At 33.5% G+C, this 288,358-nt stretch overlaps 17 protein-coding genes and 2 non-coding genes across 31 annotated transcripts; 10 read left to right on the forward strand and 9 right to left on the reverse strand.

Annotated features, from left to right (window-relative positions):
• The first annotated feature begins 6,679 nt into the window (after positions 1-6,679).
• On the forward strand, positions 6,680-29,122 carry Pgm1 (Phosphoglucose mutase 1). Its single transcript, XM_074174009.1, has 12 exons — positions 6,680-6,846; positions 6,972-7,222; positions 12,554-12,635; positions 13,247-13,452; positions 13,510-13,666; positions 15,792-15,988; positions 18,339-18,493; positions 18,544-18,654; positions 21,258-21,398; positions 27,351-27,534; positions 27,594-27,722; positions 28,969-29,122. Exons 2-12 carry the CDS (start codon positions 6,980-6,982, stop codon positions 29,056-29,058), a joined length of 1,695 nt encoding a protein of 564 aa, XP_074030110.1. The 5' UTR covers positions 6,680-6,846; positions 6,972-6,979; the 3' UTR covers positions 29,059-29,122.
• Positions 29,123-31,510: 2,388 nt separating this feature from the next.
• On the reverse strand, positions 31,511-41,822 carry LOC111504758 (ubiquitin carboxyl-terminal hydrolase MINDY-3 homolog). 2 transcript variants are annotated; one of them, XM_023159451.2, is made up of 8 exons: positions 41,589-41,822; positions 41,377-41,513; positions 40,796-41,125; positions 38,191-38,341; positions 35,936-36,073; positions 33,882-34,041; positions 33,659-33,818; positions 31,511-31,747 (listed from the first exon to the last, which is right to left on the reverse strand). In XM_023159451.2, exons 1-8 carry the CDS (start codon positions 41,692-41,694, stop codon positions 31,601-31,603), a joined length of 1,329 nt encoding a protein of 442 aa, XP_023015219.1. In that variant the 5' UTR covers positions 41,695-41,822; the 3' UTR covers positions 31,511-31,600. The 2 variants fall into 2 exon arrangements, with proteins under 2 accessions (XP_023015219.1, XP_074030111.1); XM_074174010.1 differs by having other exon boundaries at positions 41,575-41,804.
• Positions 41,823-43,843: 2,021 nt separating this feature from the next.
• LOC111504757 (uncharacterized) lies at positions 43,844-58,233 on the forward strand. 3 transcript variants are annotated; one of them, XM_023159448.2, is made up of 6 exons: positions 43,844-44,708; positions 44,770-44,823; positions 47,945-48,228; positions 50,469-50,663; positions 51,314-51,883; positions 54,225-58,233. In XM_023159448.2, the coding sequence occupies exons 1-6, from the start codon at positions 44,429-44,431 to the stop codon at positions 55,929-55,931; spliced, it is 3,090 nt and encodes a 1,029-aa protein (XP_023015216.2). In that variant the 5' UTR covers positions 43,844-44,428; the 3' UTR covers positions 55,932-58,233. The 3 variants fall into 3 exon arrangements, with proteins under 3 accessions (XP_023015216.2, XP_023015217.2, XP_023015218.2); XM_023159449.2 differs by lacking the exon at positions 44,770-44,823 and adding an exon at positions 46,851-47,140 and having other exon boundaries at positions 43,844-44,056; XM_023159450.2 differs by lacking the exon at positions 44,770-44,823 and adding an exon at positions 46,851-47,140 and having other exon boundaries at positions 43,844-44,045.
• anchor (integral membrane protein GPR155 homolog anchor) lies at positions 54,022-79,282 on the reverse strand. 2 transcript variants are annotated; one of them, XM_074174012.1, is made up of 13 exons: positions 78,862-79,226; positions 78,457-78,746; positions 76,451-76,770; positions 76,266-76,387; positions 74,797-74,962; positions 74,500-74,739; positions 71,893-72,101; positions 70,137-70,276; positions 68,184-68,523; positions 67,733-67,937; positions 66,918-67,219; positions 64,514-64,635; positions 54,022-54,047 (listed from the first exon to the last, which is right to left on the reverse strand). In XM_074174012.1, the coding sequence occupies exons 1-13, from the start codon at positions 78,942-78,944 to the stop codon at positions 54,037-54,039; spliced, it is 2,550 nt and encodes an 849-aa protein (XP_074030113.1). In that variant the 5' UTR covers positions 78,945-79,226; the 3' UTR covers positions 54,022-54,036. The 2 variants fall into 2 exon arrangements, with proteins under 2 accessions (XP_074030113.1, XP_023015215.1); XM_023159447.2 differs by lacking the exon at positions 54,022-54,047 and having other exon boundaries at positions 60,256-64,635; positions 78,862-79,151; positions 79,203-79,282.
• A 701-nt stretch (positions 79,283-79,983) lies between these two features.
• LOC111504755 (sn-1-specific diacylglycerol lipase ABHD11) lies at positions 79,984-88,860 on the forward strand. 2 transcript variants are annotated; one of them, XM_023159445.2, is made up of 4 exons: positions 79,984-80,501; positions 80,558-80,787; positions 80,837-80,968; positions 88,618-88,860. In XM_023159445.2, exons 1-4 carry the CDS (start codon positions 80,088-80,090, stop codon positions 88,763-88,765), a joined length of 924 nt encoding a protein of 307 aa, XP_023015213.2. In that variant the 5' UTR covers positions 79,984-80,087; the 3' UTR covers positions 88,766-88,860. The 2 variants fall into 2 exon arrangements, with proteins under 2 accessions (XP_023015213.2, XP_023015212.1); XM_023159444.2 differs by lacking the exons at positions 79,984-80,501; positions 80,558-80,787; positions 80,837-80,968 and adding exons at positions 82,242-82,724; positions 84,150-84,379; positions 84,432-84,563.
• Positions 88,850-115,595, reverse strand: LOC111504754 (PHD finger protein 12). 2 transcript variants are annotated; one of them, XM_023159443.2, is made up of 8 exons: positions 115,242-115,595; positions 114,742-114,932; positions 107,511-107,776; positions 102,672-102,919; positions 98,197-98,773; positions 94,098-94,588; positions 90,733-91,005; positions 88,850-89,075 (listed from the first exon to the last, which is right to left on the reverse strand). In XM_023159443.2, exons 1-8 carry the CDS (start codon positions 115,287-115,289, stop codon positions 89,052-89,054), a joined length of 2,118 nt encoding a protein of 705 aa, XP_023015211.1. In that variant the 5' UTR covers positions 115,290-115,595; the 3' UTR covers positions 88,850-89,051. The 2 variants fall into 2 exon arrangements, with proteins under 2 accessions (XP_023015211.1, XP_023015210.1); XM_023159442.2 differs by having other exon boundaries at positions 90,773-91,005; positions 115,242-115,594.
• A 1,583-nt stretch (positions 115,596-117,178) lies between these two features.
• Rab35 (RAS oncogene family member Rab35) lies at positions 117,179-127,598 on the forward strand. Its single transcript, XM_023159441.2, has 3 exons — positions 117,179-117,363; positions 117,425-117,724; positions 125,984-127,598. The coding sequence occupies exons 1-3, from the start codon at positions 117,312-117,314 to the stop codon at positions 126,238-126,240; spliced, it is 609 nt and encodes a 202-aa protein (XP_023015209.1). The 5' UTR covers positions 117,179-117,311; the 3' UTR covers positions 126,241-127,598.
• Positions 127,599-130,035: 2,437 nt separating this feature from the next.
• Positions 130,036-131,165, forward strand: CHOp24 (transmembrane p24 trafficking protein CHOp24). Its single transcript, XM_023159440.2, has 3 exons — positions 130,036-130,271; positions 130,339-130,620; positions 130,689-131,165. The coding sequence occupies exons 1-3, from the start codon at positions 130,142-130,144 to the stop codon at positions 130,877-130,879; spliced, it is 603 nt and encodes a 200-aa protein (XP_023015208.1). The 5' UTR covers positions 130,036-130,141; the 3' UTR covers positions 130,880-131,165.
• Positions 131,166-132,736: 1,571 nt separating this feature from the next.
• Positions 132,737-134,623, reverse strand: ND-23 (NADH dehydrogenase (ubiquinone) 23 kDa subunit). Its single transcript, XM_023159439.2, has 4 exons — positions 134,489-134,623; positions 134,162-134,284; positions 133,891-134,105; positions 132,737-133,054 (listed from the first exon to the last, which is right to left on the reverse strand). Exons 1-4 carry the CDS (start codon positions 134,529-134,531, stop codon positions 132,794-132,796), a joined length of 642 nt encoding a protein of 213 aa, XP_023015207.1. The 5' UTR covers positions 134,532-134,623; the 3' UTR covers positions 132,737-132,793.
• A 4,592-nt stretch (positions 134,624-139,215) lies between these two features.
• Positions 139,216-153,758, reverse strand: Cdc45 (cell division cycle protein 45). The gene is made up of 9 exons (XM_023159438.2): positions 153,626-153,758; positions 151,591-151,950; positions 151,355-151,531; positions 148,596-148,945; positions 144,112-144,316; positions 141,514-141,708; positions 141,257-141,456; positions 141,126-141,202; positions 139,216-139,378 (listed from the first exon to the last, which is right to left on the reverse strand). Exons 1-9 carry the CDS (start codon positions 153,674-153,676, stop codon positions 139,314-139,316), a joined length of 1,680 nt encoding a protein of 559 aa, XP_023015206.1. The 5' UTR covers positions 153,677-153,758; the 3' UTR covers positions 139,216-139,313.
• A 1,129-nt stretch (positions 153,759-154,887) lies between these two features.
• LOC111504748 (18S rRNA (guanine-N(7))-methyltransferase) lies at positions 154,888-159,143 on the forward strand. The gene is made up of 7 exons (XM_023159437.2): positions 154,888-155,046; positions 155,108-155,145; positions 155,201-155,379; positions 155,775-155,849; positions 156,075-156,193; positions 157,560-157,770; positions 158,951-159,143. The coding sequence occupies exons 1-7, from the start codon at positions 155,011-155,013 to the stop codon at positions 159,115-159,117; spliced, it is 825 nt and encodes a 274-aa protein (XP_023015205.1). The 5' UTR covers positions 154,888-155,010; the 3' UTR covers positions 159,118-159,143.
• On the forward strand, positions 158,820-158,903 carry TRNAL-UAA (transfer RNA leucine (anticodon UAA)). Its single transcript has one exon. It is a non-coding gene; the product is annotated as a tRNA-Leu (tRNA).
• A 167-nt stretch (positions 159,144-159,310) lies between the features above and the next one.
• TRNAP-CGG (transfer RNA proline (anticodon CGG)) lies at positions 159,311-159,382 on the reverse strand. Its single transcript has one exon. It is a non-coding gene; the product is annotated as a tRNA-Pro (tRNA).
• Positions 159,383-159,417: 35 nt separating this feature from the next.
• Positions 159,418-165,363, forward strand: LOC111504747 (mitochondrial fission process protein 1). The gene is made up of 3 exons (XM_023159436.2): positions 159,418-159,683; positions 159,742-159,869; positions 164,818-165,363. The coding sequence occupies exons 1-3, from the start codon at positions 159,584-159,586 to the stop codon at positions 165,097-165,099; spliced, it is 510 nt and encodes a 169-aa protein (XP_023015204.1). The 5' UTR covers positions 159,418-159,583; the 3' UTR covers positions 165,100-165,363.
• On the reverse strand, positions 160,140-163,595 carry LOC141481801 (protein FAM200B). Its single transcript, XM_074174013.1, has 3 exons — positions 163,023-163,595; positions 162,305-162,931; positions 160,140-162,219 (listed from the first exon to the last, which is right to left on the reverse strand). Exons 2-3 carry the CDS (start codon positions 162,928-162,930, stop codon positions 160,671-160,673), a joined length of 2,175 nt encoding a protein of 724 aa, XP_074030114.1. The 5' UTR covers position 162,931; positions 163,023-163,595; the 3' UTR covers positions 160,140-160,670.
• A 1,469-nt stretch (positions 165,364-166,832) lies between the features above and the next one.
• Positions 166,833-176,951, forward strand: LOC111504745 (beta-ureidopropionase). The gene is made up of 8 exons (XM_023159435.2): positions 166,833-167,032; positions 169,197-169,456; positions 169,712-169,806; positions 169,856-170,062; positions 175,159-175,269; positions 175,335-175,541; positions 176,633-176,719; positions 176,770-176,951. Exons 1-8 carry the CDS (start codon positions 166,929-166,931, stop codon positions 176,860-176,862), a joined length of 1,164 nt encoding a protein of 387 aa, XP_023015203.2. The 5' UTR covers positions 166,833-166,928; the 3' UTR covers positions 176,863-176,951.
• GlyS (glycogen [starch] synthase) lies at positions 176,932-198,162 on the reverse strand. 3 transcript variants are annotated; one of them, XM_074174017.1, is made up of 13 exons: positions 198,040-198,162; positions 197,365-197,507; positions 196,501-196,874; positions 193,749-193,949; positions 193,458-193,566; positions 187,876-188,029; positions 187,697-187,817; positions 187,471-187,637; positions 184,791-184,983; positions 182,754-182,928; positions 182,461-182,672; positions 182,061-182,261; positions 176,932-177,312 (listed from the first exon to the last, which is right to left on the reverse strand). In XM_074174017.1, exons 2-13 carry the CDS (start codon positions 197,501-197,503, stop codon positions 177,289-177,291), a joined length of 2,070 nt encoding a protein of 689 aa, XP_074030118.1. In that variant the 5' UTR covers positions 197,504-197,507; positions 198,040-198,162; the 3' UTR covers positions 176,932-177,288. The 3 variants fall into 3 exon arrangements, with proteins under 3 accessions (XP_074030118.1, XP_074030117.1, XP_074030116.1); XM_074174016.1 differs by having other exon boundaries at positions 197,999-198,138; XM_074174015.1 differs by lacking the exon at positions 198,040-198,162 and adding an exon at positions 197,872-198,033.
• A 786-nt stretch (positions 198,163-198,948) lies between these two features.
• On the forward strand, positions 198,949-210,713 carry Brd7-9 (Bromodomain containing 7/9). Of its 2 annotated transcripts, none has more exons than XM_023159432.2 (6): positions 198,949-199,504; positions 199,557-199,819; positions 201,103-201,463; positions 204,999-205,275; positions 208,328-208,605; positions 210,227-210,713. In XM_023159432.2, exons 1-6 carry the CDS (start codon positions 199,153-199,155, stop codon positions 210,667-210,669), a joined length of 1,974 nt encoding a protein of 657 aa, XP_023015200.1. In that variant the 5' UTR covers positions 198,949-199,152; the 3' UTR covers positions 210,670-210,713. The 2 variants fall into 2 exon arrangements, with proteins under 2 accessions (XP_023015200.1, XP_023015201.1); XM_023159433.2 differs by having other exon boundaries at positions 198,950-199,501.
• Positions 210,714-212,235: 1,522 nt separating this feature from the next.
• On the reverse strand, positions 212,236-218,386 carry Fancl (E3 ubiquitin-protein ligase Fancl). 4 transcript variants are annotated; one of them, XM_074174018.1, is made up of 6 exons: positions 218,010-218,386; positions 214,764-214,942; positions 213,637-214,213; positions 213,119-213,292; positions 212,894-213,066; positions 212,236-212,393 (listed from the first exon to the last, which is right to left on the reverse strand). In XM_074174018.1, exons 2-6 carry the CDS (start codon positions 214,878-214,880, stop codon positions 212,289-212,291), a joined length of 1,146 nt encoding a protein of 381 aa, XP_074030119.1. In that variant the 5' UTR covers positions 214,881-214,942; positions 218,010-218,386; the 3' UTR covers positions 212,236-212,288. The 4 variants fall into 4 exon arrangements, with proteins under 4 accessions (XP_074030119.1, XP_023015193.2, XP_074030120.1 ...); XM_023159425.2 differs by lacking the exon at positions 218,010-218,386 and adding an exon at positions 215,034-215,210; XM_074174019.1 differs by lacking the exon at positions 218,010-218,386 and adding an exon at positions 215,034-215,210 and having other exon boundaries at positions 214,764-214,953.
• Positions 218,387-288,358: the final 69,972 nt, after the last annotated feature.

The following is a 288,358-nucleotide window of genomic DNA, read 5'->3' on the forward strand; positions in this document are numbered from 1 at the left end:
CCTGAAGATTTTCTTGTCCAAAATAAGTGTTTTAAGTTGAATCTCCAGAAAATCAATGAGTTTGTTCCGAAAAATATATTTTATTTTGATGTTTTGTGATTTGATATTATTGAATATTGAGTTCTTGTTACAATACAGTATAATTTTGAGTAATTTTCGGTGTTAACAAAAAATAAACATAACTCTGCACCAAAAACTTTGAAAATAATTTACTTTTCAAAAAATTGACCGTGGTTAACACCATAGTTGTGTAGTGTGTAATATAATAGACTTTTAAAATGAACCGTCGTATACAGGATGCTATTTATCGTTTTAGCAAACATTTTTTTTCGTAGTCTCCATTTGAAAAAAATGGGTGAAAAAATAAAACTCCACTTAGATGGCCATGACTTCAATCTAGATGTATTTTTCAATGCTAAACAATTTTTTCAAATAACATTTTCCGAAATTTTTCAAAATAAGAGTACTTTACCACTGTCACAAAATCAAATATTTGAAAGCTCCTCGTATATTATGAGTGTTGTCCTGTATTTTGTTGGTGCATGTTCAGTTTTAGGGGATGCATAAACTTTTATCAAGATTAACTTTTTGTCGAAAAACCCTTATAAATAAGTTTCCCATATGGTGCATACTTTGGGGATGACACTGTATATAAATGCAGAACTCTGCAGAAAAAAGTCAATTCAAAGTTATATCGAGTTATAGACAGTTTTCTACTTCTCAATCAATATGTTAAGCTCTTGAACTTTATTAAGGATTGTATCTTACATAGAACCTCTCATTTATAGTTTTTTTTTTTATATGATTTCAATTGTTTTATGTCATCATTGTGAAAACTAATTCATTTATAATATGTCAATTGAATCTAATCATGTTAATTTTTTCAGCATATTTTTTTTAAAACTTCCTGTATTTGGGTGTACCTACACCTGCTGGTAATAAAGTGATATATATCTATCTATGGGAAACAAGTGCTTTGCACTTATCCTAAAATCGCTTTGTTCACTCATTGTATGTTGTAACTTATTTGTATCTGTATGTGTATTCATCTTTGTGAATGAAGTTATATTATTATTATTATTATATTATTATCTATCTATCTATCTGAAAGTGGAGAACTTCTAATGTTGAGAAGTAGAAATCCATACTTCACATTATTGGGAACATTGAATTACACAGAAATCTTTTTTCTTGTTTTCTTGCGTTACATCATTTCGTGATGGCTTCTTGGCGCCATAACTATTCTGAACCAATAAGGTTTTTTTTCCAAAAAATACCTAATTTTCAAAAGAATAAGTTTAAAATCTGTTTAAAATCTGTTTAAAATCTGTTTTTCCGTTAACCAGCTGTCGCACCCCTACGAACGACAACCCTCAGAAGTCGAAACTTGTGCGACCTAAGGATTAACGAGGTCTTACCTTTTAACGTGTGCTTCCTAACACGGGTTGGACGGTAGCAAGTGAAGATCGATCGTTCAGACTAGGGCTTGAACCACCGACCAACACGGCAGACAATTCGAGTGAGTGAACAAAGCACCCACGCCGAACCGCTTGGCTACCGTCTGATTCATACAAGTGATTGGAGAAATCACTTGTATGAATGATTTTTTCGCAGCTTTACCACGAGTGTGAGGAAGCAAATATCCAGGATCAATATAATTCGATATTTATTATCGGAAGAATGTTATTGACTATTCATTCTTCTCTTTTTTCTTCAGAAGTCCCTTTTTCCTATATATTATTATTAATGATGAATTTGGTAGTTGTAGTACTAATTAGTACATGTTGCTGTATCGCTGCTGTTCTATTGTTTTGACAGAATCAGAATCAACGAACTTAGACGTGGCAGCGTTATAGAACAGTGGTTTCAAAAAAATTGTTCTACAGCGCCATCTAGTGTCGAGTTACAGAAAAATTGATAGTCTAAAAACCTTCTCTTTGAAAAATTACTTATACAAGTCAAGTTTCATCACGATCGGTTGAGCGATGTAGAAGTTTATCACTTACTAACCAACCAACCAACAAACATCCATTTTTATATATTAGATTCACAAAAAACATTGATGATTTTCAGCATCAATCTAGAAAGTCATCAAATGTTCGTGCAATTTAAAAGTTGAATGAAATGAGCATAATTATGAGATCTTTCGAAAACTACCCACTAAAATTAAAATTCTTCTAAATCTGTGTAAGACAGTAAAAAACATTAATGTTCAATATGTAATAAGTAATTGGAAATTATTTTCGGGAATTTTAAATTTTTCATCAGAATATTAACCATAAAAACTCATATTGTACAATCATCCATATCTTGAATGAAAATACGGGAACAATAGAATGTACAATTTCCTTATTGAATGCACGAACTTTTTTCATGTTATCAAAATCAGTAAATTCCACTACTTCCGTTTAGATTATCTGCAAGTACCACACCACAACCACAGACGACAAATTATCTCATGACCACTTGTAAAAATATAACACTGAGATTATGAAAACAATTTTTACCATATCTCTGAAATACATATAATGAAGGAAAAAAAATTCCAAGTAAAAATGTGTTTTATTATGACCTAATTATTTATAAAATATGACATTGTGATGATTAAGCCTCAAAACAATAATATTATTCCGAAACATTTTCGAAACTCAAAAAAAACTAATTATTAAAAAATACGTTGAACTATCGAAGATTAATTCTATTCAAAACCATGATTTTGTGGAAAAAAAATCTTTCCAATATGGGTTTACGTTTCTATGACTCAGTCAGTGTCTCATATGTACCATAATTGGTGGAAATTACAAAAAAAAATATCAAAAAATCAAAATCATCCTATGTAATCCAAACTTATCCCCAGGCCGCAATTCAAGATATAGAAAATTGGCTTCTGAACACGAGATTCCAAATCGATGCCAATAAAACCAAAGTATATAATTTTTGCTAAGAAATCTAATCAGACTGAAATGAATATCAAACTTAACAATGAAACCATACAGGTCACAAGTAAAATAACATACCTTTGTCTTCTGTTAGCGTAGACCAGTGCTCGATATCCTTAAACAAAAATGATAAATTTTTGAGAAAAAAATGTTTTCAATTCGTAGTATATAGACGCTATGTTTCATGTTTAGAGTGACACATAAGCAACCTTATATCGATAGAAGAATATCTTATATTCGGGGGAGACCAATAAGCCATGAATACAAAGTTTGCGACTTGTATTTTCAAGTGTTCTGACCATGAATCCTCTACGAGTATATTTTGATTCATATAAAATTTACTCGTAAAACAATTTCTGAACTACATCTTGGACTTGGAATGTCATGCTGGAAACTAAAGATGTAAAATCTCTGGAAATGCATTTCAATATAGCTAAAAGATCTTTCATTAGATATAGGAATGCATGTTGAAAGGTAAGACCTCGTTAATCATTTGCTCGCACAACTTTTGACTTTTGAGGGTTGTCATTCGTAGGGGAGCGACAGCGGGAAACTGAGAAACAGATTTTTAACAAATTTTTTAACAAATTCGAGAAAATGCTGACAGGGCACGTTGACCTCCCTCTATGGATATAATGATACATTTTCTGATCAAAGATGATATTAAAATTTAAGTTATATTTCATTGAATTCAGAAGAAAAAATGTTTTTGGCTTCTACTTCTCCATCTTCATACATAAAATTTTGGTAAACTTCCGAAGGACGGAAGAAAGCAATTAAACTTGATATTAACTTTTTATAAAGATGTGTAGATCATGCATTTTATTTAGCTTTCGAAACAACTACTTTCACATGAAAATTAAATTACACGAAAGAGAAATTGTAAAAGTATATTTTCTTCCTTCCTTCCTTCCTTCCTTCCTTCCTTCCTTCCTTCCTTCCTTCCTTCCTTCCTTCCTTCCTTCCTTCCTGGAATGGAGTAATGGAAGCCAAAATGCTTGTTTTTCCCTACCGGCCCTTATGTTATTTGTTACAGATTTTTAGAGTCTAGAGTCTTGTCAATGTCGGCATAATTATGTGGAACAATGTGAACATTCTGATATTGAAACCAATTGAATACTCAAAAATTATCAAAACCGAGATACCTAGATATCGATCAATGAACATCTCCGTGATATTTAATATTCATTGACTTCTACCAATAATCTCTTTCAGTTGAAATAATACTGTCTATCTCATAATGAAATTGTAGGTACTAATATATTTTAATGTTTCTTCTCATTTTATTCCCAGCACATATTTCAACACAACCTTACCTGTTATTCAATGAAGAAATTACAAGGGTACACAAATTTTATCAACTTGAAACGAGTAAGAGTTTTACTTCCACTTGAAACGAAAATATGAACTATCAAACACCATTACTAGATTATCGTTGGTAATTTGAGATGAGAAATGTTTTAATTTCCATTCACGAAGTATGATGGGAATAGGGATCTATGCGAAAGACGGTTAACATATGCGACCTATTCGATGGAACTCACGAAATGACGACATGTGTAACAGACTAACAGATCTAACATGTGTTTTAAACTTACATTGTACATCCAAAAAAATAAACCATTAGAATACCGTGTGTATAGTCATCTATATTATGATGTATCGGTAAAAAAACGCTTAAAAATACTACTTATATAGATACGTAATAGCCATAATTTATCATTTCAGTTTTATAAAACGTTTCTTCGGTTTCTTGAAACCTACTTTTTGAAAAGCAAATTAATATGTTTTCTATTGGGATAGAAGACCTATTGACAACACTTTTCTCTCACCAAAACAAAAACGCTGTTTCTCGACACGCGTTCTGCTAATCAAATTAGCACCGTCAGTCTTAATCATGTTCCAAAGATGCTAACTTGGTTATCGAAACGTGCGTCGAGAGACAGCATTTTTGTTCTGACGAGGAAAAAGTTTTTTTCGATAGATTTTGATAAAATTAGAATTCTTAGATCAGTTGAAAAATTAGTTGAATGGAACTGCTAGGTGTAGGTGTATGTAAGATATGTGCTTTGTGTTACAACTATAGAGAACTCATTTTTCCACCTACATAACAATTTGCTGAGGTTGCTGACTACTCCGACTAACAAAAGCATCATCCAACATAGATTCGTGATCGGTATCATTTGCAAATCATAAGCGGAATAAGTCATTAAAAATCGTTGAGTATTCACAGTTAAAGAAAACTCAGAAGGAGAAATATTAAGTTCAAGCAAGGTTAGTTGCAGAAAGTTTTTCTCAAGAAGCTGGTATTGACTTTGACGATACTTTTGCACCAGTTACTCGATTCGATACTATAAGAACAGTTTTATCAAAGTCTGTTTCCGAAAATTTGCACTTGTCACAATTTGTGTGAAGACGGCTTTTTTATACGGATTACTAGACTAAGAACTTTATGTGGAGCAACGCAACTGGATAACTATCACGATGGTACTGATAAGGTATGCAAGTCATTGCATAGTCTGTATGGTTTGAAACAGCAACACCGTTGTTGGAATTTGCGCTTCACGAAATTTCTGAAGAAAAAAGGATTGCAGCAAAATTCATCAGATGCATGTTTATTTATCAGAAAAGAACCAGATAAATTACTTGTTGTAATTTATGTTGACGACGGATTAGTATTGGGAACAGAGAAATTTCTCAATGAGTTGAAAACTGAGTTTTAGGTAACTGGGTGCAGAGCAAGAAGATATCTTGGGATTGAAATAAATAAATCAAACGGAGGTGTATTCCTCAGCTAGGAAATATATATTGAAAAATTTTACAAAAGTTCAATTGGTGTCAGTGTCATCCTGTCAAAACACTAATTGAGAAATGTCACATTCAGTCCTATGCATTTATCAGTATCTGACTACAGCATTAGTAAGTCAAAGTTAAATCAAGGTGCACTAGCATGGTTTAGTCAAAAACAACGACGATGGAGGCAGAGTACATTACAGCAAGTCAAGCCGCTAATGAAATTACCTGGTTGAATTGTCTTCTTGATGAAATGTATACATATGTGAAGACTATCTCGGTATTATGGATTGACAAGGCTGGTGCTTTGAAGTTGGTTCGCAATCCAGAATTTCATAAAAGATCCAAGCACATAGACGTTCGATGCCAATTTATTAGAGAAAAAGTATAAGTATAAGAGAAAAAGGTATATTTCAAGTAGGACATATGTAGCAGGCGAAGATCAGATAGCGGATATTCTCACCAAAAAACACTGAGCAGAACTCGTTTTGGGAAGTTGAGACATCTACTGGGTGTTACTAACAGACCACTGCACTTCAGTTCAAGAGGCAGTGTTGGAATATGAACTGAATTGCAACTTATGTGGTTGCTAAATGTTATTGAAAAGTTTAGTTCGTCAATTATTTTTACTTAAAAGTTTGACTGTCCTGTCACGTGTAATTTTGTATTCCTCAAGTTTATTAAAGTTCTACTTCAACTTTGTTATTTCACTACGATCCACAGTTTCGAGTATAGTTTACAACATTTATCAATTTCTCGTAACTTCATATTTCAAGTTTCTAGTTTTACTTTCATTTTCACCTTTCTTAACCCGCACGGGTCGACTATGTTTTATGCCAAAACAAATGACAAACACGCATATGGATCTCTGATATGGATAAACGAAAAATGTGAATGCTTTTGAAGTTCAGTTTTTCATAAATAATAATGCGATTGCGCAAACTAGCACGCAGGCTGCGCAAAACGACAACTCATTGGTCGACCTCTCTCTGACATTGAACTTTTCAAAATATTAGTAGTATCTTCATAATCTTTTTTCAAATTTGCACAAATCGTGTAGACAATTAAAGCTCACACTTGAACTATTCAATCATTATTACTGGACTCCAAAAAGGTAAGCATCTTACAAAACTGTGAAAAAATTCTAACCTTCAAAAATTCTACATAGTTGTAATTTTCATAAAATTTTCCCAGTATCTTTAGTGAAATTGTTTGGAATTGATGAACTTATTTGTTTAGGGTTGAATATGGCCCTTACTTCCGTTAATATATCTACAAACCCTTTCGAGGGTCAGAAACCAGGAACAAGTGGATTGAGAAAGAAGGTAAAGGTGTTCATGGAAAAACATTATACTGAAAACTTCATCCAGTGTATTTTGAATGCTCTTGGAGACAAAGTTAAAGGTTCTACCTTGATTGTTGGAGGAGATGGAAGATATTTTTCCAAACAAGCCATCAATATCATTATAAGAATTGCATCTGCTAATGGGGTACGTTTTATGTTATTTTCTTATTGAATAAATGTTTTAAAATGTTATCAGTTCGAATTACTCAATAACTGATTATATTTGTTGTATTATACTGTTGAAAATATTTCAATTTCAATGTGTCTTGAAATTGTAACGGCAGTTATTGCACCTGGATATATTATCTTATTTCTAGCAATAATTTTCATAAAGATTAAGGTCCATGGATTTCTATGCATTGGTATATATATATATATATATATATATATATATATATATATATATATATATATATATATATATATATATATATATATATATATATACATATATATATATATTTCCCGTTGAATTCAGTTGCAAAGAAATTTATAATTTTTGAATGTTACTCTTCATATCCCCTCAAAGGTAAGGTTTCCTGTTGTGTAATTGTTTTTCAAAAATATTAATTTACTCAATAATCTATTTAGGCAAGGAATAAATAGAATAAAAATCTTATTACATGTTTTGGTAAATCAATATGTTTTCCTCCAGTATGGATGTTCATTACTTATCATTTTTTGTTGTTTAAACAATTTTTCAATGAAAATTTTATCTGGTATTTGGTAAGATAATTGAGAACTATGGCATTGTCTGCCACTTATTTATTATTCTCTTGTTATTTTCAAATACCAATCTTAGTGCAATCCTGTAATCATGTATTCATTCAAAATTGCAGATATTTGAGAAAACTCAAAAATAAGAGATATACAAAAGTATATAATGAGTAAAAAAAGTTTATATAAAATGTTGATGGGGTATCCTTATGGTAATAAGGCCACTTGAGTATTTTTTTTCTACAGTTTTTGAAAGTAGATACTTTTTCTTTACTTGCATTATCTGATGGCAGATAATGCAAGAGATAATCCTAAGTGACAATATTGGAAGTTGCACTAAACCTTACAAACAATTAATACCAATTCCATGCTCGTCCTCAAATTACTATGCCTACAATTCCTATACTCAGAACTTTTTTCTCAAACAAAACATCACAAGCCATTTCCTACATAATTTTTGTATTATCACTATAATATAGACTCCATAATAAAGGGTTGAATCCTAAAATTTGCAAAAACACTAGTTATTGCACCCTTATACAATAGTGAAAGTTGATAGAATTTACATTAAGTGCAAATGGATTCATCGATTATAAAGCAGCCCATATCTATAATAAAAAATTATATAAAAAATATAATCTGCCAAATGTCAAGGTTTGCCACAGCTGTGGGAATAATCCTTTCTTTGGAATATTGTCACAATTATGTATAGAGATGAAGAAGTACAAAGCTAAAACTTTTTTTTTTCCATACTTGTCTTGTCATTTCATTTGGATTCCAGGACATCGACCACAGATGCACATCTTCACAGGCAGCAGGAGGTTGCATATCTTAATGAGGATTTAGAAAAAGCTTGGAACACTGTTCCAAACCAGAAAACTGTACACTCCTCAGCAAATTTGATGCTTTATAAACCTCAGGTCATACCTTCTTTGGAGAATTGTTTTCATGTATGGAGCTCCGCCCCTAATTATACCCCGAAGCTGCTGGATTCCATCCAGAAAAGAGCCATCCTTCTGATTGGAGACGTAAACATCACTTGCAACCTTGATAGTCTGGAACATCCAAGAAAGGTTGGAGATTCCTCTCTCTTCTATAAATACTTTCACGGAAAGTGTTTAAGTGACTTAAACATTTGATTCCACCAAGAGCGGTATATATCAGAAATACTGTGACTGCTCATCGTTCTGAGGTCCAACTAGGTACACCTCAAACTTCACTGTTCAAGAACTTCTTCGTTCTCAGGAAGTTTATGTGGAATAAATTTCCTGAGAACGTTTTTCCAAATGGATTTAATCTCCATTTTGTATTTTGTTGACGTACTTCAAAATAAAAAAAATTTGCTACGCTCGAGAATGACGTTATTTTTTTACAACTAACAGGCGGCCTTATATATGGGGCTCATATTTGGTGTATGTACTTAACCGGGTACAAGGTATCCCCCTGTATATTAATCTGCCGCGCTTCAGTAAATCCAAAAATCCCCGCTTGGGCTCCCCTACTATAAGGAGTTCCCTAGATGACTATTTGCAGTCCCATCAACCATGATAAATTGCCTATATGAAAATATCTAAGGTTAGAAAGTGGAACTGAGAGTTCTTATCATTGTCTATATTTTTGGTAGTTTTGAGTTCAATTTTTAAATATATGATATCTCGTTTTTTATTTAATGACTGGCATTAACCTATTTGATAAGCCTGATACTATAAGTATCTGGTACTGACAAGTAAAATATTGTTAAATATATACTATACACTGTGGTTTAGGGACATTGGGCTTTTATTTGGTATCCTTAGTCAAAATTTCTGTGTATTTCATTCAACTAATTGCTGATGAAGGATATTAGATACACTGATAGTTTTTCATTAAACCGAATAAGAGGGATTATTTAAAAATACAATGAAATTTGCGTTTTGCGATTTGAAGTTCAAGGTTAAGACACTTCTTTCAAGTTTGGAAATTTTTTCACAAGTGAAACTTGGTTTCTAGATTTTTGTGGTCATCATGATTTGAATAGTTCACATATTATTGACTATTATTCAGTGAAATGAATCACACTGTACTGTAAAGTAAACTGCAGAAGAAACAGTATATACGTTATTTTGGGAAAGCTTCAATCTCAAATGATACCAAGTCGTCCAATTTGTTTAAAAAATCTATTTTATGATACTGTTCAAATCTAGTTTTCTTACAACTTTCACTGAACTTTGCTATCAATATATAATATAATACCGGGTGTCCCACATTTTATGTGACAGGCAATATCTGGTTTGTTGAAGGAGATACACAAAAATGTTTCATACAAAAGTATTAGGAGTTCATGAGAGCTATATTTTGATATAATTTTCAAATATACAGGGTGTTTGGTGTAGGTGCTACAGACCAAAATTCCATTTTTTAAAATAGAACGCCCTGTATATCATTACATATTCAGATGCTACGTTAAATTCTGATATCATTTCATGTTTGGTTGAAATTCGGTTACGGCGTTGTTGAGTTATTGCACTTTTCCTTAAATATGAAGTTTCTAAAAAACTTATTTACTCGTACACGAATCCAGTCTATATCTTTTATTAAATTGAACTAGACTACTACTGAATACAAACCATTATTCTCACCTCTACGATACGATATCGATATCAGTTGAATATAATATTGAAATTCTTGAGAATGTGACTAACTCGAGGGTGAATTGCTTTATATTGCACAATTTCATCAAGTAGCTTATGCTTGTTGATGTCATAGTAACAAATGTTGTTGAATTGTATCTACTTGTCAGTTCGATTCAGTGATTCTTTGCAAAACAGTAACTGTGTTCTTTGTACGAAAACTCCAGTATGCCTTTCGCGTTTAGTCCAAGTGATTGCATTGATATGTTATTAATTTTTGGGGAATGTCAGAAAAACTGCCGTCAAGCACAACGTCTATACCAAGAACGTTTTCCAGACAGACCCATTCCGTCACGAATGACTTTTTCGAGAGTTGTAGAAAAATTGCGAACTGGGTCATTTCCTTCTACTATAAAGCATCGTCATCATACGAGATCTGTTAGAACTGAAGATTTACAGATCAATGTGTTGGCTTATATTATTATTCATCCACGTTTCTATCCGTACTCTTGCAGAAGAAGTCGGTGTGAGTAAATCTAATGTACAGAGAATTCTGAAAGAAAATAAATACCACCCATTCAAAATTCAGTTGGTACAAGGTTTGAAACCCACGGACTTTGAACGACGACTTGAACTCATTACTTCTATTCAGGTAATATTACATGAAAGTCCTAACATATTCAGTCAAATTTTGTGGAGCGATGAATCGCGATTCCACAATAATGGAGTTGTGAATCGACATAACAGTCACTATTGGTCTCAAGAAAATCCCCACTGGGTCCGCGAAAGTAATTTTCAAACTACTTGGGGTATTAATGTATGGTGTGGATTGTTCAATGGCCGCATCATAGGACCTTACTTTTTCAATGAAAATCTCAATGGATTGCGATATTTACATTTTCTAGAAAATGATTTGATCCAGTTGATGGAAGATATTCCCATAGCAGAACGACAAGGAATTTGGTGGCAACAAGATGGTGCTCCTCCTCACAATTCACAGGTTGTTACTGAATATCTGGATAGAACGTACCCAAATAGATGGATCGGTAATAAGGGTCCAATTCGGTGGCCGGCTCGTTCCCCATATTTATCACCGCTTGATTTTTTCCTATGGGGTTATTTAAAAGATATTGTTTTCACTACTCCCCCTTTGAATGTGGATGATTTGAAAATGAAAATTCGAGTAGCATGCAGTGATATTACGCCTGATATTATAAGAGCGACTTGTACGAGAGAAGTGATTGGACGTTTCGAAGCCTGTATAATATCTAATGGGCATCACTTTGAACAATTTTTATGACTTATTTCTAGGTAGCTACCATTCTTATGAAATGATTTATCAAGTTATATTATTTACATTGTTATTAATTAAAGATTTGTTTTCGAATACACCTCTTTCAATTTCGCAATTGTTTCATATTCAAAATGATTCCTGACTGAATTCCACAACTCAAAATTGAAACCATTACTTCGAACACCCAAAATTTTGACTAATTTTCATGTGATCTGATGCAGAGAGAATAATTGTATGAGATATTTTTAAAAATAATAGTCGTTCTCAAGACTTTACATTTTAAGCAATAACTCAACAACGCCGTAACCGAATTTCAAAAACCAAACATGAAATGATATCAGAATTTAACGTAGCATCTGAATATGTAATGATATACAGGGCGTTCTATTTTAAAAAATGGAATTTTGGTCTGTAGCATCTACACCAAACACCCTGTATATTTAAAAACTATATCAAAATATAGCTCTCATGAACTCCTAAAACTTTTGTATGAAACATTTTTGTGTATCTCCTTCAACAAACCAGATATTGCCTGTCACATAAAATGTGGGACACCTGGTATAGTTAAAGTTACATCAATACAACCTATTTTTTTTTGTTTTATTATTAACACAGGAATCATAAATTTTTGCAGTTTTAAAAAAAAAATATTCAAACTGTAGTTTTGAAAACAAGACATCATCCAATCTCAACGTGATATCTGAAGCAACTTGTTAGTTCACATTCAACCAGCTGTCGGTGCCTTTAATAGAAAATTTCAAGTTGTATATTCAATTTCACGATTCATATTTTTATATTGCATCCATATTTCAGATGATTCTCCAATCAACTTATATTCTGTTTTATGTTTATTCAGGTTGCAAAATTGGTCATTGGACAGTTAGGTATTCTCTCCACTCCTGCGGTGTCTAGCCTGATAAGAAATCACAAAGTGTTGGGTAAATAGTGACTTTTAATTTAGGCATCCATTATATATTATTCGAACATTTAAAATTTGTGACTAATACATAAAGATTCTTATCGTTTGCAATTCTCTTTGCAGTCAAATATTTGGATCCTTCTTCATCCGTCAGCGGTATTCTCATTTACTATTCCTTTTAAGTCAACCAAACTTTAGATATTTTGTATGACTCACAATTGAATATTTGGAGTAAATAACAAGATAGAAATATCACATTCATTAAATAAGATGATCTTTACAAAATTACATAATAGTCAAGAGATTCATGTTCTTTGTTCTGAAGATTCGTTTATAACAAAATGTAGTAAAAATAATGCTCAGTTAATGCTTGTTAAGTATGTATTGACCAAAACATTGAATTTTTCTCATTCGTTTGGTACATTCTGATTTTTAATCATATATGATTAGATTTTATATGAAATGTGAAATATCTTATTTGAAAAAGGTTTACTCCAACTATTTGCGCAATTCAACAATAATGAACATCTGAACAGAAAAGTAATTTTGTTCATTTCCAAATATGAAGATGGATCATTATTATTCTGTAAAGGAATGAAACATCCAAAAATTAATAGTTTTTTTTTTCAGGTGGAATTGTTTTAACTGCTTCTCACAACCCAGGAGGTATTAGGAATGATTTTGGCATAAAATATAACATTGAAAATGGTGGTCCAGCGCCTGATCATGTCAGTGATGCAATCTATGACCATACAAAGAAAATCTCAGAGTACAAATTCACGCCCAAACTTGAAACTGACAGGCTTATTGACATTTTGGGTACCACAACATACAATGTAATTGAATACGAAATATTTTAACCAAAACTTTTTTTTTAACTATTTGTTTTCAAGGTTGATGGACATGACTTTGTAGTAGAGGTAATAGACTCTACTGCAGATTATGTTGCTCTGATGAAACAAATATTTGACTTCCACAAATTGAGAACTCTAATTCGTGGAACTGACAAACGTCCACCTTTCAATGTCCTCATAGATTCAATGAATGGAGGTAAGTGTTCGGATTTGTTTTATGTTCCATCAAAAAATGAAACATCATTCCACGAACGATTAATAAAATAACTAAAATAACAATAAATTGATGGATGTAGCCGTTACTATGTGGTAGAAGATCATCATGAAAAAAAAATTTAACTTTCTATATTTTTTTTTATGCCATGGCAATATGCTAATACAAAAAATTTTTTAGACATATTCTCACAAGCAAAAAAGGAAGTCTGAGGCTAATAAAAATTATTATAATTACTTAATAGTGACTCCATTGAAGAAGATATCTGATATTAGATGATGCACTTGATGATAAATTATGTAGATGCTAGATCAAATGAAAACTACTTTATTGCATGGCTTTCCTTCATTTGAAAATGATGAGAACTTGTAATAAATGTTTTTCAAAAAAACAACCTAATTGGTCAAACATTGGAATTTAAAATTTTGGAAAATTAAAATAGATACCAGCAAGAGATGTGCTATGCAAAAAATAAATCCACGATTTAGACTAACTTTCGATAGAGATTTTCTTAAAATTTTTATCTTTTCAATTCATTTCCAGAAAAAATGAAAAACCTCAGTTTCAACAACCTTAAAAGAACCATAAAGCAGTACATCATCAAACCTTGTTATTATATATGTATGTGTACATGCATATAGTTCAATATTTCATACATTGAAATTTACTCTATGAACTTTTTAATATATTATATTGAAAAAATATTTTATAGTACGTACTCTGCACATAACCTTTTTTTATATATCATAAAAATACTTTACATGATGTGACCAAATTAATATATCAATCTGTATATTCAAAGCAATATACTAATTGCATAGTAATGAAAAACTTTTTTTTTATTAATGGAAATTGATGGTTGAATAATAGAGAATAATAATGAGTAAAAAATTCTCCAGACATTTCAAATATTGCCGAAAAGTGATGTTTTATTAGTGTTTCAGAATCACCAACTATTTAACAAATATTCAACTTCCTCACTTGAAGATTATGATCTAAGAAAAACTTCATATTCAATAATATACTTTTTGAAATTGTAAAAATAATCAAATCTGAAATTATTCAGTTTTTCAAATGTTCAATGTGTTGATCTTTGAAAACTGTCTACAGGAAAACATTTCAAAAGAATGTTAATTTTATATTGAAATGGTATTTGGAAATAGCAATATTTGATTTGAACACTGATATGTTGATGATTGGTGACAATGAAGATATATGGTTGAATTTGCAACATGCTCATGATACTGTTATTGTGAAAAGTATATCGGAATCGCTACTTTCGCATAGGCACCGCTCTTAGAGCGCCTTAAAGATTTTCCTGTAGTGCTTGTGTTTTGTCCTTAAAAAATCGTGCTACTTCCAAACAGGGACTCAATACTCAAATTATTGACAGCTTCAGCTTCGTGAGGGTTGCTTTTATTAATGAAGTTTCCATAACCAAACATCTCATAATGTCGAATTTCTGTCAAATTTTAATATCATGATTGAATCAAACACATATATTCTTGTCTACCTGTTGATCATTCTAATTAAGTTTTAATTCCTCAAATTCATTTCATATTTTCCATTATATTATATAATCCATACAAATGTTTTGCCAGAAGACGTATTTTCATCTTCATTGTTCTATATTTTTATCTTCATTGTTCTGTATTTTTACAGTGTTCATACCACTTTGAACATGGCCAACCCCACTGAGTGTTGTATTTTCAAAATGTAACTTTGTTTTCATGTAATAAACCTTTGAAACTTTTTCCTGAAGATGATAAATATTATGAAATATTGAAATAACTTTTGTTGTATTCTGTTAATTATTCATCAAAAAGTATTAATGATTTTCCATAACTGGTACTTTATACATTAAACCGCTGTTCACATTAATAGTTTTGAAGAATAACACAATTTTTAATAAATTATTAATCAACGGAAAACAGTTGTAAACTTGAATCAGAAAATGTATGCATATATATATATATATATATATATATATATATATATATATATATATATATATATATATCTCAATTTAATTATACTATTATTCCAGAATAGTAGGCACTAAATTGTCACAAATGACTGACGCTTTTGCCTTAATACAATATTTCAGTAACTGGTGTGTATGTAAGGCGCATTTTCGTTGATGAGCTTGGAGCCAGTCCAGACAACAATGTCTGTCGAATTGTTCCATTAGACAACTTTGGAGAAATCCATCCTGATCCTAACCTTACGTATGCTAAAGACCTTGTTGATAAAGTGAAAGCCAATTCCACCTATGACTTGGGAGCTGCTTTTGATGGAGACGGGGTAAGACTTGAATTTAATGTAATTAATAATAATAATATGAGTTCATGCATGGATAAATACAATAATATTTTATTACAGTTAAATAAAAATCAGAACATGCATTGATTTATCAACATTTGTAAACCTAAAATTTACACAGGTATTCTATAATTTGTATGAACATTTCAAAAATAGTTTCATTTTGATTATTATTCAGAATGTCATCAAACCTTTTTTTAAAAGTTTCAGTTATCCAATTCTCAGTTTTTTAAAATATATAATTTTATTTTCTTCAATTCATCTGTTATATAAGTATATATAAGAACGGCTGGACCGATTTGGCTTATTTGGGTTTTCGAATTTGTCTCGTCGGGAATAGAATAATATTTATCAGTATATGATATTTTATCAATAAAAATAATATTAATAATAAAAGAACGGCGGGTCCAAGTTTTCTGATTTTTGTATTTGTCTTCGTATATTTGCGTTTTTTTTGTCTTCATTGGGAATAGAATAATAAGTATTGAAAAGCAGAAATTGCTCTTACATCCAACCAGTGACAGCTAACTTGTATTAATATAATTATTTTGCAATCAAACTTCAAGAAAAAAGAAAAGAAAAAAGCAGGAACGAGCGGCGAAAAATGAATACATTTTGATCCTTCAAATGTGAAGAGTCCTGTCATAAACATGAAAAAAATTTAATATAATTGAAGAGTTTCAACAATAATTCAGATAATTTTAGTATTTTCTACATATTTATGGTGAATGAAATATTATGAAAAAAAACCGTATTGAAACATATATGTATCTCTTAGATTTTTCTTGAAACTAAGTGGTGGTAATAGTTTCAATTCGATGGGTAGACAGACGATTATATGAGTGTGCAATGTTATCAGAAAAAGAGCCTCGAACAAGAGAGGTTTCATGTTTAGGTGCAGTCAAAAAATGTCTAAATCTCAAATATAGATTATGTATATCGGATCTAAAGGACACTTTAGTGAATACGTGAGCAGGTTCTCCAGTAGATATGACCTTATGGAATGTAGTAGCAGAATGCAGTTTGCGCCTATCATCCATGTTCTGCCACCCAAGTTTTCCCAAGTACTGGTCACATGCTCACCTCTCCTTACGCCTGTGATGAATCTAATGTACGAATTTTGCAGTTTTTGAAACCTCTGCCTGTCAGATTTCTACGGAGTAATTTTTTTGTATGCTCCCTATAATTTTTTTTTCAATCCGAATTGTTTGGTAGATAAAAAAGTATTTGAATTAAAGGGGTTATATTTTTAGGAGTGATTAATTTTTCGCTTTCTACTACTCCATTTCGATACAAAAAAAAGAGGGAATCTTTCAAAGAAAGAAAGTAAGTAATCAATTTGAAAATAAGACTCTATATATGGAAGTGTAAATCATGCAAAGAAGTATCTTTCAGACATAAAACTGAAATAAAGTCCTCCTGAAACAGCTACTTTCATATAAACATTGAATTACACGAAAGAAAAAAATTCTTTCGAAACAAATACTTCTATATGAACACTGAATTATACAGAAGATACTTTTCTTTACTCAGTTTGTATTTCAAACATTCGTTGTGGATGAAAATCGGATATCATTCACAGTGTTTCATGTAAGTGCAATTTGTTACCATTCATTTAAAGTAGAACTCATGTGAATGATATCTGATTTTCATTCACAACGAATATTTGAAATACAAACTGAGTAAAGAAAAGTATCTTCTGTATAATTCAGTGTTCATATAGAAGTATTTGTTTCAAAAGAATTTTTTTCTTTCGTGTAATTAATTCAATGTTTATATGAAAGTAGCTGTTTCAGGAGGATTTCTTTCAGTTTGTGTATGAAAGTTACTTCTTTGCATGATCTACACATCCATGTATAGAGTTACTTATTTTCAAATTATTTTCTTCCTTTCTTTGGAAGATTCCCTAATCTTTTTTTTTTGTATCGAGACGGAGTAGTAGAAAGCCAAAAACTTTTTTCCCAATAAAAAAGTATGTTTCATTAGATGATTATCTATCCTAAATTTCAAAAGTTTTTAATTAGTTTTACTGAAGGTGATTGAGTGTAACTGGTAAATAATTTTTAAAATCATTTTTGTCTCACTACTTAAAAATAATTTTTAATGAAAAGTGTCTTGAATAAAGTTTAAACTTGGTAGACTTATTGGAATATTTCATATATAATGATCTCCGATTTCTGACTGAATTTTGTTGAATCATCTCACCTCCAGGAAGTTGAAAGCATAAAAATGCAAGTTTATATATCAATTGTAACTGCTTTTGAATAGTTTACATGTGCTGCGGATAATCATTGTCTAGTTAGCAAATGAATCTTCGATTTTTTTGTTTCAGGATCGAAATATGATTATTGGAAAAAACGCATTTTTTGTAACGCCTAGTGATAGTTTGGCTGTATTAGCAAATAATTTAGAATGCATTCCATATTTTAAAGAAAATGGCATCCATGGATTTGCCAGGTCTATGCCTACAGCTGCTGCTGTAGATAGGTAATAGAGGTAATACATGAAAAGAACCAACTTCAGTCATACTATTTCAGGGTAGCAGCAAAGTTGGGCAAAGAGATGTTTGAAGTACCTACTGGATGGAAATACTTTGGAAACTTGATGGATGCTGGGAGGTTATCTCTTTGCGGTGAAGAGAGTTTTGGGTAAAATATTTTCTTCTCTGAATTTTCCGCAGTTATATATTATGATACAATTTATACAAATGAGTTTCGACACCCCATAAAATACTTTCAAAGCCCTATTCTGTGTTCATAATAATTATAATCATAATCATATAGAAAATTTCTGGATAGACTGTTGTTTTCTGGAATGTTTTTGACATCTACTTTTAAAATGTTATACACGGACTAAAAACCACGAACCTATGGCCAGATTGCCAAAATGATAGAGGGATCAATTTCTCAAGAGTTTAAAGGGGCTGTGAGAAAACTGCAGTTATTTAAATCTTCGGAAAAAGGATATAGATTTCTTATTAGAAATTTACTTTTTGAAAAGAACATTCAAAGTGTAACAACTTTTTGAAGTGTTTTTACTGACATGAGTTTATTTTTTACTTCAAAACTACAATCTGGTAAATTAAGATGTGGACGTTGAAAGCAAAGTAGCCATTACTTCAACTTGATGCTGGTATATTTTCCTATTGGAACTCCAGCTCATATCCAACATTAAGTGAAGCAGTGTTGAATTACCTTTCCACGCTAGAAACAAGCAACTCCAATGAGAAAATGTCAAGTGCTGCTGGATAAATATACGTAGATCGTCGCATTAATTTGCTAGTCATTTTAGATTACAACATTAGACTTATTCATAATGATTATTGATTCATTTTGTTTTCACTGCAATAATCATTTTTACACACTTTATATTAGCTTCACCTGTATGTATGTATGTACGTTTGTAACTCTCAAGTTCGGGATCTGTATTGACACAATTATCGGCATTATTGCTTGAGCTATTCGCGGGCAGATGGCGCTATACGTAACCTCCTTGATAGGTTGTTCAAAATAAAAAACCTATTTTAAGTGTTAGCGAAATTTTGTACTACAGATGAAATATTTAAATATTTACAATTACCCGTGATTCAGTACAGAAAAAAGTTTTGAACGAAACAGAAGTTACATTTTAAAATCTAATTCGATTATTTGAAAGCAAACCAGAATATGGATTTCAACAATGAAAACTTTATCGTAAATTGTACACCTGAAAAATTCAGTTACTCAAATATTTCAAAAAATCGAAAAATTAGAATTGAGTGACTTGACATACATATTAAATCAAAAGAGTGACTTGAAAAATAAAATTGTTCGCTGAAAAAATATTTTTAGTCCATTAATATTTTGAATGAAAATTCAAATCAAGACAGAATTGTTTTTTGAAATTATTACTGCAAATTTTCTCTTTACTTCGAAACAAATTTTACAACTGTCCGCCCTCTGTTGGAGACTTACTGCATCTCAGTATTACTGTAGAATTTAAGATCTCTAACTCGGTTATGTTGTTTAAGAGAAATTTTATATTCGTGCCTGCGCCGTCTGTTAAAGATTCATAATACTAGTGACTATAACTTATATAGTTCAAAAAAACTAAAATACACGCTTTTAAAGAACATCGAACTAAAAAGTTAAAAATAATGTTTTTAAATAAGCTTAAAACAATAACGAACGAAAAAAGCGCGGGTGCTTTGTTCCATATTTTTTATATATCAAGCACCCGTCGCTTTTTTCATAATAATACTAGTATTTTTTGTTCGTTATTGTTTTGAGCTTATTTAAAAAAAAATATTTTAAACTTTTTAGTTCGATGATCTCTAAAAGCGTATTTTTTAGTTTTTTAAACTATAATTATTCTATTTAAAACTAAAGTACGCAATACTTTTTATAAGTCAGTATTTTGAAGACCCACTAGTTTGTTAATTGTTATGAAAAAGTTAATTGTTTCATTTTAGTTGAAATTCTAATGTTTACAGATAGATATGTTTAGGTTACTAGTTTCTTTACACAATTTTAAGTGTATTTTGTTATATTGAAGGCTGAAGAGATTTACGATGCAGAAAAATGTCAGAAGTTGAAAGTTTTACTTACCATTCTGTTATTGTGATTAAGACTTCAAAAAGTACAAAGACATTTGTTTATATACAATTCTGAATTAGCTATTATTATTATATACTCAATAAAAGACAGTGTTAATTAGAATAAGACTTGAACAAAACAATTTAATGCCTCAACTATATTTCTGATTTTACAAATCTACCATCACATTTAACCCTATTAACCTGAAAAAACTTAAATTATGAGAGATAAGATGTTCAATTACAATCATAAGTCTGTAAACCTTCAATTTTCCTTCAATCGTATGAATTTTCTTAGATTCAGAAATGTTTCTATTTCGGCTGAAAATCCAGTTTTGGTTGGTCAATAGAAGAAACTTGCAAAAAATGTCATTTACGAAAATTAATTTATTGAAATGAAGACTGAAGCGTTCAAAAAAATTTTATTGTGAACTTGATCTCCTCTTTTATTTCTTCATCATTTGTGTTGTACTTTTTTTTTAAATATCTACAAGCAAATGTTTAACCTAAAAAAGTTAATCTTATGTTTCAATCATTGGTTATAAAGTTTTTTGTAGATAATCCAAGTCACAAATAGATTTTCAATTATTGTGGAAGCTACTGACATATTTTTTCTTTTTTAGTGTGTTATTCATGAATTTCAAAAAAAGGTTGTGTTTAAATCGTGTTTATTTCCAGTACCGGTTCTGACCACATTCGAGAGAAAGATGGAATTTGGGCAGTTTTAGCATGGCTTTCCGTAATTGAGCACAAGAATATGAGTGTAGAAGAAATTTTGAAGGAACACTGGGGTATATATGGGAGAAATTATTTCACAAGGTAAGTTACAACTACCAAAAAAATTGGGTAAGTGGATAGCCTAGTTTGATTGAAAACTAAAGCTTGATTGAATATTTATGAACTGGGAAAGAGGTTTTGGCTTTCTACTACCCCATCTTGATACAAAAAAAATGTGGGAATCTTCCAAAGAAAGGAAGGAAGTAATCAATTTTAAAATAAGTAACTCTATACACTAAATGTAGAACTCCTGTGAATGATATCCGAGTTTATTTCATAACGAATGTTTGGAATACAAACTGAGTAAAGGATAGTGTCTTCTGTATAATTCAGTGTTCATATAAAAGTATTTGTTTCGAAAGAATTTTTCTTTCGTATATGTTTATATGAAAGTAGCTGTTTCAGGAGGGCTTTTTTTTCCAGTTTGTGTATGAAAGTTACTTCTTTGCATGATCTACACATCCATGTATAGAATTACTTACTTTAAAATTGATTACTTCCTTCCTTTCTTTGGAAGATTCCCACATTTTTTTTGTATCAAGATGGAGTAGTAGAAAGCCAAAAACTTTCTTTACCAAAAATTAGTCACTCCTAAAAATATAACCCTTTCAATATTTATGAACTATTTTTCATGTCAAAATCAATAATTATTGAGTTCACATGACTTAGTTGCATATTAAACTGACGAAAAGTTTCATCCAATAAATATAAGAAACTTTTGTCTGATTTCTACAATGTTTTTATTTTATTACAACCGGTTTCGGTTTGAATACTACAGGAGTTTAATCTCCCTCTTAAAGATGATCACTTGGTGATTGAAACACGTGTCGAGATGTTAAAAATAACTATTTGGTGTTGGGAAAAAACTCCAGTAATATTCAATACTACACCAAAGGTTCCAAACAGTACATCACAAGGTTTCGGTTTATTGAATCATTCTCAATGAGAATAATAATAATAATCTTTCTTTATTTCAGAAATAGGTTTCCCTAATATACAATAAAAAAAATAGGAAAAGATAGAACAGAAAAAGTAACTAATATATGCTATTCAGTAATTTTAAAACTATTACAAGTAACAATAAATAGTTCTATCGCTCCGTGCTATTATTTTACAAATAATATTTATTATTTCTACTTAGTAATGCTAGTTATATAGGTAACATTAGAAGATTTATACCGAAACAATTCAAATATTTCACAATCAAAACTAACATATAAAACATAGATTTACAACTTTATCCAAATGTAAGTTATGTTTCTTTTATATATTTTAACAAATGTCTTTTGAAGACATTTATTGATAAACAGTCTTTTACGTCAGTTGGTAGGTCATTAAATTTAATGAAGCCTTTAAAAAATACTGAATTCATACTACTTTTAAAATTTGTTCTGACAAATGTTATTGCGAGTATAGTGTTCATGGATTTCATAATTGTAGTTGACCATATTCATGAAATAAGAAGGAGACAAATTATTTATTATTTTATAAATAAATATCATTGCGAAGTACAGTAAGTAACCTTTGTAATACGGGCAGCCACTGAAGGGTGGATAACATTGAATTTATTGGTGTGTATCTATTACATCTCAGAATAATTCTCATGCCTCTATTTTGCAATTTCTGCAGTTGATTAATTTTATTTAAGTTCATAGAGTATATGATTGATGCACAATAGTCAAAATGAGGCAGAATAATTGCTTTATAAACTGTTATTTTAGTGGCTGTTGATAAATTACTAGCAATTCTTGAAAAAAAGTATAATTTTTTTGAAATTTTTTTATGAATATAGTCGAAATGGCTATCAAAAGAAAGTGTATTGTCGAGTTGGACTCCTAAGTATTTTATATTTGTGACGATCTCAATTTTCTTGTTATCAATATTTATGTCTAAATTATTTATCCCAATTTTGTTGTATTTAAATTTATTAGTAATTATCATGGCTTTGGTTTTAGTTACATTTAATTTCAATTTATTGATATTGAGATATCTTTTAACACTGACTAAGATGGAATTCATTTTGTGAATAGCTCTATCCAAGTCTGTATCACTACATGCTAATAATGTATCATCTGCGAACAGATTTATGAATTCACAGTCCACAAATAAGTTAATATCATTAAGATATATTATGAAAAGCAGTGGACCTAAAACACTACCTTGAGGAACACCCTTGTCATTTGTGATTTCATTTGAAAATGTATTGTTAATTCTTACCCTCTGCTTTCTATTAGACAAATAATCATAAAACCAATTGAAGGTCTGACCGCCTACACCATATCTCTTGAGCTTAGCAAGAAGAATATTTCTATCAATTGTCTCAAAAGCCCTTTTCAAATCGAGAAACACAGAAACAACATATTTGTTGTGCTCTAGTTCATTATTAAATTTACTTAATGACAACTGGAGTGCTGACTCACAGGAATGGTTTTTTCGAAACCCTGACTGTCTTTCGAATAAGATTTGATTGTCATTGATAAATTCCAACAATTGGTTATAAACAGTAATTTCTAAAATTTTTTTTGGGCTGGTAGTGTGTTAATAGGTCTGAATTCATCAGCTTTTATAGTATTACTGATTTTTTGGATTGGAATAATAGTACTGGTTTTAAGTCCCTGTGGAATTTTTCCCGTTCGTAAAGAAGTATTAATAAAATTAAGTATAGCATGACCAGCCGTTTCAAATATTTGTTTAAGTATTTTACAACTTAGTATTTCATGAATACTGTGTTTATTATCCAAAGAATTAATAATTTCTCTCAACTCCTTTAAAGTGATTGCTCTAAATTTTTTAAATGGTCTGTATAGGTTGTGATCTAGGTTTGACCATAACTCTTGGGTTTCAATGCTATCCGTTATTAGATTAACACTATTAACAAAATATTCATTGAACTCTTGGGCAATTTCAGTTTCATTTTTTATTATTATGTGATAACCATTTTTTTCAAATTTTATATGTCTGGGCATTTCTTGTTCTTTGTTATTGACCAACTGTTTCAGTGTTTTCCACATCATTTTTGAGTTATTTTTATAATTATCTACTTTTTCATGGTAGTAGTTCTGTTTATTTTTTTTAATAGATTAACTACTTCATTTCTAAGCTTTTTGAATTTTTCCCATAAATAATCTTTTTCAATTTCGTTAGCTTTTACAAAGGAAATATATGTATTGTCTCTCTCTTTGATTTTGATTAGAACTTCATAACTAAACCATGGGAGATGTGTCTTATACTGACAAATTCTAAGAGGAGCAACATTTTCGACTATGAGAGAACATTTTTCCATTATTTCATGGTATATCACCTCAATATCAATAGAATCCAATGACCAATTACATGATATAAGACTATTTTTAATAAGATCAAGATTACGGTCACTAAAATTTCTGTATTGTTTTGTTATATAATTGCTATTTGTTTTAACTGACGAAAAATTTACTGATATCAGTAAATGATCTGTTATATTCGGATATAAATGTACATTTGACACATAATTATTTTCATTTGATATTACATAGTCTATTAGAGTTTTGGATTGTAATGTAATACGGGTGGGATCAGTGATAGTTTGCTTTAATCCATATATTTCAAGTAGTTTTTTAATTTTTCTGACATAAAAAGTATTATCAAGATAATTCAAGTTGAAATCACCTACTAAAATAAATTTCTTATTAGATGTCACCAAAGTATCACATAAATCATCAAAATCTTCCAAAAATTTAGCATCAGAACTTGAAGGAGAGTGGTACATATTTCCAACCAACCAAATACTAGATCCTAAATTAATTTTAACCACCTTACACCAATAATTACCTTCTAGAACAAACGTTTTATAAACTGAAAATTCAAACTCTTTTTGAATATAAATCACTACGCCTCCAGTATGGCGGTTTGATGAATTACAACGAATGGTAGAATAATTTTCTATTCGTAATTCAGCGTCCTCAATGTCTGCAGTTGTCCTGGTTTCTGATAGTAAAATTACTTTAGGATTGTAGCATAGAATGCTCTCTTCAATTTCATCCTTATGCTTTAAAAGACTTTGAGCATTCATATATATAATATCACTGTTGAGTTGTATATCAGGGTACTTTAAATGTTTTTTCTTCTTTCAAATTTATCCTTATTAACGATTGTTGGTTTATTGTTAATATATTTGATGGTTTTGGAGTTATCACCATTTGCCATAATTTCTTCCAGTTCTGATTTGATTTTACGAAAATACTCCCTTTGTGCAAAGGTCTGATCTGCTGAAATTCTGATACTGGGTATACCTACAAGTGATTTATTTTTTAAAATTTTTATTGCTTCATCTGGAGATCTTAAAATAATTTTAATTGGTCTATTTTTATTCATTATTACTTTTCCTAGACGGAAACATTTTATTTCTTCTTTTTTCACTTCAAACACTTGTAGAATATTTTCAACAGCTGCTTTATCTTGTGAAGACCTCTCACTATTTGTATTGGCTCTTGATTCATTGACATTGTATATTATTATATTAGAAGCACGTTTCTGTCTTTCAGCCAATTCCGCAATTATTTCTTCAGTGTTGCTTACTCCTGATGCTTGAACTTGTGTTGTAAACTCCTCTATTTTTTTTCTGAGCAAGTTATTTTCTTCTTGAAGAGACTTATTAACTGCAATAATCTCATTCATATTTTTCATTAGCATTGGTATTTGTTTGAAGTTGGTTTTACATTCAGGACAAAAATACATCACAAGTCGTTCCTTTTTTAGGGTTACTGCTCTTATTTGAGTTGTTGAAAGCTTAGTACAACTTTCATGAATCATGTCGTTGCAACAATCACACATTATATATTCCTCTTCATCGGTAATATTTTTTTTACATTTGGTACAAATCGATTCATCCATATTGTCTTTTACTGTTTATATTTAATAACCTAACTTGTTGATGAAGCACGGCACTGGTAAACACTTTAACTGCTGTAGTTTTTGTTATTTTTTTATGCATACACTTTTTATCCAAAAGAGGTTAAAATGAGTATTTCCAACTGCTTGTTATGCAAATGTTACTTTATAATTTCTGCATTTTATAACATCATAATAAATCTGGGAATGTTACCTTTCTAATGATATCAATTTCAATATTTAAAGTTTTGTTTAACCCACCGAAAGTCGAAATTAAACCTCCGAACGAAACTCACGTGTAAAGTAGGTATTCAAAGAAACAATACTGTTGAAATTCTAGAACAGTGAGTCATAAACACGAATTTCTTTTTGAAATTTACATTGAAAATTCAAATGTGCTTTTGAATAATAATGAGAACATCTGATGAATCAATAAACAATGAACAAATAAAAAAACTCAGTAGAAACTATTCTCAATGAGAATGGTTTAATAAATCGAAACTGATTGTAACAAATAAAGAAAGTGTTGCTTTCGTCATTCGGGTTTGAAGTCTGTCGTGGTTTGGAACTGTATCCTTACGTTTCGCCAGCACAAGAGGCTGGCTTCTTCAGATAACTCGGTGAATCATCAAGATGAATAATCCTCTGAAGAAGCCAGAATTATTCATCTTGATGATTCACCAAGTCATCTGACGAAACCAGCCATTCGTGCTGGCGAAACGTTAGGATACAGTTCCAAACTACGACGACCTTCCAACCCGATTCTGTTTCTGTTTCAAAATCTATTTTTCCATTAACCAGCAGTCGCACCCCAACGAGTAAAACTGAAAATCTCGGCCGCGAAAGCCTTAACCACTTTAACAAATAAGAAACTTAGTATAATTCAGACAAAAGTTATTTTCCTTTATCCTATATTCAATATGAATTTCTACAAAATAAATAGTTCATCAATCAAACAAGTTTATCTAATGAGGTATTACAAACCTTATAACTCAAGAACACAACAAAAAAATAATTGTCACACACGATTCTCCCGATGAATACCTACCATTGAACTATAAAGTTCTTATCTTCTGAACTAATTTGAGGGTTATTACATTACAAATTGTAATGATTTTTCCTCAGGTACGATTATGAAGAATGTGAAAGTGATGCAGCCAATCAACTAATGGAACATTTAGAAAAACTAATAAACAGCGATACTCTTGTTGGGAAATCATATACAGCAATTGGAAAAACTTATAAAATAAGTAAAGCTGATAATTTCTCATATGTAGATCCAATTGATGAAAGTGTGGCAAAAAATCAGGTAATTATCAGTGTTTCAACTGAAGAAGCAATTTTAATATTCCCTTTGATTATCTACAGGGAATAAGAATTCTTTTTGAGGATGGGTCCAGATTGATTTATAGGTTGTCAGGAACAGGAAGCAGTGGGGCCACGATAAGGTTATATATTGACAGTTATGAAAAAGATAATGTACTTAGTGATGCACAGGTAAGAGATGATACAATGATACTGATACATAGTTTAATTTTGGAAATCATTCTTATATATCATGAGTTCATTTTCTCACCTGATACATGGTTTTTTTTTTTTCAACAGTGACCTTTTGTGAAGATATTCTTCCATACTGAGATTTGTAAAACTCTTCAGAGCTGATTTCCTTGAATCCAACGTTTATGAATTTCATTAGTTTGGACTTCTGTTGTCTACTGTGGTATAAAATGATTTGAAATCCCTGAAAGAACTAATACAATTGAAATTAAAGTAAATAGCTGAAAATAATAATTATATCAAGCAAAAAAACCCTGAAATGAAATCACAATGAAATATGTTGCGTGTCTCTATGCTAGCTTGGCTGAATATGTTGTTGAACAACATATATGCGGCTTCTTTGAATTTCCACCTCAACCAGTGTTCCTCCTTGTGGATGATCTTTGCTTGGGACCACTTGATGTTATTTTGATGGGTCCAAACATACTCTGCTATTCCTGATTTGCTGGTTTTCCCTCGCTGTGTGTGTTTCTTGTGCTCGGCAATGCGGACTTTCATGGCCTCTTAGTTTCACCGATATAGGAATTTCCGTACTCACAGGGTATCTGCTAAATGCAATTCCTGGAATCGCAGTCCGCGTTTGGTGGCCTGGTTTTCGTGAGGCTGCTAAGTGAGTTTTGGCTTCATCAGTGATCCAAGTTCAGCCTGGCCGTCTGAGAAAATATTGATCTGCTCATTTCGTTGAGGTCTGAAATTAATGTTTCTTGTGCATTTCTCATAGCGCTCAATTGAATGAGTAGAATGGATCAGTCACGAATGTTTTTTCGCAAATAACACTGTCTTGAAAATTATACAAATCCTAAAATTCAGGTAAGGTTACCTATAAAAGGGCCGAAGTAGCATTAAAAAAGCTGTTTTTGTTTTCTCGTTATATCCGAATATGTTTTCTATGTTTGAACAATGTTGCTAGTATTTGTTGACTGGACAAGTCGCCTTGGTTATTTCACTTGGAGTCAAAAATTTGGAATATCCTTAAATATTTCGTCAAGTTCAATATGGGGAGAAAACTGTGCGTTTTTGAGTAACCTGTACCCACTCACTAGGGATACAATCAATTCTTTTCGCTATAATATCTTCATGTAAATATATAAGATGCGAAACATTTTTTTCATCAATATAACATTAATTCAGTCAGTTTTTGATTTTTTTTTCACTTTGCAAATATTGAATTTTTCTGCTGTTTTAGGTGATGCTGAAGCCTCTAGTAGAAGTGGGTCTGGAAATATCACAACTAAAGAAATTCACTGGACGTGATGCACCTACAGTAATCACTTAAGTTATATTGACACTAAATAAACGAAAAAAAAATAAATAATGAAATTATAAAGTTTTAAAAATCATATTGAAGTTTTTTTATCTATCCTTGTTCAACATCCGTCGTTTAAAATTTACAAATTTTATTTTTTATATATTGCATTTTTTTAGTAAAAAACAATAATAATATTAATGTCACTGGCAATTTTTTCTTCTGGTGTCAGAAAGCATAAAAATGCTCTGAAAGTAGTAGAATCAAGGAAGAGAAAACTACAGTAAAGATCCTACTATCACGATCGAAAGGTATTGATCGAGTTCGATACCCACCTCAACCAGATATTTTTCTTGAAAAAATGTATCTAGTTGAAGTTGTGATGATTCTGTAACATTTCATGGCTGACAGATACCATGATGCTCCTTAGGTGGCCAGAGAACTTGATGCCGTTGGCACAAAGAACCTACTACCAAATCTTACAAAGGAAGGTGATAGTATCAAAGTAATAATTATTGAAAAAGAAGGGAATAAAATAAAACCATTAAAAGTAATTAATCAGTCGTCTGAAGATGCCTTGAAAGTATTGAGAAATCGTAAAAAAAAATAATCAGCAAGTACCCAGATTTAAAGTATTTGCTGACCAAACCATAAAGCAGATTAACTATTTCAAATCAGTAAAAGCGGACCCGTAAGCATTGATTACCTAAAGGGATAATTCAAAAAAATAAGTATAGCAATATAGTAGTAGTTAATTTAAGCATGGTAAATCACACATAGAAATTACATAGAAGTTGATGACAATATGAAAAAAGTTGTTCATACAATTAAAATTAACTTCTAGAATCAGATTATGATGTTTAGTAAAATGATGCAACTTTTTTTATGTTAGTACACTCATCTCGAACACATGTTCACAACTTCAGCTGTTTAGAGAAGATACTGAGGATATCGGTTGGCTCGTGCTATGCAATTTTTTCGGAAACTTTGTGAGAAGGAGACTACTTTGAAGGAAACAAAATAAAAATTGTTGAAGAGCCGTTACGGGACGCCTTGCAGATGTGAAACATCAATAATAATATTTTGTGACCCCTACGTAAATAAAATATATATGAAAAAAATTTAATGTTATAATATACTTGAGAATCTTACCTAATTCTTGCAATATATTAACTAAAGTCTTATATAAGAAAATATGAGAAAAACATTTGTGCGTTATTATCTGATTTTGAAATACAATATTGTCGGCCTTTATGAAATGTATTCCTCAAGCAAGTATTTTAGTGCATTATTTTTCATGAGAATAAAATTGAAATTAATTTGAAAATATTATATAATATAAAAATCCCGAATCATGTTCAGGAGAAAATAGCATATTTTTGGGAAAGGTTTTGGCTTTCTATTTGGATGACATTATAAGGTGGAGAAGTATAAAGCCAAAACATTTTTTCCCAAAAATTTACTTCTCTTAAAAATATACCCCTTTCGATTCAATGGCATACATCTAGCAAGGGGTCTTTACAAACTAGTACAGTGGACAAGATTTTTGGAGTGGGTGTCTTGAAAAAGATGCGAGGAAATGAAATATGTCCAGAAGACCACAGCGTTTCTTGGAGACTTGGAAGAAATGGGCAGTAGGAAACAAAATGAGAGTAGGATATACTGTTCTTTTCTAGGTTTTTTCCCAATATACTAGGTGAAATAACAGCAATTTCAGTAGCAAAATCGTCAAAGAATGCATATCTAAGAGCCATAGCATTAATACTTTCAAACCCAAAATAAATGGCCAAAACATTGTACCTGGTATAACTAAACTGTAATAATGTAAAGATTTTACTCAAAAAGCAAGTAGGTATTGATGATGCTGATGTATTATTTCCCGTTGCAGTTCATTAAAATCACCTGCTTTTTTCTTATTCCACTCATTGTAAATCAAATATAGTAGGCACATGTTGAATACACAATATTGAAAACAAATTTAAATAAACATATGTTTAATGTCAAAATGTAATTTTAAAACAATAACCCTAAACTACTCTCAACCACTGTTTTGAAAAAGCATTTTAGTAGTAACTATTTGAGAAACATTTGATTTCTAACTTGCCCATTTCTGGTTTCCTGTGGTCACAGATCGTACAGAGTGGAAATTGAGCTAGAGCGGTGTTTAGATAGGTGATAAATATCGAGCGCCTTTTCCATATAGTAGGATTTCTCAGAAATAAGCCAGAAAACAACTAAATTCCTGGCTCATTTCTGGCGACCAATGAATTAAATCACAAGTATTTGTTTAAAGTTCCTCACGTTGAAGATGCTTCTTATTAAATTCGCAATATACTTTATCAGCTCGTACAAGTTATAACTTTGTCGTTGTAGAGGACGACAGCTGGTTAACGAAAAATTAGATTTTAAAGATAATTTTGTTCTTTCCCGACAATAAACTTCAATGATTATAAATTTTCAAAGCAAATGAATACACAAAATATGCAAAATAAAAAATGTATTTGTCTATGTAACAATTGAATTAAATATTTAATAAATGCGCAGAATTAATGAAACAATGAGAATAAAATTTTCAATTGAGAGATGGTGTCACATTGTCACACCAATTTACTTCTATATTGGGCCATTTAGTCTGAAGAACGGTTAGCATGGGATTGGATTCGCACACAGATTTTATGTCGGATTCCAACAGAATTGCTGAACCAATATGAAACTGAACCTGAAAATAAACATTTCATGATACACCTATCCGAAGGAAGGTCACTATTTGAATGTTGAAAAGGTCTAAAAAATATTCAAATTAGAAATAAATTATGTAACCTAGATATAATGTGAATAATTTCATGATTCGTATTTATAAAAAAAAAATAAAAATTAAAAATATACATAGAAAACATGCATGCATGCATAAATATATTGAAATGAGGGATTTTTAACATGTACATACTATGACCAAATGTAGTCTGTTTACTAGTGATTTCTATTATGTACCTTAACAAGTATGTAAATACTGCGACTGAAAATAAAACGAATAGAAGTTGCAATTCGATGTGATATTATTAACTGTAATGAGGTTTCAATTATGTAAATACTGCGACTATTTGGCCAAAGTTAAGATTTCAATCTATCAGTTTCCCTGTTATTTTTATAAATTGTCAGAATTGTTCTACTCATTAAATCAATCGTTTCGTGGAACGGTGGTTCGAAACCTACGGTCGTATATCGATTTCGACTGCATATTGTCCAAAACCTGCTAGGAATCGTACGTTGAAAGAACTCGTTAATCTCTAGCTCTCTGAGGGTTGTTAATACCATGGGTGCAACAATTGGTTAACGAAAAAACAGAATTGGAAATTTGAATTAATTGGGCAATGATGAACAATCATTAAAAAATTATGGGGAATATAGTAATATAATTTGTCTGTTTGTTGAAATCTGTTTTTTTGTTAACCAACTTTTGTGCCCCGTACGAACGACAACCCTCAGAAGACCAAACTTCGGCAAGCTAAGGATTAAAGAGGTCTTACCTTTTAACGTTCGATTCCTAGAACGGGTTGGACAATAGGAAGTGGAAATCGATTGTCTCTGGGCTCGAACCACCGGTTCACACAGAGGTCGATTGAATGAGTGGAGAAAACCTCATTCAAACGGGATACAAAGCTGAAATCATACTCTAAACTCTCGATCAAAAGTATGGACAAAACAATTACTAAGTAAATTTTCATTTTACGCCGCTGAATGTCGTAATCGAAGGATTTTTGATATCCATTATTATCATAATTGTTTCTTTTGTTCACTGTCTTTTTTCTGACACCCAATTTCGCCACCACTACTTATAATTTTTATCTAACTTTATATTATACAAATATAACTGTATTATTTCAACCCCTAGTACGTACATGGCTAGGTACTGGTGTCCTATTTTCAGAGTGTGTGTAATGTTGAAATAGAGGTCTTCTTCATTTCTAACAAACTAAGTTGTGTTATTTGAACCACGTAAGATATTCGAATTTCACATGGTACTCTTCCTCATTAGAGTAACAACTAGCCAACTTTTATACATTACTGAAAATCTCTATCAGAGCCAGGCAATTCGTAAAATTTTGATTGCTTGTAAACTTGTTTAAAAAATATATAAGATTTGTGTTGTCTGCAAATAACTAAAGGTTGCAGGTAAGTTTCAGTTTTACCATTGAATGAATGAAGAACAAAACAGGACCAAGAGTAGATTTTTTGTGGAACTACAAAATATAATCTCAATATTGCACTATTGATTTTCTATACATATATACTATTTTCTTATTATTCAAGTGATTATGAAATCAACCATGAATTCTTTCCCTCACACTAAAATTATATAATTTCTGCAGTAACATGTCATGGTCAACAGTATCAAATGGTTTGCATCAAATCAAAGACAGAATTGTACACTTTTTATTATGAATAATTTCAGTTCGTGTGTTGGTTATAATATCAATCATCCTAGCTTCAATTCCTTTGCATCTGCGGAAGCCTTTTAGTACCAAGCATATAATAAACTGTTGTTTTCTAAAAAAATTAAGTTTTTCTTTTTTTGGAATTTAGTGCCTACCATTTTGAAACTATTGTATAGTTGATTTTATTTTCTTACCTGGCCAGAAACATTACTTTGTGCAAGACCATTATAGTGTGTGAGAGTAAACATATCAGGTATAGAAGATTCCTCTTTAGGAAAAAATTCGTCCATAAAAGCATTTAACAAAATAATACCTAAACTTTCAGCATCTAGTTTTTTTTTCATTATATTCACACTAGAACAAAATGGTGATAGTAGATTAAAAAATCAGTTTAGAAATGAATGAAGAACAACTTACTACTCTGTTTCGCTCACAAGTTCTAGAGAGCTGAGAACATCTTGCAACTTATCTGAACTGATGAAATTATTCCCATCAGGATCAAAGCTTTTGAATATCCTTCGAGCTTTCTCACTTTTAGTTTCGGGACTCACCAATTTCCGTTCATCACTAAAAATAACTGAAACCAAATACTTCTATCAATAATTTTTTCAAGAGCATGTAACTAATCAATTATTTCGATCAATCAATTAATGAGTGTTTCATCATTGAGATATCACATTGCTTTCACAAATTTTATCACTTTACTCATTTATTATGATATAAAGGGTGACAACTATAAGAAAGAAGCTCGATTCCTTTGTGGGGCTCCACAATGATTAATGATATTATTAAAAAATATCTTCCACAAATGTCTCTCTCTGGAAATGAGCTTATGAAATTTAAGGTGAAAGACTGTATTCTGAAATGGAAATAAGATATGTAATAAAAACTATCAAAAATAGCTCGATTGAGGATGCCTGTAACGTTAGTTCTAAACAAATTAAACCCTCTGGAAGTCTTAAGCAGACCACTCACACACTTGATTAATACTTGCATGGAGAAGGGATAGTTCCAATATATCTAAAATTATGTATTTTGAAGAAAGGTGACATGAATGACTGTGATAATTATCGGTTTAAAATGTTTACCCAATAATATCAATAATCATTGAAATGATTATAAAAGATAAGTAGAGAAGTTTCCTGGAAAGGGAAAACACTTGGATAATCGACAATATGTCTTTCTTAGTTCAGAATAACGTCACAAGCCATCATTGAAATAGTCCTTCGAAGTGTCTCATATACCATTCTATTGGAGAAATTATCTAAATATAGAATACGTGGATCAGATCTCCATCTCATTAGAGCATTTATAACAGATATACAATAATACATATCATACAGGGATGAAACCTTGTACGTTTATAATATATAGATAGATAAATAGATATCCTTTATTAGTTCTTTGTAATAAAAAACATTTTCAGGTGTAGAACATGTCAATTACATTAAACATTATAGACATAGTAGAAAATCATGAGGCAGTATCATTAATATTGGTTAAGAATATAAGAATATAAATGGCCACAGATGTGTGAATAATAAGGTTATCACAGTCAGTATACCTAATGTAATATTATTATATTAGATACTGAACACGAACATATACATGTATATGTAGGGTTCAAAAGAGACTAAACTACATCACAATGCAGAATGATACGACATGAAATATTCAACGCAAACAATATCAGTTTGAATTATCATTAAAGAATTCTTCCAGCGAATAATATAATCTTTGGAGAGAAGCAAAGCTTTCAATTTATTCTTCATGATCATAGAAGACAAAGTTCTGAGAGATTCAGGTATCTTGTTATAAATATTAATGATTGAAAAAGGTATATTTTTTTGAAGATAGGTCAAATGTGTCTTTATATTCAAAAGGTTATTTTTGTGTTGAGGGAATGGTTCCTATCATGAGTCGCAAAAAGAGATATATTTTCTTTGGCAAATATCACAGATTCATAAATATAGAGACCTGTTAGTGTTAATATTTAATCTCTACGAATATTTTTTACAGCTTTCTCTCTGAGAAAGGTTAATTATTTTTCTTAGACATCGTTTTTGCAATATGAATATTTTTTGTGTATGTGCAGACATTCCCCAAAACATAATGCCATATCTGATGTGACTCTGAAAATAACCATTATATGCTTACATCGCAACCTCAGTGGATATATTTTATGTAATTATTTTCAGGGCATAGCAGTACCTAGACATTTGTGTTGCCACTTTATCTATGTGGCTCTTCCAGTCCAGCTTTGAGTCAATTATAAATTATTTGACCAATTTTTTTTCAATAATGCAAATGTTTTCATGTACACAGATTATAGGACATTTCCAATTAGAGATAGTAACACAAAAGAGATAGATAGTATAGCAGGCGAAACACTGTCCTGAAGTGAAATGTATTTCAACGCAAATATCTTATCATTAAATGAAAATAAAACCCGAGAATTAACATTTAAATACCTGTCAAATGGGTATCCGATGCTACCACCCAAACAGGATGAATAGGATTTTTATAAAAAGATCCTACTGTACAATATCTATGGTACTCCATTATAGTGATGAATCCAATTTGGCTCTGTTTTTCAACACCCTTCAATACTGAAAAAAATACATCAGAAAAATAAATCTGGTACCTCCAAAAATCATATATGAACATAAAATAAATTATTTTTTTCATTATTTCAAGTTCAGGTGGAACGAAAAGATTGGATCTTTTGGGATTTAGGGAATCGATTCTTGACTTTTCTTACTATAAACCTGTACTCACATTTTCGTGGCAATCAATATTGTTATTTAGAATGTGACTATACATGAACTGTTAAAAAAATAAGGGGACTGTTCAAATTTCGCGGGCAAGTACATTCGATTAGCGACTTTTTAATTTTTTTAAATTGGTACACTCCTCTCGAAAATATTAATTAATCAATCAATAATTATTTCCATTTTTCAACATGTCTTGTATATATTGGAATTGTCAATTAGTATGCAAATTAGTACATTAAAATAAAATAAAAATTTACATAAAAAAATAAAAAGATTAAATACACTAATACTAAAAATTGCATCATACATAGGTAATCACATATAATGAATTTTTATAAAATCACATATACTATAAAAACATTTTTTAATTAAAAAGTTCCTTAACTCATGTTTGAATGTAGACAATTTATTTATATACTTCAATTCTTCTGTGATATTGTTTTGATGTCAAAATGATCAGGAGCACATAAATTTATGTTTCTTTTTGCTAAATTTACATGAAAATGTTGTATTTATCTTGTTCCATAACCGTAAATATCCGAATTGCGAATAAAGGTGTTCTTATTTTTGAAAACATGGACACAAGTTTCCAAAATTTATTTATTTATGAAAGCGTCAAAACATAGAAAGTTTTGAAAATAGCTCTAGACGATTCTCTGTTAGAAACTCTCAAAACTCGTTTTTGTGCAATGAAAATATCTTTCGCACCTGGTGCAATACCCAGTGGCCTATATCTGAGTCTCGATTCGACTTGGGCATAATAAACATTCACCATCTGTTTCACTTCTAGAACATATTATGAATTGATAAAGAGATATTTAAAATAATTCAGTTTAAAAGATAATTGTTGGCAACGGAATTTCCAAGAGAGATGTTCATCCACAGATACTCCCAAAAACCTAACCTCTGCATGTGTACTCCGCATAGATATTTTACCAATTTTGACTTCAAAATCATCAATATTTCTTTGGCGACAGTGAAATCTCAACATTTGAGTTGTTTGAATGTTAAAATATATGCTGTTGCTATTGAAAAAAGATGAAACTACATGAATTATTTCACTACATTTCGTTCGTAGGAATTCATTATCCGTAGAGGACACAAACAAAGAAAAGTCGTCTGCTTACGCAGTATAATCAGCAGTATCAATGATCGCATCAAGATAGTTGACATACAATATGAATAGAATTGGATCGATCCCTGTGGATCGCCCATTTCGATTTCCTTACTATTCGAGCGTATGGTTTTAATTTCGCTTTCGTGTTGAAACTGGAGCGTTACAATTTGTTTTCTCTTTGTTAAAAAGGATAAAATACAGTTTAATGATATACCTCTTATGACATACCTCTCCAATATCTTCAACAATTTCTGATGGTTCACACAATCAAAGGCCCTACTCAAGTAGCAGAATATTGCAACAGGGTATTCATCCGCATCGATAAACTGTGCAATTCGTTTATGGAAACAATACATTGCTGTATTCGACATGTTGTGTCGAAAACCATGTTTATTGTTACTAATGATTTCGTATTTTCCCAAAAATGATGAGAGTCTAAGAATGCATATTCAAAAACTTTTGCGAGACTATATGGCACAGTCACTAGGCGATAATTCTCTAACAGAGTACTTTTTTTTTGAGTAGAGGTACAACTTTTCCTGTTTTGATGCTTTGTAGAAACGATTCATTTTTGAAAGACATATTTACTAAAATTATCAAAGGCTCAATGATCACTTTCAGTACTCTCAAAAACACAAATCCCGAAACTTCATCCAACCCAGCAGATTTTTTGTTTTTCAATCGAGAATTCAACAGAGTGAACAATTCTTCCCCATAGAAAGGGTTCAGAAACTTACTGTAATAATTACAGTCATTTTCGGGCAGAGAAAATTCATCATTAAATATATTTTAATTAGTATAATTTAATCCTGGTTGAAAACAGTGATTATCTTACTTAATCCTCCTATATCTTGATCATGATCCCAAACGTATGTTGTGGCTCTACCAGTTATCATGAGGTTTATTAGATTTTGACTGCCGTAACCATAAGTTCCATCTATTAAAGGTTCGCGTGTATCAGACTCAGACTTGACTTGGTCTAAACCCTGAAAAATAATAAATTCAATACTGTGAATATTTCAGTTGCATGGAAATTTTGGGGTAATCAGTATATCAAAATGTATGTTAATTTGTAACAAAAAATAAATTTTGTTAATGGGGCATTCAAATGTCGAATAAACACACCTATTAGTATTATACCATCAATCGTAAGGTCATAAATTTGATCTCCACCTTGACCAGAAAATTTTTTACAGATAATTTATTTAGTTGAAATTGGTATGATTCTGCAACGTGGCTTACGGAGTGTGAATAGCCATGATGCTTCTTAGGTGGCTTGGGGAGTTAACATTGCCTATTCAGAACATGAGGCTAATGACTGAAGTACTGGCTGCCTTCAAAACTCAAAAAAAAAATCACTTTCTAATCACAACTAAAATACCGTTCTATACTGCAAGCACTAGTGATTCACTGAGAATTCCAAAGTCTTTGAATCTAGCTCTCTTTTGAAAAATTTCCTAACTTTATTGGAATGGGCTTCCAGTCAGAATCAAAAGACAACAAAACCTTGATACTTTCAAGGGTAAAGTAAAATGTTATTTACCAAATTTGTGTTATCATGGCATTGCAACATATTGTCCTTAAATGAAATGTATGTCGTAAATATTCTCATCATTTTTATTTTAATTATTATTCACAAGTTTAATTTGTATCTGTATTGTATTTAAAGGGGTGTTTTACTCCATGTACATACTCATAGTATTACTATTTTACACTATGTAGTGTCAACAAAGATTTGTAGCATAATTCATAACGTGTTCTACATCATAGAGATGATATGCAGAACAAATAAAGTATTTTTATTATTACTAGAGTATTTCATTTTTTCCATATATAATATGGATTCAATCTACAATTCATTTAAATAAAGTACTAATATTTATTGAAATAATCATTTTAATAATCATTTTTTTTACTAGTCTCACTAAATGAAACAAATGGTGGCAAGACGCCTTACCTAATACAATGAATGATAATGAAACTGCTCCAAGACAAAAATGAAAACATAACAAGTTTGAACGACTATTTCCTGGACCCGATGTTACAATCAGAGTAGTTGAGGTGACAACTTGAACGATACTTTAAAAAACTAGCAGAAAAAAATACTTTTTGAAGAAAATTATTCACTTGCATGACGTTAATTACTGGTCATTTCATTATTTACTGATTTGTATTGTTTTTTTTGAATGTAAAGGAGGTCTTTTGATATCTCGTTTGATAGATATCTTAATTCACTGTACAATACTGTTCAATTAAAAAAGTCGCATAACATGCATGATTTTTAATGTCTTGAGGCCTCCTATCTGAAAAAAATTTAACGTCTCTGTTTTGGCCACCCTATATGCTTTATAACGGTATTTGATGGAATAAAGGTGCTTCCATTTTATATGTTTCACACTGTATATTACAAGAGGAGTTGTTTTTAAGTATATTCTTGTTTATGAATAATTCCTATTTTGAAGAGAACTGTCATGATTTTTTTAAATAATTTATTCAACAAGGCAATACAATTATAAATAAACAATAGGTGAAATGTAAAACTTAACTATATAGCAATTAACTATATATAATTGTTCCTATATGTTCAAACATTAAATAAACAGAGCAAGAAAATGTATACGACCGGAACCGACTTGGTTGTGTCTGGGAATATTTCTGGTTTCTGAAATTTATTGTAATGATTATCAACACAGTAGAGTAACTCTTCTGTGGTATTTGTGTAAAGATAGATTGCCACACTAATGAATTAGCGCATGTCCAGTCAGTATCAAAAGACAACTATATGGCAATATATTCCTAAGAGTTTTACAGTTGTGTACTAAGCCACATTAGTAAATTATTGTTCAATCCAGACCTAACTTTTCTTTGGTCCTCTTAAAAAATGAGGGAGATATGTCTAGTAAAGCTGAAAAAATAATTCATCCCAAAATTTCCCAACAGAGTATTGTTGTTCAGTTTCATATTTATGCGAAATTGTATGTATAGCAGCATTTGAAATGCCAAGGAATGCTTCATGTCACATGCCAATCTTCTTCAATTATCTTGCTCACGGCATCAATATTTCTTGCAATGATGGATACACAACCCCCAAGAAATTCTGAAAACCGATTGTACACAGTCTTTTCTTATGAAGTTTCAATACCAAATGTTGAACAATAAGAAACTTCACAAGAGATATATGGGTGGTGTGCTGCTGATAATCTTGTACACGATATATGTTCATACATCATTTCAGCACAACTGACGGAAACCACATTATATTTCTGAAGTGCCTTCTAATGTTAGTTTGTGAAAACATAAAAGGCTCCTTCAAAACCTCTATTAAGGGGTGAAAAAAAACCTTATAGCTCAATAAAATATACAATCTGCAAATAATATTGAAAAAAACTAATTCACAAGCTATACAAAAATAATATGTGTCTCTTATCAAATACTCTCACCTTTGATGCAATCACAGAGTATAAAAACAACAAGACGCCATAATGTGCTTTCAGCTTACTAATATTTTCAAAATAATACTTGTTTACATCATCTATGCAATGAAAGCTTTGAACTCTCAGTTGTTCGTGAAACCTGAAAGGATCAATTTCTACAGATGGATCTTGTCTTCCTGGAATATTATCACTCTTTTCTCCATCTTTAATTTCTTCACTTACAGGATCACTCATTTGACTATCTAAATATACTATGTAATACTTTCGGCTGTTACACTGTCCCAAAATTTCACTGAGAGCATTGACTAGGGCACGATTCTGAATTCCTGTATCAACCTAAAAATTTATTATAATTAGATTTAGATATTTTCTTTCACGTTCATGGGCCCTATTTTTTAATCACTCGCACTTTGTAAATTGTTCATGCAAACAACTTAAATCCTGTATTCGTGAGTTTATACTATGATTATTTGCCAGTTACTCATACATATCCATAGCAGATATTAAAATGTTAGTCTTAACCCGCTGTGACCTCACTTGCACATATGTTACAACAGACGAATGATTCAAGAACACTCGCCCAGTACCTTTTCTCTGAAAGACATATCTTTGTATTCTAAGAGGAGATTTTTCAAAATAAAAGCCTCGACAGGAGCTATAATTGCACAAGGTCCTCCTTCCAATTGTTCTAGGGCACACTTTTCCTTGATGCTGAAATAAAATCCTGAAACAAAAAATAAAATCATATTTTACCTATCCCTACAACCCCAAATTATCAAAATTACCAAGAAAAGTTTACCTTGTGACCACCTTTTGAAAATGTCATCTTTAATTTCATTACCCCAGAGTAGATTTTTTATTCCCAACAATTCCTGTTCAATGGCAGAAGGTACAATTTCCGCCATTGCACTAATAATAAATTAATTAAAAGAAATATTTGAATTTATGATAAAATGTCACTTGATACAATAAATGAGACTATTAGAGAATTTAAGGTTATTGCATAAATCAGTGACACTTTGATAATTCTCTCTCTCTCTCTCTCTCTTGACACTTTGGTAATTCTTGACACTTTGGTCGGAAGCACAGAATTCTGTGGCACAGATTACAAAAAATTTAAATTTCAGTGTTCTGTGATTACAGGCTCAAATATTAACACAATATTAAATGGTGAAACTATGGTACAAAACTTACAGAATGCACACGCGCTAAAAATCATGCGGACATTGCGAACGTTGTAGAAATATATTATCTCATATAATAATAATAATATTAATGAAAATAATAATATGAAAAAGCAACACCGCCGAGTATAGCGTCGTCCAATCGCTTTTCGAATCTGAAGGACAAAATCCTTGCCTTGTGGTTCGGATTCTAGATAATCCGCCGACTGCTGATCAAGTAGAATTCTTCTGGAAAGACATTTATGAACACCTGCAGCCACACAACTTAAGACACTTCAGCCCTAGCACAGTTCGAAGCTATTAGCAGATAACAACGGCAGCCTAAGTTTAATGAACTGCACAAACCAATAACCCCGGAAGACGTTCGAAGAGCCCTTGTATGTTTCAAAAACTTTGCTACTCCAGACCCAGATAGGCTGAACACTGATTAGTGAAAGAACTACCAAGCACCCACTGCCATCTTGCCAGAGTTATCAACTCATGACCGGATGAAGAGTAGCCGATTTTGGATTGGTTTGTCGAGGGTCGGACCTTTCTCATCCCCAAAATAGTAAGAAGTGGACCCGGGAGTAGCTGCATCTAGTCGACGTAAAGACCTTCATCTATAGAAGTTTGCATCTCAAATCGCCCGTTCCACAGTTGTATTTTCATCAACAACGGAGAGGCCGTGTACTTTTGACTTTAGAATGTTAACAATGCAGTACTGGTACTGGACGGAGCCTGTAAAATTATCAAAAGTTGGGATACCCTTCACTGCATGGTCCGCGACAATCATAGAACGGGAGTTGGAGCCCCAACGGCTGATGAACTCGGTTTAGTGCCCAATACTGAACGAGGTGATTGTTACTGTGTGTCACTGAGTTGGAACGCGTTCAGCAAAAGGCATACAAAAAAGCCGCAGAAATCACTTCACTTCTGTCGCAACACAAGGGTAAGTCAATAAATGAGGTCTTTATTAACAACATTGAAGACCTTGGCTTATCAAAGCCCCTGACCTCCACTTTCCTCAGGTCGTGTGGGCTGAAGGCGAAAATTGAGGGTTTCATCATGGCCTGCCCAACTTCATCAGACCAGAACCTGTCATTGACGTCGCTTTAGGCTTTGCCAAACAAACATTGAACACTTGGATGGCAAGCAAAGCATTCATTCACCGCTCGAAGCTTGAAACTAAACAGTTGTGGGATTACAGTAGAGATAAACTACGATTTCTTACAAGCCCTCTCAGAAGTCACTGTCGTCTGAATCATCATATGCAGGGATTTGAACTGTCGGAAGACAGTGTGTGTGTCTGTCGCCTCTGTTTGGAAAATGATGAAACAGCAAAGCACATTAGCACATACTTTGTGCGGTGGAGGATCGAATAGACCCACTCACTGTTGACCTAGCCTAACCTAACCTAATACATCACATCCTTTATAAAAAAATTTTCAAACAAGCTATTAACCGAGTATAACCTTCACGACATTCACATATACTAAAAATAAAAAGACTCCTGAATAAACATAATATTAACATAACATATAAGACTGGCAACTCCTTGGACAAACATATAAAGAACAACAAGTCACACATAGACAAGGATAACAGATCAGGGATCAGGTGTCTAAAAAACTAAAATGCGGATCATAATTGTAGTACCCCATTCAAATTGAAAGAAATGTTTCGTAGGTATAGGGATTTCCTAAAAAAAAGATGTTTCACTTTCTAAGGCTTCATAAAGAGAAGCTTCTCATTGCTAATTAGTTTTTTAAACGAATGCGAGAAATATTACTAGTTTATTCTATGAGTTTTACTTTTGAATATTGACAAAGGTTTTACCAATGGTGTTCATACAGATGCCGACCAGATTTTGGCAACTACTGGCACAACTGATGATATTGTTGATTGTTTGATTGCCTATTCGCGAATCACGATTTCTATCTAGAGTTTGTTGTGACAGTTTGTTTTCAGTGTTCAATAAAGTTTAAACAAAAGAATAAATTTGAGAAAAGCTGATCAGTGATAAAAGAGTGTGTGGTTAACTCATGAAATAATTGATTTAATAGTAGAATTGTGGAATTCGGCGGAGTAAGGTTATGTCCAGGCCAGTAGTTTATTTCTACATTCTACTTATGCTTGTTTACAAATTTGATGATTTAAAAACAAATTTGGTAAAATTATCTTCATTTCGTTTACTAATTAATTTTATCGATTAATGAATGAGAACAATTTACATGCTTTTGAGTGAAGACTAGAGATTGTTTTGGAACCTCAGATCAGTCTATTAAGGCCCTCGAATTGTAGAGTAGTAGAATTCAGTGTCAGGTTTAGCACTGGTACATTTAATTTTTGTAAACTTGTACAAATTTGATCTCGGTGTGACTACTGGATGTTCGTTAATTCGGTAATATTTTAATTATAAGTTGGATTGATACTAGTGAAAATCAGCTAGTGGTGCTAAGTTCTTTATACCAAAATGGCCGAGGTACTAAAGAAACAGAGGAAAAGTAACTTTTCGCCAGAGGAGGTGGATGTTTTAGTAAGAACAGTCGGAAAAAACTATGAAACTTTATATGGCGAATTCTCTAAACGTGCTGTAAACAAAAACGCGAGACACATAGCTTGGATAGATGTAACAAAAAAGGTCAATGAAGTTGGCTCAGAAAAGAGAACTCTACAAGAAGTTAAAAACAAATGGAAGAAATGCCAGCATTTGTACCGAGCTGAAGACTTCATTGGAGTTTCAGAAGAACTTGGTATGTGACTATACAGGGCCAAAACCGTCTCAGTTTTGACAATTGATTTTTTTTTGTTTAGTTAATCCAGATGATAGGAACGTTTGGGAACCTCTGACTTCTATCGAGGATGAAGGTTTGTTCTCATTTGAAAATTATTATTGATCATTACTAGGCGCCAATTTCAAATTTGTAAACAAGCAATATACTACTATATAATTTGAAAGAATGAATACCTTGGAAATAAAAATAGGCAAGCCCTTCACAAATTTATTTTGAATAATAAGTACTTTATTAATATTTAATTTATGCCTATTCATACCAGGTCTGCTATGGAACTAGTTTAATTTCATTATGCAAATGAATGAAAAATACCTTACTGTTTGAAACAGTTGGGTCTACAGAATCAGTCTTGACCACTTGAAAATTGGTTTTATCTTTTTGGCTGAAATAATTGAGAGCTGTTTCATTTTCATAATTTGAGATCAATAAAAATTTCTGTCACAATTTCAATTGCTTGAAGTGATTTTACCCACATTATATGCTGTTCTATCTATCACTTCATTCCTTCATTGATATTTGTGATAAAAGAGACAGGACCGTATTTGAAAAAAAATTGATGGTGGTCGTGCTGACACAAAACGTTCAGTGAAAGATTTTTTGTTACATCTTTATAGTACATTTTGAATACAATATAACTTTAATTTTTTTATATATTTGGTGAAATAACAATTCGATTCATAAAAAACGCGAATGGTATTTTTAATTTTCTCTGTGGAACTCAGGAAGGGTGAAAGTTTTCTAGACCTAAGTAATCGATTTTGTATAAATGTTTTTTTGACCAATATAATTCGAATAACATCCTCAGAATTCAGGAAAATTATTTGAAAATGTTGAAACAGGTAGATATAAGAAAATAGACTTCAAGATGCCATTGAGATTCTGGAAATGGGTCTTGTTATTGAGTAACTCAGGTATTGTCTGTCATTGAGGATAAATAATCAAGAATTTCAATCTGGTTCATTGTGTAACTGAACAATACCTGACAAAATGGTTGAGGTCATCGGAGGGTACTGAAAGATTGAGTAAAAATGCATATTTTTCTGAATACTACTGATAATTCTGAAACTTCATAAACTACTGAAAATGAAAAATTCATATCTGAGTTGAAGGTTATACCTACTATATAAAGCTGTCAATGGTGTTTAAATGAGAGTTGGAAAAAATATTCATCAATTTTATTGAGGGATGACATTTTTTTATGATACGAAAACCATTGGAAAAATATACTTTCCTTGCTTTCTGGAAAGTATCAAGCAAGCAAGCTGCTGATGCAACCAGTGTTTGTTCTACAAAAAAGGTTGATAAAATATATGTCTAGGACCGAGCGTTTTGACCACTGTAGACCACTGTTCATTAAGAGCAGAATACAAACAATCTACTGTATCTTCATTCTAGAAACAGTATGTCCAATTCAAATAAGAAAAATAATTTTCTAGGGCATAAAGTTAAAAATTCAGTTGAACTTTATTTAGCTTCCTGTATTTTGGTATATTATACATTGTCACATGGTATATGGTATTGAAAAAAAGAAAAAATACCTTAAATAATACTGGAATTGTATACATACAACTTTTCAAAAAAACTTGGTGAAAGGAATAATTTTGATATATTTATGTGAAATTGATATACTTTCAAGACAAAATCTTCTTTGTGGTCAATATATACAAATACAAAATTATAGTTCGTATGAGGAACTTTTTTCAGTAGTAGTACAGTAAAACTAGGTAGGTATACTAAAGTTTTTATTTGACACTCCTGCTCATTTCATAGGTAGAATTGGAATTTCTGCCATAAAACGAATCAAATAAAAATACTTTTTCCACACTAGAACAAAAACACTGTTTTTCAATGCGCGAGATGATTAGTCATTTCCTGATTATGCTATCTTGCTTAGCGAAATAAGCGTCGAGAGATAGTGTTTTTGTTCTGATGTGGGAAAATTGTTTTCGTTAGAGTCAAGCTTGCATAAAAAATCTGTCTTACATACCCATATGGGGACTTGCCTATTTCTTTGCAGTTCAAACTAGATAACCCTATGCTCATTGTTCTTTCAAAAATGGTTATAACTGGACATGACTTTAACTTAAACTTCTTCCATAGAAATATGAAAGTCAAAACTAAATCTACTTTGAAAAAAAGTAATAATGAGGACTTACTGACACGTAGACATTGTGCTGTTTATGATCCTGAATTCAAGAAAATTGTAGTTTTATATGCTGAACAAAAAACAAATAAGGAAGCAAGGCGAAAATATGGCATTAGTGAATCAAATATTAGACGCTGGAGGAGAATAAAAAATGCTGGAGCCCATAACAATCTTGAGAATAGAGTTTCTAACCATGGGACACATTCAAAGGAAAATAAATTGGATGATATTAATAATATTCTAGGTATTTCTTTGTTATGAATAAAATATCTTTTGCTGATTTTTTTTCACCAGAATGTTACTATTCACACACATGAAAATTGTTACCGGTGTGTGTGAATAAATTATTATAGCAGAATAATTCTCAAGAGGATACGCTCTTGTCAAACATCTTACTTGTTCTACTACCAAAATATTTCATAAAATTTATTTTTTTCCATAAACGGTCATTTCTAATATTTTTTCCAAGGGTGGTGGAGTATTTATAGGACGATAGTTACTAGGATCATGAATTATAATGCTTTTTGGTACTGGGATTGTGATACTCATTATTATTATTATTGTTTTTTACTAAAGAGGTTGTGCCACTTCGGTATAATCTGGAGACTAATCACACGCTTGCAGATGTGGAAGCACATTATGTTGTCAAACTTATGCCAGTGGTGATTCGTTCGCTCGCCTGCCATGGTCGTGATAGTATTGCCCCCTCTTCAAATTACGTCGTTTCGAGTACCTAGTCTGCTTGCTTTTGATGAAATCAAAAGGGAGGATAATCGACATTGTGAGGAGCCAGTCTATTCACCTACATTACTGTTTGCTTACTTATTGGTGTTAGTAAGATACGGTAGACCAAGTCCACCGAGTATGAACCTTTCTATCTTCTGTAAAGTTTGAAACTATGTTTTATTCTTCTGGGTTTGTCCATTCCCTTGCTTGATAGCTTCATATGCATATCAATACATAAATCAGTCTAAGTTATGTAAAAATGTCTAATCACTGAGCGATGACCGACCAATCCAGTTTGTATATGATCACTGATAAATTTCAGATTCCATGCCACTCGAGCAACGCCTAAAAACTCCAACAGCAGAACAAGATGCCATTCTCCACAGCCAACCTTTGTCACCTACAAAACTCAAAGTCACCAGACAAACTAAACAGACTCACTCATCACCTAAATCCCCGCCTCCTCCACCACAGACGGAGGAAGTTTGTCTGAAATGGAATAGTCATCATTATAATATGCAGAACAGCTTTCCAAATCTGTTACTAAAGGAACAGTATGTTGATGCGACACTGGTTTCGGAAGGGCAGACATTAAAGTGTCATCGGGTAAGTATTTATGGCTTCTTAAAACTTACCGTGCCGATTATCTACAATTCCAGTGTAGCTATAAATCAGTGCAAAAACGGAACAACTTTCAATTTTAGGAGAAAAATTAATATTAGCGTGATCTTCACCTCACTTACCAAAAGATCTCATTCCTATTTTGCATAAGAACTTTGAATAAAATGACCTCATTTGTGATTTGTAATTGATAAATTTTATATAGAGGGTCTGTTCAAATAAATATAGTTTAAGAAAACTAAAAAACACGCTTTTAAATGTACAAACATAAGTTCGTTATTGTTTTAAGCTTATTTAAAAAAATTATTTTTAACTTTTCAGTTCGATGTTCTTTAAAAGCGTATTTTTTAGTTTTTTTAAAAACTAATATACGAAAATATGTCACAAAGCGCCCACGCTTTTTTCACAATAATAATAATATTTTTCGTTCGTTGTTGTTTCAAGCTTATTTAAAAAAAATTATTTTCAACTTTTTAGTTCGATGTTCTTTAAAAGCGTGTTTTTTAGTTTTTCAAAACTATATTTATTTTTCACTTTCTATTCCGTTTTATTTTCAAAATTTTTTTTTTAAGTTCTAGTCACTAGTATTATAAATCTTTGACAGACGGTGCACGAATGTAAAATTCCTCTGAAACAATATAATAAAGTTTGAGGTCTCAAATTTTATAGTAATACTGAGATGCAGTAAGTCTCCAACAGAGGACGGACAGTTGTAAAATTTGTTTCGAAGTAAAGAGAAAATTTGCAGTAATAATTTCAAAAAACAATTCAGTCTTGATGTTTTGATTTGAAGTTTCATTCAAAATATTAATGGAATAAAAATATTTTTTCAGTGAATAATTTTATTTTTCGATTTTTTGAAATATTTGAGTAACTGAATTTTTAGGTGTACAATTTACAATAAAGTTTTCATTGTTGAAATCCATATTCTGGTTTGCTTTCAAATAATCGAATTAGATTTTAAAATATATCTTCCGTTTCGTTCACGGGTAATTGTAAATATTTAAATATTCCATCTGTAGTACAAAATTTCGCTAACACTTATAATTCTTAAAATATGTTTTTATTTTGATTTTCTTTTGAACAACCTACAAGGAGGTTACGTATAGCGGCATCTGTCCGCGAATAGCTCAAGCAATAATTGATAGTTACGTACGGCGCCATCTGCCCGCGAATAAATCAAGCAATAATTGATAGTTACGTACAGCGCCATCTGCCCGCAAACATATCAAGCAATAATTGATAATTACGTACAGCGCCATCTTCCCGCGAATAGATCAAGCAATAATGCCGATAATTCTGTCAATACAGATCCCGAGCTTGAGAGTTATAAACAAACATACATACATACTGGCGAAGCTAATATAAAGCGTAAAAAAATTAGATGAATGTTCAAGTTTCGCGAGCTACGTACATTCGATTAGCGAATTTTTTGATGGTACATTCGCTTCGAACAAATATTCACTGTTTGAGCTGTTTAGCATGTTTAATTTGTTGGTGAGGGCATGAAAGTTAGAAGTGTTTTGCGTGTTCTGCGATTTACTGCTATCGAAAAAAATGGATAAAAAAATGTGCATCAAATTTTGTTTGAAAAATGAAGTTGAGCGCTTAAAAACACTTGAAATGTTGACAGTGGCATACCGTGATTGTACTCGGAGTCAGAAAAATGTTTACGAGTGATACAAGCTTTCCACAGAAAGTCAACGTCCCAGAACATCAACAATCGATGAAAATGTTGAAACAGTGAAATAAATTGTTATGGAGAATCATCGAATCACTATTAGAGAAGTTGCAAGTTGCAATTTTGGGCCCCCTACGACTTTTCCTTTTTTTCTGTTCTCAAGAATGAAGAGACCCATGAAAGAATGGCGTTTTGGGATGATCGAGGAGATAAAAATTACTTCAAGGATAGGAAAAAAACACTGGCACAATTGTTATATCTGAGGGGGACTACTTCGAAGGGAACAAACTAGAAATTGATGAATAAATGAATATTTTTTGAGAAAAAAATGAAAATCCACCTAATTTTTTGAACAGACCTTGTACAAAATAAATAAAAATTAGGAAACAATTAGGCTTAACAGATCATCAATTCAATTAGTTTTTTTTTTAGTTTCTTATGAAAAATCTGTCAAATGGCAATTTTTTTTTACTTTGGATATTCATTTTATATTCTAGAAAACTTGTTATATTATTGTTTGACTTTCAACTAGAATATGTTTCAGGTTATTTTATCGTCATGTAGTCCATACTTTGAAGACATTCTTGCCAGCATCAATCCTAGTCAACATCCTGTTCTCTTCATGAAGGACGTTCCGTTTTGGATTCTGAAATCATTATGTGACTTTATGTATTCCGGTGAAGTGCATATTCTGCAAACTAAGTTGGAAGAGCTTCTTGCTGTTGCCGAAATACTTAAGGTATTAATACTCAGGATTTCGTAAATACAAATTCAGCACCTCAAAATATCAGTAACATTAGATCATCGTTTATTTTACCTAAAATTTTATGTTTTGGTAGAGAAAATTATTGAATTTGATAGGAGAGCTCGCAGTTTTTCACTATTAAATTCAGAAAAGGCAAATATTCAATGGTTCATCTCTGGAGAGGATGACGGAGGGTTCTAAAAACTGAGAAGCATACATCATGACACGAAACTTTAACTTAAAAGTATGTATTCATTATCATTTTTCTCAAATGGTGATGAGAGATTTTGCTTTTGTAATGTCTAGTTCTCTGAAAATTTTTGAAATCTATGAGGATTTCAGGTTTCTTTGCTTTTATTTTTAATAAACGAATCATTGAAGAAAAACCAGACAATAATAATATTTAGAGAGGTGAAAGTTGGACGCAATTGTATGTGCTATTTCATTCCCTGATATCTGAGCGACTTATGACACATAACGTGAGTTTCACCACTTAACTAAGCCCCTATTTTAATTCAATCAGGATCTGGGTTCTGACTATCTAAACTGCTTATACCAATATTTGTCAAATATTCGTATTGATTATATAGTTTATAAGAAAAATGATCATATTAATCGGTATAACATTCTATTTTTCATTATAGATAAAAGGTCTGGCTGGAACCATAGATAATGCTGAGCATGATATAAAAACTGAACCTGGAAAACCCATCAAAGAAGAGAGGAAAGATGAAAGTGAAATAATAGAAGAAGAAATGAAGAAAAAAGAAGTAAAAGAACTCAAGAGGAAAGACGATAAAGATTTGAAGAAAAGAGAGGATCTTAAGAAAAGGGAGGAAATTAAAGAAGTCAAAGATAAAAAAAGGCCACAACCTGCACCTCCTCCTGAGATGCCGGTCCTCAAAAGTGCAAAATTATCAAAAGTAAGTTCTCACACGGAAATGCCAATATTGCAGAGTACAAAAACATCCAAAAATTACACCTGCTCAAGGAGAGCTGTGAGAAGGATCGATAAAACAGAAAAAGTTACTAAGAAACCAGGCAATGATTTTTTTGATCCTTTAGACTTGCTCGAACCTGTATATGAAGAATTGACGAAAGAGCCTATTTCTTCCACAATATCTATGAAACCCAAGGATACTAAACCAATTCCTATGAGAAGAAGCTTGACAAAGAAACTCAAAAAGCGAAAAATTACTGATGAGCGAGAAGAAGTACGTAAAAGTATATGTTTTAATTATTTATTTATATTTCTTTTTGAGACTTTGATATCGTCAAATGACCAATCAATGTTGAATAACCTAATCTGACATCATGGGACTACCCATCACGGTATCATTCGTTTGTTCATAAAAAACACCATTCCAGTGGAAATAATTTGATGATAAAGAACGAGCAAAGAGGGCGGGCATATCTGCTGGAAACGCTTCGGCTGATTAGCCGTATCACATCCTTGATCGGAACCATCGTGTATGAGGATACCACATCGAAACTCATTAGAATGTCTCCAGGACCCAACTTCATATCTCTTTGTTTTTTTTTGATAAAGTATCGCGAGTCCCTAATAACTGACTCTGTATTTCCTATAAACGGCCGCAGTAGGGTGTCAAGTATTTGGCCAACTCATAAGTTGTTGAACCTATTGCATTAAGATAGATCTAAGTGGTAGATTCTCTTTATGGATTTTTGGTATAAAAAGATTAGTGTCACTATTTTTCGGGTTTGAAAGCCGTCAGCAGGCAATACAAGATATTCTTATCAGTATTGAGATTTTTAATCGCCTCTCGTACCCGTCGTGTTGTTTTGGCCTTGGGTGGTTTCTACTTGAGCAACAACTTATATAGATCGTCCAAATAATGTGTTTTTGAAATAAACTCAAACACAGTACTCTTCACTGATATAATTATATTAACGCATTGAATGTACATCAAAAATAAACTGCATGCCAAAAAAAATTGCTGGTGATTAAATAACCTACCACATAACTGGGATTAGGTTGTAGTCAGATTCACCTTGTTTTGTTATACCTCATTTTCGATAGTGTACATTATTTTTCATGAGAAACGAATATATAATACAGTCATAATTAGGCAGGGGGTACCTCAGGGCTCTATTCTTCAACCATTACTCAACCAAAGCCTTGAATCTGGGTAGTGTATACCAGTTTGCAGATTACACATCGGTCATTATCACATGAACTAATATATCAGGAGTCTTAACCAAAGCTTCAGCCATATGGTCAGATGTTTATACACAAATATGCTCAAACTAATGTCACCAAAATAGAACTTGTAATTTTTAACAAATCAATCAACTACGAGGAATCTCTAGATGTGAAACTCCATATTACTATGCCTACGTGCAGTTATTGATTTCATCATATGGTATTGGTGGGACGGCAGCCTGGTGGGTTAACATGGGTGGTTTGCTTCACTCACTCAATCCACCGTTGTGTGAACTGATGGTTCCAACCGCAAGGCCAAACGATCAATTTTCACTTCCTATCGTCCAACCCGTATTAGGAATCACACGTTAAAAGGTAAGACCTCGTTAGTCCATGGCTCCCACAAGTTTTGACTTTTGAGATTGTTCGTTCGAAGGAGGGCGACAACTGGTTAACGGAAAAACAGATTTGTTTAACATGCAGATTCTTTAGTATACTCACCTGAAATATTCATTACTCAAAAAAGAATTTTGAGATGTATCCTCTTGTAAGGAGTTGTTTTATAAACTTGACATTGTGCCCTCGTTGTACTTCTTGGGTCTTATCTGTTTTGTGAAAACTGTTCTAACCTGTTTCCCAGAAATAGGAGTCAATATTCTAATCATATGAATATTAATACCAGGCATTGTAACGAACTGGCTATCCCAGCCATAACTGTACATATTATAAGAAAAGAGCTTACTTACTATCAGGCAATGAAAGCATATAGTTCTCTAACAAAAGAACTTAAAAATATTACAGCCTTCAAGAAGTTTAGAAGTTCAGTCATTTCTTACTTGAGACATAAACGCTGTTATTCGTTTAACTGCTGACTAAGTTGAAATTTGTCACAAAAATGTTTAATAAAAATAAATATGTATATGCTGTTTATCATGAATATTTTTGAAAACTCTTTTGAACTATATGTAATTTCAAACTGTGACTTTAATCATTGTTGAAATCAGTACTTACCTTTTTTTAGGGTAAATGAGAATTAACTTCTTGAAAGTTTGACTTTTGCTGTGTCCACTATTGATCATATTGCAATATTATTAGTTTAAATTGCCAAGCAGCTGCATTTCAGAAGACTTCTTGAAATCTCAAACACAATCCACTGTCACTGTTGCTTGACTTCAAAGAACAAATGAGTTTCAGTAGCCTTGGTTACCTTCTCCCTAACAATGAAGTAAAAGATTGATTGACGTCAAATTTCAGATCTGTTTATGTATATAACTAAATATTTTGTGCTATTCATAGTTTTGAGCATAACATTTTTGAAGAAAAAAGAATAAGTTATTATATATTTAGGTATTTTTTTATTAAGAGTGTAAATTATTTTCCTTTTTTTTCAGTCTCCACCGCCAGTTCTTTCAAGAAAAGGTACTCGGTCTCGTCCTAACCGCAAAGTTCCAAAATTCTACCATAGCAATTATGACCAATCAACAATTGTTCGTGAACCTCACACAGACCAGGCTGATCCACTAATGCATCTACAAGAAATTAAAGCGGAACCGTTAGACCTTGAAGAAAACGCTATTGAAATAGAAGATAATTTAGTCGATTTCAGCGAAAATGACATTACAGTTGAAGATGAAGAAATTATGGGAGATTATTATAGTCCAATTGTGAATCTAAATGCAGATAATAAAGAAACTGATTCGTCCGTTGCATACCCTAAAATTGGATTAATCTCACAACCAATAATCATGAACGTGGAAAGTGTTACAGAAAAAAATGAAGATGCTCTCAAACTCATAAACATAGCCGAAATAAAAGGTAAAGAAGGAGAAAAAGTCATCGATCCTCTAGAAGATCCTTTGAATTTTAACCAAAACAGCTCTGATATTCATTCGAATATTATACAGAATGTACTTGAAAGCAATGAAAACTCGTTGGGGTTTCATATAAGTGAGGTTGTAACTGAAAAAGAGGAAAGTCCATCAGCTGAAGAGTGCGAGGAATTGACGTTTCAAATAACAAATATTATAAGTGAACAGGACGATAATGACGTCATTGAAAATCCTCAAGAACAAGTGAACAAAACTAAAAAGGATTTGGAACATGGGGATATAGAAAACAACAAACATAATAGTGAAAAGGAAAGTGTTTCTTCAAACCTACAAATGAATGAAAAAGATGTAGATGATTCGCCAGATAAAACTGAAGAGAATTATTTTAAATCTGACTCTTTAGAAAATCTTGTAGTGAAACAATTTTCAGACTCAACTGAAACTGTTTACGGCAACTCCTCAAAAGAAGCTGAAACTGAAGATATTTTGGATCACGAACAATCAAGTGATACCTTTCGGGAAAGCGATACCTATAATTCGTTAGAGGAGTTACAATTGAAACAAATTTCGAAAAAGTTGATAGACACCAAAGACACAATATCAACTGAAGAAGGTACAGATTCCATGATCGACAGAGTCACTTTGGAACACTTTGATGAATCAGAGGAGTTGAATATTAATTGTAAAGTTGAGTCTGAACTTTGTCACAGAGTGTTCTCGAAAGAAGAAAGTATCGTTAGTGATTTGAGGAAACAAGATTATCAAGTTATCCATGAAGAGAATCATGATGAAAGCACAAGTTCCACTTGTACTGAGGTGGGTCCTTCTTGTCAGAAATTTGATCAATCCCCTCTTTTAGTTGAAATTGATCCCACTGCAGCTTCTACTACTTCAGTCGTCTGTCAAAATGACTCAGCAACAACAGAATTTCAATATTCACCTGAAGAGAAGTTCTCTCGTGATGGTTTTTTGATTGATGATTATATTCAAGATAGTGTATCGCCTGGCACTGTGGGATTTCACATTGCACAAGTTATAAGTGAACAAATTGCCCAAAATGAGGAAAATAAAATTACTGATCAGTGTATAAAAGATTCAAGTAGTCAAAGTGTTGGTGAAGAAAGGTACACCTCAAATAGCAACGAGTTGGAAACCATTGTAAATGATTTAACAAAAATTGTTGGGGAAACATGTGATCAATCAGATTTGAAGAATAATGAGGACTCCAGTGTAATAGCAGAATCTCTTGAAAATCTATTGCAGGATTGAATCAAATGTTTGATAAAGTTAAAGGAAAACAGCTAACTCAGAATTAGATCTTTCCAAAATAAGAAAAGATAGTAATTAGATTTTCTGAATGTGATATAATTTTTTGTACTCAAAATGTTTGCTGTCATCTACAAAGTGCAGCTCCTACTTTTCTTTATTTTCAATTAGTTTTTTTTATATATATATATAGTTTATATAGAGTATTATTTATATAAATTTAATATAATTTATGATTTTTTTCATGTTTAGGAAATCATCTAGTTTAAATTGACCAGTTAACATTTCGACGGTGAGGAGTGAATAACTTTTTACGTTTATCACAAATACTCCAGGATGACATTGAACAAAAGTCATTTATTGTGAAGGAAATCAGTTCTTTATCTACACCTGTATGAAGTTCTCTTTTACAATTTTGATTTTTGTTCATATTTTGGAATGTGAAAATCTTGCCCCAAAAAAAGGTTAATGAAGATTCAGGATATTTTTTTGAAATCTTCTATTAGTAATTTTAATGTGCTCATCTTATGATGACTATGGGCAAGTTTTTATTATCAACGTAAAATCTATCGATGACTCAGAGACATTATTGACGAGACATTATTGGTCTTCGAGACATTAAAAGGAAGCTAATTTGAGTCACACCATTTTCTAATTACATAATTATGAATTAATTTATTTAAGGACTATGAATCCAAACTGTGCCACATTTGGCTATACACAAAAAATATATATATGATATACACAGTATTGAGCCTTGAGGTACACCAGTCTTCATGTACGCTTTTTCAGAGGGTATTATTGTTTTTATTATATGGCTTTGCTCTGATAGGTAGAAGTTGAACTTTCATTATTTTAATGTTTACTGAAAAATAATTTCATTTCCGCGTTTCACTTAATAATATGGAAATAATATAAGTTGATAACTGTAACCCATTGAACATTATGTGAAAGATTATTTCCTTAGAGCTATATAATGATTCGCAAGCTCCTACGACCATAACCTCAAATTATTATTACCAATGGTTGGATGTACATCGATGTACAAGTTGATTTTAAAAACTTGCCATATTTATTACAACTTTTCAATTCAAATAATGATGGAATGAAAACAAAAAATATAAAAACATATTTCACTTTTTCAAATTTTAATTTTTCCAATAAATCTGAATTCTGTAATATTTTCTTATATAAGGAACAATTTGTCAGATTTTTCAATAAACACCTTACAAAACTCCTGTCAGTATTGTAAACTGTTGAGCGAGGATCTCGCAATAAATTTAAGTTATGGATATCAGTAATATTTGGAAAATAATCCAAGTCAAAAACAAAATTGATAGTAGAGTTTGTGAGCAAAATACGTTGAAAATATTCAACCTGAAGTAAAACTGCCTTTTAGGCAGTTTAATGTTAACAAAGCAGATGATTTCAAATTTAAATATCGAATGGTTTATTCGACATAGCCTTCTCGAAGTCAGGAATGTCAGGTGAATCTTCAATAGTTATCTTCAGTGTGACAGGAAATTAATGGTAGGAAGAGATTAGTTTTACATAGATTAGTTTTATATATGTAAGAGAGACTGTAAAACATACAGACACAAATTTAATCTTGAGAAAGAATATAAGTACTTTTTTCTAAACCCAGTACTTCCGAAGCTCATTGTTTTGAAAAAACTTCAAAATTTCTTTTTATCTTTCAAAAATTGCAACAAATCAAATATGGGAACTTTTATAGCTTCCTATTGATCTCTGTTTTTTTTTTATATATACTACTTTGATAAATTTTGAAATTTGTGGATATGAATAGTGTGTACATAACTTTATAACATTAATGAAGTAACTGCTCGAGAACTAATTTGAATACGAAGGTCTTTTATATTTCATTTTGCATAAAACCAAATTCTTTGATCCCACAGTAGCAGTGGTTATTAAAGATAGAATTTTAATGAGCAGACTTCCTTAAAGTATCCGTTCATTTATTTTAGACACTCCCATATGCTGGTAGCAAAGGTGTATAGAAAAATATAATATAGCTAACTTCTTGTTTGAGAAAAAAGGTATTTATTTCTTTCCTCAAGCTCCTGGTTGAAAATGTTTTAGTTTATTGTAAGGCTGCACATAGTTTTAACTCATACGTTTTTGTTTTCATTGTATATAATGATTTTTCAGTTGATTCATTTTTGAGTTGTCTAGATATTACTGTCATGCTGTATCTATTTATAATTAAGTTCTAAGTGTCGTATGCTACCTCTAATTATAGAAGTATTAAAAACGTACATCACATGAATAAATATTTATATTAAGATGGTCTGTGTATTTTCAGTGTCATAATTTATATTATTGATCAATTAATAGAAATCAATGAAAATGGAGAATGCCAACTACTTCAATGGCCCACTTATTTACCTTTTTCTTGAATAAAAAAATGTATCAAGATCGAGAAGTAGAAAACCAAAACCTTTTTTTCACAAAAATTAATCTTTCTTGAAAATATATCCCTTTCAATTTAAACAATATTCTTTTGACTGGGATTTATTGAAATGAGCGAATGAATGTTATTACGTACTGTCATTGATGACATGAGTAAATGGAACTCATTCGGTGACAAAGTCATGATTTTATGAATTAATTGAGCGTTTTTTTACGTTATTCAGATTCGTGACTACAGAGCTGATAAGGCTGACGCTTTATACAGCTCAGATCAGACCTTCTTTTGGAGTATTGTTCTCATGTATGGAGCTCCGCCCCAAACATACCCTGAAGCTACTGGATTCCATCCAGAAAAGAACCATCCACCTTATTGGAGACGCGAACATCACTTGCAACCTTGATAGTCTGAAATACGAAGAAAGATTGGGGATTTGTCTCTCTTCTATTGATACTTTCGCGGAATGTGTTCAGGTGACTTTGCACATTTGATTCCACCAAGAGCAGTACATATCAGAAATACGCGACGGACTGTGGCTGCTCATCGTTTTAAGGTTCAACTCAGTACACCTCGAACTTCACTGTTTAGGAACTTTCATTTGGAAAACTGTGTTTATGTGGAATAAATTTCCTAGAACGTTTTTCCAAACGGATTTAATCTCCAGCGATTCAAATCCAATGTGAATCGCTACTTTCGTACAGGCACCGCTCTTAGAGCGCCTGTATCTGATTCAATTCCATAACGAATCTTTGGAATACAAACTGAATATAGAAAAGTATTTTCTGTATAATTCAGAGTTCATATAAAAGTATTTGTTTTGAAAGAAAGTATTTTTCTTTCATGTAATTTAGTGTCCGACCGAAACTGGTGTTTACGACCGAAACCGAATTTCGGCAACGGTCTCAGTTTCGGCCGAAACCGAAACTTCCTTACAAGGATTATGTTTTGAGGGGAAAAATAAAGAAAACGTTATTATAATCAGTCAGTCTTTATTTTTTTATCTTTAAATCAAAACGTTATGCAGTCTTCGACTTTTGCACTTATTGGTAATCAACATAACAACCCCTTATTTTAAAAAAAATATTAATTGCACCTTAAAAATACTCAGAAATAGGTGAGGTGTTTATTTGAGTAGGTGTAAATTCTTCTTTTGAATATTATTAATGGTATTTCAGAAACATTAAACATAAAATTACTTATTTAAGTTGTTACCTAATATCACAATAGGTACTTAATTAAATAGAAAGGGTTATATTTTTAGGAGTGACTAGTTTTTGAAATAAGTAACTCTATATATGGATGTGTAGATCATGCAAAGAAGTAACTTTCAGACACAAACTCGAAGAAGAAAAAAAGTCCTCCTGAAACAGCTACTTTAAAATAGGTGAATGAATATCATTACGATGTCATCGATGATATAAGTAAATGAAACTTATTCCGTGACATAAATATCGTAATTAATGAATGAATTGTGTGTATTTTCTATAATGTTATCCAATTTGGTACTGAAGAACCCTAAGGCAAGTGTCTTAAGGCGAAACATCGATGTTTACCAGTGAGTCTTAGTGCAATTTTTTACCATTCATTTAGTGTAGAACTCCTATGAATGATACCTGATTTTATTCCATAACGAATGTTTGGAATACAAACTGAGTAGAGAGTAATGTCTTCTATATAATTCAGTGTTCATATAAAAGTATTTGTTGTCCAGACTACACAAGTATCACTGAGAATCTAAAGAATTTTTGGTCCCTTAATTACATGCAGAGTTACAACAGCGTTGCAAATAGCAATCAACCTTTGAGATGATGGGATAGCAACCATTAAAACGCAAGGTGGATTCATTAAACGTTCATTCATTCGTTAGAGGAATAAGGGAATTAAAAAAAAACAAACATATATTAAAGCACAACTTTATTGAATTTATTCGATAAATACCTTTAAATCTGTAATGAAAATGAAGAAACTAGTCTTTATTATATTCTAAGTACATCAAAATGACTTTGTATATTAAAAAGCAAACTCATCGAGCAAGTCTAAGTCCTATATTGTCTCTTTCAGCCTATTAAAATTTTGCATGTAGTAGATGGCTGTCAACTATATGCAGCTTTATAAAGGTGTGGAAAAACTCAATCAATAAAAAACAATAATTTCCATGGTGAATTCGTGAATTTTGACTCAAGATTTCTCTTTTTAAAGATGAATCCTATTTCAGAATATTTCAATAGTTAATACCTATAAGATGTAGTTAGGCATATTGAGTTTGGCGATGAATCAAGACTAGTGATCATATGAGTAATGTTTCATAATTGTTACATGACTCCAATAATGAAAATGATAATAATAACGACTTTTATTGACAGAAAATTCCAGAAATCAGTACTTATCAAAGGGTAGAATTCAATAGATGATACAGAAATCTACGAAATATGAACTATTTCTTGTTCATCCAGCTAATCATTAAGAACATATAAACAACTAACATCACTAACAGTATTCTTGAAGTTTTTTATTGATCTTACGTAAAAACGACTATTGTACAGTATGCCCCGACTAGGAAAACAAAACAAGGATTGTATTATTATTTTTGGAGAAAATATATTCTCAGTGGTTTCAAAATCCGAGTGGTTGATGAATACTTACATAAATAGAGAATTACTAACAATTCTAAAAAATAGCAACAATGTATTATCGAAAGCCTCACTCAATACATACAAAAATGGTTAATTGATTAAAATACAAGGGTATACAAGTAAATATCTTTAGAGTTATTAGGTTTTCCAATATTGATCCAAGTACAGCTCGTTTCAAATTAATCAACAACTAATATAAATTTATATACTTTAAATTTCAACATCAGAACAATATTTACAAACTTATCAATCGATAATCTAAAAAGGAATACTACATTTTCTTTCAGATAGAAAAGTAACATATTTTTTGACTTGAAATCATATCAATTGAAGAATTATAAAAAATACTGTTTCTTAAACTTCTGTTAATTTTTTTTTATTTTTATAATAAAAATAAATATATCACAAATCATTGAAAATATTTTTATAAGGATTAGTGTATTTGATCTGTATCAGATTAAGCATTCTTATATAAGTTCATGTGTTCTGGTGTTTGGTAAATTCAGCACGCCAACAATCTAAATTTTCCTTTTGAAAAAGCATGAAATTATATGTCAAACCCAGTTGAAAAATTAAAATGGCGTTGTCAGATTACATAAAAAAAAACTTTTTAAGAAGTTCAAATGGCAAGACTCTTCTTACTGATACTTAGTGTATTGGTAATGCCCAAATAGGAAGTGAGCCGTAAAATAAAATAGTAATTTGACTTAAAATAGTGCTACATTTTCCCTTGAACAGAATATACCCACAGACTTAAGAATATGGACTGGCCTTTACATAACTTTTATTTACACTCGCCAGTAGGTTACACAAACAATAGAAGACCATGTTGGTATCTCATCAGTAATATGTGTGGAATAATTAGAGCTCATATTATGAAACACATTGGATACTGTTATTTGCCTTGAATGATTTCGTTTTTTAATCAAGAATTCATTTCTTATATAACATACTTTATTTTTATGTTATGAACCCCAGGAACATAATTTTGCAAATTGAAGGCAGTTTCAGTTATTATCAATTTGATTTATTCAAGTGTTCAAAAATATATACATTGTCAGTGTGTCTACCAAACTGAGAGCTCAACATTTTTTCACTGCTGAAACAATATTAAAATGTAAATTCCACCACGAATATACATTTTTTTAATTGTTACACATAACAAAAGTTAGAATATCTTCAAGTTGAATAGTTTAATTTCACTTCTGAAAACAACTGACAAAGTATAGTGAGACAATGAAAAATAAAACACAATGAACTCTTGCGATATAGTTACTTATTTTAAGAGCCATTTTACTACCAGAATGTTAGATTCGACATAAACTCTTATTCTTGAGCAGTACTTATCAAGAAATAGTCGCTATATGAAAAACATGAAAATGTAATGTGCCAACTTGTCTTATATTACTATTTAACATACTAGTCACTGAAACTTTGCTATTGCTTTGCTTTGAAAAAACATGAAATGCATAATTTTTTTTAAATTCGAACATTACGTGAAAAATGATAAACCAGTATTTTCAAAAAGTCTATAAATACAGAAATACTCGGAAAGCACGCTTTTTGAAAACTCTCCTACAAATTAGAATCTCAAGATTTCTGTAAGAAATGTGCTAAATGCATCTAAGCAACCCCAAATAAGTACATGGCTCAAAGTTTTTTAGTTGTTCGAATTGTTCAATGAATGTCCAGTCCATATTTTCAAGTTAACTGATATAATAAGAAACAGTTGTTGATTTATTTACATTTCATTCATAATAAACATATATTTGCATATTCATATAATCTCATTACATTTCTCCATGTAGATTAGCTATTTAATTACATAAAGTTCTCCATTATAATATTTAATTTTTCCAATAGTCAAAGGTAAACATGTCTAAAAACAAGTCAATAAATGCAATAATAATAATATTTATTGCCTTTATTACCAATTAATTCACAGGAAAAGATATAACGAATAACCACAACCCTCACATTCTAATCAAGTCATGTCTGATAAGTTATATATAAAGTTGAACGAAGGATTTTGAATGTTAGATGATTCATTTCGTATTTATAAATGAATTGTACGAAATAGTAAAAGATAAAAAGAAAGTATACTAATGTATATAGCAAAATATATATATATAAATGAAGACAACACGTACTCAGTCGGGTGTTCTGAGAAAATTTCTCTTTTACTCTACCGAGCTTTAGACAATATTTTCAGTCTCTCAGTATCTTCAGTGATTCAAATTTAAAATGTACTACATTTTTTATATTTTATTATTGTCGTTGTTTCAACTCATTTTACTACCTGATTCAGGCCGTAAACATTGTTGAAAGCTCTTTAGGGTAAAGAAGAAGAGTAAAGAATAGTTTTTCTCTGAACTTCTGACTGAGAACCCCTCTGTTATCTTCATCTTTGTATAAATACACACATACATAAATTCATACACGCACACTATGTAACAAATGGTAACTTGAATTATTATATCACATTCGAGGTGTCCAAAATAACCTATATGTAAAATTTAAAATTATGATTTGGAAAATAAACCATACACCATTCAATAAATAATATGTACAACTTTTGTGAAAATAGTTGTTCCCAAAATATATTCTGCTATTAGAAAAATATTAGCAGGGAAATACTGTTTTATTTCATATTTATTTGGTAAACTGGGCACAACATAGTAGTTGAGTTTGATAGTAAGAGAAAGAAAACGAGAGAAATGTTACCACAATCACGTATAAAACATACTGGCAATCAATGATTCAGATTCCATTTGACTTATACATTTGAAATTCTACTTTCATCACATATCTTCAGATTGTATCCACTTCGAATATATTTTCAGTCGACAGAAATAAATCCAGTATTTCTCCTTTATTTAAATTTTGGGAATACTACAGCTTATTTTCAATTTATTACACAATATATTTTGGTATTTCATAAATAACTGTAAAAGGAACAATATAAACTCTAAAATTCACAACAACTGAGTCTACTGTTGAAACAAAAAGAAAACCGAATCCTTAACATAGGATGAATCACCTAAAAGAAGTTCAAAAGCAAAAAATCCCAAGAATTCTATAATTCCATTACTTGCAAATTTTGCTATTTCAATAATTTATTTATGGCCACTGCTAATATTTCAATAACTTCAAAGTTAACAGAATAATATAAATTGGAAGGCCAATCATGAAATTTTCCAAGAGTACCTAAAGGCATAACAAAGGGTAAGTTAAAATTAATAAAAACAGCCAAATGAAAACAAAAGTATGTCTTAGCATTCATAGTGCCTTCAAAATAAATATTTTGAAATGTCATTAACTATAAAAGTCTATGAAATAAAATATTGAAATCAATATTTTTTGTCATGAGGCAAAATGTAATTACTAATTGCAGAATCGGCAAGTAATAGTATGAACTACAATTAAATTGAATAAAGAACTTATTAACCCATCCTACTCAAAGGTGTATAGTAAATTTCTGTCATAAAAATGATAAACGCCATTAATATGTTTCAAAACCTTACCTTCGATGAGATGTCTAGCATAATTTACTGCTTCAACTCTATCTCTTGCCAAACCCACCTCTATAAGCCAATCCACGAATTGTTCACCAGAAAATACATTTTTATAAATTTTCAGCCTCCATCTGTCAAAAAAATTATTCAATTTTCAATTTGTTTTTAATGAACTAAATAACATGTACGAAGCCATTTACACGTTCGGGGAATGAAGGGCAGACATGACAACATTGATAAAGAGACAGAAACATAAAATATGTAAAAAAAATCAATGTTATTAACGAATCTGATTTTAGTTTTTGAAATTGCAATTCCGTAACAGTAATAATTTGAAAAATCTAGAACCTTGTTTCACAACTATTGTTTTGACATTGTTAACTATTGATTGCAAAGATACAACACATTTGAGGTTCAGTCAAAAAATTAAATATAATCTTTAATGATGCATTATAAACAATATACATAAAAAGAACATGAAAGCTTTTTTTCCAAAAATTGAAAAACTAAACAATTATCTAGATTTGTTACGCCTTCTCCACTCTCCACAATTACGTTGATATGCAGAACAAGGCAAACTTTTTCATAAAAAGTGCAATATACACAATAATTTTGTCCAATTGCTCTCTTGAATTGGTTAATCTCAATCAATCCATTACAATAAATGATTGACACAGAAAAAACAAATCATCTCGGAGAATTAATATTACACTATCAGTATACAAGATAGCCTCAGTTCTAGACCAACGACTATATTTTTTCAGCCGAGTACATTTCTATGAAAAAATAAAAAAAAATGTCTGAATTGAACCTCATAAAGCAAAGTTTAGACACTTAGGAATAACTCAACATAACTAATTATATAACCAATAATTCAGTACTTTAATACCAATAAATTGTTTATAGGCAACCAATCAGGTTTTAGAGCTAGACACTCATGTGAAACGTCTCTACAATTTTTAATAACTGAATGGAAAAATACAATTGATAGAAATCAGTACATTGTTGCGACATTTCTCGACCTTAAAAGGGCATTTGAAACAATTGACCGAAATATTTTACTTGAAAAATTAAAATATTATGAGATATCAGGGATTGTTTTCAATTGGATTCAAAGTTACTTATTCAACAGAAGACAAAAAACTAAATTCGGAAAAGAATTGTCAGATGAACTTATAATTGAGAGTGGCATACCCCAGGGTAGTGTGTTAGGTCCATTGCTTTTTATTATTTACCTAAATGATATTAATCACATATGTGGATCACACTGTATAAATCTTTTTGCAGATGATACTTTGGTTTATTGTATACATGAAGATTTGGATCAGCCAATTGCTGAAATGAATAGGTCTTTAAATAGCATTGAAACATATTTATTTAATAATAAACTGAAACTAAATGTCAGTAAAACAAAAAGTATGCTTTTGACATCATCTTATAAGTATGATCAAATTGTTTGGGCAAATGCTGTTATAAAAATTAATAATGTTAGCATTGAAATCGTGACTGAAATAAAATATTTGGGTTTTATAATTGATAAAAATTTAAAAATAAATAGTCATGCTGATTTTATTTGTAAAAAAATATCTAAAAAACTTTTTTTTCTCTCTCATATATGTAAAAAAGTGTCTATGTATGCTAGGTTGATTCTTTTTAAAAGCCTAATACAACCTCATTTTGATTATTGTACAACATTACTTTTTCTACTTGGTAAAAATAAAATAGCGCAATTGCAAAAGCTTCAAAATCGGGGCATGTGATTAATATTGGGATGTAGCCGTTACTCAGCAATTAAATCGATGTTACAGTGTCTAAACTGGTTTTCAGTTGAAGAACGTATATTATATATGACTATGATCTTTATATTTAAGCTGCATAAAGGATTGCTACCCAATTACTTTCAAAAATTCTTATTGAGAAATAATGAAGTTCACGATTATAATACGAGAAGAAATAACAATTTTTACATTAATAAAACTAACACTAAATTTGGAATGAATAGTATATTTCATAAAGGCTTAAACGAATTTAATAAACTACCACAATTTGTAAAAGAATCTAATTCAATAAACCAATTTAAGTCATCATTAAAGAAGTATATTAGTGACAGCTCCTTATGATATTTGTAATTATTTATTTTTTAATGCGAACTAACCTAACAATCTATTGATATGTATGTATATTTGGTTTTCCTTGAAAGGTACTTTAAAATGTTATTATATTTACATAGTTAATGTCGTGAGATATTTATGAATTTGTAATTTTTTTTTTGTATATTAGGCTTACCTACTTAATAAATAAAATAAAATAAAAAAACCGGAAGCATGTCTATAGCCAAGCATTCTTCTATACCCTTTAAAATATACAGAGTTCTATGAAATTTAAGCTTATGAATCTTCAATTAATTTCCTACCTTTTATCACTGGCCAAGGCCGATCGACTGTTTTGTAAATGATGAGTTACAAACTGATCACAGATATGTTTTGTTTCAGAACTCAATTCTTGCCAAGTGGGCAAAATCAAGGTATTTGCACCATACCATATTTTTCTCCAGCATTTCAGCAGAGGAAGTCCTATTTCTTTGGCATTCAAACCGAAAATGGCAAAAACTATAATGCTCTGACCAAAATTTAAAGTGGCATCCAAGAAAGAAAGTTCAATATATATTCCAGACATCTGTTCCATGACGAGTGTCCAGATAGATAAAGCCAATCCCTTAAATTGAAAAAAAAATGTTATTTGACACTTTTTATACAAAAGAATTTAATTAAAACCTGAACTATACAAATTATATCAATAGATATAAGAAAAGTATAAGTAGGGAAATTATGAAAATTTGGTAGTATGCTTAGTAGTTTAGTTTCATGTTCTTTGTTATTTTAAATAAATCCTACATTTCATTACAGGCTCAGTATTTACGAAAAGTCTAGATCTATTTGATATCACACAAGTTTTACATATCTCGCCATAGTTTCCAAAATATTTGACATTTGATTTAAAAAAATGCATTTGCAGTACATTTTTCATTAGAATAAATTTTTCATTTCTATTATATAAGTTTAAAATATATCTTTGTATTTGTCAATATTGTTTTCAATATAAGAAGTTTATTTTCATAATTTAGTTAGTTTATTGATTTTTGCAGGAAGTAAATTGTAGCTGTGCATTCATGTTGATGAAATGTCTCAGAGAAGTGGCAATGTCTTATTTAATGTGTTTTATACTCACCACAAACATAGAGCATGTAAGCAATATAAGCAAAACGGTGTGTCTTAAAATCTGAGGTTCGTGAGATTCAGGTTCCTCTTCAATCAATTCAAGATCATCGTCTATTTGCTGGTGGTATTGTTGCACAATGCCATAGCAGGCTTCTCGTCTAGGACCAGTACACCCAAATCTCGATGAACAAAGGCCATCATCTGAAGAACCAAGTCTGAAAATTAAATATAATAAATGATGTTCTGTTGAAGTGCAAGTGAAATGTGGTTGAAATTTTTCAAAAAGGTATGCTGAATATGAAATGCAACCACAGTTTCCCGAATCTAAACAATAAGAAAATTTTGCACTATGCAAGCAAGGGTTGGAAACTCAATTATTTGGAATTCTTAAAAATTCATAAGTATAAGCATTGAGGATGTAAGCTGCTAAATGACCACATCAATTTTATTTCAGGACTCACCCTGCATCTCTCAACACAGCCAAATATCCCTTGACTTCTGCATTTTCGTGCTTTCCAGATTCTCTTAGAATGTCCTCTATATCTGTTACAGGACTCTCCTTATCTTCGCAACAACCTTCAGTAATAGTAGGTAGCCCACAACATTTAGGTGTCCTACCAGCAACAACTCCACTGTCTGAACTGGTACTTGGATTATTAATGACAGCAGTGTTGGTTAATGTTTCTGCCTCGGAAATAGCCTGCGTCTGATCCTGATCAGAGGCAACTTCATCTGCCAAATCCATATAGGTCATGAAACGTCTTCGGTATCTTTGATGGAGAATCAAACATCCAACAGTAACTAGAAGAGATGTAAACATTAAATTCATAAGAAATTTAAATGACTATGGAAATAAATATAGTTTTAAAAAACTAAAAAACACGCTTTTAAAGAACATCGAACTAAAAAGTTACAAATAATTTTCTTTAAATAAGCATAAAACAATAAAGATCGAAAAATACTAGTATTATTGTGAAGAAAGCGTGGGCGCTTTTCTGCCATATTTTGTGTACATCTAGCGCTCACGCTTTTTTCACAATAATACTAGTATTTTTCGATCTATATTGTTTTATGCTTATTTAAAAAAATTATTTTTAACTTTTTAGTTTGATGTTCTTTAAATATTTCATCTGTAGTACAAAATTTCGCTAACACTTAAAATAGGTTTTTTATTTTGAACAACCTATCAAGGAGGTTACGTGTAGCGCCATCTGCCCGCGAATAGCTCAAGCGAAGTTGATTCTTACTGTTATTTTCTATCCATGCTTTATAGTTTTTATATTCTCATACTTACATTTATGTATTGCATGAGATTATTCATTATTATTTTTATTTATTTCAGTATGTAGCATATATATATATTATCACTTTCTGACTACTTTTTCAGCCTCAATTTATATAACTTATATTCTTTAAAATAATAACACTTTGACAATAATATTTTATCTTCGACAATATCTTTGAAGTTGTGTATCTGATATTTCTTAGATAAGTAACACTTTGTCAATGAGATTTCATCTTCAACAATAAAGTACATTTTGATTTGATTGAAATAATTGATAGTTACGTACAGCGCCATCTGCCCGCGAATAGATCAAGAAATATCAATTAGGTTACGAACAGCGCCATCTGCCCGCAAATAGATCAAGCAATAATGCCGATAATTATGTCAATACAGATCCCAATCTTGGGAGTTGCACACAAACATGCATACAAACAATCATACATACATACATACAGGTGAAGCTGATATAAAGCGTGTAAAAAGGGGTATGACATGAGGAAGACAACATCTTACCGAGCATCTGTTATGCTCAAGTTGATTCAAGACTGAGGTATGGTGTCTGCTTTTGAGGTAGGTCATCCATAACTCATATTACTCAAAATCGCCTTTTATGTTTAAATTGAAAGGAGTATATTTTCAGGGGAGATTTAATTTTTGGGAAAGGTCCTCTTTGAAGCTGATACGAAGTTCCTGAGGAATTTTGAATATTGTTCGGAAAATTCACAGAAATAAAAGTAACAGAAAAAATTGATACCTCATTCAATTCTTCATTGTTATCGAAAAAAAAAACACGTCAGGATATTAATTATTGGTTGTTGGAATATGCAATTTCTGTGTGTGTGTGTGTGTGTGTTTTGGTATGTGCATTTGTGGATGTTTGTGTATTTGTGCTTGTACTTGATGAATTAAGTTACTTACTTACTAGTATATCTGTTACTAGTATATCTGGACAGGGCATTTAATGATAAACAATAGAAAAAGGAATATTAGTACTCTCAAAGTAATTACTTGAGAACTTATTAGAAGTCATTAGTTTTGTAAACGATTGAATGTAGTTTTGTACACTACTTTTTCAGAGTTCCTTTAAACATCAACTCAATTGTGAAGTTCAAACAAAATATACACTCACCAATAAAACATAACACCAAGAGGGTAACTGATATGATAGCTTGCGAAACTCCATATACAAAATTCGGATTTCTCTTGTCTGAATTAATAATTTTTTCACTTTCAAAAATCAATAACAGAATTGATAAAATAACCGGAAACCTGAAACATAATACCTTATTAATGAAAATATTGGAATGATTACTACTAGCTATATAAATAATCTGTCAACCCATGACATGCCCGATAGGATTGTGTATCCCCTACCAAGATTTTTGTTATGAGACCAGACCAGAAGATGGATCAATGAGAAAAATTAGGAATACCATCACTGCTAACAGAAAAACCTCTATAAAAGCATCTTCTGAGAAATAAGTGAAGAACTTTTTCAACAGGGGCACGGATCAGATCAGAATAATTATGAAGAAAAGAGAATTGAAACTTTCTACATACATTATGTATGTACATTAAACTAGGGGTTAAATGTATGAGTTTGAAAATGTCCTTAAAGGACGAAACTGCAGTAACGTTAGTTACAAATAAAAGTGGTAAAAAACATAGAAAGTTTCGATTCTCTTTTCTTCATTATGATTTTTTACCACGTAGTAACAGCTACATCCATCAATTTATTGTCAGAATAATTAAGTTGCTACTTGCTGGACACTGTCCATTTATAGAGGACACCTGAACAAAATGAGAAGGTGTAACGAAAAATTTGGCTGCCTGCATTGTAATAAAGGGAGAGGGATTGCTTTTCATGTGGAGCTCTGGATCACAGGATGCAAGTAATTTAAGGGCCATTAAGGGACATGTATACACTAGTACAGATAAAAAGGTTTTAAGAACAGATGTCATGAAATAATGGGAGGGAAAAACAATAAGCCTATGGGGCTGCAGTGTTTCTCGAAGACATATAATAAAGATGATTACATATTTACTGGTATAAACGGGATAACAACCATAATCATAATTTTATATTACATTTTTTTATTAATTGATCAAGACCCACACTATGAATAGTATTCTAAAAACTAAATTATCAGTAAACTCATTACTCTCCAGCTTTCCTATATGTAAGTTTGAATGATTCCAAAGAATTGAGAAAAAATTCAGATTTGACTCATTGACCTCTCTCAGAACAATCGATGATGAACTATTGTATCCATAGTTTGTTGAGTGCACATTTTCCATGAAGACAGTTTCATCATTCCTTGTTTCTCCTTGTTTTACCCTTAGATTTACCAAACTGAGTAACACACTGACCAAACTGAGTATATACAGACATTATGTACTGTAATAGTGCCAACAAAGTGGAAATATACAAAACTAACGAGCAATCATAGTGTGTCTTGTTTGAAATGGTTACATTTTGTATGTAGCTCACTATAAGGTATTAGGTGCGAAATGTATGGTAGTTAATGGTTAGTTCCATTCCACAGATTTAAAAAATCTTCATTTTAACTCGTTTCCACTTGGTATACTCTGAACAAGAGTTTCACGTGCATTGCTCAGATGTCTGACCTCATATTAAGAACACATCGAATCATTCTGGCTTGGGATCACACAATGTGAAACATCATCCATTCTTAGTTCTCAGAAGTCACTAGAGGATTTCTTATTGCTTATAGAAAACTATCTGTGTGATGTTTAAAGTGATTTAAATGAAAACATTACTGAATATTGAACTTTCTGTTGAAGTGTATGAACATTGCAAATGATATATTTCAATGATTTATAACATCAAATTTGAAAAAAGAGTAAAAAAAGAAATTTCTTACCCCCAACCAATTACAAAAAACACCGACTGGAGCTTCAGTATGTAGCACAAACTCCTACACTGTAAAAACAGCAATGTTATAGCTAGTATCATAGTCCACAATCTACAACTGTATACTCCTAAAATGAACAAGGTGAACTGTATATATCCTGACCACCCTTCTTTTTGGTCTAGAGTGTTCCATAAAATTGCCCCTAAACATCCTATAAGCTGAAAAAAATTGAGGTATATCTTTCAATTACGATTGTAGTCAATGTCAGTTATATTGATGCCAATAGCCCACAAACAATATTGTTCTTAAAAAAACCTCTCATGCAAGATATTTTTCTCAATCCCATGAAGTTTTACAAAGTCTTTTATAAATTTATTTTACTCAACTAGAAATTAATTTATAAATATGATGGAATCGGCCGATACTTGATGAAAATCCATAACTAACGTATTCCAAAAACACTTTATTGTGAGATTTTCACTAAATTTAGTGAAAATCTCACAATAAAGTGTTTTTGGAATACGTTAATTTATAAATTCAAAGCAGCAGCATAAATTAACAACAAAACAAATTATATTCGCATGGAGCTTTATGGATGAGCAATAATTTGAATAAATACTCAAATTATCTAGGATTTTTTTATGTGTTCAATCGAATAATGGTAATGTGGAGTCAGGTTAGCAAGCAGCACTTATCACGTGAACTATTAAAATTTTTGGAACCTTAAAAGTTTTTAGGCTTTTGTAAATGACCTAATTTTAGCAACTATTCTGTTGTCTATTTCTAATATACTGGTAGTGAATTTGATTATTATAAACTACATACTCTTCCAAATGACTTTGCAATACATTATTCATCATTTTATAAATACAAGCCATAGCCAGAATGCGAGTTTTTTTCAATTGGTATCCAGTCTTGCGTTTGGAGTCTAGCACAACTCAATATTACGTCTCGTTTTAGCAACTTCTGTAGTACAGCAATTTTTCCATGTCAAACATATTCAGCAAAGGTGAGCAATATTCAAAATGTGGTGCAATACAGTCGCGAATTCGTATGATAATATTAAAATATGGCAATTGTGCTTGCAGTAAATATTCATAAACTCATAAAATAAAATAAATAAAAATAAATAAATAAAATCAACATCAGAACACTAAAATAATTGAAAACAATATGGATTTCTGCAGTACACCATCGTTGATGGTAGAGGTATGCGAGAGAGAACTAATGATGACTACTCGTAAGTAGTCATCTGAGAAAGTTGGAGCGTCACAAATGAAGGAAGTCTGATAAGTCATTACGCTGAGCTCGATTGGTAAATCCTCATGCCGGATAAGGTCAAGCACCTTGCAAATACTGCCGCAACAGCCTAAGAATCTCCACATTTTATATAATAATAATAATAATTTTTATTGGTCTCAAGAAACATGAAGTTTGTAGACAGGTCAGTAGAAAAATACATTTAAAAATTTATATAAGGTCATACATTAAAATTGGTTAATGATAAAAAAATAGAAGGTATAACGCAATAGAAAAGCTAAATGATACATAAAAACAATGGCATTACACATTATAAATATATAAAGTATGTATATAGATAATGATGAATTGTGCTATCAGTAATAAATAAAACTATAGGTTTCTGTGGGTCATGAAGATATTTCTGTTTTTCTTGATGAATGTTTCGAATTCAAGTATACTATAGAAACAGTTATTAGATAGTATCTGTTTTAATTGATTTTTGAATTGCGTCGAGGGTCTATTCCTAAACTCTGTGGGAAGAAGGTTAAAGAGCCGTATGTCGTCTCTTTGCGTTCGTTGCAGACGACATAATGGCACCAACAAATTGTGTTTGTGTCTGGTATCATGAGGGTGAATTGACGAGTGTGTTGCATGTTCATTCATATTTGACTTAACTGTTATTATACTTTGATAAATGAGCAGTGAGTAGACGGTCATGATTTTTAATGAAGGAAATAGTTCTCTACAACTGGTATCCCATGGTACATTTAAAATAGATCTTATTGCCGCTTTCTGCAATGTGAAAATTCTCGTAATATGTGTAGATACTGCATTACCGTAACACTGTATTCCATACATAATACACTGTATTCCATATATAATAATAACAATAATAATACGTCTATATTTACCATAAAAGTACACCAAAACATAAAAAAAGGAAAAAGTAAACAACTTTCAGTATAAAGGTGAATAGGCGGAGTATCAGCCAAGGCTGTTTTTCAACTCAACCTGGAAATAGCAATAATTAAACAATAACATTGTTTTTCCGAAGGTGGGTTTCTTAGGTAAAAAGATTGATAGGAACTGGCCGATACTTGATATGAATTCATGTCAAAACTTACTTATAAAGTTTATATTGATTCTCACTATAAAAGGTCTACAAAACTGCAACAGGTGTTTTGATATACAATAGCTTTCTCAAGGGGATTTGCTTGAGAAAGCAAATTTCTACCAAGGAAGCTTTGGTGTAAGCGAAACGCTAACACCATTGTTTAATTATTATCATTGATGAATACAATATTGATATGAATTGGTAGGTTGCAATGTTGCTGAAGACGAAAACAATTCAAAGTATTGAATTTGTTAACTCACCTGTGATATCACTAAGCAAGTGGTAATCTTATGAGGTACTCTTGAAATCTTTTTGGTAATAGTAAAAACAAAAATCACCCAAAAGGAAGCAATGAGCCCTGCTATACTTATATCGAGAGTGAACGAATCAAGTTGTTTTATGTACTCAGAAGGATTACAGTCAGTGAGAGTAATCATCTTTGCCGAGACAAACATCAAAGGAGCACTAACAAATGTACAAACAACCATAGCGCTGGCAATCTGCAAATTAAGAAACATTTTAAAAATCCATTTAGATATTGTGATTATTTTACTCACCAGATCTACATCTATAGCATATTGTGTAGCAAAAACAAAAACTGTTGGAGCAGATGGAAAAGTTCCATACAAAAAACCATATGTACTAAGATCTATGTTTTCAGATTCATTGTAACCTACATGTAAAGTACTGATTACTTCTCTAGTTACCAACGGCAAAACGATCCTGAAAATATAGTGAATGAATTTTGTTGTATTGTATTTTTTGAGATTGTTAATCATTGTTTACTTGAGTAATTGGTTATGAACTTTTTGAAAAACATGAGGGGTCAACATCTTCACTGTCGTGTATTTAATTACTGAAGGCGTCAACCACTTGGGTTACCAAAATTATGAGAAATACTGAAATAGCCAATTGTTAACGATCTTCAAACAATGTAATACACAATAGACCCTAATCGAGGAAGGCCTCACTCGATTTAGTAACACCTTTTAATACTATTACAACTTTATAAACCTGATAAAAAAAGTATGATGAATGGAAATTGGAATTCAATCTAAGGTAAATTTATAGAGGGTTTAAGTAACAGTCGATTTTAGACAAAGGAGTACCCGAGGTAAACAGAATTCCGTGAAGTTATTGTTGCAATATTCATTTGACCAATCAAATTTGTCAAACAAAAAATTCGTACACGTTTTTCCTTCTTTTTACCAAATTATCTGGTTAATTTATCGTTTTGTACCAATTTTTACTGCCCTGAAGAATCTTTCCATAAAATGTATTTTGATTTGATGTGTGTGAAGATATGGAGATCTTTAAAGATTTTTAGCTTGAGACATTGTGATACAAGGTGAAATGTATTTTCAAGTAATGAAAATAATATAACCACAAATTCAGCCTAGCACCACTGATGAGACCTATGACGGGACGAAACAGGGCAGTCTGGTGTTGAATCATAAATGCGTTGTGGTTGGACTCTAGTTCACAACTAGTTTGCCTTGCCGTGAAAGACAGAACAAATCTTGTCGGCGATCTATGTTGAAGCTTGGATTTGCAAATGGATAGCCTCGTGTATCTCTGATATTCGAGGATTGAGTTGTCTGTCGAACCCATAGATGGCGTCCTTGTGAGGGGAGATTTCAGGGTCCTTACTTAAATTTCAGTGAGTTGAATTTACAAATCAAATGTTGGCAATGAGTATTCTAGTTAAAGCTTTTGTTAAGAATTCTCCAGAATGTAACACTATCATTGGGTTTTGAATATATCACATTAACAACCAAAGAAACTTCTATTCTGTCGATTATGACTATTTTATCCAAATTGGAAAATAAATTGTGATCATGGAAAAAATCTGTGACAAAGCTATTTCCGGTTTGTTATCTCCAAGTTAGCTCTGTGTCGTAAATACTTTGGCACCTGAACACACATCTCAAAATGAGGTGTCATTTAAGAGGACTCAAATCTCCTAAAGCACCCCACTGCAGAGCGTATCTAAAAACGTGTTAAAACCATTCAAAAGATATCTTACAATTTGACCATAATCAATATTCCTGGAACAACTAGTGTTATTCCTCTTAATTTGTGAACCTTTCCAACCATCCGTAAACCAAGTAAGAATAAGGCACTTGCTGAAAAAGCAGATCCCAGTACCTAAAATCGATAATTGATTAAACATGTCTTGATATAATTCGAATATTTAGCAAAAATGTTCACCTGTAAGGTACCTCCAAAAAACAATGGTATCTTGTGCCTGAATATAATGTTTCCTAGAACACCCAATAACGTCATGAAAACAATCGGATTTAAGAAAACACCTTTTGCTACAGACACAACCATTTTACATCGTCCTCCTCGGGCCTCTGGACTGGACAGATGCCCATCATTTATCAACATATCTTCTGTGCTTCCATTCTGGCGTGAATTAATTTCAAATAAAATAAATGAGATGGGATTTAAAATGACCAAGCTTATTGGAGCCATCAGATATAAGTAAGTTGCATATTCAGGATGCGTAGATTTATATAACGCTGCAACTGAAAGTACAGTATCATTTCACTCTAACAGTATATTCAATTAGCAAGATTATTTATTTCAAGAGCTATTTGCATAATTTCACTTATTTCATTCATTCAGTTGTTGAGTTGAGGTGTTACAAGATCAAAATTCAATAAAGGATATCTACTAACTTTTTACAAAAATGTATGAAATATGTTGCCCCAACGACTCTGAAAATTTACTTGGTAATACAAGGGTGGTCCCAGAAGTACCTGGCCCAACAAAGAAAACCCAAAAATTTTGGAAAAATATAATCTCCTTGCAGCTCTATACACTTTTACCAGCGACGTTCAATAAGTTCAATAGCGTCTTGCTCCTCAAAATAGCCATTAACTGCGGACATCACTTCTTCATCGTTGGAAAATCTTTGACCACTGAGCCATTGTTTCAAGTTTGGGAACAAAAAATAATTCTAGATAGCTAAATCTGACTAATAGGGACCATGAGGTAGAAATTCAAACCTAAATTCATTAAATTTTGATCACTGCAATATAGATTTGTGAGCTGGTGCATTGTCTTGATGAAACAACACTTTTTTCTTAGCCAAACGTGGCCATGTTTGCTCAATTTCTTCATTCAAACATGGCAATAAGTTCTCATAAAACTCGTCGATGATAGTTTTACCTATGTTAAGATAGTCAATGAAAATTATCCCACGCACATCTCAAATAAACAGATGTCATGAGCTTGCCTGCAGATGAAACGGTCTTCGCCTTCTTTGGAGCAGATTCTCCCTTTTAAGTCACTGTTTTGATTGTTCTTTCGTCTCAGGTGTGAAGTGATGGACATATGTTTCATCCATGGTTATGAAACGACGCAAAAATTCTGCTGTGAACTTTCACTAAACACTCAACTGAAACATCTTCACACCACTGTTTTTGCTCGAGCAAACACGGCTCCCATCTTGTAACAAATTTTCAGATAATATATAGTGTATAACACATTTTTTGAAATGACTTCTAAGCCTGCTAGCTCGCACACTTTCAGTAGACGATCATTCAGTACCGGTTTGTGGATTGTCTTCAACATTTCTGGAGTCCTCACCTCATTCGGTCGACCACTGCTATGCTCGTTTTGGCAGATCGTATGGCCGTGTTTAAAGTCTGCTACTCAATATTTTATTGTTGTTAACGAAGGACCAGACTCGCCCAGAGTAGAATCGAGTTCAGCTTTTATATTGTTTGGGCTGAGGCCTTTCAAATAAAAGTATTGTACCACATAACAATTGACCAATTTTCTCCATTTTCACAAATTCACTGAAAACATTCGCTATTGATGGCTGCCAAACAAATACTAACCAGCACAGAGTCTTCAAACTTGAAAATATGCTTTATAGAGTGTGTAATTTCTAATACAGTGATATTTTTCAAACAATTACTGCAATCTCTAAATCAGGCCAGATACTTCTGGGACCACCTTTGTAGATTTTAATGAAAAAATTTTTCAACACCAGAACTAAAGCTTCCTCTCAACGTGTGTTTTGCTTACCAAGATAGTATCATCAGCATATGATTGAATTTTAGTTACATTTATCTCCTGATGATGCTAACTTAATCTATTGAAAACAATTTTTCCTCTCTAGCACAAAAATTCTGGGTCAGGATAGCAGTTTTGTTCTGTATTTTCAATCAGAGGTTTCAATTCTATCCATATAGTCAACTTACCAATAGGATATCCAATAGCGAAGTCATTGCTCTGGGTGCAAAAAATTGCAAATATACCTGCTCTCCCAAACTTCAATGGTCTCCCAACTAATAAAGTAACAGCGATCACAGAAAAAAATACAATACTTTTTGATATAAGTATGGATAAAAGAAATAACCAATTAATCTGGCTAAGGTCTAGTTCCGCTAGTGACATAAAGATTAATGCGGGCAAGGAAAATGTGCCAACAAATATGCTTATGCCTTTTGCTTCTGTTTCTGATATAAGATTCATGCGACCTGCAAAATACCTGACACAGGCCAATACATTTATCATTAGTCAAATGGAAAGTTTCTCTAGCAGAAATTGAATTAAAACAACAGTGAACTGAAGTAAAAAAAAAAACATTGAAAAATTGTGCTCACCCACATATTATTATTGCAAAACATTGTGTTAATGCTGGATAAATATTGTCAATGGTAGAAGCTTCAATATTGCCAGAATCCATATTTAACACGTCAGTAAGCAGAAAATGAAATTCATGGTTGTTTTTGATATTAGATTTTTTATATCAATAATGAAGACTAATCAATAAAATTCCTAAACCATTTTAGAGGTATGCAAACGTTTACGTTTTGGGCATAAATGAAATGTGAAACAGTAAAACGGTTAAACCTTCTAGTCTTCAATTAATCATAACATTCAGCTTCTGTCCCTAAAATTTTCAAATCATCAAATAATCAAATTTTCAAAATATTTTTATCACATAGACATATGTCATGATTCATCATGGATCACGGACAGTGAACTTTTCTCAAGAAAACTAAATTTTTCAATCAGGAAGGTCTATTATAATCAGTTCGATCCAATCACAGGAGAATCATCTGGTGACGTAAGCGAGTACGTCAATAGGCCTTGAAAATACTAAAGCTTTTCCTTGTACCACAGTATTGTGTTAGACCTGTATCATCAATAGCACAAATATTGGTTAATGAATTGAGAAAAAATGGGCATTCGAATATTATTGTGATTAAGGAATCTCAAATAATCAAACACGAAAATATCAATACATTCCGAAAAAAATTAAGAAATGTTGACTATTGGCACCATCAGAATTACCCCACGTGGTCTGTAATAATTTCTGAAACAAAATCGCATTTCAGCATTCACATGCTGAAGAGATCAGATCTACAAAGGCCATACAAAGACAAAAGAAAGATAAATCTTCTGTATCTTGTAGATATTCGATTGCGTTTCTCTTGTGACCACAAACCACTTGTAGTGCATCACGTCACATTAGTGCTTACACTCTAGTGCAGTCGGACATTGCTTGTTAATTGACTTCAAATTACAGTTGAACTTTGTTTTAGCGCAAACCCAGGTGGGGTTTGGGTCCGACTCATATCCACTTCAGTGTGTACTACCTACCTGTAGTACCTGCCTACCTACCTACCTGTAGAAACAACATAATTCTGGAACACCTGGCTGGATAGCCCTGGCAGCTGAATCCATTAATGGAAAAGAAGAAGAAGAACCACTTGTGACTTTCTTCTTCTCCTACAGATGAAGAGGTTATCTGCGGAGGTTATTTTTTTAAGTTGAAAATAAAAAAAGTGAATGTGCTAAATTAGTTAGGGGGTTATATAATAACATGTTTTCAAGGAATATCAATTTAATACTTTCCAAAAGAACCCACCAGATTTTCAGAAATGTATCCAGTTCGGAAGCATTGGAACCTGTCAAAATGGCCTATGCTACTTATGAGAGCACCGGTTTAGATATAATCAATCAAGCAAGCCCTCTGTTGATAATGCACGGTCTTTTTGGCTCAAAATCCAACTGGAACAGCTTATGCAAAGCATACCATCAAAAATTCGACCCAACAAGAAAAATAATTGCAATGGATGCAAGAAATCATGGGGACAGTCCTCACAGTGAAAATCATACTTACACATATTTAGCAAATGATATCAAAGCATTGTTTGACCAACTGAACTTGAAAAAAGGCGCCTTAATGGGACATTCCATGGGAGGCAGAGCTGTCATGTTATTTGCTCTGAAATATGTAGGTTGTAAAGTTTTCCATTTGTCTCCATAAATGCGAACATAGAAATATTTTAGCCTGAGTTGGTCGAAAGGTTAGTAGTTGTTGATATTTCACCTGTCAGAACTAGTCCAAGTATGGATAGTATGCCACATCTGTTTCAAATACTAGAATCAATAATATTGCCTTCAGAGATGCCTATGTCAAAGGCAAGGACTTTTGTTGAAGAACAGTTGGCAAAGCATATTCACGATAAGTCCTTGAGATCCTTCTTGTTGACAAATTTGGTTCAGAAAAATAATGGCAGGTTTGTAAGATGCATTTCGTCAATACATATCTATAATATATTCTTGTAGTTATAATTGGAGGATTAATATTCCAGTTTTATTGAAAAATTTCAATAATATAGCAAACTTTCCTGTGGTCGATGATTTACATTATGATGGTCCAGTTCTCTTTATTGCTGGTGGAAATTCTGATTACATACAGTAAGTTGAGAGTATTATTATTATTAAAAATTGTGTACTGAATAGATATTTCGTTTATGTAGGTCAAAGATAATGCATTATAGTAATAATGACATACTGTTGAAATTTTGTATCCTCTTTGCCAAGTTCAATTAAATCTGACATAGGTAACCACCAACAATGCAATATAAACTAAAAAAAAAAACAATTCATAAAAGTTGATTATTTTTAATTCAAATATCAACAGCCTAGAGTACAATTTGAATCTCTTGGATGCTTTGTTTGCATATTCTTATCCATACAAGTGTGCGGATAAGAATAAGATGATCTTAATTGGGATTTTGAATTTTTGGATAACTATGAAATTGTGTAATTTCCCTAGAAAAAGAATGAAAGTGAAGGAATTCACAATAAGTCTTCCCCCATTGAACAATATTTCGAGTAATGACTTGGGACTTCTGATTTTAACAATAAACATGATTATTTCCTTGGATAGATCTCCTGGGGATTTTCTAATCTTTTCAAACTGTATCAAACAACTTCTTTTTGTGTCCAACCACTGTGTCTCCTGTTGCTGTGTTACATTTAGAAGAGAAAAGTTTGAAACTCAATCTTTTAGAATGTTTAGAAATAAATAGATTTATGAATCAGGTAATTTACTTTTCAACTTCTCATTTTTGTAAATTTGGGAATTGAATTATATACATTTCCCTTCAAAAAAAAAAAATTTACTGAATAACCAAATAGAATTAAATAACTCCCTGTTACTGAATATTTTTTCAAATGTGGAAACCGGTATACAAGCTCTAGTCATTTCATTCATTAGGTACATTACAAAGTCAGGTACACATTTAACATTAATTGATTGTGTAAAAGTCAGGTACTTGAAATATAGGTACTTCAAATTATAAATACATATTAAAGCATTGAATATTTAGATTTAAGTTGGTGAAGACACGCCTGAATAAACTATTGTATAGCGAAACGTGTTACGTTTTTGAAAAACTACCGGAAATCTCACAATAAAGTGTGTCTTGAATACGTTATGTATTTTCTTTAAATATCAGCCAATTCCATCAAATATATATCAAAAAAATAAAACCAAAATATGTAAAGTAGTTTGAAGAGTGTTGAGCTGAAATGAAAATCTGGTGAAAATAAAATCTAAACATTAATGATATGTAAAAATTATAAACTATTTTCATGGTGGAAATTGCAAGATTTAGATACATACTTAATAAAGATCTTGTATACGATTGCAATTGAATAAAACAAATACAATAGCAGGCTCTTGATTATCTGACAGCTGTCTTAAAATCTTTGTCATCTTCATCAAGCCATGTCCTTTCATCATCATGTGAATAAATTAACAAAAACCTTAAAAATGAACATCTTTTCATCAAGAACCAAATCATTTCATCAGATAAATTTAATTAAAAGAGAAGAAAATTTAGAATTGGCATATGCTTCATATGAATCGACGAAGAGTTATTCAGATAAAAACCCGGAACCAACTCCTGTTTTGGTTCTGCATGGATTTATGGCTTCCAAGAATAATTGGAATAGTTATTGCAAGAAATGTCACGAAAACACCAAATCTAAAGTGGTTGCTATTGATGCGAGAAATCATGGGGACTCGCCACATGCTACGGAAAATTCTTATGACGATATGGTTATGGACATAAGAGAGTTTATGTACAAAATGGATATGAAAAAAATTAATTTATTGGGCCATTCGATGGGCGGAAGAACCGCGATGCTTTTTGCACTCAAATATGTAAGACCAATGAGAGAAAAAATGTGGATTTTAAATTTTTATTCATTTATAATTTCACGGGATCACCCCCATTTACAAAAAAATTCATTTACATTATACAATAGTGTACAATAGAACATTACATCACAACTTAAAATACATATAGTAATAATAATAATATAAGATGCAATTGAGAATAAGGCTGAAATTTTTGAATTTGCTCAGAGATATCCCAATTAAATCTAAAATTCTTTCATTTATAAGTCGAAGTGTTATGATTATGTATGCCATAATTTTAAGTATGGAATCTTAAGTGAAACAAATCGCTAGACCTTAAAATTCTGTTTGAAACATAGTAATGAATTTAAATTGAAAGGGATGTATCTTAACGAAAGAAAAATTTTTGTGACAGAGAGGTTTTGGCTTTCTACCTCCATCTTCATACAAAAAATGTGGGAATCTTCCAAAGAAAGGAATGAAGTAATCAATTTCAAAATGAACTTTTCACAAAGATGTGTAGATCATCATGATGTGTAGATCATTTTTTTGGATCAATTGCTTTCTTCCTTACTTTGGAAGTTTTCCAAATTTTTTACATAAAGATGGACAAGTAGAAAGCCAAAACCTTTCTTTCACATAGAAATAGATGTTTTATAAGATTTCAGAGGCAAGAATTGAATAATTATAATTTAAATGACTGAATATGACCTCTTTAACCTTTTTTAACAAATTTTAGCTTTGAAAGTAGGTTGTGTATGTAAAATAGTCTTATAAATAGGTATATATTCTGATTTTAGTTGACTAGTCTAATGAAGTAGTAACATTTGTGTACCAAATTATTTTGTAACATTATGTTCTGCTTTTACAAATGATTAAATTCTATTCTATTCATTATTGAAATTGTGATGAATTTATTAGACATACCTTAATCAAATAATTTCTATCTACCAATATCTTACAATCCGTATTACACCAGGAATATTAGGGGTTTCACCTTGAAATGTAAGATAGTCAGTCAGCTATAAACTTATATAAACCTTTATTTTGGCACCCTAAAACTCTCAGAACCTACTTATCACAGGGTGTCTGCGACTACAGATATTCCAAGGTCAGAAAATCGATTTTTTACACATTTATTGCAAAAATCTCGTTTCCTATGGCTTTTATGCTATTTGTATGAATATTGTAGAGGATTAAATACTCTACAACATACATACACATACAAAATTACACAAAACCTTTGTAAATTGTATCTTACATGTTATTCTGATATATAAGCTGTATTTATGTAAAGTTTCATCTAAATCCGTTAAGTTGTTTAGGCGTGAAAGATCCACAAACGTACATACATACATCGGTCCTCACAAACTTTCACATTTATATTACTATATAGAATATAGATAAGTAACCTAAATCTGTTTGGTAAGTCATCTCTAACATTTTCAGCCAGAACTCGTTGAGAAACTCATAGTTGCTGATATTTCCCCCATAACAAGTAGTCCAAGTGTCAAACAACTTCCAAAACTTCTGAATATTCTGAAAAGAATTGAGATACCAGAAAAAACTACTCTGCAAGAGACAAGAAAAATTTTGAGCGAAAAATTGTTTACTCTAGTAGGAAACAAGCAACTTGTTTCATTCATCTTAACGAATTTAGTTCAAAAAAATGAGGGAAGGTAGTTATCTTAAATTCAACTCATCTTTTTATTGAAACATGTTATTCAATAGTTATAGTTGGCGTTTCAATGAACAAGCACTTGTTGAGAATTTTGAATATATATCTACGTTTCCAGAAATATACAACATCAAGTATGAAGGCCCAGTGCTGTTTGTTGGTGGTGCGAAATCAGATCATATCCCGTAAGACATTTAAAATATAATTTTTCTCTCTGTCAGTCTTTCAGTCAATATATACTTTTTTAAATTCCCCAGTCAACCATTACACACATGAAAACTCATTTTAATGCGAAAATTCTCAAAATACAGTAAAGGTATTTTCATCTAATGAAAATGAACCAATCGATCAATTCAAATCATTTTCAACATTTTGTGACATTCAACAATACACTTTATTATAATGTTTTCTCTCTAGGTAATTGTTGACAAAATCTAGTTAGACGTGTCTCGAAAAGTACAGCAATTTGAAATTGTAGCACAAAAACTAATTGATAATGATTTATCAAAAGACCTCAAAATTTTATTAATAAATTTCCATTTTTTTTTAAGAAAATTGTGTTATTTAGCAATACCGTGAGAGCAACCAGCTTGACAAAACTGCGAGTCCATAGGACGAGTGAGTTTATTCTATTGTTCAATTGGTAGTGCTGCTCAAAAATAAAGCTTGACTTTGAAAAAATAGTCATTGCTCAATTTTCTCAAATTTATATACCATTTTTTATTATTTGAAATGATTCTTGATATTCTCGAAGGAATGGTTTCAGAGATATTCAATAATTTAGTAAAAAAATATTTGATAAAGTTCGAAGTCTCACAAAGTGCCCCTGTGAAATGTAAAAATCATTATATTCGACCACTTATCACAGAAACTTGTTCCAGTGAACTAATTGTGAGCCGAAATTGATATTCTGTATAGTAACGATGAGATTGGAACCTTTGGTGTGAAAGTTGAATAACTTTTTTCGAGATCAATTGCCCTAACACCAAACTGATATTTTTGCACTCGACGCGCGTTTCGCCAACAAAGTTAGCATCCTCAGGTGAAGAAAATTGATACCTAGTCTAGTCTGGTTAGTCCTTATATACTAAAATTTGTTACCTGAGGTTGTATACCTGAAGTCCAATATGGAATTCCTCGGTAATAATAATAATAATAATAATAATAATATTTTATTCACCATTCACGATACATAGTGTATATATATATGGTGAGTCAATCAATAATCAGAATTAATACTAGGTATAAATTTAAAAATGTTAATATTTATACAAGACGTCACTAAAAAGAAAAAAAAGAAATTTATACATACATATAAACACATACACAATTGAAATATATAAAAACGTATACAGATCTAGTTCAGATTTTATTTTTCAGAAATTATCGTCTAAAAATTCTTGGAAATTATAGTAGCATTTCTCTAATAGCAAGTCTTTAACTTTCTTTTGAAATATGATGTTACTTCCAGTCCGTTTGAGTGATTCTGGTAGTTTATTGTAATATATGATTGCATTGTAATCCGGAGACCTCTCATAGAATGTCGTTCTATGTTTAGGAATTTTCAATAAGTTGCCGTGTCTGGTGTTATATTCATGTTTCTCAGAATTACACGAATAATTATCTATATTCTGTTTGGCAAAGATAATACATCGAAAAATGTACACAGCAGGCACCGTAAGAATTTTATTTTCTTTAAAGATAGATCGACAACTGTCTTGATAATTCAAGTTAAAAATCAGTCTTACTAAACGCTTTTGGGAAACAAACACTCTCAAGAATTCTCTTGCTCGACCCCATGCCAATATATTCATATTAATATGTGCATATGCCATAGTATAGTAAATGCTTAGCAAGCCTGCTATATTCATAGTTGATTTCATTTGTTTAATAGCGAAATAGGCTTTATTTAGTTTTGAACATACACTTTCAATGTGTCTACCCCAATTTATACTCTCATCTAAATGAGTGCCTAAAAATTTAGTTTCCATAGAGGGTTGGATGTCGTCAATTACAAAAAGTTCGTTGGGTAACAATTTTCGGTGAAAAAATTTGACTATTACCGATTTGGACGTGTTTAGAATTAACTTATTTCTCTGACACCAGGATGAAAATTGATTTACAACTACATGCAAGTTTTTTGTAATTATTCTCTTCCTAACAGAAGATTAATGACTCGAATCATTGTCCACAACACAAATTGGCGGCACCGCAATTTCTGGTACACAGGTTAGGTTAGGTTTCCTTTAAAGAAAGATAAGTACGACAATGAAAAGAGAGTGATTCGGTATGTAGCTGAAGCAAATGGTTTTAACCCAGATATAGTTGACAAGATAATTAGAAAATGCTAGTTTAGGAAGCACTTCGTAAATCTTCAACGTTTCAAAAAGAGGAGAGTAATAACAAGTTTATAGTAATCCCATATGAACCCCAATACACGAGAGGGCTTCAACAGATATTCGATAAAGTAAATATGAAAGTTGCATATAAAACTTCTCATAAATTGCAACAGCTTCTTGGTAATCCAAAAGATAGACTAGAAAACACAGAAAGGTCGGGGATTTACGACATCAGTTGTCAAGATTGCAACAGCAAATACATCGGCCAGAGCCGACAAGCGATTAAAACCCGCTTCAAGGAGCATTGTGCACACGTGAAATACGGAAGGATAAAAAAATCCAGTGTCGCCCAACATGCTCTAGACAAGGACCACATAATTGGTGAAAACAATCTGAAATTGATTAAGCATGTGCATGACACCAGGTTACTCGATGCATGTGAGAATCTAGAAATAGCAAAATGTAAAAACAGCATGAATGGCGATAAGGGACCCATCCCGTTTAGCCCGCTTTTTAATCTTCTGTTAGGAAGATAATAATTACAAAAAACTTGCATGTAGTTAATTACCGAGGAATTCCATATTGGACTTCAGGTATACAACCTCAGGTAACAAATTTTAGTATATAAGGACTAACCAGACTAGACTAGGTATCAATTTTCTTCTCCTGAGGATGCTAACTTTGTTGGCAAAACGCGCGTCGAGTGCAAAAATATCAGTTTGGTGTTATAGGGCAATTGATCTCGAAAAAAGTTATTCATTCTGTATAGTCAAAAACCAGTAATCAAAAATATGGATGATAGAATTGTATTGTATTAAAAAATGGAACAATTTGAAATTTAGGATTCTTCCATGAAACATCTAAATGTAGAGATGGATTCTAATCCAACACATGATCAAAGGTGCCCTTACATATTGCAGCGAGCATCTATTGGCTCGCTTCAAAAGATAAGGGTTAGTTATCGGTGTATCTGAAAATAAATCGAGGAATTCACTGCAGCTGCCCTAATTAGTTTTTTTGTCATACCTAGTATTTACAAGCCGCATATAGTATTCAATAAAGCCCTAAAAATAATGTAGAGATATTTACTTTTGCAAACGATTTATTTTACTTGTGCCAGCTTCGAAGAAGTTTCAATATGCACTTTTTGGTATGTCCTTGAGCTCTCTCAGTGATTTAGTTTTTATCTCCTAAGTCATCACAAAACGCCGTCCTGTCATGGGTGTCTTCAATTTTGGAGACAGGAAAAAGCGCTGGGGACCAATCTGGCGAATACGGTGGCTGAGGTATGATTACGGTGTTGTTTTTTGCCAAAAAATCACGAACATGCAATGACGAGTAACCAGGTGCATTATCGTGATACAAAAGAAATGAATTGCGGTAGACTAAGATGTTAAAGACACCATCCTGGCAAGCCATGATGAACCCCTGTTTACGACTCCAGCCCACTCGATCTGAGGAAAACGAAAGTCAGGCACTTCGATAAGCCAAGGTCTTCAAGGTCTTGCAATATTGCATTGGCTTTTATATAAGCCTTTTGCTGAACAGGTTCCAACTTGGTGACAGAGTTGTGATCACCTAGTTTCAGTCGAAAACTAAACCGAGTTCACCAGCTACTCGGGCAGCTGCCCCAAAGAAAAGTGCTCCAATTTCTGATCTCTCATGGCCGCGGACCATGCCAAGAAGGGGATCCGAATTCCTGATGAATTTACAGACTCCATCCAGTACCATGCTTTCATGTAGACACTCCAACATTCTAAAAGCATTCTAAAAGAATGCAAACTGAAGACGTGTTTCAGAGTCCTTTGACCATGAATTTTCTTTTCAATTTATTTCAAGTGCAATCATGAAAGTATATTCTGTTTTTAAAATATTTCATTACATCTCTCTTGTTTTTCAGGAAAAGTGATTACCCAAAAATACTGAAATTATTTCCAAATGCTGAACTGAAATTCATAGAAGGAGCTGGTCATTGGATACATAGTGAAAAACCTGCAGAGTTTCTGAAAGTAACTATAGATTTTCTAAACAAAAAAATCAACAAATAGTGATTTTTTGAGACCATCACTTTCAAATATATTACAAAATTTCATTTTCGGCATAAACTAGTCATATTGGGAAAAATAAAAGAATTTTAAGAAAATATACTATTTTTAATTACAATAATGACACATTTCCAAAGATACTATACAATATACATACATATACAATAAATTACTTTACTGATTTGTACATTCAACAATTGAGAAAACAAATGAAACACAACCAAATTGTATCAATGAACCATGATTCAAAATTGCTGAACCTTCCCAGCCTTTTCTCAGTTCATCTGGATTATGGACGCAGCAACATTCCAATCTGAAAATGACAAACCATTTCTTTTAATGTTCAAATGAATTGGATTTAAGGCTTTTTGATTTGAAAACTTATATAAGTATACCAAAATGAGTTAAAATGATAGAAGTCATCTCAAATAAATTGCCTTCTGAGAAAACTAACAGATACAAGGAATGGTCATAATTTTCAATAGCTAAGCATCCATTGAAATCGATCGGTCTTATATATTGTCGACTCTAAATTTTGTTGTTTCTCTACCTGGGTTCAGAAACTGCAATCACTGAACCATAAAATACCTAACAATATAAAAAAAATTGAATTATACGATATTCAAGACATACTTAAAGAATGCATCTGTTTTAAAAAAAAATCTTATTTTCCATTAACCAGCAGTAGCACACCTACGAACGACAACCCTGAGAAGTCGAATCTTGTGCGAGCCAAGGATTAACGAGGTCTTACCTTTTAACGTGTGATCACTAACACATTTTGAAATAGACTGACAGTTTTGTAGTTTTACATATTTTTATTTGTAGTATTATTCTCAGTATGTTCTTTTTTTCTTTCAATATGTATGTCACATCGTCCCCACTATGAACATGTAATGTTTCTTGGGATTATTAAATTCATTATTATAATTGAATACAATGGGGAATGTTCCTCCCGACGAAAATCAAGTAGTTTTCATAAAAAAACTCTAAAACAACGCATTTTAAACTTATCATTTCAATATTTTTCTTTAAAAAATTATTTAAATACTTAAAAAAAGAGGAATTAAATAATGCATTCAACATTTGAAGGGATTCGTTTCTATTTCACCATTTGGCAACATCGGTTATAGCTAATAAAGGACAATGAATCTGTTACCTGTATGAGACAAACAAAGGTGACATATTTCAGAGGCGTGCTGTTCTGTTTACTTATGTTCCGAGTTCCGAGACATTCTGTGACATATGACATTTTGTGCACCTAACCTATCTTCCTCTATATAAATAAATAACAAAACAACTGTGTTTATTTGGCTTGTGAAGGTGGTATTGAACTGTAATTTATATTTTGCCTTAATTGTTGATTTATAAAGATAATTTTCCTTTTTAAAAGTAGAATATCTAGATACGTATAAATTATTTCAACTTGATATAGGCGCTGTTGCCAATATGTGAATTAGAAACAAATCCCTTTAAAAATTAAAACCCAACATTTGAAACATCAATTTGAATACTTTTTGAAGTGAATTTGAAAAACTCATGAATTAAACTCAACTTTATTTTGTTCTAACTTGTATTTGCTGTAATAACCCAAATTGAGGAACATTCCCCATTGCCCACGAGCACAATGAAGTAGATGGGTTGGTATAGTCATGGACACAAACAACATCATTAAAAGAATAAGAAGATAAAAAAATAATTCTAGAGCAATTAGAAAATAAAAATAAGCAAGGAGCTACAACCAGCATAGTTCCAAAAATTGAATGTGTCCAAAGAAGAGTTTCTGATTCCAAACTAGTCATGGTAGACTTACTGAAAACTCATTTTATACGAACAATTAGCCATTATTTAAAAATTAAATTCTAAACAAGGCTGGTAATAAACAAGAGAAATTGAAAATTATACAAAAATACTAATTGTAAAAATCCTGCACGTACAATACTCATTGATCAAAAATAGACAAAACTTACAAAAAATGTGTCAGCCAGAGATATGATCAAAACAACATACTTATCCGTAGAATCGACAGCAGACATTTTTGCTTCTGAAGATGGCTTGCGTATTCTGTGAATCCTCCTTTTTTTGTCAATAATTTCTCGAACTTGCATTTCCAAGTTGGCACACTTTTCGTCTGATGAAACATTCTTTTCGGGTCGTTTAGGCGAGATATTGTTAGAGTATAAAACATTATTGACATAAGTTCCATATGGAGAGTAGTTTATCAGCTCATAATGCTTCGTATACTGAAAAATAAAAAAAATGGTTCAAGAGTCATAGTCTAGAATTTGGATTGAATTTGAATGAGCCTCAATTATAACAGAAATTTCAAAAGTTTTGTATTTACATATTCTCTGAAAAATCAATCCTATCACTTCATTGAAGAGTTTTTAGACGCTACATTGTAGAGAATTTTAATTCAAGTATATGTATATTCTTTATATTTCAAATTGTATATTTCTGAATATTATGATGAATAAATAAATGTTTCAAAAATTCTTCTTCTTAATGTACAGTACAGATATTAAAAACCCTTCCGTACTAAAAATGATACCACATGAAGTGGTATCATTTTTAGTACTTTTTCATAAGCGGTACACTCGTCACCTTATAGGACGCTGCAAACTTTTTTCAAATAGAGAGGGAAAATCTTGTGATGCCTTGTTTGATAGAATTTCAATTATCTTTCCAACACTTTATACCTTTTGGAAATCGGATTAGCTTGAAAATATATCGCTTAGCAAATAATGCCATTGGAAAAAGAATCCATATGTTTGAATACGATATGAAATCAAAATAGATTGATGCAGCCAACAGTAGACAGCTGTTTCAGCCTGTTCGAATCATATTGAAGAGATAAGTGGCCAGAAATAGTACCTGATGATGTGGGAGTATATAGTATCAATTTCAAAAACTACACCTCACGAGTTGATCTTCACAAACTTTATTTGAATAAATATAATTTAAAAAATTAAAAAACACGCTTTTGAAGAACATCGAACTGAAAAGTTAAAAATATTTTTTTTAAATAAGCTTATTTGTTTTTTACTTTAAGTTCTAGTCACTAGTATTAAAAATCTTTAATGGACGGCGCACGAATGTAAAATTCCCCTCAAACAACATAATAAAGTTTGAGGTATCAAATTCTATAGTAATACCGAGATGCAGTAAGTCTCCAACAGAGGGCGGACAGTTGTACAATTTGTTTCGAAGTAAAGAGAAAATTTGCAGTAATAATTTCAAAAAACAATTCAGTCTTGGATGTTTTGATTTGAAGTTTCATTCAAAATATTAATGGAGTAAAAATATTTTTTTAGCGAATAATTTTATTTTTCAAATCAATCTTTTGATTTGATATGTATGTCAGCACCTTAATTCTAATTTTTCGATTTTTTGAAATATTTGAGTAACTGAATTTTTTAGGTGTACAATTTACGATAAAGTTTTCATTGTTGAAATCCATATTCTGGTTTGCTTTCAAATAATCGAATTAGATTTTAAAATGTATCTTCCGTTTCGTTCAAACCTTTTTTCTGTACTGAATCACGGGTAATTGAAAATATTTCATCTGTAGTACAAAATTTCGCTAACACTTATAATTCTTAAAATATGTTTTTTATTTTGATTTTCTTTTGAACAACCTATCAACAACTTATTCATCAAACTCAAACAACTGTTCATGCAGCTGCAGTTTCGTAAGAAGGTATCATCTTTCCCTCCAACCGATTTCCTGGAGTCTTTGAAGTCCACTAGATACTCGTTAGGACAACAAGAGGATTGTTCCGAATTCTTGGGGTTCTTGTTGAATACTCTTCGTGAGCAAAACAATAGCAAAATCAATACTCCTGACCGCTCTGGACTGAATGATTCCGTACAACCCATCTCGTCTTGTGTTTGTAAATCTTTTGCTGGAAAAATCCTCACTGGTTTACTTTGTGGTAAATTTTCAAGTACCGAAAACTTATGTGAATTTCTGGAACTTCATTTAGCTTTTCCTAATACGACTAATTACCAGTCCGTGCAAAGCTTATTGTTAAATCATCTGAAAATGGAATTTTTAATAGGTGATGATCGACTGTATTGTCAAACATGCGCCAAACTAACTGACTGTTATAATTAAACAAGTATAGCTGAGGCTGCAGTCAATCTAATAATAACAATGATGATTTTCAAACAAGACTCAACCTCTAACGGAAGCAAGAAACTCTTTGGAAGGTTCGAAATAGATGAACACTTCAACCTAGCAGACCACTATTATAATATTCATGCAGTCATTGTTCACAGTGGTTCTGGTGTTGAATTTGGTCATTATTACGCCTTGGTCAAAGAAGAAACGGACTGGTTTAAGTTTGACGATAGTCGTGTCACGAAGTGTTCTGGTGATGCATTGAATTTATTGGAGCCTCTGGAGACACCCTACATTTTGTTTTATAAGAGAGAGGACATTGTTGGATCAAGATCTTCAGATGATGTGGTGCTGCAGGTTTTTCCGGGTTTTCCTGCAGCTGAAAAAGCAAATGCGCCACTGGAATCAATGAAGTCGCCCCGGAGTGCCAATTAATTTTTATTGTTGTTTTTATTTTATTTTTATCGTTGTACTTTTCAATAAAAAATTGTTACCTATCAAGGAGGTTACGTATAGCGGCATCTGTCCGCGAATAGCTTAAACAATAATTGATAGTTACGTACAGCGCCATCTGCCCGCGAATAGATTAAGAAATATTAATGAGGTTACGTACAGCGCCATCTGCCGGCGAATAGATCAAGCAATAATGACGATAATTCTGTCAATACAGAAACCTAACTTGAGAGTTACAAACATACATACATACAGGTGAAGCTAATATAAAGCATGTAATAAAAATATGTCACATGTTTCGCTAGCACAGTAGCTTTTTCACTTGAATCAGAAAAAAAAATAGTAACAATACTTGAAAAATTCAGAAAACAAGTTTTAGAGGGTTTTAGAGGTTAGAGGCTTTTTTTTCTACATCTTCTGTAAATATTTTGAAGTAAGGAAGGAAGGAAGCTATTCAGGTAATAATAAACTCTGTACATAGATCTGTGAGGAAACTGCTAAGAAGCTGAACAATCTAAGTTAATTACTGTTTGAAAATATCAGCTAGAATTACTAAGGAAGAATTTAATAAATTTTGCTGATGGATGTGCGATAAAAATCCAGGGGAGGTTTTGCTAGCCTATTTCATTCGATGGATTCGTTATTTCACAGCATGCAACTGCGATATTATTATCAATTTCATTTGAGAATCGTAGCACACTTATATTATTCAGCAAACAAAGTTTTCCATTTACAACATCAACAATGATTTCTACTCACCTCATCAAAAAAAACAGTGGCATGTTTGGGTGCAATGAAATTACAAATACCAAAATTCTCCAAATTAACATCATTAGCAGATCCCTTTCCAATATTTAAAACCCTATATCGCATAGCTACAGCTTCAGGAAATCTAAGAGATACTGTTGGTCTAAATCCCATAAAGCTGTCATCATGTCGAACATCTGTTGGATCTACCTCTGTAGTTCTAACATTATAGAAATGCTTCGAAACCACTGGGCACATCATAGCTCTTGCCCTAATGGTAGACTTGGGTTTCGTTTTCTTTTTTGGACTCGAAAATACTCGAGATATTCTATCAATATCAGCAGGAGTGAGCAGTTCGCTGGGGAGAGGCATATTTCGTAGATTTTCCCTAAAGGCTGGAGAGAAAAGAGCGTTGGAGGATGAAGTAGTGAGAAGCTGTTGGATACGCTGGTATGCAAGGAGCTTGATGACTCTGTCGTCTAACTGCTTCAATTCCAACTCAACTGAAAGGAAAAAGTTTCTTATGCTGTTATGAAATTTGCTCAATTTGGCAGATTATAATTGTAGAAGTTCTGTTCAAAACTGTTATAATAGAGTAAAAACCTTTTCAATCTAAAGAACATGACAGGTATGGCAGAGCTGTTTGAGATATTTTCAACATGAGTTGGTGTTTTAGTAATGATTCAAAGAATAGAAAATAACATCAGATAACCATACTCAATAAAACAAGAAAAAATGAATCACATTCCATGTCTCATATAATTCTACATATAAATTTCTACAAATGTATGTTCCACAACAATTAGTCTTATGAATGTGACAGAAGAAAATCAGAGATGACACATTTTGAATATTAAATAAAAACATCAAGTATCAGAAACAAACTATTTTTAGCGAGATATAACTTTTTAATCTATTTAATGAATGTCTTAATTATTTTGTCATCATTACAGAGATTATTTTTTGGCATTTTCAATCTATAAACACGACCATCTTTTAGATGGTGATGTTTTTCCAGATGAAATTGTTATTGATTCACTCCGAATAATACAACTTCATGGCACTTGTATAATTTTCAAAATGAACTGAAATTCTTCTCTGAATATTAAAATTTCAAACATATTTCATGTATTACCAAAATGAACTGAAGGTGGAAAATTGAGCAAATAGAAATTAATTCTTTGAGCTAATACTATGTCATTTTTCAATAATTCAAAATAGTTTTTTAGTAATAATTGACAATTACTGAATACTGAAGAAAAATATCATAAATACATACATATATCTAGGTTTATTATTACTCAAAACACATCACTTATCAATGAGTTGAATGTGACAAATTTATCAAACTGTCAAATTCAACAATATGTTCCATAGCATTCTCAGATGGAGATTATAAGTAATAAAAGAATACTGAGTGCAACCAGAATAAATGGTTCAGTACACTTAAGTGCCACTTTCAGCAGTAATCCAAATTTCATGCAAGATTATCATGGAGTTTCAACCTCAATACTACCTCATAAACAATAACAAGACAATATTATAGGTAGTAATAAAACTGTAATATTCATTAAAAATTGGAAAAGAAAGATTTTGGCTTTCTACTTCTCCACCTTTATACAAAAAAATGTGGCAATCTTTCACATTTATTTATATAAAGATGGAGAAGAAGAAATCCTTTCCTTTCCCAAAAATTAATCTCACTTAAAATATACCCCTTTCAATTTATACATTAAAAATTAAAATTGAAAAGTTATATTTTCAAGAGCGATCTTATGTATCAAGATGGAGAAGTAGAAGGCCAAAACTTTCTTTTCCCAAAAATACATTAAAAATTGTTTTGGAATTGAACTGAAAATGAGAAAAATTAATGGAAATATTTTTATTATTGGTTATGATTAACTTTTATTTGAAAGAGGTAACACTCAGGTCCTAATCTCAACCTAGCTAAGATAACAGAAAAACTAATTAGGATTTGAGTAACGACACATGAATGTAAAGCATAAATATAATAATGCAATAACTTACATGAAAATGAAACTCAAATCACGATATTTAGGGAAAAAAGTGGAATTATAATAAGATGTTTCCAGTGGCATAAGGAACCTTTTTTATTTTTTTACTGCCAGTAGAATTATATAGATTTTACAGAGTACTTACAATGAGACTAGGTGAATTTAAAATTATGCATGTCTTCAAAAAAATTCGTCAATACGGTATAAGGCCTTGGATATCAGATTTTTTTTATTCAGTTTTGACTGAACGAGTCAGTTTTGACAAGTAGTGAATAATGATTTATTTTCATACGATGGCACACAATAATAATTTTTTACCAAATATTCAATTTACCGACTAAGCAAATTTTTCTTGAGATGATATTATGAACCTTCACAATGACTATTTTTGGGCCGACGAAAATCCACACGTTATTAGAGAAAGTCATTTTCAGCAACAATTTTTGCTGAACGTTTGGGTAGGAATGATTGGTGACTACCTAACTGGACCATTTTTCTACCAGCAAGATGAGCAGGTGACATAACCTACCCTAATTGCTGGATTTGACGTGAAGAACCTCAAAATTGGCCAGCTCGCACTCCCGATATGAATCCTCTGGATTTCTATTTATAGGGTCATCTGAAGGTTCTTGTTTAAACTCCTGTATTAGATGTGAACTACCTGAGCAATTGAATAATTGACAATTGCAATGTCATAAGGAATACTCCAGTTATTTTTGAACGTGTCAGACAATCAATGACAAATAGATTGCAGTCGTGTATTTTATCAGAAGGTGGACATTTTGCTCATTCATTTTAGGGTTGAAATTATTTACTATTTACTTTTGGTTTTTATTTTATGTTGTCCATGGATAGTTTTTAGAAGTATTTTTTCTCAAAAACGAAGCTTGATATGAAAAAAAAAGCGACGAAATAGTTGTATTTTTAGTTGCTTGATTCGAAGAAATAAAAAACTACAAAAAAGTCAGTAGCGTCTTTTTCTCTCTCAATATTGTTGGCTGTGGTGCCCACTGAGACGCCACCGGAACTAATAATTTCAATCTAGTTTGGGCTAAATAAGCGCCTTATTACTTCAAATAACTGTATCAAATTCCAATGAAATTGGTGTAAGGATATTTTATAAATAGGTTTTTTTTTAACTTCAACGCCATGTATCTCCGAAACGAGGCAACTTCTGACATTTGTTAATAAAAACTTTTTTCTTAAAACTGACCTCTAAATTTTCGTACCGTAGTTAGGAAACACCCTGTATAATTGGTTTCGCAGGTGTTATAAAACATTTCAAACAATCTGCCTTTTACTAGACCAAGTTTATAATCTTGAAAGAATGATTATATTATGAGGGACAAATCAGGTGGAAAATTAGAAAGTTGTGAACAGTTCCTCAAACATAAACTAAAAGAAAAAGCTCTTTTCAAACAACTACGTTCACATGAACACTGAAATACACGAAAGAAAAAGTTTTTTAAACAACTACTTTCATGCAAACATTGAATTATAAGAAAATCACTTGTTCCCATTCAATTTCTACTTCAAACATTGTTATGGAATTGAAACCGATATCATTCATAATAATACTACATAAACTGATATTTGAAAGAATATTAATATTAACTTTACCTTAAATGGAAATACACTATTCTCAAGGTTTCAAAACACCTGTCTTCAACACCTCATTAGCATGCATTTGATCTTTTGAAGACAAAAACATGCCCCTCTCACAAAAATCACGACTTTTCTTTTAAAAACTTATTTGGAAGAAAAAAAGGGGAATACTCCTGAGTTTGTTAGTAAATACTCAATTATTTTGCTAACATTTCACTGCCCTGATCAATAACATCAAACAAAAGGATCACTGAATATATGATAATTACTAATAATTACTAGAGAGTATTCTTTCAGATTCTATCTATGAATTTTTCATTTTCGAGATTGTTGTATGTGTTTAAATCAATACTTGTATATACCTAATATTTCACTCACCTCATCAATAACTTCGAACAAAGAACCATTCAATATAATAAAGTTTGCTTTGTTTATACATTAACCTATCAATAATTTCTAGATAAAATTCTTTCAGGTGTTGTTATACTCACTTTCCGTTGTTACTCCTGATATCATGTCTGTGATAAAACTGTGCTCTTTCCTGATGAGTTCTTTCTCAAAATAGCCACCATTCAAATGTTCACTTTTCACAAAGCCATTTAAAGATGTCCATTCGATATTATCCAAGATAATATTGCTACCGTTCTCTTCTGAAGTTCCATTGTCTAACTTTCTACTGTCTTTTTTAATATCACAGTTGTCACTATATTCATTTTGAATATCTTCTGTCTTAATGTTGTCTTGCACTTCATTTTCCTCCTCTATTTTCACTACATGTTCACTTAGTAGGTCCACGTTTTTTCGTTTACTTTCTAAACACTCTAATCTTAGCACGTCTCGTAGTCGCGGAAGCAGCTTCACTGGTTTTTTGTAATGGAACTTTACCATTTCTGGGACTTTAACAGTATTTTTTGGTGGTAAACGGGTTTTTATTCGAAAAGGGGGGTGTTTTCTGTGCACTTTTCTGAAGAATTCTAATTTTACCGTATCCTGATCAACGGGACCTGTAAATCTATCCCATATCGTTACTCGTTCGGTTGCAGACACTGAAGTTAGCAATTTGGCATCCTGAGGAAAAAATTACAAATTTTAGAAGTGGACAATGATGTTTTCTAAATATGAATATTCAACAATTGAACTCATTATTCACATTAATCGAAACTAAGAAATTATTGACCCCAATAGTCTTTTAAACTATAAAAACATTTTTTTATAAGGAATATTTTCGTATTATTCTTGAAGATTTTATTTGATTTGAACTCCTTGATTGAATTTTTCAATTTATCGTAAAGTGAGATAGCACTGTATGCTGGAGAATTTTTAAATTTATTTCATTTGCAGGAGGGTATCCTTAACATACCACTATGACGTGTATGATAATTATGAGAAGAAGCATTCGTTTCAAAAGAAGCAAGATTATTTCTTACATAAGTCACACATTTGAATATGTATATGCATGGAACTGATGATATATTTTACCTTATAAGAATGGATTTGCAGCTCTCAAAAATTAGTGTTATAATGTGTTTTTGGGCAACAAATAATATACTAAAATTTCTACCGCATCCCCATGCCATTATATTTAAGGAAATATGCGGATATGCCATTACAAAATATATACTCAAGAGATTTTTTTATTTACACAAAATTTCATTTGTTCCTTCACGGAAAATGCTGCATTAAATTTTTGCAAACCCCATCAATATGCAGATCCCAATTCAGAGATTCATCTAATATCGTACCTAGAAATTTTACATCATGTGACATTGCTATTCCATCAGTAATATCAACTCCACCTGAAATGTTATTTTTTTTATTATAAAATTTACTCGAAACAGATTTATAGGTATTTAATATCAATCAGTACGTCTCAAGTACCAATATTCTTAACAGAAATCAAAATAAGCCTGAAGATGGCAATTCATAAGTAAAGGAAAATAGATATTTCGTAATGGATCTTGAAACATTCATCTCTTTTAACCTACACAGTAGGTTCTGGTAAATGCCTGCCAGAAAACAACTACTTCTCCGGCTAATACCACAATGGATATTGAATTATTCTGACAGTTATTATTATTGGTTTTTACATCCTCTGGAAATGTATACCCTAGTTAGGAAACACCCTATATCAACCTGGAATATTTGTCACCCTTCTATTCGCTACCTACATTTCACTAATGACAATCAGTGAGTCTTCAGCAAAAATAACTTGAAGGTGATATACAGTGTCACACATAAAGTCCGCATTGAATGGGATTTTTTTTTGTTCATCTCTTCAAGCAACTTTTGATATCTCCATTAAGTTGTGATTTAAAAATGATGCCAAATGACATGCATATGACCGATCAAGTGATTTTTCTTCCCTGTCAAATTTGACATTTTTCCCAAAAAATGTTCAGAAAAGCAGTTATTGCTCGAAATTTCGAAAATCGGTAAAGAGAAAAGATGATTGTTTTTTCATTTTTTACCCAAATACCAATTTTTAGCTCTCTAGTACAACTTTAGTTTTTTTACAGTTTTTCGAAAATTTGACATTTGCCGATTTCTCAAATTTAGCCAAACCTCAACAAAGTTAGTGCTTTATGCCTAACTTATCTTTCCAACGCATTTTTATTACCAATTGCAATTCTAAATACAACTTATTTTGCAAAAATTTAAAACACCAGAAAATATTATGCCAAAAAAGATGCAGTTGATACAGCTTTTAAAAACAGATAAATGTTTCACTTTATTTCTACTTTTTGCGAAATAGCTTGATACATAAGCATAATTAAAAAACAATATCAATGAAAAGTCAATAATTTATTCTTTACTGCACTTTTCAAACAGTTAAACTTTGATTTACTAATTACGAAAAATTACAAAGCAATTAAACTAAGGGAAGAAATTATACGAAAGTAATTTCACATTTACTAAATATCTTTTATGAGGTATGAACGAATAAAATTACTTCAGAAATCAATTTAGATTTTGTTGCCTAGAAAACTAAACCGTAAAAAATTCTAACAAACATCTGTTAAAATAAAGTTATAATTTAAATTATGAACACTAAATCAAATCGAAACATATGCCTAAACCATGTAAATACCAATAGAAATACAAAATAAAAAGTCGCATTTCGGTGTGCCTTCCACCACGTTCACTGCAATCAATTGTCCTTTTTAAAACATCTTTAACTGCATTCTTTATACTACGGGGTTTCATGCTTACAACACATTCTTGATTAACTACCTCTAAATGGTTTATATCTCGAAAAGGTCTTTGCTTATACACCTTTTGTTTTAAGTAACCCCACAAGAAGAAATCTAGTGGGGTTATATCAGGAGATCTAGGCGGCCAAAAGTGTTCCATATTGCGACTGATTACTTTGCCCCTAAATATTTCCAAAAGACGCTCTTTAACCACCCTTGTAGTATGAATATCACACTGATATCACACAACATTTCTTACTTGAAGGGTCATATTATCCAAAACTTCAGATAGTTCGGTATTCACAAAGTGTAGGTAGTCCGCAGAATTTAAATTATGTCTAAAAAAGTATGGTCCCATAATTTGATCGTTTAATATGCCACACCATACATTCGTCTTAAACGAATATTGATCTCGACATTCGATTACGAAATGTGGGTTTTCTTTTGCCCACCAGCTGCAGTTTTGCGAGCTCACAACGCCATTTGAAGAGAAGGTCGTTTCATCTGTCCATAAAATTTGATAAGGAAAATGATAATTTTCTTCTTTTTCCCTTCGAAACCAAAAAGAAAAATACAAGGGCATATCGAAGTCCCTTTCTTTTAATGTATTGATAAATTTCGGTTTATAAGGCGTAAATTTATTTTTGTGTAAAATACATTGTACTCTCTCTCGGTTAACATCTGTTCTATCTGCAATATCTTGAATACTTGTTTTTTTATGTTCTACGACATCCAAACATATTTCAAATTCCACTTCTTCAGTATGTCTAGAAGGCTGATGTGCTTTTCTAAAATTACTCTCAACCGAGCCAGTAGATTTAAACTTAGCTAATATCCTACTAACTGTTGACTGATAAATATTTCTTGCAGGATGTCTGGCATTGAAAATATCAGCTACTTGTCGGTGACCGGTATTCTCGCCGCATATTAAAACGATTTCAGTTTTCTCTTGAAGATTCAGCATTTTTAACAACACACTAGACAACGAATAAACTATTTTAAATCTAAAACTGATAAACACTATTTTGAGTTATTCAACAAATATCGTATGACAATAAAATATTTTGCTTATTCAGTTCAGTACAATTGTTTCCACAGTACCCTTGGTTTAATTTCGTTATAATTTTTCGTAATTAGTAAATCAAAGTTTAACTGTTTGAAAAGTGTAGTAAAGAATAAATTATTGACTTTTCATTGATATTGTTTTTTAATTATGCTTATGTATCAAGCTATTTCGCAAAAAGTAGAAATAAAGTGAAATATTTATCTGTTTTTAAAAACTGTATCAACTTTGCATCATTTTTGGCATAATTTTTTCTGGTGTTTTCAATTTTTGCGAAATAAGTTGTATTTAGAATTGCAATTGGTAATAAAAATGCCCTGGAAAGATAAGTTAGGCATAAAGCACTAACTTTGTTGAGGTTTGGCTAAATTTGAGAAATCAGCAAATGTCAAATTTTCGAAAAACTGTAAAAAAACTAAATTTGAACTAGAGAGCTAAAAATTGGTATATGGGTAAAAAATGAAAAAACAATCATCTTTTCTCTTTACCGATTTTCGAAATTTCGAGCAATAACTGCTTTTCTGAACATTTTTTGGAAAAAATGTCAAATTTGACAGGGAAGAAAAATCACTTGATCGGTCATATGCATGTCATTTGGCATCATTTTCAAAGCACAACCTTATGGAGATATCAAAAGTTGCTTGAAGAGATGAACAAAAAAAAAATCCCATTTGATGCGGACTTTATGTGTGACACTGTATATAAAACTTACCAAAATGTGTTCAACATGTTGAGGACACATCCATCTTCCTGAAGGTGGATTAGTTAAGGGTGGATCCAAACAATCTAGGTGATAGAACAGCTCACAAAAATCGCATGATATCAACGGCGCCACCCGACAAGATTTTCTGCATTCGCTGCACTTTTTTGAAGGTAATGGTATTATTCCGCTCGGTCCTTTCTGATGATCTTTCGACACCTTATTATTTTTTCTGCCCACTTTGGAGTACGGAATTTCCACTGAAAAAAATCAAGAGGTTATTCGAAATAACTGTTCTAAAAGACTTTTTTGAGTAGTAGAGTAGTCAACACATCATGTATCAGTACTCTACCAAGACCTAGGTACCTGGTGTCAAAATGTCTTTGAACCTCTTCAGTACCAATATTTGGTTCTATATACATACATCTGCTGATGGCCGGAAATTCTAATAGCAGAGAATTTTTGCTTCTAAGACTACGGAACCTATGTATTGCCACTTTCAGTATGTTTGTTCAAATATTCTATTAGATGAAATTCCAACAGAGGAACGTTTCATTGGCAGTGGGGTTCCACAAGGTTCCGTGTTGGGACCGGTGTTGTTTCTCATTTATGTCAATGACTTAGTCCATGTTGACATAAGTGGTAAATTCACATGTTTTGCTGACGACACCACTATCCTCTGGCATAGCAATACCGCCTCAATTTACTTGATCAAATCATTGTCGACATAAGATCATCATCATTCAACATCGATAAAACAAATGTGATCACGTTTAGATGTGACATAGGGGAAGTAGAATTGGAAAATGTAAAAATTGAAAATTTGGAGAAAAACAAATTTTTAGGGCTCTTCATTGATGAAAATCTAAAATTTGATTCCCATGTCGACTACTTATGTAAAAGACAAGCAGCAGGATGTCATGCAGTAAGAGTTGTTGCAATAGAGTTAGACACTACTGTCACAAGATCAGTTTATTTTGCACAAATTGAGTCCTATTTACGTTATGGAATTTGTTTCTGGGGAAATTGTGCAAAATTTCGTTTCAATATGGTATTCTTTCTACAAAAAAGATCCATCAGACATTTATGCAAACTAGCTACAGGAATTCATGCCGCCCATTATTTGTGACGCAGAAAATTCTGACCTTTGTTATGTCTTTTCATTTTGGAAACAGTGTGTCTTATCCACAAAAAATATAAAAATCAATTTAATAACACCTCAACTTATAGTACACGTCAGACTGACTCAGTCTTAACCGATCATCAACATGGTTTTAGAAAAGCTAGATCAGTTGAGACTGCTATTGCTAAAAAATTCGAGTTTATTTACAATGAAATCGATAAGCGGAAGTACGTAGTTTCAATATTATTTGACTTGGCTAAGGCGTTTGATTCAGTAAACAGTGACATAATGGTTAGTAAGTTATATAACATTGACATTAGAGGGTTCCTTCTGGAATGGATAAAATCTTTTATGAAAGATAGGAAAATGGTAGTGACTGTGAATAATGCAGTATCTGATATTCAAGATATTATCCTTGGGGTACCACAGGGGTCCATTTTAGGCCCACTGCTTTTCTCCATCTATATAAATTATCTTCCGAAGTATATAAAACAAGGTTTTATTATCCTATTCGCAGATGACACTACCATAACAGTTTCCGGAAATACTGTGGAGGAGCTAGAAAACAACATTAGTTCAGTCATGGACAACATGATTTCTTGGTGTGATAGAAATCAACTACTGAACGAAAGTAAAACAGTACATTTAAGCTTCGCGTTGAGGAAAACAGTGAAACTCAACAGCATCCAACTTTCGGAAACAGTCAAAATCCTTGGTATGTTTATAGATAAAACCTTGTCTTGGGAGCCCCATATCGATTATGTCTGCAAAAAATTGAATCAAGCTTTATTTGCAATCCGACAGATCAAAGACGTGCTTAGTTGAGATGGTATCAGGACTGTTTACTATTCATTGGCGTACTCACATATGACTCAAAATGTATTAATGTGGGGTTCTTCTGTGGGGGCAAAACGTGTTTTTATTGTTCAAAAAAGAATAATTAGAACTATCTTCAATTATGCACCCAGGAATAGCTGTAGACCTACTTTCTGCAAGAACAAGATGCTAACGTTACCTTCTATCTATATATATATATATATATATATATATATATATATATATATATATATATATATGTATGTGTGTTATTTTTTATTTAGATAGATAGATCTTTATTTAAATAGGATATCCTAATAATATACAAATCAACTAGAATGGTAGAAATAAAAAAAAAGGTATGTGTTACATCTAGAAATGACTTAAATGTATGACAAACATAAGCTCAATAAAATATTTTTAAAGACATTATTACAAAACAGCAACATTATACATTCGAAAAATTTCAATGCAACATGTAGAAAGATAAATTACATAATTATTTGAAATATATAAGGAACATTAGATGAATGGAATTATACAAATTACAGCTACAGGTAACAAAGACATAATACATATCATATTTGTTCATTTAAAACAAATTTCTTCAGTTCATTTTTGAACATGTTCAGAGATGGGCTATTTTTAATTGCATTAGGTAATTTGTTGAACCGATCAAAACCCTTGAAAAACAATGAGTTCATAGTATTTTTGTTTTTTGTTCTGTTAATATATAAGTTATTATTATTTCGAGTGAAGTGGTGGTGAATATCGTGATGAAAGACAATATATATATATATGTATATATATATATATATATATATATATATATATATATATATATATATATAGTTAAGTACCTGTTTCAAGTGTCAGATCTATGTTATACTGTAGACCGTTATCATTGTTTTATATAATTTTCATATTTTTATTTATGACATGTCTTATATCATGTATATGATCGAAAAGACAAATAAAGTTATTATTATTATTATTATCCATATACTCTGCTCCTGTCTCTAAGCATTATTTTATAGTTTATTTTGTTAATTGTCCCATATACATGTTTTACTTTACTAGACTTTGCCAATAAGATGTTCAGATCTTGGGTAATAAAGCATATTTTGATTTGGTTTGGTTTCTGAATCTAATTTTTAGTTTTTTCCAAACGCCTTTCACGATTTATCCTGTTTGAAACACAAATCTTGACAATCAAGGGTATTATGCAATCTCAAGAATTAAGAATTGTATGCCTTTACGCGCCATTTTAGATGTATATTACAATCTGGTCTATAGCCATTTAAGTTATAATGTTATCCTATGGGGAAACAGTGTTGACAAAGATAGAGTTTTCATTGCTCAAAAAAAAGTTGTTAGGAAATTACTAGGCATCCCTTGGAGGGAATCATGCAAGACATTTTTCATTAGTCATCAAATTTTAACCTTTCCCTGCATCTATATCTTTAAAATACTTTTACATGTTCGCGAATGTATAACAGACTGTACTAAGAACTCATTCTATCATAGCTACCCAACTCGATATGCAGAGGAGTTGACCATTCCTAAACATAAAACTATAAAATTCGAATATTCTCCCAAATATATGGGAATAAAATTATTCAATCGGTTACCAGACCATTTCAAACAGATGAACACTGTAGCATTTAAAAAAGCAGTTAAAACATTGCTTCTTTCTAAGGCTTACTATAGTATTGGCGAATTTCTCTTGGACCATCTCGACTGAATGGGTTCATGCGGCTTTGGCATGATATATTCAATTTTTATAACTACAATTGTTTTAATTTTTATAACTCTGACTTATTTGTATAAATTTTTATTGTATTATTTTTATCTACTGATCTACAATTTTATCGTTTGATGTGATTTTTATCTGCTTAATACTGACCTATCCTATACGTTTGTCAACGTCTTTGAGGATGAATAAATATTATTATTATTATTATTAATTAAATCGAAGCATGCACCAGCCGGTATAAAGAGGAAAAAACAGAAAATAAGCACAGTTCCAATTCTAACCTAACCTAATATTGGTTTCCTCTCAATATAATTCTCATTCCTCTATTTTGTAGTTTTTGTAGTTGTGCCTGTTTGTTCAAGTTGAAGGAGTATAAAATCGAAGCACAATAATCAAAACGTAGTTGTATAATTGTTTTATGAAGTAATATTTAGTTAGTTATTGAGCTCTTTGCCTACATTCTTCGCAGACCTGTGTTCACAAGCGGCTCCAATAGCTGCATTCTGGGCCCAGAAGAAAGGCAAGCTGAAAAAGGTCGAGGTGAGTCGAGTTTTGTTCTTTTCAAACAGTTCGCATTTACGTGGACTGTTGAAAAAATCAGGTGAATGTTCAAACTTCTCGAGCTACATGCATACGATTAGTGATTAATTAGAATGTTTAGTTTCTTGGTGAGAGGCATAAAAGATAGGTGTATTTTACGTGTTCGGCGATTTATTGTTATCAATCAAAAATGTTCTTTATTGTCAAAGAAAAAAAAATTCTTATTGGCAAAGCATAAATAAACAAAATAAATCAGTCAATTTATAGTAAATTGTTAAGAAGGTAGCTGAATGACTTTTAAAATTAGGCATCACTAATTCCCCTTTTTCTATTATGATTTTAGAGGGTTTATGTTTTTTAATTGAAAAATAGTCTACAAAATGCCTCCTTTGAAAATGAGTTTCTGTTTTTGCATATTTTTAGATGTTATATTTGATCACAAGGGGTACATTGCCATAGTGCTTCCCACCCTTAAGGGTTTTGAAGCATATGTATAATGTAGAAAAATTTTTGTTAAGAGTTACAATTTTAGGAGAAATCTACTTACTTTCCTAATTTTTGTAGTAAAATTGATTTTCAGTATTTCTCGAAAACAATCAATTTATTAACTACTGACCTTTATCAGTTCCTGGAAATAAACAAGGAAAGCTCATATTTCTTGGCAACTCAAATTGTTTAGGATTCATAGCAGTAGCAGCTTCTATCAAAATCTCCATGGGACTAATTTTTGGTTTCTTTGCTATTTTTGAAGAAGCGGCCGGAGTATTATTTGATCTCTTGTTAGGTAACTTCAAAACTGAAGTTTCTTTGTTTGTTGCATGAATGCAAGAGTGACAGAGCCATTCACCACTTGGGATATCTTGTGCTTCCAATGGAGGATCACTAAAAACAAAAGCATTGATCAAGTTTGTAGCCAGAAATAATATTAAGAAGTTAGTTCTAACCATGTTGAAATTTATAGTAATCACAACAGAAAATGCAAAAAAAATCAGAGCCTCCAAAACAACAAATTGCAAACACTGCTCATTTAACCCAGACCTGAAAAAAATCTTGTGGAAAAATAATCTAAATTTCATGTAGTAAATATTATCTGACTAAATGAATATCTTCATCAAGGAATCTGATTATATGGAATTCATCTTTTACAAATTGACAAAGCACTCCAACTTGAAGATGATATAATTTTAAAAATCTTGATATCTCAACAAAAATTCATTCTACAAAGTGCACCTTTTTGTAGTAAAATGTGATAAATGACTTTAATTTATTGATATTTTTTTTATTCAAATTGTATTTGAGGAAAAACCTCTTTGCCTTCCTATATTTTCAATAAAATATATTAGGATGTTTCAAAAGTTTTGTCAGTTTTAATGTTATGTATAGCTACTTATCTCAATATACAGGGTCCTGCAACAGTGGCGCGGTGTTCCATATCTCTATTTAGGAAACAGATAGAAACCTAAATTTCTATGTCACCTCTTTGCACGAGCTAGACAAAATAAAAATATTGGCGGTCACACAGGGTGTTCAATTTTTTCTGGGCGGATCCCAACTGTGTTTTTTTGAATAGCAACCTATATTTTTTATTGCTTTTTTGGTTTCTACATAGAAAATAAAAGACACTTTATGTATATCTTCACTTCGAAAATATTGACGGTTTTCGAGATATCTAGCATGACAATTTTTTCTGGGCGGATCCCAACTGTGTTTTTTCAAATGGATTACGCTTTGAAAAAAGTCTTTCATCGAGTTTATGGGGTAGAAATAGGAAGAACGACCATTTTTCGAAAACAATGCTTTTTTAAGAAAAACTATTGAACCTAGCCATAGGGAATACTCAATGATATTTGTAGAGGTTTCGTTGAAGCTCCTTATGGATCAATAATATACAGGGTGTTCCCTTTAAAATAAGGAAGATTCTGCAAATTTTTATTTACAATATGTGGCAAGCAGTTTTTCATACCCTGTATATCACAGGTGGACTTCAGATATATCGTTTGAGAGAGTTACCACTGTAGAATATTTGATCCAAAAAAAATACAATTGGACTTGGCACAACTTTATAATTTCAAATATTCTGAGTGATGAATATTGAAAAAAAAAACTGTCATGCTAGATATCTCGAAAACCGTCAATATTTTCGAAGTGAAGATATACATAAAGTGTCTTTTATTTTCTATGTAGAAACCGAAAAAGCAATAAAAAATATAGGTTGCTATTCCAAAAAACACAGTTGGGATCCGCCCAGAAAAAATTGAACACCCTGTGTGACCGCCAATATTTTTATTTTGTCTAGTTCGTGCAATGAGGTGATATTATAGAAATTTAGATTTCTATCTGTTTCCTAAATTGAGATATGGAACACCGCGCCACTGTTGCAGGACCCTGTATATTTATTCTACCGTGTTGTATCCTATATATTGATGCTGTTCATTCGTTGCCAGCTACAAACTCAGTAAAAAAATTGAATTTCATCTCCTGATAAAATACATTCTTATTTCATTTTTGTGCAGTTAGCTAACTAACATGTCATTATTGTAGGTACATTTTGTACTATTTTTTAGATTTTTGTTCAAGCTCATATGTCTATTTTTGATTATACCATTATCAGTGGATTTGGCTAGTCTCGAAATTTCACATAATTCATGTAGCTGTTTGGTACATTTGGTACTATTTCGAATTATTGATATACTGACGAGAATAATAAAATCAAGATCAACCTTGATTGATTTGATTATTGTACAAGATGAAAATAAGTGGATTGATCATCAGTTAATATTTTTTTAAATATCAGCTTTATGAGTCACTAATATTTATAAATTTGTATTTTTTTGTATATTAGGCTTGCCTACTAAATAAATAAATAATAATTTTAATTTTTTATCTTCGAATGGTTAATTCCATTCTTTTCCATCAATGAAAAAAAAAGAATTGATGATAAACTGCATGTATGTGTCGATAGTATGGAGAAACATTTTGATGTTCATGCTCTTGCCAAGACACGCAGCTTGATAAACGGAAAATATTACACAAATGATGAAAGTTAGGAATAGGGCACTCAGTAGGTTCAAAATAATGTGAATCAACTAGCACTGGATTTTATAAGGAAATGGGAAACTCCATTTCCAAAGCAATTTTAGGTGAAAATAACTGATTTCAACTATAAGTTTAGTGTATCTAACAAAAGACAATGCTGGAACATGTGTAAATATTATAATAAAGTTATAATCGTGAAAGCTAAGGCTGATATCCTACTGGAATTGCAAAATCATATGTTGATGCTCTACCTAAGTCTCTCCATCAGTTTGATGCCATGTCCTTTTACAAGAGTAATGTACTTTACTACACCAACTTTAAACTATCCCAGTCAAATAAAAACCAATGCAATGCATATCCATATGATTCTTTTATGGTGTCCAGCAATCCTTTCCTATTTTTATCACGCCTATATTAGCTTCACTTGTATGATTGTTTGTTTGTAACCCATTCCTTTGGACTCAATTTTGACTAACTTTAAACAAACAGATATATTTTAAACTTTGTACACTCATTATCCCGATCAGGATTAAATAATTTCCTCATACAGCCTCTGTGTGAGCGCAAGTGAGACAACTGCACCGTCTGTGCATGCATCATATTAATTTTATATTAAAACAAATAGGCTTGAAATAGCAAGCAAATTAAAAAGTGGAAAATAAATGATAGTTTGTAAAATTAAAAAAAGCTATGATAGCAACACAAACTAAAAAATAATTCGAAACTAATTTAGGATTGTGTTCAACATTGATATTAAGTCCTATGGCTTGATATAACTGCTGACTTTTAAAAAGTCTGAAATCAGAACAAATCTATTCACAAAAAAATTAATTTTATTGTAAAAAAAGCGTGGGGTGCCAATCTGGCAAGCAGCTGCTAAAAAAGTAATTATAACAATGGATTTCTTCAGCACCCCACGCTTTTTACAATACTGCACTGACACCTGTTGGATATAATCCAACGCCCTTCGCGGTATTAGCCAGGGGAGTAGTTGTTTTCTGATAGGCGTCAGTCCATTTAACCTACTGATAGATAGATAGATAAATAGTGTGATAGATAGATAGATAGTGAATAAAAAGAGTGATGGGGCAAAAACTTCTTTAGGTCGGATTTGAAAATTTTTTGCAAATGTTATGCATTCAGGAAGCAGGTTATAAAAGTAGCCTCCAGCATACAGGGGAGATTTTGTGTACCATGTTTTGTTAAATTGATTTAGGTGTATTTGTTTTTATATCTAGTATCGTGCTCGTGAAGATCGCTATTTTTTGTAAATTTATCTTTATTATTATAAAAATGAGTCTTATAAATCGTTTTTGTAAAATGAACACTCGTTACACTTCAGTTGACCTACCCCATGTAATGATATTACAGCTGATTGCCGTGTAGACAAGAGCGGAATACATGTTAATCAAGTGGTTTCTATGAAAGTTCGATTTGAGACTAGTAAAAGCATAATACAGTTTATTAAGTTTTTTACATATGTTATCAATTTGGTTGTTGAAGGTTAATTTGTAATCCAGTTCCATGCCAAGGAATTTTGTGCTTTCTGATGCTAAGATATCAGTGTGGCCTAAGTTGAACTTCATGTTGTTGAATTGTTTTTGAGGACTACTGAATTGGATAAGGACCATTTTTTCCATATTATTAATGGGGTGATTTCTCTCACACCATTGAGTGAAGTTCTTCACTACTAGTTGTATATCATTCATCAAGTCAAATGTATCGTTAGCATGTTGAATCATCTGCATAAATGAAGACCTGTCCTTTGTTAATATGGAGAGGTGGGTCATTGATATACAATAAAAACAGCAAAGGACCCAATACTCCACCTTGAGGAGTCCCAAGGGAAATATTGTTTCCCTCTGAAAGTTCTTTATTGACCTCAACTTTTAGGGTTCTGCCGGTCATGTATGATAAGATGAAAGATTGTATGGGATCTCGAATGCCCATTGCTTCTAATTTTATCTTCAAGAAGTATGGATTAATGGTGTCAAAGGCGCGGGTGAGGTCAAAGAAAAGTCTTACTACATATTTATTTTTATCGATATTTTCATAGATATACTGAATCATATCTGTTGATGCGGTCTCAATGGAGTAGTTGGGTCGGAAACCGTGCTGACAAGGGGTTAATATTTTTCTATGCTCTAGGTAATTTATCAATTGATTGTACACAGCTGTTTAGGTATATTGTGTTGTAAATTAGATTTCTACGGAGTGAGAGGTGTCTGCCTGGACATGATGAAGTCATACCTTAACGAAAGATATCAAATTGTTGATCTAGGAAATACCAAAAGTGAAAAAAGAAAAATATTAATAGGAGTGCCACAAGGGTCAATATTGGGGCCACTTGTGTTTCTAATATATATCAACGACCTACCTCACGTGATGAACTCGTCAGGCATAGAAACTATATTGTATGCAGATGATGCAACCTTGGGCAAAAAAATATATAAAATAGATCATCCTCGTATGATCCATACTGACATATTAGAAAAAGCTCGATCATGGTTCCAACCAAATGACTTGATTCTCAATGAACAAAAAACAGAAACTCTAACTTTTGAAACAATTTGCTTAAATCGAGATAACAAAAATTCTACCAAATTTTTGGGAGTACAAATAGATTCCAACCTGAAATGGATAGACCACATAAATAACATGTGTAGTAAACTTAGTAAGACGGTTTTTGCTATCAGAAGAATTAAAAAAAATAGTAAATCAAAGTGCGGCACTTGCAACATATCATTCTCTATTTTATTCAGTCCTTAGGTATGGTATAATCAATTGGAATAATGCGTCAAAAAAAAATCTTAATAGAATATTTGTCATTCAAAAATCTGCATTAGGAAGTATAATCTCTGCCAATTATGATGAAAAGTGTCGACCAATATTCGTAAAACTCAAAATAATGACCCTATATTCAGTTATTGTCTATGAAAATCTGCTTCTTGTTCAACAAAACTTGTTGAATGAAGTTGCTCACAAGGATATACACCAACATGATACAAGAAATAAATCAAACCTTGTTCCTTGCTAATAGGTTGAAAAGAACAGATAATATAGGAATTAAGCTATACAATGCCTTATCTGCCGAATTTCGTAACTCGCCATTTTAAAAACTTATTGAAGAAAATATTAACCAAACACCCTTTATATGAAATTGATCAATTTTTCAAAGTTATCCAAGAAGAAAGAGACACTTTTGTGGTCACCTCCCGAACTTTTACTCAACTTTGAATATATATAATACGTTAGCTATGTGTTTATAATTTGTAAAAGCTCATGGCTTTACATTTTAGTCAAGTCTTATAAGATTGGAATTTTATCTTGTTAACTTGTATTTTTTTTTGTAAATCTAATTCATCTACAAGCATTTTTTTAAAAACGATATTGACAAATCTTACCCTCTCAAACCTATTTTAGAAATTGTATTGACGTGTCTAAAAACTCTGTGTTTCTTGAGACTAATAAATATTATTATTATTATTACTGTTTAGTTATATCTGAGACTGGATTGAACGTTTAAAGTCCATTTCTTTAGATTAGTTTTATAAACTATTATTTGTTTTCAGTTTCTTTCACTTTATATTTGTAACTTACAATCATGTTCATATTCTGAAAATTCTTTCTTTTTTATACTGATTATTTTTTATATACTGATTACTTCAAACAGCATTCCCATGAGAGCAACTCCGGATTGCTGAGAGGCTAGTAGGGGGTGCAATTTTCCACGAAGAAATCGACAATATAGGGTTCATAGAGCATGCCGAATACTGTTGTTCCATGTGAAAATATCTTCAGCTACAATACTTCTTCAGAAGATACAATTTTTTTAATCAAAATGATGGAAGAGATTTCAGAAAGGTCACTTTCAGTGACAAAATCGAGGACCATATAGATGTTAATGAACAAGCCAAATACCATTGTATTATGTAAAATATCAACAGCAAAGTTATTTATTCAAATTACATGCTTTTTTTTAAATAGAAATGATATAAAGGTTGTAGGGAAGTTTTCCACTACAAAATCGAGACTACATTACTACATTTAATCCCTACTAATATTATAAATGCGAATGTAAGTTTTTGTTATGGTTTCACGCGAAACCTACTCAACCGATCATCATGAAATTTTTTACACATGTTCTTGGAGGTATTAGAAGTATCATAGGATACTTTTTTATAAAAAAATTTTAATAATTGGTAATAAAAAAATATTGTAACTATTTGTATGAAATGGTCTGTCACAAAACTCAATGTGACAAACCAAATCCTACGCAAGCGAAGCCGCGGGTAATAGCTACTATTAGTTATAAAACATGCTGAATGCTATTGTTACATGCAAAAATGCCTTTTTCCAATCATGATTGTTTCAACTGATACTAATTTCAAGTATTGAAAATTTCACAAAAAAAATAATTGTCTGTGTAGGAACCTGGAGTAGCAAAAGTTTCATCTACTATCACCGCACTCATTATCAGTAGTATGTGCGTTGACTGTGAGGACGAAGATTATATTTCAAAAAAAGTCTCAGCTAGGACTGTGGCGATGAGATGCAAGAATATATATTTTTTCATTCACAGGTGGAGGTGAAATTATATTTTCTTTACTGATTTCGTAGCAGGCATTAAATGTCCTAAAAGGCAAATTTTCATGGTTAGCCATGATTTTCCATATGGCGCCTTGGCACACTCTTTTAGGTTAGCAATATATTCACCCAATTCATGGCTTTAGCCCATGGCATCCTTCACACAGGTAATTTGGCAAGTATAATGGTGGATATTTGAGTACAATTATTTTTGAAGTACTTACTGACACCCCAAGTGGAAACTAGAGGGACATTTATCACAGCAAATCAAGTCACCACCTTCACCACAGGCATCACAACTATCATGATTATGTCCCTTTCCTGGTCTTCTGAAGTATGGATGCTCAGAGACAGATTTCTTGACCTTTTCTTTTGTTTCATCTCCCTGAGGTGGAGCAATCAATGCTTGTATTTGCTTGAATAAAATACTGAAGGTTAATTCACTACAATTGAAATGTATATCATCGTTTCAAATATGAAACTGTTCAATACTGATTTTATGTGAAATGCAAATGAAGCTTTGACAAAAGGATACTTTTGACCTTCTCTGGCCTAATAAACTTTTTTTAGGTAGGGAGGGTATTGTAGAACTAATAGAAATTAATCTTTCAAACAGGGTCTACACTTTTAAAATTGATTATATTTGAAAATATAAATAAAAAGGACTCTCCGCCATTTTATAGCATTAATTTTTTAAGCAAAAAACAAAAGACACTCCACTCACTTCCATAAGGCCCCCGGAGGTGTCTAGGTCATATTCAATCGTAGTCATTTTGAGGATTTTATTATGTATTAGGATGGTTTTCTTGAGATAACTGGAAATACTTCTCAAGTTTAAATTTTTCTATATAGTCTCTAGATAATTTTTTGTAAATACACTAACTAAACTACCTATAATCACTAAACTCAATGAACTATACACTGGCATTCTTCCACAAATAAATATAAAGTGAGTATTCTATTTTATTTCCAAATATACATATATATTGTATTTCATTTATGATTTATTTACAACAAAATATCCGTTTGACGTATCACATACTTGGCGCCGCTGTTGACTACACAGAGACAAATACTAAAACAGAACGAGAGTGAAGAAACAGGATAGAACACAAATCTGCATAATATAGTGTCACTTTTCTTCCACATATCGGTGGCTCGACGTTATGAAAGCGTACTATACTATTTTTTCACAATTCACATTTACAACTATGAATCAACAGTTATCAATCTGAATTTAAACTCATAAGTGTGAATTTGTAATCATAAGTGTAAATAATAATAACAGATTTTTGTGGCCGTTCTTCTCTTTCTCGGATCACCTCCCGTTATCAAGGGAAGAATAAGATTCAGGACAAACGAGGAAAAACAAAATGAAAAATATAGGGAAAGCTCAATAGGAACCCTGATAAAAAAAAAACTAATAAATAGAGTTTATTCTATGATGAGTGAAAATCATAGAATAAACTCTATTTATTATTTTTTAAATATGGATTTTCATCAAGTATCGGCCAGTTCTATTCAATTAAGGAACCCTGATAATTGAACAGATTCACTTTTGTTTTGACAAAAACTCCCGATGCGACGCGAGAAATAAAATTTACCCAACTTTGTACACATATTGAAGGGTGAAACAAGAATCGAAACATTTCGTTTGTATTTTATTCATGGACTTTGATGTAGTAGAAGTTTTTCATCTGATATTAATTCGTTCCTAAATATAAATAACACTGAAATTTGAAGTACCAACTTGACATTATTAAACAGTGCCATTTTTCAACGCTGAAAATAATGGGATCTCTTTATTATTTCTTCATCGAGAGTGTTTTGGACGGAATATTTTGCATTGAAGAGAGGCCAAGTGATCACGCGAAGGATATTCTATGCATCTTGATATATTGACATTCGTAAAAAAAAATTCCGTAAGGATAAGGGATTAGTTCAGCCACTTTACTCACTTTATTTCCTCATTCTGTAGTGTCTCAAATAAATCACACAGATTATGACAGTATATATATTCAAAAGCAAATATTTTTGTGATTCGATGTTTAATTACATTGCATACGAAAGCAAATAATTTGGAAATCATCCTAATGAGGAGATATGGTTTTGATTAGTTAACAATACAATTGATTATGTTTGACCATTTTTCTGTGAATTTTACAGGTCCGGACTTCTAATGGGTAAAAAGTGTTGACCGATTTGAAATCTATGGAAAAAAAAATAAAATTGAAATTAATGAAATATCGAAACGTTATCAAAAAATAGGACCGAAATATACTGATAAGTTAGTTAAAACAGAAATTCTGTTGAAAATGAGATATCATTGACAAAATAGAATACCGGAAATTTGTGAAGAAAATAAATTATTGTAATCTGAAATTGAAATGTTGTTTTTAAGTGATTGGTGTCTGAAAAGTACCAAATATGCACCACTCTGGGGATTATGCTGAGTAAACGAATTCTTGATTTCACGAATTCAACGAATCCACCGAGTGATCTACACTTTAATATTATAATATTCTTATTTCTATCCAAACAACGATAATATCTATGGATTGAAAACGTTAGCGAGTTTATATGTGTTGAAGCAATCCATAGAAATCTGGTAAATTCAGGAACTCGCCTAATTGTTCTAATTGAATGGAAAAGCGGCAACGTTCCCTGTGGCACTCATGGAATATTTGACAGGTGAATTATTGGAAGGTTCTTGTTTTTAAACAAATTGTTCAGATTTATCAATGAGAAATTTCATTAATGCTTGAAAAATAAAAAATTAAGCAAGACATTAGTAATGGCTAGAGATTATGATCATTTATTCAAATTACTTATAATAGGGGACAGTGGTAAGTAAAATTGTGGGCGGGGTTTAATTAACGTTTTTGATAATGAAAATTCAACTTCCAGGTGTAGGTAAAAGTTCCTTACTACTCAGGTTCTCAGACAATACATTCACTGGAAGCTACATAACTACCATAGGAGTAGATTTCAAAATCAAAACCGTTGTTGTTAATGGACAAAAAGTTAAGCTACAAATATGGGATACTGCAGGCCAGGAAAGATTTAGAACCATTACCAGCACATACTATAGGGGTACACATGGTGTTATTGTTGTGTATGATGTAACCAATGGAGAGAGTTTCGCTAATGTTAAGAGGTGGCTTCACGAAATCGAACAGAACTGTGATCTAGTGAATAAAGTTTTAGGTAAGAAACCAAAATACGTACATAGGGTGCAAATGAAGTTTAAATCATTCATATCATTTTCTTATTATTGGAGAGCAGATACTTTTTTGAAAATGTATTTAGGGTTATTGACTTGTTATTTTCCTGACGGTAGGTGGTGATTAGTTTTATTAATTTTCATAAATACTATTTCCCACAACAGATTTGAGGCAATACAGATACTTTTTTATTACTACATCAAGTGTGTGATGGTACAGGCACTTCCCGACAGGCCCTGCATCAAGCAGAGTGAAATTGATACATATAATTTGGAACCTCTAGCATAAAATGAATCTATTGAAAAAACGTTTTTCTCACCAGAACAAAAACACTGTCTTTTTGCTTTTCGCATTATAGGAATCGCGTCAGAGACGCTCTGGTGAGGGAAGATTATTTTCAGTAGATAGCAATGTGAAGTTGGCAGTGGAAGATAGCTGCCAGAACATTCCTGACCATCCAGTGGTGTGCAAGTCTATTGTTCTATTATTTATTTTGAACTGGTAAATACATTTAAGAGAAAATGAATTATTAATTTAGGCTAGAGGCAATGCTAGAAACAAAGTCACTGATTTTGACGAGTTAATATTATTTTAAGTAAAAAAAATTATTACCAATCGATTTTGTTCTTTGTCCAAAGGATAAGTTAAAATCTATATATTCCGTAAGTATTCCAGAAAGAAATATAAGGTCTGATTTATTATAATAGCAACAGGGAGAAAATGAATATCATGAAATTGCCATAGATGTTGAAAGGTAGGTAGGTAGGTACCAACACTACCAATACATTCTTCCCGATGTTTTGGGAATATGGAGAATTCGAAAAACATAAAATTCTAGGTAGAATGTGGAACCTCTGGTGTAAAATAACTTAGTTTCAGTAATCTCCTGATTACTTGGTTAGCAAAATGTGCATCGAGAGATAGTGTTTCGTTCATGGTGTGGGAAAAGTTTTGAATAGAAATAATTGTATGCTAATTCTGTTCAGGCCTTGAAAAATAGATCTCGCTATGTTTGAGAGCAAAAATAATAAACAATATGAATGAAAACATGAAATATAGTCATATCAAGTAAACGCAGCATATAAAATCTGAATACCATGTAATCGTTGCTTGCTGAATTGGTTTGAGACTTAAATAATGAACTAGTCTGTGAATGAGAGCAAAAAAGCTAAATAATTTTTTTTTTACTATATAGCGAGATGTGGCACAAATGCTATGTGCAATGCCTATAATACTGTACAAAATGACTGTTATATCTTCTTCCAAAATCTTGCTAGATTTAGAAATAGGTTGTATAAAATTGTATAACTCTTGTTGAATTTTTTTTTACTTTTTTGTCATTTTGTTGTATGTACAAATCTATTTGTGATGATAACCTTTTCTACTCTGTAACTGGGCCATGACCTGTAGAGTTTGTATAAAATGAATGAAAATAAATGAAATACATTCAGATCAAATAAACGAAGCATGAATAATCGAAAAATCATAAAGGGTTACTCGCTAATTCTATTTAGACCTTAAAAATAGATCAGGCCGTGCCTTTATTCTTATGGTCACAGATCATATGTAGGACTCCTGTTGGCTTTATCCATAACCGATGGCTCAAAAGTTATCAAAACCCGCCAATCATGGTGAGTCAGTGTAAGAATATAAATTAAATAGTAATAAACAGAAAACTGTTCATTACTATTAAATATTTGATATCCAAAAAAGATGAATAAATAAGTAGTAAAGCTTGGAGCTCATGTTTTGTGATATCTTGATGGTAAGAGTTATATTGTAAATTTATATTTTAATGTCGTTCCTACGATTTTTGTGCATAAGACAAACTGTCTCAAAAAGTAGTACACGAGCTAAAGACAAATATGTATGAGCTAAGGAGATTTCCCCAGATAATGCAGGCCTGCTACATGTTGAAATTTATTGACCATTGTAGGGTTATTTTCTTCGCTGCATTATTTCAAAGATTACAGACATAAGATGAAGCACTCAATTCATTCATACAATTACGACCTTATGTCACGAATGAGTTTAATCCACTCATGTCATCGATGGCAGTACTTAATGACATTCATCCGCTAATTTGACTTAATCCCAGCCATAAGAATCCTCTGATTGATTCGACCCTTACTTGATGAAGATCCATAGTAATTTCATAAACTACACCTCACGATTTGTGATCTTCATAAACTTTATTTACAAAATATCACGACGTGTTTCGCTGTAGTTTATGAAACATAAAAATCTTGTTTAAATTGAAATTTTTATCATTTCTCCATCGGTGAATGGTTTGCCACGTTTTCCGATTTCAAGAGCCACATGAAAGCTGGCGCGAGTTGCAGACTTTTGTTCAGTATTCGCTTTGGCAAACAAAGATTGCTGCGATTTGAGTCCGCGTTTCAAAGCTTCAAATTTTTCCTTCCGCAACTTCCTGTATACTTGGAGTAACCTTGAAGATGTTTCGATTCATAGTGTTATAGTCTTTTAGAACAGCTATGGTTTCATTACAAATTAAACATAGCGCCGTATTACTGGATTCAATCACAAAATACTGAAAGTTCCATTTTTCTTGGAACGTTCTGCATTCACTGTCGATTTTTCGCTTCTTTTCCATACTAACAAATCACACATAAAAACAATAAGTCAAATCAAAATACTTTTATTGACGGGTGTTACTTTATTTTGCAATAGACAGTTTCGATTCCTTCGCCTTTCCTACGCAGACTAACTCGCAGTTGCGCCGCTAGCCTTTTTATATGCAATTATTACTGCCATCTCGAGGTGATCGGAATATACTAGCTAGAATCAGAACTTTCTCAAACCAACGCGGTAATTCCAAAAATTTAATTACACCTAATGCCACCTAGCGGGTAGCTGAAAAAGATAGTACATAGTACCACTACTCATCACTAGATGTCGTTAAGTGTCACAATACACAATAATAATTGAAATGCAAAAAAAGCGTAAGTTTGCTTAAGTCACGCACTTTGCGACTATCCTAGTCTAGAAATATAGTTGAGGGCAGAAATTGGCCCTTGGAACAAACTGAAAAAATCATTATGACCCGAAGGCTTCAAAGTTTGGAGACCCCTGGTCTAATATAATATAAATTGATTTGAAATCCCTGAAAGAATCTGTAAAAAATTCAAAAAAGATTATACCGAAAAATAACAATTCTATTAAACAAAAAACTGAAATTATAAAGAAATAACCTTCAAGCAACAACCAACAAATTAGAAAAAATTGAAATATTAATACAAGCTGAAAGTTGAAAAATATTAACAAGGGGTAACTGTTATCACCCGAAGACGATTGTGGATACTAACAATCGAAACGTGACGTAACTTGGTTCGGAATCTTTTAATTTTTAATTTTCATTTCTTGTCAATATTTTTTTTAATTTTCAGCTTGTACTAATATTTCATTTTTTTAAATTTTTTTGGTTGTTGCTTGTATGTTATTTCTTTGTAACTTCAGTTTTTTGTTTAATAGAATTGTTATTTTTCAGTTAATCTTTTATTTTTAATTTTTTACAGATTCTTTCAGGGATTTCAAATCAATTTATATTATATTAGACAATGGAAGTTCGAACTGATGAAGTACACCACGAAACATTGTCAACCACCTTCAAAGAAACCAATTAATTTCAAAATAAACTCTTTACAAAGGTATGCAGTGAAATGATATAGATATAGAAATAAAATACTTTGTCTAATTTCCACTTATTTAATGTATTGATATTAATACGACCAAAGTTTCGGTTTTTACACCATTCTCAAATATTCTAACACTACTGACCTAAGAGAAATATCAGAGTATATATATATATATATATATATATATATATATATATATATATATATATATATATATATACTCTGATTTATTAATTTCCATGGCTTTCAACAAATTCATTTTCCTTCCTTCACTACATGTATGTAAGATTTTGAGGTTTCCTTTCTTATTTTGTGGTGTGTTTCTTGTAGATGTTCGTACATAGAAGATGGACGACGACCTAGGAGGACAACTCCTCGGGAGGATGTACAATGGGTCACATGTGGCCTAAGTGCGTGGGCTTACACTCACCCTCCCTACTCTACAGATACAGATACTTTGTCTAATTTCCACTTACTTAATGTATTGATATTAATACGACCAAGGTTTCAGTTTTTACACCATTCTCAAGTATTCTAACACTGAATTCAAACTACATAAACTTCAAACTGTGATTAATGGCGTTGTCATCTTTATAAATTCAAAAGTGGAGACCAGAAATCTGTTTGTTCGTTAAGGGTTCTATATTTTGAGTTTTTAGTTGATTTACTAATTTCCATGGCTTTCAACAAATTCATTTTCCTTCCTTCACTACATGTATGTAAGATTTTGAGGTTTCCTTTCTTATTTTGTGGTGTGTTTCTTGTAGATGTTCGTACATAGAAGATTTTTTGTCTACTCCGATGTGTTCACGAAGTCTTATTTCGAAATTTCCACCGGTCTGGCCTGTATATACTGCAGAGTATTCACTACATTCTATTCTATATATGCCAGATTTCTTCATTCTGTCACGTCTAGGTTTTGCGTTAAATATGATTTTGACTAAATTATTATTACTTATGACTTTTCCAAATTCAACATAATAAAATCTTTTATTATAATATATAATTTAGGCAAAATCATATTTAATGTAAAATCTAGACGTGACAGAATGAAGAAATCTGGCATATATAGAATAGAATGTAGTGAATGCTCTGCAGTATATACAGGCCAGACCGGCTGAAATTTCAAAGTAAAATTCCGTGAACACATCGGTGTAGACAAAAAATCTTCTATGTACAAACATCTATAAGAAACACACCACAAAATAAGTAAGAAAAACCTCAAAATCTTACATACATGTAGTAAAGGAAGGAAAATGAATTTGTTGGAAGCCATGGAAATCAATAAATCAACTAAAAACTCAAAATATAGAACCCTTAACGAACAAACAGATTTCTGGTCTCCACTTTTGAATTTATAAAGATGACAACGCCATTAATCACAGTTTGAAGTTTATGTAGTTTGAATTTAGTGTTAGAATACTTGAGAATGGTGTAAAAACTGAAACCTTGGTCGTATTAATATCAATACATTAAGTAAGTGGAAATTAGACAAAGTATCTGTATCTGTAGAGTAGGGAGGGTGAGTGTAAGCCCACGCACTTAGGCCACATGTGACCCATTGTACATCCTCCCGAGGAGTTGTCCTCCTAGGTCGTCGTCCATCCTGTCCTTTCCAGGAAAGTGGACAGGTCGCTGGGAGACATCTCCTTTATATCGGCAGGTGTAGGCCAAGACTCGCCGAACACACACTCTCTTATTGACGATAACTCCGGGCACTCGCACAGGACATGCCTGACAGTCTCATCTTCCTGTTCACACATCCTAGTGTGTCCACTAGCCCCATATTATGTAGGTGTTTCCTCAGCTGACAGTGGCCAGTCAGAAATCCTACTGTAAGGCGTAGATTTTTCCTGGTCATCGTCAGATATTTCTTCGGCGCCAGCTTCCCAGGGTCGCCCAAGGTGATCCTGGCAAGATTACATCCTTTGATTTCATCCCATCTCTTTAAAGATTGAGCATGGGTGTAACATTTGACTAGTTCCGCAATTGTCGAAGTCATCAGGCCGTGGGTGCCACTTGGTCCTAAAATTCTTAGTCCAGCCGCTTCCTTGGCTAAAGAGTCGGCAATGTGATTACCTTTACTTCTTTCGTGTCCTTTAACCCACCTCAGGATAATGTTATTATCTACCGAGGCTTTGGCTAAATCTTGGTGGCACTCTAGTGCTAGCCCTGAAGTAACACGGTGTCTGTTCAAGGCTAATAGTGCTTGTCTGCTATCAGTGCAGATTGTTATGTTTTTGCCAGAAATTTTTCTTGGTTATTTCTTCTGTGGCGATTGAGATACCAGCCAGTTCTGTTTGGACCACGCTGGTATTTCTTCCCATTCCCCATTTAATCCTTAGGCTTAGTGATCTGGAGTACACTTCACATCCTGAACCTTCTTTGGTTTTTGAGCCATCTGTATAAATCCGTATTGCATTTGTAGCATCTGACTCTGTGTTCTGCTTAATTTGTATTTTGTAGGGTTTATTAAACATAAACCTGGGTTCAATTGCATCACTTGTTGCCTGCAGCAGAGGTTGCGCAGTAAGCGCTTCCCGCCATAGGCCCAGCCTCAATCGACCCATTCCTACTTCTAGGTTTACACCAGCCGTGTGCAATCGTACTATGGCCATTAACGCAACCTCCTTAACGTACAGGTCCAGAGGGGTTAGACCCGTGATTACTTCCATTGCCGCGGTTGGTGTTGTTCTCATGGCTCCTGTGATGTTTAAACAAGCCAGTCGCTGTATTTGATATAATTTTTGGATGGCCGTTGCTTGTAGAACTTTCGGTCCCCATGCAATGGCTCCATACGTTAACATAGGTCTTATTATTGCAGTGTAGATCCAGGCGACTACACGGGGTGAAAGACCCCATGCGCGTCCCACTGTCCTCCGACATTGCTCATAAGCCACGTATGCTCTTTTTGCTCTACTGTGTAGATGAGAGTTCCATGTTAGCTTCTTGTCGAGGATAATACCAAGGTATTTCACCTCTTCAGAGAAGTTTAGTTGGCTTTTGAAGATTTCGGGAGGTTTTAAGCCCGTTAAACTTCTTTTCCTGGTGAAAAGGACCATCTCAGTCTTCTTGGGATTGATCGACAGTGAGTGTTCCTTACACCACGTTTCTATCAATTTGAGCCCATCCTGCGCTCTATCGCACAGTGTGTTTACAAATTTGCCGGTGTGCAAGATAACTATGTCATCTGCGTATGCAATTGTGTAGAATCCATTTTTGTTAAGGTGATTAATTAGGGTATCCAGAACTATGTTCCAGAGAAGGGGTGATAAGACCCCTCCCTGTGGACATCCCCTCATGACCAGTCCTTTAACTGTGATGTCTTCTACATTAATACTTATTGCTCGGCTAGAGAGCATCTGGAGTATCCATTCTCCTACTACCAGGGGTACATTCCTGGAGTGTAGTTGCTGGGTAATTGTTGGAAAGGTTGTTTTATCAAACGCTCCCTCAATATCTATGAATATACCTAGGGTGGATTCTTTGTTGTCCAATGATCTCTCGATTCTGCCAATCACATGGTGAAGGGCCGAATCAGTAGACCTTCCCGGGGTATATGCATGCTGATTTGGATGAAGTGGGTTGTTAACAAGTACTTCATCTCTTATGAACCGCTCACATAGCCTCTCCATGGTTTTTAAGAAAAACGATGTGAGACTAATTGGTCGGAATGCTTTTGGTAGGGTGTAGTCCATCCTACCTGGTTTGGGTATAAATACTACTCTTACTTCTCTCCACTTACTGGGAATATACCTCAGAGCTAGAGAGGCTCTGAATATTCCAACCAGGTGTGGCATAAGAGTGTCCAGTCCCCACTGAAGTAGGGTTGGTCTTATACCGTCAGGCCCTGGTGACTTGAAGGGGGAATAGCCCGATATAGCCCATCTTATTTTGTCCTCAACAATTACTGTACTAGCATATTGCCAGTCATATTGTGAGGGTGTTATTGGTACATCCGTCCAGTTCGCCGTTCCAGGAAAGACAAAGTATTTTATTTCTATATCTATATCATTTAATTGAAGATGAATTTCCACAAAATGAATAAATCATCAATATCACAAAAAAGATATGTAGATCGTGCATAGAAGTGATTTTCAGACACAAACTGCAAAAAAGGCTGAAAATTTACCCTTTCAATTCAAACAAAGTGATTCGTTCAGGTCAGGTTCGAAGCAGTCACTCGGCCAATGTGTCTGTCGACGGTTTAAGCCACAGGCTGAACAATCGATTTTCACTCGCTATCGTCCAACCCGTGTTAGGAATCACACCTTAAAAGGTAAGACCTCGTTAGTCCTTAACTCGCACAAGTTTCGACTTCTGAGGGTTGTCGAATTTTGATTTTTTTTTTTTAAATAAAACATGGCAAAATCGTTTGCCACCACGAAAAAGCTACTGTGATAGCGAAACATGTCGTGATATATTTTTGGAAATGAAGTTTGTGAAGATCGAATCGTAAGGCATAGTTTATGAAATTACTGTGGATCTTTATCAAGTAACGGCCGAATCAATCAGAAAAATATATTGTTTGTATTCCACTTCTCTTGAATAGTCAAATGTTTTAATATCAATCTTCTTTTTTTCAGTTGGAAATAAAAATGATACTCCGGAACGTAAGGTTGTTCTGACAGAAGATGCTCAACGTTTTGCTGACACTATGAACATTCAGTTGTTTGAAACGTCAGCAAAAGATAACATAAATGTAGAAGAAATGTTCCTTTCAATCACACGATTGGTGCTGAGATCAAAATTAGAATTGATAGAAAGGCAGAATGTAACGCAAAACGATACTGTCAATTTAAGAAAAACTAACAAGCAGGGTAAAAAGAATAAATGTTGTTAGCGGTGCAATTTTTTATTTCAAAAATCGTTCAGATTTTTTTGGGGGAATCATGACATATTTCGAAAAGTCTTACAACGATTCAAGTACCGGAAAAATATTTTAGGACACCCTGTATATAACCATAATGTGTAAATATATAAGAATATTTTAATTAACAAAAATAAAGAAGTTATTTTGATTGATTTGTAGAAGTTGTGCATCTATCAATGTACGTTGTAATGTTTTCAAGGTTTCCATAAAATATTTGATATTATTTCGGTCGGCACTTTAATTGGTAGGAATTGATTATATACTATCTAGATGAAAATTGATAGATGTGAAACTGCTGTTGTTGTAGTCAACCAGTAACAGGTTCAGCGTTTATATATGAAGTTTTTTGTTATGTGTTCCTAACATTCCATTAAAATAAAACCAGGTTTTTACTCTTGAATTTTTTATAAATAATACTTTTGAAGTATTCTATATTCCACCAGTTTTTTCATTAAATCTGCACTATGACCAAAAAATATAAGTATATAAATTCGGAACCTGTCGTTCATGTGACTGAACTCTCTGAAATATCCTGAGTTGAAACATATAACTACGAGTATGTTAAATTGCAGAAGTTTCCACAAATATGTACTAGAAAATTAATATTTTGAAATATCCATCTTCCAACTAAGTACACCGTAGGTTCTTCCCTGGCTAATACCACGCTGAATATTTGAATGTGTTGAAAAATTCACAAGGCTTCTGAAAATATACCTTCGATTTTTTAATTCTTTCTCAAATATTTTGCCGAAGTAGTGAATGTTAATAATGAAAATAATCAATTAAGGAAACAATCATTTTTTGAAAAGATTGATTGTTTTCCCAATACTAAGTTCTTGTTATCAAAAACATATACTTTTAAATACCAATATTTTCAAAATTTTCCGATTTCAAAACACTTTTTCCTATTGTCACCAAAAAATCAGTCATGATTTTCAGAGAGCTCCTAACATTTACATGTTTCTACTTTTTATATTGAGTAAATTTTGTTTTTGAGTGATAGGAAAATATGTGTATTTGTACAAATAATTGGCAAATGTTGGTTCTCAGTTGTATAGTAACAGCATCTTCCATTGTCTTTCCCTTTTTTGATAATATGTCCTCTCAATTTATAAATTATCCTATATAAGTTTTTATTGATTAATTTTCTTGGGTTTATAATTCGATTTTTTATGAAAACATATCATAATTTTTTTATCAAAATCATTGACAGTACTGATGATTATATTTATCAAAATTGTCATTCAACATTAAATTTAAGTCGAGTCTTGAAAATGTGTGTATTCTGTTTATTATTAAATAAAAATGTATATTTGTTGTGAAGAAAATTACTTTTCATTTTATTGCTGAGACTTTTCCGTTTTTGAAATATACCTGTTCCATTATTGTAATGAAAAAAATCAAACGTATTGTTTCACTGGTAGTTTTTCAAAGTGGCCTATTTTTTGACATAAAAACCAATCTAGTTATATTAGGAACTAGAATGAAATTAAGGATTCATTTTTAAGTATATTACATATACCCTGTTCAAAAAATGAGTTGAATTTTCATTCTTCTCAAAAAATTTAGATTTATTTCTTTATTTCATTAGATGGTGTTCAACCCTTTACAATTACTAAATGTTACAAAGGATACGAGGCACAATGATTATACAACAAATAACTATTACTAACTAATAAAAAAAAGACCTAGTTATGCAAACTATTCAAGAGAACAGTGATTTGTACATCTTAAACCTCGTTTGGATACACCGAAAGTTGTTCGTCAGTCTCAGAAGTCTTGATGGTGGACGGTCATTTTTATCAAGTCGGCTTTCTATTGAAGTTAAATGAGATAGTTTCTGATTTCAGAATAGGTAAAATCCTCTGATCGATGGTTGTAACCGATTATACTACATTACAAAATAGTAGGTGAGAAGTCTTCTAATTCTTAGAACATAATTAAGAATCTTGTTCAAATTGAAAGGGGTATATTTTCAGGAGAGATAAAGGTTTTGGCTTTCTACAAGCAAGGCAAATATTTTATTTCGAAACATCGGATGTTCCACCATTGGGAAAAATAAGTGTTTCATCTAAATAAAATTTTACCTTTTTTTATATACTGGATTGTGTTGCAATCTTCCTGTAATTCAATGTTTGTATGAAAGTAGTTGTTTCGAAAGAGCTTTTTCTTCCAATTTGTGTATGAAAGTTACTTCTTTGCATGGTCTATACTTTGTAATGATTAATTTTGAAATTTATAGCCCACATTTTTTGTATGAAGATGGACAAATAGAAGCCAAAATCTTTGAGTCTACATGGTCTTGAAAAAAGATTTAAATTGAAACATTTGCTGAAGAATACGAAAAATAGCATGACGTTACTATAATTCCATATAACAAATTGCCCAAAATTGACTAGTTTTTATCTTTGTATAAATATACAATGTTTTTATGCACCTTCATAATATTGGTATCCAATGAATGAAAGGGTTTGCTAAAAAGAGTAGGAAAAATAACGTGACGTCACTCGAATACGGCGGAGTGCCTAAGAAAGACGGTGAACTTGGTTTTTATGCACCCTCAATATATGAATATCAATTGAACTAGTGTGCTGAAAAAAATATGAAAACTAACATTACACCACTCTAAATCCAATATGGCGAGTCTCCTAGGATGGCGAACTAGTTTTTGTTTGCAACTTCATAATATGCGTTCCAAGAATGAAAGGCATTGGTGAAAAAATGAAAAAAATTAAATGACGTCATTCTAATTTCAAGATGGCAGCCGTGGTAATTTTAAAGGGTTCTAACTCGGTTAAGGGTAGAAATAGTTTGGTGGTGCTTGAACCAATATAGGGACCGACCATGCAACAAAGGTGCACCAAAGGAATGAACAGATTAAGGATTATCTCGAGCGATAACTGAAAAATAAATTAATAGTAAAAACAATTAAAAAATGTGTTTTATTAACGTATTCTAAAAAATAAAACTTCAAAATATAAATACACTGTTTCGCTGCGCGGTAGCTTCATATGTTGGTCCAGTGACTTCCTATATAGAAAGTTACTTGCAGCGAATCTTCCAAATGGAAGACGTTGCACAGGAGCTTATATGTTTTATGTCAGCTTTCTGCGTGGCATTAGCTCAGTTAGCTGTTGTTTTTCCGTCGGGTATCTGCCACACGGACCTATAAATTTGTAGGTTCCCATGAGAGGCGTGTGATGTTTTCACCTAAACTTGAGCATATAATATGCACGTTTCCGGAATATGTTCATTATTCTGACTCCCACTCCGGAGTATGAATTCGTGGAGTTGCTTCCGGACAATGTCACACACCATCAATTTATGATATGCGAAAAATTGACAATTGTCAAACATCACCTTCTTTTACTTCAATTCAGAAAAACATTGATGACAATCCAAAAATAGTATGCAAAAATTATCCTAAACACACCTAATAAGTTTCCGAACTATGTCGGTGACCAGAACAATCCTAACGAGTTTTCAGTCTGTCACTTTTCACTTTCGTAATAAATCTATTATTATTTTTTATCGAATTGTTATGCCGAATCACAATGTATTACGTTTTCGATTCGGTTGTTCTGTTTTTTTGCTACAGTTTACACAGTTCACCGTTTTCAAATAGTTTATGTGAACCTACCTGTTACTTATCAAGTCTAAGCCAAATACGTCTAGGTACTGAATTTCAAATTATCTAAATTTTGTTAACAAAAAAAAAGTGGCAACACTGGTCACTAGTCCCTAGTACAGAACACCCTAACTACTAACTAATTAGGGTGTTCTGTGTCCCTAGTACATGTTATACGAAATAGGAGGTTACGTGGCTCAAATCAAAACATAGTTCTGTTAAAAATTATTCGCAAACTATATAATGACTAGAATTACATATATTATATTATTGTTATATTTTTGTGTAAACCAATGCAAAGCTTATTTTATAACAGTCGATGCACATGCTGAAGAATGTTTCTTTGACAGAGTGGAGGCTGGCACAAAAATGGGTATGATCCTTTTCTATTTCCTTAGAGTTTGTTCTGATATCATAATTGAGAAGATTTTGTATTTAAGGCCTTACATTTGAGATAGCTGAAGGAGGCTTCTTAGATATAGATGTACGTATCATAGGACCAGATGGTAAAAATATATATCAAGGAGAGAGAGAAACGTCCGGAAAATATACCTTTGCTGCCCATACTAAGGGTGTTTATACTTATTGTTTCTCTAACAAAATGTCAACAATGACTCCCAAAGTTGTGATGTTCAACATGGCAGTTGGGGAATCTCCTAAATCAGAAACACAGGAAGGAGAAACAACCAATAAACTGGAAGAAATGATTAAAGAACTGAGTGGTAATATAATCTGAATAATATATGAAATAACACAAGATCCAACATCTTCTATCTCATTTTTTTTGCAGGATCTCTCGGCGGAGTTAAACAGGAACAAGAGTATATGCAAGTTCGTGACCGTATTCATCGCAGCATCAACGAAAGTACCAATTCACGTGTTGTTATGTGGTCCTTTTTTGAAGCTCTTATTCTGGTAGCTATGACTGTAGGTCAAGTCTATTACCTCAAACGGTTTTTTGAAGTGCGACGAGTGGTATAATAATGAAAGAGGTCTGCTTTGGATCGTTCTCTATGTAATCTCGATATTCACTGTTGGTTTTGGAAATAATTTTAAAATCTTTCAAATTTCGGTCAGTTTCGAAAACTAGTACTTTATTATTCATCTAGTACTTCTGAAGATTCTTGTACATAAATAATTAACTTTTGATCATGAGATACACATATAAATATGAATCAAATCTTCATAATTGAATGTTTGAATATTGTGTTGGGTGTTCTGGATTTCAGTTTGTTAATTTTTGTATAATAAATTTCCCATATCAGGGTTTTTTTACTATTACTGCATATTTTCAAGAAAGTGTAACAGTCATAATTTATATCTCTACAAACTGCTAGTATTTATGAAAATGTATGGTGCCACATCTCCCATATTAGAGACTGTTCCATAAACTCTAGTCTTGTAATATTTGACTGTAACTGTAATTTAATAATATAACAGTGGCTAGGCTTCAGAACAGAGTGAAATTTTTATTTTCACATGTAGAATTATATTGCTAGAATGATACTGTTGGTTTAATAATACAATTGCAATTTTTATCCCATCAGTTGATATATGTAGTTAGTTGAACATACTTTGCTAACGGCAAACATCTGTATGTTAAATCAATATGATATTGAAGAAATGAAAGATTTTTACTTTGGTGATATGTGGTTCATCTTCAGATAAGTAAATTGGCAATGCCATTTACGGCATGAAGTATAAAAAAAATGGAAAAATTGAAATGAATCAGTAAATTCAAGGAATTTGAAAAGGCTGCAGAGGTGGCGGAAGCTGTTCTTCCTTGTTTCACCAAATTGTCAATGGAACTTGTTGAAAAAATATTTTTCATCATGAACTACAAAAATAAAATTAAAAAAATTTAGTTGCAACAATTTGTACACCACATCCTATAAGAATGGTTCGTTTTCAGTAAGACTATTTTCCTTTTCAACATTTTCTATGTAGGTACAAATGTGTCGGCAGCAACCTTTTATCATTTTTGTAAATATGTATAGAATGTAAATAAGTGAAACATGTCCAAAAAAACTTAAATTCTAACATTCCTCCTGGGAAGGGGCTTTTTGCTTTTTCAATTTGCCGGGGTTTTGTTTTTGAAGGACTGTATATGTACAGCTTTCCCAAGTTCCTTTTATAGCCCCGTTTGAAGAAAGTTGATAAGGATATCAGTCAAAATCTTATTTCCTTTGAGCTGCATTCATCTGAAATAATTTTTCATCAAGATTTTTGCATGCCTTGATTAACTTTTAATAAAGCTTCGATAAAATCAAGAATCATTTGGCCTCAAGGACAAAAACAACTCGAACAGTTTCAAAACATACCTGAACCCAATCCAGTTTACCACAGATTCGATACAGTATTCAAACTTACTTTGATTTCAATATATCATTACTAATAGTGACCCTTTGGCACGCCGCCATTGTTTTCTTCTTATATCAATTCAGCATCCCTTCCATCTCATTTAATATGACTTGGTGCTTTTCTGGCATGCCACCATGTTTTTTTCTGCCCTCTACGCTGACCTTATCATTCCTATACTCACATATTGCCGTCCACCTCACTCTTACACACTTCATCTGTTCATATATATAATGTCCTGTTTACATGCCGCAATATTTGTTTTTTCGCCATACCCCAAGCAGCCATCTTGTTTTTTTTCTTTTCTGAATTCTTCACAGTCAGTCGCACACATCTCACATTCATTTCGAGTTGGATGTTCTACAAGGTTCCATTCGGAGGTCAAAATTTTGTTGGAAAGTGCCAGAAGTTCCAGTTTTAGTAGAGAAATATAGTTTGTAATTTACAGAGTATTTTACAAAGGGCAAATTGTAACAACACTACCTTTCTAAATATATTTTATTCTCTAGACAGTTATTTACATTATCTTAAAATAAATCAACGATAGAGGTGATCTGCATGAATATTTGCAGCTATCTCTGACTCCCATTTATCACCATTATTCAATAACTTTTCCTTGTTGTAAAGCAATTCTTCGTGTGTCTCAGTAGAAAACTCAAAATTAGGACCTTCCACAATCGCATCTACTGGACAAGCTTCCTGGCAAAAACCACAATAAATGCATTTGGTCATATCAATGTCATAGCGGGTGGTACGTCTTGAACCATCTGCACGTTCTTCTGCTTCAATTGTGATTGCCTGATAAAAAAAAATTAGAAAACTGATATCCATAAAAAATATTACAAAAATTGTTTAGATCAATAAGTTCTGAGCATTAGAAATGGAATGAATTTTTGTTACTAGAGCAAAAATAATGTTTTGAAATGAATTTATATTTGAATGTTATCCAAAAATATATTTCATTTCATAATAAGGCTCATTGAAAATATTTTATTTTATATCCAGGCTGGATTTGGGAAGTCCTAACCATCTTGTACATACAATCAATAATCTTCTAGTCGACAGGAAACTGAGAGTTAAAATACTCTATAGTTTTTCAGAGAAATTTACTCCAGAGCACAAATTATAATTTGAATAGATTCATTAAAAACGTCCATTCATTAAACTCCAGTGTCAGATAGATCGGGAGTATACAAGTTGACTTGTCGTTCTTGTAATAAATTTTATATTGGACAAACCAGAAGAACTTTTTCCAAAAGAATAAAAGAGAATAGTAGTTTTTTGCATAGAAAGTCAAATTCGAAATTTGTGAATCATCTTTTGACAGAGGGGCACTACTTCAATCACAATTATGATGTATTCCATTTGGAAGAGAAAGGTTCAACTCAACCTTTTAGACTGTTTAAAAATCAATAGATGTGAAATTTCGGGTTCATTGCTCAATGATCGAATAGATTTGAATTGTTCCTCTTTATTAAATTTAGTTTGAATAGGAAATTGGTAATCAGGTCAGATTTTGAAAGTACGTAAAATGGAGTGGAAATCTCACATCAAAGTGTTCATCAGTCAGTTTTATCTATTGTTAAAACTCAGTTCATTTATCGATTCTCATAAAGTTTTTTTTAAATAGTTACTTGTGCGGGGCATATTGCTTCACATAGTTTACAAGCAATACAACGTTCTTCTCCAGATGGGTATCGCCTCAGAGCATGTTCTCCCCTGAATCGAGGACTCAAAGGTCCTTTTTCAAAAGGATAGTTGATTGTTGCAGGTTCCTTGAAAATATGAGCTAAAGTCACCCCAAATCCTCTGAACAATTCAGTGAAAAACATTATTTGTGCAGCACGGTCTGAAATTAAAGTTTGAAAGTAAATTGAAGAGATTAAACCTTCAAAATTGACTTACCAGTAATATCATTAAATGCCATGCTTGGTGCCTTATCATTGACATAAATGTAACCATCTTTTGGAGAGCTGGACAAGTATTTCTGATTAGGGACTAAGGCGGAAGGCCTCAGAAATTTGGAGCCTGCAAAATGAATATGCAGTTACACCTGGAATCTCTAGTGTTAAATGCTCGTGTGAAAAAAATTCAAGGAATGATTTTTCTTCTGTCAGAACTGTGAAAACACTTTTCTGGAAGTTGCAAGAAAATAAAAAAATAATATTGTATACATTAGGAATTTTGTATTTGAGAACTATGCTTTTCATTACCGAAAAATAATACTCTTACCCGTTTTAGATAACGAAAATAATTTCAAAGAGACAGAATTCATTTTATTATAAGAGTTATGTCACTGATCACCGACAGTGACAGCTAATCATAGATTAACAAACAATGCAGATATCCGAACTCACTTTACGTGACCTTGAAATGAAACACGATTTTTGTAATGATGGCAACCACGAAAATGTTTGCCGCGAGAGGGCACTGACGGGCGTGAAGAATCAGTTTTCGTGGTTTCTTCATTATTTATAATTGATACAACACATTTATTTGAATTGTGACGTGGAATTGAAGGATTTAAAAAAAAGGAGACCAGTGATACTAGGTCTTAAGGTAACATGACAAGTACTACAGAAGTCAGAGCTGTTTTCTAGTGTGTCCTAACAGAAATGGTTGTGAATGTAATAGGAGTTGCAATTTTTCAAATATATGAGAACTGAAATTGAAAAATGTGTTAATGTGAGGTTGAAAATATCAAAAAAGTCCAGAACCGGAATATTCTGGTGAACCAGCTAAAAATGGAAAATGAAAATTTATTTTCTTAACAAATTAGTGTTTACATATTTTTTTTTCCATACTCATTGTTCATTTTTTGTCTAATTTTTGAATATTATTTCTCATTGTTTTTTTCATATTTCACTGATTATATTCTTCCATTGATTTTTTTTCTTCTTGCCATCTCCTAATCATTTGGAGTGAAATGTGTCTTGCACTCGATAGGCAATTTTGCAAGGATATGTTTGTCATTTGGAAATTCGTGAGCTACTCATGGATCAGAGACTTACGGAGCCATCAGGGGGATGTTATTAACACCTGGTTCCTGGTTCATATGCCAAAACATCGCATCCATATATCTCAAGCACTCAAATAGCTGTTTCAATGTCGTCTTGACCTCTCGCCCTCCAGCTTCCTCTGATGGCCTCGCCGATGGTAGTTCTCATTATTCCATTTGTATTCTATGATGAAAGCCTTAACGGAATAGAAAGTTATGGGTTATAAGTAATAAGAAAAGTTCGTTGCATGTATTCAAATGGTCCAACAAGAAACAAAGCAATAGGGCACACGTGGTAAAAAAAATGCTGAGAGTTCAGAAAAATGAATTCTTGTTTCTTTTAACTATCCAGTAAAAATTTAAATCTGAATCTTACACAATGAGGTATTAATTTAGTAGCATACTGAATATGTGCCCAATACTGTGACCAAATGTGGTGGTTTGAGCACAGTAATAATATAGAGCCATCCAACTGCACTGAAGTAGGAATGTTCTTGGACAGATCTCTTGTAAACTCTAACAACCAGAACATTCCACTGTAGAACGCACTTGCGAACCGATTGTGTAAATTGCCAGAATTGATGGCGAAGTCCCTCAGCAGCGTGCTCAACAACCCGCAAAGGAACTCATTGACTCCTTCTGAAGAAGAACTATTCGAAACAACTCGAATCGTACAGTAAGAAACCGACATGTTTGTGAAATGCAAAATCTTTGGTCGAACAGATTTAGTTCAACATCGGATCGATACTGGCTATACCAAGCTAATACGTCAAGCACCCAGACGACTGTTCTTCGCAAAGCAGGACAAAGGTTCATCCATCCTTAAGTACATGTAGGAGGCAGGAGTCATCAAAGAATCAAGCAACCCCTTGTTGTCGCTAAGGTGTTGATGACTATTCTGAGAATGATTACGGTTTCCAACAGTGAGGAAGATTTAATGAGTTTGTTAACGTTCCTCAACTTATTTGATTGTGTTGGGTCCTGTTTGAATTTGCGGTAGTTTGAAAGGTCTAGTTCTTTAAATTTGCTGTTATATTATTTCGTTTTCAAAAACAGCGTGGCATTTCCTTGTTCGCTGGAAGTATCATAATACCCTCATCAGAGTTCAAACTTTTTAAGGCTGCAATCTTTCTTTTCGGGATATTGCATTTCGGAGATCGTGCCTTGCTCAGAATATTTGCATTCCCGATCACAAACTGCTTACTCTAGTGGTTTGTGGTCACGATACTGATTCTTCCGCTTCTTCATCCGGTAGAGGTTTTTGACAAAATGGTTAAAGCTTTCGTGTCCGAGGTTTTCAGTGTCTTCTTCCTCACTGCCGTTTAGGAAACCATTCTCAGAACTGAATCCATTTAGGCCACATGCTCTACGGTCTTCCAAAGGTACATAAATACACCATACCACTGAGACCAATAGTCAGTGTCCCAGGCTCGCCCACCTACCACCTGGTGAAACATCTTGCCTCACTCCTCCGGCCTCATGTGGGAAAGATGAACTTCTTCGTCAAGAACTCGACAGACTTCGTTGGTTGAATTAGGGACTGAAGCCGACAGATATTCTGGTCAGCTTCGAAGTTGTGTCCTTGTTTACCAACGTTCCATTGGAATACTCTCTGAGGGAGCTAGTCTACTTGTTTCAGAATGAAATCGTCGGACTTTTCATAGCATATCTCACTAGAAGTTTCTTTTAATGGAGGGGAAACTTCTATGAGCAATTAGATGTCGTGGTGATGGGAAGCCTACTTAGGTCAGCGATAGCCAACTTCTTCATCGAACATTTTGAAGAGAAGTTGAAACCGACCTTACAACTACGTGGATGACAGCTTCGTCATCTGGGAACATAGAAGGGGCGATCTAAACCTTTTCCTAGACTACTCGAACACTCAACACCCCAGCATCAAGTTCACCAAGTAGACTGAACAGGACCATCGGATATCATTCCTAGATGTAGGTACACATCGAAGCACACGGATAGGTACCTGCACGCACTATCAAGCCACCATCCTAGTCAAAAGAGAGGAGTCATCTCTACTCAAAGAATATGTAAACGAGACCATCTAGAGGCAGAACTGGAACATCTTCAAGTTACCTTGAGATCGAATGGATACAGTATATGCGAGATCAACAAGGCCATGAAACTGAAAACTTCCACGGTTCAAAACGTGGAGAAGGATTAGATGGTTGCACGCGCTTATTAACCATATATCCTTAGGATCGTAGACATAATTGGAAAAGTTATAAAGAAACACAACATTGAAACGGTTTTCAAACCCACCAAGAAGATACAACAAACCTCAGGTCGGCTAAAGATAAAAGAGCCCCACTATCAGCAGCAGATGTATATCGCATACCGTGCACTTGTGGAAACGTGTACATCAGAACCACCAAAAGATCCATAGGAACAATGCTGAAGGGCATGAAAGAAACCGGCGACTAGGCCAAATGGACAGGTCAGCTGTGGCGGAACATGCACTCGGTGAGGGAAATCACAGGATTCTGTTTGAAACACAAAACTCATTGTCCCCCAACCAGGGATACCATAGACGACTTGTACGGGAGGCAATAGAGATCCACAAACACACAGATACTTTTAACAGAAAAGAAGAAGAAGTTGTGAACCTCAAGTGATATGAGGTTTGTTTTGGTTCACAATTCCGTACAGTTCGATCATGCGCAGTTATTAAAATGTGTTTTGGTTTAGTTAGAATCGTTCACAAAGTGTTTTGGTTTTATTCGAACCGATTCAGAACTATTCCAGAACGGTAATTATTAGGTTTGTTTTGGTTCACAATTCTGTACAGTTCGATCATGGGCAGTTATTAAAATGTGATTTGGTTCAGTTAGAACCGTTCTAGTATCGTTCAGAAATTGTTTCGGTTTTCTCCGAACCGATTCGGATCTATTCCAGAACGGTAATTATTAGTTCCTACATTTGAGTAGGGACCGTTTAGAACTTCGAATTTGCTCTTGCGCACTAATAAAATTTTTCATTTGCGTTGTGGATTTTGGTAGTAACGTTTTCTTAATCTCATTTTTATCAGTATTTTAGTTGGTTTAGATGGTGTTTCATTTGGTATTTTATCTACAATACTGTTCGTCTCCGGTAAAACAAAGAAACTCGGAGAGTTCATTGCGACCTGTAAATAAGACAAAATCATATATCAACATTATTCTTATACCAGATAGTCGTGAAATGTATGTAGCAATAATAATAATAATCATTATTATTATCACATCTTTTACAATTCCAAAAATTTATTCTTGGCATGTTTTTGTCAAACTCAGTGTAATATTACAAAGAGAGGACAATATATTTTCAATTTAATTTTAGATAACCGGAGATAACGTCCTGTTACTCTCATTTTTTCAAAAACATCATTACACTTCAATTATATATTTGCTTAACTTTTTCATTCTTGTCATCAAACTTAACTCAAATGTTCAATGATCGTTATACCAGAGTAGAGGTACCTAACCTCCAATCTTTGTTTATACACTTGTCAGAATAATTTTTTTATATGTTTTGGTTTTTTACTTGTTGGGACCGTTCCAGAACTGTTCTGTGTCTGTAATGTTCTGCGCATTGATCAGCGTCGATACGGTACGTTTCAATAACTGTTCGAAATACAGAACCAAAACAGACTTATGGAGGAATTTTCCTCATTTAATATATTGATTTGATTTTCGAGGGTCCGCAGAGACTCTTATATATCCCCGTTTTATGAGAAATTAGTTTTTTAAGAAAAAAAAGCTTTTTTGGCTCTCTAGTTTTCCCACATATTTTGTTTAATATATTTTGAGTAATGATAGAAGTGGAAAGCCAATTTATATGCAGATCCTGTGAATCGTTGGGTTGATGAATGTTTGTGATCTATAGAAATGATATTGCATTTATTGCTTAACTTTGTTTTTTAATCAAATCACACAATATACAATTCAGTAGTAGAAAAATATATACACTATTCAATAAATACTCCTATTCTATTTATTTACATGGTGATTTTTTTACACTCAATTTAAAACTTTGTACTAAATTGAAAATCAAAATATCTTCAAGATGTCAGCCTAATAAAGCTGTAAGTGCATCGAAAAATCTAGTCCTATCCTTCGTGTGTATTTCAAAATCTGAAACAAAAAAATATAGTGAATGACTCAAGTTTCTCACTGAATTATAGATCTAAAGGTTGATAGAGAATCTTCATTAATGAAGACACTTCATTCAACTTTATTTTTACATATATTTACATTTTATAATGACATCTGCAACGACTGTAAACATTGCGTACTAGATAAAATAACTGTAATCGAATAATGTAAGTTATCAGTGTAAAACTATTTTTAAAACTGTATTGAAGGTACAGGTGAATACCGCAGGACAAGATCAATATGGTGGCAATAATAAATACAACATATATCCACCTTGATGAATAATATTCAGTTGTCAGTTATTTTTTTAAATTCAGTTTGTATCAATTGAATTGTTCAGTTCCAATTTGTAAGTTTATATTATTTAATTAAATACTGATTTTCGATTGATTTTCAGTGGAAATAATAATAATTGTAGGCCAACATGAATTCTTACGACTTAAAACTTGCAACTTTCAACTTAATACTGATTATCCACAATAACGAATTCAGATTGGATTGCGAAAAGGAAATTATTATAAATCACCAATTTTCAACAGGAGTAATTTTCGAATCATATTCATCTTTGTTATAAGGAGAGCAAAATTAGCATAGCAAATGTCAGAATATAAAATAAATTAATGGATGAAGCCGTTATTATATAGTAGATCATCATGAAAAATGAGAATTAAAACTTCCTGTTTTTTACCACTTTTGTCCTATAAGGACATTTTCAAGCAAATACTTCTACAACCACATCAGGTAATGGCTTTATTACCTGAACGTTGTTTACCTGTGACAATGTTTTTTTAAACACTTTTGTCCTATAAGGACAATTTCAAGCCAATACTGCTACAACCACATCAGGTAATTACGTTTTTGCCTGAATGTTGTTTACCTGTGACAATGTTTTTTAAACACTTTTGTCCTATAAGGACATTTTCAAGCGAATACGGCTACAGCCACATCAGGTAATTACGTTATTACCTGAATGTTGTTTACCTGTGAAAAAATTTTTTAAACACTTTTGTCCTATAAGGACATTTTCAAGCGAATACTGATACAACCACATCAGGTAATGACTGTATTATCTGAATGTTGTTTACCCGTGACAATGTTTTTTTTACCACTTTTGTTCTATAACGCATTTTCAAGCGAATACTTCTACAACCACATCAGGTAATGACTTTATTACCTGAATGTTTTTTACCTGTGGCAATGGTTTTTTACCACTTTTGTCCTGACATTTTCAAGCAATCACTTCTACAACCGCATCAGGTAATTACGTTATTACCTGAATGTTGTTTACCTGTGACAATGTTTTTTACCACTTTTGTCTTATAAGGACATTTTCAAGCGAATACTTCTACAACCAACCACATCAGGTAATGACTTTATTACCTGAATTATGTTTACCTGTGACAATGTGGGTTCGCTAATCTGGAAACCAGCGAGTAGACAAGATTAATTTGATCATTTAATAGGTTATATTCGCAATGTCTATGTTCATGAATTTCCAAGGATTCCAGTTGATTGAGTTTCCAACCCTTGCCTTCATTTTGCACTATGAAGGCAAGGTCTATATTTTTATCTCCTTTTTTTTATCTGACCAAGGGTTTCTTCAAGTTCCAATTTTATCTTGGTATCAAAACTTTGTTGGGGATAATAAACGCTGGAGATTTTTATCAGATTTTTGGTACAAATATTCCATTTCTGAATAATGAATGAAAAAATTAAAATAACTTACAGGAAGTGTCGAAATAATCGCACGTGGCATCACAATTTATTCGTTCTGCTGCTTGTTCAAATGCTTTTCCAAAAAAACTGAAAAAACAAGTATTAGGGCAAATCTTATAATTTATTGTTTCACAGACTTACTTTTTTGGCGAGTTTTCACAAAGAGGGGGAATTCCAAGTATGATACAAGTTCCTGTTTCCATATTCTTTGGAGCAGAAACAATAAGAGGTAAAGTTGACGCCTTACGGTTTCTGGACATGGACACATACGCTTTCAATAAAAATTGAGCCAGAAGTGACAATATATGAAGCTGAGAGAACATATACCCATCGATGCTGCCCTGCGAAGAATATAACATTAGCAATAATTATTAATTACTGAAATTCATCTGCCAAACCTCTTGCACAATATGGTAAATGAATGGCCCAGCTGTGATTATTTGCTTCATATCTAATGCACTTTTCACTGTTTTGAAGAGAATTTTGGTGACATCTTTTGCCATTTCAATGGCTCCATGCAAAGCAGTCTTCTTTGTTCTGGTGAGACAATCAAGAGCGAGGTTGAAAAGCTCTTCCGGCTTTTTATCACGAGGCTATAATAATTGATGATCAGTGAGTGTCAAATACTAGAGGTACACCTTACCTTATATATCATTTAATTTGTATGTTATAGTTTTCACAAACTGTTTTTCATTTTCTAGATGTGGCCTAAACTATTTTTAAGATATCTGCTATTTATTGGTAGAACTCAGACATCAATGTTCAGATGGCAAAATTCGCGAAAATCGGAAAATCGTTAAATGGAAAACTTATATTCGCAAACTATCCACTACTGAGCATGATCATTCAAACAACCCAACTCTATATATGTTTTGGTTTGAGTTTCCTTCTTTCGCTTAGCACATCAACATCAGTAAATGGAAAACACAGCCTGTGTATGTGATAAAGAGTGAAAGTATACTACCCTAGATTTATTTTCAAAAACGAATATTCATATACACACATCGGAAAAGTCTAGGGATATTTTTATAACATACTGAATATCATAAAAATAAATGCATGAGGTCGTTTAATTTCGATTGAATTGGTACACTCGACCACCCTGTAGATTTCTATGGGTTGAAGAAAGCCTGCAAAAACGGTAACTAATCTTTTATCAAGTTCTTTACAAACTGTAGGTTTTCGGCTGAAATGAATAATCTGAAAGTGTCGAGTTTGTACATTCTATGCAGTTCTTACTCAGCAATTAAACTGGAAATATTGTGCTTTAACATGGAACGCCATCATTTACCATTGGCTGAGATGAATAGAGCTGTAGGGCTTCTTCAAGGTAGCATGCGACAAAATGATGTAGCTCTTCGTTTGGGGGTCTCCCAAAGTGTTATCAGTCGATTGTGGCGGCGTTTTCGTGAAAGTGGCAGTCCAGCCGAACAACATCCAGGGCGAGGACGCGCTACAACTGCAGTTCAAGACCGATTTTTGGTCTTAACCGCAAGAAGACAACCGACAATCAAAGCACCTGAGTTGGTTAACGTGTTGCAGCAGACGCACCAGGTAACCATTGGTCGTGATACTGTCAGAAATCGACTGCATGAAGCAGATCTCCACAACAGAAGGCCACTTAGATATCCACCTTTGTCGAGAGGCAGTCGCGGTAGAAGATTAGAGTGGTGTCAAGAACATCAAAACTGGGATGCAATTGATTGGGCCACAGTTTTGTTTACAGACGAATCCAGATTTGGATTTCATCCAGATTCTCGTCGAGTAAGACTGTGGAGACGACCTGGAAATAATGAACGTTTGAGACACGTCCAGGAAGTCCACACATACAGAGATGGTACAGTAATGCTATGGGGCGAAATCATGATCGGCTGCAGAACCGATCTCGTTTTTCCGAATCGCTCCCTCACAGCTCAACAGTACCTCGATACCATTCTTCTACCTATCGTCCGTCCGTTTGCTGGTGCTGTTGGTGAAAACTTCCACCTAATGCACGATAATGCTCGTCCACATGTTGCGCCTCTAGTGACTGACTGGCTTACCAACGAAGGAGTTGATGTATTGCCATGGCCAGCACAATCACCGGACCTGAATCCCATTGATCATGTGTGGGACATGCTTCAACGAAGAATTACTCCACATATGGGGAACATTCACACAACGTTTCAATTGAGAGAGCTTTTAATCGATGAATGGGCAAATGTACCTCAACAAGACATTGACAATCTCATTTTGTCGATGCACGATAGATGTAGGGCCGTAATAAACCAGCGTGGAAGCCATACTTTTTATTGATTCCAATTTTTTTTGTATTATGATTTTTTTTCGGGATGCCAAAGAGCCATATTTTTTTTTAGTTTTGCTTATATGCGTACTCAGTATTTTTGACCATTTAATAAATTTTGTTGTAAGTTACATTCGTTTAATAATCACCCGTTAACTTTTTTCCCTAAAGCGATCTAAAAAAATTATTGCCATTTTTAAAAATATCCCTAGACTTTTCCGATGTGTGTATTTTGGGATCTTCTTATACAAAATGGAGTTAGTAATGAGTAGTTCATATGAACAATACTATAGTTATCTTTTCAATTAATTCAGGTGAAGTTTAAAGACCATGAATTGATTTGCAAATATCTGACTTTTTCCTGTTCCCAAGATTGAAAAGAGCCCTGGAAGGACAGGGGTATGCGACGATTGAGGAGATAAAAACTGAATTGCTGAGAGGATATTCTAAAAAGTGCATATCAGACCTGCTTCAAATATTGAAAAAAATGCTGGTACAAGTGTATTATACCTAAGGGGGACTATTTTGAAGGGAACAAAATAGAAATTGATGAATAAATATGTTTTGAGAAAAACGAAAATTCACCTTATTTTTTGGAAAGAACTCATATCTTTCCTAAGTTTCATATCACTGTTTTTTGCAAAATATCTTCGAAATATACATAAAATTAACAACTAATCTACAGGTATTGGTGAAATTGTTTCTTACTTACTGATGATTCGAGTATTGCTAACAAAGCATAAACAATGTCAGACGCACAATATTTATCCCTATATCCATACTGTAGTACAAATGATGCATAAACAATGTCTTGTAAACCATATTTCTCAGAAAACTTTTCTACACATTTGTGAAATTCTTTCCTCAACTGTAAATCCATGCTCTTGAAGGACTGTCTACTTTGAATCAATGGAAAACTGAAAAAAAATATATAAGAAATTATCCATTACTATAACAGACTACCAGGCACTTTTCATCATCCTTAAAGCAAATCACTACAAAGGACTTACAAACAGACAATATATCAATAATTTCTAGAATGAAATATCTCGCCTTCTGTTATAAGTACTTTTATATGTTCAAATATTCATTGATTCATTTATCCTGAATATATACAGACAGAGTCCAATTACATATACACAGTACCTAAACTACACTAAACTTAACACATATATAGATAAAAAGATACAATTGACAATAAAATTATTATAAATATAAAATCTCTATAATGAAATATATGAAATCATTGCAAATAGGTGTTAAAAAATATAGGAAATAGAAACGGGCTAGTGTGTAAATTCATAATATACATGTCATATCTGTAAAAATAAAAGAAACATGTAACATTAATTCATTCTTATTGAATAGAGAATAACAGAGATCTGAGATTGGTTGGGGTAATGTTTAAAATATCGATATCAGTGTTTTCAACTAATTTGTTCGTAGTTATCAAGGAGCAATCAACTGGAGAATTTATGTTGAAGTTATGAAATATGCAATCTCTTCGCCACAGGCGGATATCTGGTATACTGAAATTGATGGAAGCGAGTACATCGGGAAGAAAAATGTTGTTTCGTAATAAATTGAATATGAATAATATTTGAAAATTTTCTCGACGTTTTTTAAGGGTGCTTAAATTAAAATCTTTAATTTGTTTTACATAGGATATCATAAAAGGGTATATTCCATATTTTTTTTAGATACATTGACCTGAGATATCATTTTTGTACCTTTTCCAGCATATCAGAATGCGTCAGCGTTTGGGGTGACCATATTACACACGCATATTCGAGTTTTGAACGAATGTAAGAATTAAAAAGTACTTTATAAGTCTTAAAGGTAAATTCATGACAAGTCCTGAGGATGAATCCAAGCCGTCTGAAACATTCCGCTTGCAGTCTTTCAATATGTTCATTGAAGTTGAAGTTTGAAGTAAACACTATACCTAGATCCTTGATTTCATTGACTCTCTCGATAGGAATATTATCAATGTTATAGAGTCTCTTGAAAGGATTTCTTTTCCTGGTAAAAGTTATTATTCTACATTTGGATACATTCAAAGCCAGGTCATTATCCTTACAGAAAGCAAATATGGAGATAATGTCATTTTGTATGAAATCAGTATCTTCAAATGATTTGATGGATCTGTAAATTTCCAAGTCATCAGCGTATAACACAAATTTTGTATACCTAATATAATTAGATATATCGTTGACAAACATAACAAAGAGCAGGACCTAGTATTGAGCCCTGTGGTAAACCCGAAGATGTTACGAAGGTATTTGATTTTCTATCGTTGAATTTCACAAAATTCTCGCGATTCGAAAGATACGACTTGAGTAAAGATGATAAGTTTTCTGAAAAAGAATATGCATGCAATTTCTTCATCAAGATATTGTGGTTGACCTTATCAAAGGCTTTTGCTAAGTCGGTATATACCGTGTCAACTTGAAATTCAATATTATTACCAATATAATCACTAATGAGGATTAAATTTGTTATAGTTGATTTTTTTGGTACAAAACCATGTTGTTCGTTAATTATGACTGGAGACACATGATGATATATCCGATTATATAAAACTTTTTCAAAGATTTTTGATGGCGATGGCAGAACTGTAATGGGCCTATAGTTACAAACTAAACTAGTGTTTCCTGATTTATGTATGGGTGTTATGCGACCAATTTTAAACTTGTCTGGGAATATCTTGTTTCTTATTGAGGCGTTGAATATTTTCTGTAGTGGTATTAAAAGACTGTCAGTATAGGCTTTAAAGAAATAAGCAGGAATACCATCGACACCTATAGCAGACCTAGGATTCAATGTTTTAATGGCTTCGGCTATTTCAGACTGAGTAATATTTGAAATGTTCAAATGATCTAAGTCATAACTCTAGTAATGCAGATCAGTTGGTGGTGGGGCACTATCAGTGTAAACAGATTTGAAGTAATCAGCAAATGCATTAGCGATATCGACTTCATTATCAAAATACTGATTTTCGTAAGAAAACCTGTAGGCAATATTAGAGTTTGGTCGCTTATTTTTTATGTGGTTCCAGAAATTTATTTATTTATTTATTTATTTGACACTTTGGTACATTGAGTACATGTGCTAAGTCAAATTAAAAAACAAAATAAAACTACAGAAGTTGAACAATACAAAAACAATAAATATGGTTCACGTCCACAAACTTTCACAACATAGAAGTATTATATAAAAAATCGGAGAAGCTCTAGCAAATACTCTCAAAATGTCATGAAAAAGTGTCGTGCAAGAATTCCTCAAGACTGTAGTAACACTTCTGTAAGAGAAGTTTCTTCACCTCAATTTTAAAAAGTTTATCTGACTCGATTTTCCTAATAGATGCCGGCAAGTTATTATAACAGTTTGTTGTATTAAATAGTGGGGAGCATCTAAAGTGAGCCGTTTTTTGTGAGGGGGTTCTTAACAGTTTCCCATGACGGGTGTCTCTACCATGTATATCCGCGTTTGTGACAAATTCAGTTATATTTTTACGGGCAAAAGTGACACACTTCAAGATAAATAAAGAAGGTGCCGTCAATAGGCCCTCTCTTAAGAAAATTGGTCTACAACTATCTTGAAAATCTATATTAAAAATTAGTCTCAGCAATCTTTTCTGAGCAACAAAAACTCGTGGAAATTCCCTTGCACATCCCCAAGAAATGATATTAAAGCTGATGTGAGAATAAGCCATAGAAAAGTAGACATTCATCAATCCAAAATTATCTATAGTGTTTTTCAATTGTTTGATTGAGTAATATGCGGAATTGAGTTTGTTGCAGACCTTCTGAATATGACCGCTCCAGGTCAAATTTTCGTCTAAAGACGTTCCTAAAAACAAGACTTCGCTGGAAGATCGAATTCCATTTATTGTGGAAGAGTCACTGCTGAAATTTTTCCTAATAAATGATTTCATTGAAACAGATTTAGATTCATTCAGAATAAGTTTGTTGCGTTGACACCAAGCACTGAATTTATCTATTATTTTATTTATTTTGTCTGACAACTCAACTTCGTTTTTGTCGGCCACAGTAATTGCAGTGTCATCCGCAAACATGGTTATGTGACACTCAGAAAAGAATTCAGACAGGTCATTTATGAAATTGAGGAACAACAATGGTCCCAGGACAGAACCTTGAGGCACTCCTAGTTTTACATCTTTGGGACTTGATAAAATTCCATTGCAGCTAACTATTAGACTACGGTTTTCCATATATGATTTCACCCAGTTCAATAGATTATTTGGGAAACCTAGGCCTGCAAGTTTAATTATAAAAAAATTGGAAGAAATGGTATCAAATGCTTTTGACAAATAGAAAAAAAGTGTTACAACTAGTTTATTCGAGTCAACCTGTGTATAAATGAAATTTAATAAATGGTATGAAGCTGATTCAATTGATTTGTTCTTCCTGAAGCCATATTGGTTATAACTAAAAAGATTATTTTGATCCATGTAATTCAGAATTCTGTTACTAACAACTTTCTCAAACAGTTTAGAGAGGGAACAAAGTAAAGATATCTGTCTGTAGTTGTCTACCTCAGTTTTGTCGCCTTTTTTATATAGAGGAAATATGAGAGCCGTTTTAAATACATTTGGAAAACAACCTACAAAAAATGACTGATTCATCAAAAACAATAGTGGCTCGATTATAAGGTCTACAATTTTTTTCACAGTAACTATTGAGATACCATCAGTACCCGTGGAGTTTTTATTTGCCATTATTTCCAGAGTACCTAGAATTTCTGTCTTTGTGAATGGGGATGTATCGAAGGGATACTGACTAACAGTATTCTTCGAATAGGTACAGGGAAGTAATACATTTTGACCAAAGTGCTTTGAGATGAGCAATTCGGCAGAAGATGAAAAATGTTCGGATTATTATTGATGTCTTCTTCAATATTTGATAGGTAATTAGAGTAATTTTCTTTAATAGCCAATTTAACATCTTTTCTCAACTCTTGGTATCTAAGTAAATAAGAAGAATTTTTTTTCGATTTTTTGAAATATTTGCTTTTTAATTTTATTTTCTCAATCAAATCTCTTGTATACCAGACCAGATATTTGTTGTTATCGAGTTTTTTCTTGACAGGTACACATTGATCAAGAATGTCATATAGAATTTCATAATATGTACTATGACCTGTTAGACGATTGAAATTATTGAATGTACCTACCCCATATCGGCGAGTAACTCATGTAACTTCTTTTCACCTTTCAACAACCTCATTTTGACTGCCGGGAACATGGAGTATTTCAAACTAGATTCGACAGACCAGTGTCGATAAAGTGTAAGCCTCAAATCATTTTCGAATGAGATTTTAAGTGATGTCAAGACGTCAGTGTCATTCGTCTTGTTCTGTAACCTAGTGGCATGCGATTGAAGTGGTCCTATTTCTAAAGTATACTGGGTATTTTCAATCTTTCCTAAAATCAATTGTTCCGTTAGAGCTACTATGGCCAGCCAAAGTAGATCTTTGTCATCCTTGTTCAGCTTCCATGCTAACTCAAAAATTCTTATAGCACTCTGAAAAAAAGAACTAATATTATCCGGTGAATGAAAAAGTAGTTTCATGAACATTACAGTTCATGACAATGGCAAAATTTGTGATCTTTTTTCAAACTATCATAGCGAATGTAGCTTTGTAGGGTACCATTGAAGAACATTCCTTAAGTGGGGGGTTGCCATTTAAGACTATAAAGTTGGAGTGGCTGGGGACGAGGGGTAAGTGAAAACAAGTTAGCTATTACATCATTTTGTTTCATCCTCCCTATTATGGAAGCTGTTTTCAGCGATTTCTTATATTTTATTTACTTGCTCAGATATAGCCATTGTCAGTTTTAAAATTGTCACCCTGTATAAAATTATTCCACATTTGATAACTGATCAGATGTTATTATTTACTTCACTGTATATTACCAATTCCCAAATATATTTCATAAACTTACGGTAATACAATTTGATCCCGATGCTTTTTTTCAATAAAATATTCAGTCAGAAGTATTAGTCATTGTTCAAATTGAAAGGGGCATATTTTTGGGAGAGATTAAATTTTGGAAAAGACATTTTTTGGCTTTCTACTTCTCCTTCTTTATAAAAAAAATATGAGAATCATAAATAGTTATTGATTTAGCGGATTGAGATAGGAACCAACAGCAAGCAGATTGCAGACTGTTTTGCAAACTTTTTTGCTACTGTTTATTCTTCTTCTGCTGATATAGATGTTAATAATTTTTCAGAATTAGTTGAGTATGATATACCAGATTTCTACGTGTCAGTGGAAGACATTTTCAACAAAATTTTCAATCTCAAAGACAAACTGAATTGTGGACCTGTTGGCTTTCCCGAGTATTTTTTCAAAAAATGTATCTGCACCTTAACATATCCCATATTTCTTATTTTCAAGTGCTCATTAGATTCTAGTTCATTTCCTGACCTGTGGAAATATAGCTTTATTCGGCCTATTTTTAAATCTGGTGATAAACAAAATGTGGAAAATTATCAGAGTATCTGTAGTCCGTCTTCACTTGCGAAAATTTTTGATTCGTTAGTTAGTGATCAGTTAAAATTTTATTGTAAGGAACGTTTAATAAATAATCAACATGGATTCTCACAATATAAATCTACTATTACCAACTTTATGATTTTTGAACACAAAATATTGGATGTTTTAGAAAGTAAAGGGCAAATGGATACAGTGTATACGGATTTTTCAAAAGCTTTTGATCGAGTGGACCACAATATCTTATTAAAAAAATTAAAGATATTTGGATTTTCTGACTCAGCTATAACATGGCTCAGAAGTTTCTTATATAATCGAAACCAACAAGTTGAAGTTGGAGGCGTTACATCGGTTATAATTCAGGTGCCATCAGGGGTACCTCAGGGTTCTCACTGTGCTCCTATGTTATTCAATATCTTTATTAACGACATTGTTGAATGTTTCCATCATACTGATTTTTTGATGTTCGCAGATGATATCAAAGTTTTCATGCCAATAAGATCACTATGTGATTCAACACTAATGCAAGATGACCTAGATAGATTGGTTACATGGTGCTCCGAGAACAATTTACAGTTGAATATCGCAAAATGCTGTTTTATAAGTTTTTACAAAATAAATAAAAGATTTGACACTTCTTATGTAATTAATGGCCATGGATTATCTTATGTTCTGTCTGTGAAGGATCTGGGTGTTTTTTTTGATGAACAACTTCAATTTTTAGACCACTTGAACTATATCGTAGTGAAGGCGGCAAAATGTCTTGGATTTATTCTACGACATGGTAAACATCTGTCCCTTCAAGTCTTAAGGATAGTTTACTTGTCTCTGGTAGTATCAATATTAGATTATGGTTCAATGATATGGTCTCCATTTTATGACAATCACAATCTTACTCTTGTAAGAGTTCAAAACAAATTCCTAAGATTTTGTGCTCATAGAATGAGTATACCTGTTATTGACCATGATTATAGCAACATTTTAGAAATTCTTAATCTCAAACTGTTGAGAAAAAGGAGGGAAAACTTTGATCTAATTTTCATATACAAGTTACTGAATGGCTTAATTGTTGCTCCTGGAATTCTAGAAAATAATAATTTCAATGTCCCAAACAGAATTCTAAGGTCCAGCGATTTGTTTCATTTACGGTTTCATTTTACAAATTATGGCTTACATAACCCTGTTGGGTCATACACTTCGACTTATCAATGAAAGAAAATTGGAAGCAACTGGTATATCTCTCAGCAAATTCAAAAACAATCTCTTAACTGCATGGTAGTATTATGATATGTATTTCATAATAACTTAGTAATGTAGTATATTACTTCATTACATAATTGTTAATTTTATTCTCAAATGGAAGTGATCCCGTAAAATAAATAAATAAATAAATAAAAATAATGTTTTTCAAGCATGAATTTGAAATGACTTACTGCCCTGGCATAGTAGGTGAACTGGGAATATTCAAATAGTAATTTATTGCGATTGTCTTCCCACAGTCTTCGTTCTCTTCTTTTGATTATTTCTGCTTCATCTAATCTTCTCCGTTTAGCCGCCCTCCCTTCGCCGTCACTACTTCCTTCTTCTTCTGAATCTCCTTCTTCATCAGACTGAAACAAAAAAATGGATAGTTAATAAAAATAGCAAACATTTGAAAAATATAACTCACTTCTTCTTTGAAGATGTCATGGAATTCAGGAACTGCTGAATCTTCTTCGGGAGTGGACAGCAGCCTAACTTGTCCATTACTATAAATGTTACATAAATCTATAGGCCTGTGACTGTCCAAAATGAAAAACGTAACATCATCCTCAGCTTCTAGCTCTTCTACAATGTCAATCGTTCCTCCACAGTTAATCAAGATGAAATATTTCACATCGTTACAATTTTCTTTATACGCTGATTTCAGATCTTCGATTCCTCGGACAACTGATAGGGTGTACAATATGTGTTTGTATCTCAATAAATATTGTAAAATTTTACAGGAACAGATACTGTCAATGTCGTAATGAATTAGAAGAAATATTCTCTGAAAATGAAATTACCTTGGTCAGTTTCATAATAATTTTCAAAACCTACTAATGAGATAGTTAAAAATATCTAGTATAGTTACATGGAAAGGATATTTGAAATAAATGCCATGTGTTTCTATAGCTCCATATCTCAATATTCATTCTACTTTTTCGTGGTATATACGAATTGATAGAGAATTTTGTACTCTATACATTGATGCTGTTCATTTTTTCTAAATTTTAATTTTTTTGTATTTTTTTTCAGCTGATTACTATATGATGTTGTTAATGGACACACTGTTGGTTTGCAAATTTTGTTCCTAAGATTTTAGCCTCGAAGCTGAGCCCCGAAGTGGTCGACCTACGGTAATTCAGGACGAGGATTTCAAGATCCTGCCGGAGACTGACCCATCACAAACGGTTGACAAACCTCAAATGCATTTCTGGACTCAAATCGACAAGCCTGAGTAATTGAGGGTGTCTATGCCGAAACTTGGCTTTGAAATTGACTGCCTTTAGGAGTGTCGTTTATTTTTGATATTCAAAGATTGAGTTCTCTGTTGATTCCATAGATGGCGTATTCATAAGGGGAGATGTCATCGTCCTCAATTGACTGCACTGTAGCCAGAAACACGTGATTGCAGTTTGCCAATTATCTCCTTTTATTGAGTGATAGTCTGTGAAGATCACTTGTGATGAATGAAAGATTGATTCTTTTTACTCTTGTTTCATCCGTCTTTAACTCAATCCTCAATACATACATCATGTATGTACTATAGATGAATTCTGGTGCAACTCGTTCCATAAGTCCATTTTCAAAATATACACCCCTTTTTAAAAACATAAAATGAGCAAAATGTTGATGGAAACAATATCATTCAATGGAGTGGACATAATTTATTAGATGCTATGAGACCCCAAAAACAAAGGACTCAAGATCTTGCACATATTGAATCACAATTCTTTGTGATTTCATCTAGCTGTCTTATAAAGCAACTTCCAAAGTTGCCTTTGAAAATCAATTATCCAAATCCAAAAATAGGCACTTTTTGCAATCACCAGAATTTCAATACTCTTCTCAACGTGTGATTACCAACCATCTTCTATAGACACCAACAACACTCTTCAAGTGCTGAAAACTGTTTTCTTCATCTCCTTTTTTATTCTACACCAGAGGTTCCAGCTTTACCTTTCAATGATCCAACTGCTTTCGACTTATTGTGACTCGCCACTTTCGACCTAAGACTGGTGTATGAATCTACACCAAGTGTGACTGACAAATTCACTACTGACTACTCAAGCATAATATTGCTTCGCAGTGTAGAGTCGTTTGATTTCTCCTAGTCAATCTTCACTTTGATTTTATTCAAATTGTAACAAAATTCTAATGGATAATAATTTCAAACTCAGAAGAAACAATATGTACCAATGCTTTGTAAATAATAAATGAAAATTATTGCACATGTTTTTGATATGAACAATTAGCACCAAGATGATGTACATCAATGGGTGTCCTTCGTTTGATTTACCATTTTATCCACCTTAAGGAGAAATAAACTATTTAAAAAGGAATGGTACTCAAAAGAAATTTCTGAACTCTTCAAAAGACCCTGCTAAAATATATTGTAAATTATATTTAGAAAATTCTCTTTCTGTTTTATAAATTGGTTTTTAAGATATCGAATGACTTACCTTTCCAGATAAAAATTCATAGAAGTCTTTTTTAATATCGTCCACATACATCGTAAACCAAAACGACCTAAAACAACATTTTACATTCTAACTTCTAACCACTATTTGATAACCGCCAAAACTCAACCAAAACACCGAAAAAAACTGTTCTGTGAGTTATGTGCCTATATTCGGTCGCATATGATACCAAAAGTGTAATGCTAAAAAAACTACAAGCAGAAGTATAATATTTAATATGTAATATAATACTGTTCTTTTAGCATTATGCAAGTTGTTATATCCTTTTGTCAGGTATTTTCAGGTAATAAAAGACCAAACCATAGAGGTAGGAGGTAGGTAATCATTAATATTCTACAATTTTTTGTATCTAAGTACCAGTAGTACCACGATATGAAACATAAAAGCTCTATAACAGGTTGTGTTTATAATGGCCGTATTCTCCGTATACTATTAAGCCCAACTTGTACCTTCAGCTCGCTTATGGCCGTATTGTCCATATAGTGCATTTAGCCTGGTTTAAACCTGGCACGTCCAATTCGAAAATTACATATAAGGCACTTTGGCAGGTTTGAAGCCTTCAAGTGAAGTTTGTATAAACCCAACCTGGCTTTTTGTCAGGGATGAGGACTGAGAAGTACCACTATAACACAATCGTACCTACAAATATCAGATATTCATATATCTGCAATATTTACCCTTTCGCCCTTGTGTTTATTTTACTGCCGAACGAAGAAAAAGTTTGATTCACTTCTTATGGCTGGACCAAGTACCTACCAAACATTCATTTTAGCTTAGCGCTTGTATAAGCATGGTGCTTAAACGCTCCTTTTGATTTACATTGTGACAACTTTCAAGAAGTAAAAGTTTGGTGCAAGACATGTTCCATATATTTAAGGTAAAAATTACTTAAAAAGTCTACATTTCTTTCTTATTTGCTAATCAAATGTCTAGTTGTTCTATTTCAATTTCGTGTTGTTTCATCATGAGGACATTTTCTGCCTCCATGTGCCGGAATTGGGTATCCAAAATATGGATTTATTTTGATCGACTATCCCGAAAATTAAATGCCCTTCTAAGTTCGGTAGTGCTGGTAAAATGTATATTCAATCATGAGATATACTCAATAGAAAAAATTACATCATTTCTCATTTTTTGAAATAAATGATTTTGTTGAAGAAATCAAAATATGAGTGTGATACATTATTCACTAAATGTGGTATATTTTCATCTTGTTGTTGGTACGATTTATTTTACTTCTGGCAACACTGCTTTGATTTGGTGAATGTGAAAGTTAGGTTAGGTTCTGTGTTTAAGGGTTAGGTTGTTTATTTCAAAAACATATAATATACAGATATATGAGAATTTGAAAATACATTGATTTCAATATGTCACGCCCTGAGTACCTTGCTCCACCTGAAATCGTGAGTATAGTTTTTATGATATGCACATGTTTGTTGTATGCAATTCCTAATTCTATTTTAGTTTTACAATGAAGAGGAGGCAAGGAAATACACTCAAAAGTATGTAACATATTAAAAATTAGGAAGGTTTCATTAAAATTACGTGATATTTCAGCTCAAGAATCATGGACATTCAGGTTCAGATGTGTGAACGTGCGGTTGAACTCTTGGTTCTTCCTGAAGACTCTCCTTGTTACCTTCTAGATATTGGATGTGGTTCGGGATTGAGTGGAAGTGTTCTCGAAGACCAAGGACACTTCTGGGTTGGTTTAGACATATCAGAAGCTATGCTAGGTATTTTTTTCAGAGATTGACTGCTGTGGTCATTAACATTTGTATGTCTACTATTAATTTCTGTTCATTGTTCATTTGAACTATTCTGAATCATGACAGAGAGATGTTTCAAATTAGACTATTTTATATATTTTTTTTGGTTTTCTAACTTTTCAAAATCAGAAAAAAATGTAATGGAGAACTTCAAAAACGTCTAGAGAGGGCAAACTTTTTGTTTTTTTGATAAGTTACTGCTTAAATTCAAAATATTCCTCACAAAGAAAAACACTATTGAAATTGTGATTTCCTTCACAATTGAAGACTTTAGTTTGATATTCAAGCCTAATAACTCTGTCTTACTTGGTTCATCAAAAAATATACAGTATTTCAAAAGGTGTGCTGTCTTTTATTTTCAGGTGTTGCAGTAGAAAGGGAGGTGGAAGGTGATTTGACGTTATCTGATATGGGACAAGGATGTCCGTTTAGGGCAGGTTGGTAAAAATGATCTTGATATTTGCCAGAATACATTTCAGTGTTACTTTTAGAATTTTGAAGGAAATCAAATAGTATGCCACTGCAAGTTCACTTTGATAATCATTTGAAAAAACTCAAGACTACTAATTTCTCTCTCTGATGTTTTTATGAGTCGTTATGTTTTCCAAATTATTAGTGGATATGTTGCAGTTTTGCATCACATGATATTATTTTCTTTACAGGAACTTTCGATGGTGCTGTGAGCATCTCTGCACTTCAATGGTTATGTAATGCTGATAAATCATGCCACAAACCAGTACAGAGATTGTACACGTTTTTCAGCACCCTGTATGCCTGTCTGGTAAGAGTTTTATCACTCAATTAAAAAAATCCAATATTATTACAGTTGACTCGTGATAGTTCGATACTCCGGGACCGCTAGGGTGTCAGATTACCAGAAATTTCGGATTACCAGAGATTGGCTCTATTTAATTGAATTTGCAATGTATAAGTTTGGAAATCTAGTTAACAATGAATGTTTATGTAATATTTGACTAGAAAAGATTCAAAATATGTAATGAAGTCAGGTTTTAGTTTTTACAAAAGGAGAGAAGGTTATTTAATATCAAAATCATAACACATGAATCAGATTTACACGTTGAAGTAACACCGATTACTCATACGGCGCAGCGTCGGACTACTGAGCGTCTCGAACTGTAAAAGTGTCAGACTATCGCTAGTCAACTGTACTAACAACTTATCCGTACAGATATGAAAATATGATTACATATCATTTCCTACGTTTGTTTGAAGGTGGTTGACAATGTTTCCTAGTAATGAAAAAATCAAATATAACTTTTGAATCCTGAGTAACACTGAAGTGTTACTCAAAATCCTCTTTAATGTCGAAATAATACTTAAGATTCTGAAAAAAGTATCAGAATCTAGGAAGAGACTTGAGAAACATTTCTCTCTCTCACTTTCACTGTCTTCTAACGAATGCAAATCAAGTGGGCGAGACCATAACGGAATTCAGAAAGCTCTTCCTACATTTGACAAGCTGTAAGTAAGTAACCTTCATCACTGTCACTATTTTCCGGGTTTGAGGAACAACTTATATTAAGCTTTATAAGTAATTGAAAAAAAAAATGGTGAGCTATAATTTTAATGAGAATTAGCACTTCGTCTAAACTTTCTGCCACTTTCTGATAAAGTTTTTCAAAATTATTTTTGAGTTTTATTTTTTGCCAGTAACTTTACTTTTCCTTGCAACGACAAGAAAATGTTCAACATTTAAGTGGACTTATGATGCACTGTTGGGAACCCTTGGTGTAGTAATGAATATTACTGGAGCTTGTCCCCAACACCAAACAGTTATTTTAACACCTCGACACCTGTTTCGATCACCAAGTGTTCATCTTCAAGAGGAAGATCAAACTGAAGATGATCACTTGGTGATTGAAACACGTGTCGAGGTGTCAAAATAACGGTTTGGTGTTGGGAACAAACTCCAGTAATATTTAAGTGGACTGTAATCATACCTCAGCCATTGTATTCACCAGATTTGCTTCCCTGCGACTTTAGAAATTGATGAATAAATAAATGTTTTTAAGAAAAATGAAAATTCACTTAATTTTTTTGAACAGACAGCGTATTATGGCCAGTGTCCTGTTTCAATATAGTTTAACATTTTGTGATTGACAAAATGACAAATCTTTTTTTTTCAGAGTCGCTCAGCGAGAGCAGTTTTTCAGTTCTATCCAGAAAATAGTGATCAAATGGAGTTAGTAACAGCCCAAGCAATGAGAGCAGGCTTTTACGGAGGTGTAGTTGTTGATTATCCAAACAGCACCAAAGCTAAAAAGTATTTTCTGGTACTTATGACTGGAGGAAGTGTGCCCTTACCTAAAGCTCTTGGTACAGATGAAGATTCTCAAGGTGTTTGTTATTTTTTTTACATGTTAGACCTGGCAGCATTCACAATATTTTTGAACCCATTCTTATAATTCCAAAAACAAGCACTTTTTCCAATCACCAACCAAGTTAGCGTCTTCAGCGGATGAGGTAGATGTAACTATTGTTGAGCAATTATAAGTGTAAAAATGAAAGTTCATCAAATCATATTATGGTTGTTAAAATCTCGTATGTAGACATAGAAAATAATTGGATAATCTTGTTGAACGGAGATACAGGTGCAATGCAATGCAATTGTGGCCCACAGCAGGCAAGAATGTAAATTTTTACCTAAAGAAGTAATTTTTCACCTCTGTGCGGCTTTTTCTTCAAACGGGCAACTATAAGTTGATAGAGTCCAAAAGAATAGCATATATGATCCAATAACGAAAAGTTTTTTTCGATCTGTCTCATTGTCTCATCGTAGAGGGAGTCACATTAGGAATCCTTCTTGTGTGGACAACTGAATTCAAACGTTTTTTGGCTTCAGATAACTATATTTATCAGCAACACATCCGAAACGCTTGTATTGTTTAAATTGACAACCACTAAAATATCTAATGAAATAATTGTAATTTATTAAAGGATACATTTCTAAATTAAAACAAAAATTGAAGTTTCTTATTTTGAAAAATGTTTGGCAGAATCTAGTTTGGAAATTTTGCAGGTTAGGTCTGTCGGCAACAAGGCTATAGTCTATATTGATACAAAAGGACAATAATACACTTATATTGTAAATTTGGAAGAAATGTGAAATTTTCTTATAGCCACAGGTCATGGAGGTGGTTATTCTTTTTAACAATCGAGAGTCGTTTCTGGCAGGCCCGACCTACAACAATTTTTGCCGGCCCGCACAGTTTTTGCCGAGTTGCAATGCGTTTTTTCCGATCTGTTATACCACTGAAAACAATTTCCAGACTTGCAAAATAATCATACGGGGAAAAAATTCATGATAGTTTAGAGTTACACATGTCCCCGGTTTGTCCAAAAATCTGATCAAATCAATTATTGTTGAAGAGCCAGGTCACTTAAGAGTCAGGTTGGCCGAGCGGTCTAAGGCGCCAGATTTAAGCTCTGGTTCCCGAGAGGGAGCGTGGGTTCGAACCCCACACCTGACATTTTTTTTTTACTCTATGTTAATAGGTATATATTGGTATTATTTCAGGAATATCTCACACAGCCAAACGGGAGAGATTGAAACAGCAACGCGGGAAAAGTATAAAAAAAGGTAGAAATTGGATTTTAGAAAAAAAAGAAAGAAGGAGAAGGCAGGGAAAGGAAGTTAGACAAGACTCTAAATATACAGGCAGGAAAAGAAGAGAGAAATTTTAATGTAAATAAACTGAAAAATATTCCTAGTTTGTATTTAATTATGACCCAACCAGAAATATAGAAATAAAAAAAACCAAAAAATGTAGGAACATCTCCAAATTCTTATTTTGAAAAATGTAGAATAGAAACATGTGCAAAATGAGAAGAGAAAAAAAATGAAAATCCATGTTTGTTAATTTAAAAAAAATTAATCGGGCCTGTCCGGGATTTGAACCCGGGACCTCTCGCACCCGAAGCGAGAATCATACCCCTAGACCAACAGGCCGATATTGATATGTAGCTCATGGTGTAATATAAGCCAGACGGTTGTTATTCGATTTTATTTAAACAAGTTGCACATTAAAAAAAAGCAACAAATGTTCACGTTATCCACAAGAAACACTATATTTTAATATAATAATGTAATCAGACGAATACTACCATGAACTTTATGGTACACACATATACCTAGGTGTTATGTTCATGAATGGTGTCCTATATCTGCTATACGGCTACTAGGTATATTGAAATAAGAATGGGTGAAAAAAACTTGGATTTGTATAGACAAACGCCTATAAGGTATTTAGGTAAGCATGAAATCTACATGAAATGATACAAATTAAAAAACTCCTGATACCTATGTAGGATACTCGAACGAAGTAGGAGAGGCGTTTAGATCAATAATTGGGAGAAAATGGGTCAACTTTTCTTATGCTGTAGCCTCATTTTACGTGCTAGCCGATACTGCTGATAAAAGCGCAAAATCTTATAAGGTATGGAAATCTGATATTTTCAGTTAATTGTCTTTTTCAGGTAGTGAAGACAAAAGTAAAATATAAGATTATTTTAGGAATAATAGATTCTACTTTATGGAGGCTTCCAAAGGTTCAATATTTATTTGGAATAAATATGTGCCTTCTGGTAATTATTAATAATGTAGGCTATAGCTTGTGTTTAGCTACCAGAATATGCAAGAGGCAAGAGACATACTTGACCTTATGCCATGACAGTTATGACACATGATTTTAACGACCTTTAAACAAATTCAGCGTTAGCAACTTGAAGTGGACTGACTATCGTACTCAGGGGCGTAAAATTATCGTACATGGATCGAAATTATCGTATTTTTTAGGATACTGTCTCTTATAGATAAATAAATCATATAAATTGTAATATTGATATGCATGCAAGTACTCGATAGTTTATCTTTTTTAAACCACCGCTGTCAAATCAACAGAACACTGAAACCCAAATGTTTTACACGTGGTACAGACCTGAACTGATTCCCTTTCCACTTTAAGTTCAATAAACGCGCCAAGCTTAAAATTCACTCAGACAAAATTTCACTGTTCCCATGCAAGTTGGGTATGAAACACGCCAAAATTTTGTATTTATAAAGAAGAAATGGATATGAATGGGTAGTGAAATAAAAAATGAAAGAATTTCTTTTATATATCAATATACACTTATATTCATAAAAACAGAAAATATAATTTTTATATTTTAATATAGTTTTTAAGAAATAATTTAATATAATTAAGGTATTCATAAAGATTAATTATTTGTTTTATCACTTAGAAATCGTTTGGCATTAAAATATTATTAAATTCCTCTACATCCGCGTCACTATATAAATCTTGAACCGTTTTAGCAGTGCTTTCTGTAGTAATTTTTTTTTTGTATAGTAACGCTTTGTTCATCCGACTGTATTCACTCTGTGATGGATCATACGTTGTGCAATCGTTTTCTTTACCTCTAACTCGTTGTTTAGCTAATAGCACGCCGTTTACCGTCGAAATTGTCATTTTATTGCGAGCCTTAGTTTTAATCAAGTTAATTTTGCTGAATATGCGTTCACTGTCAGCATTCGAGTGTGGAAGTGAAATTGTTTCGAGCACAAATTTTGAAAGGTTTTTAAAAGTCATTCCTTGATCTCCTTCTTCACATTCCAACAGCTTTGCCCAAAAAATATCGACCGGATCATTTACATCAATACCTGCCGGGAGCTCGAAAGACGGTAATTGACGCCACTCGTCATCGATTATTTGATGTTGATCACTTGATGCAATACGAGGCAAAGCCTTCATCAAGGGCAGCAAACTGGGGACAATATCTCTGGTCTTTCTCAACATTGCTTTTGACGGATTCAGATACGAGACTAATTTTAAAACAGGATCTGAAAAATCAAAGCGCTTTTTAATTTCTTTACAACCTTCAATTAGAAAATCGGTACAAGTCGTAGCGAAATCTGATTTTAATTTTTCATTATTGCGAATTTCGACCTGATCTAGCATTTTTCTGACTTCAACTCCGAAGTACATATTTTCCGGACGTAAACGATGCGACTCATTGCATGGGTCTAGTTCACTTAAATCGGTTCGATAAATATAATCTCTGGACATGTACGTTTCTAAAATTTCTTGATAGCTTTTACACATTTTATCATGGAGGCTTGTAACAACTACCGACGATGACTGAAAGAGTTCATTTAGTTTAGTAAATTTAGGTAGTATAAAGTCCAGAAAAAGATAAAATAGTTTGATGATCGGATTGTTGAGAGCCTGGACAATCTGTTCAACAGATTTTAATCGAATAGTTAGCATTTGGTCTCTAAAGTATAATTCGAGTGCAGGCCACTGTTCAATTATCCTCGAAACGACCGCTTTTAAAGATAACCAACGCGTTTGTGCTGGGCGGAGAATTTTGTGAACATCAATGTCTAAAAATGTTTGGAACTTTTTGAACAAGTGCTGTCGTTTAGCGCTGTTTTTAAATTCACCATAGACATTACGAGCCAGATCTTCACAACTTCTTGGTAATTTTTTACATGCATTGCTGGCACAAAGATGCAATGAGTGGCATATACACTTGAAAATGTAAATGCCAGGGCATTTTTCGAGAAATCTTGAAGCTACCGAGTTATCTTTTCCCATCATTGTACTGGCTCCATCCGACGCGAATCCAATGATGTTCTCTAATGGAATCTCGTAATCTTCAAAGGACTTCATTACTAGTCCGAACAAATATTCTGCCGTAGCACTCTCCACCTCCGAATCTTGCTCGAAAATTTGACAGAGATCCCAAAACTTGCTGACCACTCGACCCTCTTCAGCGTCAAAAAACCTGTTTTACAAAATTTAAAATATAAAAACACATAATAGATAATTATTATCCGTAAAAGCAGTGAAATATGATTATTATTTTTTACCTCACAATGATGCACATCGTTTGTATGCCCCCAATATCAGTTGATTCGTCAATTAAAACACTGAACCGATTGATCTGCAATTTTTTTTGCAGATGTTCTTTTTCGGCCTCAGCAATGACATTTTTTATTATCGCAGTTCCTTTCGTCGATTTCATCTGCATGTTCTTAACAATTTCAGAGTCTGGCACAGAACTTTTCAATAGTGTTGTCAAATGATCTAAAGTGGTGAAGGATATATTATGTTCGGCTAGAAAACCACATAACTTTAATTCAAGTGCTTGAGTTGCTTTGGCTTTCGTGCTGATTTCGTCAGTTTTTTTTATAAAAGTAGAAATTGACTGTTGAGATGCTAAAGGCTTTCGAAGATGAGTTTTCGATGTCATGTGATTTTTTATCACAGTCAACTCTGCATTCATTATTACATTGCATGTACGGCATTTAGCTTTGTACTGGTCGTCAGGCACTTTACTAAGCCATTCCTTGTAATCATCATTTTTAAGCCAGGCGTCTCTGAATTTTTGCTGGCGATGTTTGTTGATCTTGGTTATTTTTCTGGGAGGTGTGATATCCGAGTCTGATTCAGTCAGTTGACTGCTCGTACTATTTACTTTGCATTTAGGACTCATTCTTCATTGCACAGATAAAAAATAATTAATAGGTTAGTAAGTTACAGAAAATATACAGCCACTGAAAAAATGTATTTGATAAATATACCTACTTGCCATTGATAACAATCACTCCGAGTGTGTAATCAAAATTTTGCTGCTTTAGAAAATTACTTCTTTCTTCACTTAATTTGAATAATTCCGTTTGTCAGAGTGAATACAGACATATAATCATAATAATATAACGAAATAACTGCCAACTTTTCTATACAAAATATACGATACATATGAAGTGTGAACATAATCGAAATATCGAAATATCGAACTTATATTCTCTTGTTCGCATTGGTAGATGCTATACTAACCAATAAGAAAGCGTGTACAGCAGGCGCTGGATAAAGTTACAGTATCGACAGTGGTGAAACTTAGTAGAGCGGATCGTAAGGACCAATAGGAATAGAGAACTTGTATTTCCCGGTATTTTCCCAAGATTTTATTGGACAAAATAAAATCATGCTAGTGCGATTTAGACTATCAACGCATGAGTGAAATAATATAAATTCTCAAATTTTTCATCATGATAGAAATTATCGTACAATCTGCGTACGATAATAATATGCTATCGTACATCGTACGTAGGCACAAAATTATCGTATGTGTACGATAATTATCGTACGGTTCCGAACGCTGAACAAATTATTGGTCATACGACTTTCATAACATTTTTTGCTGTCTAATCTTCCGGTACCGGAATATAGTACATCACGACGGAGAACATTTTACTGACAGTGTATGTAAAGAAATATTACATATATACCTACATGTGTCATCAATAATAATAATATACGCACACCTACTTTTATATAACATTATTTTCTTTCACCATTTTTCGTTAATCAGAGAGAGTTGTTTGAATGGTAGCTTACACCAACGATTTCTCATAGTATGGATCAAGCATTCCCTATCTTATTAGACAGGAGCAGTTTGTTCTATCACAACATGTAACAAAAAATCATATTTCTATAGAAACGATTGAATAATCCATTTCTCTCATTTCCTCAATCAAAACGACATCTTGCATAGTACCTAAACTGTCAGTGGCGGTTCTGTAAGGTCGAAAAGATATGAATGATGACGCTTGTACTGGACATCCGCGTACATCAGCAACCGATGAAAATATTAAGAAAGTGAAGAAAATTGTTATGGAGAATCACTGAATCATTATTAGAGAAGTTGCTGAGAATATAGGCATGTGGGTTGGCTCATGTTATGCAATTTTTTGTAAATTTTGGACATTTAGCGTGTGAAAACGAAGTTTGTTCCAAAATTGCTGAATTTTGACAAAAAAAAGGACATATGATCATCGTTCATTTTGTCTTCGAAATCAAAGTCCGATCGTCGCATGGAAGGGCCCAGGAAAGTTAAGACCAAAAAAAGCACGCTAAGTTCTTCAATTACCGTGGCGTATTGCATCAGTAGTTCTTGCCACGTGGTCGTATGCTCAACATTTCAAGTGTTTTGAACACTCAATTCCATATTTTACAAAAAATTTGATGCAAATTCTTTGATCCATTTTTTCGATAGCAGAGAATTGCAGAACATGCAAAACACTTCCAGCTCTCATGCCTTTCATCAACAAACTGAACATGCTAATCAGCTGAAACTGTGAACATATGTTCGACACCAGTTTACCAACATAAAAAAATTGCTAATCGAATGTACGTAGGTCGCGAAATTGGAACATTCTCCTTGTTGTTTGAACAGACCTCGTATGTAGTTTCTATTGCATTTTTAAGCCACGATAATTCTATCACACTTTTAATGTACTTGGAAAAAGTATAACATACTATCACCTCAATATTAAATACATATGCATTATTGATTACAGATTTCTGTTCGCTGTTTCAGATTCATTATGATGAAATAAAACACACGAAGAAAGTATTGTTTACTACTGCAGATACCCTGATATGGCAACTACTAGCATCAGTTATTCTCCCAGGATATACAATAAATAGAGTATGTGCCCTTTCTGGGTTTCTCATCAATCGCAGCAGAAAAGTTCCGAAAAATACTAGCAAATGGATAGTAACCGGCATTGGCCTAATTACCATACCTTTTATTATCAAACCAATAGATAGGTTCGTTGATTATGCTCTAGATAGCAGCTTAAGAAAGTTCCAGCCTTAGATATTCGTTCAGGAATAATGAAGAAACGTGGTAAAAAGGGATTCGTAAAACATCAAGTTTGAATTAAAACGAATGCTTCACACCGTAGTAAATTATGAAAGCGAATCTAGATTTCACTTTCTAGTCTAAAGCGCAATATTTTTCACTGTTAATATAATATTAAAATATAATAAGTTACATCTGAAAACATCACTTGCCAAACTTGTGACAGATAAGTGATATATTTCATGTTGAAAGATTAATAAAGTTGTATTAAACACTGTATTTTATTGAATGAAGTGTAAGTTTCTCACTCAAGGTTCTCAATCTGCCTCTTCTCTCAATATACACTTTCAGTACAAACAAAATTTTACAATACAAATACAATAAGTTACATCTGAAAACATATCACTTACCTAACTTGTGATAAATAAGTGATATATTTTATTACACGCTTTATATTAGCTCCACCTGTTTGTATGTATGCATGTTTGTAACTTTAAAGCTCGGCAGATAGCGCTGTACGTAACTATCAATTATTGCTTGATTTATTCGCGGGCAGATGGCGCTGTACGTAATCTCCTTGATCTATTCGCGGGCAGATGGCGCTGTACGTAACTATCAATTATTTCTTAATCTGTTTGCGGGTAGATGGCGCTGTACGTAATCTCCTTGATCTATTCGCGGGCAGATGGCGCGGTACGTAATCTCCTTGATCTATTCGCGGGCAGATGGCGCTGTACGTAACCTGCTTGATAGGTTGTTCAAAAGAAAATCAAAATATAAAACATACTTTAATAATTATAAGTGCAAAATTTTGTACTACAGACGAATCATTTAGATATTTAAATATTTTCAATTACCCGTGATTCAGTACAGAAAAAAGTTTTGAACAAAACGGAAGCTACATTTTAAAATCTAATTTGATTATTTGAAAGCAAACCTGGATATGGACTTCGACAATGGAAACTTTATCGTAAATTGTACACCTAAAAAATTTAGTTACTTAAATATATCAAATCAAAAGATTGATTTGAAAAATAAAATTATTCACTGAAAAAATATTTTTAGTCCATTAATATTTTGAATGAAACTTCAAATCAAGACTGAATTGTTTTTTGAAATTATTACTGCAAATTTTCTCTTTACTTCGAAACAAATTTTACATCTGTCCGCCCTCTGTTGGAGACTTACTGCATCTCTGTATTACTACAGAATTTAAGACTTCATACTTTATTATATTGTTTGAGAGGAATTTTACATTCGTGCGCCGTCTGTTAAATATTTATAATACTAATAATATTTTTGACAATAAATCAGACCAAAAAGTGAAAAATGAATATAGTTTAAAAAAACTAAAAAACACTCTTTTATAGCATATTAAACTAAAGAGTAAAAAATAAATATAGTTTTAAAAAACTAAAAAAACACGCATTTAAAGAACATCGAACTAAAAAGTTGTATAGCGATTGTATGGCGAAACACTTGTTGCGTTTTTGTAAAACTGTCTAGTAAAAATCTCTCAGTTAGGGATTTTCATTAAGTATCGGTCGATTCCATCATAGAAATTAAAACGGACAAAACTTTTGAAACAACCTACTATAATAGCTTAATAAACAGGCAGAAATAATGTCGCCTATTTCAGTATTCATAATTTGAGATCCCCTCGTAAAATTAAAATACAGTTAAACTTATCAGCGATTCCATTAACTCTCAACTTTTGAGAAATTTCCACTGTTCGATAATAAAAGAGAGATGGAAAATATAATCCTTATTTATACCACATACCGAATAGAATATTTTGTGAATAAACTGTATTTGAGTTTTATCGCTATTCAAAGAATTTCAGAATGTCCGAAACCGAAGAATTCGTAAGTGTTGAAGATATTTTGAAAAAACTTCCTAAAGATGAGTATGAAAAAATACGCCGAGTGCTATATGGAAAAGAGACATAGTAAGTAGAGGACGGGAAGGGTAGCCATATTTTTGAGAACTGACATATTGTTAATTTTATTTTTCTGGTCACAAGTGTGTTTTATCCCACAAGTGACATTTGAGTGTTATGCGATATCCTTTGAAATTATTTGAATTCAGCTCACCTCATCACAAGAACTGAGTGTATAGTTATTTCTAAAAATAAAGAGAGGTAAACATATTCAAATAACTATATTCTATTTGTATACATTCCATAATAAATCATTCTGTTGATAAACGAGGTGTGTTCAAATAGTATTCACTCCATTCATACTGAAACTGGAATATGTGAACGCACAACAAAATTGTATGTTTATAAATCTTTCATAACATTGATCTTTCTATTTCATTATTGGAAGTTGGATACTTGGATTTTTTATAATCGACATCACCAATGTGAAATTATAATACTTTGGGTTGAATTGCCACAGATTTTATAAGCGGGGTAACTTGTTTCTTTTACTAGTTATAAGAAATATACTGAATTCAGAACATTCCTGTTCTGAGACTTTTCGAAAGTTACTACAGCCCTAAATTGCAATTCCATCACAAGTACTATTTATTCAACGAAACGAAATGGTAGCGCTCAATTTTTTTCTGAAGTAGGTACCTACTAAAATTGTGTCTCTCCAGAGATGTACACAACGAATGATTTCGTATTAAGACTATCTGATAAAAACATTATATACATACATCGGAAAAGTCTAGGGATATTTTTATAACATACTAAATATCATAAAAATAAATGCATGAGGTCGTTTAATTTCGATTAAATTGGTACACTCGACCACCCTGTAGATTTCTATGGGTTGAACAATGCCTGCAAAAACGGTAACTAATCTTTTATCAAGTTTTTTACAAACTGTAGGTTTTCGGCTAAAATGAATAATCTGAAAGTGTCGAGTTTGTACATTCTATGCAGTTCTTGCTCAGCAATTAAACTGGAAATATTGTGCTTTAACATGGAACGCCATCATCATTATTGGCTGAGATGAATAGAGCTGTAGGGCTTCTTCAAGGTGGCATATGCGACAAAATGATGTAGCTCTTCGTTTGGGGGTTTCCCAAAGTGTTATCAGTCGATTGTGGCGGCGTTTCCGTGAAACTGGCAGTCCAGCCGAACAACATACGTGGCGAGGACGCGCGACAACTGCAGTTCAAGACCGATTTTTGGTCTTAACCGCAAGAAGACAACCGACAATCACAGCACCTGAGTTGGTTAACGTGTTGCAGCAGACGCACCAGGTAACCATTGGTTGTGATACTGTCAGAAATCGACTGCATGAAGCAGATCTCCACAACAGAAGGCCACTTAGATGTCCACCTTTGTCGAGAGACAATCGCGGTAGAAGATTATAGTGGTGTCAAGAACATCAAAACTGGGATGCAAATGATTGGGCCACAGTTTTGTTTACAGACGAATCCAGATTTGGATTCCATCCAGATTCTCGTCGAGTAGGACTGTGGAGACGACCTGGAAATAATGAACGTTTGAGACATGTCCAGGAAGTCCACACATACAGAGGTGGTACACAAATGCTATGGGGCGGAATCATGATGGGCGGCAGAACCGATCTCGTTTTTCCAAATCGCTCCCTCACAGCTCGACAGTACCTCGACACTATTCTTCTACCTATCGTCCGTCCGTTTGCTGGTGCTGTTGGTGAAAACTTCCATCTAATGCACGATACTGCTCGTTTACATGTCGCGCGTCTAGTGACTGACTGGCTCACCAACGAAGGAGTTGATGTATTGCCATGGCCAGCACAATCACCGGACCTGAATCCCATCGAGCATGTGTGGGACATGCTTCAACGAAGAATTACTCCGCATATGGGGATCATTCACACAACGTTTCAATTGAGAGAGCTTTTAATCGCTGAATGGGCAAATGTACCTCATTGAGACATTGACAATCTCATTTTGTCGATGCACGATAGATGTAGGGCCGTAATAAACCAGCGTGGAGGCCATACTTTTTACTGATTCCAAATGAAATTGATTTTCCAAATAAAATGAACGAGTGTTTTTATCATTTTCAAAATTGAGTTGATTTTCAAGTAAGTGAATTCAACATATATGTAAAAATACGGATTTTCGTTTATTACATCCCCAACTTATTCTCAATATTTTCATTTCTACAGTGCCTTACAAATATCAGAAGATGCCGAAAATCTTTCCAAAAAGTATGGTTTCGAACTATTGTCGTGTGGATTTAACTCTGAAAAAGAACAACTTCGTATTCCAAGAAGAATTAGGGTCGGACTATTTCAACACAGTACTCCACTTCCCACGTGGAGTCCAATAAAAGAAATGCGAGACGCCATATTCAAGATGGCAGAACAAGTCCTAGAAGTTGCCTATAAAGAAGGAGTGAACGTTTTTTGTTTTCAAGAAGCGTGGAGTAAGTTTTGTTTTGTAATGAATAAATTGATGGATGTAGCCGTTACTATACGAGTAAAGAGATCATCATGAAAAATGAGAATTAAAACTTCCATGTTTTTATCGATAAAGGACGAAACCGCAGTAACATATTTTTTATAGTTACAAATACAAGTGATAAAAATATATGTAGAAAGTTTTATTTCCCATTTTTCATAATAAAATTATTATTTTTCTATGTTACAATTTTGTCTGAGAGGAATTCGTTCAATTTCAGATATGCCTTTCGCTTTCTGCACTAGAGAAAAATTACACTGGTGCGAATATGCCGAAGATGCAGAAGAAGGACCGACAACGAAATTTTTGCAAGAGGTATTTTTTATTTTTTGTAATTCTTGATTTAAAATAATTCACTTTTTAGCTGGCACAACGGTACAATATTGTAATAATCTCTCCTATTTTGGAGAGAGATCAAAAACATGGCGATACTATATGGAACACAGCCGTAGTTATTGATAACCATGGAGATTATTTAGGAAAACATAGAAAAAATCATATACCGCGAGTTGGAGATTTCAATGAATCAACCTACTACTTTGAGGGAAACACCGGGCATCCGGTATTTGAGGTAAATTGAACTTTTTCAACGAATTCAATTGAAAATAGTGATCAAGATGGGGTGAGATGAATATAATTAAACGATGGTTATCATAGTTTCTGCTAATACTTCGTCGAATGCTATGTACGGAAAATCATATAAATTATGAAAGCATTCAAATCACCCTGTAATTGTAACGCAGTTACAAGCGCAGAACTCATACTTACCTTACTTTTCAGTTTCTACGATCAAAATAAGAGCAAGTCTCAATTCACCTGAACCTTATGGTTTTATTTCAGCTTTCTGTACGGCATCAGCTGGGTTAGTTGTTGTTTTTTCATCAGGTATCTACAAAATCGTAGGTTCACATGAAAGGCAAGGGTGAGGTGTTTTCACCTGAACTTGAGCATATTATATATGCACCTCTCCAGAATCTCTATTATTCTGACGCCACATTGTAGAGTTGTTTCCGGACTTTATCTGCAGATGGCATAGTTGTACACCTACTGAATTAACCGCAGATAGAGCTTAAGACTAGTTGGAATCGGAAATCCGAGTGAACCCGATATCCATCCGGCTTCTATGGAAGAACTGAAGGGTTATATCAAGGCCGCAAAGGCCAAGAAAGCCCCGGGGTCGACTCAATAACCAACAAGTTGTTGAAGAGGCTCCCGGAAAACTGCGTTGAATTCCTTCTGAACTTGATCAACAATTCGTTAGCCCTCTGACACTTTCCTAGAAGGTGGAAGCATGCGATCGTCGTCATGATCCCAAAGCAGGGTCAGAATCTGCTGTTCCCGCAGAACTATCGCCCGATCAGTCTACTCTCGTCGGCGGCTAAGCTACCTGAAAGAGTTGTTCTGCAAAGACTCAACGAAAAAATTGAGGACCGAAATGTTCTGCCAAATGAACAATTTGACTTCAGGAGAGATCACTCCACTGAATTACCGGCTCTAAGGTTGGTCGAAAACACCATCAACGAACTTACCTAATACCAATAGGAAAGTACATATTGTACTATCAGATATCTTGAAGGCCTTCGACCGGTCTGGCACGAAGGCCTTCTGCACAAATTAAACGCGTTTGACCTACCTCGGGGCCTCATCCGGTGTCGGGTCTTTCCTGAAAGACAGAACCTTTCAGGTCAGAGTAGAGGATTCTCTGTCTGATAGCAGAGAGATCCTCGCCGGAGTGCCACAGGGGGCCGTGCTCTCTCCGACGCTGTATTCTCTTTACACCAGCGACCTCCCCAGGTCCGATCGTGTGAAGATATCCCTGTACGCCGATGACACGGCTCTTCTCTCATCTTCCATGGGTCGGGAGATCGGCGTCGTCTATATGCAACGTGCATTGGACGACCTCGAGCGCTGGTACCTTGACTGGAAGATCCGAGTGAACCCGGAAAAGACTCAGGCAATAACCATGGGAAGATTACTATCTTCTCCGGCCAGAAAAGTGAGAATCTCTGGAAGGGAGATTGACCGGCAAGCGCGGGTAAAGTACCTCGGCCTTCTAATAGACCGTAGGCTCACTTGGAACCCGCACATCATGTGCGTTAAGTCTAAGATCGAGGGTCGGATATCTAGTCTGTACCCTCTGATCAACAGAAAATCAAAAATGAGCGCGAAGAACAAAATCATGATCTACAACACGATGTTCAAGCCTGTCATCATGTATGCTTCAGGCGTCTGGGGACAAGCGGCTCCGTCCAACATTTCCATTCTGGAAAGGTTGCAAAATAAGTTAATTAGGATGATTGTGAATGCTCCTTGGTTCGTGCGGAATGAAGCCATCCACAGAGATTTGAAGCTGCCTTCCATTCAGCAGTCGATTCAGTCGAGGAATCGGCGAGTTTTTGAAGGTGCGGAAACTCACGATAATCCGTTAGTCAGGGAGGCTATAGATTATAGTGTAGGCGATCCCTCCCGATATCCCGATATAGAAGGCCCCGACACTCTGTCGAATGAGGCCCTCATGTCCCCCGTTAAAAGATGAACGGATCTTTCATCCATCCCACTCCAGCTAGGTAGGGGTAGCCCGTGAAGGGCGGCACTGATGTCTAAGGACTTCATGCCGTCAACATCCCCTCAGTCATGAACCCATTTGTCCTTCTTCAACTAAGATCAGCCAAAAGGGGGAGCTGGGCTCCAACCTGAACAAACTCAAGACGACGTGCAGGTTTGTTCGGAATATTCAGCTAGGAGACCACAAATGTACGGTTGGCTCCTGTTGGTGACTTCGTGCATGTGTATTGTTTTCGGCAAACAAGTGTATTGCCAATCCTTACACTTGGCTGCACCGCACTGACGGGGCAAATAGTCAGAAACACGTGTCCGCGGTTTTGCACCATTTTGGAGTGTTATGTTCGCTAATTCACCAAACGCTTCACAAATACAGGGTGTGTTTCTGACAAGTTGAATTTACCGTGTTTATCGGTAATATATCAACATCAACATAAAGAACAACGATGAGATTGGAACCTTTGGTGTGAAAGTTGAATAACTTTTTTCGAGATCAATTGCCCTAACATCAAACTGATATTTTTGCATTCGACGCGCGTTTCGCCAACAAAGTTAGCATCCTCAGTAGAAGAAAATTGATGTTTTTTCTCCTGAGGATGCTAACTTTGTTGGCGAAACGCGCGTCGAGTGCAATAATATCAGTTTGGTGTTAGGGCAATTGATCTCGAAAAAAGTTAATCAAAATATGACTTGGAACGCATGAAAAATATTCAGATTCGTCCTTTGGACCAAAAATCCTCCGAACCAGGTTCCTTGGATTCCACTTTTTGTGAACATTAGAATAACACAACACAACAAAGTTTTTGTTTCGGGGTTGAAATTAGATGATTTTGATGTATTTCCACGTGTTAAAACCGAAAGTGACCATAAAAATTATATATTAGCTCTTGTTTTCAAGATATAGTATCATTATATTATATATATGTATATTGAGTTTTCAACAAATGAAATATTTCATCACCAACAGTTGGTACACATGTTTGTTTACATAACACCCCTCTCATCAGCTGTTCTTAAGTAGTAAAAATAACCTATGTGAGTTTGTCAATTGTACGCACGTGGTTGCTATTGAAATTATCGTGTGAAGTTGATTTTTAAATTAATTTAAGTGCTGATCTGAAATGCCTCGAAAGTGTGTGAATTCTGTCGATAGCTTTTGCTATATATGTGGTGAAATAACATTCAAGGCTCAGAAACGTAAAATGACACCTATCGTTAAGACAGCCTATGAACATTATTTTGGTGTGAAAGTTGGGGACCAAGATAAATCATGGGCTCCTCATATATGTTGTAATTCTTGTTCCGTCATATTGCGAGAGTGGCTGAAAAATAAAAACCGGGCAATGGCTTTTGCAGTACCTATGGTTTGGCGTGAGCCTACCAATCATACAGACGACTGTTATTTCTGCTTAACTCCTCCCATTAAGCAAGGTTTATCTATGAAGAAAAGAGGAACGGTTAAATACCCTAATCTCCCATCTGCTCTTCGGCCTGTACCACACTCAGACAATTTGCCAGTCCCTTCTCCACCCCAAAACTATGAAATTTTAGAGGAAGGTGATGAAGACTGTTTAGAAGGAGCAACCCATCCTTCTACATCCTATGACCCTGATTTTGAGGTAAGCGATAGGTCTAGTGATCCGCACAGAATTAGTCAAGCAGAGTTGAGTGACCTTATAAGAGATCTTCGCTTGTCTAAGGAAAAGGCTGAGCTGTTAGGGTCAAGACTACAACAGTGGAATCTTCTAAAACATGATGTGAAAATATCTCAGTACAGACAGCGTCAAAAAGATTTGCTTCCTTTTTTTGAGAAAAAAGAAAACCTCGTAGTTTGTTCTGATGTTAATGGTTTGATGGACTGCTTGAATTTGGATCACACTCCATCTGAATGGAGACTGTTTATAGACTCTTCAAAACTAAGCTTAAAAGCTGTACTTCTGCATAATGGAAATCAGCTACCCTCTATTCCTATAGGTCATGCAGTTCACATGAAGGAAACGTATATAAATATGATAACACTTCTCCAATCAATCAAATATGAACAACACAAGTGGCACATCTGTGGTGATCTGAAAGTCATTGCTATACTCTTAGGAATGCAATTAGGGTTCACCAAGTACTGTTGTTTTTTGTGTCTGTGGGACAGTCGGGATAGAAAATCTCACTATAAAAAAATGAACTGGCCTACACGAGACCTAAACCCTAATGAGAAAAATGTAGTTTACGAGCCTCTTGTAGATCCTAAGGATGTTCTCCTTCCCCCATTACATATTAAGTTGGGACTAATGAAAAACTTTGTGAAGGCCATGGACCAGGAAGGACAAGCTTTCAAGTACTTGAGAGCAAAGTTTCCCAGGTTGAGTGATACTAAAGTCAAGGAAGGCATCTTTATTGGGCCTCAAATCCGTGAAATCGTAAATGATCCTGCTTTTGACATGATTTTAACAGGAAATGAAAAAAGAGCCTGGGAAGCCTTTAAGGGGGTTGTACATGGGTTTTTAGGTAACAAAAGAGATGATAACTTCACAGCATTAGTTAAAGAGTTTCTTCAAGCTTACCACCAACTTGGATGCAACATGTCCTTAAAAATTAATTTTCTTCACTCTCATCTTAATTTCTTCCCACAAAACTGTGGAGCTGTGAGTGACGAACATGGAGAAAGATTCCATCAAGACATTGCCTTAATGGAACAGAGATATCAGGGCCGCTGGTCTGTGTGTAGGGATGCTCCAGAAGTGTTTTATAAAAGACAAGCTAAACGACAGCGATCTTACAATGAATCGGATGGACTTAATTGAAATTTGGTGGTACAAACTTCTTTTATTTGTCAAAACACTAAGAATAATGTTTTTTTTAATTAATTTTGTACTTAAAATATTCTAAAAGAAACATAACAATATTGTTTTATGTACTTTCACTTTTCACGTATAGTATAACTACTCTTTAAGATTAAGTACTGTGTATCTCAAAAACCAGAGCTAATAAAAATTTTTCATTGTTATTTTCGTTTTTATCACCCCAAAATTAGTAGAAATTGACTAATTTAGTGTAGGAAACATTAAAAAAATATTTTTTTGTTGTGTTGTGTAATTTGAATGTTTTCAGACTGAATTTGGAAAAATTGCCGTAAACATTTGTTATGGCCGCCATCATCCGCTCAACTGGTTAGGATTCAAACTAAATGGTGCTGAAATTGTTTTCAACCCGTCGGCAACAGTAAGTGCAAGTCAATTCAAACGTATTCATGATATCGTGCTGATCAAAAAACTGGTAATTTTCAGGTTGGTGATTTGAGTGAGCCGATCTGGGGAATAGAGGCACGGAACGCGGCAGTAGCAAACACTTACTTCACTTGTGCTATCAACCGAGTAGGTACTGAGACTTTCAAAAACGAGTTTTCAAGTGGAAATGGATTGCCAGCGCATAAAGATTTTGGACATTTTTACGGTTCTAGTTATGTAGCGGCTCCAGATGGATCCAGAAGTCCAGTGAGTTGAATATTTTCTTGAATATAATATGAATAGCCAACTTGGCAAGCAATACGGTCGACAAGAGGAAATGCAATACAAATTATAACTGAGTCAACCAAGAATCCGTATTTCAAAGATGATTAAGGGACTCAGTTGACAAAGTTTCAATCACCTTTATAATATACCTACTAGTACTATGTTGCTGTATCGCTGTTCTTCCAGTGTTTTGACAGAATCAGAATCAACGAACTTAGGCATGCGCAGCGTTATAGAACAGTGCTTTCAAAAAATTGTTCTACGGCGCCATCTAGTGGCTAGCTACAGAAAAATTGATAGCCTAAAAACCTCTATGAAAAATCACTTATAGATGTCAAGTTTCATCACGATCGGTTGAGTGATGTAGAAGTTTATCACTTACCAACCAACCAACAAACATCCATTTTTATATATTAGATTCGGTATTCGTTGGATAATACAGGCCAATATTTGAAAATATATGTCAACACTAAGTGATAGTGTTGAAATACAAAACTACAATGCAATCTTCCTCAAACTAGAAAAAAAAATATATAATTTACAATCATTTCATACTCTAGTTATAATGTTTTTATTACCACATCTGAAAACAGTCGAATGGAACCTGAAATACCAAACATTTCGTATGTTATTGCGGTAGGCTTCATCATTAGTATGTGCGTCGACTACGAGGATGAAGGTTATATCTCGAACTCTCAGCAACGATTGAACCACTGAGATTTCAAGATATAACTTTTGTACTCGCAGTCAATGCACATACCACTGATGCTGTTTTTCGCAGTAACAGGCAAAACTTCTCTTTTGTCATTAACAGACCGAGGTCTGTTCAAAAAGTAGGACAAATGTTCAAATTTCGCGGGTCACGCAATTTTTTTATGTTGGTAGACTCGTCTCGAACATATGTTCCACAGTGTCAGCTGTTTAGTTTATTGGTGAGAGGCATAAAAGTTAGAAGTGTTCTGCTTCTGCTATCGAAAGAATTAGATCACAGAATTTGTATTCATCTACGTCTTTTTTGTAATCTAAAAAATATTATTGCACAGATGTTTTGAAATTTATATGATACATTTTAGGGTCTTTCAAGAACAAAAAATGGTTTGCTGATAGCTGAACTAGACCTGAATCTTTGCAGACAAGTAGAAGATCGGTGGGGATTCAAGGTATGGAAAAATAAAACAAAGAATTATTACTCTTACTTTTTGTTTTTCAGATGACTCAAAGATTGGATATGTATGCTGATTTGTTGAAGAAAACTATAGGTGAAGATTTCAAACCTCAAATCGTCAAAAAAAAGACTATTTAGAACACAGCATCCATAACAATCAAAAATATTCAACATTCTGAATATGTTTCGGTCAGAAATAAAAAAACATTAAATTTGGATTTTTATTACGATTTTTTTTCTTAACATAATACATATAATTCCTTCTTGTAAGAAAATAATATAACTCGAAAAAATAATACAAACAAGAGTTGAGTTATTTAGAATTTCCGACTACAGAGAAGTCATTTCATGACCATATATTTCTTTTTGGCAGCATGATGAGAGAAGGAGTTATTAACAAGGTCATGGATATAACACCAAAATAAAAACGTCGGTAGAAATAAATTACTTCAATTTCTAATGAGTGATAAATTTATAACAATTATATATATTTTTAAAATTTGTAAATTTAAGACTTTTTTTAATTATTATTTTAAAACATTTTTCCTAAACTGTTTCATATTCTTACTTAATTCCCAGTTCTTCCAGCTGAAAAAAAACAGTGCAGGTGAGAATCTTAATATCCTTCAAGGGAAACTGAAAATAATTTTTTAGTATTTGTTTGAAAATATTAATTCACGCAGAAATCGTTTAAAAAAAAGTTGAGGGACGGGATATATTCGTTAAAAATCTAAAACGTGCTAGAGAGCAGCACATTTTCAGAGTGAATATTAAATGAGCTACTTGCCAGGTATGTTATGTACGTACTTCTCTGAACAGGTGTAGAAAACTCCTATATCATTTTCAATTACTATGCAACTTCGCAAATAAACAAGACATTAAAATCGTAATTCATGAATGAACTGTGTGTATTTTCTATAATGTTATCCGATTTGGTACTGAAGAGCCTTGTGGCAAGTGTCTTAAGGCGAAACATCGGTGTATACCAGTAAGGGTGACAGTGTTCCATGTAAGTGCAATTTATTACCATTCATTTAAAGTAGAACTCATGTGAATGATATCTGATTTTTATTCCACAACGAATGTTTGAAACACAAATTCAGTAGAGAAAATTATCTTCTGTATAATTCAGTGTTCATATAGAAGTATTTGTTTCGAAAGAATTTTTTCTTTCGTTTAATTCAATGTTTATATGAAAGTAGCTGTTTCAGGAGGACTTTCTTTCAGTTTGGGTCTGAAAGTTACTTCTTTGCATGATCTACACATCCATGTATAGAGTTACTTATTTTAAGATTGATTACTTCCTTTCTTTCCTTGGAAGATTCCCTCATTATTGTTTTTTGTATCAAGATGGAGTAGTAGAAAGCCAAAAACAAATCAATAACTGCAATCGAATCAGTCCTTTGAGAAATTCCTCTTGTCCAAAAAATATTGATTGCATTTGCTCAAAAAAGCATTGCAAAACTGATAGTATCTTTGGATGAACAGCAGAACGGAAGTGTACTCTTACAACACAAGTTATTTCAATAATAGTTATTTGGGCAAAAGATACAAAAGGTATTAATGGGAGTCAAAAAAAAATGTGAAATTTATGGAAGCAAAACATGTCAACACAATGAGACAAGTCACTAAATTAAAATATCTTGATTCCTCACTGAGGCACAATAGTTAAATGAATGGTGAACATGAAAGGTCCTTCAGACTAGGAAAAAATTATTCGACGTTTTCAAATCATTCCTTGGCATGCAACCACAAGTTTCCGAATCTAAACGATACGGAAATTCTGCACTATGCAAGGAAGGGTTGCAAACCCAATTATTTAGAATCTTTGGAAATTTACAAGCATAAACATTGCGGGTGCAACCTGTTAAATGATCAAATCGATTCAGTTTACTCGCAGGTTTTTAAATTGGCACATCCGCATTGTGAACTGTAAATTCAGATACTCAATCAAGTCAAGTACCTCTATTTCTATTAGTACCTATAGGGGTGGTATATAATGGCAAATGTAATGAATCATTGTCAGTTTATTGTATAAGTTTGAAAATGTCCGTATAGGACAAAACTGCAGTAAGGTTAGTTACAAATAAAAGTGGTAAAAAAACATAGAAAGTTTCATTTCTCTTTTCAAAATGAATAATTTTTAATAAAACATCCAAATGTGTTTAACATATAATTTGCTGGTAGAATACCATGTGCTATAGTAAAACCAATAATGATTGAGAGTAAAGCGCGTTGTCATATCTAAATTTTACGTTAACAGTTTATAGCAGAATCAAAATATAGTAAGCAGTAGAGTTGTAGGTTGTGGCAAATTATAGATAATACACAATACTAGTACGACTAAAAGGTATTATTTATGACAAAAATCAGTAATGAGCTTGTAATGAGTAATACTTATACATTTCCTGATACTGATCAGTTAAAATTCATTATTTTCTGTATAGTGTTAAATATTTATTACTAGTGGCAACGCTGTACGCAACGATATTTCTGTCTTTGTCACTTTACTGTAACTTCCATGTCAGCGTTGCAGTCCTTAGTAATGTACTTGCAGCCATGAGCGTATCATTGGTTTGTGAATTATATAGCGTGAATTGTACGTTTTACAGTTAAGTTAGTCAGCAATCGACGTGTTGTGATAACAATTGGTGAAAATAATAGTGCTAATAAGTGTTTAAGCGTTACATAATTATATTTCTACACCTTTCTCAAACTACTCAAAAAATGGGAGACATGCTCGGGCCTTCCACGTTGAAAAAGGTAAAACGGTCGGAGTCTTGGTCAGTAAGAGAAAAACAGATTGTACTGCGAGTATTTCACTGTCTTGAAAGAGATCATCAGCCACCAAAAGATGACTTTGTGCATATGTGCATATGTGTGTACCTCCGAATAACCAACCGGGCATTTCTACATCATTAAGTTCCACAATTACAAAAGATAAATTAGTTGATATGTGCTCTGATTATACCGGTGTACCAAAATCATCGATTTACAAAATACTAAGAGAAGCAGAAATTCATGGGGACGTACAAACGCTAAAAACTAGTAGCGGACGAAAAAAAATCACAGTTGATGAAGAAGCCAAAACCAGTATACGCAGAACTATTCACAGTTTCTTTTTCAGAAATGAGCTGCCCACACTACAAACAGTTCTGGAGGCACTTAGCGATCATGAATTGGTCCCAAAAATGGGTAAAGAAACTTTTAGGAAACTTATACACGAAATGAAATTTACGTACGGAAAAGTTGTCAGGAAAAGCATTCTCTTTGAACGTCAAGAAATAATAGCATGGAGAAGAAACTATCTAAGAAAAATTGACGAATTTCGGAAGCTCAAAAAAAATTGTACTTCATGGATGAGACATGGGTTAACCAAGGACATACGATTAAAAAAGTATGGCAGGATGGTACTATAACAAGTGCACGACAAGCCTTTATTGAAGGTTTGTCAGTTGGGTTAAAACAGCCATCTGGAAAAGGTAGTCGTCTGATAGTTACGCATATAGGAAGCAACAGTGGATTTTTACCAAATGGTGAATTAATATTTAAATCTAAGAAAACAGGCGACTATCATGAAGAGATGAATGCGGAGGTGTTTGAAAAATGGTTTGAAGGCATCATTCAACTTGTGGAACCTGGGTCTGTCATCGTCATGGACAATGTCCCATACCATAGTCAAAATTTAGAACCATTACCGAAACAATCATGGAAAAAAGCAGCAATTCAAGAATGGTTAATTAATAAGAACATCCAATATAACAAAGATAGTTTAAAGGCAGAACTACTTCAGCTAACAAAATTACACACAGACAAATATAAAAAATTCGCAGTGGATGAAATGGCGTTAAGTCGTGGAATTACAGTTTTAAGGTTACCACCATACCACTGCGAATTAAACCCAATAGAATTAATCTGGGCGCAAGTAAAAGGATATGTGGCACGAGAAAACAGAACATTTAAATTAGTGGACGTGCAACATCACCTACAAGAAGCTATTCGAACTATTTCTGCAGAAGACTGGAAGAAATGCATGATCATAATTCACTTTGATGATAGCGGTAGCAACAGTGACGAATCTGACGTTGAAGATTAGACGAAAATTTGTACATTTACATTTATATTATATTATCAAAAATTTGTAATTTGTATTTTCTAGTACCCCTGACGATGAGTTTAAGTTACTCGAAAGCTTGAGAATAGTTATAAAGAGTTCAAATAAATTAACAATATTAATAAAAAACACTATATATATATATATATATATATATATATATATATATATATATATATAGTGTTTTTTATTAATATTGTTAATTTATTTGGTACCTACTATAATTACCACGATTATTACTCCGTTTTCATAAGGCCCACCTAATGACTACAACGATTAGGTAAATTACGATATTGCAAAGTTTTAATGAAATAAATAAAAAATGTGTATGAATATTTTAACTAATTGTACTAAGAATTTTTCTTTCATTCTTAACCCTCTCAAAAATTAATAAGCACGCCCCCGATTTGCTGTCAACTGGGCTTACTTCTACTCTCAATCATTATTGGTTTTAGTATAGTTACGAAGAAAAGAGAGACAAGAAACAACAATGACATGTCATAGAATTCAGTTTAAAATAAGATAGTCGTTACCAACTGGTCGAATATTCTTAGTTGCTGAGGCCATAGAATCGAAAAGAAGAAGACGAAAATAAGTTAGTCCATGATGAACCATGAAACAAACTTGAACACATTTGGTGCAAGTTGATTAGAGACAACTGCTGTTAAGTGTACACACCAATAAGAAAACTACAATGACAAATATATCTAAAACAATAAAAAGTTTAGAAATTCTTTTAGGAACTTTACAATACTTGTTATGAAAAGCAAAAACTAATTTTTATACAGAAAAAATATATTCCCTAAAACTGATAAAGTAACGTTAATATCAATAAAATTTGGAAAGTAATTTACTACTGTAAGACAATATTATTTCAATTCATTAACTAATCTGTGATGAGAACAAGCATTGTTGAATTTATTCTGGTAATAATTCAGAATCTTTGAAATGTATGTATATTTTTATCAATATCAAGCAAAAAGCATGTATTTCGCTGGGATGGTTTATATCTGACCTTCTATTGAGGCAATTCTCTGATTATAAAATAAATGGCATTCCCAGGAACAATCTTCAAGACTATTTTTTTCAATTATCAAAATTTTAGTTAAATTATAGCCCATTTCACGACCTTCAAAAACATGTTTGCTGAGAGCACATCTCTCAGGGACGAGGCTGAATTGACAATAATATCACCTTCTTGAAGTTATTAAAAGTTGCGTACCTCTCCTTCTTCATCAACAGAATCACTTTCATCATCGGAACCATGCAATGAAGCTGCCGGAGTTGTAACCTTACTTGAACTAGGAGATGGAGGTTCTGAGAGTGGTCTGGGGTACCTCAAAGTACTAATTCCATATTCTTCTTCTTCCTTGTAATCTGGGAATACGCTCTGTAGGGCCTTCATCCTCGCTTGACGATAATACTAAAAGTAGTCTTATGATTAAAACTAATTCAGTAAATCACATCAAACTGAATTACTTTCCTAGGGCATTATTGAAAACCCTTTATAACTTTGCGTAAGTAAGGTAGATATTATCGAAGTGTTTGAAAATAAGAATAAATTATCGGCCTATGAAACAACACTAACCGACGGACTTAAAAAAGATAACGAAACTACTAACCACTCCTAAATTTCTCCAATCCAACATATCGCTGAGTCTTTCAGTTCTATTTCTCTGAATAATTCTCTGGCGTCTACTAAGTCTTGCAAAATCGTACATGTATTGTGCTAGCTGTTGAACAGAATTTTCTACTGAAATATACCTTCGGTCCACTATATAGATGCCATAAGACATAGGATCTGTGATGTGTTCTTGCATAAAACAACCAAATCCTGAAAAAAAAAACTTCAGCACACCTTCTGCAATACATTTTTTGACAAACTCATACGATAACATTCTGTAATTGGCTGTACCTGATAAATTCGTTGTGATGCTTGGAATGCCCATTACAGTACACTCGGCTGGGGTGTAGCCCCAGGGTTCATAATAGCTGGGAAAAACACCCAAATGGCAACCTCGAACAAATTCTTCATAGTCTAGGCCAAATAAAGGATTTGTTGAACTCAGAAACTCTGGATGGAAGACAATCTGAAAAGTGTGGTAAGGAGTGAATATTTTCTTCTATTCACATTACGAAAAGTGCTGAAAAATCAATGGGGAATGTTCCTCCTGACGAAAATCAAGTAATTTTCATGAAAGAGCTCTAAAACAACGCATTTCAAACTTATCATTTTAATCTTTTTCTTTAAAAAATTATTTAAATGCTTAAAAAAAAGGAATGAAATAATGCATTCAACATTCAAAGGGATTCGTTTCTATTTCACCATTTGGCAACATCGGTTATAGCTAATAAAGGACAATGAATCTATTACCTGTATGAGACAAACAAAGATGACATATTTCAGAGGTGTGCTGTTCTGTTTACTTATGTTCCGAGTTCCGAGACATTCTGTGACATATGACATTTTGTGCACCTAACCTATCTTCCTCTATATGAATAAATAACATTTATTTCAATATTAAATTTTACAAAAAGGATTTAAAGCTTTATATCTTCTATTAATTATCTGCGAGCGCTTTCGACAGTTGGTAGTACTGTCATCTTCTAGGCACTTCTCAAACTGTCAGTTTGATACTGAAAATAAAGGAAAATTAGTTGCATCATTCAACTGTTGTTTATGTGACTTGTGGATGTGGTATTGAACTATAATTTATATTTTGCCTCAATTGTTGATTTATAAAGATAATTTTCCTTTTTTAAAGTACAATATCTAGGTACGTATAAATTATTTCAACTTGATATAGGCCCTATGTGAATTAGAAACAAATCCCTTTAAAAATTAAAACCCAACATTTGAAACATCAATTTGAATACTTTTCGAAGTGAATTTGAAAAACTCATGAATTAAACTCAACTTTATTTTGTTCAAACTTGCATTTGCTGTAATAACCCAAATTGAGGAACATTCCCCATTCTGTAACTTATTTCTCGATTATTTGTTGAAAAGTAAGCATGTTGCTTGATGAAAGCGACATAAGGTGCCTTAGTTATAGTTTATCCTTGAAGGCTTACTGAACAGAATCATACATGGCATTGTTAACTCGCCAGATGTCTACCCAGCAGCCAGTATATGTAGACTCAGCTTTAATCTTGCTTGAACCCTACAGGTACAGGTATGACTTCTATCACTGATGGTGTTTTGCATCTCCAGTCTAATTACAACAAAACGTAATAAAGCTGACACTTCCACCACTTCATCATCGGAAATGTATTCAACCGCAAAGACAAAGGGCGACATTTTAAGAAGGAAAATTGATGGGCGGCTGTTGAAAAGGATGTATTCCCACCAAGTATCTTTTTGAAGTGGAATAAATTTCCTCGTAGTGACCCAGAAAGAAGGATGCCCCTCAGATCAATAGGTCACTTATTGCATTCAGTTTCATCATAACCAACATCTTGCCTCTGAACCTGTTACCCTAAGATCCCTGGCCACAAACGGACTGTTTGGCCTGGGGACTTATTAATAGTCATTGCAAATGCCAAGCTAATTGGAAATTGCACACGTTTATAAGGTATAATAGGAATTCGTGGTATTAATATATTTTCACCTCGGAACTTGCCATTCAAAATGCTGGCTTCGACAACGTTTTTTCATTAATTTTTCAACGACTAATCGCGTGCAGTTGCACAGCCGTGTTGGATTCAAATTATGGTGCGATCCAACCTTCACTTGTAAATTATGCAGTGGTATGTCAGGCAAATCCATTGAGTTCAAAAACTCTGTTGGATAATTCACAGCTTCGGCGGCTTAGTGAGAAGTGGTTTCAACTTGAGTTCTGTGAAAAATATAACTTTTATTGAAAAAAATTAATTCGAGTAGCAGAAATAGTCCATAAGCTTTATATCAAACAGAATGAATTTTTGCATTTACATTAATGTTATTGCTTACCTTAACCCGATCATTAGTTGTGTTGAAAAGATTACATCTTCGAACAGAATTGAGAACAGGGTCATTCCAATCATCATTCACATTGTGAGTAGTTATAGGTGGTAAACCGTCCCTTTGTAAAGAGTAAATGCACCTTTTTAGACGAACCATTTCTTCTTTTTGCAATAGTTCAGTACCTTCAGGCAACCTACCACTAAAAATACCATGGGTCAGAGAAGACATACATTTTTGTGAACACACTTGTTGAACACAAAATCAATAGCTGCTAAATTGTTTTTTTTTACTAATCAACTAATAAAAATTTGGGTGGAAATCAACATTTCATTTAGGCAATATTCCAGAAAAACTAAAAATAAATCAAAAAATAAAATTCAAATCGGAATTAGAAAAGTTTCTGCTTTCTTCCTCTAATTGAAATTCGGATCTCCATATTACATTTTCTGTTTTTTATTACCTTTACAATTTAATTATGTATAGCAAACTCGTGAAGTTTAATCTTACTCTTGAAGATGATCACTTGGTCATTGAAACACGTGTTGAGGTGTTGAAAACAACGGTTTTGTGTTTGGATAGAACTCCAGTAATATTCATGTATAGCAAACAAAATTGCCACATTTTTATTTATTATTTTATATTTGTATATGTAAGTTGGCGAATATGTATATCTTTGTATATGCAAATATGTGCATAATTTAAAACCTGTAATACGTGTGTTTTTTTTAATTATTTTTAATTAATCATTTTGATCTACCATATATTCGCTATGTATCACCAATGGTGATACATATATATATATATATATATATATATATATATATATATATATATATATATATATATATATATATATATATATATATATACACATCGGAAAAGTCTAGGGATATTTTAAAAAATGGCAATATTTTTTTTTTAGATCGCTTTAGGGAAAAATAAGTTGACGGGTGATTATTAAACGAATGTAACTTACAACAAAATTTATTAAATGGTCAAAAATACTGAGTGCGCATATGCGCATATAAGCAAAACTAAAAAAAAAAAAATGGCTCTTCTTTGGCACCCCGAAAAAAAAATCATAATACAAAAAAAATTGGAATCAGTACAAAGTATGGCCTCCACGCTGGTTTATTACGGCCCTACATCTATCGTGCATCGACAAAATGAGATTGTCAATGTCTTGTTGTGGTACATTTGCCCATTCAGCGATTAAAAGCTCTCTCAATTGAAACGTTGTGTGAATGTTCCTCATATGCGGAGTAATTCTTCGTTGAAGCATGTCCCACACATGCTCGATGGGATTCAGTTCTGGTGATTGTGCTGGCCATGGCAATACATCAACTCCTTTGTTGGTGAGCGAGTCAGTCACTAGACGCGCGACATGTGGACGAGCATTATCGTGCATTAGGTGGAAGTTTTCACCAACAGCACCAGCAAACGGACGGACGATAGGTAGAAGAATGTTGTCGAGGTACTGTCGAGCTGTGAGGGAGCGATTTGGAAAAACGAGATCGGTTTTGCCGCCGATCATGATTCCGCCCCATAGCATTACTGTACCACCTCTGTATGTGTGGACTTCTTGGACATGTCTCAAATGTTCATTATTTCCAGGTCGTCTCCACAGTCTTACTCGACGAGAATCTGGATGAAATCCAAATCTGGATTCATCTGTAAACAAAACTGTGGCCCAATCATTTGCATCCCAGTTTTGATGTTCCTGACACCACTCTAATCTTCTACCGCGATTGCCTCTCGACAAAGGTGGACATCTAAGTGGCCTTCTGCTGTGGAGATCTGCTTCATGCAGTCGATTTCTGACAGTATCACGACCAATGGTTACCTGGTGCGTCTGCTGCAACACGTTAACCAACTCAGGTGCTGTGATTGTCGGTTGTCTTCTTGCGGTTAAGACCAAAAATCGGTTTTGAACTGCAGTTGTAGCGCGTCCTCGCCCTGGATGTTGTTCGGCTGGACTGCCAGTTTCACGGAAATGTCGCCACAATCGACTGATAACACTTTGGGAGACCCCCAAACGAAGAGCTACATCATTTTGTCGCATGCCACCTTGAAGAAGCCCTACAGCTGTATTCATCTCAGCCAATGGTAAGTGATGGCGTTCCATGTTAAAGCACAATATTTCCAGTTTAATTGCTGAGCAAGAGCTGCATAGAATGTACAAACTCGACACTTTCAGATTATTCATTTTAGCCGAAAACCTACAGTTTGTAAAAAACTTGATAAAAGATTAGTTACCGTTTTTGCAGGCTTTGTTCAACCCATAGAAATCTGCAGGGTGGTCGAGTACACCAATTTAATCGAAATTAAACGACCTCATGCATTTATTTTTATGATATTTAGTATGTTATAAAAATATCCCTAGACTTTTCCAATGTGTGTATATAATGTTTTTATGTATGTATGTGTGTATACATGTATACACACATACATACATATATACAGTTTGAGTAGAGCCTAGATGATGATATATTTGCCATATATATATATATATATATATATATATATATATATATATATATATATATATATATATATATATATATATATATATATATATATATATATATATATATATATATATATATGAGCTGTACATTTAATAAATAACTTATAAATAACTCATTTAATCACTATTTTATTCCCTGTCATAAACATTTCAACTTACCTCAAGCACACCTCATACATCCTCTTTCCTATATTATTTTGAATTTCGTTAATGGTATCCCTTAATGATTTAGTTACAGCATGCCCTCTAAGAGATTCAACATTGAAATTATTAGTTTTGGCGGGAAATATCATGAAAGCAACTACAGTTATATCAGGATGAGTTGACTGAAATAGAATAAATAATTGAAAAGTTTCAACTTATTTTGTGAAAGAAAATTGACGACCTTCAAATAATGGTTCAGTCTTGATAACGCTTCAATGAAGATGTCTGCACCCTTGTTTCCAAACTCATAGCGTCCAGCAATAAAAAAATAAAGTGTTTTGTCTAAATCGAAGTCGTAATGGCTGTAATTTTTTCAAATTATTCTTTCAATATCCCACTGTTTTTAATAATTTTTCTCACCCATAGAAATGTCCACGCACAAATTCATGAATTTTTTCTTTGGAAAGAGCATGCAAATTTTGAAATTCATGTAAGGCAGAGAACTTCTTTACATTTAGACCATTTGGAGTAATCACATCAGGTTTCTTTTTGAGCAAATGCTCCGCTTCATAGCCTAAAATTAAAATCAGTAATGAGATTTTTTAAATGTGAGGGAATTTCTGCAAATAAATGGAAGCACAAAGAACAAGTAAAATAAAATTTAGTCTAGTTCGAACAGTATAAATTTATGTTGTTAAATTTTGATATAGTTTTGTTAAAGAGGACAAACCATACAGGGGTGGCGAACTAAAACCAATTAGAGCTGTTATCAAAAAATGTGTCAACATTTTGAAAAGACATAACAACCCGTTCGAGGGGGGGGGGAAGTGTCGCCCCCCCTCCATACGTGGCAATAACCCAACATTTTCAAACTATACGACGAGACGAATGAGAATATTGCCTATAAATTTTGTAATAACATTGAATTTGTTTAGGTGTACACTGACTACTTGATTAGATCGATGTGATTACCAATAATAAGAAATTCTGTTCCTAACTAGGTCACTCTTCGAGAATTATGTAATACATAAACACAATCAGCGACTTTAGAAGATTTTGATCGAAAAATGAAATTTCGAATAAGTATGGAAAGACATGGTAGTAGACATCAGTATAAACATTTAATTTACTGAAGTAGGGTGTAAATGAGGAAGTCATTGAGGTAGTTGACACCAACACCTAGCGACAACATTTATCTAATTATAGAAATGAGTCATATGTAAACAGCACTAGCATCTGGCGATATTGCTTTATGCAATTTATCTAATCCAAGTACAGGTATCAGCACACCCAACTACCTGCTTTATGCAGCTATAATATCTTGTCATCGAGGGTAACTCCTCTGAAGAAGTTAGCACCAGCGAAGTGTCAGGAAGAAATTCCATAAATCGACGGCCTTCAAACCCTAAAAATAGTGACACTGATATTTGTCAAATTGAAGAAATGAATCATGGGTTGTGATCAGGTCACTTACCCTAAAATCTGTCACTGACCCTAACATCTGCTGAAGTGAATAATTTTAAAATTGAGTCAAAGGTAAACATTAACATCTGGCGACAACATATACAGTGTCACCATTAAAGTGCGCACCATATGGGAAACTTATTTTTCGAAAAGTTTCAATGAAAATGTTTCAAGTTTGTCAAATTCAACTTTGGTTTTGAACAATATTGAAAAAGTGCATTTCTAGATCGAATTTAACAAAAAGTTACTTGAAAAAGTTGTCTACGGCAATTTTATATCCATATGCCAAATTTTATGCAACTAGGATAAAGTTAACGTTTTGCTTATTTTTGACAGATATCCCCTTTATTTTAAAAAACAAGTTCGGTTAATTGTCATCAAATCATGTATACATAACAAACTCATCATGGAGTTTAACTTTTCTGATACATTTTTACTTATACGGACATTTTTAGAGAGAAATTAAAAATTTGCTATAAAAATTTTAACATGACTGGTGCAAAGTTTCAATCACTTGGCTATTTTCTTAAAGAAACCTTTGATTTCGAAAAAGCAGAGGCAACTAAAAAAAATGCAAATAATTTCGATAGAACTATTATTATTATTATAAATTTTAAACAACAATAATATTGTAGAAAATACAAATGGGTACAAAAAATTACTTATTGATCTAAATGAGGTTGTCAAACATTTATAGCCTACATTTCAGTATGTCGTCCTCCACATTCAATACAAATTATGGTCCTTCTACTGACATCTGTAACTGCATTTTTAATAAATCGGGGATTTATATTAGCACAGCACTCGCGAATGGTATTTTCCAGATGTTGTATGTCAGTAAATTGTCCACTTTAGTACACTTTTTGTTTCAGGTAACCCCACAAGAAAAAGTCTAAAGGCGTCAAGTCGGGTGATCTTGGTGGCCAATAATGTTCCCAGTTACGTCCAATAACTTTGCCTCTGAACATTTGTTGGAGGGACCGTTTCACAGCAACTGTGTGATGTATTGGTGCGCCATCAAGCTGACACCATAGGTCGTATTCAATATTTAAAGGCACATTATCTAAAACTTCACTAACCTCATTATCTAAAAGGTTGAGATAACCGACGGATGATAAATTTTCCCTGAAGAAAAATGGCCCAATTATTTGGTCGTTAAGTATCCCACACCATGCATTAGTTTCAAAGGAATACTAATCACCACATTCAACTGTGAAATTGGGATTTTCTTGGGCCCACCATCGGCAATTTTGAGAACTTACCGTTCCATTTGAAGAGAACGTTGCCTCATCTGTCCATAAAATTTTATACGGAAACTTTGCATTTTCTTCTCTCTCTCCTTGAAACCAGAATGAAAACCCCAAACGGACATCAAAATCTCGTTCTTTTAATGTGTTAATACATTTTGGCTTGTAAGGCCAAAATTTATTCTTTAATAAAAATTTTCTATCACTTTCTCTCTTGTAATCGGTATTTTTTATAATATCGGTTATGCTCGTTTGCCCGTGTTTAATAACTTTTAAACAAATGTTAAGTTGGGCCTCCTCATATTTACTTGTAGTGTGCTTTTTCTTAAATTGATTTGCTACGGATCCTGTTTCTCTGAATTTCGACATTATCCTTGACACAGTAGTATGTCGAACATTTTTTCCTGGATGTCGTTCATTAAAAATGTTAGCTACTTGCCGGTATAGTGTATTCTCACCACATTTTAAAACTATTTCTATTCTTTCCTGAAGACACAACATTATTGCAACAATAAATTTGACAAGTAAATCAACAACTTGACACTACCATAGCATGCATTTTGTTTGTCAAGACTTACTTAAAAATTTTATTCATGATTAAGCATTCTTACCGCCCTAATTAGTGTTTATAAATAATCTGTAAACACTGAATTTTGAAATTTTAATGTAATTTCAACTCTAGTAATTTTATTAATACTTATTGCAGTGTTTGAGTTGTCTGCTTTTCCAAAATTGAAGGTACTGACGTTTGTTTAAGAAAATAGCCAAGTGATTGAAACTTTGCACCAGTCATGTTAAAATTGTTATAGCACATTTTTAATTTCTCTCTAAAAATGTCCGTATAAGTAGAAATTTATCAGAAAAGTTAAACTCCATGATGAGTTTGTTATGTATACATGAATTGATGACAATTAACCGAACTTGTTTTTTAAAATAAAGGGGATATCTGTCAAAAATAAGCAAAACGTTAACTTTATCCTAGTTGCATAAAATTTGGTATGTGGATATAAAATTGCCGTAGACACAACTTTTTCAAGTAACTTTTTGTTAAATTCGATCTAGAAATGCACTTTTTCAATTTTTTTTCAAAAAAAAGTTGAATTTGACAAACACTGAACTTATTTGTTGTACCACATCACTCAACTAACTATGGTTTTTATACACCCATCTCAAATATGTTAAGATTGGGAAATACATATTGTCATAGTGTTGATTTCTTCTGGAAAAATCCAAAGATTTTTAAAAAACAAATAGCTAGATTGTTGTTCAATTGATTTCTATTTATGATTTTATGATTAGTGATAATGTTGTAAAATTGAAATTTTATTATTATTTTATATTTATATATTTCAAATATTATTATATTTTTATATTCTGATGTGATTTCAATGTGATATGGTGCATAAGTTAAACGTCGCAACATATATGTTATTTCTTAACTGTATGGGGTAACCCATTTATAAATAAATAAATAAAAATAAATATGTTTAAAAAAAGAAATGTTGACGCAATTTAGGATAGTGGCTCTATTTCGTGTCCATTTGGTCACTCTGTATAACTAGATAAGCAATATACACACATCGGAAAAGTCTAGAGATATTTTTTAAAATGGCAATAAATTTTTTTTAGATCGCTTTAGGGAAAAAAAGTTGACGGGTGATTATTAAACGAATGTAACTTACAACAAAATTTATTAAATGGTCAAAAATACTGAGTGCGCATATAAGAAAAACTAAAAAAAAAAAAAAATGGCTCTTCTTTGGCACCCCGAAAAAAAATCATAATACAAAAAAAATTGGAATCAGTACAAAGTATGGCCTCCACGCTGGTTTATTACGGCCCTACATCTATCGTGCATCGACAAAATGAGATTGTCAATGTCTTGTTGAGGTACATTTGCCCATTTAGCAATTAAAAGCTCTCTCAATTGAAACGTTATGTGAATGTTCCCCATATGCGGAGTAATTCTTCGTTGAAGCATGTCCCACACATGCTCGATGGGATTCAGGTCCGGTGATTGTGCTGGCCATGGCAATACATCAACTCCTTCGTTGGTGAGCCAGTCAGTCACTAGACGCGCGACATGTAGACGAGCATTATCGTGCATTAGGTGGAAGTTTTCACCAACACCACCAGCAAACGGACGGACGATAGGTAGAAGAATGGTGTCGGGGTATTGTCGAGCTGTGAGGGAGTGATTTGGAAAAACGAGATCGGTTCTGCCGCCGATCATGATTCCGCCCCATAGCATTACTGTACCACCTCTGTATGTGTGGACTTCCTGGACGTGTCTCCAACGTTCATTATTTCCAGGTCGTCTCCACAGTCTTACTCGACGAGAATCTAGATGAAATCCAAATCTGGATTCGTCTGTAAACAAAACTGTGGCCCAATCATTTGCATCCCAGTTTTGATGTTCTTGACACCACTCTAATCTTCTACCGCGATTGCCTCTCGACAAAGGTGGACATCTAAGTGGCCTTCTGTTGTGGAGATCTGCTTCATGCAGTCGATTTCTGACAGTATCACGACCAATGGTTACCTGGTGCGTCTGCTGCAACACGTTAACCAACTCAGGTGCTGTGATTGTTGGTTGTCTTCTTGCAGTTAAGACCAAAAATCGGTCTTGAACTGCAGTTGTAGCGCGTCCTCGCCCTGGATGTTGTTCGGCTGGACTGCCAGTTTCACGGAATCGCCGCCACAATCGACTGATAACACTTTGGGAGACCCCAAAACGAAGAGCTACATCATTTTGTCGCATGCCACCTTGAAGAAGCCCTACAGCTCTATTCATCTCAGCCAATAGTAAGTGATGGCGTTCCATGTTAAAGCACAATATTTCCAGTTTAATTGCTGAGCAAGAACTGCATAGAATGTATAAACTCGACACTTTCAGATTATTTATTTTAGCCGAAAACCTACAGTTTGTAAAAAACTTGATAAAAGATTAGTTACCGTTTTTGCAGGCATTGTTCAACCCATAGAAATCTACAGGGTGGTCGAGTGTACCAATTTAATCGAAATTAAACGACCTCATGCATTTATTTTTATGATATTTAGTATGTTATAAAAATATCCCTAGACTTTTCCAATGTGTGTATTTGAACATAGAAAATGGGTAAACCATGAAATACATGGAAATAGATATCATAAAGATAGATAAGACAAAACATGAAAAGCAGAAAAGCTAGCAAGGAGATCTGAACATGAAACTGTTTAGAAATTTCCCTAAATCTAATAGTAAAAATTTCCAGTTATACTTTAATGAATGTACCAGCAATTTGAACTTACCTGTAATTTCAGAAACAGTAGTGAAGCAATGGCCTAAATGTGCGGCTGCCCTTTCCAAACAATACCTATGATAAATTTGCCTTTTTCCAGCTTCTTCATCAACGCTAAACTATAAAAAAGTAAAATTTAAAGCACTGCAATCGACCACAACCTATTAGCCCGCATTTGGTTCCCTCAAATTAAAATGTTGGATTTGAATTTGAGACTTTGATTACATTTCATATAATTACTGTTTTTATTTATAAAAAGCATTGAAAGTATGACATTGGTCAAGCCGTACTTAATACTAACCTTACTGAGATTATTGTAGAAATCGGTGTTGCCAGCACACAAATATCTTCCTAAAAGAGTGGCGTGTGTGGTGAATACGGTAGCAACATTAACATGTCTAGTACGCAGTACAATGAGACCTACCCCAGCTTGCCATTCGTGAAAGTGTGTGACAATTCGGGGTGGAACACCCTGCCCATATTCTTCAGCTTTAGTCCTAAACTGAAAAAGGTGACAATAATGAAAAGTGATCTCGTAGGCGGGGAGCTGACAAAGAAAAGTAAAAAAAGACAAGGTAGTCGAAAAGTTTATAAAAAAAACTGTCTTGACTAGTGGATAAGCACATGCATATCAAGATTCCTATATAAAAAGTTAAACAAGTTTTACCATCTATTAAAAATAATATTATGAAATGTCTGTATATAACCAATTAATTCAGTACTTCAATACCAATAAATTGTTTATAGGCAACCAATCAGGTTTTAGAGCTAGACACTCATGTGAGACCTCTCTACAATTTTTAATAACTGAATGGAAAAATACAATTGATAGAAATCAGTACATTATTGCGACATTTCTCGACCTTAAAAGGGCATTTGAAACAATTGACCGAAATATTCTACTTGAAAAATTAAAATATTATGGGATATCAGGGATTGTTTTCGATTGGATTCAAAGTTACTTATTCAACAGAAGACAAAAAACTAAATTTGGAAAAGAATTGTCAGATGAACTTATAATTGAGAGTGGCATACCCCAGGGTAGTGTGTTAGGTCCATTGCTTTTTATTATTTACCTAAATGATATTAATCACATATCTGGATCACACTGTATAAATCTTTTTGCAGATGATACTTTGGTTTATTGTATACATGAAGATTTGGGTCAGGCAATTGTTGAAATGAATAGGTCTTTAAATAGCATTGAAACATATTTATTTATTAATAAACTGAAACTAAATGTCAATAAAACAAAAAGTATGATTTTGACATCATCTTATAAGTATGATCAAATTGTTTGGGCAAATGCTGTTATAAAAATTAATAAGAAAGAAAGAAAGAAAGAAAGAAATTTATTCATTCATCGACCAACTACATGGTATCGAACATGTCAACTTATACTTATAAATATGTAAACAAACAAACATGTAAATATACATTCAATACATATAAACATAGGACCATAAAATACAGATATATATATATATATATATATATATATATATATATATATATATATATATATATATATATATATATGTATAAATAAAAATGTAAAAACGTATAGATGTACAAGTGTAAAAATGTAAGATTAAAACATAAAAGAATAAGATTATTTACACACAGATATCCACAAAAACTCAATCAGCGAAATACTCTTGTAATGTATAATAAGATTTAGCCAATAAGAAATCTTTCAGTGATTTTTTTAATTCGATAGTATTACAGGCCTTCATTAGATTAGGGAGTTTATTATATATTTTTACCCCAGCATAAGTTGGCGATTTTTATTAAATTTGAAGCATTTCTAGTGCAATATTGATGGTGGTAATTGTTTTTTATTAGCTCATTTTCATGCTTTTTAATGTGTAAGCAACTTTTATAAATATAAATGCAGCAAACTGTCATAATCTTTTTACTCTTGAAAATTTCCCTGCAAGAATCACGTGGCTTCATGTTGAACATCATTCTAACAATTCGTTTTTGAGTAACAAATATCCTATTTATTTCTGTAGCATTTCCCCATAACGTGATGTGAAAAGATAGTGCAGAATATACTAATGCATAATAAACTTGGATAAGTATATTCTCATGAAGTTCATACCTCAATTGCAGAATTGCGAAGTATGATTTAAATAGTTTTTTAGATAAACCTTCAATATGCTCAGACCATGAGAGTGATTTATCAATTATTACACAATGTTAGCATTGAAATTGTGACTGAAATAAAATATTTGGGTTTTATAATTGGTAAAAATTTAAAACTAAATAGTCATGCTGATTTTATTTGTAAAAAAATATCTAAAAAACTTTTTTTTCTCTATCGTATATGTAAAAAAGTGTCTATGTATGCTAGGTGGACTCTTTTTAAAAGCCTAATACAACCTCATTTTGATTATTGTCAAACATTACTTTTTCTACTTAGTAATAATAAAATAGCGCAATTGCAAAAGCTTCAAAATCGGGGCATGCGATTAATATTGGGATGTAGCCGTTACTCAGCAATTAAATCGATGTTACAGTGTCTAAACTGGTTTTCAGTTGAAGAACGTATATTATATATGACTATGATCTTTATATTTAAGCTGCATAAAGGATTGCTACACAATTACTTTCAAAAATTCTTATTGAGAAATAATGAAGTTCATGATTACAATACGAGAAGAAATAACAATTTTTACATTGATAAAACTAACACTAAATTTGGAATGAATAGCATATTTCATAAAGGCTTAAACGAATTTAATAAACTACCACAATTTGTAAAAGAATCTAATTCAATAAACTAATTTAAGTCATCATTAAAGAAGTATATTAGTGACAGCTCATTATGATATTTGTAATTTTTTTATATTTTTTAATGTGAACTAACCTAATAATCTATAGATATGTATGTATATTTGGTTTTCCTTGAAAGGTACTTTAAAATGTTATTATATTTACATAGTTAATGTCGTGAAATATTTATGAATTTGTAATTTTTCTTTTTTTGTATATTAGGCTTGCCTACTTAATAAATAAATACAAATACAAAATTAATTCTTTCTTCTTACCTCTGCGATGAAATCGGCTACCATATGCCCTAAAATAATAGCATCGTTTGTTTCTACATCCAAATGGGGTACCCCTATGTTAGTTTTGCTCCAAAGTTCAGACTTATACTCGTCTAACTTCCATGCTGCCGATCCGATATCCATCAGGATTATTTGTGGATTTCCATCCACAAGCCATCTTCCGGTATGGACTTTGAAACCGTTCTGTCTCAGTACTTCAACTGCATTGTTCATGGGTTCAGAAGCAAGTGGGCCTTCTTCAACCTCTGTTCTAGCACAATGTTCTTTGTATGGGCCTATGAGGCAGTAATGATCGCCCATCTCTTCGGTTGACACATATGCCTTAGATCTGATGACAGTATAAATACCCCCAACTGAAACAGAGACCAACATGGCACTGTTTAGATGCATAATGAGATTTCAAGCAACAACTATTCTATTTAAGTCTTTACGGCAATTTCTTAGGAAAAAATGTTTCATGATATTTGATGAAAGGTACATTTTACTTTTTCAGCAACCAAAAGTATTTTCACAAACTACACTGGAAATGATTTCATCTTCACAAACTTCATTTCCAAAAATATCATGACATGTTTCGCTATCACAGGAGTTTTTTCCTAGGTTACTCACTACGAAAAAGCTACTGTTACAGGGAAACATGTCATGATATTTTTGGAAAAAAGTTTATGGAGATCGAAATTGTTTTCGATGTAGTTTTTGAAATTACTATGGATCTTCAATCAGAAAATCAAAAGTCTATCTCAATACTTTGTAAAACAAATATTTAAAAATCTAATCTCACAAAAAATGTAAGAGAAATATAAGATGAAATTTGAACAGCTCAACTGTTGAACAAATTCGTACCTTTATTAGCTGCTTCCCATGCAATTTCGAAAGACCATTGGTTTTGTTCTTCTGCAGTCATACCACGATCTAAGCAAGATAGAAGGTTATTCATTGACTCAACACGGTAGAACCGTCTCGAAGCTCTTTCTCTGGACATCGCACTATAAGAGATACAACAGAGCAAAATTTAAAAAAATTATATAGGTACTTATAAAATATTCAAGAGATCTAGTCAATCTTAGTCGATCAATTAATAAACTTTTTATCATAATGTCATGGTTAAAAGATAAGATGTTTAATAAACAAAAATGTAATGTTAATGATACTGATATATAATTCAAATTTTCATCAATATTATATAGTTTGAAAAACAATTCAGTAAATGAATGAATGAAGTGCTTTTGGCACATAAAAATGATAATACATTTAGGAGGTAAACAAGAATATAAATTAAGTAAAAATCAACCTTCAATGAAATTCAAACAAAAAGATGTTTTTTTTAATGAAAACTTAGTATTTACTCACCAAATTATTGGCACAAAGTTGTTTCTTTATCAAAATATTCTTTATACGAAATTTCAAGAAAATATAATACAACAATATCAAAATAAGCAGAAGTTTGTTAAAAAATATACGGATTTGAACAATTCACCTAATGAAGGTCACCTCTAACCACTATAACGAAACTCTAACCTGATGACAGAAGGACATCAGGGCCGGTCTTTAGCTTTCTACTGTGGCCACAGCACATATACTGTCTTACATACATACATTTGCCTGGCCTGTCTTACAGTTTCAGAATATCCTACGCTGACTCTCTGTATCTTGGACATATTGTGTACACCCAGTACTCTAACAAAGTAGTTCAAAAATTAGAAATCAGTTTCTGCAGGGTCATATTTTGAGTTTATATTATATATAAGTTCAAATTTAGCGTAATTTTCCTCCAATGACATCACAAATATGGTGGTCAAAATCTTTGGCATGTATGAACTTCTCCATATACGAACCCTGTATTGAACCATCCAGAGAAAGTAGCTGTGATCGGTTTTAAAAATCTGGAGCCAAGCGAGCAGATGCAGATTTTTTTCTGATTGATTCGGCCGTTACTTGATGAAGATCCATAGTAATTTCAAAAACTACGCCTCACGATTTGATCTCCACAAACTCTATTTAAAATGTATCACAACATGTTTCGCTAAGACATTAGCTTCTTCAAAAACTACACCTCAATCGTGAGGTGTAGTTTTTGAAAAGATGCAGATTTGGTACTACGTAATCATAGAGTTAACGGAACAAAATATATTTAACGAATGACAAATTGACATTTGTGTTATTGCTATCACAAATATCTATATATTTTTTTACATATGATCGGTCATGATGAACAAGAGCCAAAAATATAACTCTAATTTAATAATTTCGCAAAGAATAGATAAAATTCAACCAACTTTTTTATTATTACCTGATCTTAACGTTAATTTTGAAGATGACTCAATATATTTTTTCCTCGCTCCCGTAAATACCGAACAGAACAGATCTGCATTATGGAATGTGGAACGCTTGCCGAGCGATGCGAGTTAATCGTGTGCACAGTTATGTATCAAACGAACATACTTACAATCAAGTCAGTAAATTTACGTTAGGTTATGTTTTATATAGTAATAATATGTAAACAGTATTCTGTTTATGTTAGATATTAGACCATTAGAAAGAAAAAGTAATTAACTATACTGTACGTTTTGTGAATGTGTATATGTGAATTATATGGTCGCAAAAAATATTCTTAAACTGTTGACTTGAAAAATGTCATCTCCAGTAGCTTCTCCCTCAGTGGTAAAGAAGCACAAAAAACACAAAAGTGAAAAACGCGAAAGAGATGAAAAACCCGGCCTGAAACTTATTCTGAAAGTGGGTTCTCAAACTACACCTGAACATGACTCTACTTTTGATCAAAGTTTACCCTTACCAACTGAAGGTTTAGAAGAGACAATGCAAATTGAGAAAAATGATCAATATTTTGCTACGACCAGGACTCATCATAAGAAATCTAAAAAAAAGAAGAAAAAGAAGGACAAAAATAAAGATCGTGAGAAAAAACACAAGCATCATCACAAAGATAAAAAACGAAAGAGAGAGGATAATGAAGAAGCAGGTAGTGAAATATTTCCCAAGTTGAATGGGTTACCATAAATATATTTCGTTTTTAGAGGAAATGGGAGTTTATCCCCAGATAGGCAGTCCTGGGCGAGAACTTAGAACATGTGTCATTAAGAAGTTACAAGAACGAACTCCACTTTCTAAGGGTTTGGATCATTTGCTGACACAATTAGAGAAGAAAGATCCACAGAACTTTTTTGCTTGGCCTGTCACAGAAAATATAGCTCCTGGTTATTCAACAATTATCTCAAATCCAATGGATTTTAGCACTATGAGGCAAAAAATTGAGGAGAACCAATATTCAAATTTAGATGTGAGTATACATTTTTTTATGTCAAATTTTAGGTTCCATCTAGGTTAAGTAGGTGCTTAATAAGGTATCTAAAAAGAAAATCAACATTTGTCAAACTATTGAGATATACTGGGATAGCACTAGTTGTGATGGCCTTTGCTGACTTCTAGCAAAAGTTGTTTCACCAGCTTTTTGTAGTCAAAGTATACAATTTGATAATTAACTCAAGCTGGTGTGGAGATTTGCAACATATGGAAACCTCTAATTAACTGGGAAAACACTATGTGTTGCACTGAACTGGAAAGTGAGAGAAGATGGTGGAGAGGGGAACCCAGCTGAACTTTTAATTCTCTCAATTGTTGGCCAGTCATCATCCGAAGAAGATTGTTTACAATTGAAAAGTAGTGAAGTAACTTGATCTACATTTTTTCTGATTTTGATTTTTTTTCCCATTAATTGCTCTTTTATTATTTGCATTTGCATATTTGCATAGTTTAACCCATTATCATTTTAGGTTACCATAATTTGTTTTCTTTATAATTTATATATGCCACTGTCTAAATTTTAAGTATTTTTGAGTACCTAATTCCATTTTCTACTTGGAATTTTATACAAATTCTTTATTCCATTTTTCTCGACCGCAGAAAATCGCTGAACACGCAAGACACTGACAAAATGGTTAAGGCTTTTTGCGGCCAAGGTTTTCAGTGTCACAATTTTTTGTGTTTGAAAGCCGCTGATTTTTAGAATTTTCGTGTTAATGGATCGAAACCATTTACATGTATTACTGAAGTGATAACCTCTTATGGGAGGGTAAACAGCTTCGTTACCTAACGCGTAACTGCGCCAGTTTGTCTGGCTTCCCTTTCTCTCACGCATACGTCAGCGGAAGGCAGGCTCCTCCTCTCTCGTCGGACAGACGATCAGTGTTTAGTACGCGTTAGTGTTCTGTTGACAGTTTTATAAAAATGTAACCAGCAAGCACGTAATATTCTTTCATTATATGAAACAGGGCTTAAAAATTATGATACTAATTTTGTGTGTGTACATTATTGGTATCATTATTTAACCCTTCAAAACAATCTATAAAAGATTTTATTAATAAATAACCTTTCCTTACATTATCATATTAATATACATAAAATTTAAGTAATAACCTGAGCTTTTCTCAAGTAAAACAGTTTCAATATTAAATAGTTCAACTTAGATTAGTTTAAGTTATCACATCTGTCGGGTGACCCGAGAAGCACACGTTTTTTTTTTCTATATTGAATCATTTCTATTATTTTTTTCTTCCATTTTAGGAATTTGTGAACGATTTCAAATTGATTTGCAATAATGCTATGAAATATAATCATGTCGAAACTGTGTACTATAAAGCCAGTAAAAAAATGCTTCAAGCTGGTCTCAAGATTATGGTTCCAGAAAAATTGGGTTGGATGCTGAATCTGGTTCCAGATATTACCAGTGAGGATGTTGGATTTGAGATAACACCTGAATTGAGAGCTGTGAAGCACCACGACGATCCAGAAGAAACTGACCATGTACATGAGTCCAAGCGTAAAATGCCAGCCACTAAATTTGAATCGATTCCAGATACCCTAACTCCCGAAGAAATTTTATCTAAATCACAGATTGCTGCTCGGCAAGCTAAAGCAAAACTCAGTAAGTCAAAATTGAAAGAAGTATTGAAACATGATTGTATAGCTATTTTCATTTTTATATTAGGACATGTCCTACTAAATAAATAAAGTTCTTCTCATAACATAAACATGAACACAAAAATAACTAACAAATAAAATATACTTGGTCCGAATGTACGAAGGGGTCCCAGAAATACACAGCCCAACAAAGAAAACATAAAATTAAAAAAAATATATTAATTTTTCAACATAATCTCTTTGCAGCTCATTATATTTCTCATATGTCAGATCCAAGCTTGAATACTGCTCAATTATTTGGAGCCCCTACTATTTCTGTCATGAGCACTCAATTGAAAAAATTCAAAGAAAATTTTTGAAATTCTTGTACTTCAGAAACACTGGAATTTATCCAGCTAGGGGTTCTGACCACTATAGTCTTCTCAATCACTTTCAATTAATTTCTTTAGAAAAATGGAGAAGATGTGCTTCAATAACCTTTTTGCATAAACTACTGCACAGCCAAGTAGACTGCCATTTGCTCCTGTCAGAACTGAACTTTAGGGTGCCAAGAGCTCAGTCACGACTGAATCTCACATTTTACTGCTCTGCAGCACGAACAAACATAATATCGCATTCTCCAATTGAAAATATGTGTGAAAACTACAACTCGATATGCAGCTTTCGCGATATTAATACTTACTCGGCGAATCATATAAAAAAAGTTGCAATGGAAATCTTAAAGTGATATCAATACTGTTTTTTCCTTTTTGTGTTGTGTGAGAGTCAGTTATTATAATCACTTTTACCAAGTAGCGCAATGAATAGTTATACTATCAGTTTTTTTTGTTTTAGTTTTCTTTCTTTTGTTTTCTATTCGATATTATATATCATTGTTATGTAATATTCATATATCATGTCAAGAATGAACATGATATGTTAATTTATTTCATCTATTATCAGTACTGATGTATTTAATTATGTCCTGTAATTGGGTGTTACCTGTTGGGCAATAAATGATATTATTATTATTATTAACTGCAGACATCACCTCAAATCAAATCAAAGCATGCTTTATTATCTGAAGAATAGAATTCTTATTGACAAAGCTCCTAAATATAATAGTACATAAATCCTAACTGCTTAAAATGAGCAGGAAGTCATGATAATTAAATAAAATTAAAATTATGCAAACTAATATGGATGTACTTAATGTATATATACAGTCATGTTACTATAAAATATTTTCACAACAATACAGTAGAATAGATATAAAAACAGTTTTTTCTAATTTATTCTATTTCAATTGATTATAAATACAAAACAGGACACAGTTGTCAGATGATAAAAACATCACACACTCACACACACACACACACACATATATATATATATATATATATATATATATATATATATATATATATATATATATATATATATATATATATATATATATATATATATATATTTTGTTAAAAAAATTCCCTCAAATCATAAAACGGTTTTGTTATTAAAAATATTTTTACAGCCCTTCTGAATTTCGGTGTGCTATGAATATATTTAATTTTCTTCGGTAGATGGTTGAACATTTTTGTACCATTGTAAACAATTGAATTTTGGTATTGCGTGGTTCTGGGGAGATTAATAAAGGTATATATTGGCCATTTGCCCTAGTATTACGTACAGTGTCAGATTTTAATAAATGTAGTTTATGCTTATGAACTAAAATAGTTGATTCTAGCACGAAAATTGATGTTAACGTGAGTATCCTCTGATATATAAATAAGGGTTTACATGAAGTTTGGTGATTAACATGGCATATGTATCAGTGCTCTCTTTTGTAGCTTAAAGATCATTGAGAGCAACGCTTGTGAGCAGGCTCCCCAAAATGCTATCCCATATCTGATGTGAGATTCCAGGAGAGCAAAGTAGGCTTTTCTAGCAATAAGATAACCGATGTCATTTCTAATAACTCTGATAGCATAACACCCAGATGACAATTTCTTTGCCATTGCCATAATATGCTCATCAAACTTTAAATTATGGTCCAATACAACACCTAAGAATCTGTAATTATCAGATTTCATAAGTGTATCATTATCTAGTTGTATTTTGTCGATGTCCCATTTAAATGATAACACTTTAGTTTTCTTAGAGTTGAAGACCATTTGATTGCCATCGCACCACCTTTTTATTTCAGTTGGATCTAAGGAGATCAATTGACTGAGAATATTCTTATCTTTAGTGTGCCATTCTATAGTTGCATCATCTGCAAATAAAGTGAACCTACCACTAATATTCAAGTTCGTGAGATCATTCACATATAGCAAAATAATATTGGCCCTAAGACAGAACCTTGTGGAACTCCACTGGTCAATTTTTTTTTTCTCAGATACTGCACCCGAAACTTTCACTTATTGTTCCCGGTCTTTCAAGTAAGATGTCATCCATTTATGGGTTGGAAAATCTTTGACCACTGAGTCATTTTTCCAAGTTTGGAAACAGAAAATAATCCAAAGGCTAAATCTGGCTAATATTGCATGGGGTAGCAATTCAAACTTTAATTCGTTGATTTTGGTCATTGCGATAATGGAATTGTGAGCTGCTGCATTGTTTTGATGGAACGACACTTTTTTCTTAGCCAAATGTGGACGTTTTAGCCTAATTTCTTCACTCAAAACGTTGCAGTAATTTAGCATAATACTCGCCGTTGATAGTTATACCTTTTTTAAGGTAGTCAATGAAAATTATCCCTCGTGCATCCCAAAAAACCGATACCATGACCTTGCCTGCAGATGAAACGGTCTTCCCCTTTTGAGTCCACTATTTCGATTGTTCTTTTGTCTCTGGTGTAAAGTGATGGACCCATATTTCATTCATAGTTACGAAACGACGCAAGAATTCTGCTTTATTGCTGTGAAACTTTGATAAACACTAAATTGAAACATCTTCACGACACTGTTTTTGCTCGAGCATGAGCAAACGCGGCACTCATCTTACACACAACTTTCTCATGTCCAAATAAAGGTATTGTACCACATAATGATGACCAATTTCTTCCATTTTCACAAATTCCCGAAAACGTTCGCTATTGATAGCTGCCAAACAAATACTAAATAACGCAGCGTCTTCAAACTTGTAACATATGCTTTACAGATTGTGTTCTTTCTAATACCGTGATATTTTTCAAACAACTACCGCCATCTCTAGGTCAGGCCGGGTAATTCTGGGACCGCCTTCATAACAAAAGTTTGAAAATAGCCATAGTACGGTCGATTTTATAATAGTTCATTTACAGCCTTTTCGAAATATTCTATTGCTGATGTCTTTAATATTATTTGAGGGGTAAATATACATTTTTCTGAATTACGAGAAATTGAATCCTTCACTAGAGAGGAAGTAGTACAATAACACATGACATCAAAACAGGCCAAACTTCTGAAACAACCTAATACATTTTAATTTTATTAACATAGCAAAGGTCTGTTTGCAATGGTGAAGAAGATAAAGTTAGTGTCAACAATATAATCATTGATATGGATTCATTTCATTTGCAGTGATGAAGAGAGGTGGTTCATCTTTGGGTTTTCTAAAACAGAGAAAAGATGGCACCACACATCTCAACATACTTGTTGGTGGAGATGGAGTTATTCCTGGAACTAAAAAACGTCCTGTACTTCTCGGTCAACTCTGTGGTAAGCTCACCGAAGGTTCCAGTCAACTTCAGGGATTTCGTGAAGATCGCCGCAATATTGCTAAGCCTGTGAAACCATTGTATTATGGAGCTTTTGGATCATATGCACCAAGTTATGATTCTGCTTTCTCAAATCTCAGGTAAGAACTGGTACATATTTTATTCCAATGTTTTTGATATCACACAAAATTATATTTCTAAAACTCGGTCGTTTGTTTATCATAATAACCATAATTAAGCCTACGACAAAGTTAATCATGAGCTCTTGATTCATGAACTTTGTTCATACAGCGTTGATGGGCTAATATTGCTTTGGCTCAAGCGATATCTTTTGTAAAGAACGCAAATTGTTAGGGTTAATCATTACTATTTTCATACTATCGCGGTTACATCAGGTGTTCCACAAGGATCACATTTGGGACCACTGTTGTTTAACCTTTTCATTAATGATCCAATTTGCTGCTTCCATGAAATTGAAGCTTTGCTATTTGCTAAGGATTTAAAATGTTTCGAAATAAATAAAAGTGAGGCTAATACATTCATTCAACAAAAGGATATAGATTGCCTATCTAATTGGTATACGCAAAATGGTATGTGTTTGAACGCATCCAAATGCCATATTCTTTGCTTTCATTGAACACAACACCCAATTACTTTCAGAAATAGTATAAATAATCTAACCTTACATTTCGCTTTTGAAACCAAAGATCTAGGTGTGATCTTACACTCCACACTTAGCCATAAATCACACATTTCCGCTGTATTTCAGAAATCCATGAAGATAATTGGCTTCATAAAAAGAACCACCCACAATTTTACTAACATCACTGTACTTGAATCTGTTTATTTTTTCCTGGTTAGATATCATCTCGATTATAGTTTCACAGTTCGGTTCCCCCATTACACATAAAGTGAAACTTGAGACTGTTCAGCTCAATTTCCTATTGCTTTGAAGATGCGTGTATACTGTTGCATTAGAACGCATATTGAACGTACCTTCTCTCGAGGCACGTAGGAAAACAAAGAGACTTGATACTTCTTTACAAAATTATCAACAGAATGAGTACCAGCCCTGATCTTCTCTCCAAGTTATCTCTTCTTGTCCCCAGTCACTCAGCTAGGCAGGTGCAACCTTTTTATGTTTCTTTTCACAGTTTCAATCGAGTACAATAATGATTCCCAATAAATTAACCTTCTTATTCAGGTAACCCACCAACTGAAAGATCCCACAATGATTATTATCATTATTATTCTCACCCTAACATGACCATCATGTCATGTGCATTACCACACACAAAAACTAAATAAGTATTAACAATTTCAATTTTGAATAATGAATTGCTGAAGAATCAGTGGTGTTTTTTCTTTCAAATCATCTAAAAGAACAATTCGTTCAGGCCAGTCTCAACACCCTACACAGTAGGTTAATGGACTGACACCTATCAGAAAACAACTACTCCCCTGGCTAATACCACGAAGGGCGTTGGATTATATCCGACAGGTGTCAGTGCAGGATTCTTCACTGAAGTTATTCCTGCATATGCTGTTGGCGATACAACTGCCGCAATAGATTTTCAATTATTGGAACACACTTGCAGACCGGTTTCGGGCTGTTTGGCCACTCGTCAGTGCAAGGTAGTGTACACAAGTATGCCCACTGACTATACGTGAAAGATTTCTTTCCTTTTACGAGGAATTGGGCAAATTTGGATATGCAGTTGGTTACCTCGTTCACAGGCAGATGGAGCGACGACAAACCTGTTGTTTGTTGTAGTCTTCAGCTTAGTTCGAGGAATGATACTCTGACGGAATTCGATTTTCAATTATCGGAAATCATCGACTTTATGTTGATGATATACACTACCTTGCACTGACGAGTGGCCAAACAGCCCGAAACCGGTCTGCAAGTGTGTTCCAATAATTGAAAATCTATTGCGGCAGTTGTATCGCCAACAGCATATGCAGGAATAACTTCAGTGAAGAATCCTGCACTGACACCTGTCGGATATAATCCAACGCCCTTCGTGGTATTAGCCAGGGGAGTAGTTGTTTTCTGATAGGTGTCAGTCCATTAACCTACTGTGTAGGGTGTTGAGACTGGCCTGAACGAATTGTTCTTTTAGATGATTTGATTTATAGCCAGTCTTCAAGTATGCCCACTGACTATACGTGAAAGATTTCTTTCCTTTTACGAGGAATTGGGCAAATTTGGATATGCAGTTGGTTACCTCGTTCACAGGCAGATGGAGCAACGACAAACCTGTTGTTTGTTGTAGTCTTCAGCTTAGTTCGAGGAATGATACTCTGACGGAATTCGATTTTCAATTATCGGAAATCATCGACTTCATGTTGATGATATACACTACCTTGCACTGACGAGTGGCCAAACAGCCCGAAACCGGTCTGCAAGTGTGTTCCAATAATTGAAAATCTATTGCGGCAGTTGTATCGCCAACAGCATATGCAGGAATAACTTCAGTGAAGAATCCTGCACTGACACCTGTCGGATATAATCCAACGCCCTTCGTGGTATTAGCCAGGGGAGTAGTTGTTTTCTGATAGGTGTCAGTCCATTAACCTACTGTGTAGGGTGTTGAGACTGGCCTGAACGAATTGTTCTTTTAGATGATTTGATTTATAGCCAGTCTTCAAGTATGCCCACTGACTATACGTGAAAGATTTCTTTCCTTTTACGAGGAATTGGGCAAATTTGGATATGCAGTTGGTTACCTCGTTCACAGGCAGATGGAGCAACGACAAACCTGTTGTTTGTTGTAGTCTTCAGCTTAGTTCGAGGAATGATACTCTGACGGAATTCGATTTTCAATTATCGGAAATCATCGACTTCATGTTGATGATATACACTACCTTGCACTGACGAGTGGCCAAACAGCCCGAAACCGGTCTGCAAGTGTGTTCCAATAATTGAAAATCTATTGCGGCAGTTGTATCGCCAACAGCATATGCAGGAATAACTTCAGTGAAGAATCCTGCACTGACACCTGTCGGATATAATCCAACGCCCTTCGTGGTATTAGCCAGGGGAGTAGTTGTTTTCTGATAGGTGTCAGTCCATTAACCTACTGTGTAGGGTGTTGAGACTGGCCTGAACGAATTGTTCTTTTAGATGATTTGATTTATAGCCAGTCTTCAAGTATGCCCACTGACTATACGTGAAATTTTTTCTTTCAGTAAAGAAGAGAGTGATTTGGTATACCAAACCTACGGATCAGACTCGGCAGTCCAATATGCTGAGAGTGTGCAAGATTTTGTGAAAGATTCAGATTATGCAACACATTTGGTAGATTCTTTACTGGATTTGTTGACGGGAGGTGATCATTCGAAAACTAAAAAAATACTAGAAGAGAACAAGAATTTGCGGGAGGAGGAAGTTGCAGTGAAGACAATGTTGGAAGTGAAGCCAATTGATGCTGTTAAAGTTAATGTTGAGGAGTTGAAAAGTCTCCAAGGTTTGTTTTTTTCAATTTATTCCTACTTGTCCAGTCAATACTAGATGATATAATTATCTCTGGAAAATATTCGTTCATTCATTCAATGTAAAAAAATACTAACAATTAATGTGAAACTGTCTCATATAACTATGTACGCTGACGATACTACAATCACTGTTTCTGGAAAAAATGAGGATGAATTATCGATGAAAATTAATTTAGTTATTGACGAATTCAGTAGTTGGTGTCAACGTAACAAACGGATTTTAAATAAATCTAAGTCAGTGCTGATGAAAACATTTGTTAGGAGGGATTTCTGTTGTAATTTAGTCACTTTGAATGACATAAAAATATCAAAAGAAGTTGATTTTCTTGGAACTATTTTAGATGAGAATCTCACCTGGAGAAGTCACATACAAAAAGTGTGCAGTAAACTCAATTCCGCTTATTATTCGATCAAACAGTTAAAACATTGTTTAGATAGATTTGGTTTACTAAATGTTAACTTTGCGAATGCATACTCCCACATTAGTTTCAACATAATGGCTTGGGGATGTGCAAAGGAATTTTCTAGAGTTTTCATCTCTCAAAAACGACTGATAAGATTGATATTCAACCTGGGGTACCAAGAAAGTTGTAGACCCGTTTTCAAAAGAGAATGCTTGTTGACTGCACCCGCAATTTATATAATGAAATGTGTCATTTTTGTGCACTGGAACCTTGACTTGTATATAATGAACTTGAGCATTCACGGTCTTGATACTCGTCATGCTACTGCTCTGAGGGTCCCTTCACATAAGAGTGATCATTTCAAAAAATCTCCATTATATAATGCCATAAATTTTTATAACAGACTGCCACTTTCTATAAAGAGGTTGAATTCTTACAACTTTGTTCAGTAAGAAAGTTAAAAACTTATTACTGGACAAATGTTACTACAGTCATAAGGAATATTTAGAGGATTCTTTCACAGAAGAATAATAGGATATATAATCGTTCTAAATTTTCACTTGCTGTTTTGCTTTAGTTTCAGTGTTCTGACTGGCGATTTTATCGTTTTTTTTTTAAATATGTGTGTACATGTTTGTAAATATATGTATATATGTAAATATATACATATGTATATTTATTTGACTACGGCAAGCAAAATTGCCACATTTTTTTATTAATTTTTTAATTAGCATTTTATATATCTATATGTACCTATACCTTTGTATATGCAAATATTAATTTTTATTCAAGCTTTGATCCCATAATTTTATTCATAAGTGACGTACTGTTTTTTTTTTTTTGTAAATAATCATTGACCTACCATATATACGCTATGTATCACAAATGGTGAATAAATATTATTATTATTATTATACTTTAAATGGGTTTGCCCGTAAATAAATAAATAATATTCCAAATCATTGAAAAAGATTGGTCGTTAAACTCTTATAAAATTGACAAAGTTTCGATAAAGACTGGACACAGTTTATGAAAAAGAAGAAAACTTTCAAATCCGCTTGTAATTTGCGTTGAAAAAAGATTCAATTTTCAGTTTTTAACAGTACATTCATTTGAACAACTGAGCATGTTCTCCAGACATTGAACTATAGATGAAACATTTTCAATTTCTCATAAAAACTTCTTTTAGATCTTGGCATCGATGTTAACTTCCTTGACAAGATGGACGAAGAGATCAGAGTATCTGAAGAGCGAAATGAACTACAACAAAGGCTGGACAGCATGTGCCAACTGCTAGAGAAGCTCCAACAAACCCAATATCAACGCCTCTCTGTAACTCCACCGACTAATCTCAATCATTGCCCCCCTCCATCTGAGGAAGAGCACCACATTGCAGAAAATATTACTGAAAGTATCACTGAAATTGCCAAGAGAGTAACCCCTGGAGATATCGCACCCCTTCCAGGCATTCGAAAAGCCCTCGGAATGTCTGTTCCTGACGTGAACACTTCTCAAGAAGTCAGTAACATTGATTTGGAATCAGAACTGCGACAGTTTTTAGAAAGCGAGCCCAGCTTGGCGCAGAGTCCTCTCAGAGATGACAATACTATTGAAGAGATTTTGATGGCTTAAGCAGGTTAGGAGGTACTCGAGAAATAAAAAATCTTTCATCTGTGTTTTTTAATATTATTTTCCTCTTTCCTTGCAATTTTTTGAATATTGGGAATAAAATAGTTCTATTCTGTTTAAAAAAATCTGTTTTTCCGTTAATCAGCTATGAACTATGGCTATGAACATTCTGTATACTTTCAATTGTGTACTTGAAGCAGAGCGAGTATATTGTGAAGCTCTACAAAAAATCAACTTTTTTTCAGTGGTGAAACATTACTATAATTTGTGATTTCTGATATCTTGTTAAGTGGTATTTTGTGTCGAAACAACTTTAATCAATATTAGGAGTAATTGAAGTGCACCTTTAATGTATCGAGCAAGCAACAAAAACTGAATTGGGGAACTTTTTTCTTATTTTGTATCTGAATATGTGGAAAATTTAAAAAAAAAGGAAAAAAATCACTTTTTTCTATTCTGTTTGTACTACAAACCGTCGTTCATAAAAACAAAAAGAACCTAAATTTCACGTTACTCATAGGAAACTATGAAATGAATCAATAATAGCTTGTTTAGGTATTCTATCAAACTTAGTAATTTTATGGGGGAATCACTCAAGAGCTGAATATGTAGTGTTTTTTTAGTAAACAAATGAATATTTCGAGAACGGTTCATTTTTGGTAGGTATAGGATATATTACATTAACAACGAATTTTCAGCCCTCCAAAATAACAGGGTCATAGAAAAATCCCCTTACCTCAGATGAATCTTTTTTTTTTTTTCTGTAAACTGTCACTTGTTCTCGATTACGAGTAAGTGGGAAATGTTAATGAGTAGATGATGTAACGAACAGAAAATTTTCAGTTCCCTAAAATAATGACGTCATAGAAAAAACCCTCTACGTCAGATGAATCATTTTTTCTCTCTGAACTGTTACTTGTCCCCGATTATCAGATGAATCATTTTTTCTCTGTAAACTGTCAGTTGTACCCGATTACGACCAAGTGGAAGATGATGTTATGAACAATGAATTTTCAGTTCTCTAGAATGGTGACATCATAGAACCAAGTGAAAAATGTTAATGAGATGATGTAACGAAAAGAAAATTTTTAGTTGCATAAAATAATGACGTCATAGAAAAAACACAGATGAATCATTTTCTTCTCTGTAAACTGCCACTTGTCCTCGATTACGACCAAGTGGAGAAAGTTAATGAGGATTATGTACTGAACACCGAGTTTTCAGTTCTCCAAAATAATGACGTCATAGAAAAAACCCTCTACGACGTCAGATGTATCTTTTTTTTTCTCTGTGAACTATTACTTATCCTCAGTTATGACCAAGAGGAAATGTTTCCATTCAGGCGCATTTTGTCATGAGATTCTCGTTTATAATTTTGGAGGATAATTCATTACTGAACAGTTGAACCAGAACTAGTAATGTTTCAATTCATAATCATAATATGGTACTCTTATCAATTTATATTTCAACTGTTAATTTTAAATTACAAACAAATGTGCTGAACATATTCAAGATTTTATAATATAATTTAATGGAACAGAACATACTTTCAGCAATAGAAACAACACATTTCAATTTAATATAAATTTATTTTCAAGAATTACAAATTATTATTTTTTTCTTCAGGTCATCTGCCTTGGAATGGGACACGTTATATTTTTCTCACAATTAGGGCAGTTTCCAATAACTTCTGTGAAAAATCTTCTCGCATTTACAGACATCAACCACTGAAAAAAATAAAAGAAAAGATAAGTAATGACTATTACTTTGAATTTGATAGGTGCAAGTTGTTTTGCACTTAGTAAAATTATGTGCAGTAGAGTGAAATTATTTGATACTTCCATTTTTCAACTAGCTTAGACTAAAAATGATCCAACAACTTTGCAATTATAAGTACACTTTTTCAAAAGGTGTTTCACCTTCAAGCAGAAACAGGTTGAATACTGTACACAATAGTGTACATTTGACAGAGATAACCCAATGAAGCAATATGCCTCATTACCGAAAAACAAGTTTCAAGGGTAATGCATTTTTGCCTTAAAACTGTACCCAGCTATGGAGATGTTGGAGTTTGCATGTTGGAAGTGAACAATAATCATTATAAAGAACCTTGGTGGCCATATTAATACTTTATAAGTAAAATAGGAACCTCAGACAAGAAACGGTAAGTTTCTTGATCGTGATTGATGATTATCATCCTTTATGAGAAATTTGTTGAATATTTTACCTCATATAAACATTCTGTGTGATAGTAGTTCTCACAGAATTTGTTTTTGCAAATAATTTCAGGTAGTTTGTCATTTAATCGAGAGGAATAACAAATGTTGCAATCTCCGCTCATTATCAATAAGTCATCGCCAACATTCACCGTAGCCTTTTTTTGTGGAAATTCAGTTATACCTGAAAAATTGAGATATATAAGCATGAATAAATAGTATTGTTTCACCAGTACCTATCAAGTGTAAAATTTCAGAAAAGGTATCATTATTCTGGTCCCACTTTTTTAGATTTCCGTTTATTGTCGTACGGTATGCTTCAACCAATGGCTCAGGTCCCAAGAATTTGATTTCAGGTATCCTGGAAACATTTAAAGGATCGACTGTAAGTATCATAGAGATATTTTCCCCTGAAAATAAAATAATATTATCAATTTCATTCACAAACTTAACTTACTTAACAACAAAAATGGTGCCAATATAACTTCTTCATGTATTCCATTTCTGGGTTGTAAATAATAAATATTTAGAATATATGGAAAGTAATTGATGAAGTTGTACTTTGGGAGTTCCGAAAAGATCTATAGACAAAAATGGGAAACTTCCAATTTAAAGTCGAAATTACGAGTTTAAAGTCATAATTTCGAGTTAAAAGTTGAAATTCCAGGTTCAAAATCGTAATTTTGGGTTCAAAGTTGTAATTTCGCACACTCACACACAATTTATAATTTCACTAAACAAAATAAATACTCACCAATCCAAATCCTTCTATAGTTATGTCTCTTTTTTGGATGGACTGGGTCTAAAATGCAGCTATTAGTATCTACAACCTCCATCAAATTGAAGAATGATTGCAAATTATCCACCGACCGATGAAATTGCTCATAAACCTCTCTCAAATTTGAAGAAGCTTTGAGGATATCCTTGTCTTGTGGCAAGTCATAATCAGTTATTTGGAAAATATCTTTATTCTCGTAGTTTACCGTTATCTCAACAGAGTGTGTCCTGTTTTGATCATCTTCAGTGGAAATGTTTATTTTGCTCAAGTCACGTGCTAAATGACATTTTTTGAGGTTGACATAGAATCTGGTGAGTTCATAATACTCGTGAAGTACTTGCTTGTAGATATCACAGTGAGTGGATGGTTCGCTAGAAGGAATTTTCGATTTGATGTAAACAGTAAGAGAGTCTAAATACGAAACTATGCTGTTGGTCGATTGCTGTTGCATAATATTACTAAACTTCCTCTTCAAATGCTTCAGATTATGTGGTAAATGGAGGACAAAAGTTTTTTCAGAAACTTGCTGTACTGAAACTTTATAGTCAGTGTTCTGAAAAATAAAACAAACAAAAAAAGAGAAATAGAATTCATATTCAAACAGAACTGCCATTCATTTGTGGAATGAATTTCCTATAATTTGAGAAACGAGATTAATTATTTTCATAAGTTGTTTGAAATATTTACAATTCTGAGACTTTTTGTCGATTACAGTGCTTTCTGCATCGATTTCTACCTCTTGCACTTAGAAGAATGTCATGAAAACCTAAAATGCCTATTTGTCAATCACAATTTCAGAATAGTCAGGGATTATTTGGATAATACCTATACTTTCAAACAGGTGGATTGGAAGTAGAAGCTCAGAAATTTTTCAATGTTCCAAAAAAACAGAAGTAGAAATAAAGAGTAGAATCAACAATTTCTGCTTCTCTCATGCACTCCTGTTGTTAATATTTTCATATTTCATGAATTTTCATGACTTAAAACTTGTGACTTACTTTAAATTGTTTCTTTTTATTTGTCATTCTGATAACGAAAGAGTTCATGGTGATACTATGTTATAAAACAGAGCTTACCTATGTATAAATAATACTGAAACTTACATTAATTTCTATGAATCCACTGTAAGTTATTGTGCCATCTTGAAGAGATTTCGACATCAATGGATAATTCAAAAGCAGTTCTATTTCATCTTTATCCACAGGATTGATGTTCATCATTGTGAAAAGTTCACATATTCAAAACATCACAACAGAAAAGCAGATTTAATCCACTTTGCAACCTAAAAGAAAACTTTGTATTAAACTTTTACCCTACTTCACTACGTCCAAAGTTTTACATATATATGTACATTGAGTACCAAATATTATTACTTTTATTCAACTCATATTATACTACAATAAGTCTCATGGGTCCAACAATAAGTTTCATTAGTCTCAATAACAACTTTAGTAATTTAAAAATTTATGAGGTTAAATTTTCTTTTTTCTTCTTCTTTTTCTATTAATGGTCTTATATTTAGAACGCCAATTCACCATTCCAGTGATTTTTTTTAGCCAATGCATGTTGAATTTTTTTCAACTTAACTTCACTTACTCTTTTTTCATGTTTTCAACTTCGAAGGATCTCAACGGTCAAGGGACTCTGCCGTATAATAATTTCAATACAAGCACCATTCCCAAACACTGAGACTATCACTAGACAAGCGTTTCACCAACCAATTAGGCGTCTTCAAGTTGGTTGGTGAAACGCGCGTTGAGAAGAGTATTGCAGTTCTAATGTTTGGAAATATGTAATAATTACAGGACGTGAATATCACGCAGCTGCCTTCGTGAATATGTTGGTTGTCGTTTTGTAAGCACAGGGTGTCTCGCTGAAGCCATAAATGGTGTCAACCAAATGTTGTCCTTCTTTTACACCAGTGTGTGTATGTACATATGTGTGCGCACGCGCGCGTGTAAATGTGTTTGAGTATATTTCTCTATATTTGTGGCACAATGAGTATAGAAAAAACGGCACCAGACACATTTGTGGTGTACTTATCTACATATACCACAATTTTCTGACAAGAAATTCTCATTATTCAGCTCAGATGATATCGATATGTACCCAGTTTGTTATTTCAATGTGTAAGTTACTACATAACCTATATCTTATCTTCACATAGTATGTACTATAATAATGGCACCCCAAAAATGTGTAGTGTTGAGCGCTCTATATAATGAATTGCATTTGAGGTTTGAGCCTATTCTCTGACTCACTAAAGCTTTCACTGCAAGGAAACTAGTTTGTTTGTGGTATATGCGATAGGCAAATTTCTTTACGGTAAGATTTGTAGTATACCCATATTAGACACGGATCTTTATCAGAATGTGATATATATATATATATATATATATATATATATATATATATATATATATATATATATATATATATATATATATATACGTGTGGTATAAACACGTTATGTTTAATGATATTTGGGATGTATACGATACACACGGTCTGTTACCAATGATTTATTCCGTAGAGTTAATCTGAACCGAATCTATTCTGGAAATCAGTATTTTTTCCACATAGAGCCCTTGGGGATTCGAAAATTTGCAGCGAGTTGAGTTGGTGACAATTGCAACTGGTTAAGTTAACCTTCTGCGATAGATCAGCTTGAAATTTCGTAAAGGAGTTTATGACCGTCTCGTTACCTGTTGGTCTGCTTTTTAATCTACTACTTTGGTGCTGTCTGATTTGTTTTCAAGTCCCCGGAGACGCTACAGCCTTATTGGCTCATTGCATTCCCCTCTCCCCAACAATCTTGTTTTCTATACAGTTTCTAAAAGTCCCTTGCTAGACGTTTGTCGTTTTCTTCTGGACAAAATTTGGGTTGTCTATGAATTATTCGCCTTCGGTAATTCAGTGCATCATCATATTCGAATAAAATATGACAGTATCTGCATTAGAGACGTTCTCTAAGTGGACCATTGCCCAAAGAGTAGCCCAGTAACTGTTTTGAGTCGATCCTTTCTTAATTGAAGCACTTCTTCAGTTCTCTGAAGAAGTGTGTATTAACAGGTATATTTTTCCAATACTATTCATGTCCGCCATTTTTCTCAGTTCAGTAAATTCCAGCTCTCGTTACATTTTTTATTTATGACCTGTCTGTATACCAGATGTTTGTGTCCTCGGGATGACTGTCCATTGTGGTCCGAGAACATACTCCATGTTCGTTCCTTCACATATTCCGAAATTTGTTTTGCTCGGTCCCATGTAACAGTTAATTATTCAATATGAAGTGGCCTACCCTATTGTTATTATTCAACTTGCGAGGTGTTAGATATACATTTATGAAGATGAACATCAAGGATAAATTTAGACAAGGTCATCCAAAAATGATAACCCGAGCTGCAGCCTACACTACCGTTTTCAAAGATAGATTCAAAAGTGTGAAATTTCCAATTTGTATTTTCTGTCAGAATTCTCATAACAGTCAGGACTGTTTGAAAACCCCAGAATCTCTCATTATAAGAAAAGAATGAACGGTTTATTGAAAGAAAATGTTGTTTTACCTATCTCAAGATGCGACTTGCTATTGAACAATGTAAAATATACATTCAGCGTTTTGTTCGTAGACGAAAACATTATACGTTACTTTGTTCTGATTTACCTATTAAATTGTAATATTCTGAAAATCAGAAACCAAAATAAAGAAAAAGTTGTTAGTGCACTTCTTGATTTTGGATTTCTGATTTACCTATTGAATTGTAATATTCTGAAAATCAGAAACCAAAATAATGAAAAAGTTGTTAGTGCACTTCTTGATTTTAGATTTCGAAGATATTATGTTCTTTCATCATTAGCAAAAGAACTGAATTTAGATAAAATCTCTGAAGCACATATCATATAAGGTGTTTTTGGGGAGCATCAATCAGAACCAAAAATTCTTAATATTTACGATATCAATATCCCTATAGTTTGATTATATAATTGAAAATTTAAAAGACAAATATATTTTCATTACCGATTCTAACGTTACTTTTGAAATTGAATAATTGTTAGAAGCTGATATATTTGGTAAATTATTCATTGGTAATGCATATACTATTTCTCCTACACTGCAGAGACACGTGAATGAAGAATAAGATGCTTCAGTAGAGAATCGTGAAGCCTTTCTTATCTCCCTGGGCGTCATCTATTGTTGTGGTGAAGAAGGATGGGTCATAATGCTCTTGCTTTGATTAACGTAAGGTAAATGAAAAGACGATTTGTGATGCTTACCCATTGGTTACAAATACGCTCGATAAGTTGCGGAATAAAAGTGTCTATCATCTATAGACAGAAAAAGTGCTTACTGGCAAATCCCTATGGGAAAATGTAGTAAACCTGTGACTGCGTTCACAATATCAGGTAGATGACTGTTCCAGTTCTGTAGAATACCCTTTGGACTCCACAATGCCTCAGCAACGTGGCACAGATTGACCAAGTTTTGAGGTGCGATCTCGATGTTATCATCGTTTCTACCAATTCTTTCGAAAAGCGCACTAACAGTTTACGAGAAGTCTTTAAGCGGTTTAATAGTGCTGGATTAACTTCTAACTTCTCTTTATCATAACTCAAATATCTGGGGTATACGAGTATAGTGAATGACAGTGGGCGACACGCTGATCTGCATAGCGTATTCATGCAACAAAGGACTAATAATGGGAAAATCCGTTGCGATATCTGTTGGTTCAAATTTTCATGGATAATCTGGAGAATGAAATATATAATAATCAGTTGATTAATAGTTTCTGGTACTAGTACAGATACATAGATGACATCTTAGAGTCGGTTTCACAAGCCACCTTTCATCAAACAACTCGCTGTCAACAACGGTTATTGTACAATTTTTATTTTTTCTTATATTAATATTTACTGATTTATTCTCAAACTCAGGTACACATTCCATCACATATTTGAACAATTTACTATTCAGACCCTCTCATAAAATTTGCCATTATTAGATAATTGCAACGGAATCAAAATGCCATTTAATTATTTCGAACGAAACCCAGGAACATTTTCAGCATCGAACTTGTTTTCTACGAAGGTTCCATTGACCAACTCCCGTTTAAAGTTTGATTGTACCATTTGAAGTTTGCTCCTTTGTCAGCACTGATATGATGCAAGAATCCTTCTTTGAATTACAAGTCCTTTCTAATTCAATCAGCTCTGCTCCTAAAACAAAATTAGATATTTATTTACCAGATATTTGACCTTGATATATTTTCAAATTATTTCACTAGAACACTTCTGAAATTCATGAAAAAGGAAGTGTAGTGATTCATTATTTTTCGTTTTCTGTTTCTCCGTTAATGTATGAAGCAATGTGAAACTTCCGAAGGAAGGAATTAAAATTAAAAACTATCAACGAAACTGATTAGGAAAAATGAGTCAACAGTTCTATTTCGACCCGAAGAAAGAGCCAATCTTCAATAACTTTGCTCTACGAATACTGAATTATATAGAAATCGTATTTCATTTTTCTGTAAACTAATTAACTAGTCCAGCGAGCATTCTATTGAGGTCTGAGTACAGGAAAAAGTCACTGGGGGCCATATCTGGAGAATATGGTGGATGCGGTTTATTGTCTTGATGAAATTTCACTATGTTGTTTTCAAATGGGCAAGTTTCTCCGCGATATCGCCCTTCTCACGCTCTAATAACGCTTTGTAATAGTCGTTTCAAAATAGTCGTTTCAAAATAGTCGATGAATGTTATACCATGCGCATCCTAAAATACTGATACCATAACTTCACCAGCTGACTGGGTCTTTGCACGCTCTGGCGTCGGTTCATCACGTGCAGTCCACGTGACGATCGTTTTGATTCTGGTGTGAAATCATGGATTCATGTTTCATCCATCGTCACATATCCACGCATAAATTCGGATTTTTATAGTGGAACACATTCACACACTTCTCAAAATCATTAGTTCTTTGTTGTTTTTGATCGATTGTGAGCTCGCGCGGCACCCACTTTGAAGAGAGCTTTCGCATACCCAAACATTCATGAACGATATGTCCAACACGTTCTTTTGATATTTTTAGAGCCTCAGCTATCTCGATCACCTTCACTTTGCGGTCATCCAAAATTATCTTGGGGTATTTTTTTATGTTTTCATCGATAACAGCCTCGTTGGGGCGTGTCCACTGTCGTGTTGGGGCGTCGTTTAAACTTAGCAAACCACTTCTCAACGATTGATTTTCATGGTGCAAAATTCGAATAATGTTTATTAACCCGAGCCTTGGCTTCAACAGTATTATTTTTTCTAAAAAGCAATGATATATTAATATTTTCTTCACAGTAACAAAAGTTGCTTCACTCAAAATATTCTATCCCACAAACTAATAGTCCGACAGCTGTGAAATTTGTACAAGTGTCTTTCGAAGTAGCGCCACCTTTGTGTTAGTCTACGAATTTTTCAGCTCACCTAATACTTATGACTGTTCGACCTCGTTGGATTGACTTCACGAGTCTTTCTTAGTTTTCCCCAGGGCGTTGTTATAGTCAGTTAGAAACAGTTTGTATTGATTCCAAATAGCTAATTTCCTTGGAGTTCCGCGGAGAGAGATATGATTGGAATATGAGAGCGTTCGATTACAAGTTCATGAGCCAATGATGCGATGGATCGTGTCAAATTGATTGGATTTCAATTTCAGAACATTTCCATTGATAGTTTTTGATTTTTCTCTCAATTGGAACGTTCCAATTCTTCATATATAACAGTCATTTCTCCAAAAAATGATTCACTTATAATTTTCATCAAACTTTGTTATTTCAATTTTGAAATTAATGTGAGTCAAGCGTTTCCGCAGTTTTGTTCTCGAAATATTAATGTTCGAAATTTTGGGGGTAAATTTTCGTTTTGAGGACACCCGGCGATTTTGAAAAAATTTTTGCGTGTACCTATGCATTTTGATGCGTAGATTATGAATCCGAAAGAAAAAAGCGGCGCTCTCCCTTATTTACAAAGTTACGGCCCTTGAAAGTTATGAAAAGGGCAACTTTTCAGCCTTCTTTTTCACAAAATAAACTATTTAAAAACACAAGCATCTATTCACTAGGTCACCTTTATACCTTTATCCTCCTTCTTTGACACTTTTCACTTTAATAATGAACATTTTTCTTATAAAACAAACGTAGCTTCAACAAAATGGCCGTTGCCAATTGCCAAAGTTCGGAAGAACTTATAATATGACTACATGTATAGTATAGTTCATCTCCTAATAGAGCCTTGTGTGTGTGTGTGTGTGTGTTAGGAGCAGTGGTTCCAGTATATTTCAGGATGACTACTGGAGGAAGTAGTAACATAATTGGTAATTGAAATTTCCCAAAATATAGTTACCGACGAATTCTTACATCCTCTTGTTAGAACAGGAGAGAAGCTGAAAGAGGATAATAGATAATGAAGAAGAGAGAAGAGTGGAAGAAATGTTTAACCGCCAATACCCGAGTCGCAAACTTGTGAGAGTTCATGTGACGTCACAAGTAAGGGTCTCAGGGACATGGCGAATTAACCCCCAGAATTCTTATTTTTTTTCTTCACATTGATGAAATAGTAAATATACAAAAGGATATTTGCTTGAAAATATAAAATTTTTATAATCATAATTCAAATCAGTAAATAAAAAAAAAACAAGAATTTTGATGGTTTTTTTGTATATCTACCCGTATTTTCAGGGACATTTTCAGAGGGCAAATAAGTCTGCGCTATATGTTAATTTATTGAAACTTTGAGAATGAATTTTAAATCAAATATCAGTTTTGGAAGTTGATGTTTAAATATTCCACACAGTGCAGACTTTGCGCAGAACCAACCCATACATAAAAGCAGTTTCAACTCTGTATTGAAATAAAGGAGTATTTTTGACGAGAAAGGGCGAATGCTAAAGTTGAAACAATGAAAGATTTGTAGAGTAAATAAGAGGAGAATAAAACAGCTTGCGTATATTCAAAAAATTTGATTTGTGTTGACTATTCAACAAAATTTCGAGTCTTGCTTCTTTTCACTGTCCTCCTTACTGCTACTCTAGTTGCCTAATCAAGGGTATGTTTGTTCCATTATACCGGGTGACACAGGCTCAAAGTACACCCCCATTTTTTATTTACTTCTCAAGCTACTTTTACGAAATTCAAAATATGCTCACACAGATACACTTTTTGACGTAACGGGAGATTTTTTCCAACTTCCAGTGCCTCGGAAGTGATATCAAAGTTTAATTTTTAAAGGAAATACTCTCTATATTATCACATTTTTGAAATCTACATAATTTTCTGAATCCGATGACACTCCAAAGTAGATGTTTGAATTATGGACTGGAACACATGGTTATGTCAGGTGGCCCGCAAAATCCCCCGACTTGACCCCTTCAGACTATTTTTTGTTTCACGCGGGTAATCGAAAAGGTTGCTATGAAACAATGAAACAACTTCTGGCGTTTCGATTAACTGTTATTGTTAGTAAGTTGGAGATCACATTAATAACTGAAATAAATTGAAAATGCCACAAGTTTATAACAGAAAAAAATTTATATGCAGCTAAATCATACAGGGAATGTTGGCAAATTGCATTTACTGACTACCAGTTGTATTTTGAACGATATCCCGAACGATAATGTCGGGTGATAAATAACTTTAAGCAGTTTGAAGAACGAAGGTTAGATTTACGATACACCCCTCTTTAATTATTTATTTATGTAGCTATTTTTTCGAAATCTATCACAGTGAATGTAAAAGTCATTAATACAGTTCGTTACATGATTTTCACTATTGAGGGTTTTACAAAAACCGCGACCGTATTTCGCTATACAATATGTTTCTCAAGCGTTAATAATCGTTATTAACGCTAGAGTAGAAATCATACAATAAACTGTATTAATGAGTTTTACATTAACGCTCGAGAAAGCTATTGTATAGCGAAACACGTGTCGCGGTTTTTGTAAAACCCTTCATAGTGAAAATCATACAATAAACTGTATTGATGAGTTTTAATATGGATTTTCATCAAGTATAGGCCAGTTTTATTCAATTAACAATGAATGTACTCACGAAGAGGCATTTTCAACTCATTTCTGCTATCAATACGATCTCCAACAATGTATTCAGTAATTAACATTAACAATTCATCGAAACGCCAGAAGTTGTTTCATAGCAACTTCCTCAATTACCCACGAGAAACTGATTAAGGTCTAAAGGGGTTGAATCGGGTAATTTTGCGGGCCACCTGACAGAACCATGTATCCCAATCCATGATTCAAATGTCAACTATGGGGTATCATCGAATTGAGAAAAGTATGTATATTTAAAAGTTGTAATAGTATACGGGGTGTTTCGATTGAAAATAAAACTTTGATGTAATTTCTGGAAAAACAGGAAGTTGGAAAAAATCTCCCAACACGTCAAAAAGTGCCTCTTTGTGAACCTATTCAACATTGAATTTCGTAAAAATATCTTGAGAAATAAAGAAAAACGGAAGTTGTACTACGAGTCTGTGTCACCCGGTATAGCTAAATTCAATTCAATAAAGTATATACGAGTATATAAAAAAAAGGGTTCAGTGTATCTTATCAAAATACTCTCTTATTTCTCACAACTTAACAAGTTTAATCTAGCTACATAAACTGAAAACATCGACCAAAAGTGATTTGAAACACTAATGGTGAAAGTTGTAGAATTCAACCCTTGAGAATTTGCTTATTTAACAAAACTACAACGGATATCTTTATTGACTGCTGAATTACCAGCAGTTCTGTTCATGAGGTAGCCTGGATTGATATAAAGCCTTGCAGAAAAATGTGCCTCCATTTAAAAGTTATCGTTTTTATGTTCAGGTGTCGAATTTTACAACAATGCAAAAATACAACGTAAAGAAATGGAAGTTATCTGAATATTATAATATATATTCCACATAAATAGTTCAGTTCGCCTAAAATATGAGTTTTGTCAACAGAAAGAATATATACTCGTCTTCAAATCACCTTTTTATTTTAATGATTGACCACGATTAACAGAAGTATACCAAAACATAAATCAACAATTACTTCTATTACTTTTACAAATGTGTGTCCTTTCCATTTAGTTACATGCAATAAAATTAGAATAAATGTTTCAACATTTTGTTAATGATGTTCGTTAAGAACATACATAAAAAACTGATCAATTTGGCATGTCCCATAAACAATCGTAGATTAGATTGGATACAAGTAGTTATCGATGTTTTAAACCATACCTAGTTCGACACCTACCAGTGTCGACACCTACCAGCTATGTAAGAGTTCGAGGCTACAAAACCTCTTCCAGAAAAATAAAACTGAAATTGAAAAGCGTAATATTCTACAAAGTACTCTGAAGAAAGTTAGTACAAACCGTCTATAAATCGTAAGACAAGACGGAATTTTTCAAGAATAAAATATAGAGTAGTAGAGCATCTGGAGGTGAACCATTCAAAATATCATATACAGGCCTAACACTCAACGAAAAAAGGATCCACCAAATGAGACGAAAGAGCATGGTGCTTCTTGATCAAAGAAAAGTAAAAGAAATGACATCGATTCGAGTATAGAAGACGGCCTAGAAATGCCACAGGTTCGCAAATACCAAACAGAATACATTGTCGATCCTAGGAAGCCTGATAATGACAAATGGACAGCAAACAGTAAGCGTTCTAAGATCTTTGATGATAAAATTGATTCTGGTAACGAAAAAATTATTCAGAGCCTGCGAACTGGTGGAAATGAGAAATTCGTTAACCGAAACGTGTCACAGCAGTAAGATCAGATTCTAAAAGATCGGGCTTATGAACCAAGGACTTGATGATAACGGAGAAGAAAGTTAATAACCTGAAGCTGCCTCATCATCAAAATCCGACCTGTCTAGCACCCAGTCTCAGAGCAGTACAATTGACAAAGGTTACTCTATACCTACCTCCGCGAGACACAAATATGTTTACCAGATAGTCATACCAAAACACTCGTCAGATGATATGCTGGACTAACGAGGCGTCAACTATTCCTGACGTGGAAGAGGGGTGCAAACCTTTGAACCTTCAATGGGTTTTTGAACCCATGAGAAGTATACGGTTTAGCAGCGACCAGTTGAAGTAGCTAGAAGGGAAACTACAGAAGAAAATCATAACCTGATGAAAGCTACAGAGCAGATAGAAATACTGCTACTTGGTGAGACCAAAATAAATGACTTGGTTTTCCACATCAAGCAAACTCCAGGAGCAAACCACTGTTCGTCCACATAGAATGGCTTGCGACAGTAGTAACGGTCTTTCCAAATGGTTATATCAGAAACAAGCAGGTAAGTTACCCAGAACGAAGTAATTTGAACAGGGGGCATTTTCATGTCATTTCATACGAAACGCTGGACTTATTGTGACCACATCGTCACTATGGCACGTAGGCTAAAATAATAAGTGATGACGAACATAGTGGAATGCTCATTCTAACGCAAGAAAAGAATAAAAATTAATTGTGAATTAATCGAAATACAATGCCAAGTTTTATTTATTATTATTATACGTACTTATGATGAATAGAGAAATTTCAAATTACAAATTTACCAGAAAAAAGCAAGCACTCAAAAATGCAGACAGCCTAATGGCTGTCATCATTACGGTGCAGCCAAGCAGAAGGATGGGCAACACCATGTACTTATAGTTTTAATGTGTTATTTTTGAAAAATATCATTCTTGACTAAATTGAATGAAGTTGTATTTTTGAGTAAAAAACTACTCAACTGCTTTTTTGTATATTTCAAATAGATGAGTGTACAAATAATACAAGTTTGTCAATAAATGAAGTGTGTAGTTAATTGGATCAGACTGTGTATAGGAATGCAACGAGACTGTCATGCCTTTCCTCGAAACAGAAATGTTTTCTATGAAAAGAAGGAATAAAATATCTTTTCACAAAAACCTAAACGGGGTAGAAGGTTGCACTGTAATAAATCATCACATCTATGATGGTAGGAAGAAAATTCAATCAAACTCTGATCATGGTATTCATCAAACTATCCGATGTTTCCGATCCGACCCTCCTGCTGGATACGACATGTTGATACCTTCGTGACTTGGAGTCACTGGGAAGAGGAAGTGGCAAAATTTCGTCAAATCCGAAAAATCAGTTCACAATGGAGAAAGGTTTTTCTGGATGTATCGGTGAAAAGACAGGAGAGTGGCCTGAAGTACAGAAAACCAACCCTCATGGACTGATAATTGAATGAGCACTCCAATTATCATTCACGACAAAAAAAAGGGGTTATTGAGATTCTCATAGAGAAGGCAAGACGTGTCTGTGAACCGGAAGGACTACAAGAGAAAAGTTGTCATCTGAAGAATGCTCTCCACGGTGACTCCGGAGCGAACGGCCAATGGAAGAACTTTTCTGCCCTATATAAGCTCGATGACGGATCGAATTGGAAGGATCCTCGAAAAACATGCGAGTTAAGGCCATTTTCAAACCCACAAGAACGATAGAGTATAGTCCCATGTCAACAAAAGACACCAGGGTACCTCTTGTAGTCATAGTTCGTTCTATATCGGCACCACGAAATAAATGTTAAGCGCGCGTGACTAGCCACTATGACCAAACAATAAATCGGCAGTTGCAGAACACTCTCTCACAGAGGGCTGCCATGACATTGTCTTTGAACTTACGTAAGTCATCGGTGAATAATCAAGATGAATAAATCTCTAAAGAGGCGAGCCACTCGTGCTGGCGAAAGGTTAGGATGCATTTCCAAACTACGACGGCCTTCAAATACGAATGAAGATAGTAACACTGAAAATCTCGGCCGCGAAAGCCTAACCTAACCTAACCAGTTTATTACGCAAGTTCTTGATGTAACCAGAGGGTACTATCCGAGGCTATTTAGAGAGACCATAAAAATACATAAACTAAAGTATAATTTCAACCGTAAAGAAGAGAACTCAAACATCAACATCAACAAGACATGGATACCGGCACTTCATAACAGAGATAATCCAAATAATTGAAGAAGAGTCCGACGAATCAGGGACAAGAGCACTCGGTCGTCCTAAAGCTAGTCCTATTTGTGAGTACAAACTCACCTGGACCATCTTCAGTTCGAGATCTGCATAATGCACTGAACAGGGATGACCCCAGATTTCGAGAGAGGGACAAACACAGGAGGCCTACGAAGCAGACCCAGAGACCACCCCTGAGAGTCGCTCTCAGGCGGCTCCGGTAAGTATAAACATTTCCTAACCACATTCAAATTCAGATTCACTGAGAAACAAAACTTGCTCGCGACAAAAGACACTCGTCTCCAGTTAGGAAAGACATGACAAAAGTGAATATCAGATTAGAAAGTAAAAGCACCTAAAGGCTGAGTTTCGACCGAAAGAGGTCAGATGTCAATTTTGCTGAAGTGCCCATCAGTAAGTTGAGGACCTCTCCGGAGGAGCGGGGGTGGATGAACGATATGGGATGTTCGGGATGTTCTGCACACAGTAACCGTGTAGAGGAGATTTTAACTCAGGGCACTCAACCCGGGAAGGGGCATGGGGGGAGGGCTTCAGTTCGAGCATCTTAGCAAGGTAGATCACTTCGACCGTTGCCGCATTGCCTTTGATAATGTCTGCCGCAGTAGCAGACGAAATGCCAGGTATAAAAACCTGCTGGCCACGGCTAATAAACTCAAAAACATAGGACAATTTAAACTTTTTTCATTACTAAGTAGTCATAAAAATATATTTGATGGAATCAACACTTCATTAACTTGAATTGGAATGAATATACACATATTTGAAAAATACAAAACCAAATCAAATAAGGTTTTGGCTTTCTACTTCTCCATATTTATACAAAAAAATATGGGAATGTTTCAAAGAAAGGAAGGAAGCATAATTGAAAATTAATCTCTCCTAAAAAGTACACCTTTCAATTCGAACAAATCAAATAAGTTTACATCTTCTCCTAGTTCATCATTTATAAAACATGATACTATTAAGAGGTTTATGAAATAATAATGTGTTTGAATGGAATACAATCCTGATCACTACTGAAAATATATTCACTTTTGTTATCAATAACAGATACATTATTACTGACCGGCCAAATAATTTTGGTTAATTACATTACAGTCAAAGTGTAATAAATAAGAAATGTATTTTATGAATAATATCTCAGGACACCGTTTTCAGAAAACAACGAAATTTCCATGTAATTTACAATTCCACTAGATACCCCGCGTAATGTTTAAATCGCCATTTAAGGACTAGTTCCTCAAACTCTGATTAATGACATTGAAATTGTTATTGATCATTGACACACGTCATACTACTACAGTCAGTAATCAGAATACAAACTGATGTTTGTTTAACAAGAGCACATTCAACGAATGTATGACGGAATTGACCGATATTTGATAAAAATCCATAACTTATTCGAATAACACTTTGGGAGATTTTCACTCAATCAATGCTTTATATAACAATTTGAATCATTTAATCTTCTACCTACTTAATGACTAATAATTTCACAAAAGAGTTTGGTTGGGTACAAACCAAATCAAAATTTAAACATCATGAAAAACTGATTATCAAGTTCCACATCAGAAAACAAATTTGACAAAGGGAAATAATTCAATTATCTATTTGGTTTGTCAGAATTCTCAAATCTATCAAATTTTCCAGCATTCTAGAAAGCTAGATCTCACAACCTTCTAATCTATAGTCCAAAAGGTGGTTTGCAAATGTCAAATTCTTCACATTCAAGAAACCATTCCTATGTTCTTTCATTCTTTGGGAAAATGTTTTCAGCGTTTGGCCAATATGAAGTTTTGGACAAGAACCACAACTTATATACTTCTTCTATTTTTCTAATATATTTTTTTATTGTTTTTAGATTTGTTCTGTGAACCACGTTCCAAATCCTTATTCTTTTTCAAAAAAACAAGCGATGTTACTGATGGGTTAACTAAAGTATGTCAATGTCCTATGACGCTTATCATCGTTTCCTGTTGAATGGCTTGTCTTCGTAGTTTATTGGAAACAAGATTTCGAATCCATTTAAGTGAATTTATTAGAAACAAAGACAAAACTTCAGTCTCGAATAGATCAAGAGTATGTAAGTTGACTTGTGGTTCTTGTCCAAAACTTTATATTGGCTAAATGGAGACATCTTTCCCCAGAATAGAATAGAAGAACATAGGAGTCGTTTCTTGAAACCATATTTTGACAGAGGAACATGCGTTTAATCGTGTCTATGACGCATCACATTTGAAAGAAACAGGTTTTGAAATTTTAGGAATGCTTGGAAATTGATATATTTGAGAGTTCTGAAAACTTACTAAATTGCCAAGACGAATTAAATTCTTCTACTCTGTTAAATTTGTTTTCTAGGAATTGGTAATTAGTTGATTAAATGACAATTTTTCGAGCTGATGAAATGTCTTTCATAATAAGATATTTCAGATCCATCCTTCATGAGACTATTCTTCAAAAAGCGATAAATAATTTTTATTTTTTTTCTCTTAGGATATCAACTTATTCTCGGTAAACACTATTTTGACAAAACAATCATATTTTAAGCGAACTTGATGCACAATATTCCTTTACAATACAGTTCTACATCAACATAATACATTTCAGTATGTATTTCAGGTAAAATATGAAACTCGATTTTTCATCAACGTTTCTATGAATAAATATATATAGAAGAAATGTTTAATAGGGGTCCTGGATCATCATTTTAGTTGTCTGTTGAGTCACTGTCTTGATGGTCTGGGGCTACGGTAATACATAGTGAAGTGGATAATCTTAGCGACTGGAGAAATGTACAGCAAAATAGATTAACGGGGTCTCTCAGTCAAAAAATCAAAAACTCTGCTCTACTTTGCCAAGCTTTCGCTTCTAATGGGAAGCTTCTTCAGGGCAGTAAAAATGAGTTAAAAACAATAAATTGAATATATGAACTGACGGAGAAGGTTAAACATGTATAGATTATTTTGTGTTTGACAAATGTCATACTTTCACATTTTATGCGAGTTTGGGAAGATATGAATAGTCGATTGATTGCTGGTAATTGTGATAAATACTCAATATACTGTAAAATAAGAGAAATAAAGAAACTGTACAGAAAGGTTCCGAAACAAAACAAGAAAGAAAGAAAAACTAAGGAAAGTACCAACTTCCAATTACCGCCCTTTCCACTTCTATGCTGCTATGCTAATTTTCAGAAAACTAATTTTATGATCCAGGATTTTGTTACAGATATTTTGCCGAGTTCTTAAGTTCAACAGAAAGTTTATAATGGATTGATTCACCAAAAATCAGATTCGTTCATAAGTTTTGTCCGTTATAATGTCATGTGTTTTGTAGCTCCATATCTCAATAAATATTTATTTTACAGTGTCCTGATGTATATTGTTCCATAGAAAATTTTGTACTCTATACATAACCTTCGAAGATGCGCCGCGACCTACAGTAATCCAAAACGAGGATTTGATGATCCTGTAGGAAACTGACCTATCACAAACGGCGAGTAGGATCGCGGATGAACTGGACGTCAGCTACAATACGGTTTTTAATGGATTAAAAGGAATTAGAAACATCAAAGAGCTCGAACAGTGGGAACCCCACGATCTTTGCTTTTGCGCAACCAACAGGAGACGTTCAGGGCAGTGGTTGGACACCGATCTAAGTACTACCCGAAGGCGAATTCCCACCAAGACAATGGTTACTGTATGGTGGTGATGCACTATAACTTTCTGCAACCGGGTTAAACCATCACAGCAAAAGTCCTATTGCGAGGAAATCGGCGAAACGTATCGAAAATTGCGTCAGCAAAAGCCGGCTGTGGTCAACAGAAGAGGTCTGATTCTGCTCCATGACAATACCTGTCTGCACGTTTCACAATTCACCGTCCGAAAAATTAAACGAGTTGAGAGTCGAAGTTCTGCTTCACCCACCATACTATCCAGACCTTTGACCAAACGACTAAAGCTTGTCGCCCATATGTCCGGCACAGCACAGCACGGCCCGTCCCGTCAAAATACGGATAGGATTGGAACAATGAAAATGAATGGACAACCGCCCACTAGTCCGGCACGGCACAGCCAAAAGCGTCCGCCGCCGGAAAGGATTCCAGCTCTTCGATCCTGTCCGGCAAGTAACGGTACGTGTTGTGACGGACTGGCCAAGTGAGCGCGTCGCCGTCCAGCATCAACTTGTCCAAAAGTGCCTGGGAAGAGTCTGTCTCTTTGATTTGCTATTTCCTCAGTTGCTTTTTAAGACAGCCTCTAGTGGATCCAGAAGTTCTGAAAATTTGCCTGGAGTCATTCGGAATACATCCTTCTTTTTGTGACTATTTTCTTCTAAATTTATTATTGCGGCCACTATAATGACGACTTCTTCGTCAGAACTGTTAGTGATGCCCATGTTTCTGTCAGCGATCGATGTCAAGTGGGCGATGCTACTACCCGTTGCCATCAGACGACGGACAGCGCCGTGCTGTGCCGAACAAGTGTGTGACAAGCTCAACATATTTTTAAGCACTTTCCCACCAGTATCGCCAATCAGCAGCGGCGGCTCGTCAGAGGAGGCAAAGGAGGCTTAGCCTCCCCATAAAATTTGAGGCTATTCATCCTAAAAATGCTTGGGTATCATTACTTTACCATTAATTTTTGATATAAATACATAATATGCCTGAAAAACACTATAACTCACTACGTAGTACGTACCACACTGTATCCTGCATCAACAAAACTCAAACGCACCGCTCATGAACAAATAACGAATAAACTATCAACCCGAAATAATAAATGCCATACGTTACAAGGGAGCCAAGCCCCCGACCGCTTTGTAATTTCAGTTGCAGAAATTATAGCGTCAGAGGAGGCTTGCCTCCAGTTGGTCTCCGTTAGTGTACGAATGCGTTGGTTTTTTATTTAATTATTCGGACGGGATACCGTGACGGACCGGGACTAAAAAATATTTCGGTAAATCGTTTTAGTGTTTCTTGATAATATTTGTCATTTGTGTATAAAACAGGCAGTATTGGACAAAATTGAAAAATCTGACGATATAGTCGATTGGCTGCTGACGAATAATTTAAAGTTTTTATCTTATGATAATAAATTTTACATTATTAAAACTTTGGGAAGGCCTGTACCAAATTTGATTTCAATTAAATCGTCAGATAATCGACAAAATCGTCGATTTAATATTAGTTGGTACGATAAATGCGATTGGTTAACCGGCTCCATTAAACGAGAAACATTTTTTTGTTTGCCCTGTGTTTTATTTTCCGTACAAACCGAATACCAAACGTGGTCTAAAATAGGATACTACGATTTAAAAAATTTACCTCGTGTTATGGGGCAAATAAGATTCACAATTTGGCACTTTTTTAAACGGTAGCGTTTTTTCGGGCACCTCAAAAACCATCCAAAATGAGTTTATTATAGACAGTGTGGCATACATTATTAAGGAAAATATAAGCAAGGAAATTGAAAGTGTTTCTTTTTTTGCAGTGGAAATTGATGAAACTACCGATATTACTTGTACATCACAACTTTCAATCGTTTTTAGATATGTCAAAGATGGTAATGCGGTAGAACGTTTTATGGGTTTTCATGATGTTTCATCTGGGCGCACAGCTGACGATTTGTTTAATTTTTTAATTCGTACGTGTGACACCCATAATTTTAGGCAAACGTTAATTGCGCAAACCTATGATGGAGCTGCGGTCATGGCCGACTATTTAAATAGTTCACAAACTAAAATAAAGTCCATAGCTCCTCATGTACTTTTTAGGCATTGTCCTGCCCATGCCCTAACTTTAGTATTAAGCAAAGCGCGCAACAACATACAAATTTTCGCACCTCCGGGGCGGGCTTTTCTGTGTGTATACAGTCTATGTGACTTAAGCCTCCCCTGTTCTCCAATGCACGAGCCGTCACTGCCAATCAGGACCAGGCAAAAACGTCCTTCGTCGACTTGATCAAATCCTGAGCACACAATTTTCATGCTGACGGAAACAATCGTTGACAAAAGTTGGCAAATAGCGCATATTTTGATTGAATTGAATAAATATTCACTGATATATTACAGTTTGAAGTACACTCATAAAAATGGACAAAACTTCGGATCCATCGGTGGACTGATGAATTCAAGAACTCGTCAATATTTGTATAAGCATGTGTTCTGGGGCCTTTTTTTCAAAAGAGTTTAGTTTTCCATCAATAAATAGATCGACTATCTCGCTCTGTTTTGAAAGTAAAACTAAGAATTTTCTCTCGATTTTAAAATAAGGCTCCAGCAGTGTCATTATTCCCTCTTGGAATAAAACAGTTGGGATCGTGTACCTTCTAACGCCGCATACGGTATAAACAAAGTGGCCAGATATTAGTACAAGTCATGAGAAATCAACAAAATGTTGCATTCGGTTATTTACGGGCTAGAAAGTAACGCTTATATATCAATATACAAAAATTGTGTGGTACTGTTAGATGAACAATAATAATAACGATTTATTTTTCCAAGAAACAATGTTTATAGCATCCATTCGGGCGTTATCTTCACATAGAGAAATGCGTCTTTCAATACTCAAGAACGGGTAACTTGCCGGAGGTACAGTTGAATCGGAGTGAGATCAGGAAAGTTAGCAGGCTGTACAGTACTCCAAAATGGTGTAATACTTACTATACAACCTACTACCTCACATGAAACCCAACCATGATTTTTCTTCAAAGATTTCCTCTTGTCGAAACTCCTTGTCTGCGATGTATGCTACATACCGGACGTTTCCACCAGAAGGTACCTGTAAAAACGAACTCGTGACGATTTAAAAAACACAAGTTCGGATCTACGGGTTCATTCAGATGAAAATGTAGCTCGAAGATACATTCTGAAAAGTAAAACATAAATTATTGCGGTTGAATCAGATATATAATACTAAGAATATTAGTATATTGAAACAATTTTCAGCAGAGGTGACAGTCATAGGGATAAATGGAAAATACCGTCATCAAAACATTACATTTACGTGACAATGCTAGATTTCTCGAACAATTGTCATCGAAAACGAATGACGCATGTGTAACGTATGATCAGAAAGTATTTTTACTCGTTTTATGTTATTGGATTGACACGTACAGAGTTAATATCAAAATCGTTACACCATGGTTGGCTATACCTATATCACCTCAGTTATACAGGGTGTAACTAAATAAGTGTAAACCATTTAAGGAGGTGACTCCTCATCGAAAAAAAATAGGATCTTTCATATAAAGAAATTTCATTTGAGCATCCCTTGTTAAGATACAGCCCCTTAAAGGGGGTACATAAAATTTGTATAACAATTTTTTTCACAAGCACTAAAAAAGTTACAATATCGAAATTAACCTGACGTTTTGTACTACCAAAAAGACACTCAGCCAGACATTTATTTGGTTTACCTCATGGTTGTGAGGGGTGGAAAACGCAACACCTAAAATTTATTTCCAATGTAACTTTTTGTCTTATTATTTGTTTACCATTTAAAAAATTATTTCCGATAGCACGTTTCATTCTAAACAAAAAAATGTCTCTTGGGTTTTTTGCCCAAAATAAACCAGTTCGCAGCAAAAAATTATTTTAGGAACAACTACAGAGATACATCGTCATAAATGCGAAAATACGAAACTGATCTATCTAGTAGGTCGCTATTAGCGATAGTAACAATTAAATTGGTATGACGCTGTTAGTTTGTGAATTTTCGAAATTGAATTAATACTAATTGTGTGTTGTTGTTCTGTTCTTGATTTGTTACTTTAATAATTCACTTGCTATCAAAATGGCATACACAAATGAGGAAATGGATGATGAGCATTACGTTTACGGTCTGTCGCAGGGGAATGGGTTAGAAGCTTCTAGAAGATATGCTGAAAAGTATCCTCAACGGCAGCATCCTTCACATAGAATATTTGCTCGACTTCATCAACGATCACGAGAATATGGTTCATTCGACAAAAGAACGCAGGATTGTGGTCGTCATCGAGAAGTACGAACACCACAGCTTGAGGAAGCAGTACTTAATTTGATTGAAGAACAACCTACTACCAGTACTAGAAAGATTGCTTTCCAGCTAAATGTGGATCATATGACAGTATTTTGAATTTTAAAGGAACAACTCTTATACCCTTACCATCTGCAACGAGTACAGGCACTGTTACCGCAAGACTTTCCGAACCGTCTTGAATTTTGCAATTGGATGCTGGAAATTATTAGAAGAAATTGTGACTTTCTGAAGACGATAGAATTCACAGACGAATGTAGTTTTTCTCGGAACAAAATCATTAATTTTCATAATTACCACATATGGGCTGATGAAAACCCTCACGCTATTGTCAAAACTAACCATCAAGAACAGTTTTCTCTCAACGTGTGGCTCGGAATTATTGGGGATGATTTAATTGGGCCTCATTTTCTACCTCCTTGATTAAATGGTGAGGCATACGTTCAATTTTTAAGAGAAGTGTATCCAGTACTGCTGGAGGAAGTTCCTTTGGGCGTCAGAAGGGATATGTTTTTTATGGATGATGGGGCTCCCGCCCATTTTAGTCAAGTAGCACGTCAGCATTTAACTGAAACATATGCAGATCAGTAGATAGGTCGAGGAGGACCACAGAAATGGCCCGCTCGATCCCCGGATCTCAGTCCACTCGATTTCTCTATTTGGAGCCATTTACAGCATTTGGTTTATCGTACTCCTGTTCGCGATGTAGAGAAGAAACCGCATCATCGATGCGTGCAGGGTAATCAGAGAGACTTCAGGAATATTTGAGCGAATACGTGGCTCAATGCGCTGACGTCTAGACGCATGCGTAATGTCTGAAGGTAGACATATTGAACATTTACTATGATTTCTACATGTTGTGTGTTTTGTTATTAATAAATTAGTTTTGTTTATTACCCTTTAATCGTTTAATGCAGGTACTAACTACAAAATAACAATAAATCCAGTTCGCATTTATGACGATGTATCTCTGTAGTTGTTCGTAAAATAATTTTTTGCTGCGAACTGGATTATTTTGGGCAAAAACCCATGAGACATTTTTATTTAGAATGAAACAGGCTATCGAAAATAAGTTTTTATATGGTAAACAAATAATAAGACAAAAAGTTACATTGGAAATAAATTTTAGGGGTTGCGTTTTCCATCCCTTACAACCATGTGGTAAACCAAATAAATTTCTGGCTAAGTGTCTTTTTGGTACTACAAAACGTCAGGTTGATTTCAATATTGTAACTTTTTCAGTGCTTGTGAAAAAAATTGTTATACAAATTTTATGTACCCCCTTTAAGGGGCTGTATCTTAACAAGGGATGCTCCAATGAAGTTTCTTTATATGAAAGATCCTATCTTTTTTTCAATGAGGAATCACCTCCTTAAATGTTTTACACTTATTCAGTTACACCCTGTATATGATTAAATAATGATGATAAGTAAATTCCTTAGTGGTTTCATACGTTAAATGTCATAAAAGTCAGATCTTGGTATTTTGATTTGCCCTCATCGTGCTGGTAAACTATCTGAAAACTGGATTAAAAATAGGTTATGACCACACGAAGCACCAAGGTGAAAAGTAAGCATTTTAATACTTGTTATGCACTGTTTGGAACCTTTGGTGCGGTAACGAATATCACTAGAGTTTTTTCCAACACCAAACCGTAATTTTCAACACCTCGACACGTGTTTCGATCACCAAGTGATCATCTTCAAGAGGAAGATCAAACTCCTTCCTCTTGATCCATTAAAAAAAAAAGATATAGAATTGCGATGAATGAATGGATGACGTTGATCCCAGGTAAAAGCAGATATATCTAACAGGTTGGAAATTTATGACAGATAGATCTGATCCATCTGTAGGAACCAATGCGAATGAAGGAAAACACGATTTATGGAGGGAGATTGTGGCAGACCTGATATACCCACGCAATCACTTCTAAGCACCTCCAGGTAATAATTTTCATCAGCTGAAATGGTAGGCCAATTTCGAAGGCTGCTCTAAGACATAACATACTACGAAATAGTTGGAAAATATCTTTTGCTATTATAACGGATACTCGGAAACAAGAGGAGATACGAGAGAGAGAGAGAGAGGCAAATACTAACCAGAAGAAGAAAATTGAGGTTTGTTTGAATGTGGTTGACAATGAAAAGAAATTTGAGGAATTGAGCATCAGAATAAAAGAATAAACAATGAAAGAGAACGAAGATTGAAAAAGCAAACAACAAAGACTCTGAAAATATCTCATTCATATTTTTCGGATTCTGACATAGTATTGTCATACATAAAACAAAAAATTTCAAAAGGTTTCTATAAAGGCAAAAGAAAATGTAAACGGAGCTGGTGTTGTGTGCAATAGGAACTGCAGAAATAGTGATCAACAGTGGTTCCAAAGCAAAAGTAGTTCTGATTTTGCACATGAATCGTATGGTGTGATAACGTCCCTTAATTTCCGCTGTCAGAATTGTTTTAGATCATTGAAATGTTCAATTTTATTTACGTGCGTTACTATTCAATTAACTACTTAAGTTATACTTAAGTTTATTATACTTTTACTGTTTTAAATATCATGTAATGAAACTTATTTATGTTTTTTCAACTAATTGTCAGGATTCTTGTATATAATGTGACTCTTTCATAACTTTTGATGGCCCTTTCAATGTTCTTGTGATACGAAAGAGAATTACATCACGTATAATATTACAACTCAAGTTTATTCCCAAGATATTGTTGTAAAACAGCCCCGAAAAAAAATAACGCCGGCCGCCGCTGGTCGTCGTGAATCAATTGTGACGTGGCAAAGATTCCGCTCAACTCGACTGGTGCTCCGCGACTGTTCTAGTCTTCGCGTCACTCCGATAGACTTATAGCGAATTCCCTATCGGCTTCGAAATTGTCACGTTTCGGGGTCTGTTCTTTGCTTTTACGCAACCAAATCGATCCTTTTTTAGATCGGATCGTCACGTGCGATGAAAAGTGGATTCTCTACGACAACAGAAGTTCCGGACGTTGGTTGGACACCGATGAGCCACCCAGGCACTTCATGAGTCCATTCATTGCGCTAAATTTCGGAAAAATCGCCATTCTTCAAGACGCTTGAAGTAATTTCCCGACATTATCGTATGGAATATCGTTCCGAGTACAACTGGTAAATGCAATTTGCCATAATTCACTATAAACTAGCTGCATACGAACTTTTTTCTCAACTTATTTTTGTTATCAATGCGATCTCCAACCAACTAACCATAACAGTTCATAGAAACTCCAAAAATCTTATTATTTCCTAACAACTTCTCCGATAACCCGTCAGGATCTAAAAGAGGTCTGAAGGAGTTAAGTCGGGTGATTTTGCAGGACACCTGACAGAACCATGTGTTCCAATCCATAATTCAAATATCAACGATGATGTATCATTGGATTCAGAAAATTATGTAGATATCAAAAGTGTAATAGTATACAGGGTTTTTCATTTAAAATTTTAACTTTGATGTCATTCTGGGAAAAACAGGAAGTTATAAAAATCTTCCGTTACGTCAAAAATAACCACTTCGAGAAATAGCATGATAAGTAAAGAAAATAAAGGAGAGGGACCATGAGTCTGTGACACCCGGTATGTAGTGCGAGATCTAAAGTCTATCCAAATCCAAGATAGAGTGGATGTAAACATTGACATGCCCTACGCACGTGATATTGAAAATCCCAATAATTGACCAGGGTCGTATTCAGAACCAACATCTTGTTGATCGCAAATGCTATATCATACTTAGGAAAACTTTTTTATAATAACGAGTGAAATGCACAAGTTTTGCAGTTTAACGGGAAAAATGCAGATAATGTGTAATATGTGTAATATAAAAAAATTTTCATTGGATTTTTCACAGCGCACTCAAGCATTATATGAAAAGAGACGTAATTATTTCTTTAATGATAATTTTTATTTTATGTAAAATCAGAAGGAATATTAATCAAAATTATTCAACTGGATGAATTTGTCTCTTCATCAGTAGTGTCATCCTCACCAATCTGAATTATCAGCGGCTCGATTTGTGCCTCTATTATGTTATCAAGCTTCCACATCTTTGTCTCGACTTCCGATATCACATGCCGAACACACTGCTCCCATTTCTCCGCTGTGACTCTTTTCAAAGCCTCATCAAAAAGTACTTTGAGATCTGCAAATTTGAACGTGGTGTTATGCTGAGCTACAAAATTCTTCACATCCGCCCATATTAACTCGATGGGATTGAGATCGCAGTGGTATGGAGGCTGGCGAAGGACAATTTTGTTTTGGCCTGCTGCCATCTCATCGACTATATATTTTTGGTATTCAAGCTTGCGCTCCTTGACAATTTTTAGTAGCTGTACTCTTAGCATTGAGTCTTCAAAGCTAATATTCTTTGATCGCAGCCAATTTTGGATTTCAACCTTCTTTGAAGAAGTTGTCGGAATCTTCTCTAACCGTCACGAATGATAAGGTGCATTGTCCATTACAATCACAGCATTATCCTCCAGATGGGGTAGAACTGTTCGAAAGATTCACCGTTCATTTCTTCGTGATAATCTCCAGTTTTGTTCGACTTGAAATACCATAGCCCTTCAGCAACAAACCCATTCTCATTGCCGATGTGACAGATAATAAGCCGTTTTCCTTTACCTGAAATTATGAAGAGGTGTGTAAGTAAATAAAAAAAATACGAGGGTTACTTTTTATATATTGAGATTGAGGCAGGTCTTAATATAAATATAAGTTTACCTGATGGATTTGTTAATCCGGTGGATAGTCCATCTAGAAAAGCCCTCATAGATGAGGTCACAGTTTCATCGACCCATACTTTAGGGGTAGTATGACCAGCATTAGCCCAGGTTTCATCCATACAATAAATTGTTCTCTGTTGTTCCCTATAATATTTAATTTTGGTCAAATACTCTCTCCTCATAACACAATTTCCTCTCTATCCAATAATAAACTATTGCGCTCTCGTTTTTTCCATACAAAATTCAAATGTTTCAATACTTTATGGAATGTTGACCGCTTAAAACTTGGCAATAAAACATCTTCATTTATTTCTGTGAGTACTTTGTCTATCGTGGGTATTTCATTTCTGAAAAAGTACTCATGCACTTTCCTCCTGATTGCATGTTTATCAGCATCATCTATTGATTTTATACAGGTTTGACGATTCTGATTTGTATTCGGTTTGGAAAATGTATGATTTTGATTATATTCCCGTAAAACACTGTAAATCGAAGCGCAACACACTCCAATTTTATCGGAAACTTTCGATACGACTTCGTTGATAGTCGATGTCTCAATGTCTTCCATCTCTTTCTTGAACACATATAAAATTACTTCTTTCATCTCAACACTCAAATATCTTTTTTTGGATCGTTTCCTGGCTGGACTCAGAGGATAGCTCACAGTGTCATCAGCAGTGTCTGTACTGGACATCTTGAAAAACAATTTTAAACAATATACTATAACGCACACCACACAAACACGCAAACGACTGATTACAACCCTGTGCTGGTACCGAACTCGTACCAAGAAGGCGAATTCACCAATGAATGCTGCCCTTTCCTTCTGACACTGGGCGATCACGTGAACATCACGCTTCGGTTTTGTTTTGTTTCACTCTATCTTGGATTTGGATAGACTTTAGTATTTGCAAACAAATTCAAATGCGAAAAGATCGCCCCTTCGAACATTCAAAACAGTTCAATATCGTTTGTGCAAAAATATAAAACCACATCCCTGTCCTCTAAACGGGGATATCGGACAGGTAGCAGGTAAAAAGTAAACATCTCATATTGCATAACGAACAGCGTTAGGGTGGTATGTGTATGCGTCGAGAAAGACAGCCAAATCCGACGGTGTGTGTGTGTGAGAGTTGGTGAACTTTGTCTGGTTTGGGCCAGACAGTGCAAAAAACGATGGGTTGATGACCCGAAGCCCCGTCGACGGCACAGACCCCCGACACGACGTTGCCAAATCGGGCGAAAATGCGTCTCCAGCAGAAATGAAACACGACGGTATTTATTTCCAGCCATCCTCGCACGTTTGCAGAACATACTTCGATTTGGTGTTGCTGCTGAATTCTTTCGTGGAGTGTGCATCAGCCAAGTGGAATGAATTCGTTAATAAATGAATGGGGTCGTGTTAAAAAAAAACGCTCGAACACGGGGTACGTTATGTAACAGTTGCCACTCAGACTTTTATTTTCAGTGTAACGCCCTGTATATTATTCATTAATAAAATATTCTATATTTCACGTGAATTATCTTCTATGTAGCATCTTCAATTGTTATGGAAATATTGAGTGTTTTCAGATTTATTTCAAACATTATCATTAATGAAAAATAAAATCGTTTGAGTGATAAGTAATTCCGTTTGTTTCTTGATAATGTGAAAAAACAAAAAATATAAAAGAGTCTAATGACGTTTGATTAAGAGGACTGGCTGACCATCCCATCGATCTCGTCTCCCTATCTAACGATTTCGAAATATTCGGCAATGCTGGACATTGAATTTCGAAACGTTTTTCATAATAAATTAGCCCAGTCAGATTTTTCTCTAAATCAATAGCGGCAATATTGAACTATTGGTATGAAAGTGTAAACATGCAGGCATCAGGAAACAAAATATATTCTGATTAAATTATTTGTTACCTAACATTGAACATTTGTTCACAAACGTACGTTCTCCTACCAAAATCGCTTTTCATTAGGTCCTGTATTTTATATAGGTAGGGTCAATCCGGGCTAATGTGATACACCATGAAAAATGATACACCAGGAGATTATTTACGTACTTTGTGCCAAAAATAGTTAAAAAAAATACTGACTAAGTAATACATTCTATTATTGTTGTGCATAACGAAATTTCTCATTATTGCATGGTAAGTGGACAATAAAAAAATAAATAATCAGCAGTGATTTTTTTAACAAAAAAAAGTTCAGTGACTGACTGTAAACGTTTATTCGAATTTCGTTGTTTATTGAGGTAGAAATGTTTTTATGCACCACCCGTATTGGGGGAAGATAGCTTCAGGTTTCTACATTTGAAAACTTCAAAATAGGTAATTTTATCACGAGATATATGACGTCACATATAAGGGGCTAATTTGATACAAATAAGGGGGTTAATTTGATACAAACATTGGGGCTATTGTGATACAACTGAAGGGGCTTTCTTGATATTGCAAAACCTTGAAAATTGTGCATTTTATTAGTTTTTGTAACTTTCTTGGATTTCAACTTGTTTTGTTTTGTAAGGAGTGGGGGAAGAGTGCCACATCAGGCACCCATGAAACCCAACCAGCGGAAAATGCTACCCAAGACGAAATAACAAGAAAGGAAGAGAGTCAGATAATTCAGAAAAAACAAAGAAAACAAAAGAAGCGTAAAACAATAACGGTTTCGTTAGACAGCGAATCAGATATCCCGAGTGGAATTATTTTGCAGATGAGGATAGCAGTGATTTCGACATTATACAAGCCATGAAGAGAGAAGAAGAGTTAGACTTGGAATTTGAGAAGACTTTTAGGAAACTGCAATGGTAGTGACATGCATGACCAACATACTACACCTAGAATCAATGTTGTAGTTAAATTTGCAACCAAGAAGAAGGTATTGCATTACGTAGGTCAAGTTATGAATATTGAAGCTGGTGAACCAAGAGTAAAATTCACACAATAAAAGAGACACATGAAGATACCACAGTTTTTTGTTGGAAAGAGCCGGAAGATGTGTCATTTATTGAAAATGAAGATGTGGTAGAAAAACTTGCTGAACCTGCTTTGGTAAGGAGAAGAAAACTGATTTTCAACTCGACTTTTGAATATTATAATATTCAATAATTTAATACAAGAAACTGAAAAAAATTATGGAATGTTAAAAATGTTAAGTTTTTTCAATAAGCGGTGCTTCAGTTATTTTTTCCAAAGAAGTTTTTTTTTAGTGGAAAAAACATGAACAAGACACGGTTGTATCTTTTATATGGCTGAAGACAAAAATTCGAAAAAATTACTGGTATCACATTAGTCCTAGAGCTGTTCTTACGTTCATTGACGATATTGAATGAAATACAATGTTGTATCACTTAAGCTCCGTCATCGTATCAAATTAGCCTCACCAGGTGGGGTTATTATGATACACAGTTTTAATTTTTTTTCAACATTGGCACTGCAACTACATTTTTGTGCACCCATAAATAAACTAACCAATACGAATTATATATCCCAGTATTTTTTCAAAATGGCTTAATGTATATGGTTAGGTATTATAGGAAAAAGTGTATATTTTTGTATTATATTAGCCCCGATCGACCCTACATTTAATTTTTTTATATGCATATAATCGATGAATGGCCTTATATTGAACTGCTTTTCGACTGAAATTATATAAATTTTTTTTTAAAACAATCAATGTTTTCGAAACAACTGAAGGCAGGTAAAGACATTGGTCTAGAATATTCTAAAAAATCCAAAAATGTAATAATTTACGCAGCTCTACAGGTTGGTCGTACTTCAAAATATAATAAAATAGTCGGACAATTCTACAAAAAATTTTCATTGGAGTTCTCCACGTGGAGGTGATGTGGTGGCTGAGTCAATCTGATACGAATTTCTGAAATATGAATTCTATGTTTGGTTCAAAAAATATGTAAAGTGCGGGCATCCATGAAATTCATACTTTGTTTTCAATTTCAATTTATTGGTTATTTCCAACCAATTTAAAAAGATAACATGAAGAGGATGATTATTAAAATGAGCCTATGAAAGTCAATTATTTGGCTGGGGAGGGTCGCTAGTGTTTCATTAAACATAATTTGAAAAATAACTATAGTGTTTACCTTATCCGTAAAAATTTCGGATCTGACAACGCCGCAAATGTCTGAGATGGAATCCGTTTGATAGGTCAATATGATGAAAATGGTTGGAAAACAAGACCTTGTTTTTGATGTGACTTCAGGAAGTTGATTCTTCTGAAAAATAATCCAAGAAGAGCAACGGAAATCGTGTGTGTTACAAGAAACTCGTTCGAATTGGAATTTTTTAGAGGCTTCAATACTGTTGCAGTCATCTATAATTTGCTTTTCTGTTAACAAGCTGGCGCTACGAACGACAACTCCCAGGCGTCGAAACTTGTGCGAGATAAGGATTAACGAGGTCGTACCATTTAACGTGCGATTCCTAGCACGGGTTGGTAGATCGCCCGGTCTCTCGGCTGGAACCACCGGTCCACGCAGTAGTCAATTGAATGTTCGACCTAAAATTTTGAAATTAAATATATGCTTCAAAAATATCTTCATCGAATATGAAATGATTTTGCTACTATTTCTTTTTCACAACACTAATTAAACTTTTCTTCATAGAATTATTAATACTTTTGAATCTTAGAGAGACACGAAAAGCATGAACACAATAATATAAATGAATTCTATTATGAGAATGTAGGGTTTATAGTAAGTACATTGTCTTTTCTTTTTTATAGCTGTTAGTAGTAGTATTAGTAGTATTATAGTTAGTAGTATTTCTCCCGATTTATTACATCGATTATTTTCCTCGTTTAATCAAATTATTATTTGCTCACCAATATCGAAAATCATGTATTTGCACATATTTTAACCGATTCAACTTGGTGAACTCGGGATATAATCCTTGGTGAACTCGGGATATATTCGTTGCCGAAACCAAATAAGCTTGAAGAGGGGAGAGATACATCGAAATATTCATCTATCCCAACTACCTATACAGTATGTTCTGGTAAATTCCTGCCGGAAAACAACTACTTACCCAGCTAATATCACGCTGGATATTGAATGATATCAGACAGACATTTATGCAAGGTATTACCTCTCGTCAGTACAGGAAAGAAAAAGAAGAAAAAAGAAAAACAAAAATGTATTGCCCAACAGATGAATCCATTTACAGGACAATATATAATATAATAATATAGTATAAATAACGGCTACTTAAACTAAATATGTCGGTCGGTAGACAGGCGGTTCGACATTGGTGCTTTGTTCACTCACTCTAATTGACAGCCGTGTTGGTTGGTAGTTCAAGCCCCAGGCTGAACGATCAATTTTCACTTGCTATCGCCCAACCTGTGTTAGGAATCACACGTTACAAGGTAAGACCTCGTTAATCCTTAGCTCGCACAAGTTTCAACTTCTGAGGGTTGTCGTTCGTATGGGTGCGACAGCTGGTTAACGGAAAACATATTTTAAAACAGATTTTTTTAAAACAAAAGATTGACATATTAAGGATTTGACAAATTAAGAAATAAATTAACATACAGGGTGAAACATAAGTACGTTAAAATATTCAAGTGACGTATTTCTGAGACAATTTTAAGAAAAAATGTTTATATGAATTTGTGTCCGAAAATGCTTCGTTTCAGTGATACAGGGTGTTGAAATTGAATTTTTTCGTTCGCTTTTTGAAAATAACTCTTGCAAAAAATAAGTTATTTGAACGAAATTTGGTACGCGGGTTTTTTGACGTGGAAAATCATAATTTCGTATTAATTTTCATGTAACATCTAGAGGGCGCTGCGTACACTGTCATTATTTAATTAAATCGCCCTAACTTTTTTGACAGTAAACTTTTGGTACTTTTCACGAAAAAAACTAATTCAAACAATTTTAGTTTATTTTATAGGAACAAGTTGTTTATTTTGACGAGATCCACCACATACTTGGTTTTTGTAATGTTCTTAGCAACTTCACTTATCGCCCTAGGAGCTAAGTAATATGCATCGATGTAGAAAATTGTGAATATCTCGAAAACGACCACCTCCAGCGTTGTTGAGGTGTACCTTTTTTACTTGGAAAAGGTGTGGAAATTAGGTTTTCTCATGAAAAGTACCAAAAGTTTACTGTCAAAAAAGTAAGGGCAATTTTAAATAAATAATGACAGCGTACGCAGCGCCCTCTAGATGTTACATTAAAATTAATACGAAATTATGATTTCCCACATCAATAAAAACCAGGGTACCGAATTTCGTTCAAATAACTTATTTTTTGCAAGAGTTATTTTCAAAAAGCGAACAAAAAATTTAATTTTCAACACCCTGTATCTCCGAAACGAAGCATTTTCGGACACAAGTTCAGATATACTTTTTTCCTTTAAATATTCTCAGAAATAAGTCACTTGAATATTTAACGTACTTATGTTACATCCTGTATATGAACCAAGTAAGAAAAAAATATGACGTTAATGAATTATTATTTGCAAATAACATGAAACGAAGACAGTAAACTAGATGATGGTTGTTTTAATTTTGGATAATATGGTCTTCAGTGGATCGAAATTAATACCGCAGTGGGTATTATAATTTTCATACATCAAATTTCCAGGAGACACTTTTCCAAGGTTGGATCTAATAAAAGGGGTATAGAAGGGAAAAGATCCTACCCAGACAGCAGAGTGTCTGGGTCTCGATTAATTTCAACACGACTGTCCTATATCGAAAAACAACTACTTCCCCGGCTAATACCACGCTAGACATTGAATTATATCCGACAGACATGTATGCAATATACTTTACAGAGGTTAGTCTTGGCGGTGTTTCTCATTTATCGAGCAGTAGGACCATGTTGAAATCAGTCACGGGAGAAAGATGAATACTTCGAGATTCTACTTCGAAATATTTATTTTCTTATATACCTAACCGTTTATTATTTCATCGAAAAAACATATTACAAATTAGCGTTGTTGAATTCATTTATGGTAGGTACTTTTACCAATATTTTACAGTTGGCTTTATTTTATTTTTGTTCACGTATCTTTCAAATCTATCAATACATTTAGGCTTTTTAGGCTTATTTTTTGAAAAGAGTTGTACAATAAAAAAATGGTATAACTTTTCAACATTCAATAAACTATTTCAAATCGGATTTTATCGAAAGAAATGCGAAATTTATCTAAGGCATAGCAAGCCTCAAATTAGAATGGATGAAATTTTCCAAGAATCATAATTTTGGTTTCCACCATGTACACCGAATAAATACCTTAACTTCGAAACTTCTATTCTGGAACATTTGCTGACGAAGTGGGGTGCATTACGTTTTGCTGTTCAATGAATAATTGAGAGCCACTTCTATTTATCGGTTCGTTAGTTTCATGTTCACTTTGAGGTTTGTGTAACCTTTTATCTAGTGGACCCTTCATATTATAGAGAAAACAAAAAATTCAGCTATGCCATCACAACAAAAAACATTTCAGGAAATGAGTTTTACAAAAATATTCTACTCAAACCTTAAGTTCAGTGTATGAAATTTGAGATACACACCCTCAATATTTCTCAAACATTTCAAAAAATACATAAACCTCAACTGAACACTGAGCTGAATATTTTCCATGCAAGTGTAACGGATTTATCGGGAAGTATAAAAATAATTTTCACGATAAACTTTGTAAATAAGCCTAATCGCTTTTATCGTCCACTGTTTTGAAACGAGTACAATGTCCAACAAGGTAAAATAATAAAATTGAATAAAATATATTCTTATTTTCTACAAGTCGAAAGATCCCGCTATAGAAACTAACTGTTGGCGATATTATCGTAGGAAGATATGTTCAAATTTTGCGGGCAACGTACATTATTATTATTATGTTCACAGTTTTAACTGTTTAACATGTTCAATTTGTTGGTGAGAGGCATATAAGATAGATTTCCTGCTATCGAAAAAAATGGATCATAGGATCATGGAAATCTGTTTTCCGTTAATCAGCTGTCGCCCCCATACGAAAGACAACTCTCAGAAGTTGAGAAACTTGTGCGAGCTAAGGATTAAGGAGGTCTTACCTTTTAACGTGTGATTCCTAACCTGGTTGCAGAATCATCCCAGCTGCGACTTTTAACTGTTCCCAAGACCTATGAAAGGACGGCTTTGTGAGACGATTGCGGAGATAAAAACCGAATTGCCAAAAAGTGCATATCAGGACTTCTTCGAAGATTGGATAAAACGCTGGCTCAAGTGTATTATATCTGAGGGAGAGTACTTTGAAGGGGACAACATAGAAGTTGATGAATAAATATATATTTTTTGAGAAAAATGAAATTTCACAGATGGAAGAATCTGCTTAAATCTACACCCTTAATCCTAAAAAAACTTTCAATAAATTAAGTACAACAGAATTTTTTTGAGAATCTATAATTCTAAATAATTGTATCCATTATCATCATCAAGTCGATGATTTCCGATAATTGAAAATCGAATTCATTCAGAGTATCATTCCTCGAACTAGGCTGAAACAACAAACGACTGATTTGTCGTCGCCCCATCTACCGGTGAACGAGGTAACCAACTGCATATCCGAAATTTGTCCAATTCCTCGTATAAGGAAAGAAAACTTTTCACATATAGTTAGTGGGCATACTTGAAGATTGGCTATAAATCAAATCATCTGAAGGAACAATGGGGAATGTTCCTCCTGACGGAAATCAAGTAGTTTTCATAAAAGAGCTCTAAAACAAGGCATTTCAAACTTATAATTTCAACTGTTTTCTTTAAAAAATTATTTAAATACTTAAAAAAGAGGAATGAAAAAATGCATTCAACATTTAAAGGGATTCGTTTCTATTTCACCAATTGGCAACATCGGTTATAGCTAATAAAGGACAATGAATCTATTACCTGTATGAGACAAACAAAGATGACATATTTCAGGGGCGTGCTGTTCTGTTTACTTATGTTCCGAGTTCCGAGACATTCTGTGACATATGACATTTTGTGCACCTAACCTAGCTTTCTTCGTATAAATAAATAACAAAACAACTGTTGTTTATGTGGCTTGTGGAGGTGGTATTGAACTATAATTTATATTTTGCCTTAATTGTTGATTTATAAAGATAATTTTCCTTTTTTAAAGTAGAATATCTAGGTACGTATAAATTATTTCAACTTGATATAGGCGCTGTTGCCAATATGTGAATTGGAAACAAATCCCTTTAAAAATTAAAACCCAACATTTGAACATCAATTTGAATACTTTTCGAAGTGAATTTGAAAAACTCATGAATTATACTCAACTTTATTTTGATCAAACTTGCATTTGCTGTAATAACCCTGCATATGCTATTGGCGATACAACTGCCGTAATAGATTGTCAATTATTGGAACACACTTGCAGACCGGTTTCGGGCTGTTTGGCCACTCGTCAGTGCAAGGTAGTGTATATCATCAACATAAAGTCGATGATTTCCGATAATTGAAAATCGAATTCCGTCAGAGTATCATTCCTCGAACTAAGCTGAAGCATACAACAAACAACAGGTTTGTCGTCACCCCATCTGTTTGTGAACGAGGTAACCAACTGCATATCCAAAATTTGCCCAGTGTAGGAAGTTGAGACTGGCCTGAACGAATTGTTCTTTTAGATGATTTGATTTATAGCCAGTCTTCAAGTATGCCCACTGACTATATGTGAAAACTAATAATATTATCATAAATCGGAAATGATTAAAGGTTGATTCAGAGTAAGTAGTTCGTTATACTCTTTCAATTTTTTATTTATGCAGAACCATGGTTCAAACCCGACATACCGACGATCGATTTCCACTGTATATCGTCAAACCTCTGCTAGGAATCACACGTACAAAATAAGACCTCGTTAATACTCAATACTGAACTCAAGTTCAGATTTCTGAGGGTTGTTGTTCGTAAAGGGGCAATAGCTGGTTAACGGAAAAAATATTTAGGTGTACACATTGTATAGATAGAATCAACTAGATATTATGGAATATTGCCTATTTTTTGTGTTGCATTTCCGTAAATATGTAGATTTTTCAATACCTTACCCAGTTCAAAATGTTCACTTCTCACTCTTAAGGGCCGATTCCCACAGAACGGGCGTCGCGGGCCGAGAAGACGGGGAGCTAACGTAGACTCTTAAGTCTTAAGAAGTGAAATGGACCAGTTATTTACAGGAGAAAGCCGCGAAAGAAACAAATGTCACCGTCCGACATTTTTTATTTGTTAATTTCCCGTAAAACTATTTCAATCTAATACTATATCAGATAATTTGGGACACACTCTACAGGGTTTGGTAAACGTTCCCATGGCAACCAAAAAAACATTGATCCATAAAATATCTGATAGTATAATGTCCAATTGTAGGTGGATTTGGATGTGAATTCAATTAGCTTTTGATGATTTTTCGTTCAACTGACGTAATTCTCTAATTTCATTATTTCCAGTGAACAAAAAACGCAAACGTAACTGAACTACATAACAGTTTGCAAACATTTCATTCATTCGAAGGCCAAAACAAAAACTAACAAAACGATGTCTGCAGGGAAACAGAACTTTAATCTTTCGTTGTGAATTTCATTGAATAAAAAACAGTTTCACATTTCCAATACCCAGTGAAAAACTACCAGACAATATCGATGTTTTGAAACTCCCAAAAATTATCACTTGTGAGAATTATCAATCAAAACAATGAAATGAAAAAGGTGGTTAATACTTCCAATGGGGAGTAAGCTGGTGAATGAGTGACGAGAGCGTTACGAAAAGTGTGATCGGGTGAGGCGAACGGAAGTTAAGAGGGAGGTATAAGTTAGTACAGATAAAAAGAGAGAGAGTTACGTTTCGTATATCATTGTAAGTAAGCTCTCAAGAATTAGGAGAAAACTATCAAAAATTTCCACTAATTTTTGCAGGAGATTTCGAAGTTAATTTCGCGTTCGAGGTGAACTTTCTACAAGATAAATTACAACTACAAATGAATAATAACCGAAACGAGCCTACCACAAGACATGGAACAACAATCGATGCAGTTTTCTCTAGATATCTTTCTAATTGTATCATATGTATCTTATTTCTCAGACCATAAACCTACTGTATCGGTCTTATAATCAACCACAGTAATTACTGATATATCCGATAATGAAACTAATGAAAATAATAAATAAAAATAAAAAAATCTATTCAAAAATGTTGATTTATCAATGAAAACTCATGATAATTTCAAATATTTGTAGATAATCGATATACAGGGTGACAATTTGAAAAGTTACAATGAATATATCTGAGCAACCTAATAAAATATAATAGCTGAAAACGACTTTCTAAATAGGGAGGAAAAAATGATTTTATAGCTAACTTGTTTCACTTACCCCCTCGCTCCCAGCTTTATAGTATTAAATGGCAACACCCTACTTGTGATAATTTATCTAAAAGCTCTTAATAAATGCTTTTCAATGGTACCTTACAAAGCTACATTCGACGTAGTAATTTTTGTTTCATTAAATGAAACACTATTTAAATTGAAATTTATTATCTATTATTGATTTAGGAAAAGTTCAAAATGTATTTCATTCTTTTCAAGACAATAATTAGGTCTATTTTGAAACTCTTGACGTACACTGGCAAATGTTTTTCTCGAAACAGCTCGCCATTCTTGGATCATTCTTTCCTTCAGTTGCTCTATCGAGTCAGGTTGCGTCTCGAAAACAAACGATTTTAGGTGGCCCTAGAAGAAATCAAGAAGAGATAGGTCCGGGGACCTAGGAGGCCATTCAATAGAACCTCCTCTTCCAATCTATTGATTAGCATAATTATTATCTAACCATTGTCTAACTGAAACTAGTTAATGAGGAGGTGCCACATCCTGTTGAAAATGTAATAAATTTTCTTCTAACGATGTTTATCTCTCTGATTCTCTAATTCCTATAGTTTTTTGGATTTTGGGTAGTACAATATTCTCATATGTTTTGAACAGCGACTGGTAGGTGCCCAGTTTCATAAAAATTGTTTCTTATATTGAGATATTGAAATTGTTTAAATTGATTTTCGGAAGGAAAACAAATCTTTTTTTGGTGAATTAATTTTATTATTCGTTTTTGTGCTGTCTCAAGGAGTTTCAAAGTGTTTTCATATGCCCCTCCCCAACCTACCATTACGTAGCATAACAGTGATTGGACAAGGGCGTAGTATATATTTTTCATTGCCTATCTGTAAGTCTAACTCGATTTGAAGGAACAGAGACGAAGGGATATGGCAACTCTGTAAACCATACTTCCTACGCGCGATGTGATGATAAAAGTTTAATTATTTAATATTGCGTGTTTACGTATCATTGGGTGATGCATGTAGATTTGGAAAATGAGAGTTCCGTTGCCCTGTCAGACATCTGATAGACTTTTTGGTTACTATAGACACAGAGGTGTAGGTGTGGAAATTGAAAGTCTACGTGTCTAATATGGTTGGATACATGCGTTTTTTTTTAGTTACATTTGAAGCATACCCATACTCAGTATGTAAGTAGCTATTTTTGTGCGTTTTGAAAAAAAAATCTAATTTTCATTCATTTGCTATTTATACGACAAAAGTTAATTATTGAACATTTCCTTTAATTTAAAACATTTGTGAATACTAGATAGTACATTTTAAAATAAATTGACACTTATAGTTGGAATGTTATATACTACAATTCCAAAATAGAAGACACTAAATTCTCAGAAATGACAGACGTTTCTGCCTTAATCTGTTTCTTGCAGTGGCGTACGGAAATTATTATGGCCTCATGTGTAATAAAATCGGACCTAGTTCTCAATTAAGTTCCGAACTAGGACAAATTGTAAAAGTAAGAAGAGGAATTTCAATGCTGAAATCTGCTTTTGAAGATGGTGAATTACGAAAAAAAGAAAAACAAGAAGTGTCGGTGGATATAAACTATGTACAAAAAATTTCCTACGTTATAGATTGAGGAATGCTACTACACCGCACCGTTGAAAGTGGCAGTCTGAAAATGTAGATGTTATTGCCTTTACTCTCACCAACAGACTGAGAATTTATTTTTGAAAATACCCTTCCAGGAGCTTAGAAAGAGTATTATCAAACTGTGAACAGCATATTCTGTTCCTACATGCAATCACTGGCTGTGATACGACGCGACGTCAGCTTTTTTTCAGCGCGGCAAAAACATGTATGAAAAAAATTTCGAGAAACGGCTGGGCTTGCAAAATACTGCGACATTTTTGAAAACTGAATGCAAAGATATTAATGATATTTTTAACGCTGGTGTTACATGCACGCTGGATTTATACGGTGCCCCTCAAAAAATAAAAGATCAAAATATATTAAGATATCTCTTTCTTGAAAGCAACTGCTAAAAATACGTGCGTTAAATTGCCGTCTTTGCCACCTACTGCAGATGCAGCTTTTTGACACTTCAAAAGAATATATCTCCAAATTCAAACATGGCTCGAAAGAATGGGGTTGGAAATATGAATGCGGAATACTGATACCGCCAACAATGACGCAGCGACCAACTACAGAATCCTTACTGAAAATTATATTTTGCACATGCAAAACAGGATGCGGAGTATCTCGTGGGTGCAGGAAAAGTGGATTAAATTGCACTGTAGCTTGCTTGGAATGCAATAAAATGTTTATAGAAAAAGCATTCGTTTTCGAGATACAAATAACTAAAATTGCAAAAACCTTTTGACAAAAACCAACCATGTATTGAAAAATTTCAACAATTTGCTGTCTCATACTTTTTTTAAGGGCAGAACACAAACACTACAGATATAGAAAATTGTAGATATCTAGAAAACGATCACCTCCAGCGTTGTTGAGAAAGTGTAAATTTTTTACTTGGAAAAGGTGTGCAAATTACGTTTTTTTTATGGAAACTACCAAAAGTTTACTGTCAAAGAAGTTAGAGCAATTTGAAATAAATAATGACAGCGTACGCAGCGCTGTCATTACTGTTACATAATAGTATATTATGTAACGATCATGTAATGATGGTTATTAAGACACGAGCATTAGCCGGGATACGAAACGAGCCGAAGGCGAGTTTTGTATGGTATATTCGAGTGTATTAATAACCATTACATGAGAGTTGCATACGCTATTTTTTCTAAACCCGATAAATAATGAAAAACTATAAATATTATATTTGTATTGAACACATTTACAGTAATTAACTCATATTTTTTAAAAAAAACACAAACTTAATGGTATTATCATGGATATATGAAAACTATAAAGATTCTAATTATATTTATATTGAATATAACAACTGTAATTAATCTGATCTTTTAAAAATATTGGAGTCGATGGTATTTCTTCTATATCGCTGTTTTCAGACATTTTGATAATATAGGTAGGTAATATGAAAACTGATTTTGACAAATAAAGCAATTAGTTACTTAGGTTAGAATCTAGGACAAACAAAGGAACAGGATTCTCGATTGAAAAATTATGGGTTTCTATTGTTTGATAATCTGTATCGTTATGAAAAATCTGTATCATAATGGGATATCATTATGAAACGGATTATGGTCATATAAGTGTATTGTTAGAGTACGGGTGTAGAAAAAAATTAATACGATATTATGATTTCGCACGTCAAAAAAACCCCGAGTACAAAAAAAAATTCAATTTCAATACCTGGACACGAGATTATATAGACTTTATTTTATTAAAATTGTCTCAGAAATACGTCACTTGAATATTTTAACGTATTTATGTTACACACACACACACACACCACATACACAAACACACATATATAGGGTATTCATATTTTGTCCTTTGATGATTTTTGATAGGGCGCTTTGTTTAGAAGATACGAGGCGAAAAAAAAAATTCGACCATAACAATTTATTACCAAAAATTACATGTGATGTTTCTTAATCTACAAGAACTGTTGAAAATGACTACCTCCCGCTCGAATGCAAGAATCCAATCTTCTTCTCATCGACTCCAACACTCTTTTAAAAACACCAGGATCGTTTATAAATGCGTTGAACTCAGAAATTATCCGATTAATCAAATCTCCCACTGGAGTAGTATAAACTAATGACTTTAGGTGGCCCCATGGGAAATGATCCAGGGAGTTTGAGTCCGGTGATAGAGCAGGCCATAAGTGAGGTCCACCTCGATCAATCCAGCGATCTCCGTGTGTAAAACTCTCGAGCCAATATGCTAATATGCACTGGTGCACCATCGTGCATAAACACATTGCATTTCTTGTAACCTACCTCCAGAAATCGAGGGAGCGTTTGTTCCAAAAGTTGCAGTATACCTCGCCGGTAAGTCTTCCTGGCAGAAATACCGGTCCAATTAGGAAGTCACCTACAATTTCCACCCAAAAGTTTAACGAGAACTTCAAACACCTCATGTGGTTGTTATGGAATTTCTTGAGAAACTGGCTTCATCGGAAAAAAAAATAAACGTCAATGTGCGCAAAAGCTATTGGCAGAATCCAAAACGTGGAAAATCTGTAAGATGAAGTGCCTGAACTCGTATGTGGTATGGGTACAACAAGAAGTTTCTAAAAATGTTCCAAATCGTCCCCTTACTTGCAATTTTTCGAGTAGAAGTACCCTGCATCTCTATCATGGCCAGCACATTCTCTTCTATTTCTACCGTTTTTGCTGTCATTGGCCTTCCTAGTCATCTATTTCGCTTCAATGCTCCTGTTTCACAAAGTCGTTGATGTATACTTTGGAAGGTTTTACTATTAGGCACATTACGATTAGGAAATCGTTCACTCTACAACCCACGCAAGGTTTCCAATAAATTGCCATCAGCATGTCCATGAATGAAATGCATGTCGGCCATCTCTGCTTTACTATAGCCGTTTATAATAGAGGACTTCATTAACAAGACTTTAAATATTAAACATTGAAAATACAAGTCAAAATCAATCAGTTTCAACCTATTCCGACACATATAAATGATCACTTACGAGACATACTATTAAAATTGAATGTCTGCAGCCGTTTGTGGTAACCGGAATGTTGTTGATAGGTACAAACGGAAATCTTAGATTTTTTTATTACTTGGTAGATCCAGCGTAGTACGTATATACTTTTATTTCGGCTACGTTGATAATTTCAAAATTACCAAATTTGTCGATTTTTTTTCGCCTCGTATCTTCGAAACGAAGCGACCTATCAAATATCATCAAAGGACAAAATATCCTTAGAATAGTCCAAGGAATAGTACCTTAATTTTTTGCCGTGTTTAATAAACACCCTTTGTTTCAAAAACAATCTTTACTCTGATTTTCTTCGCTTGTTCTCATTCTTCAGCAAATTATTGTTGAAAATTGTTCGAGCTTTCGACAATACAGTCCAATAATTTTAATTAAGATTAATTCACTGGCCCTGGATTCCGAGATTTTATAATTTTTACGCCTTACAGTACTTCACCAATGTAGGAAATTGGCAGGTAGTATAGTCATTATAATTCAAATTACTACAAAAGCATGACAGAATTTGTACAAACAGTATTGTGACGCCTGAAGATGGCATTGTATAGCGAAGCACGTGTCGCGGTTTTCTAAACTTTAAAGTGGAAATCTCATATTAACGTGTTTTTTGAATACATAACTGAAATGATTTTTACATTTGTTGTTTATGTGTGATACAAACACATCGAGTCGTTTCAAATGTACAACATTATCATGAAAGTTCTCAGCTTACCTATGCTAGACCGTTAGTCGAGTTTTTCACAATATCTTCAAACATAAAACAACTCACTTCCGTTCCCAAACAAACTCAAACAATCAGAATTCATCACCCGCCACCGATTCACGCACGTCTTCGTAACCCGCCTACGCACCTGGAACATCGCGAACGCACCTCAACAAGTGACAGTGTTTAGTATTTGGGAATACTCGCAGCTCACTGTGATTCTTATTGCGTAGGTCCGATCCACAGAGCGCCTGTCTAGCAAACCCGGCCAACTATTTGTAAATATTGAAGTGCGAGGAGGTGCCACGTCGAAATTTTCTCGCCAGTTTTACCGATAAAATTTTCTTAAACGTTGCTGTGAAATGTCTTGCAACGAAATGATGAAGATCAGGAATGAAGTATCATATAAGCTTTATTTATCCTATGAAACATTTTTGACAAAATGGTTTAGACTTTCACGGCTGAGGTTTTCAATGTCATTGGTTTTCGAGTTTGAAAGCCGTGGATTTTTGGAATTTCTTCCTGACGTTTCGCTGGCGCACTCGCGCCAGCGAAACGTCAGAGGTTCAACCATCATGGCTTGGTGTTCGATGACTACCTTTTAGGCTTCGTAAAGCGTATTTATGCCTTGTCAGGTAATCCGTTGTATCTGTACCTGTATTTGTACCTGTACTCGTACCTGCACTTGAACCTGGAACATTAACAAATCTTGCTGTCTGTTGTCCTGTTCGTTGTTCTAGAATTCCTTAAAATGGGGTTCCATATTCGATTGAGGTTCACCGCTTCTTCTTTTCTGTTGAAATTCTCCGTGTGTTTGTGGATCTCTATTGCCTCCCGTACCAGTCAGCTATGGTATCCCTGGTTGGAGGCAGTTAGTTCTGTGTTTTCAAACAAAATTCTGCGGTCTCCTCCACTAAGTGCGTGTTCTGCCACAGCTGACAGGTTCGTTTGGTCTAGTCTGCGGTTCCTTTTATGCTCTTTTAGTCTTGTTCCCACGGATCGTTTGGTGGCTCCGATATATACCTTTCCACACGTGCACGTTATGCGATAGACCCCTGCTGCTGATAATGGGTCTCTTTTGTCTTTATCCCTATGGTCACGGACAGGATTGGAAAACTTTTGGGCAAACACGACATCAAAACAGTCTTCAAACCCTCGTGGGTTTTGAAGCAGTGAACCTCAATCGAATATGGAACCCCATTTTAAGGAATTCGAGAATAACACAGATACAACGGATTACCTGACAAGGCATAAATACGCTTTACGAAGCCTAAAAGGTAGTCATCGGACAGCAAGCCATGATGGTTAAACCTTTGAAGAAGCTAGCTACTCGCGCCAGCGAAACGTCAGGAAGAAATTCCCAAAATCCACGGCTTTCAAACCCGAAAAGCAAGGACACGATTTTTGTTTGTTCAAAATTGACTTTACTTATCAGCGTAATCTCCAAGAGCCACACAATCGTGCTAGCGCCGCTCTAACATTTCAATACCACTTTTGTGGAACGATTTATCTTTTGCCTTTCAGCAGTAACCTCTTCATTCGAGCGAAATTTCTTACCGGCGAGCATTTTTTTGTCGCTGGGAGCTGAATCTGGCGAATACGATAGATGTGGGAGCAATTCGAGGTTCAATTCATGTAGTTTTGCCATTGTTTTTGATTGACTTGTAACACGGTGCATTGTCTTGACGAAATAAAATTTATTTCTTTGCCATATGCCATTGTTTCTTTGCAATTTCGGACTTCAAACGTCCCAATAACGCTATATGATATTCACTGTTGATTATATTTCTCTTCTCAAGATAGCCAATGAATATAACACAACGGACATCCCAAAATACCGAGGCCATAAACCTTTCCAGCCTATTGTTGTGCTTTTGAGCGATTTGGACGTGGTTCACCATTTGCTCTCCACTTAGATGACGATCATTTTGATTCCGGAGTGAGGTTTTGGATTCATGTTTCATCCATTGTCACATATCGACGCAAAAATTCCGGTTTGTTATGTTTGAATATGGCCAAACACTGCTCAGAATCATCAAGACGATTATGTTTTTGGTCAACAGTGAGCTCGTGCAGCACCCACTTTGAACAGGACTATCTCATAGTCAAATGATCATGCAACATAAAGGCAACACTTTCTTTTGATACCTTTACAATGTCAGCTAATTCACGCAACTTCACTTTTCGATCATTCAAAAACAACTTTGTGGATTTTTGGTATTACTGCCTCATCTGGACGTCCACTGTGATCTGCATCATCGGTGTCACGTGTTGCCAACTGGATGGATTATAAAGTCGCTACACATGAATCAAAATTCCGCTACACTGCTTCATATTTCGTGTATCTGACGGAATTAGTTCGTATCCAAAATTAAACACCACAGAACTTACAGTTTGTAGTTTGTGTTCCGGTCAGATATCACGAAACTGAACTGTCACTAGTATCAGAAATCAGGAGCATGCTAATTTTCAATCGCGCAACTCAGTAGATGGTACCTAATTTTCAAAATTTACAGTAGTTAATTTTTGAAAGCTGTCGTCTCGACCAAATATTTCTCATCTTGAAATAATGATTTTGTAAAGTAAAAATAAATATCAATTCGTACGTACACTGAGCTCTTGAACGATCATTCGCTACAGATCTAATCCATCCTTTCAAGTTGGAATCAGACAACCAATGTTGAGAAAAAGTTTGTTTATGAGACTCAGTATTTTTTGAACATGTCTCGTTTTTGTCAATTTCAACTGCGGTAGCTCTTTCGCTCGATCTACAATTGGCCCGATCATCATGTAATGGTCTCAGCTACTAAGACTATAACGTATTAACTGTGCATGTAAGCTGTCAGCTTCGAGTGCCGTCCACTGCCTCTTCTTTCATTTTTTTCAATATTGGTTATTTGTAGAAAATTCCGCTACGCTATGTTCAAATCCGCTACGCCGCTACCGTCGAGTAAATTCCGCCACAGTAGCGGAATTCGCTCTACGGTTGGCAACTCTCTGTACGACCACGTTTGAAGTTGAAGTTTCTGATGGAGCGGATTCCCTATAAAACTTTTCGAAACATTGCTTCGCTTGAACGGTATTTTTCCCATCAAGAAAAATTATTTTTGATCGATTGCTTTGAAAATAGCAAAAGTAGGGTCACTCTTAGCACAATAACTCACAAACTTACTAGTAGAATACCATGAAATTTCAACAGCTTTCTTTTGAAGGTTAGTGCTAACTGAAAAAGAGGTGAATACAATAAGACTAGCGACATCTATGTGTTAAACCCGAGACTTTCCAGCCCAGGTAATTACTGTGTTTATATCAGGGACATCAGAGAAAATCAGTTGACAAATTTGAAAAGACATTGAAAATTGAGAACGAAAGTAATAAAAAAATTGCCAAAATAAGTGAAACTATAGGGTTTTTCAAAAGGGGTTTCCTCTAGATATTAGGAATTTGAGTGTGACCTTTTCAAAGAATATGAGGGTTCATGTCTGACCAATATCGCACATTTTGGCGGTTGATATTTCCGTACGAGGGAAAAAAACATTCGTCACTAAAACAAATACTTTTATATAATAAATTGATGGATGTAGCTGTTACTACGTGGTAGGAAATTATAATGAAGAAATGAGAATTGAAACTTTCTACCACTTTCTATCACTTTTTTTGTAACTAACGTTCCTGCAGTTTATTCCTATAAGGACATTCAAACTTATTGTATAAGTTTGAAAATGTCCTTATAGAACGAAACTGCAGGAACGTTAGTTAAAAATAACTCTCATTTCTTCATTACTTTTCATAAAATTTCGATTTGCAATCAAACATTCGGACAATAATTCACAAAACTGCATTCTTCTGTCTAGGTCATCTTCGTATAATTCATGTACGAGGCCTGCTCATAAAATAAGGTGAATGATCAAATTTCGCAAGCTGCGTTCATTAGATCAGCGACTTTTTAGTTTGTTGGTGAGAGGCACTAAAGTTGGAAGAGTTTTGCATGTTCGGCGATTTTCCGCTATTGGGAGAAATTGATCAAATAGTTTGGATCAAATTTTGAGTAACAAATGATGCTCAAAAAACACTTGAACTATTGACAGTGGCATACGGTGATTGTACTCTGCGGCACAAAAATGTTTACAAGTTTTGCAAGCAAACACAATCTCGGTTACTAGACTACGACAGTGTGAATTCTTATCTGCATAGTCTATTACAAAGAAACCCCAATCGAGTTGAAAACAGAAATGTGCTTTTGTCAAATATTTTGGTTCAATTTCATTCCGTCAACATTTTTTTTACACATTATATGCCTTGTGTAATGCATGATAACTAGCTTTAGAGCTATTTCAATATTTTTTTGGTCGCAAAGTCACGAATTATTACTTTTCTTACTCTCCAATTCATCTATCTACCTATCTATACTATTATAAATGTGAAAATTGGTGAGGATGGATGTATGTGTATGTATATGGATGTTTGTGTAATTTTGGTCATAATATAACGATAATTATTAAGTTAGTCCGAAAAATTCCTGCTCCCTGAGAGCTATCTAGGCGTGCGCTTCCTATACCGTTGGAGTTGCATGTAGATAATGTGCCGTAAGATTGCTTATCTCAAATAGTTTTAAATAAAAGTCGGCAATAGCATATACCTACCTCTTATGTGGTAGCCACTATGTGCAAAATACTGAGCCATACAATTAACTTAGATACTTTTTTCACAATGCACATTTTAGGATACCTGTCAAATTCTTATAAAAATTGATACAATTGTCGTTTCAAGTATTTAATATAGATAAACTTTGTCTTTTACACTAAATGACGAATCCTTTAAAAGTTATCACGATAAGGGTAACTTGACGCAACGCAGTAAGCCATTATGCGTCGCGTCTACTGTAATTCGACAGGAGACGATGCACAGGGGCGGTCTAAGTAATAAAGCGCCATCGCCGAGAACAAGGGCAGACGTGTGAGGGCAGACTTCGTTGACGGTTGTGTTAATTTTGCAAATATATTTATAGGTAACATAATTTCGACTCTCGAAGCTACTCATTACTTCGTGCAGTTGGCATTGTTTTCAGTTACTGCATTTTTGAAGTAAAAATATAAATTACTAGCTATTGCCCGCTCTTATATCAACGTACAGCCGAAGCTACTGAACTTAGAATTTTGAAATATGCAGGTAGGTTCTTTGTATAGGGTAAATAAGCATCAAGAAAGTAAATCAGGAATTTTCATCATCTCCAAAAGGAGAAAATAGGGGTTCAAAGAAAGTTTTGAATTTCGTCAGTTTCGAAATTGAAAACCTGAAGTTTTGGGTTAATAAAGGAATAAAGGAATGTCAGGAAACCTAATGTGACAAACCAAATTCTACGCGGGCGGAGTCTTATCACAAGACCCCCCCTTTATATTCCGCACTGTATCACGAATATTACAGACAAGTTAATGTTTGACCCGTTTGGTCCCTCAATGACACATCGCGGAGTTCATCGGACTACGCAGACAGCCGCAACAATTCGAAATTAATTTATTAAAAACACATTCTATATTTAAAATTATCGAGTCTATTGTATTTGAAATGTGCGAAATGATCATTGAAAATGATCGGCGTGACATTTCGAGGGAGACGACTGCTGTTCGGTTAATTTTAGCTGAATACGACCAAGAAAGAGTATTTATTACCGTTCACAAAAGGTCATTCTTATTTTAAAAACGTTTTCCTGAGAAAAAGCCACGTGAATTTGAGATGCTGTGTCAAACGGAGCTTTTGATTGAAAAAGTGCGTAATCATGAATAATATGACGAATTCAGATGATATACAGGGTGTAACTAAATAAGTGTAAGACATTCAAGGAGGTGATTTCTCATCGAAAAAAAGAAAGTTCGTAAAATAAGTTTTTGCTGCGAACTGGTTTATTTTCGGCAAATAACCCAGGAGACATTTTTTGTTTAGAATGAAACAGGCTATCGGAAATAAATTTTTAAACGGTAAACGAATAATAAGACAAAAAGTTACATTAGAAATACATTTTAGCGGTTGCGTTTTTTACCCCTCACAACCATGGGGCAAATCAAATAAATTACTGGCTAAGTGTTTTTTTGGTAGTACAAAACGTCAGGTTAATTTTAATATTGTAACTTTTTCAGTGCTTGTGAAAAAAATTGTTATACAAATTTCATGTACCCCCTTTAAGGGGCTGTATCTTAACAAGGGATGCTTCAATGAAGTTCCTTTGTATGAAAGATCCTATCTTTTTTTCGATGAGGAATCACCTCCTTGAATGTTTTACACTTATTCAGTTACACCCTGTATAGGGGGATCACACAACCTCGATATGAAAGTTTTCTGTGTTTTTTTTTAATTATACACGTTGAAACTAGTCAGAAAAAAAGTTAGAAACTATACAACAGTAATCACATTAATGATTAACTAATTTCGAAAGAATCGATTTTTTAATAACTGAGAGGGTACAGACATTTCAATTCCAAGAATTCAAAGATTGAATCGAACTGGCCAACACCTGATAAAAATCCATATCAAAAGTTACTTATAAGATTAATTTAAATTCTCACTATAAAAGTTCCAAAAAACCAAAACGCGTGTTTCGTTTTATGGTAGGTGGACAGATGGCGCTGCTAGTATTGAATCCATATGATCACTAGTTTACACTAACTTTCAAAAGACATGTGTACAAATTTCACAGAAGTCGGACTATTAGTTTTTGGGATTATTTTGAAGAAAATGGATAATTGGCTAATCTGGAAACAAGCAAAAGTTTTGTCCATTTTATCAGTCTTCTTTGAACTATAATATCTCAGTGACGACTACTCATTTAATTCAATCGAAATAAGCCTCATTTGAATCAGTGCAATTTGGCCAACGTAACACAACACAAGTCTACTAATTCCGTCAGCATAAAAATTATGACCTACGGATTCGATGCCTGGTCCTAACTGGAGAAGGTTCTACCGGTGACAAAGTTATCGGAATGCTGGAAAAGATGTCACTTGGTTGGCAAGAGATATGTGGAATTTGGTGGGTGAAGCAGAACTTAGCACTCCATTCGTACGAGCGTCGTCATGGAGCAAGACCGGACCTCTTCTACTGACCAGTGCCGGCTGCTGCTGACGCAATTTTAGGTACATTTCGTAAAATTTCTCACAATTGGACTTTGCTGTGATGGTTTGACCTAGTTGAAGGAAGTTATAGTGAATCAACCAGCCGCTGACCACCATACAGTTTCCTGGACGTTTTCTGTTGTAGTAGATAATCCACTTTTTATCACATATGACGATCTGATCCGATAAAGTTAGTTTTGGTTACGCAAAAGCAAATAAGAACAGACTTGAACGTCTTAATTTCTGTTGATCGTTCGAATCGTGGGGACCCACTTTTCGAGCTTTTTGACCTTCCCAATACGTTTTGAACTATCAAAAACCAGATTCGAGCTGACTACCAATCGATGATTAATGAATTTGGGAAGCTGAATACACTTATTGTAATTATTCGATCGAAGACTGTATGAAAAAAATCTGTTTGAAATCTGTTTTTCCGTTAACTAGCTGTCGCACCTCTACCAACGACAACCCTCAGAAGTTGAAACTTGTGCGAGCTGAGGACTAACGAGGTCTTACCTTTTAACGTGTGATTCCTAACACGGGTTGGACGATAGCAAGTGTATAGAAGTGTATAATTGTAAAATCTTCTTGCTCTTTCGACTTTCGTCGGTGAGCACTGACGATGACGAAAGTCGAAAGACTTTACAAGTAATCATTGATTCATTCAACGTTCACTAAGGAATTTGGAGAACAGAAACGATCTGGCAAGCCATAATAGTGGAATCAAAGTAGTAAACCCTCATGTCCCACATGGTAAAAGGTCTTACAAATATCAAGTTTCTATACTCTGGGGGTTTCTTTATTGCACTGTTATGAAAAAGGTAGACTATTGATTTTTTGCTTTTGGAAACCATTGATGGTCGCTTAACATGTTGAAGCATTTCAAATATTCAAGAATATGTTGAATGTTTTCTTCACGATTCAGTTGAAGGTGATGACATTTTCCCAACAAATGCTCCTTGGAGATTGAGTTTTCTGTCGATCCTATATTTGGCGTCTTCAAGCTTGGCTTTTCTGGGACAAAGTATCCCAAAACATTATCATGCATAGTGCACGTAATCTCCCAGACAAGGCTGCTTGTAGGACATTTTTAGGTGTAGTATAGGGATACAACTTAACAGTTTATTCCGCCCAATCAGTACTTGACATTTTAAACTTTGAAATACCGTATATGTACACACCACAGGCACCAAAACGTAACTGATCACTCCGACACTGTAAAAATGAATTCCGCCAGCCGATTGCAGATGAATCTGAATGGCCAGCGTAAAGAGGCTAGCTTATTTCACCCAACAGATGCAAATGTGCTTGGTGATTATGCATCTATCATTGTTTGGGTTGCTTTTTTATTGGATGGATATAGTTTAGCATCACTAATAATACCTCGCCAGGTCGAAACCTCACTGCCTGGTGTTGTTCGATCACAAGTTCATCTGATCTATAGTTATTTGCTATTGCACTTTTGAGGTGTAGACCGGACACGAGTGGTTTTGTAACAAGAAGAAAAAACCTTTTCTTTGTAAGACAGGATAAAGATCCTGCAGAACACGGGTCCAAATTCATTCACACATTTTCAAAGTACGTTGATAGGTACTTCATCAAGACTAGAAGCATTGTTGATACTGAGCTGTTTCAGAATTTGTTTAATAAGATGCTGTAAAAAAGTATTATCAGGCATTTTGAACTATGAGGTGGGAATATTTGGAAGAAACCAACTAAAAAATGTGCGTTTATTATCGCTATTGTTGCTACCGAAACACCTGTTTGTACTAGTGTTTGAATTATTGACTTGTTATGTGCAATTGTTGAACGGCAATGGCTATTAAAAAGATTTAGAATCGTTGAGACTGGCAAGAATATCACTCCAAATCCTCTAGTTGCGGTGTACCTTTATTTTTTATTTGCATTTGTTGTGAACATTGAAAATCCTGAAACTATTTTCCACTTCGTTTGCTTCGTTGATAACATACGGGATTTTCAGGAGATATCTCGTTTGAATTTTTTATTGTACCACATCGTTGAAAAACGAATATCTACATGCATCCGTGACTTAGCGTCTCCAGAATGAAATTTTGATGAATGGACAGATTTTAAACAAATATCTATCCAGGAAAAGATTCTAAAATAGCCTTGAGCTTCGTGAAACTCCAGATACCCCGTTTCTTTCCTGTGAAATTACCTGTAGTAAGTCGGTAGGCTAGATTTGAATTCCATACCTGTGCCTTTTTTGATCTCATTCAACTCTTAAACTTGAAATCACAGTATGGGACAAGGGGGCCTGAGCGCTGTGGCGGAATTCCAAGGGGGCCGAGGGCGGAGTACCACGCTTGAATCGCTACGATACACGTTCCATCCTGCGTTGATTTCGATGACGTTTCCCCCACTCCCAAGTGGTCCAGAATCCGCCTTGTTCATCTACTACTTGGATTCCCTGAAACTTTTCCAGTTGATCTCTCAATTAATTAGGTACGCTCAATTTTTCTCTTGGTCATGCCTTTTCAATACCGTATTGGAAAATTTATTTGCAGTTACTGCTTTTGTTGCAAAAGTTGCAAATTAACAATTTGCTGAAGTCATTCGACAAAAGGAAAAAACATTCTACTGTTTCCAGTAGCAAATAACGAATCCAGCTTCAGATTTTAAGGTAACCCAACGCCACGCCACGCCGATCTTGCGAATTGATCGCATACAGTTCCCCTCGAAATAACAACACTTCTGTCGTCAGTGACAAAGGAATGCCTACAAAAATAGATTTTATTTTGCATATTTTCCTGACGTCTACAATCAGTCATTAATTTTGCTAAAAACATATTGTTTGAACTTGACAGGAGACTTATTCTCAATTTATGTCTTCGAAATCTATTGTTGACATTGTTTGACAATACTTTCATATACGGGGTGTTTCCTAAGTACGGTACAAAACTTCAGAGGGTGATTCGTTAGGTCGTTTCGGTCCGAGTTGCTTCGTTTCTGAGATACAGGGCGATACAGTTATTCGAAGTACTAAGGCGCTTACTTAGCCCTAATTAGATTTAAATGATTAGGTCCAGTGAAGTCGCAATGGGAACTACAGCCAACAATATTAGGAAAAAAACTACGCCACTGACTTGTAGTTTTTTCTTTTAGATTAATCAACTAAAGATACAGCTTTTTCGTCGCTTCCAGCTTCATTTTCCAGAAAAAAAACCTTGAAGCCGCTTTGCATATCATGAACGTCTGCTTTGGAAACCACCTGACAGTGATAGTGTTGCCAATATCAGTGAAAATCAAGAGTTGTCAATTAGTGATTCCATCATGAATAATTTTACTAACGTTGAAATGGCTGACATGCACTTTATCTATGGATTAGTAAATGGAAATGCGAAAGAAGCACCGGAGAATTTTCCAGGACAGATATCTTAACAGGGTTATTCTATGTGCTAAAACATTTAAAACGCTACACGCAATATTATGTGAAACTGGGAGTTTTAATGAAAATGCAGGTAGTGGAAAACCAGAAACTGGTAACAACGCCTGAACTAGAAGAAGCTGTACTTGATGCGACAGAAGAATATCCTTCAAATATCAAATATGCACTGCAGCTGGAAGTCAGCCCAAAAACCTATGGACAGTTCTAGAAAGAAACCTTCTATACCTATATCACATACAGCGGGTCCAAATGGGTCCAATAATGGGTCCAAACCCATTATTGTGTGCCATACGATGGCACACAATAATAATTTTTTACCAAATATTTTACCTACGAACAAAGCAAATTTTTCACGGGATGCTATTATCAATTTTCACAATAACTATTTTTGGGACGACGAAAAAATTCCCACGTTATTGAAGAAAGTAATTTTCAGCAACAATTTTCGCTGAACGTTTTAGTAGGAATAATTGGTGACTACCTAATTAGCCCATTTTTCTACCAGCAAGATTAATAGGTGAATCCTATATGGACTTTTCCCAAATCCTTTATCCATTTTGTTATAAATATTGCCGGCACTTGTACGAGGCAACATGTGGTTTATGCACGACGGGGTTCCAGGTCATTTCAGTGTTCTTGCTCAGCAGCATCTCGACATCACCTACCCTAATTCCTGGATTGCACGTGCACGACCTCAAAATTGGCCAGTTCGCAGTCCTGATATGAATCTTCTAGATTTTCAATTCCTTGGGTCATATGGGGGCTTTAGTTTATAAAACTCCTTCACTAGATGAAGGAATATTCCAGGTATTTTTGAACGTGACAGACAATCAATGACAAATAGATTGCCGTCGTGTATTTAATCAGAAGGTGGACATTTTTCTTATTTACTTTGGGGATTTACTTTTGGTTTTTATTTCATGTTGTACATGGATAGTTTTTAGAAGTGATTTTTTTTCACGAAAACTAAGCTTTATATGAAGAAAACACAAGCGACGAAAAAGTCAGTGGCGTTTTTCTTTTCTCTCAAATTTTTTTGGCTATGGTGCCGTCTTATTACTTCAAATAGCTGGTAGCAAATTTCAATCAAATCGGTGTAAGGATAATTATGATATATTATAAATACAGTTTTTTTAAAGTTCAACGCCCTCTATATCAGAAACGAAGCAACTCCGGACATATGTTCATAGAAAATTTGTTCAAAAATGTCTACCGAATCATCCTCTAAAGAGTCTAAAGTTTCGTACCGTAGTTAGTTTAGGAACCACCCGTATTTTTCGTGTATGGACATTATTTGGACTCAATTGGAAATGTTCTAGATTATTTTCAGTTGAAAAATATAGTGTTCTCTTCAATCCAAGTGAAGGACTTTTAATTTTATGATCTTGTGCTGCTATACAGGATATACAGATTATCTGGTAATACGAGCGCCTGATAATAAACGATAAACGGAAAAGAAGTTCAAAAACCAAAATGTCTGTCTTTTAGCATTGAATAATATTTATGAACAAAAAAGCCTTATGTGAGAAACTTATCGATCCTCCAACTGAAACTCTTTGTTGAGGGTGAACCTCAACCCTTTATTGCAAAGTATAGTTTGTAATCAGATCAAATACCAAAGCAGCACAATCAATTTATACAGGCAGTATCGCTATCTCGGAAACGGCATGGTCGGTTAAAGTGAACAAAAGTTCCCTAATTTGGGAAATTAGAGAAACTTCTCAGATCGAGAATATAACAAAGTAATAATAAAAGGGTCAACTAAAATTCATATGGACTTAATACTAGTAGCGCCATCTATGTGTTAACCTACGAACTTTTTTCAGTCCAAAATACGGAATTTGCAAAAACCTTTTGACCAATTTTATGTCTCACAGAAAAATGGTTCAATTGGGTTGAAAATTAATTGAATCCCAATATTTGAAAGTCATACATTACATTCTTTCTCTGTTCTGGATTACAGAAAGATTTTTATAGAAGAGAATCAAATCATCAAAAGGAACAATTCAGGCCAGTCTCAACTCCCTACACTGTAGGTTAATGGACTGAAAATAACTACTTCCCTGGCTAATACCACGAAGGGCGTTGGATTATATCCGATAGGTGTCAGTGCAGGATTCTTCACTGAAGTTATTCCTGCATATTAAATTGGCGATACAACTGCCGCAATAGATTTTCAATTATTGGGACACAGTTGTAGATCAGTGTCGGGCTGTTTGGCCACTCGTTAGTGCAAAGTAGTGTCCATTATCATCATCAAGTCGATGATTTCCGATAGGCTGAAACGGACAACAAACAACAGGTTTGTCGTCGCCACATCTGCCTGCGAAGTGTATAACCAACTGCATATCCGAAATTTGTCCAATTCCTCGTATAAAGAAAAAAACTTTTCTTATATAGTCAGTGGGCATACTTGAGAATGGCTGTAAATCAAATCATCTAAAATCTAAAGGAACAATGGGGAATGTTCCTCAATTAGTGTTATTACAGGAAATGCAAGTTTGAACAAAATAAAGTTGAGTTTAATTCATGAGTTTTTCAAATTCACTTCGAAAAGTATTAAAATTGATGTTTCAAATGTTGGGTTTTAATTTTTAAAGGGGTTTGTTTCTAATTCACATATTGGCAACAGCGCCTATATCAAGTTGAATACTTTATACGTACCTAGATACTCTACTTTAAAAAAGGAAAATTATATTTATAAATGAACAATTAAGGCAAAATATAAATTATAGTTCAATACCACTTCCACAAGCCACATAAACAGCACAGTTGTTTTGTTATTCATTTATATAGAGGAAGATAGGTGCACAAAATGTCATATGTCACAGAATATCTCGGAACTCGGAATAGTAAACAGAACAGCACGTCTCTGAAATATGTCATCTTTGTTTGTCTCATACAGGTAACAGATTCATCGTCCTTTATTAGCTATAACCGATGTTGCCAAATGGTGAAATAAAAACGAATCCCTTTAAATGTTGAATGCATTATTTCATTTCTCTTTCTCAAGTATTTAAATATTTTTTTTTTAATTTTTTTTTATAATTTTTTAAATAATAATTTTCAGATTTCTAGGCAGTTATTGTCTCAAGTGTGATAAGAAAGATTTACAGTAAAAAATTCCGTATTACAATCTCAAAATAAAATACAATACGTAACTTTCTCAATAGGAAATTTGAAAAGGAATTTGAAAGTTAGGTTAGGCCAGGTCAGTTTAGCTGATTCATTGAATCAACGACAAACTAGGTCATCTGACTTACAAATTTACAAACGTAATGTCAAAATGTCAAGATTTTTCAATAATTTATAATATGTGAATAAATCATTGACCGCCACCATTTGTATACAATAATAAAAGTAGCATACAAAATGACATGAAATGATTTTCTAAGCTTTCAGACACTCTAGACTCTAGACATCCGTAAACCGACAAGACGCTGCAAAAAACCGCCTAGAGAGAGTGTAGCAAGACCGTATGATCGGCGAACGACACGCAGAAACTAGTAACATTACTACAATGTTGCCGTTTGACTGATATCGGCAACAGTGCCTCGTCTGGTGTATTCGAACGCCCTTGAAAGTAGGAATCTCGGCAGACCACGCAATCAATGTTGCCAGATTGTTTACATATGAAACGTTATGTAAGGAGAGTTGTGAGTGTGTGCGTATGTAGGAAATGTGTAAAAAAACTAGGCTGTAGGATGTGTTGCCATGACAAATGGGGGCAGCAACACGAATTAGACATATCATCTTTGAGAACGGGGTGATTTTATGATCGATCCCAATAAAGCCAATGCCAACCCAAAAAATGATGTGAATTTGTACATGGTGAATACCTTATCAATTCAGTTAGTCACCAGTAGGAACATTAGACATCAGCAATCCTGCTTGGTGAAGAAAATTGAATGTATCTGTCATGGAATCAAATATCTGTTGTAACCCAATAAAAACTGAAGTTGAAGTTTTTTTTTTAAACGAGAAACGAGAGTGTCAAAAATGACAGCGAGTCAGAAGCGCAATCAGTATTTTAAGTTCAACATTTAAAACTTACTGGGATTCAAATGAAATAAAATTCAAGGAACGCAGGAAAATATTCAAACATTGATCACTTCCCTAACTCGCATCTAAATAGAATACTATATGGCCTGAAAAGTCTCGTGTCCAACACATAGATGGCGCTAGTTTTACTGCATTCAGAGCTTTTTCAGTTAGTACTGATCTTCAAAAGAGAGTTGTTGAAATTTCATGATATCCTACTCATAAGTTTGTGAGTTTTTCTGCTAAAAGTGACACTACTTTTGTTATTTTCAAAGCAATGGATCAAAAACAATTTCGTGTTTTAATTTTACTCTGCTTCTTGATGGGAAAAATAACTTTCAAGCGAAGCAATGGCTTGAAAAGTGTTATAAGGACTCCGCTCCATTAGAAACAACAATTAAACGTTAGTTTGCTGACTGCAAACGTGGTCGTAGACACACCGATGATGCAGAACGCAGTGAACGTTCAAATGAGGCAGTAACACCAGAAAACATTGAAACAATTCACAAAATTGTTTTGAATGATCGAAAAGTGAAGTTGCGTGAGTGAACTGAGAGATCAAAAGAACGTATTAGCTATATATTTCATGAGCATTTGACTATGAGAAAGCCCTCTTCAAACGGGGTGCCGCGCGAGTTTACTGTTGACCAAAAACAAGAAAGTCTTGATGAGCAGTGTTTGGTCTTGTTTGAACGAATTTTTGCGTCGTGACAATGGATAAAACATGGATCCATCACTTCACTCCGGAATCAAAATGATCGTCATCTGAGTGGAGAGCAACTGGTGAACCTCGTCCAAAACGGCCATGAACTGAACTTCGAATTACTCCCTCATCCACCACATTCCCCAGATTTGGCTCCTAGAGACTACTGGCTGTTCGCAGACCTTAAAAAAATGCTCACCAGTAAGAAATTTTGGTCGAATGAAGTGGTTATTGCTATAACTGAGGCTTATTTTGAGGCAAAAGATAAACAGTTCTACAAAAGTGATATTGAAATGTTAGAGCCGCGCTTAAATGATTATGTGGATCTGGATGGAGATTATACATTGATGAATAAACCAATTCCAAAAAAAAAGCCGTTTTCTTTCACGGGCCCAAGACTTTTCATCCGATGTGTTAAATGTCATATGTTTCTGTAACATAGATGCACATCTTTGGTCATCAGCAACATATTTCATGAAGATATTAGAGAACGATTTCTAGTTCTAGAAAATGGTTTACCGCCACAGTGGACTGAGATAATTCAGTTATTTATTATTATTTGTCATGAAATGTATGTCGTCTCGGCTTCAACAGCCTTTCAGTTAAGCAAATATATGAAATTATATTGTATAATAATGGCGACGAAGAATATCTTTCTCATATAAGTCGAACAACATTTGAGAAAAGAATCATTGTAGCTTGTGTGATACGAACTTTACAAAAGGTAAAGGAAGGTATAAATGGGCAGGCAACTGTTAGAGATTCAAATAGACAGGCAAAAGCTTTAATATATTTTCTGGTTTCTGGTAGTTGCAATTTGTTGTCAACTCCAAGGTGGAAACGGAAGCAGGAAAAAACGAACAGTGTGGCAACGTCGCAAAAGTGTACGTTGCGAGTTGAACAACCCACACGCCAACGCGAACCATGATACCGTCGAACAAACGGCGATTTTTCGTCTGGTTTCACCAGCTACTGCAATTCGCGAAGCTAAACGGGTCTCCACTATTCATCTCAGAGAAATTTGCCGTTCCAGTGGCGTATCAAGCTCTTTCGGACGTCATCAAGCCCTAAAAGAAAATAAACCGGAACTTGTAACCCTTGGATTTCACTAGAACTTATCCCCTTTTCCACAGTCTGAAACCTACAGATAACCGTTAGTTAACCTGGTTGAAGTGAGATCCAGAGTTGGAATTTTGAAATTATGCGTTTTGCTGAATATAGAATAAAGAAAATAACTTTCGTCTGATTTCTACCGAGTTTATTTTAGTGCTTGTGGTGTTTTCCCGGATCTGAGTAAAGCTTTCGACTGTGTGGACCATTCAGTTTTAGTAAAAAAGCTATCCCATCATGGAATCAGAGCCTCCAGATGTCATGAAATCGCAACAAAAAACAGAAAGTTTGTATTAAACGTCAAGCATGAGGTTTTTACTCTGACATAGCTGCAATTCATAAAGGTGTTCCACAAGGAAATGTGCTAGATCCTTTGTTGTTTATCATTTATATAAACGGTTTTCCTGAAACACCAGCATCAGTTACGTTGATGATCGCAATCTCTTGACTGCCATATGAATAAATCGATTTTTTTCCAAACATCTGTATGGTGACGCTTTAGTCTGACGGAGCTTCTCAATATACGTGCATCGAGTTTCTACACGTCCAGACTTCCAAATTTCGGTGCAGACTGTTTGTATGATAACTTGATTCGTGGTCTCAGTGATTGACCGTGTAATACAAAATGTCATGCAAAAAAAAAACAGATGCATTTGTGGAAACTGTGAGAACGACTTATATCTGACGAGGAACCACCGTGATCGAGTAGAGATGTGGTAGTGTTTCTGAGAACACTATTCATTGAAAGGGTTATATTTTTAGGAGTAACTAATTTTTGGCTTTCTACTGTTCCAGAAAGGAAGAAAGTAATCAATTTTGAAATAAGTAACTGTATACATGGATGTGTAGATCATGCAATGACGTAACTTTCAGACAAAAACTGGAAAAAAAGCCCACCTGATATTAAAGGTATAATATCTAATTTTAACCATAACAAGTATCTATTATGAAAGTGAGCTGGTCAAATCATATATCTTCTTGTGTTACAAATGAACAAATTACAGTATTCTAATGTACCAGTCAAGTGGAAATGTTGGGCTTCTGTAAGTATAGATCTTGACCATAGAGGAGAAATGTCGAGCTCAAAATCACAGTGGATATAAGTAGAAATCCACAAGCGGAGTTAGGAGGAGATTGGACACAGTACTCCAAGAAGAAAAAGCAAAAAATACTGGAGATGCAGCTTCGTTTCTATTGAGGTTGGACCTTGTGAAGAAAAAAAACTACACCCTCCTTATTACACTATTACTGTCTGTGAAGCTATTTCTAATGCCGAGATACTTAAGATGATCCTTCTTTTTTATCTCAAATTCTGTATTGTGTCTGTTAATTTTCAGTGTGATGAATACTGATCAAAGTAACTGAAAGGAATAAAGTGAGTTTTTACAGTGAGTGCGAGATGTTTACTCTCAAACCAGTCGGCTTTTTAGCAAAGTTCCTTTCTGCTTTGATCTTAATATCTTTCCAATTATCTCCTTGATATATAATGTCAGTATCATCAGCATACCTAGATAACTTGAATAAAAATAGACGGCACTCATAAAAAATGTGAATTTATTTTCGTAAGAGGAAACAAATGTATCACTATATTAAACAATCATAAAAAACATCTCACCATGTCAAAATACAGAAACTCGAAAATCCTTGTCCTTATACTCCTCTCGCAGCCGAAATTTTGTGTACCTAGAACAAAGAATGGATGTCACTTATCGTAAAAATGTAGAAACATTACACAAGATTTTGATTGATACGTATATTTGATTAACAACAAAAACGTGAGTGTGGATAATATGGAGAATTTATGCGTTTGCTTAAAAATCATTTCGCTAGTTGATTGTAATTTAGCCAAGAAATGACCATACCTAATTTTGTGGACAATGACTTCTTACAGTTTTGAGCAGCGAAAGAATGTTCCAAAAATTGATAAATAATACGTTATCGATGTATTTTTTGACTGTAAGTATATTAGTCGATGAATTAGCATTAAGAGAAACAAGTCGCCATGAAAAATAAGATATATTTTTCATAATAACGATAATTCCATCAATGTGGTGAAAATGTACGAACAGGGTGGGACAATGAAACCGAAATAAGACCGCAGAGTCAAATGATACCTTCCACGAAAAGTAATCGATTTCTTTTTCAAACGATTTCCACTCCTTCGAGTTTGTTTTGAATTTTTAAATGATTTTTCATTGTGTAGTTAATACGAGACTCATCATGAATAGCTTCACTTGCTAATTTACAATTTTGTACTGTAAAATCAAGGCTTGTAAAAAAATGTGTTTCAACTATCTTCCCATGAAAACAGAAGTAATGAATAAATTATATTCCATTTAACTACATGTAGTTTCAGCTGAACGGTAAGTGCGCTAATATTACAGCACGGATAATTAATTGTCAAAATCGGCAAGCTATGCAATGTTCGTATTGATGCTACGTTAACAAGCAATTATCGACAGTTTCTGAAATAAGCCGTATACGTATTCGATGAATTTTCAAATCTCTTAAATTTCACTCGTATGAAATCCATATTGAATTGAATTGAGACGGCTTTGATATATGTTCGAAGTTTCGCAAGTTGTTTATAGGTAATGCCATATGAGTATTTGTTTTTTCTGAATATTACAGTTAAAAGTCATATCTATGGGTACTGGTCCAATGGAAGCCGCAACCCGCAAGAGTTTATTGTGGCTCACACCTATTAACACTCGACCAAATGAACCCAGCTTCTTAACGAAGCCGATTAGTTTGTATGGTGATTGGTCTTTCAGATGGTAAGATTATGGCTCCATCGAACTCTAAAGGCCCGATACGGTCCCCGGGGCAGGCACAAAGTATGTGCTCTGCTGTTCCATCATTTTCCAAACAGAGGCGATACACACTGTGTTCCGACAGTCGGGTCTCTGCAGAAGTTCATAAATCTTCTTGCCATCCAGGTGTTCAAACTTTGTTTGGCAAGGTCTAAAGCGATGCTAATGACATGTTCTGGTCCGATAAAGCTGCTTGCAGCACCTTCCTTTACAAGGGAGTCAGCAACCTCATTGCCTTCCAGGCCAGTATGGCCAGGAATCCAGACCAAAGACGATATTTTTATTGACTAGTGTATGAATGAGGTTGGATTCTACCAATCTTTTCGCACACAAATCAATAGCGTAAATTTCCGCTTGAAATACAGTCGCATAGGTAGTCTAGTTCACATATACTCGATTTAGCTCTTTTTGGTGACATTTTTCAGCCCTGTCCGAAAATTACGACCAAGGTGTCATTGGATTCGAATGTTTGCCTAGAAAGTTTAAGGCAAGGTCCGAAAACGCGCCGATAAAAATTACAAAAGTTATAAACAATTAAGTAAAAAAAATGGGGCTTTAGTTTTTTCTTAATATCTCGGAAAATTTTCAAAATTTTCGAAATTCGGAAAAAGATTTGAAAAGATCAATGAATTTGCGTAAAAAAAGTCCCGACTCCCGAAAATGTATCTCGATTATTCATAATTTTTACAGAGCCCTGAAAATAGAGCCAAAAGCGGGTAGTCTGGCTTCCGCGCGCCTTTCGTCACTCTGACATAAAAACAAAAAAAATTATTTAAACATATTAAATGTAAATATTAAGGAATGATAACGTTCATGTAATGTTGGGATACATCAATAAACAATAATCCGCAGTCCAAAAATGGGGCTGTAATTTTGTTCTTATTATCTCGGAAAATTTTCAAAATTTTGGAAATTTGAAAAAAGATTTGAAAAGATCATTGTTCTTTAAGGTTTTGAAAAAACTTTTTTTATTCTTTTTTTAATTGTTGATTTAAAAAAAAAGTGTTATAAACAAATATTTTTTTTCAATACTTTGTTCTATAAAAGTAACTATGCGTTTTTTTATTCTATTTTTTATAAAATTTTTAATATTGTGATACCTTGATACTTGTTTTTTTAATTCGCTCCTTCGCTTTTATAATTATAACAACTATTGCAGTTATGACAAATATGCTTCAAGTCTTTTTTGTTCATTATGAATAAATTAAAAAAAAAAACACAGTTACTTTTATTATAGAACAAAGTATTGAAAAATAAAAAAAATTGTTTATAACAATTTTTTTAAATAAACAATTAAAAAAAGAATTAAAAAAGAGTTTTTTAAAAACCTTAAAGAACAATAGAATTTATGAATTCAAAAAAAAAACGGTTCCTTTATTTTAATATTTAGTTGCAAAAAACGATTGTTAATTAACAAACGCATTTTTTAGCAACAAAATTTTTTTAAGAAAGCATTTTTTTTCTAAAAATCATGATTTTTTCAATTAACATAATGCAAAACAAATTTTTAATTGCTTATAAACAATGTATTTGTTTATAATAAATTTATTAACAATAGCTGTAAAAAATTTAAAAAATATTATTAATTAGTTTTTAGCCTTGATACATTGAAACAATAAAAAATAAAAAAAAATTGTAATGTATTCTTTATAAAATTATAATTTTCAATTGTCAATAAAAAAGTAGAAAATAACATTTTTTTTATTTTGGCAACGGTAATCTATTTTTTTGCCTATTAAGGATAACTTCACCAAAGGAAAAAAATGCCAGGGTTTTAGTTTTAATAATTATAGAAGAAGTTATTAACAAATTTATTATTAACGTTGAAATTGGGATAAACATTTTTTGACTGCGGATTATTGTTTATTGATGTATCCCAACATTACATGAATTTTTTCATTCCTCAATATTTACATTTAATATGTTTAAATATTTTTTTTGTTTTTATGTAAGAGTGACGAAAGGTGCGCGGAAGCCAGACTACCCGCTTTTGGCTCTATTTTCAAGGCTCTGTAAAAATTATAAATAATCGTAATACAGTTTCGGGAGTCGCGACTTTTTTTACCCAAATTCATTGATCTTTTCAAATCTTTTTTCAAATTTCCAAAATTTTGAAATTTTTCCTAGATATTAAGAAAAAACTAAAGCCCCATTTTTTTTCACTTAATTGTTTATAACTTTTGTAATTTTTATCGACGCGTTTTCGGACCTTTCCTTAAACTTTCTAGGCAAAAATACGAATCGAATGACATCTTGGTCGTAATTTTTTAATAGCGCTAAAAAATGTTACAAAAAAAGTACATGTGAACTAGACTAAGGTTCCTAGGCAGGTTGATATCTCATTAGAATCATATTAGACAATGAAAGTCCGAACTAATAAAATTCATGTTTCTCCTTCTTGATAGAAGTTCCAAATACACGAAAGTTTTGAAGAATTTGCAATAAATAGTTCTAATAAATTCGGTTTCTGCCGGTGTCCTTTCAATACCGTAAGAGCACAAGGAACAGCAATGGTAAGGCTGTGTTATGTCGGTAAGAAAGTATATGATAGACACGCTGATATCAAATGCAGGTCTTGCATTATGTATAAGGAATAGTAACCTCTATATATGCACTGCGTGACCATGGTAGATTATGGTGTTGATAACATTCTGGCAGGTCATGATGAATCGAACTTCAGCACACTTGACCTGAAGAATTCAAAAGTCAGTATATGTTGATGTTTTCGATGTTGTTGAAGAAGATCTCACGCATTAGCTTGTTCTTACGTAGTTACGATATAGACTGATTTGTGTATGCTCGATTTGATGATACCATTAATAGGTCTCAACTGAAAATGTACAGTATCCAAGAAGAAATTAGTTTCCAATCGTATTTCAAATTAGAGAAAAATTAACAGCCAAATCATAACATGAAGCTAACCAATGAACGAGACCAGACAGACAAAACATAAAAAATTTCGATGATATCCCACACACATATTTTGCTTTATTTAAAAAAAAAACGCATAATGAAAAACCCCATATAAAAAAATAAATATGATTCTGACATGATAAACAAGTTATCAACTTGGGTGAATGCTATAAGAACTTAATATGGGGAAAACCCAGAGACTGATATTTTCTTCCAATAACATGCTTTTGGAAGGTAAAACAGTCCAATTACTTGGTATAACTTTGGATGACTCCCTAAATTGGACATGTCATATTGATGAATTAAATACGAAATTATCCAAATATCTGTTTTTGTTGAGGCAATTGAGAGAATTTGTTTCTATTGACACTTGACACTCCTCTTGCTGTCTACTATGCCTTTTTCCATTCGCTTATTACCTACGGGACACTTTTTTGGGGTAATTCTATTTCTGCTGGAAAGATATTTGTTACACAAAAAAAGCAATAAGGATAATTTCTAATGCGGAATATCGGGACACATGTCGACCATTGTTAAAAAAATTTGGAATCATGACTCTTCCATCGATTTTTATTTTTCAGTCACTGCTGGAGGTACATAAAATTAGGACACTCTTTTAACTAACTCCCATTTTCATAACTATAAAACACGTGGTGCTAATCTTATACAACCTGCTAAATTAAATCTACAGAAATCTGTAGATTTAAAAAAGGCATAAAAAAATTCTCATTGATGAACGAACGCATATCTATCTATCTATGTGGGCCCTAATATGCACTTCTATTCGAAAATGGGCTCTCAAAGGTCTCTTGGTTTCACCCATGTAGAGGTGCCGTTCTTACAGTTAGATGAAACAAATTCTTATAGTCGTCGACCGCATTTTGTAAAATGGATTTCGAAAGTTCCTGGATCTGAAGGTCCAAAGTTTTTACTGAAATCCGATTATCCTTATTCTGTTTAGTGAGGATCCTTTTTGATGTGGCATTGAGTTCCTTTTCAAGGTGTCCCTCTATCTTGCAGAGACTGAATGCACCATAATTCAGCTAGGGTATCACCAATCCTTCTCTTGGCAGGTTGGTGATATATACAGGGTGTTCCTAAACATCGTGCACATACGAAAGGGGGTAGTTCTTTGACTTATTTCATAAATAAAAGTTCATATAAACATAGTTCCGCAAACGCTTCGTTACCGATTTACAGGGTGTTGAAATTACAAGATTTTTCTTGTTATTTCTTTGGAGCCCCTGCAGTTTTTGAGATATTGAGCTCAAATTTGGAATCTAGATTGCGTTATAGGGCATACATTAGTAGGTTTTGTCAGATGGTTGTTGATTCTACAAGGTGATATTTTTTCAGGAGTCATGTTCCATTTTCTCCCCCTGAATTTTTTTACTGTGCGCCGCTGGTAGATTCTAAAATACAAAATGAATTTTCCGTTTTATTCGGAAACTTTTTTTGTTTAGAAACTCTTTTCGTTTCTGCGACCGTTATCGAGAAAAAAATTAAAGATTTTTTGTAGAAATGATTTATTTTACAATACAAAAATCTAAATAATAACAATTAAACTGCATTATAAAATGTTGAAAGTGACCCCCTCCTACCCTTATACATGCGTCCGCTTTTCTTCTCATTGATGCCCGTACTCTTGCGAAGACTCCCGGAGTATTTCTTACAGTTTCAAATGCATTTATTATCCGATTTCGTAAGTCATCCACGTTATTCACTGGTGTTGTATACACTAGAGATTTGAGATATCCCCATAGGAAAAAATCTAGACTATTTAAATCAGGCGACCTAGGGGGCCATGATTGAGGTCCACCCCGTCCTATCCACTTATTTTCATACACTCCGTTTAAATACATCGTAGCCAAAAGAGAAAAATGTGGTGGGGCGCCATCGTGCATAAACCAAATTTGATTTCTCAACAAAAGAGGCACGTTTTCGAGTAACAGGCAATTCGTGTTGCAAAAAATGTCTGTAGAAGCGACCATTAAGTCGACCAGGCAAAAAGAAAGGACCAATCAAATGATCCCGTAGTATACCAGCCCATACATTTAATGAAAACTGCTCTTGAAAATGTGCTTCTACAATTCCATGTGGATTTTCTTGTGCCCATATTAATAATGGAATTCCTTGAAAAATTGACTTCGTCAGTAAAAAGGATTTTACAGTCAAAATCGGGGTCATCTGCTAGTCTATTAAGGTACCACTGGCAGAAATTGATCCTTAAAGGGAAATCTCGAAGAAGAAGCGCCTGCACTCTTTGAATATGGTAAGGGTATAGTAGAGACTCGCGCAATATTCTTCAAATAACCTGCTGACTAATATTTAAATGTTTACCGATTATTCTGGTGCTAGTACTGGGATGTTCTTTTATTTCATTTAGAACAGCTTCTTCGATCTGTGGAGTTCTAACAGTACATGGTCTACCTCCGTCACATACCTTTTTATTAATACATCCAGTTTCTACAAGACGCCTATGGATATTCGAGGAGAATGTTCTTTGATCAGGTATTATTGGGATAGCGCTCCATGTACAAACGTCTGGATTCTCGTGCATTTCCATTCGCAAGACCATAGATAAAATGCATCTCAGCCATTTCAGAATTGGTAAAAATTAACATTGTTTGAGATTGTAACGAGTAATTAAAACAATTAATTTTATACCGCACAGTGTCAAACTAAAACCTTAAAGAGTTAAAACGCAAATCCGAAAAAAACTCCTAAAGAAAATAAAACATTTATTTTGTATCGTAGAATCTACCAGCGGCGCACTGCAAAGAAGTTCAATAGGAACTGCAGGAATCGCCTTTATTACTCGAATACTTGCCTCTTTTGTTGAGAAATTTGATTTATGCACGACAGCACTCCAGCAAACTGAAAAGAGGTTTTTGAATTGTAAAATAAATCATTTCTACAAAAAAATCTTTAATTTTTTTCTCGATGACGGTCGCAGAAACGAGAAGAGTTTCTAAACAAAAAAAGTTTTCAAATAAAACAGAAAATTAATTTTGTATTTTAGAATATACCAGCGGCGCACAGTAAAAAAGTTCAGGGGGAGAAAATGGAATATGACTCCTGAAAAAATATCACCTTGTAGAATCAACAACCATCTGACAAAACCCACTAATGTATGCCCTATAACGCAATCTAGATTCTAAATTTGAGCTCAATATCTCGAAAACTGCAGGAGATCCAAATAAAAAACAAGAAAAATCTTGTAATTTCAACACCCTGTAAATCGGTAACGAAGCGTTTGCGGACCTATGTTTATATGAACTTGTAGTTTTGAAATAAGCCAAAGAATTACCTCCTTTCGTATGTGCACGATGTTTAGGAACACCCTGTATAGTTGGTTTCGATATTCAGATACTATTCCGTTAGGAGAGATTATTTCGTAGACACATAATTTCTACTCGTTTCTCTTCACTACCACGCCTAGAAACGGCATTTAGTTTCTGAGATTCCTTTTCCATTGTGAATTTTATCGTCCTAGTCAGTGTTTCCATGGTGGTTACATACTGAAGTTTGTCAAAGTATCTCAAGCAGATTTGCGGCTTCTTGTGAGTATCTTCAATATCCACCGTTTCAAACATGTTCAAACATGTCCGTGCTGGCTACTATGACTGGTTAAAGTGGTTATTTCATTGCCAGAAGAACACAAGAAGGTCGAAACTAATTCGCTCTGCGAGTTTGATTTCCTTCATTAACAGACAAAGTGCATCAGTGTTTAGTTCTAATATCATCATTATAACTTATACTACTTAATAAAAAGAAAAATGTTATTAATGGTCGATAAGTTTATGAAATTGAATATAATGACCACCAAATCCACTATGATTGCTACAAAAGGCAGGTATTTTGCCAAAAAGTTTAATGATGTCAAAATAAGTTAGGTCAGATTACACAAGGTTATTACTACCTAAATAAACTACTACCATATGATGTTACCATATTATCGAATAAAGTATGACATCAAATAAAGTACGGTTAGTCAATCTATTCCTAAACATCAAATTCCTCAGTTCTTCACGTCCCAGATGTCATTTTTGACTTCATCTGGCTGTATTTTGGAAATATTAATCCGCTTCTGGCTTCTGCCTCAAAACCCCATGCTGTTTCTTATGGAGGTTCATTCTGGTTAAAGTTAGTCAAAATCGAGTCCAAAGGAGTTGCAAACAAACATACAAGTGAAGCTAATAAAAGCAGGTTAAAAAAAAGAAGATTATAAAAGTTTCGTTGTATTATTTTCTGAGCTATATATGTAAGAACTGGCAAAAGTAATTCTCTGCTCATTTACATGCAAACACGTGAAAAATGTCCATTATTTAAACTTCGTATTTTCAATTACATTTAATTAATTTGGGATAAGGACAAATTGAAGTATCCGGTGATAGGCGAAGAAATATTCACAATATTTCGACAATACATTCTCGAACGACGTTACTAAGTTTGTTTATTTATTTAGAAAAAATTCGCTGCGGAGGCGGCGATCCATCTTTTCTACGGTTATGTAAGCAACACCCGCGAAGTTTATGACCGAATTACGATTTTAACGACTGTTAAAAATCTTTAAAATAAACTAACAAGAACGAGTCGGGGACTCTAAGATTTCAATTGAGGATTTAGATTAGACAAAAAAAAAGTTTATAAAAAACGTGGGGTTCAAGAATTCTGGTACATTTTCCGATACAATTTTTAAACAAAACACAAATTTACATAATATGACTTTTGAATGACAATATAAAATTAATAGTTACATCTTCGAATTTCATATAATTTTCATCCAATAACAAAAAATAACAGGACACTGCACTTACTCACAAACACATACAAACACAACTAAATTTTACAATCTCTTGCTCAGTGAATTCAGATCCTACACGTTGAAAAACTTTTAAAAAAGACTCAAAGAGCATTTATTTGACTAGTTCCCATTCCTCATGCTGACTATTGCTGACCGTGGCTCATTCATTTAGGCAAAAGATTTAGTGACCAAATAATAATTGACACTCCGCCAATTCACCTAAATATGTTTTTGTATACTCTATATGTTCTCACTTCAGGTGAATAAAGACGTTTTATTATTATTTAGGATAAATTAAAAAACAGTAAAAATGAATAAACCCTAAAGTTGTTAAATCGATAATCAGTCATAACAGTAAAAATTTTAATTACAGTAAACAATGAAATACAATGGTCATGACAGAACAGCATGATTGTTACATTCTAACTGTAATCTACAGAATAGATTCATAAACTACATATAAGTATGGGTACTCATGATGCACTGTTTGGAACCTTTGGTGTAGTAATGAATATTACTTGAGTTTTTCCTCAACACCAAATCGTTATTTTCAACACCTCACACATGTTTCGATCACCAAGTGATCATCTTCAAAGAGAAAGATTAAAACTTTGAAACGGTAACCCTCAATTTTGAAATTTTGATAAATATATTATTACGAATTTAATTATATATGCATAGCTTGGTGTTTAACAACTCCATTCTTCCAACAAAAAAGTAGGTATACCTTGATTGATTGATATACTTTATACGGTAGGTAGATATCATTTACATCATTCTGATACATTATAGTGACCCAAATCCTAAAACAATGATAATGTATAAATTTACTTTGCAAATATATTTCTGAATAACGTACGTTTTTGTAACACTTTTTAGTAATCAAATAGGTAGGCATTATTTAAATTTTGAGAATACAGTTTTAACGTATTTTTCGATAAACTTATTAATTCACTCGCATCGCCAAAAAGTATTATAATTGTTCTTTATGCGTATGAAAGTAATTGTAGAAAAACTATCATTGTTGATTATCATTACCGCAATAAATGGAAAATGGAAATGAAATGCAATAATCTTCTCGACGAGCGTTTCACCAACCAAGTTGACGTCTTCAGGCGATGAAGAAGACTTCCTTCTCCTGAAGACGCCAAATTGGTTGACGAAACGCTCAGGATTGTTTTGTCTGTTGGTCTTTCATATGTGTGTTTGTTCCCTCCTGTTAAAAGCTCATGGGGTCCAGGTGTCAGGCCAAAAAAAGTTGGTAATCATCGACCTATAGAGCTTTCCGTTGACAGAGATGAACTGGCCAACGTCGTTCTCAAAGATATATGGACCAATGACGCCGCCAGCCTAAAAACCACACCATTAACTTTTTTGGGGTGTATTGGACGCTCTTGGATCTCATGTGGATTGACATCGACCCATTCATTCAAAAATGAGCCTGCTGAAGATGATTTTTCGATTAAAATTAGGGTCAGTAGCCAACTGCTCCAGAGCCCATTCGCCGAACATACGTCGTAGTCAATGGTCGCTCATACCTTCAGTTCCTGTGTAGGGGAGAGTGGGGTAATTGCGAGCATCTAAGGAAGAACTGAAATCAGTTGAGGTTATGAATGCTATTTATTACCAAAAGTTAACTATAACTAATCAATCTTATGTTCTCATAATCAACGTAGATAAATGTTCAATATAAAATAAAATATTAATACAAAAACAAAACATTGGAGTCCGATATTACCCCACAACACGTGGGGTAAGCGGATGGTCTGTGGGGTGATTACGAACATAGTCTAATCAGAACAGGAATCACAAACAAAGCCTTTTGATGTACTTCTACCACTCTTACAGTTTTCGTGGGCCCATAAATTACATTTGTAACATTTTATCCAGTCTTCATTAGGTGGATCTTCATACTTTTCATCACAAATTAGACAACAATACTCGTTTTTTTTTCCATCACCTTCATTTACAACTGTTGGATTAACAAAAGATATGAAGTGGTGTAAACAATCTACAAATACGGCTGCTATCATATCAGGATTACCTCCACGTAACAACTGAGCATTCATATGCTTCCTCTCAAAAATAAAAACTGGACATCTGTCGTAGTACCTCTTTCACCACTTGTTGCCATACCGACTTGTTTCTGGCCTTTTGGTGCTAAAATCCTTGAATTTCTGTGGACATTGGATATACCTGTTTCGTCCACATTATATATTTGATTGACATCAAAGTGGTGTTTGGTTTGTAAAATTTCTAAATTATTGAAGAACATTTTCACTTCGGTTTCATTAAAAACAGTAATTCCATTGATAGAAGTGGACTCAGGTTTACGTAGTTAAATATATCCATAAAATCAGTCTTTTCCAGCCATTTGAGATGTTTTGTCAAAAGTGTGCTTCGAATTATTCACTTCGGTAAATTTGAATGCAATTTTTCGTACCATTTCTGTAGTTAAACCATTGAATAATTTATTGCATTTCATAATATAGTCCACTAACTCTCTTTCTGCCAGTTTTTGGCACCTGTCTAGCTTCTTTCTTGATATAGTAGTGTATACCACTTTTCGGAATAGAATAAATAGCAGCTGCTTTTCCAAATGAAAGTATTTTACTTTTAACATCATGAATATCCTTTTCTGTCTTCTAATTTGTATTTGGTCTCAGTCTTTCTTAGATAATTTCGTGGTATCTGAAATATAGTCAGTTAAATATAAGTATATTTTGAAATACATCATTTACAAATTGATATAGATACAGGGCAGAAAACAAGGATATATAATAAAAAAAGGATATAAAATAAATAATTTTTAAATAAACATACCTTGTGAAACGAGCCCGTCGTCACTTCACCACTTAATGTGCGGCACTACATCTGGGATAGACTCACAATTGCATCACTCAAAATATCTTTCATTCTTTTCTATCATAGTGAAGCATGCACGTCTACCATTACCCCGCGTCCATGATTCCCCCTCCTTCCCCTAAGTTGAATTTTGTTCGGGTGCAGGCCCAAGTCACGAACCAAAATTCGCCAAGTTGTGGTGTAAGATAGACCGAGTTCTAGTGAGCGACACGAAATCGACAGTCTCGGATTCTCCTGCACACTCTCAGAGACAGCGGCCATGTTTTCGGCAGATCTTGCATTTGGTCGACGTAAGGGTGTTGGTCGATGGTTTACTGAACCAACGGACCTAAATTCAGCCATCACATTGCGAATAGCCCTCTTGGTAAGACGATTATGGCGACCGTGAAATGGAGGAAGCGCGCGGTACGTTGTTCGAACATTTTGATTAAACAATTTTATCATTTGCACGTGTTATCGAATGCAACATCCATCCATGGTAATTTAGCAAGAGAGACTGAATAAATGATAACTTATTTAATAGGTATACCTTCAACAAGATAGCCGTTATCAATTGTCGAAGGTAAGACGTTAAACCTTAGCTCGCACAAGTTTTGACTTACGAGGGTTATGTTTCGTAAAAAGGTGTCGACTGGTTAACGGATTCATTATGTCTTTTATACCACAATACGAATCAGAACTAACGTTATGCAACCACATATCTGTTCATCTGTTTAAAATATGTTTTTCTGTTAACCGGCTGTCGCACCCCTACGAACGTCAACCCTCAGAAGTCGAAACTTGTGCGAGCTAAGGATTAACGAGGTCTTACCTAACGTGTATATACACGTTATCATTTTTTAGACTCTGTATTATCGTATAACGGGACATATATTTAGTACACCTTTTTCGATGAAAACTATTGTACTTTTTCCTGAATTCGATTAGATTTTCCCCACTGGAAAAGATATTTCGCAAGTTTTTAGATTCGATTGAACTGACAATACGTCTTAGAGGACAATTTTGTTTGTGTACTACCTACTATATGGACTCTATGGTAAATTAATATACAGGGGGATACCTTGTACCCAGGTAAGTACCTCCACCAAATATGAGCCCCATATATAAGGCTGCCCATGAAGGATAAAGGATCAGATTAGTAAAAAAATTGATCATCAGAAATTCTCGAGCGCGTCAGATTAAGGTAGGATGAGTTAATTACCTGCTAAAAAGTGTATATTCCAGTAATCTGACAATTTGAGAGTGACGTAAAGAAAGGGGAGGGCAACAAAGTTGTAAAAAAATAACGTCATTTTGAAATACTCGAGCGTAGCAAATTTTCTTTTTATTTTGAAAGAAATAATTCAAGGATAATGAAAAATATATAATCTGACGATTTCCGCAAGCCGAAACAACAAAAATTCAACGATAAAGTTTAAGGCATGCAGCTGTATGATACCTATATTTCCCTCTCCGAGTTTCTATTCCTCTATTCCAGGGGTCTCCAAACTTTCAGTATTTTGTGATTGAGTCCAGTAATGAGGCGCTATGCTTGTTTAATCTGTAATGAAACCATAGCTATTCTCAAAGACTATAACATTAAACGGCACTATGAATCGAAACATCTTCAAAGTTACTCCAAGTATACAGGAAGTTGGCGGAAGGAAAAATTTGAAGCTTTGAAACGCGGACTCAAATCGCAGCAATCTTTGTTTACCAAAGCGAATACTGAACAAGAGTCTGCAACTCGCGCCAGCTTTCGTGTGGCTCTTGAAATCGGAAAACGTGGCAAACCATTCACCGATGGAGAAATTATAAAAGAATGCTTGATTGCAGTAGCCGAAGAAATGTGCCCCGAAAAGGTAAATTTATTTAAAAGTGTCAGTTTGTCAGCCAGCACCGTGGCTCGGAGGGTGCAAGACATCGCAGAAAATATATTATCTCAACTGTCTGACAAAAATGGACATCTTGAGTGGTTTTCTCTAGCATTGGATGAGTCAACAGATGTGTCAGATACTGCTCAGGTGTTGATTTTTATTCGCGAAGAAGATAAAAGCTATGAAGTGTATGAAGAACTTCTCGATATTGATAGTATTCACGGCACGACAATTGGGGCAGATATTTTTAAGGGAGTTGAAAATGCCATTAATAAAAAGAACCTTCGATGGAGAAATTTGAAATCTACAACTGATGGAGGCAAAAATATGTATGGTAAAAATAAAGGAGTGGTTGCACTTTTGTCAAAGGCTGTAGAAAATGATGGTGGTTCAAAACCATTAGTCTTACATTGTATCATTCATCAACAGTCCTTGTGGATATGTCTGTTCTAAAACCAGTCATATCAGTTGTTAACTTCATCAGATCCACTGGGCTGAATCACCGACAATTCCGCGAGTTTATTCAACAGATTGGAGAAAATGATTTACCATATCATACTGCCGTACGCT

This window comes from Leptinotarsa decemlineata, unplaced genomic scaffold (assembly GCF_025532065.1).
Source record: "Leptinotarsa decemlineata unplaced genomic scaffold, Ldec_3_MD MMD2_tig00000505_RagTag_RagTag, whole genome shotgun sequence".
Taxonomy (NCBI): Eukaryota; Metazoa; Arthropoda; class Insecta; order Coleoptera; family Chrysomelidae; genus Leptinotarsa; species Leptinotarsa decemlineata.

Coding starts and splice junctions, on each gene's coding strand:
- Pgm1 (XM_074174009.1), top strand. CDS start 6,980: ATGGCCCTTACTTCCGTTAATATATCTACAAACCCTTTCGAGGGTCAG. Junction 21,399..27,350: donor GGGAGAAATTATTTCACAAG/GTAAGTTACAAC, acceptor ATTTTTCCTCAG/GTACGATTATGAAGAATGTG. Junction 27,723..28,968: donor ATGTACTTAGTGATGCACAG/GTAAGAGATGAT, acceptor CTGCTGTTTTAG/GTGATGCTGAAGCCTCTAGT.
- LOC111504758 (XM_023159451.2), bottom strand. CDS start 41,694: ATGGCGGAAATTGTACCTTCTGCCATTGAACAGGAATTGTTGGGAATA. Junction 33,819..33,881: donor CTTGTGAGCGAAACAGAGTA/GTAAGTTGTTCT, acceptor ATTTTGTTCTAG/TGTGAATATAATGAAAAAAA. Junction 31,748..33,658: donor AAAGTAATGTTTCTGGCCAG/GTAAGAAAATAA, acceptor GTTTATTTTCAG/GTTCAGTTTCATATTGGTTC.
- LOC111504757 (XM_023159448.2), top strand. CDS start 44,429: ATGGCCGAGGTACTAAAGAAACAGAGGAAAAGTAACTTTTCGCCAGAG. Junction 50,664..51,313: donor CTGTTGCCGAAATACTTAAG/GTATTAATACTC, acceptor TTTTCATTATAG/ATAAAAGGTCTGGCTGGAAC. Junction 51,884..54,224: donor TTACTGATGAGCGAGAAGAA/GTACGTAAAAGT, acceptor CTTTTTTTTCAG/TCTCCACCGCCAGTTCTTTC.
- anchor (XM_023159447.2), bottom strand. CDS start 78,944: ATGGATTCTGGCAATATTGAAGCTTCTACCATTGACAATATTTATCCA. Junction 76,388..76,450: donor TTTTTGGAGGTACCTTACAG/GTGAACATTTTT, acceptor TATCGATTTTAG/GTACTGGGATCTGCTTTTTC. Junction 68,524..70,136: donor CTTGGTGTTATGTTTTATTG/GTGAGTGTATAT, acceptor CATCTCTTCTAG/TTACTGTTGGATGTTTGATT.
- LOC111504755 (XM_023159444.2), top strand. CDS start 82,287: ATGTCCTTTCATCATCATGTGAATAAATTAACAAAAACCTTAAAAATG. Junction 84,380..84,431: donor GTTCAAAAAAATGAGGGAAG/GTAGTTATCTTA, acceptor GTTATTCAATAG/TTATAGTTGGCGTTTCAATG. Junction 84,564..88,617: donor GCGAAATCAGATCATATCCC/GTAAGACATTTA, acceptor CTTGTTTTTCAG/GAAAAGTGATTACCCAAAAA.
- LOC111504754 (XM_023159442.2), bottom strand. CDS start 115,289: ATGACTACGATTGAATATGACCTAGACACCTCCGGGGGCCTTATGGAA. Junction 98,774..102,671: donor AACATGTTGAACACATTTTG/GTAAGTTTTATA, acceptor TTTTTTCCTCAG/GATGCCAAATTGCTAACTTC. Junction 91,006..94,097: donor CCACTGTTTTTTTTGATGAG/GTGAGTAGAAAT, acceptor TTTATTTTTCAG/TATACGAAGCATTATGAGCT.
- Rab35 (XM_023159441.2), top strand. CDS start 117,312: ATGGCTAGAGATTATGATCATTTATTCAAATTACTTATAATAGGGGAC. Junction 117,364..117,424: donor ACTTATAATAGGGGACAGTG/GTAAGTAAAATT, acceptor TTCAACTTCCAG/GTGTAGGTAAAAGTTCCTTA. Junction 117,725..125,983: donor TCTAGTGAATAAAGTTTTAG/GTAAGAAACCAA, acceptor TCTTTTTTTCAG/TTGGAAATAAAAATGATACT.
- CHOp24 (XM_023159440.2), top strand. CDS start 130,142: ATGACTAGAATTACATATATTATATTATTGTTATATTTTTGTGTAAAC. Junction 130,272..130,338: donor GGAGGCTGGCACAAAAATGG/GTATGATCCTTT, acceptor TTTGTATTTAAG/GCCTTACATTTGAGATAGCT. Junction 130,621..130,688: donor AATGATTAAAGAACTGAGTG/GTAATATAATCT, acceptor TTTTTTTTGCAG/GATCTCTCGGCGGAGTTAAA.
- ND-23 (XM_023159439.2), bottom strand. CDS start 134,531: ATGAATTCTGTCTCTTTGAAATTATTTTCGTTATCTAAAACGG. Junction 134,285..134,488: donor ATTTTCGTTATCTAAAACGG/GTAAGAGTATTA, acceptor TTCATTTTGCAG/GCTCCAAATTTCTGAGGCCT. Junction 133,055..133,890: donor AAGCAATATGCCCCGCACAA/GTAACTATTTAA, acceptor TTTTTTTATCAG/GCAATCACAATTGAAGCAGA.
- Cdc45 (XM_023159438.2), bottom strand. CDS start 153,676: ATGTATGTGGACGATATTAAAAAAGACTTCTATGAATTTTTATCTGGA. Junction 148,946..151,354: donor TCACCTACTATGCCAGGGCA/GTAAGTCATTTC, acceptor TCTTTTTTTCAG/AGTGCTATAAGAATTTTTGA. Junction 141,709..144,111: donor TAGCAATACTCGAATCATCA/GTAAGTAAGAAA, acceptor CAATTATTATAG/CCTCGTGATAAAAAGCCGGA.
- LOC111504748 (XM_023159437.2), top strand. CDS start 155,011: ATGTCACGCCCTGAGTACCTTGCTCCACCTGAAATC. Junction 155,380..155,774: donor CATATCAGAAGCTATGCTAG/GTATTTTTTTCA, acceptor TTTTATTTTCAG/GTGTTGCAGTAGAAAGGGAG. Junction 155,850..156,074: donor AGGATGTCCGTTTAGGGCAG/GTTGGTAAAAAT, acceptor TTTTCTTTACAG/GAACTTTCGATGGTGCTGTG.
- LOC111504747 (XM_023159436.2), top strand. CDS start 159,584: ATGGTGTCCTATATCTGCTATACGGCTACTAGGTATATTGAAATAAGA. Junction 159,684..159,741: donor AACGCCTATAAGGTATTTAG/GTAAGCATGAAA, acceptor ATACCTATGTAG/GATACTCGAACGAAGTAGGA. Junction 159,870..164,817: donor AAAGCGCAAAATCTTATAAG/GTATGGAAATCT, acceptor TCGCTGTTTCAG/ATTCATTATGATGAAATAAA.
- LOC141481801 (XM_074174013.1), bottom strand. CDS start 162,930: ATGAGTCCTAAATGCAAAGTAAATAGTACGAGCAGTCAACTGACTGAA. Junction 162,220..162,304: donor ACGATGTGCATCATTGTGAG/GTAAAAAATAAT, acceptor TTTGTAAAACAG/GTTTTTTGACGCTGAAGAGG.
- LOC111504745 (XM_023159435.2), top strand. CDS start 166,929: ATGTCCGAAACCGAAGAATTCGTAAGTGTTGAAGATATTTTGAAAAAA. Junction 169,807..169,855: donor CAACGAAATTTTTGCAAGAG/GTATTTTTTATT, acceptor TTCACTTTTTAG/CTGGCACAACGGTACAATAT. Junction 175,542..176,632: donor CAGATGGATCCAGAAGTCCA/GTGAGTTGAATA, acceptor GATACATTTTAG/GGTCTTTCAAGAACAAAAAA.
- GlyS (XM_074174017.1), bottom strand. CDS start 197,503: ATGTCCAGAGAAAGAGCTTCGAGACGGTTCTACCGTGTTGAGTCAATG. Junction 193,950..196,500: donor TAGCCGATTTCATCGCAGAG/GTAAGAAGAAAG, acceptor CACCTTTTTCAG/TTTAGGACTAAAGCTGAAGA. Junction 182,673..182,753: donor CATCACAACGAATTTATCAG/GTACAGCCAATT, acceptor TTTTTTTTTCAG/GATTTGGTTGTTTTATGCAA.
- Brd7-9 (XM_023159432.2), top strand. CDS start 199,153: ATGTCATCTCCAGTAGCTTCTCCCTCAGTGGTAAAGAAGCACAAAAAA. Junction 199,820..201,102: donor ACCAATATTCAAATTTAGAT/GTGAGTATACAT, acceptor CTTCCATTTTAG/GAATTTGTGAACGATTTCAA. Junction 208,606..210,226: donor GGAGTTGAAAAGTCTCCAAG/GTTTGTTTTTTT, acceptor AACTTCTTTTAG/ATCTTGGCATCGATGTTAAC.
- Fancl (XM_074174018.1), bottom strand. CDS start 214,880: ATGATGAACATCAATCCTGTGGATAAAGATGAAATAGAACTGCTTTTG. Junction 213,293..213,636: donor CTATAGAAGGATTTGGATTG/GTGAGTATTTAT, acceptor TTTTATTTTCAG/GGGAAAATATCTCTATGATA. Junction 213,067..213,118: donor TGAAATTTTACACTTGATAG/GTACTGGTGAAA, acceptor TCAATTTTTCAG/GTATAACTGAATTTCCACAA.